The sequence below is a fragment of the Protomyctophum bolini genome (assembly GCF_963924005.1).
Source record: "Protomyctophum bolini genome assembly, chromosome: 2".
NCBI lineage: Eukaryota > Metazoa > Chordata > Actinopteri > Myctophiformes > Myctophidae > Protomyctophum > Protomyctophum bolini.
In genome coordinates, this window is record NC_137863.1 from 50,343,062 (window position 1) to 50,631,419 (window position 288,358).

The window sequence follows — 288,358 nt, forward strand, 5'->3', positions numbered from 1 at the left end:
CCTGTGTCACTGGGTCTGTCCCTGGATGTGTCCCTGGCTGTGTCACTGGGTCTGTCCCTGGCTGTCCCTGTGTCACTGGGTCTGTCCCTGGCTGTCCCTGTGTCACTGGGTCTGTCCCTGGATGTGTCCCTGGCTGTGTCCCTGTGTCACTGGGTCTGTCCCTGGCTGTCCCTGTGTCACTGGGTCTGTCCCTGGCTGCCCCTGTGTCACTGGGTCTGTCCCTGGCTGTGTCCCTGGGTCCCTGGCTGTGTCCGAGCACGAAACATAGCGTTATAGCATTTGTTCACCACCAAGTGTCACTGTTGCACAGCCTAACACACAGACACACAGGCCGGGAGGAGGGCTAGTACAGTGTAGTATATACTGTCCCCCATGACACCCCCCCCCCCCCCCCCAAAGTGGGTTTAGTACCGATAAACGCTTAAAAGATTTGCGCCGCGGTTTTGCCCGCGGCACAGCGTTGGCCCCGCACACTGTCACCTTTTTCACCTTGGGCCTGTTTGCATGCCTGATTATTATTATATCATTATTCCTATACTAATCTTTGCTCTTGTCCTCTCTTCCCTGTAGATCATTCGACCAGCAAGTCGCCACTCAACTGGCTGGATGACGCTGCCCCCATGCCCTCCAGTAGCCTCTTCTCTCTGGCCTCCACCTCCTCTGCGCCCGCCCAGTCCTGTGCCCGTCTCCCTTGACAACGAGACAACTGACAACCTGTTACAGCACAATAGTCTTCCCCCCAGCCTGCCCCAAGATTTATCAGATGAAGATTTGGACACCGATCAGTCTTCTTTGGATGACAGAACGTCCAACTTTCGAGAGACAGGGAAGTGGTAGTAACACCCAAAACGCTTGGGTGTAGTAACACCCAAAACGCTGTCCTTAGAGCCTCTGTGATTATTCCTGCTGTCGGAAACAAGAGGGTATAAAATACAGCGCTAGGGTTAAACGTTTGCTCTGAAAGAATATATATTCAAAGATTTGAGCCACATTTTCAAGAATTTTATAAAATGGCATATATATATATATATACACACACACACAAGCTCATAGCTTTTCACAGCAGCACTATGAGCTTGTACATCTGCTATTTTTCAACAGCTAAAGTATAGCATAATGGATACAACACCAAAAGGGGTTAATACAGCAGAAACTCCATACCATTTGGATCAATGTGGATTTCGTCCAGGTTCTTCCCTTGGAGATCACCAACTCGTCCCTGCTCCATGGCAATCAGCACCTTGCTGATCCTCGCGAGCTGAAGGGTCTTCTCTGGTAACCTATAAAACTTGCTATGTACTCTGATGCTGTGTCCCATGAAATCAGCTAGCTGCCCCATCTCAGTTTCCCTAAGGTTCAGAACTGTGGACAGAGTTGCCAAATGTTTCCGCAGTTTGGTAGATGTAATTGCCTGTGGATTCTTGAGGCCACACAGATTGCTGTACTCTCGGAGAAGAGCACTCGAGCGATAGAAAGACATGGCGCCTGGTACGGCGAATAGATAGCGGTTATCGTCGAGGACGCCACATTCCTTTCTGCATTCACAGAGACAGACAAGTGATTCCAACATTGACGGACTTAGGAGAATGGGCACCATCCTGCCATTCTTTCCTCTAGTTTCAATTCTGGAGAAGTGACTGCACAGCTTTATCTCAAACTCAGAGAGAGCGTAGTTGATGTCCTCATGAGTGGATGATTTGTCTCTTGACAAGAATGATGTGAGCTGAACTTTGTTCGTCTTCCCTTGTCTGCGACGGTTGAAAAGCAGAACCAGAGCTTGAGTGACCTTGGACAGTTTCTTCCAGTTCTCCATCGACGACGTAGACTTGAGGTCCTCAATGTACTGGTGCTGCTTCTCCTGCAGGAAGTCGTGTAACTTTTTGACATCTTCTGTCAGAGGCAGGACCAGAGGGTTATTCAACTTTCCCTCCAACAGGGTCTCCTGACATTTATTGGAAATCTCCTCATTCCATTTTGCGTGGTAGATCCTTTGGAAGTTTTGTGCTTCTTCCGCTGCCTTTTTGTCACCTTGAATGAGAGCACGACTCTCCAGAAGCATAGCGATTTTCTTGAGGCTGAATCCAAGTTTCACTGGAAGACTGATAGATTTCTCTTTTCTCGTCTCTTTTTGTGCAGTGTGTTTCACTGCCTTCACTGTGAGCTCAAAGTTCTTTGGAAGGATGTACTCTTTGATACTCTTCAGTGGTGTGATGTCACTTCCATGAACAACAAGTCTCCCCAGCTCCCTCAACTTTTGCCGGATGTAGTCATATTTTGCGGGGTCGGATCCGTGCTTCTTGTAGAGGGACTTAGCCAACTCGAGAATACACCAGTCTTTTTTGGCTGCATCTGCGATTTGATCCTGTTTCATTCTACTCAAGACATCCCAGACATCAGTGGACACCCCATCGGGGATGGGTTCAGCAAACGCACACAACATTTGAACTCTCTTTTTTCCAGGTTGTCGCTTTACGTCTGGTTTGATAAATTTGCAGTTCTTCATGTGTCTCCACAGTGCAGATCTGGTCATCAACCCTTGGCAGTAGACACAATGCATGTACTCTTGGGCAGTCAAATCTTGTTTTGGCTGCTTGCTTGCGACCAGTGTCCCTGTGCCTGTTTTTAAGACTTCGATATTGTGTGCGAAGTTGCCTCTGTTTCGGAGTAGATCTATATGTAGTCGCCTTTCTTTTGAATTCTTCGGAAAGCTGAATGCCTTTACAACCTCAAACTCCTTGCGGTGAACAGTCTCCAAATGCCTTGACAATTTCAACATTGGCATCTCACAAAAGACACAGAAGTGACGTTTACTGTATTTCCGAGATCCATCGGCTTTTTTTCCGACAGCAGGAATAATCACAGAGGCTTTAAGGACAGCGTTTTGGGTGTTACTACACGCAAGCGTTTTGGGTGTTACTACCACTTCCCTGTCTCTCGAAAGTTGGACAGGTCTCTCTATGGTGTCACACTCTGTGGCCACATCCTCAAACCAATCACTATCACCGTCACATTAACTTTTATCGGCAGAGGGGGAGTACGTTCTGTCATCCAAATCCGAAAATGAAGAGGCCTATGCTGAGGAGGACGCGCTTGAGGGGGACGCCGCTCTTGAGGCCAGTCAGGACACATTTGAGGAGATTACGGAAGGTATGTGCTTTAATCATTACATCTCCACATCTTGTTGCACCTTTACAGCACCCCAACTCTATCTGCCTATCCTAAACTGTTTAAACTATAAACTGTTCCTGCCAGTTGTCTGGTTCTCACAGTCATTAGCTTGGAGGCAGCCAAACCTTTAACAACTGTCGCCATTTGTAATTGACACACAGATATTACAGGGAGAGACAGCAGACACGATCATCTCTAGCACATCTAGTTACATAATATTTGACTTGTCATTCTATAGTTGCTGACCTGAGTGGATCCGCGCAAGATGGGGAGACGGAGCCAACAGGAGGTAAGGATATTGGACAGGGTTTTACTTTTATTTTCCCTCAGCCAGGTCCTAGCGTACAAGTGGCTTTGTCGGTCAGTCTGTGGCATGTGTCATTTTGCACCAGAGTACCTTAGGAGAATCAACGCCTGTAGCTTTACCTAGCCTACCTGTGGCACTTAACAGAATGTTCTACTTGTCATTCCACAGTTGCTAAACGGAGTGGGTCGGCACCAGCAGGAGCCGGACAGAAGGAGCCAAAAAGAGGTAAGGATATTTTGAGTGGTGCAACAGCTTTGTGTCCCTGGGTCCCTGGCTGGGTCTGTCTGTCAAAGTACAAAATAGCGTTTGGTTGGGTTTTTTTTGTGATTAACTGGCGGGGGCTCGTTATCCCTGTTCAACATTACTTTGTTTCTTAAAGGCTAACATTTTGTCAGTTTGTTTAATGTTATATCCTGGAGGTTCTTTTCGTGCTCGTGTTAAACTATCCACTTTACAGCTGTCATATTTATCAATTTGAGAGGTACAACAGGTGCGTGTCCTCTGGTAGCTTCCTTAGCACTGGGTGCTCAGTTTTCCTACTGTACTAATTTTGGCAGCTATTAATCGGAACATTAATTACAAAATCAGTTGTTAAACACAGTAACATGACTAAAATGGCCAAATCCGGATCTATAGTCAGTGGTAGAAATAATTGTAGCTTTTAGGCTAAAACGATTACCTTATAATACACTAATCTGTTATTCATTTCTCTTTTAGCTCGGAAATGGGAACCAGAAGAGAAAGAAGCCGTGGAGAGGCACTTTAACAGTGTGAATGCAGCCGTAAAGTTTTCTACATCTTCTTCTTTAGGGATGTAATTTTGTTATGGACATAAAATTTTATAGCTTTCCAATCTCTCTTTGTAAGGGCTGGCTCTGATTCCAGACACCTGTCACAGTCACGTTTGCCTGGGACATTACAAGTCTGTATAGATTCCTTAACACTAGAAGGTCTGAGAGGTAATTTTGACCGTTTTTTAAATTATTTTTAAGTTGATTATCTTTGCCCATGAAGCTTTCAGAAGAGCATCATCATCCATCACCATTCTATCATCTCAGAAAATCTTGACATCTGAAAAAAAATCTAAATGTGAATTTAAGCACATGCAACTTTAGCTGATTTTATTTCAGACCTTCTAGTGTTAAAAAACATGATACCTGTGCTTGACCTCGTGAGGAGAGGAGAAGCCACTGACGGAGAGGTTGGGAGGAACACTACTGTGCTGTAACAGGTTGTCAGTTGTCTCGTATCATGTCAATATCATGGTCAGTATAATGTCAGTATCATTGACATTCATTGTATATATCATGTCTAGTAACATGTCAGTATCTTGTCAGCAGAATCATGTCAGTAGTATCTTGTCTAGTATCTTCTCAGTATCATGTCTAGTAGTATCTTCTCAGTATCTAGCTCCATTAAATTGGAACCCCTATATCTATGCTGCTACGCTTTAGCCTCAGTTTAATTGTTGCCTATGTGCCTGCGTTAAGTTTATGTCGCAGTCCGCTCCTCGGACTGTGAACTTTGACTGTCCTTATTTGATATTGGACTTCTGGATGTATTTCTGTCATTTCACTGATTTCAGTATGTTTTGTATGTATTTGCTCATGTGTTCCTGACTGTTGGTTTGTTTCTTTTTGTAGTATTTGTGCCTAGTGTTCCTGCCTTGTAATTTGTCAGTGTTTCCACCTGTGTCATTTTAGTCCCCCAGCCTATCCTAATGTTTATTGTATTTTGGTTCCACCTGTGACCTGTTATCCTGTGTGTATTTAAGTCCTGTGTTTGCATATTGTTCTTGTTGTTTCGTAGTTCCCTGTGGTGTGAGTTCCTGTATGGTTTCTGTGTTTTGTCATGCCTTCTTTGCCCTGTTTATGGAAGAACCTCAGTTTGATTAATAAATCCTTCTAAGTTTATTGCTCTGCCTACTGTCGCCTGCATTTGGGTCCTCATCCGCAATCTTTTTGACAAAGCTGCATCTTTCCTCAATGATTTAAGTAGATTTGAAATGTGTTTAAAGGTAGCAGATCTGTTTACATACGCAGTGCTAGTGGTCCATAGGGTGGTTGTAATCCATTCTCTAGCCTTCTATCACAACAGTACACACATCTTGGTGCTGTGTTCCCACATTGTTGTATTTCTTCCAGTAGGCATGCTCCAAGTGTAGCTGTTGTCTCACAACCTCAGCCTAATACCTTAAAATGTAACTATCTCCCTTGAATCACAGGGAAATCCATTTGGATTTGAGACCCAGGTTTGAATCCTTGAGTACAGGCCAGATCAATGACAGGTTATAGTGGGCTGGAAGCCAATCTTAGCCAATGAGGATGGAATATGACAAATCTGAAAGACCCGTTTTGTTTAGTGAATATAACCTGGATGGGCGGACAGGGTGCAAAACAGTCTCGGTCATGCATTCCGGCCTGGTGGAGACTATAAGGGAATACAATTTAGTACCATGTATTTACTATTTACCCAGCCACTTCATATTCAGAATAAGAATCAGAATAAGTGTCAAGTGTCAAAGGCACGTAAGTAAGTACCAATCACTTATTACCTTAGTAATTACATAAAGATGCCATTGAGCATTCAATCAGCTGCTCACATCACACGTGTGTATGACAGCCAGAGGACTAAAATAGCAAAAGCGAAGCATCGAGTATAATAACTTCCCATCTAGAGTTTGAATGGACAGGGAGACATCGAAGAGGAAGTATGAGTGGGGATGAATAAACATGTCAGAACAGGTCAGCTCCATATATGGAGATCTAAGGGTTTGAGGTCAGATGTAGAGTTGCTGGCCGGCATATATGCAGATCTAGTCTTCTCCATGTATGGCTATCCGAGGTCAGTGTCTTGATCTTCATGTTTTTCAAAATAGTAAAAAAAAGGAGTAAGGGGTTTAGCACAAGGACCTGATATGTGCAAATATGATTGAAATCCAAAATGTAGGTAGACAGTGGAGCTGGATTAACTTGGGAAGGTAGGGATTTCCGCCTATGAAAGGTTGCTGATTCACAATAGAACCAAATATTGGCACCCTTGTTGCTTTGTAGGCAGAGAGAACTGTTTGTTGTTTTTCTTTGGGTGCAGAGAATGGATTTGCAGAGTTATGTGTGCAGTTTCGGTTTGGTGTTTGTTCCATTTTTCAAGTTCTTGGTTGGCAAGGGGACCCCAGATATCGCAAACCATAGAGGGAGGTCTATGACAGTTGAATATCCATAACGTTGGTAACATCTGAAACTGTTATGGTGTACCCACAAAGATGTTAAGATCTGAAAGTGTGTTATGGTGTACCCACAAAGATGTTAAGATCTGATAGTGTGTTAAGGTGTCCCCACTATGGTGTACCCACAAAGATGTTAAGATCCGAAAGTGTGTTATGGTGTCCCCACAAAAATTAAGATCTGAAAGTGTGTTATGGTGTACCCACAAAGATGTTAAGATCTGAAAGTGTGTTATGGTGTCCCCACCAAGATGTTAAATTCTGAAAGTGTGTTATGGTGTCCCCACAAAAATAACAATATCTGACAAGTCCCCAAATGGGAGGACCCAGTCATGTCTGGGGGAAAAAGTATTGAATATTACTAATTTAATGTCAGATTCTTGTTCCTGATTTTTTTCTGATCAAGCCTGATTTTTTTCACAGGCGTACCATGTCTAGAAAGGGGTGTTCCCACATGGGAGGTTCTAGTCATACGTCCCCACTATGTAGCAACTGCGAGTGTGTGTGTGTGTGTGTGTGTGTGTGTGTGTGCGTGTGCGTGTGCGTGTGCATGTGCATGTGCGTGCGTGCGTCTGATGTGTCTTCCCACTGCTCTGTGTTCTCCATGTCTAAAATGTGCTGTGTCATGAACTTTCACGGAGCTCTCTCTTAATGAGTCTCATCCTGTGTTTTTGGTTTTTGGATATCGCTCTCTGTCTTAACAAATTAACTGCTCCTGACGGAACGTTCTGCCAGTTGGAATCCAACTGGCAACTGCCTCTGGCGTAACGTTCCGTCTGATAAGCTTTATTATTGATATCAAACCGGATCGCTGATTTACGTTATTTTATTTAATTTTTTGGCTTGGCCTTTCCTTCTTTAGCGATCCTAGACCGGATTGCGCAACCGCGCTGCCGTTCACCTCCCTTTATACAATTTACAATTTACAATTTAGGCATTTAGCAGACGCTCTTAATCCAGAGCGATTTACATTAAGCAAGAACAAAAAGCATGGGGAATACATCACATAAAAACATTTATCATGAAACATGCGTAAGCTAAGAAAGTAACAGTGGAATATCTATAATGAAACTATACATATAAGCTATACATCTATACTACTATACTATGATATACATTATGTACTATGACGTGCTATGACTACATACAATGCACTTATGCTGTTTACATAAAATGCTATAAGTCTGTATCAAATGCTATCTAAGTCTACAGAATTGCTATCTAAGGGGGTGGGGTATACAGGCTGACTAAAAAGCTGAATAACTCGAAATCTATGGAGCTCTCCATGGTTTGGATAAAACGTGCAATGTTCGTTCGGAGGTCTTTGCTGATTATCCGGTGATCTAGATGGGAACATTGGCGCTTTCTAGAGCAAGGATGGCTACATTTTAGCTCGCTAGCATTGGCGCTATTTATTTAGCATCTAAGATGGCCGCCCAAACAGGATGTGAATCCAGCGAGTGTTACACTACAAATGGCTCGGCAGTCTGTGGTTGGCTCTGCGTCCACCAGGTGGCAGCATATTGATTAATGAGTCTTATCCTGTGTTTTTGGTTTTATTAGGGTTAATCTGAAGCATCCAATCTTGAAGATTATGTGGCTTTGAATTTAGTTTAACCATCTGCCATCAGTTTTAATTGTGTGTGTGTGTGTGTGTGTGTGTGTGTGTGTGTGTGTGTGTGTGTGTGTGTGTGGGTCACACTCAATGGAAATTAAGAATTGAGCCTCCGTCTTAAGTATGAGTACTGAATGACCTACATCTGGTACCTAAACAGTGGGTACCTAAACAGTGGGTCGGGACCCATGTGTGTGACACGGACACAGTTTTATGGGTCCCTTTATTCATTGTTTCCTACATTTTGTTTTAATCATTATTTCTTCAAAACATGCATCTGATTTGTGTTGATCAATTTCAAAAGTAGAGATGAATAAATCATCACAGATGTAATTATTAGGGTAGGTACCCTCACAAAAAACATGCAGTAATCCTGGTCTCTAAACTGCCTCCCCCTGGCCTCCTTGATGGAGGGGAAAGGAACTGGTTGGAATAACGTGTTCCTTCCACGCGCTACGTCCAACCAGGGAAACTCCCCCCTGTCAGGTGTAAAGGAGCAACTTGGACACTCATGCATGAAGGAAGCATGAGTTGAAGTCCGTTGCTCTCCCCAGGTTGGCGGAGGGTGTGTAGAGCCCAGGATCACATTAGATAATTGACACAGGGGTGAAAAATGGGTTACAAAATCGTGGGATAAAAAAATGAATAAAAAATAAAGAGATGTAATCATACACAATATCATTCATTCTTCTAGTCATCATCACTTTCCTGTCATGACATTTTCTTTTCAATTATAATTAGGTTTTAATAGCATAAATTATCACAACCTTCTGCATTTGTTTGCAGCCGAAATACACATTATTTAATTATTTTACTTTCCATTTACAATATGTAAACCGGCAGTTAAATGTTAATAGCTTTCACACAAAACCTTCAATCACTTATAAGTCCCTTACGTCTGCAATAGCAAGTTTTATGACAACACCTTCAGTTGATTCCCTGCCTAAGTCGTGTGAAGCGAACGCGCCGCGTTAAAGAATACCTTTTATTGAGTGTTTTGTGCATTTCCTATTATCTCGGTCTAAGGAAGCTGCTTTGCTACTGAACCATAAACCTGCCATTGTTCATTTTATAGAGGGGGGGAGAATACATTTCTTCATTTTTTACCCGCCATCCCAGAGTGCAGCAACAGCATTTGTCATAAAACAGCACAAAGGTACTGCGCCGCCACGCATCAGAGCTGTTGAAGAGACGTACAAAACGAGGATGCCGCAGTGATTTGTTGTTTTACCCTGGAGTTCAGAGAGGAACAGTACAGTATAGGGAAAAGTATGTCATTGGAATACCAATCCAGGGTGAGGCATTAAATCCTCCGGCACAGATCTGCGCCACACCCGGCTCTGCCACACACACATGCATAAATGCAGCACACAGCTGGTATGTTCAGCAGAACATAACCCACATGTCGCACGCTCTGTCAGTCGGTAACGGCAACAACAACAATGACCTGTGTGTGCTACAGGTCAGGTTGGCGTCTGACGGTTGATGTTAGATAAGAGAGTCCCAAACTCAGCCAGCTGTCTCTTAGGGCCCCGTGGCCACCAGGGGGCCCCAAGCAAGAAATGCATGTACAGTATAAGTTGTTAATGATATGATATTGTGTTTAGGTAAAGTGGTGTATTAATAATAAAATTACATAGGTGTCTTCAGTGCACTACTTATGGACTGGTGAGGTTTGCCTGCCGGATCCGTTTGCATACACATTTAACAGGAATAGATGTCAACAATCAAACCTGCAAAAGACAGCAGACAACAAAATACATCTGGCAGCAGGGTAATGTGTTAATGACAGTAACATTTAATTTAATTGAACAAACTTATATTCAAAATGTAGTTGTGTTCAACGTAGGTTCAGGAGTAGAGACTACCTAAGTTTGACATTTTATTGAAGATGAAAGTGGAATGGGACGAGGAACCCAAGGTTAGGGTGAGGCTCAGGGTGGGGTGAAGTCTCTGGAGCTGGCGGACATCTTTGCTCTACTCCGGGAGCACTCGGTTGTCTCTGCTCCGTCATTATCCCCGCTGGATTCCTAGAGTTCTCCTTTTGTTTCTTCCTCGAAGAGGGCGGTCACGTTTTATCCTCTCTCTCTCCTCCTATCTGTATTCCTGCTTGCCTCTGCTCGTGTGTCTCTCTACACCGTCTCTCTCGTCCTAAATCTCTCGCCAATATGGATTTAATTAGCTGGTCCTTGAGCGCATTTGACAAGATTTTTTCAGAAAGGCATGCCGGAGCTGGCGAGTCTGAATGCCCGGCGGGGACGTTCGCTGCTGGATATGTTAAAGACCCGTTCTACGAAAAGTGGGGGATCTTATGCCTAAGTATACTCAGCGTGGAAGATGTAGAAGACATCTACATCATTGGATTTTTGGTGACAAGCCTAGCCATATTGGGCCTTGGACTGGGTCTGATCTACCGGAAGATTTCGAAAGGAGCGGATAAGGGCGCTCCAAACCTGGCCTCTGTGGCAAACGACCTGTGCAGAGTTGTGGGAACTCAGACTACGGCCCTAGTGGAGCTCAATCGGAAGCTGGACACTCAGTCTGCGGCATTTATTGAGCTTAATCAGAAGCTGGATACCACCTTCGTTAGACTTTCTGAAAGACTCATTGCCCTAGACCGGAAAATGGATATCACCCTGGAGCGTTTGACCACACTGCAAGGTATTTTGCTGAGGGCTCAACTGAGAGGGGAAGAAGATGAGTAAAAGTTTCGTCTCCTCGCTAAAAAATCCTGATCAACGGGCCATTAAACCGGCTTCCCTTACAGATGGAATAGACAGTTGAGAGAAACCACGCGCACCCGCTCCCCTGCCCCCCCCCCGCACGGGCCCACCACACAGCCAACTGAGGGTGTTTTTGGACTGAGAACCAAGGCCGCAGTCTGCACAGCTAGCTGTGTTTACCTCCCACTATCTGGACTTTGAGACGATGTGACCCTGGGACACAGATCCGGGAGCCACTCAGGATACACGCAAACATAAACAATGATCTAACAAGACATTTCACACACATCCCGCACCACATACCGCCTTCTCCCTATCCACCCCCAACCCGCACCTCACCCCGCGCCCCCCCCCCCGCACCTGCTGCCCGGTTGTGAGAATTTTTTTTTTCCTGTTTTCAGACAGTGCTTCTTGTGGTGTGATGACCATGAAGCGTTTGTGAAATGTGATGACCATGAAGCCTTGTGTGAACAACAGTGTGTTTTTGTCCTCTGACCTTAAACCCAACCCCCACCCCACCCAAGTTTCCGTGCCTTCACAATGCAACTGTGTGTGATATGATGTCCTCATCCCCCCCCCCCCTCCCTATCTGTCAATACCCCTCACCCACTCGATGCTCCCCCCCCCCCCCCCCACCCTATTCTTCCTTATTCTTTTCTGATGCAAGAAAGCTGAGGGCAGCGCCGAAATATGGCTGCAGCTGTGTAGCTCTGATTGTTGTCTCTATCCCCGTAACTGCAATGAGTACCTGCACAACCAGAATTTCACCCATGTTACTTGTAATGTGTTGTGACAATAAAGTCTGATTGATTGATTGATTGATTGATAGAGAAATAGAGACAGAAGGAAGAAGAGCGAGAATCGAGGAGGAAGGAGGAGGTTGAGGTGGAGGAGGACGACCAATTTGAAAGCAAAATAGCCAATCTACAAGTACTCACGACCCATGTTTGGTCTGTTGTGAAGCAGAACAAACAATATGGAAAATATTTGAATATAAATTCAAAATGCAAACTGCATTTAAAGTGTATACACTTTAGATGCAGTTTGTATTTACGGTATTTTGTGTGTGTGTGTGTGTGTGTGTGTGTGTCGAACTCATATGCAGGGAATTTGTTCAGAGATGAGATCCCATTGGTTTCAAGATATTACAGAACCGCGAGCAGGTGCATGTCCGAGAGGAGATCCAATTTTTTGTTTAAAGAAATAATCCGGAAATCCCAATAATTATAATTTCTCTACAGTTCTACAGTAGAGGGCAGTGATAGGGTACATCATAAATGGTGCATTCATACAGCACCTTGCTCTTGCTCAAAGCACTTCACAATCAAACCATGCACAGCACCGACCTGCTCATCAGGAGCAATATAGGGAAGTAGAGGCAAATCGACCATTGACAAAGCTTCTAGGAAAATCTTTGAATGCAGATGTGTCACAAAGACTAAATTGTTTTGGGAGCGTTTTACTCATTGCTGGCTGTCTGAATACAACAATAAATAAATAATAATAATTCAAATTTTTACATATTATTATTGCTTATAGCAGCTTTAATTTTTTGCATTCATTCTACTTTTTAGTTGTTCATTTACTGTGCATTTACAACACATAACTAATTCAATTCAATTCAATTCAATTTTATTAAAGTGTCAAATCTCAACAAGTTGTCTCAAGACACTTTACAACCAACAAAGATCCACCCAGAGCAAGCAATATTGCGACAATGGTAACAAAAAACTCCCCTTTAGGCAGAACCCGACTCTAGGGTGGGCGGCCATCTGCATCGACCGTGTCGGGGGAGAGGAGGGGGGGGGGGGGGGGGGGGGTAGAGGGGGAATAGGAAGAAAGAATAGAAGAGAGATAGACAGGGTGGGCTCCGTGGAGGGTCCACATCTGGTCCATGTCGTGGAGGCCTGGTCCACGGTCACACTTCTGATGGGCTCCATGAAGAGGCCTGGTCCACGGTCACACTCGGTGGTCAATTGGGGGTTAATATTAGAGGTCCACGGAACTGCGACGTGGAGGACGAAAAGAGGGATTCCCCGGATGTTGGGTTAGTGGCAGGCCTTACTGGAGCCTATATAGTGTATATTACAAGCAAGCACTGCTGGGAGACAAACCCACACAAACAATGTACGACCATGGTGTTTAGCAGACACACAACACAGGTGCAGGTTTTGGCAGGAGGTTCCCCTTACTCAGTTCCCACCCTTATGACTTTGAGTACTGGAGACAAGTCTAGCCATCGGCTTTGTCGTAGAGAAAGGTTTTCAACCTAGTCTTGAATGTGCAGAGCGTGTCAGCCCCACGGACCGAAGCCGGGAGAAGGTTCCACAGCTGGGGTGCCTGGGACCTAAACGCCCTGCCTCCTATTGTAACTTTTGATATTGTTGGGACAGGGACAGTAAGCATTTTTGCATACTGTAAACACACTGGTATTCTATTTGGTTTGTAGGGATCGATGAGTTATTTGAGATATTGTGGTGCCTGACCATTGAGAGCTTTGTAGGTGAGGAGAATAATTTTGAACTCTATTCTGTATTTAACCGGGAGCCAGTGTAGAGAGGCCAGTGAAGGAGTGATATGGTCTCTTCTTCTGGTACCTGTCAGCACACAGCATTTTGAACTAGCTGTAGGCTTTTCAGAGACTTAGGCCTCTTTTAGACGGCGACCATCTCCATATAACACGTCAAAGTCCCGTTGCGTTCTAATTTTTTTGGACCATTTACATGAGAACACACACTTGAATGAAAACGCTACAAAGTGCATGCATATATATGCCAGGTCGCTAGGTGGTGCGTGTCCTTGTGGGGTCCGTGTGACGCAGTGCATATATAAACCATAGACATAAGTCACGCATGCGTAGAACTACTTCCGTTCTTCTTCTACACAGAAAGTAAACAAACGTCGCGTCCTCATCACTAGCATGGTTGTTGTTGTTCGTTTCCCCTAGCAACTGACGCATGCCTATGACACCATGTACAAACGTAGGACACGGGGCGAGCCGACCAGAGCTGACGTAAGCCATGATGTCACAAGTTTTGCGTATCCACCTTTTTGCCTGTTTATATGGAGACCATAGGAAATGGCATTCTAAAAGATTTCCACTCTGGGAGGTGGTTTCACTTCGTTGCGTTTTCACCTCCTGTGAACACGATTCTCGTCTAAATGACAGCAGCAAACGATACTTTATTTTGCCGTTTTTTATGAACACCATCCTCATGTAAAGAGCACCTTACTTGGGAAGCCTGATAATAGCGAGTTGCAGTAGTCCAGCCTTGAGGTAACAAATGCTTTTTCTGCGTCATTTTTGGACAGGATGTGCCTAACCTTTGCAATATTACGCAGGCATTCTTTGAGATTTGTTTGATGTGCGATTTGAAGGACACATCTTGATCAAAGGTAACTCCCAGATTCTTTACAGTGGCCTTGGAGGCCAAGGTAATGCCATCTAGGGAAAAGTTCTCGTCGGCTAGCATGTCTCTTAGGGGCTTATGGCCGATCACGATAACTTCCGTTTTGTCAGAGTTGAGGAGTAGGTAATTACGGGTCATCCAACTCTTTATGTCTTTAAGACATGCTTGAAGTTTGACTAGTTGGTCCGTTTCGTTCGGTTTCATCGATAGATATAGTTGAGTGTCGTCCGCGTAGCAATGGAAAAATTTATAGAGTGTTCCCTGATGATGTTACCCAGAGGGAGCATATAGGGAGAAAAGTATTGGTAATTGAATGATGTGAAGGTCTGGATATGAGGTAGATTTTTTTTTTCTCATTATGAATATTTCCTGGGTGTTGGTGAGCTGTCTCGCTGCCTAAGCAGGTCATTAGATGATTTTACAGCATTTTATGAGCAAGGGACTGAGTACAAGGATGTGGTCTATAAAATGTTCTGTAAAATTGTGTGGTCTGCATATAAAAAAGATGAAGATAAACAGTGGTGGAAAGTAACTAAGTACATTTACTTAAGCACTGTACACTGCACAATTTGAGTTATTTGTACTTTATACTTGAGTATTTCCAAGTTTCCTAAACTTTTACTTCTACTCCACTACACCTCGGAGGCAAATATTGTACTTTTACTCCACTACATTTATTTGAAAACTTTAGTTACTTTTAGTATTACAAAACATACATTAAACCTATATACATTTAGGCTATTTTCAAAATATTTGTATATATTTGAAAACTTGAAATGGAACATTCTGCATAGTGAGTGCTTTCTACTTTTGGTACTTCATGTACATTTGGATGCCAATACTTTTGTACTTTTACTAGTACATTTGAATGCTGGACTTTTTCTTGTAACGGAGTACTTCTACATTGCAGTATTGATACTTTTGGTAAACAATTGAGTACTTTTGTCACCACTATGTATGAATAATGGTTCCAATTCAACATGTTACTTTACGTTTCTTTTTTCTCTCATATTGCTGCTTCGGTCACTGCCATAATGTTAGTTCATTGTGGAGTGAGGAGAGTCGCTCATTATTGTTTCTCAGCTGGTATCAGGGTATTGTTGTGTAATGGATCATATGGTTGCTTTGGGGCACGGTGGCACAGTCGGTAGTGCTCACAGCAAGATGGTCCTGGGTTCGATTCCCGCTGGGGATGCTGTGGGCACTGGCGGCATGTTCTCTCCTCTGTGTCATCAGTGCCCATACCTGAGGGTATGGGAATAGGTTGGCGAAAGGGCCTTTCTGTGTGGAGTTTGCATGTTCTCCCCGTGTCCCCTAGGCCTAGGGTAGGTACCCTCACAAAAAACATGCAATAATCCTGGTCTCTAAACCTCTTTGCCTCCCCCTGGCCAGCCGCGTCGCCTGATGGAGGGGAAAGGAACTGGTCGGAATAACGTGTTCCTTCCACGCGCTACGTCCGGCCGGGGAAAAAACCTACCTCTCAGGTGAAAAGAAGCAGCTTGGACTTCTCATGTATAGAAAGGAAGCTTGAGGTCAGTCCGTTGAGGAAGTGTAACGCCCAGGATTACATTAGATAATTGACAATGGGTGAAAAAATGGGTTACAAAATCGTAAAAAAAAAAAAATATATATATATGTATCGTTGCTTTGGGAGCAGTACGTAGGCAAACATTTAAATAGCCATAATTAAATATATTTACTAGCAGAGAATGCAATTATGAGCCAAATGGGGAGGCTGTTATTTGTTTGACGTTGTGTATTTACTGTATATGTAGGCTAATAAAAGCACATACAGTAACAATGTGCATAAGTTATTCTAGGGTAGCCTATGACTGTATTGTTACGTGAGATTCAGACCACTGGATTGTTGTACTCCTGGGTTTCTTCATGAATAATATAATAGGCAACTAATTCAATATAATATTATCCGACTGACCTTTGTGGAAAGAAAAGTTGCAGTACTGTAAATAAATGAGTTTATATGGGTATTAGAAAATTGATTAACTGAAACATTGCAAAGAGTTGACATGACAGGACAATTCATTTTGTTTATACATGCAGCACACCTATACATCTTGATTTACTGAATGTTTTTTACTTTACTTAAACACAGCTTAGAAGACATTGCATTGCAATGAAAGAGCATCTGACAGAGAATGGTCAAAGTGTATCATTCACACAGACAAATAATGGTTCTTAATAGGCAACCATTCACCAAAAATAGTAGATCTACAAGCTCATAACGCGTCACAACATAGACCCGCTATTTTCAATGAAGAGATTTTGTGTGGAGGGGGAAAAAGGATACAGATACATAATATAGACCCCTGGGAGACACCTATTGATGATGTTTAACCATTCAAATAAATTGTTATTTAAAGAACCTTGAAACAAAAATGGTTCTTGTAGCTATGGCATCACTCTGAAGAACCAGTTTCGGTTTCTGTGTGTTGTTGAGCCCAAGCCTAGTTCTCCAAACATTTTGGCATTCCCTCAGTACCGCGGGGCACTGCAGCAATCTGATTTGATACAGTGATTCTGATATAACAGTTTCAGATGGCCTAACCCAATAAGCTCAATAAAAAACAAAAGTCCAATATGATGCTGTTGTGTGTTCAAACCCTGTTACCCATCTCCAGAGATCCTGTGTGCAGATGGAAGGAGGCGTGAGACACGAGTGTATCAAGTGCACATTTATCATTACTGCTTTGTGCGTGCGTGCGTGCGTGTGCGTGCGTGCGTGCGTGCGTGCGTGTGTGTGTGAGACATATCCGTGTAAATGTGTTGTTTGTTTGCTCTTTCTTGTGTCTGGCGTGTGAGTATGTGTAAGCTTGAGATTGCACCGTGCGTCAGTCTAATCATTCCATATTACTGTAGCTACAGTATGGCAGCTGGCAGGCAGGCAGACAGACATATTAGCTACGGTTGGCAGGCAGGCAGGCAGACTGCACACTAAATCCTGCCCCCGTTGCTCCTATTGATCGCCAGGGCCTTTAAGGAGGCCTTTAAGGAGGCCTTTAAACAGGCAGCTACTTTGTTTTTTGCATCTGTAAACACCGCGCAGTGGGTGTAGACGTTGGCTGTTGTGGCAGACACTGACGGTGACGGACTATATATTCCACACAGCCGTGCAGACACGGGCGGTGCATATTGATGGTGTATACTAGTATAGCATTGCTTTACGTGTCGGCTGCACCGCTGCTGCTGCTGTCGCTGCTTCACAGTGGATAGAACTTTGTTTAGGGGGAAATAGCTCAGGGAAAAGATGCAGAATTTTAAGGCAATGTGAGTGCAAACAGTTGGTGATGCAGTCGGTATAGCACTGTCGTCTCACCGCTCGAAGGTCCCGGGTCGATGGAGGGTAGGTACCCTCACAGAACTGCCTCCCCCTGTTCAGCTGGGGCACTTGATGGAGGGGAAGGGAACTGGTTGGAATAACGTGTTCCTTCCACGCGCTACGTCCTACAGGGGAAACTCCCCGCTGTCAGGTGATAAGAAGCGGCCTGCTCACTCATCATGCATCGAAGGAAGCATGAGTGTAGCATGAGCATAAGCTTTGTTCGGAGCTCTCCCCAGCTTGACGGTGGGAGAGTAGCGCCCAGGGTTACAGTTTAGACAATTGGCACCGGGTGAAAAAATGGGTTACAAACATTGTGGGATAAAAATGTAAAGTTAACAGTTACCAAAAACCTTGTTGAGGTTCCTTGTTATGTTTAATTATAAAACCAACCTTCATGGAAAGACAGACTAGGTTAACCAAGAACTGAAGCTGGGAGCTGTTGTACAGTCATACATTCCAGCTAATAGGTTCCCATAAGCCCTCTTGCTCGCTGCTGTTTCAAAAGACATCCTAACATCCTTTCGAAAGAGAGAGAGAGAGAGAGACAAAGACATGAAACATGTCATCGTCTCGGTTACAATAGTGAAGTAAGCCTCTGTTTCTAAACCAGTGGTCCATTAAAATATCTAGATCCGGGGCCGGACCTACCATATGGGCACTCTGGGCACGGCACCAGGGGGCCCTAAAATATAAAAAAATAAGCATTTTTTCCCTTTTTTTAGCTCCACAGAAATGTCCCCCACTCTGAATGACATAAATGGTGTTTAAAATTACATTTTCTGTGTGAGGTCAGGTGGAGATAAATATGTGGAATAAAATACGTGAGTCCGCCATCCAGCATTGCTTTGTTTCCATTCTGCACGCATAGCGCGTCAGCTAGCTGTACAAAAAAAGGTAAAAACACTGAAATACACTGGCACTGGTGGCTTCTCTCACCCAAATAATGTGTTTGTTACTGGGGTAGGCTGCCGGGAATAGGCTAATATTACAGCATAAAACCGCCCCAAAATGCCCCAAAACAGCCAAAATGTTGCGCGCAACGCACACAGGTTCGCACATGCATGTGCAAGTAGGCCCTTCGAGCTTCAGAGCTGTTAATCTGGCCCTGTCTAGATCTATAAGTTCACACTGTGTCACATCATGATGCATTGTGAGCTTGTAGATCGGCTACAGTGTGAACCTGTTTTGTGATCATTGATGTTATTCATGAATTTAAAACGTATATAAAATAGAAATGAAACAGAAATAGGTATAGCCTATGTGTTATGCCTTCTTCTTATACTAAATATATAGTTGTAGGGCAGTGGGCTGGTACAGCATGTTGTAAATAATATGCTACTGTAGTGGTCCAGAGCTCACAGAAGGTTGAGAACCACTGAACTAAGCCACAGGATCCTGGAGGAAGCGACGAGACTTTTAATGAACAAGACCTTCATTGATCTGTGGACAAAACAGTTGTTAATGATGTGTGGGCAGGCATTTAATTGAGGGGGTGAAACAAGGTCCCTGCTTAATGCATAGTCAAGAATGAGGGGAATCTGATTGAGTTCCGTGCCGACGGGGTGAAGGCTGAGATACAAATGATGCCTCCCCCCGGATCCGTCATCCCTCCCTCCCTCTCTCTCTCTCTCTCTCTCTCTCTCTCTCTCTCTCTCTCTCTCTCTCTCTCTCCCTCTGTCTGTCTCTAGCTCAATCTGTCTTTCCCTCTCCTGTACCCTTTCGTGCCACCTTCCCTCCTCCTACTTTCAGTTTCTATACTGACTCCCCTCTGTTGTTTTATTTCCTCTGTTGTTTTATTTCTTAATTAGAAGGAAACCCAGGCTCAACGCTTGCCTCATTTGCCTTGACTCTGCTGGCTCTGTCCTACACAGCTGTTCAGCAACAACAGACAACAAATGACATAATTGACTAATAGTGTCAAATAATTGTCTTGTGTGCGTGTGTGTGTGTGTGTGTGCGTGTGTGTGTGTGTGTGTGTGTGTGTGTGTGTGTGTGTGTGTGCCCGTGCATGTGCATGTGCATGTGTGTGTGCATGTTCAGAATTTGAGCAGACATCACCCCTTCCGCTCTGAAGCATGTGTGCAAACTGTGAAACGGTCCGAAGAACTACAAGTTACTGCAACAGTAAATGGGCGAGGAACCGGAAATAAGTATTTTATATTAAAACAGAGCGCTGCCATGGTGTTTATGTTGAATCTTGGTCGTGTAATGTCCTGTACTGCATGTTGGAATGGACGAGAAAACGCTCGTCCAACGCTACTCGCTGAGCGCGTACCATATTTGTTTTGTATCCAGCAACATCGACGCGAGAGGCCGTTGAGAATTCATACCGTTGTTAAAGGACAACTTCAGTTTTTTTTCAACCGAGGTTCATGTTTTAGGTTGTTATTAGAGAAAGAAAACAATGTGGGTAATTTTAGCCCCCATAAATGTACATCTGGCTCCGTGGTTCCTTTTTTTTTTCATTCACGGATGTCGCGGATAATTCGTCCCTTCCTAAATATGAATATTGGGAAACAATGAGAAAGATATCAGCTAGTAATGGGGCTTATAAGTCTTAAAAATGACCATCAGTAAGCAATAGTAATGGAGTCGGTCAGGTGATAAATAGACCTGTGTCTTCTTCTCTTCCTGGTGGCATTCTATACTTTATATAAACTATTATGTTTTGACCTTATGTAAATTTAGGGGGTATATCTGTACTAATGAGTCTAGATTTACATTGTCGTTGATATTATCATGGCAACAACAACATATTTAATCAACACTGGAAACTGAGCTGGAAACTGCGGATCTGAGGCGAATTGTCCATGATCTGCTTACGTATTTTCAAGTAAATTAGATAAAACAAAGTAGTAGATCAAACAATGTTACACTCTTGAAGGAGCACTGCATATTTTGTTAAAACAAATTGTTTGTTACAAAGTTAAAGCTCTAATATTCTGGGCAATCATTGTTACACAGTGACAAGACTTTTTGTCCTTTATTAAATCACTTCCAATTGTACAATTGAGCTCTCTCTCCTGATAGGATGGTGTTCATCCTGTAAACATGTATGAGCTCTCTCTCCTAATAGGATTAAATTGATATCCTGTATGTATTTTCTGTTTAGCTGGAGAGACGGGGAGCCGTGTTAATTTTGATTATATTCTGACTTAGTCTTAGTCTCTTGAATAACACACCATTTTGTTTCAGTCCTATATTTTAGTCATCTGAAATTGTATATTTGTAGTCTATCTTAGTCGAATAAACTATTAACAAATAAACTACTAACAAAATCTTACTATTTTTGTATTTTACTCAATGGTCTTAAGTCAATTAAAAAAAAATAACACTGGCGGGGAGACCCCTGTTACTGAACAAACACTATAGCAATGATTGCTATGAGAATATGGAGCTATTTACCATTTGTTTTGACAGCACATTTACTGCACCTTTAGTGAATGAATGGGAGCCGAGCTGTGACTTTGATACATGTGAAGGTCTTTTGATCCATGAAGGGAGGATCATGGACAGATTACATTGGATATTATTATTGTTTGTGACCTGACTGCACTATGATGTACTGTATGGGAGAACACCCGTAGAAGCATGAGTTCAAGTCCGTTGCTCTCCCCTTGTCCCCCATATATGGGGACTAGGTTGGTGGAGGGTGTGTAGAGCCCAGGATCACATTAGATGATTGACACAGGGGTGAAAAATGGGTTTCAAAATCGTGGGATAAAAAATATATATTAAAAAAATAACACACGTACGCACGCACACACAGATACTTGGACGCACGCAGCCACGCACGCAGACAGCGTCACCTTTAAAAGACAATCCGTGGTTATTGAAACGCTAATCCAAATCTTCTCTCCATCATACAAATAGTGTAACCTCCACAGGCAGGCACGCACGCACACTAACACGCACGCACGCACGCACGCACGCACACACACACACACACACACACACACACACACACACACACACACACACACACACACACACACACACAAACAAACGAGTCAAAGAGAGGCTTTTGGAGAGATGAATGACGGTGTTCAACTTAAGAACTACACAAGGTGAAAGCCTTCCAGGGGATCAGTTGAGTATGAGTGCATGAGCTCAGATTCTCATTAAAAGCAGCTTATTTACAGCTACCTTTTTACCACCTGTCTTTCACACTGGCGGCAATTACCATACATATCATTCAAGTGGCTTTTGTACAGTAATTCCTGTTTTGTGTCCCCGGAGGATTGTTTAGGAGCTGTTGGCTGCTGAATGAAATGGTTATGAATGGATATACAGTCAAATCCTGAGTGTTAATTTGGGTAATTCAGTCTAAATGCACCCGTAAGGTTGTTAGAGGCCCGCGGTGGACAGAGCCCCAGTTCCCACGTGGACCACCGGGCCGCCAAAAGGCACGTTTTTCCAGGGTTGGAAATCTTAGATTTTCGGGCGATACCTCCGGCGGAAAGGTGGGTCGTGTGGTGGTGCCGTGCCTGGGTCTGTTTTTGTCGATCCCCGGGATAACTTCGGCTGAAACACTGAGGTGTTGTCAGAGAGAAATGTGTTTTTATGTGTTTTTAAATGTGGGTTCTTCCCCCAGTCACAAAGCCCCTTGTGTCTATAAGCCCGGGCAGAATTTCAGGTTTACATCCTGTACTGTCCGGACCACCAGGGCTCACCTCCAAATGAGCTAGAAATTCACATAATTTCAATAAATCTAACTATAATTCACTCAATGTCTGAATGAATGTCTGTCTGTCTGAATGAATGTCTGAAACACTGTCGTAGCTCCGCACTGCCTGCACCAATCGCTCCGACTTTTCACACAGGCATTGACCATAATATTACGGAGGTCTTAACCTTTAGTTTTTTTTCAACTAAGGCTCATGATTTAGGTTGTTAGTTGAGAAAGTAAAGGATGAGTGTTAATTTTTCTTCATTTGCTGCTTTCTTTCGTTTTAGGGATTTTAGCGTTTTCTGACAGGGGGGCGGGGCCATACTAGACCCCAGGAAATTACATCTTGCCACTAAGGATCACAGGATCTACTGAATGTGAAGAAGGCCTACTGGGGGGAAGCCACACTGTGTGTCATAGGCTCAATATGTCAGTTTGACACATTCAGTAGATCTCGTGATCTTTTGTTGTCAGATGTAATTTCTTGGAGTTTAGTAGGACTAGAGTAAATAATAAAAAAATAAATCGCTATAAATTTTTGTAAAAAAAGCCCCATGCTCGAATGCCCCCCCTGTCAAAAACCGCTAAAATCCCTAAAACGAAAGAAAGCAGCAAATGAAGAAAAATTAACACTCATCTTTTACTTTCTTTAATAACATCCTAATACATGAACCTTGGTTGAAAAAAACTAAAGTTGCCCTTTTTTTCAATTTAACAAATTATTAATTTATTTATTAGTGAATTAAAAATTCCCTTCGACTTACATGGGAAAATGCGAAAACTCACATCAAGTCTTTTTCTCTCAGAAACCGCCGGAGCTACAGTTATAACACTTGGAGGGGAGATTCATAATAATTATTACAATTAATTAAGAGGGGCACGGTGGTCGGCAGTGCTGTCGCCTCACAGCTAGAAGGTCCTGGGTTCGATTCCTGCTGGGGACGCTGTGGGCACTGGGTCGTGTTCTCTCCTCCGTGTCATCAGTGCCCATACCCGAGGCTGGGTTGGCGAAAGGGCCTTTCTGTGTGGAGTTGCATGTTCTCCCCGTGTCCCCTAGGGTAGGTAGGTACTAGGTACCCTCACAAAAAACATGCAGTAATCCTGACACTGGCAGTAATCCTGGTCTCTAAACTACCTCCCCCTGGTCAGCCGGGGTGCCTGATGGAGGAGAAAGGAACTGGTCGGAAAAATGTGTTCCTTCCACACGCTATGTCCGGCCAGGAAAACTCCCCCCTGCCAGGTGAAAAGAAGCAGCATGGACTCCTCCTGCATAGAAGGAAGAGTGAGGTCAGATCAACATATGGAATGTCAGAACAGGTCAGCTCCATATATGGAGATCTAAGGGTGGCAGCGGTGGCAGTGTCTTGAGTGTACAGGGTTTGTGTACACATTTGAAACTGAGCGGCCTGAACAAATCTTTTCACGGATGTGCCCGCTGACCGCGTTAAGTTTGTTCATCAAAAAATAACCGGTTCATTTGATTCGTTCGTTCATGACCGACAGAACACTAGCATTGTTCAGGGCATGTCATAAGAGGTGCACGTTAAAATAGTTGATCTACAAGCTCACAATGTGTCACAACATGACACATTCCATTAGGTAATTTAGTAAGTATTTGGGCATATAAGGCTAGGATGGAAAGGTTTAATTTAAATTAGGTGGATAAGTAACAACACTTTGTACGGGAAGAACACTCAAAGATTGTTGACACTTCCACAGCATGCTTAATACAGTAATTATACATTTTTTTATCTTCCTTGTATCTAGATTAATTTCCGGAAATGTGATTTTCATTGTACTGAATGTTTAATTATTATGGTGAGGTGATTATGACAAACTTTGTTTGTTCTGTTGATTATCATCTTGTTACACAATGATGTAATTCCATTTGCACTTGTGTAATATATTTTATTACACGCACAGACAGCCCTGGTTAGCTGTCTTTTAAATTGACTTACACTATGCAGTAAAATAGACATAGACACGTGACCCTATTGGTGTGTATGTGACTAATTGGACCGCAGTCTCACAGTCGGCAAGTTGCCACTGAAAAGATGGTAGATTAATTGTGCGAATCCAAATCAGTATCAGCAATCATGTCGGCGAGAACATTACGAGGGAAGTGTCAAGCGTGAGATAATGGAAAAGAATACCACATTATTAAGAGGATGAGGATGTCTTATTAGTATTTAGAAGTTATATTGTTGTCAATAAAAGCTGCTATAACCAATAATATGTACACATTTTAATTACCTTTTTATTTTTTATTTTTTGGGTATTCAATTTCAGACAGCCAGCAATGGGTAGAACGTTCCCAAAAAATGTAGTCTTTGTGACACATCTAGGGGCCGCAATCTGCATTCAAAGATGTTCATAGAAGCTTTGTCATTGGTCGAAAAATCAGGAAGCAGACAGGAAAATCGACCAATGACAAAGCTTCTAGGAAAATGTTTGAATGCAGATTGCGGCCCCTAGATGTGTCACAGAGACTATTTTTTGGGGGTAATTTCAAAAAATTAAAAGTCATTAAAATGTTGACATATTATTGCTAATTATTGCTTTAATGAAGACCTGATTCCTATATGATGAAACGTAACGCAACCGCTAACCCATTACGAGCTGGGACGCATCTGTGTTTAACCACTTTTTTTTATTAAACATTATTTTCAACTTTAGCTACATAGATCTACTAAATGCATGAAAACGTGTGCAACTCGTACCTTTGCTTCTGGGAAGAGCCTGGAACAGCATCTTTTCAGATGGTGGTCGGCGGCCAATTACAGAACTTTTTTGGGGTCCTTAACATGCAATAGTTTGAGAACCACTGATATAGAAACATAGATTTTTCAGAAAACTGTCACGATTTAGAATACATTTAGGTCTCAATGGGCTAAAGCTCAGTGTGCCTATAGCAAAAAAACATTTGTATATTCAAAAGACTAATTCATTTAAAACCCTCAGATGAACTGCATCCCTTTTTAAATAATGCAAACTGGTCCTCCAAAATGTTTAGCTAGTGCTGCATGGGGTCTGGTAGAACATTCCCTCACTGAAACCATTGCATGGGCTGGCTGTTTAATATCCCAGTGTTGCACAGAGAGCCATTACTGTCACAGTAACCCAACAGGGTGTCATTATTTGGCGAGCAGCAGAGGCTGTTTGTTTTCATGAGTTAGTTCAGCCCCAGAGCTGTGCATGTGCACCTGTTCGTGCGTGCGTCTGGTGTGTGTGTGCGTGTGTGTGTGTGTGTGTGCACATGCATGTGTGTGTCTCATGACTTGTACTGCATATCCGTGCATGTTTGTGTGTGTGTGTGTGTGTGTGTGTGTGTGTGTGTGTGTGTGTGTGTGTGTGTGTGTACACAATACATGCACCCACATGATAATGTGTGTGTGTGTGTGTGTGTGTGTGTGTGTGTGTGTGTGTGTGTGTGTGTGTGTGTGTGTGTGTGCATGTGTGTGTGCATGTGTGTGCATGTGCACATGTGCGCGTGTGAGTGTTAATCATGTGCGTGCATGTGTATCATGCATCGTATTGCGTGCCCTGTGTGTGTGTGGGTGTAATCTACAGCGCTGTGTAAGCCCAGGGTCCATGACCTCCCATTGCTCTAAGATAAATGTGTGACGGCATGGCTATACGTGGTGCACGTGTGTCTTGATAATAAAACGGTGTGTCCGTGGCCCTGTGGGAGCTCTATGCACCGTGGTGACACACATCATTATTCGTACAGATCTATTGATTTGTTGCTTGGTCCTTTTTTTTGTCTGAGTATGTTTTGCACTCCGTCCGTGTGTGTGTGTGCGCGTGTGTGCGCGTGTGTCCGCCTGTCTGTTACCAGCTAATCTCCGGCACCGTTAACCCGGTCCAAATTTTGCACACACACTCCCTGGATGCCAACAATGAACATAAATTTGAAAAACACATTTTCTGACATTACTCCTCCAGATTCCAGATCCAAAGATCCCGCAAATCGTTACACACTATCTCTATAGTCATGTGTTCAAGATGGATCTGTCCGATATTTCAGATTACATCCTAATTGGCTAACATTGGCTTTCAAATTTTGCAGGATTGGCCCGTTTTGAACAAAAATCATGAACGGAGCGTGCAATTTACGTGAAATCCTTCACAGGCTTTCCTACTAGGCTGAGGAATATATCCCACCCTATTCACATTGGCCTGTTATAGCGCCACCAACAAGTGGATTTTTTGCGAAACACATTTTTGGAACAAAATGCCTCAAATCATCCAATTGCCATCCAAGGCGTAGAAGAAATGTCACCCCTTTCACATTGGCCTCCTATTACAGGAGGCCACGACCTGACCTGCCCTGGTTGAGACCTTCTGACCTGTGCCCCAAGGGGCACTTTTTCTAGTTTTCGCTCTTTTTTTTTTGTTGTTCTTGGCTTGTGTGTGGCTTTCTAATTTATAAATAGCAGCACCGTCACATTCATCAAACGCATTTTCATGCTTTGATGTGTTTGGTGGGTGGCGACAGGCCCGTTGAATGTGTGTGTGTGTGTGTGTGTGTGCGTGTGTGTGTGTGTGTGTGTGTGTGTGTGTGTGTGTGTGTGTGTGTGTGTGTGCGTGCGTGTCTGTGTGCGTGCATGTGTGTACAGCCTTGTCTGTTGGGTGGGTGCCTGCATTAAGTCTACATGGAGCTCCGCATGACCTCTCCTCCTGAGCATGTGAGGTTGACTTCAGACAGTTTTGCTTCATTTAAAGCCTGATTTACACTTCATCGTATGAGGGCGTTGCACGCTGAAAATAGCGAACACATTGTGGTCTCGCTTGTGACGCAATATGAACTTGTAGATCGGCTATTCTTGGCACATATCATACAAACAAAGTGTTACAGTATACTCCCATATAGTGACTCGCAGTGAGCTTGTAGATCTGCATTCTTTTGTCGCGGGACACCGTTGTATGTCTAAGCATGTGTGAGGCTTTTATGCTCAGCCTATGATGGAAAGTCAACAAACGGTTCACTGCTGCCACCGCTGAACACCTCTGGGGACTCACTGGCTCCAACTCAACACATCTGCTTGGAAGACAATCTGTCATTTTGTCTCAGCAGGCCAATGTCCCTGCATTAAAGACACACACACACACACACACACACACACACACACACACAGGGCCCTATCTTGCGCCACCCATTACCCCTTATGCCTAAACATATTTGCCATTTTTTTTACTATTTTGAAAAACATTTTAAAATAGTTCAACTAGCCGATCTACTTCGACAGGTTGTGAGCTTGTAGATCAGCTATTCAAACTATTTTAAAAGAATTTTCAAAATGGTAAATAACTCCAAATGAGTTTAGCGATAAAGTGTTTACATGCAGCGACGGCTCCAGAACACTGTGGGGATTCTAGGGGGGGTGTAGTGGGGGACTGGGGACTGGGGGGGTGTTGGATGTAGGGGGGCTGGCTTTTTAGAGTTGGTGGGGGCTAATGAATGATGGTTTACATAGAAGTCAGTGAATTGGGTTTGTGGCGAGGGGGGGGGGGGGGGCTAAACCTCCACCAGAGGGGGCTAAATCCCCCCTAGCCGTCCCTGGAGGCTGGAGCCGTCCCTGCACATAAGTCCAGTTCTCAAATTGTTTGGCCTCGACCTTTGTTGTATGTAGCAGCTGTAATTTATGTTGCTGTTGTTGTGAAGAACTTTGGAAGACATTCACAGGGGCGCTACTTCTATAAATATAGATTAGGCTACCTTTAAATATCAGTTAACAAAACTAAACCATTGTGTAGCGTGTGAGAGATGATTGGAATGTCCTCGTTTGAAATCTATACTTTTTTTCCCCAGGACAGCACATGCATGATGAAGAATATTCTTATAATGGAGAATTAACTTTGATGAAAGAATGCATGAGCTATTGTGGAAACTAGGGATGCACCGAAAGGGAAATTCTTGGCCGAATACCGAATATAGGAAACAGTTGGCCGAAAACCGAATACCGAATAGCCGAATATATCTTTGTTGTTTACCTGATTATGGCAAACCTGATTATGGCAAAAGACATGATTATGGCAAAACCTAACTTAAATAATAAACACTTATGGGTCCATTAAAAAACATCTAAATAATTGGAGGCTTTGTGATCAATTAATCTCAATTAATCACATTTTAATCGCATATCAATAGGCCTATTTGACCTGAGCAGTGAGCTTTTTTTTCTACATAAGCATAGGCAATAAAAACAAGTAGTAATAATAATAGTGATAATAATATTATTTATATAAAGCTTCTCTGAGTACTTTTCAAGGAGAACATGAGAAAACAAATAAAAACAACTTTATTAGAGAAAAACTAAGACTATGGAATAAAATAAATTAAAGTGGAATGAGATAGCAATATTCCAGAGGTGGGTTTGAATTTATAGGTGGTGGCATGTCTGTGAGTTTTGGGAAGTGCATCGTTTTGACAGGTCTGCCTGCTGTGGACAGTGAAACCCTGACCATTAAACACGGGCAGACGCCCGTACAGTCTATACAGTCATTTCATTGACTGAGTCTATTCATTGTTAAAGCTCCAAATGATATTCCCATTCGTCTTTGTGTCTGCCCGTGTAAATGCAGCAGCGAGTGTGAGGGGACGAGGGTTGGGGAACGGATGTAAAGTACATAGTGTTAAAACTAACGTTAGCTCCCATGCTAGCTACTATGCTTCCCTCGTCAACAGAACACCACCACAGATCGGGTGGAAGCTGCTAATATCACGTTGCTTGTGCCCGTGGATGGGAAATAAGATTTAGAAGGCTATGGAAATAATCGTGGATGAAAGCACAGATGTGTGCAATACAGTCTGCCTGTGCATTCCGTGACTGCTGCTCGTGTGTTGTGTTGCGAGTACGACTGTCGCTGGCTGGCTGCTGAATGATGCATATAGTTAAAGAGCGTCATAAGCATGCGCCCTTCCTGCGCTGAAAGTAGCAGATCTACAAGCTATCTACCCGTCGCAATGCACAGCGCGTTGGGCTTGTACATCTGTGTTTTCCTCGCAGTTTAGTTCGATTCACTTTAGGACCACTACTACTATTCGGTGATATTTTTCGGCTTATTTGAGCCGAAACCGAATAGGCCGAAAATACATTTTTAGCCATTTTCGGCCGAATATCTTCGGTGGCCGAATTTTCGGTGCATCCCTAGTGGAAACTATATTGAGAGAAAAGGAGGCAAGGCAGAAGTCATACCGAACATGCGTTACATCCTTTGTGCTTTGTGACGGAAAATATCACCTTCTCGTTTGCATAACGACACTAATTTATTCATGATCCACAGCCAGTCTGCCCTCGCTAATCAATGCACTTTTATCTCACCTCTAAAACTCAAACTGACTAGAGACTTGTAATTTCCAGCGGCCCGGCTCCGTCTACCAACCCTGGCCTACCGGGGGGATATGAGGCCATTACCATTCATGAGAACAACAAGAAATAAAGCGGAGCGAGTCCTATAAGTCCTAATGGCAAATGCATAGTCTTGTCCTTTCTGTTATATCAACATCATGCTCTGCTTAAAAATAATTTGTCCTGAAGCTTGGCCGCCAGTGTTCTCCGCGGTGTCGGCAAAATGCATTTTCTCTGAAGTAGGATCACAACAAGGCCTAATGCCTTATTTAGGCGTGGCGGCACGGTGAACTTGGAGGACACTGATTGCTTGTGTCCTCCACTCTAATGCGCTCGTTAATTATCCAATGACACTGATTGGCACATTCACATGTGCAGAGATGATGGGACGGCCACGAGCGTTAGGTTGGTATCAGCCGGGTGGTACTTTTCGGTGGCAAAAGTGGCACAGTCGGTAGTGCTGTCGCCTCATAGCTCATGCAAGGTCCTGGGTTCGATTCCCACTGGGGATGCTGTGGCCTCTGGGTGCTGGGGGCGGGTGTCTCCTCCACGTCACCAGTGCCCATACCCGAGGTGGGGTTGGCAAAAGGGCCTTTCTGTGTGGAGTTTGCATGTTCTCCCCATGTCCCCTACCCTCACAAAAAAACATGTAGTAATCCTGGTCTCTAATTAAACTACCTCCACCTGGCCAGCCAGGTGGAGGGGAAAGGAACTGGTCGGAATAACGTGTTCCTTCCACACGCTACGTCCGGCTGGGGAAACTCTCCCCTGTCAGGTGAAAAGAAGCAGCTTGGACTCCTCATGCATAGAAGGAAGCATGGGGTCAGTCCCCCCCCCCCTCCCCCAAGGTTGGCAGAGAAAGTGTAGCGCCCAGGATTACATTAAATAATTGGCACTGGGTGAAAAAATGGGTTGCAAAATCGTGGGATAAAAATAAATAAAAAAAGTGGTCAATTTATTTCCTTACCAGGAGCACCTTGGCTACACAAACAAATATGACGGAGCACGCCATGCAGCCCCTAGCTTTTTTGTGGTAAACTGTGGCGGTAAATGACAATCTTTTTTAAATACATAACGACAAAATACAGACAACTCAGGCATCATTGAACACAAACTAAAAAATACAAAATGTAAATCCTGCTGTGAAACAACAATGCAATCATATAAATCATTCATTGGACATATTATATTTGTTCATTTCTTTGTTGTTATGGACTAAATTCTCATCCACATCACATTAGATGTTTTTGTTTTTCCATGTATCATGAATCTTCTGGGATGGTTGGTGAATACAGGCCTTCTTCTTTTGTGTATCGTCGTCATAATTATGTCAATACAGGCCTGGTATTGGTCATTCCTGATGTCATTACATGCGTCATCATGGCAGGCCTCATATACACGTAAAACGAATGTTTTGTACGTATGTGTTCCGTCTGTAATTAATGGCTGATTGGGTGGGCAGGACGCACGTTTTAGTGCCCACCTCTGCACCCCCCTAAAACCGGTCCTAGAAGCCTTTAGAGACCATATTGCGACTCTACTCATAGCTTAGTGGTTAGAGTGTTCGCCCTGACACTGGGAGGTCGGGGGTTCGATCCCCGGCCGGTTCATACCAAAGACTGTAAAAATGGGACCCAGTGCTTCCCTTCTTGACACATCAAGGGTTGGATTGGGGGTAAGTCCCTGCGACATACTAGCGTCATGTCCAGGGGGTGTACTTGTACATCAAGCTGCCTCACGCTACAGAAACAGGAGATGGGCCCCATGGCTCGGCAAGGCTACTTACTATGCATGGCTTAGAGGAGTGTGGCACGTTGGTGAGGGTGACGGTTTTCCACCACCATGCTGTGAAACATTCCTCAGCAGAGGAAGAGTAAAGGAGAATATCAGGGCATGAGTCTGGACCACCACAGCATGATGGAACTGTATGTCACTCATCAGCCAGGCAGACTTTAGAGTGTGCATATGAGTTATTTATGCAGTTACGGCATGGCGTGCTCCGTCATGCTTGTGTGTGTAGCCGAGGTGCTCTTGGTTAGGGAAAAAATGCTGCATCCATGCAAGGCGGAAGAAGGAAATAAAATATAGAATATAAATTTCAAAAGTAATGTTTTGCTTGTCATTCCCTACAATTGAATGCATTTGTTATCATTTTGAGTTTTTGTAAGTTGTGCCAAAAATGAGCCGATGATCTCTGTATCCAATTTTAAATATTGCACTTTGATTATCAGGTGTGAAGATGACCTCAAGATTCTGAAATGAGTATCAATGTGATGTCTCACTGTAGTTCAACAGGACATCTCTTTCACTATTTTCGCTTGTCCACTCTCTCTCTCTCTCTCTGTCTCTCTCTCCCTCTCTCTCTATCTCTCACGCTCTCACTCTCACGTTCTCCGCTCCTCTGTCTCTCGACCGTTTCTGCATCACTCTAGAAATTAAATTAGGGCTCGAGAAATCTTCAGACATGCTTATTACCAGGCTGCCATTGCTGTAATGTGTCTGACCTTGACCTGCTCGGGATTTAATCTGAGCAGACAGGGCTGAGCAGAGGCACACGGGCTGATTCCCATGCGGAGCACAGATGATGATGCTGTTTACCAATCTGAGACACTAGAGCAGAACAAACTATAAAAAGTGCCCCTCGAGGCACATGTCTCCACCAGGCCAGGTCAGGTCGTGGCCTCCTGGTGGCGCTATAATAACGATAATGATTTGAGTCTTTTTGTTCAAAACGGGCCAATCCTGCAAACTTTGAAAGTCAATGTTAGCCAATTGGAATGGAAGATGAAATATCGGACAGATCCTTCTTGAACACATGACCCAATAGTGTGTAACGATTTGCGGGATTTTGGGACAGAATCTGGAGTAATATCAAAAAATGTGTTTATCAAAAGTCAGCCTCCTAGTGGTGCTATAACAGGCTGTTCTGGAAAATGTGGGACAAAGGTTCATCATTGGCATCCAGGGAGTGTGCGTGAAAAATTTGGCATCAGCCGGGTTAACGGTGCGGGAGATTAGCTGGTAACGGACGCAAGCACGCACGCACGGACGGACGGACGGATGGATGGACGGACGGAATGCAACACATAATCTCTCCCCATGCCTTCGGCCTGGTGGAGACAACAAAGGAACTAGTACAGACAGGCAGGCAGGCAGGGAGACAGACAGACAGGTGATGCTCTCATACGTTGTCCGTGTGTGTGTGCGTGCGCACGCATGTTTGCCCATCTGTTGAAATCAAAGTGCTGCACGCTCCTACCAGCAGCACAGAGGTGTTGCGTTCTATTAATCCTGGTTCGATACAGCTCCTACAGCTAGTTAGCATATTTCTGTGTGGCTCTGCAATTATTTATGCATATTCCATGTACCTGTATGCCTCTATGTCTCCAGATAGGGGCTCTATTACACAGAGCAAAACCTCACAGCTTAAACACTTAACACTGGGTTGGTCCCAGGGATCATGTTGCATTACAGCACACTGACAGCTTGTAGATCTGCTATTTTTGCTGGATATTATTTGCCTAATTTGGGTCGGATTTTTAAGCCCAGAAACGAGACGCCAGCAGGGTTTGTGTGGCTAAGCAAAACACAGGCAAACCGGGCAACAAGCAAACAGGACGCACACCAGTGTTGCTGAGGTGATGATCACGATGCAGAACAAAGACAGAGGCCACACTGCTTGTAGCCACGATGCAAACATTATTTTAATGGTACACATTGCACAACCAGCATTTCAACCAGACAAGGTCTTCTTCAGGGTTAAGCAATGCACACAGACGGAGCAACTGCTCTCGGAACCGTGTGGCCAAATGTGAGGTACTGTGTGAACCGTAGCCTTGGCACCAGCTACCAGATGGCGTGCACTGTGTGTGCAACCCCACACCCACACGGGTCGTAATGTTTGAGACCTCTCGTCCTTCTTTCAGGCATTCCGCTGTGAGCCAAAATTCCAATTAGTGTAGAATATTTGGTGCACTTTCCAGTCTTATCTTTATTGCACTGATACGGACAGAACTAGGAGGAATGGAGTTATCTCCCACTTTCCACTCGTTTCAAGTTCCTGACCTCTCGTCCACAGTCCAGCTCACCCTCCTTGCCCCTATTAAGCCCTCAATATTCTACGTGTTCCTCTTCATGGCCTGGTCCTCTATTCCTCTCTCTCTCCCTCTCTCTCTCTCTCTCTCTCTCTCTGTCTCTCTCTCTCTGTCTCTCTCTCTCCCCCCTCCCTCCCCACACACTATTTGTCTTCTTGCTCTTCTCCACTGTGCAGATTTGTGATTGGCAGTTGAAGCTTGACTGCAGTGGAGTTAATAGAGAATAGAGAAGAATACCTAGAGGATTCACGGCTGAGTGGAGACGCACAAATAAGATAATGACTTGGGAATAACAATTTCGAGAGAGAGAGAGAGAGAGAGAGAGAGAGAGAGAGAGATAGATAGATAAACGGGGGAAGATGCACTGAAACAGAAGCAGATGTGTGAACAATTTCCAACTTAACAAGATTTCCCCAAATTAGAGAGAAATGGCCAGAATCCCTGTGGGGTGTAAGCTAAAGATGAGAAGCTCTGAGGAACAGTTATTGTTCTCTCTTAATATGCTCCTTTGGCTACTGTGCGACGGATGGTTTATCACTCACCAACCTTGTGTTTGTCCTTCAGAGACACTTTGACATTTTCCGAAAACAATGGACTGACATAGTTACTTCACTTGTTACTTCATTTGTACTTTAGCAATGTGAACATTGCTTGCATTCCTCATTGACAAGAAGAGGCAGCGAGGATTAACACTCCTGTTTTGTCGGTTGAATGAAGTGCTGCTTTCAGAACAGAAGGAGAAGGTACACTATTACAAGATATGACCGTAATTCAAAATGCCACGGTATAACCACTGAACGTTGCTAAGACTAGAATCACAATCTGAAGTTCAACGTCATTCAGAGCTATATGGGTTACAGGTAACTACTTATGCCCTATTATTATTATTATTTATGGGAGCTTCTGACATTTGTAAGGAAAGAAAGGAATGCAAGTTTGGGGAAAATGGTGAATGGAAGACAACAAGCATGAGCAAAGAGGAGTTTTTTGCAAGTGCCGTTGGCTCTTGGCATTTTGCCGTGTTTTGAGGAGATAGCCCTTGAAGGACACACGGGATAACTCAGTGACGTGTGAGGTGGTGACTGCAAGGTGTGTTGGTGAGGGCTGCTGACACTAGATCAGGGTTCCCCAATTGATTTTCCTCAAGGGCCATATTTTGACTAGGGTACCAGGCTGGGGGCCGAGTCTGCACGTCGCGCAAGGTCGAGGTCTTGCCTTGAAAATTCATTTTCAGGGCAAGACCCCATTTGAAAAGGATGCCCTGTTTTTCTTCCAGGGGCCACAAGGGGGCGCTCCGTGGGCCTATTGGGGAACCCTGCACTAGAGGGTATGACTTGTGGTCCGGGTCTGTATGTGGACGCTATAGGTTTTCAGTTATTATATAGAGGGATACTCTGTCAGACGATAGTGTTGCAGGGCTCCATTTTACTTTAATGATGTGCCCAAAATAATAATATGCCCGGTTAAAAGTGTTTAAGCCACTCAGCATGGCCTCCAAAGGAGCTAAAATGGTCTCAGAGTAAAGAGAAGGTTTTATGGCAACATACTCCCTACTCGCTTCACTGCCTTGTCCTTCTATCTTCTCTTTGACATCACTTACCGCTCAACAAAGTGAGTAATGAAGCAGAAGAGAGGAGAATATTTTCCCGGTAATTAAGAAAAATGAAAGGAAGCAGAGTTTTAAAGCTGCCCCAGTGGCAGACTGCACTCGTCCTCTGCTTGATGTGGGAGTGTGGGCGATGCTATCCTTTACCAACATGACCTCTCTTTAATTCAGGTGACATTGACCTTTCCATTTGTCTCTCACTCTCTCCATCTATTTTTTAATTGTGGTACAGTTTGAACTTAATGCTATATGCGGTCAATGGCTCTCCGAGTACCGGCTGTCAAAAACGCACATACTGTGGCCAGTCATTTTCTGTCAAATTTGTTCTATAAAAGATTAATTCTCGTGCCCTGGAGTTTTCTCTCAGTAATCTTTTGTCATTTATACGTCTAACTCAGGCTTGCTCATAATGAAACTTTGTCGAGTTCTAATCTGTTCATTGTATAGCCAAACCAAGATTGTTAACACTAAAATGGCATTCATTATTCAGTGGTCTTAGCCTTTCAGCTTTTGAAAGCTAACAAAAGTTTTTGGTATCAAATTGTATTACTTATTAAAAATCCTGTGGCGTTTTAGAATTCTGGGTCTTCATGTGAGCAGTCTGAGCAGTCTATGATTCTAGTCGTCTATGACATATGATCCATATTTTGGCCCAAATATGATTATGACTCCATATTTTTGCCATACTATATGACTACTACTGTACATAGCTCCACAGACTCCACAGCCCAATTTGACAGCCATTCACTTCCTTAGATGGCCTAGCTCAGTGGTTCCCAAACTGTGGTGCGTGAGCGCCATCTAGGGGGTGCGCGACATGAAAAGGCTAATGGTGGTGCTATGGTTTTATTTTAAATATATTAACATATGCCAATATATGGCAAGTATATGCAGAATATAGCATAATTATGCTGCATAATATATGCCATATTCAGGTTCATACATAGGAAATATATGTCTCTATAGCTTATGCAATTTATATTTCCATGTGGGGGGTGCGTCAACTAGTTTGGGAGGTAACAGGGGGTGCATGGCCAAAAAGGTGTGGGAACCGCTGGCCTAGCTGGCTCTGAAAGAGTCTAGCTGATGACTCCGCCCAGGTTTGGAGCTTCTGTGCCCCTTGACATTATAAAAAATAAGTGTAATAATAATAATAATTCCTTCATCATTGCATCATTGAAGCAATTCACAATAGATTATCTCAGGTATATCCCCTGCTTTTTTATCCCACAATTTTGTTGACACATTTTTCACCCGCTGCCAATTGCCTAATCTGTAATCCTGAGCACTACTCTCCTTCTACCAACCTGGAGAGAGCTGATGCTTCCTTCATTGCATGAGGAGTGTGCAGGCCGCTTCTTATGACCTGACGGGGGGAACGTAGTGCGTGGAAGGAACACTTTATTCCAAACAAGGAGAGAACACGCCTCCAGCACCCACAGCATCCCCGGCAGGAATCAAAACAGAGACCTTCTAGCTGTGAGGCGACAGTGCTACCGACTGCACCACCGTGCCCGAAATTCCCGTCTTTTAATCATGTGCAATGAGGGACCATTATGTTATTGAAAGCTAAACCTGATGATGAAGAGCTTTCAGGGAAAATAACTTACAAACTTAGCATATGACCTCCCTAAATGTTTACCCTGCATAACACAAGCCTCACATCTTCATTAGGCAGTGCTAATTGTTGGGCATCACTATAGAAATGTTATTTTTTCCGCCCCCTAATAGGTCGTTAATGAAGTGTTAATTAAGACAAATATGTTATTTTAAACACATTAGAGTGTTTTTACTCACAAAGTATGGCGCGCATGCATCAACTCATGAATCTATGTTATTGCTCCATATAATACAACATTATCTCAAATGTTGGACAGTCTCTCTGAGCAGGTGTGTTACAATTATAACAGACATCATCCCCAGAAAAACTCACTGAATGTCCATTTGCTTCTGTTTTCTGTCAGCAGTGTACAGAAAAACACTTTTTAACACATTTTAAAAGAAATCTTCACTGGGAAAGAATTATACAAGAAGAGTTGTATCCAAATCATCGAAAGTAGGCTAACATACAGTAGTAGGCCTATGCTGTGAAAATGGGAACTTCCAACGTGTGTATATTTCTGTACCCCCAGCCGTTCTCACCATAATTGTAACAAAATGCTTTGTTGCATCATGCTCACCCAGCAGATGAAAGTTCACACGGCCAAGCTGGTCCACTCGGGGCCACATGCTGTGGCTTAGATTGACTAGTGATTTCCATTATTATTTTTGTGGAGACAATAACAGTTGAAATGCCCCACCCTAATGATAGTAATCATAGGGCTCGATGGAGTGTGTTGATAGTTTGTGACCACTTACAGTACAGTAGGGTGTGAGTTGGCCGCTGGTTTACAAAGGTATGATTTAGTGGACGGTGGAGGGTGGAGAGGTACTGTAGTTCAGGTGGGTGGCATTGATTACTTCCAGACCCAGGTATGAGTTACTATACAGTATATAGCCTAATGTACTGTATGCTGGTGAACGTTACAGGAGTGGATAGGGTGTGTGATATGAAATTAAATCTTATTATAACAGTTTTATTATTAATCATTGTTCAGTTATATCATCACACTGACTATCCTCCGCCCTATTTTTTGGAAATAAACCAAAACCGACTTAGTCACAGCTGATGCTAATTCAATGAGTTGTGTTGACATACGGTACTCTAGGGTAAAGTCCAGCAAGAGGCAATGATACTTTGTTCATCACACATTTGTGCGTTGTCAAGTATCAACGTGATCAAAGGAATTATGGTTTATTAAATGTATTATTACATTGGCACATGCCATGTCAGTGTGTTTGTGGTAAAAGACAGAGATCATTTCAAGGCCATGCTGTATTCAGAGCTCCTGTTATGTCAGGGATGTATTATGGACATACATAACACCACCAGTAGATATATGCAGTAGACCATCTTTTAATAGGACTTTCTAACCGTGCACCTGTCACTCATAATGATGGCAAACCAACTGAAGAAAAACTTGGCTCTCCTTTGACTGTCCATTCCATGCCATTACTTATTATCGCACTTGTGTGCACAGTACAGGTTGCACTAATAGTCCAGCTTAATTCTGACGTTAGCAGCATGCTGATGTTGGGGTGCATGCACTGCACCGTAATTCTGACATCTGACATCTGACGCTCCCCTCGGCCTCATATTGAAAGCAGACGCTCTTCTCTCCACTCTCTTCATAATCATTCCAGCAGTGGCCGGGTCATTTTCATGCGAAAGATTGCCTGTTCTTCCTCAGGATGGTGGTGGGGGAGTACACAATGCATACAGTATATTGATTAGGCAATATCGTAATGGGGATAGGGTAATGAGCCTGTCAGTCATCCGATGGGACAGTGTCTGCCGGAGAAAATGTGGCCAGGCATGCAGCAGAAATGACCCTCACTGTGCCAGTGGGCAACGAGTGTGCGAGAAGCCTGTAAGGTTTACCGATACTCCGGGTGTGTAGGCAATCTTGGAACACATTGGTTATCGTTTGATGACGATTTAGAGACTCTCGGGGCAAGGGGTGATTTTTCCGGGCTTCCGTTGTAGCCAGTGGATATCCGGGCTAAGACTTCCTAGTTAGTCAGTTTACAGTTGGGAATTTGGTTTTCACTCAGTGAAAATTACATTTGCACATGCTGTAAGTGAAATGTATCCCCTATATTTAACCATCGTTAAATCATCAACCAGTATTAGGAGCATGAAGTGTACACTTATTACAGTGCCCCAGCGAGCAGTTAGGGTTTAAGCCAAGGGACACTTTGACATAGTCGGGCGAGCAAAAGGTTCAAACTGGTGACCTTATGATTCCCACATAGCCTCTCTACCCACTCAGCTGTGGCCGCCCTGTCAGGAGTGCAACATCCTTGTCTCGCTTGTAAGGAACTGACAGCGGAAAGGTTGTGTAAAATATCCAGTGTACAATGGAGAAAACATTTACCCGTAACATAGATTTGGCTCCATTTACACACTCGGATATAAAATGAACACTGGTGTATTTTAGTGAGAATATAACAGTGTATCACGTAGTCTATCCTTTCTCTCGCTCTCGCTCGCTCTCTCTCTCTCTAATCCAGGGGCCAGAGGCTATGTTGTGTGTACTGTTACATACCTAATGAATGACCAGATGTCCAATGGTCTATTCTCTGTTGTGAAACACACACATACACACACACGCACACACACACACACACACACACACACACACACACACACACACCGTGCCAGAGAGAAAGTAAGTATTTGTCTCTGGGGATATAAACCTAAAAGGGCGTAAACCGGCACCATGTTGTCCTATTTGTCTGACTGCTCGGCACGGACAGCAAAAAATATGTTTTATCTGATACTGAGGCAATTTATTTCAACTTCTCGCCTCATAAACTGTCAGCTCTGCTTCCCCTCATCAAGGAGAGGGTTGGCACAGAAAACAAATGGGTGCGATAATGACCCTCACTGCCAGAGTTTAGTTCGAGGGCGTGATCTACGGTGCGTATTTATGAGAACGCATGTGCTGTTAATCCAGGAGAAACCAGTGAGTTGTGTAGCCCGGCACACGGCTGTGCTTGGCCTCCATGCATCTCATTGACTCCCCAGATAGTTTTAGAGACTATTCGTCAATATAATTATTTTTAGGGTTTTGGAAAGGCTGTCGTGCTATTCAAATGGCTTTTAGCATTTGAAATTGTTTTTTGTAGATACTTTTTGGTGTGTGTGTGTGTGTGTGTGTGTGTGTGTGTGTGTGTGTGTGCGTGTGCGTGTGCGTGCATGCATGCAAAGGCACAAGCAACCGTTTCACTTGGGAAAGGCCCCTCTCTTTCTCTTGAGATGATAAGGAGGTGCGGTAGCGCTGCTATCATGTTGAAATGACTCTGTGTGATCTGTATTCTTAGCCTCATATCCTGTAAAACAGCTTGTGCAGCATGTCTTTACTGCAGACTCCTTTCATATCCCAGTAGTCTGCTCCAGTGGGAATGTGAGATAAATGCAGGGCTTATTATGTCTACCTCTTTAAATGCATGTACTGATCATCTCCTTGATTATCTCCTTTTCAAATCTGATTTTCATTTTACTGTACATGTTTTGAGAACTCAACACAACCTCAGATGCCGTTTTATATTATCCATGCACGGCTTTTACCATAATGTATAATGTACATAAAAAGACCATATTCCTTTTTAATGGCTTTATTTTGGGATTTTGAGTCAATAACGTCAATGCATGTTTAACTTCAACGTTAAATTCCTATAAAGCAATCTTTACTCCAGGGACTATTTTCAGCTAAACGTGAACAAATACTTTGCCCAAACGAGAAATAACCACTTCAATTAACTTATTAACTTTAAATCTTGTTTGAAATTACAACAATTATGTCAATTATTTGTGGCCACTGTAGCCAAGCGTTCCCCGGGTCTAACATGGACGTAAAATGAAGCCTGTAATTCCTTGCACTGTAAGTCGCCATATTTCTAGATCCGAGCTGGCAATTGCCAATTGGTTGGCTCCATTTGGGCCCAGCTGGCCATTGGCTGGCCCAGACAACGAGGTGGGACTTCCCCTTACTCTTCGTTGGTTTTTATTTTGACTGAACGGGGGGTGGCTCCCGTTCATAGACTGTAACGGTAGCCACGCCCCTCAGAACATACGCGACTTTATGGTCATTTTTTAAATAAATGGGACCATCATTTTCCAAAAAGAATATTATGACATGAGAAATGAGACTTTAAACTAGTGACTGGAAGCAGAACAGGCCATTATATGAACTTTCAGGAAGTCCCGATTTCCTTAGTGGCTGGTCAGCAATACAGTAACTACATTGGTAATTGGTTGCAGCTTTTGCTGCTGGCTTCACATGCACGCGCCCTATTGTAGTTGTACCACAACTTCAGCACAGTGCAGTCTTTTTTTCCAATTACCTTCTTTATGGCAGAAATGACAAACATTTTCAGAGTCACGGACAGCATGAACAACTCTCTGCTCCGAAAGAAAATGGCCTTCGGAACAGCCATATAGCACACATCCCCCCAGCATGGCTCTATAGTGTATGTTCTTTACCAACAGCCATAGCACACATCCCCCCAGCACGGCCCTGTGGTCTTTACCAACAGCCATAGCACACATCCCCCCAGGATGGTCCTACTGTATGTTCTTTACCAAATAAACGTGGTCTCTCTAAGTCCAATTTAGCCCCTTCTATTTGCTTATTTTGTCCATTTCAACCTCTTGTCAATTATTTTTCCTTTTCCAATTTCAACTTTCATGTCTAATTCTTTTCCAGTGTCAGTTCTGCCTGCTGTCACACTTATTCCTATTCCAACTCCTCCGCTTGCTCCATCTGCATTCACAACATCAATAATTCTCTCTGCTGTTCAAAATTCAAAGCCACATCAGGGAGAGCCCTGACAGAGAGCCTCAGCCAGACCAGCGGATGGAAGGTACTGTAGAAAATCAGGAGTGGTAGTTTGTTGTATTTTCTGGGTACATTGCGTAGGGATGCCGCCGATTAATCGATTTTCCGATTATTTGTTGCCGTTTTTTTATAGTTAAAATATAGGCTAATAAGTAAGGCTGCATGATATATCATGTACCTTCATCAGAGTGGAGAATATAAGTATAAATCAAGTTGAGCAAAGCCACTCTTCCCTGCCCCTCTCTCTAACAGACAGTTAACGATCGCTTGTTAAGTGCCTGCCAGACAGACAATCAGATGAAATGAAGGCAGGTGTAGAGTAGAGTGTAGACTAGTGAACTGAACATGTTCTCTTTATATCAAGTAATACATACCAGCCCCTTATGAAACTACTTCTCCCCAAATCCAAATGGATTTCATTTTCCATCCTGAATGGCACTGAGAAGATCTCCACAAAGGTTTACTCATCAAAACTGATTATAAAACTGTAACCATCAAAGCATGCACTCAACATATAATGGTTATGTGACCATGGCATGTGCATAATATAAAATCTTAAACGTTTTATCTGATATTGATTAAAAAAAAAAGAACGTTTTCTTTTTCTTTTTTTTTGGGGGGGGGGGGTCGATTAATCGATTATTAATCGCCAGAACTGTAGATTATTCGATTGGGCAAATGGTCACTTTGTGGCATCCCTATGCGTACACTCTCTCAACTCTAAGGACTTTATAATGCAACGGTTGAAGGAAAACAATCTCATATAAATGCGCCTTCAAAGCCTTAACATTGTCCTTTTTTTTACCAACAAGTTTGCCTATATCAGAAGTTTACTGCACATACTGTACAGTGAACCTTTGGCAGGCAAACTTATTTTTTAATTTTCTTGTTCAATCATCAGCACATTATGGATAGGCAGCTGTTATAGTAATACTATTATTGGTAATCTCTTTTCCCCCTGTACACACAGACCTGTAGCTGCATGGAAGTAGTTGCAGCGTGAGATGTTGAGTTTGAAGATTTGCTATTTTTGCCAAATGTTCACCCCAGAATGTGAGCACTGGCGTTTTAGAATGACTCATAATGTCATAATGTTTTATTATTGTTATAAGGCATTATTAATATTACTTCTAAGTATAATTAAGCAATGTTATGAGCAGATTATAATGTATTAAAACTGTGTTTATAATGCATTATAGACACTGGCTTCATAGAAAGTGTTATTGAACAGTGCTTTATACTTTTTGGAGTTTTTGTGTTTTGAGATACACATGTTGGCTGAATAATCCTTCCCCTGATTTCCAATCATCTTTGCTCTTAGCATGCCTTATGTGGATGGCTCGATGAGCAGGCAGGAACGTGTGTGTGTGTGTGTGTGTGTGTGTGATGGGATGGCCTCGGCTGGGGCACTGTTGAGTCCAAGACTCATCGAGTGAGACATTCAGGGAGGTCTTCACACACACACACACACACACCCTCTCTCTCAGACACGCACACACACGCTATACACACACATTAATCAATAACGGGTCGAGGGTGGTAAGAAGAAATATGCGGGCGGGTCTGCCCCTGTCTGACCACGGTCCTGGCCTAATGGGAATCTTATGGCTGAGTGCGCTGCGCTACACAGAGGCCTGGGATGTATGGCCACCGTCATGAAAGAATTCCAGCTGTGAGCCTGACACAGAGAAAACGAACTGCACTGTGAGGAAGAAGAGGAGGGGGACACAGTGGAGAGGGACGTACGGAGGGAGGGACAGAAGGAGAGGAGGGGGACACAGTGGAGAGGGACGGTTGGAGGGAGGGACAGGAGCAGAGGAGGGGGACACAGTGGAGAGGGACGTACGGAGGGAGGGACAGGAGCAGAGGAGGGGGACACAGTGGAGAGGGACGGTTGGAGGGAGGGACAGAAGAAGAGGAGGGGGACACAGTGTAGAGGGACGGATGGAGGGAGGGACAGAAGAAGAGGAGGGGGACACAGTGGAGAGGGACGGATGGAGGGAGGGACAGGAGCAGAGGAGGGGGACACAGTGGAGAGGGACGGATGGAGGGAGGGACAGGAGCAGAGGAGGGGGACACAGTGGAGAGGGACGGTTGGAGGGAGGGACAGAAGAAGAGGAGGGGGACACAGTGGAGAGGGACGGATGGAGGGAGGGACAGGAGCAGAGGAGGGGGACACAGTGGAGAGGGACGGATGGAGGGAGGGACAGAAGAAGAGGAGGGGGACACAGTGGAGAGGGACGGACGGAGGGAGGGACAGAAGGAGAGGAGGGGGACACAGTGGAGAGGGACGGTTGGAGGGAGGGACAGAAGAAGAGGAGGGGGACACAGTGGAGAGGGACGTACGGAGGGAGGGACAGAAGGAGAGCTGGAGATTAATGGAGTGAGAGATAAGAGGGAGAAATGGGCCGTGTCTGAGACTGGTGATAAATAGTGGTGGAAAAAGTACTCAAATGTTTTACTTAAGTAAAAGTATCATCATTACTGCAGCGCAGAAATGCTCTGTTTACAAGTAAAAGTCCTGGGATTCAAAATGTAAAAGTACAACATAATTGGTATGAAAATGTACTTAAAGTATCAGAAGTATACTCATTATACAGACATGTCTTTCACAAGTTTTCAAATCTATAAAGAAGCTGAAGACAGCAGATCTACAAGCTCACATAGCTTTTTTTCAAATGGCCATATAAGGGCTGAAGTGGTTAATGTATGTTTTGTATAATAATACTAAATAAATAAAAAGTAACAGTAACTAAAGTTTTAAAATAAATGTAGTGGAGGAAAAGTACAATATTTGGATCTGAGATGTAGTGGAGCAGTAGTAGTAGTAGTAGTAGTAGTACAACATGTATTGGAAATTGGGAATGCTCAAGTACAAATACCTCAACAAATACCTCAACAAGTACAGTATTTAAGTAAATGTACTTTACCACTGGCCATGAAGTGGTCAAATAATACATGTCAAGGTGTTCCCACTTTTTATTTTCAGCCAGTCAAAATTCATTCATGGCCTCCGTTGTTATTCCTTAGTGTGCATGAATGAGCACAATAAACAGGCCTTCTTTGTCTATTATTGGCTGTGGTTGTTCGTCCCCAAAGGGCTACAAGCTCTGGTGCAGATGATGCTTTTAGATTGAGCTGGTGGAAAATGCCCCAGTAGGCAACAGAGACAAAGCTTTGCACAATAGTTGCCTTGTTGTCCTTTACATTATTGTTCTAGCACTTTGAGATCTGATATTGTCTGAGATGTCGACTCGGAGCTTTTGATTCATGCATGCGGCGATAAAAAGAGAGGAAATAAAATAAACATGGGGCACAATCGCCTCTGAAGTCCTCATGAAATATTTAGAAGATTGCATATATTAAGGGATTAGAGACTGTATGTAACATGATTATCAGCAAAACATCCCAAGCGGCATCAAAGTGAGAGGACATGAAAAAGGAGAGATGGGTGTGGGAGAGAAGTAAAGAGAGGCAGAGGGATAGGGATTATGAGAGAGATTATGGGATTATTTCAATAATGAACACAAAACATTAACAGGATGTTTTGAAATAAACATGAAGAGAGCTACAGTAAACAAGTAAACAAACATATGGGGTTTGTATTCTTGTTTCCCTTCTGAAGGCGTTGTCCATCATTCATCAGTTTTTAGACCTTCTGTAATATCCTACAATCTCTGCTAATTGAACACCACGCTGTGTTGAATATATAATATACTACAGGTTCAATATATGTGCTTCCTTTTGACTGTGAATAAATCGCATGCTTGGAAAACCTGAATTAAGTCTGTTCCCACTTTACATTTATTTTAGGCGTTATGCAAACCACTGTGTATTTTGTATGCAAGTGTCATACAAATGAACATGCCTTGCCTAAAGACAAAGAGGACTATCGAATAGAAAGAATAACTAATATTGTCATTAGCATAATTTGTTTATCTGCATTTATCCCAGTGTGGTTTTACTGTTTCTGCGCCAATAGCCTTTGATGCACACAGACCCTTAAGACTTAAGGAACAGACTAGTCCAGCGGGCGAGGCAATGAACAGAATGCAGTCGGGCTGGAACAGCCAAATTGGTCAGCTGAAAAGACCACTGGGATGTTTCATAAAGCACTGATTACCTCGCTGTGTTTGTTTGCTATTCTTTCGTGACCGGCAAGCACCTGCTATCTGTTGTTGGACAGTAAGGCAAGGCAATACACGTTTAGTTGTACAGCACATTTCAACAACAAGGCAATTCAAAGTGCTTTACGTGTGTGTGTGTGTGTGTGTGTCTGTGTGTGTGTGTGTGTGGGGGGGGGTGGGGGGGGGGGGGGGCAACTAGAAAATAAAAAGTTCCCTTCTGGACACAGGTCTCCACCAGGAAGATAGGAGTGTGTGTGTGTGATGTTTGGCAAAAGGTTTAGGAGTGATATAAACATGTTTTTCTTGTTTTTTGCAACAATTTTCTTCATTTTGTTGAGGAAATGCAAAGTCAGATCACTCATACCATCTCTGAGATTTGGATGAAATCTGTGCGACTACCATAAACAATGTGTTTTGCAGAAATCGGCCTCATGGTGGCGCTATAATTGGCAGATGTGGAGGGATGCAGGGACAATGTTTTTCCATGGCCGGAGTGCGCATACATAAGTTGTATACAGATCGATGCAGTTATAAGGTAAAAACAGGAATTGCCCTGTTATAGCGCCACTATTCCGCCTAGTGGAAATGTGCATGTATAATTTCACGGAAATTACACACTGTGTTTGTGATTTGTGGCATTTTGTTAGAAATGGAAATGGAAATCATGTGAGCTTTGGAAGCCAAATGTATGGCGTTGATCACATGACTATGGAGATAGTGTATACCGAATTGTGTGATGTACAGTATGGATAAAATGTGTATGAGTTATCTACAGAAATGTGTTTTGCCTAAATCGGCCTCATGGTGGTGCTATAACAGGCTGTTGAGGAATATTTGGGGCAGAGGTTCGTCGATGGCATCCAGGGAGTGTGTTTGTGCAAAGTTTGGCATGGATCGGTGCCGGAGATTAGCTGGTACGGACGGACGGACACACACACGCACACACGGACGGAGTGCAAAACATACTCTCTCCCCATGCCTTCGGCCTGCATGGTGGAGACAATAAGAGTACAGTGCAGAATAAATTATTATATTTTATAACGGTAAAGGGTGGTGGCAAAAGGAAAGGCATTTCTTTGTGCCGTATACAACTGAAGTTCTACACCATTCAGTGCTTTATAAACCAACAGCAGTATTTTAAAATAATATTCTTCATTTCAGTGTAAAGATGTAAGAACTAGAGTGATATGATCAACTTTAGTAAGGACTTGAATAGCAGCATTCAGAATCAACTGCAGTTGATTTTTTTTAGTGAGGCCTGTAAGTTACCATTACAATAGTTAAGTCTACTGAAGCTCAATAGAATTTGTGCTGAGTCAAGTATTTTAATTGTTATTAATATGCTTAAGGTGACAGTCGGGGGATTTTGTAATTGTGTTAATGTGGCTGATGAAATTCAGGTCTGAGACTACACCAAGATTTCTGGCTTGGGTTGTGTTTTTTAACATTACTGATTGAAGCTATAAGCACTTTTAATCATTCTTCCCTTGGCACCGAAAACAATGACTTCAGTTTTGCCTTTGTTTAATTGAAGAACCTTCTGGCACATCCAGTCATTTAATTGATTTGTTCAATGAATTTACTCAGTGTTTTAGCAGACCATTACCATTACCATACTCCCCTGATACAGTAAATGTACATTTGTAGAGGTCTCAGAATGAAGCCTTCTGGAACTTATTGTCCGCCCAGATGTGTAATTACCTTAGAGCACTAATAATGCACACTATTAATGCTTCCATCTACTAGGGATGTCAAACGACTTATATTTGGCAAATCGATAAATCGAGGCCGCAAATCGACGTGTCGATCGATATTTTTGTTGTTGCTGTGCAGCAGTTGAGGAGAACGCAACTATGCATTCCTTTAAGCAACACAACTTCTGCAGCTGCCTGCATCCAAAGTTTCGAATTTGCATCAAAGTACAAAAAAATACTTTATTTTGTAAACAACACTGAAGGTGCAGCGGCGCTATCGGCTATGCTATCGGCTACGTACTGTATATGTCCCAACTTATACTATATGGTCTGCAGCCTGTCACGAGTCCCATAATGAACTGATACGGGACGCACGTTGTTCCGTATTTTAATGGCGGGTCAGGGGATAAATACAGTATGAATGACGGCGTGATTTATTTGACAACTCTGTCCTGTTCTGCTTTGTTTTCTTCGCAACGAGAAGAGCGCGCTCAGAGCAGCAGACCTGTCAGTTTACTTTACGGCATGTGTGAGAGTTGCCAATTTGTGAGAGAAATAAGCATTCAGGTCTATGAAAACAAGCCAAAAAGAAGCGACTAATAGGCTTTTTGAAAATAGCCGATCTACAAGCTCACAACGCGTTGCGTTGATCTGCTGTTTTCAAAACAATCATGGATTATATTATTATTATTATTATTACTTGCGCGAGCAGAGTGCGCAAGTAATAGTTTCGCCCGGCTCGTATGCACCGTCCCAGCCAACCTGCCACTTTTGATGTGTATGCAAATAAAACAGCAAATTGTGCCTGATTTGCTGGGACCAGATTACATCATTTACATGGTGTAATTATGTATAACTAGCTCTCAATGATGACGTAAGAAATATGTGTGGTTAGATTTTTCGACTCATACGTTTAACATAACTGCCATTGATATATATATCTCGTCAATTCAGGCTTTTTTACGTTAAATTGCGCTCTTCGCCAACATACAGTATGAATGGCTCTAGGTTGCTAGGAGACAGATTCAACCGGAAATGAACCAGATGTGAAAAGTCTGTCTCGGTCTGTCCGCTTCAATGTAAATAGATTTACTGATTTTTGGGGCACGTTGAGTCCAAGGAGGCATAGAGTAATTCCGCGCCTCCTCTCTCTCTTTCTCGCTCCCTCTCTCTCTCTGACAGCAGACACAACATATGGGGGACTGTGCCTCGTCCCCGACCCCAAACACGGTAAACTTGTTGAAAAATAGCTTCCAATAGCTTGTTATTTTGCGTCGAGTAGCGCTGTGTGCAGGCCATAGACTGTATGCAAGCCAGGCTACATACATGATCGCCTCGAACAAAATACATCTCCCACGTGAAACCTGGTATATTCTTCGTCGTACGACGTGGTGTTGCATGCTGAAAATAGCATATTTACAAGCTCACAACGCATCGCATCCACCACACATTGTGAGCTTGTAGATCAGCACATGGCAATATGCAGGCTGAGACGTTTAGAAACGTTCCCCTTCACAATAAAAGCACATCAGCTTTCACATGTTCATTCCATATAAAGAAAAGACAGGAGGCAAGTGGGCAAGGATTATGAATTCGGTGGCATTTCACATTGCAAAAGGGTGCAGGAAGAGTGGGCAGTGGGCACCTCAGTGTTAAATATCCTTATTGGCCATTAGGTTGAACATGCCCATGCAGAAGGTAAGGGGTGTGTCTCATTTCTGTTTCATATACAGTAGCCAAATGATAATAACGATATGGAAAAATGCACTATAGGTTAATACATTATAATAATTTCCTATAGAATGTGCGAGTGAGAAATATAACATGTTATGTGCTTAATTTAAGGCATTTATGCTTCAGCCAAGAGAACCTTTGCTAGCCTTGGTGATAAGGTCATGTATTAATACAGTGCTGCGGCGCTATACAAAAAAAAGTTGGTGCTACCTAATTTGTGGTGGCGCTACCAAATGAAAAGGTAGGTGGCACCAGTGCTACCTGTGAAAAAGTTAGTCTGGAGCCCTGGTAGTGTTTCTTTTTGTTTTATTCACGGCCCATAAAGAACCGATGACTGTGGTTAGTTACACATAACAGGTATGTCTCGGGCTGACACTTTTGCACTTATAGAACATTTTAAATGAAGGACTTTAACTTCTAATAATGTATTTGTTTTGTACACTGTGGTATTGCCACTTTTACTCTAGTACTTCTTCCACCACTGCTGGCTGGCTGGCTGGCTGGCTGACTGGCTGGCTGGCTGGCTGACTGACTGGCTGGCTGACTGGCTGGCTGACTGGCTGGCTGGCTGGCTGGCTGACTGACTGACTGACTGACTGGCTGACTGACTGATGACGCATGGTGCCTCGTCCATCACAGACGCTGACTGGGCTCTTGCGTGAGAGTAGTGGATGGAGGACTGGGCACAGAGTTAAGGGCACAGTCAGTCACGACCTTGAGTTGGCAGATCTGATGCCAGCACTTTCCTTCTTTCCTTGGGCCCATGTGCACTGTCAGCTGTCAACTACCCTGGCTGTCACTTATCTGGAGCACACACACACACACACACACACACACACACACACACACACACACACACACAAAGAGACTAAGATTTATACAAATACATGGATGGACACACTTGCATAAAATATACCACAGACCAGTGCACGCACAGAAACATTGACAGTAGTTAGGGCCAGCTTCGGGGTTTGGCTCCTTGCCAAGCATTTCCCTCCAGATTACAGTGACACCCTCTCATTCATATTCTCACTCTCCTATTTTCTCTCCTATTTTCTTTCACTGTTTCGTGTCCCCCCTCTCTCTCTTTTCGTCCTTTTCTCTTCACCAAAGCCAGAGATTCAGTGCCGCAGCCACCCGTGAGAGGAGCGACTTAGTAATTGTCAGGCTGGCAGAACAGGCACACGCATGCATGCCTGTGCCTTGGCATGCCAACGTCTGGCATGTATACCCACCCTTGCTTGCACATGCACAGGGGCCAAGCCAACAGGCAAAGAGATGGGTAGAGAGAGAGAGAGAGAGAGAGAGAGAGACTGCAGTGCAAGATGGAAGTGGAAAATGAGAGGATTTGGGCGGGGTGGTTCCTGGGAAAGGCCCATAGAAAGCGATAGAGATGGGCTGGAGGCTCATCTTGCTCTGTGGGTGTATGATTCAGAGCCCAGAGTGGAAGCAGCAGTCACTGGCATGAGACAGCAGGGGGTGTGGTGGAAAATTAGCAATTAGCGTAATTAGGAGACTGGCTTTAGTTATAGGCCCTGACAATATGTCACCTCTCATTATGACCCATAAGTAAACACGGCAGCCTAATGCAAGGCAACGCTCATTCTTTAGACGGTTCCTTGTGTCAGTGCACATTTTCCTCTCTCTGGCCACGCTTCACTGCATATTATTGACTTGCCAATACAACACAATTAAGGGCTTTGGATTAACAATATCCAAAGGTGAGGTCCACAACAATAATGAGAGAGAGGGAGGCCAGCTATGTTGCTGCCGAGCACTGGAAGTTTGGCATCATAATAGATAAGGACTCTAGGTCCTCATTAAGCCACACTGGTATTGATTAATTCAAATGAATGAAACGTGTGGGCTGGTTTTTATTACGGGTGGTTAGAATAGAGGATTAGATGTTGTGGTGGAGACTGAATTGATGTTTTTGGAGCAATTACTGGAGGAATACAACCTCGTGGTTGGAGGAGTTGAAAGGGCCTGCTTCAAATTAATTGGCTGATTGAAGGGTTGTTCACTGAAATGCAAAATGTTACAGTATACCTGTATGTGAAGTTGCTGGAGTAGTGTCTGGTAGAACAGCTTTACCCTGTGGCAAAACAAATAAATGTTCACCCTCCCTGTTAAATAAAATTTAAATGACTACATGGGTCATAATGAAACTGTCTGGTTTTGAAAACAGCCTACTGTATGTCTCATGACCTCATTGTGTCGTTGGGCCGATTTAACCGCAAATGTCTTCGATCAATCCTAATCTATTGATTTAGACTTAATTTCCCGCCATAACTTTTGACGCAACTTGTTCTTTCACCCCTTTTTCCCCTCACTGTTTATCTTTTTACCTTTTACCTCTATGATTTCCTGTGATTTCCTGTGATTCTCAACTCTTGCTCTGGGACCCCTAGGGTTGCCAACCGTCCCTTAAAATACAGAATCGTCCCTTATTTGAGATTTAAATGATGCGTCCCTTATTGAACCAATAAGGAACGCAGTTTGTTCCTTATTTTCCTAAATAGCCCCTTCAGTCAATACTGAATTTAACAATAATGAACAAAACAAAACACAGGAAATATTAAAATCAGCACAATTGTTCTAGCGGGAGGCACACACTACCTAAAGTAGCCTAAACCAGTGGTTCCCAAAGTGAGGTCCGGGGACCCCCAGGGGTCCTTGAGGGAGTTCCAGGGGGTCCCCAGCTAAATTATAGTTTGGAACCAAATGGACCCTTATGGGTCTGTAACTCTGAGAGTGTACAAATGGAACCAAATGGACCATCAGAGTTAAATTAACATTGATTTTACAATATGAATTGGGGGTCCCAGAGATAGAAATGCCATTAAATGGGGGTCTGTATACTAATGCATGTCAAACTGGTACTTGAAATTAAATGGGTTGAGAATCACTGTGTAAAAAAATCTTCTCTTATGGGGGTCGCTGGCATATATTTTATAATGGGCTGCTGATGTTGTTATGCTCATTTGGAAAACAAAGTTCTACTTCAAAAGTTGTGGATAGCATATAAACAATAAGTTGAAGGGAAACTTCAACTTATTGCTTCGACTTATTGCATCGACATATTGCTTCAACTTATTGCTTCAATTTATTGCCGGCCTTGCCGCACACGCCTGCGCCGCAAGGCGTCGCAGGCGTAAAGAGTGTCCCTTATTTCAAGATCTCAAAGGTGGCAACCCTGTCCCCAATCTACTGTACGTACACAGTAAAATCCTCTGTTAATTGAACTCGGAGTTGCAGACCCTGTAAGGGTTCATTTGGTTCCTAACTGTCAATGGTTTAGCTGGGGACCCCCTTGTAACCCTCTCAATGACCCCTGGCTGACACCGGAACCCATGTTGAGAAAGAGTGTGCTATATCGCCTACGCAGCATATTTGCACTGTTTTCCCCTTTAGTTGACATGCTTGTTTTAACAGCAACCTCGCTGTACGCCAAAGCTAACAGTTTATCCTGTCAGTCTCAGTGCAAACGAGCCATTAAATCCTTACATGCGTCACATGCTTCGCACATACACAGACGTGTGTGAGGCTTTTTATTTCATCTTATTTGATTGTGCCTTCAGCTTTGTTGTACTGTATGTATTTATATGTTTGTTTATTTATTTGTCGTCCCCCCCATGTGACACGGTAGGGACTCTGAGCAAAGCGACAGTGACAAATTGGGATTGGAAATGACAAAATTGTCTTTTTAACAAGCATGGCGGAGGGGATTGGACTCTGGCACCGGGTTCACTTGAATAAGTAGACAGGCTGAACTCCTCCTGGGCCCGGCTTTGATGGGTAGCTTTCATCCGTCTGATAGAGAGATGCTCGCTCTGTCTTCATGTGTGTGCGTGCATGTCACATGTGCGTGCAAGCGTGTGTGTGTGACTGTGTGTGCGTGTGTGTGCGGGGACAAATCCTCAATACTTAAATCTGAGAGTGGATTTGGAACATGTTGGCTCAATTTCTGGGTCCGTTTTCATATTCCAACGTGCACACGTTTCAATTTCAAGCTTTAAAATCTGTCGTCCGATACGGCAAGCAACATAAATATTCAAAAAATAGATGCCTCATTGGCCACTGCAGTTCGTTGGACCCATGTGTGTTGAAGGAGGGGCGGAAGGCACGCTACGTCACACTGCTACTCAAGTGATTACTGGCCAATCACAGCAGATCTTTTCCGGGGACATGTGCTCTGTGACACACGCTCATCAAGGAAAACGTTTTGCCCTCCCTTGAGCATATACTGTATAAGCTCCAGAGCCGGAAAGGACATAGATACTAAGGTTGGGCGATATGCCAATATTCTCCTATCGCCCATCGTCTGGCCCAAAATAGCAGATGGACGATATTTATATTCGTGCAATGTGATTACAGCGTACAGCGGGTTGCAGAAAAGGCAGATTCACAAGCTCCAAGTCGCATTGGCGACGCGTTGAGAGCTTGTAGATCTGTCTGTTTTTGCAGCACTGGTGTCAGGGTTTGTTCACGTTTTCGATAACAAAATAACTTGGATTACAGGCTTAGATGAAGTGAAGTTCTGTAACCAGCCTGTTAGCTTAGAGACAGCAGTGTGCATTGTGGTGTGACTGTATATTATTAAACAAACTGCATGGGTCCGGAGCGTAAACAACAATGTACTAGTAACCTCCCAGGCTCCCTCGGTCCCAGCCTTATCCAGCCTGACTTCCCCCGTCTTTCCCCGATGCTGCTGCTGGTGCTGGTAGAAGATACAGACAGTACCATTATAACGGGATGAGGGGGTTTCCACCCGGCCACAGCTGTTACTTTGCTGGGCCAAGTTGATTCGCATTTTGCTCACAGTAAATTATTTCGCTGTAGAGGTTAATTGGGCTACATTTGAAGAGTTGGATTTTCGATAAGCAAGCAAGCAAGCGTGTGTGCGTGTGTGCGTCCGTGCGCGCGCGTGGTCCCTGGCTTCATAGCCTCGGAAACCCGATTTTTTTTCCAGGGAAAAATTGTCTGGGGCCGAGTCCACTTCAATTCGGCATACAGTAGTGCAAACGTCGCTCACTATCTGCTGATTTCTGATCATCTGCACCTTTGTTAAATTGACACACACACGTACACACACACTGCTCTCTCTCTCTCTCTCTCTCTCTCTCTCTCTCTCTCTCTCTCTCTCTCTCTCTCTCTGTCGCTCTAATTAATTAGTCTCATGTCGCACAGCTGCGTCTAGTTTCTCCCGGCGGATCCTATGCCATAGAAAGCATAGGTGGCGGGTTCCAGTCTACTGGCTTCATGCCCATCACTTTAGGCTGATCATTCTTCCCTGGCCGTGGTCTGCCCACACTGCCAGCTGTCAAAGGGCCTGCTCTGGGCAAGGCCCCACCGATGGGAAGCTACGGCCATGTTCTAGAATCAATCCAACACTCTAATAGGTCACGAATGGCTGCACAGTGCTTGCCAATAGCCTTTATGTTGGAGAAAGTGAGAAGGGGAGGAGGTGTGTGTGGGGGGGGGGGGTCCTGCTGGTGAGCGCGGGAAGCAGAGATGTCCGACATATTTACAGTGTATATCATCTAGGCCAGCACTGGGCATTAATTGACATGCTACTAATTAGCCTCCGCTAGTGGAACTTACTATTTTGGTGTAGCAGTGAAAGCAGACATCTCTGCTTTCTCTCTCTCTCTCTCTCTCTCTCTCTCTCTCTCTCTCTCTCTCTCTCTTGCCATGATTTTTAGACCTTAATTATAACTAGAAACAAAATTTCAAGAAATTTTACTGGGTGCCTGAAGCTCGCCAAGTCTGTGCAGCATTTGAGCCACGGAACACCATTTGATGACATTTAGCCTCTCAGAAGGATCCATTGTGTTACATGTGAGCCAGGTCTCTCCATTGACTTTCAATGGGGTCATTTGTCTAAGTTTATTGGGAATGTTAGCATTGCTAGCATGCTAATGCTATCATGCTAATATGCTAACATGCTAATACTAACATGCTATCATGCTAATATGCTAACATGCTAATGCTAACATGCTAAGATGTCTGAGCTGTAAGGGTCCATTTGGTTTCGTTCAGGGGGGGGCGTCCCGGTTTCGGCGAGCCGCCCCGCGTCTGAGACGGTTGAGAAATGACAAAGTTACGTGTTTCCCGGATATTCTCCATTGACTTTCAATGTGTGTGTTTGTGTGCATGTGCGTGCATGTGCGTTTGTGTGTGCGCGTGTGTGAGAGGTGGTCAACATGGAGCAAGTTTCAAGACTGTAGCATGTTGCAAACAAAAGTTATAGCTGTTTAAAGGCCAGCCAATAGGAATACAGAGAAGCGGGGCTTAAGCAATTAAGCCATTACAGCTTGTTCCTCTTGATGGTCTACGTCCATGTACCAAAGTTTGAGGCTGTAGCATGTTGTAAACAAAAGTTATAGCTGTTTAAAGGCCAGCCAATAGGAATACAGAGGGGCGGGGCTTAAGCAATTAAGCCATTACAGCTTGTTCCTCTTGATGGTCTACGTCCATGTACCAAAGTTTGAGGCTGTAGCATGTTGTAAACAATAGTTAGAGCTGTGTAAAGGCCAGCCAATAGGAAGACAGAGGGGCGGGGCTTAAGCAATTAAACATTTACAGCGTGCTCCTATTGGTGGTCCAAGTCCATGGAGCAAGTTTCAAGACTGTAGCATGTTGCAAACAAAAGTTATAGCTGTGTTAAGGCCAGCCAATAGGAAGAGAGGGTTTGTGTGTTGGTGTGTGTGTGTGTGTGTGTGTGTGTGTGTGTGTGTGTGTGTGTGTGTGTGTGTCCATTTGGTTTCTCTCAGGGGGGGCGGCCCGGTTCCGGCGAGCCACCCCGCATCTGAAACGGTTGAGAAATGACAGAGTTACGTGTTTCCCCAATTTTCTTCATTGACTTTCAATGTGTGTGTGTGTGCGTGCACATGTGTGCATGTGCGTGCGTGTGCGTTTGTGTGAGCGCGTGTGTGAAGGGTGAATCATTAACAATGTATCAATTTCAGCTGGGCTAGTCTATGCAAATGCCACCACTATTGAAAGTTAACCCATTCTGAACGGGAACCCCTTTTTTTTGTTATGCTGAATTTGTTCAGATATACGGTCCGAACAAATTGCTCTAGCGCAAAAAGTAAAAGTCGAATGCGATTTTTGTTTTCGCCGTGAGTGACCCGAGACATTGAGGTACGCCGTGTGCGATCGTGGTATTGGTACGATAAAAAACGTGGTTATAAGAGCGAGTTAAGAAATTGTGTTTGTGATGAAAAAATTGCTGACTCATTCAGGCAGTTAACATGGCGTCTTATGATGGTACACCTGTCGCTTTCAGGGCTGTAGTTCACGTACCATATGAATCTGGGCTGTGGTTGTGACATTGGGGGAAAGAGGACGAGTGTGGCTACAGAAGTACCGAAACCCATGTGTGTAAAGTTAATATTTTGGCCGTGAGGACGATTTGTTCGGAGAATTTCGCTACAGTTTTGACACTGGCTGCTCACTCTGACCCGGTCTCTCTCTGGGCGTGCGACACTCTAAGTCGAGATTTTTGCTCAGACCACACACACTTTGAACTGCGATAGCGGGCAAACCGTGCAACGTATTCGAATTCCGTCTCAACCAGGACAAAGTCGATGGCCTCCTGTGCTGTTTGACGTTTAAATCGTGTGTCTACGTAACAGTGTGCAAGAGCAATGTGGCTCCAAAGTAACGTGTCGTTTTCTGTTTTTACCCGCGTTTCCCCATTGACTTTGCATGGGGCATTTTTCGCGTCGTTTATTGCGAATTACGTCGGCACGGTAACTCGAATCGGAAAGAAAAGCACAAGCAACACCATTCCCGGCCGAGCCGCACGTTTCGATGTATATATTGTGGGGCTTTGGTAAACCGTGCGGCCGGCCATAGACGTCAAAGTTTCGTGTCTTGAATACGATTAAGTATTGGTTTCGGATTTCAACCTGTGTTTCTGCCATTGCATGGCAGGCACCCAGAATGAGTAAATGTGTGCACACTTAATGAAGTACCCTTAGTGAGGAGGAGGCAGAACATAAGGCGGGAGAGAGAGAAGAGCAGATTTTGTTTTTCACATGGCAAGCAGTTGGTGTTGACTGAGCAAATGTTTCTCAGTTTGCAAAGCAACTTCGGAGCTAGTGTGCACCAGGAAAAATAAGTTTGATACAAATGGCTTCTAATTAAACAGACTGTATAATACAAAATGGCCTGGCGCTCCGGTTAAGGCCATCTACTGTATGTGGAGCAGGGTAAGTCTAGATAGATATAAAGGAATTATTTTTCCCTCCCCAAGCTGGTTGCCTTTGAGGCAGAGACAAATAAACAGTTTGCTTTTCTTTTTCTTTGAAGTTTCTTCTCTATAGCGTAAACAGGTCTAATTTGAGACATGAAAAGAAACATTTGTGATCAATTAGAGTCAAACAAGGGACATGAGATGATTTGTTTGTTTTGATCCACTACCAGTCAAACTGGAATTAAATTGTTCACGCACGCAAGCACGCACGCACGCAAACACACCCACACACACACACACACACACACACACACACACACACACACACACACACACAGAAAAAAAAATATTGAGAAGTGGAACTAGGAACAATATTTCGGTGGTATGGTTCCACATGGAGGGTAAACAACGCAACACATTTTTGAACAGCGTCCCTTTGTCTTTTCTATTTATAGACACGGACCACTTTTACCGACGGACCGGATGTTGTTGTGATTGTGTGTGTAGCAGCTAACAATAGCCACGCCACTCTAGAGTCGATCGACAATAACGGGACGTAAGAATAAATCTATCGCGACTAGCAACTGGACCGCCGAGGGCCGTCTAACACAGGATCTTTTTTTCATAATTAGACGGGATGATTTAGATTGCGAGTTATTAATGTTTTAAGATTTTCGTTTTCGTCGGCTAAACAGGGGAGGGAGTTTTTCGATGACGTCTCATTCTTATGCAACATGTGGAAAAAGTGGTGGAAAAAGTAGGCCTACACCATCGGTCTGGTGTAACTTCATCAGTCAGTGACTCCGGTCAGAGTCACATTTGCATTTACAGGCATTTGTTGTCCAGCCAACAACCAAAGTGCTGTTAGGTCAGTTACTTCCCTAAACACTTTTCTCTGGAGAACGCGTATCCCCTGCCCCCTTCCCCCAGTGCAGTGGCTTTCCAATAGCATGGATGCTGCCATTGCCTCATTCTCTTAGATTGTTACTGCCATTGTCATCGTCGTTCTTGTTTCCGCTCGTCTCTCTAGTCTATCTCAGTCTTTCTCATTCCCTCACTCTCCTTTTCCCCCAACCCTGTTTATCCCCCCCCCTCCCCCCATGTCTACCTCAGTCCATGTTTCACAGCAGCCGCAGACCGTATCTGTACACTGTTACTCCCTCTGTGTTTGTTTGAATTATTAGCGGGGCTGTTGCATCGTTGGATATAACTAATTGATTAATACCTTTTCATCCAATTAGTGCTCCCTCATGCAATTAATCAGCTGGTGAGGTGTTAGGCCTGCTCTGGGCCGGCGAAAGACAGACAGATGCTACAGGTCTGGTGTGTGATGAAGAACGCTCTCTCTCTCTCTCTCTCTCTCTCTCTCTGTCTCTCTCTCTCTTTCTCTCTCTCTCTCTCTCTCTGTCTCTCTCTCTCTCTCTCTCTCTCTCTGTCTCTCTCTCTGTCTCTCTCTCTCTCTCTCTTTCTCTCTCTCTATCGGTCTCTCTCTCTCTCTCCACCAACTTCCACACACCTGGTTTCCTGTCCTGTTTTCTGTGCTCCACCATTGCTCTCCTGCTCACTGTTGATTGTTAGCATTCTTGCTGAGCACAACAATCGCTGGCCGAGAACCGTTTGATCCAGATAATCCCGACCAGGGGCCTATTTCACGAATCTTGGATGAACTAATCCAGGATATAGGCCAAAGCCAGGCTTTTTAAATCCTGATCTTTACAGCCTGGTTTATTCCGTTCCACTAAAGCCAAGCGAGGCTCAGAATTGGCGGATTTGGCGAGCCGGGATCAGCAAGCCTGGCTTAATAGACAGTCTGGCTTGTTGTCTCTAGACCCCTTCTGTGGATCAAAGATTTACTGATCCTTCTTCTTCATGGGGTATTAAGGCAGTTTGCATCCTTAATAGTTGCATTACAGCCCCCTTCTGTATATCTCATTATCTTTACTAATCTATTCAAGACTTACTGATACAAGGACTTAAGCTTCTAAAATAAATACTGCTGCTGTAATTAAAGAGAGAACATACTCTCAATAGTGGATAGACTGAATGATTAACTACCCCAAAAATATAGTTTACATTTTACCACTACTATTAACTTAAAACAGAATTCTTAATATTGTAAGCATAATGATATTGTCGCATTGTGATATTTGGCCATAACTCCCTCCTCTGAGGGAGCTACCTTTGGGGAAGGGGGTTGTTGTCCAGACAGGGGCCAGACTGGTGAGGCCAAAATTTGTGCTATTGCCATTGAGAATACATTGGGCGTTTAAGTTAAATAACTCAGAAACTACAAAACATTTCAAAGTAAAAAGTTCCAGCATGTGTCTCCACAGTAAGCTGAATTTTACAAAGTGTGAATGGAGTTTCTAGGTGAAAGTGATTTTTTGAAGTGCCACTATCTGCCTATAAATGTCTCAAATTTGAAAGCACTATATTTCTAAAACTATGAAACATTTCAAAGATTCCTTTTCAGGCACAGATGTCCACCGTAGGATGAACCTAAATAGGTTTGAATGGGGTTTCTAGGTGTAAGTATGTAGGACTATGGGTGAAACGTTATAATGGTAATATGTTGTAAAACAATGAGTAATGGTAATATTTAGTGGTTTTCACTTTTACAAAAAAATAATATATATAATATAATAATTCTTCTTAACCGTGCACTTGCACGACAGCAAACCTATTCATGGGGAACATTCACCAAAAGCAGCTGATCTACAAGCTCACAAGCTGTCATGATGTTGTGCAGCCTATATATTTTGGTTATTTGATTTTATATAGTGCTTAAATTAGTCCTTTAATGCAGACCGATACAAATAAGGCAACATAAACCCATAATAATTGAATAAATCTGGAAAACATCATTGGTTTGTGATCAGTTTGACTGCTTAATGAACAGTAAAGACATCAGGATTAGGTTAAACCTGGCTGTTAGCCTGGTCCGGAGCAGGCTAAATCCAAAGCATAAGTTTCCATGGTAACTTATGTAGCATCACTTTCATGAAACCGAATCAAGCCTCAACATAACCAGGTTAACTGGTTAAGTTAATCTGGCAAGATCAACCAGCTTTCATGAAACCGGTTAAGCACTGATCCAGGATATATTAAGCCAGGATATGTGTTAAAGCCCGGCTTAATCTCTAATCCAAGTTTCGTGAAATAGGCCCCAGAAAGCCCAACTTGTTTTTGTTGTTGTTGTACATCAGAGAGGCATAGCAAAGCGCTGGCTGTGTGTAACGGACAGATGGTGTTAGGGGAGAGGCATTGTGCACAGTTATTTATCAATGTTTATGGCCACAGTGATGTACATTGAATAAATCACACAGTGAATTTCGCTGTGTTCACATTATAGCGCTGAAATGACATGGGCAGCATGCGTGATGTATAATGGGGAAATCTGTGCGTTTATAAAAAACATGTTGAGCTGCAATACATCATTCCAACACTGTGAAGTGCTTGCAGATATATCAGGTTGATAAAGTGATTGAACCTCACTAGTAAAATTAAGTGGGGGTGTGTGTGTGTGTGTGTGTGTGTGTGTGTGTGTGTGTGTGTGTGCGCACGTGTGCGTGTGTATATATTGCACACATACTGTAATAATTTCAGGTGTGTTTTCTATCAGAAGTAAACATTTTCCAGTAACAGCTCTTCTCCTTTCCTCTCTTACAGGTGTGCTTCCTTCTAATCACCGTCTGGACACACTGACTCACTTGACCTCACAGCCAGAGCAACGCCAGCGGATTCTGCAACAGTGAACAGATGGACAGATGGAAAACGCCCTCGGGGTAGAGCTCTCCAAGATCAATCGGTGTCAGCAAAAACAAAAATCAACTAACTGCTTTCCACTCAAGAATTCAGGAGGCCAACGGGATTGTTAGTGAGACACCAAAGCCTGGAACAGCTTTACTGTTTTAGTTACTGAAAGGACCTTGGTCATCATTCGTCTCATGAGCTCATGGAACCGTGCAAATGATCCCGAGGGATAAACCTTTTTTCTTTTCTTTTTTTCTTTTTTTTATCAGTACATTATAAGTCATATTTTTGACAGCACATAGACATACTCAAGGATGGATGAAGGCTGGTATTTTGGCTCAGGGAGGTTTTTCTCTATGCCGTTCCCATTTCCATATTCATCAGTGATACACAGTGAAATTACCTGTGGCCACATATCACTGAGGACACACTTTTATCTCCCGTCTCTTAACTTCAGAAACTTCTGCTGCAAAAAGCAAATGCAAAATAGTTTTGTCTCGGCCTCAGATCCCCTTATAGCCTCTAACAGGGCAGTGAAAGGACTAATGACTAGTTGTGTCTCACTGAAGACTTTACCAGGACAACTATTCTATATCCAACAGACTCATGGAGAACATGCATGACCTGCCCTTTGAGCAAACCCATGGCCAGAACCACTCGAGACTTTAGAATGTTCCAGAATCTCGTGGATTAGCGTAGAATCAAGACCTGTCCGCCCAGCTGGAGTTGTGGCAATTTAATAGATAACAGGCAGATTTTATGTATATGCACATACAAATACAAAAAAGACTATTCCTGTTTCTCTCGCACCTACATCACATGTAGAGCCCCCCCCCCTCTTAAAATGTCTCTGTGCTGGACAGTAAGAGCTTGGACAGTGTTTGCAGCGCTTGCTCTCCTTAGTTGTACTTTTTGCTGGTGTGAGGCGTCAAGGACTAGTGCTTCAGCCCCAGGAGGGAGTAGCCTGGAACAGGGCTCCATGTCCCATGAACGAGTGAAGAGAGGATGGGTGTGGAACCAGTTCTTTGTTGTGGAGGAGTACACCGGAACGGAGACCCTCTACGTAGGAAAGGTAAGGCATGTTTTCTGTGCTGGTTAAGTGCATTCACTTAACCCATTCTGACCTGAGATCAGATTCTAACACACAGAAGAATGGTGGTTCTTTAACCCATTCTGACCTGAGATCAAAATTCTAACACACAGAAGAATGGTGGTTCTTTAAGTACTGTACTTAACACATTGATTGAATTGACGTTCTGTCAAATGCAACGCCGAAGACATGCCGTGCCGAAGACATACTGTATACATGTTCGTCCGGTCTTTTCAGTGGTTTAAACAATTAATTAGAGCTGGGACTCGATAAAAAAATTAATCTAATTAATCAGAGGCTTTGTAGTTAATTAATCTTGATTAATCACATTTTAATCGCATATCAATATTTAACCCGAGAACAGTGAGAAACCTTTTTTATTCAAATGTTTTTGGTATCCCAGTGAATAGTGACTACGGGATTCCACTCATTTTCAACATTTTACTGTCATTAATATACCTTAGAGTTGTTGTGTGGATACAATAAGAAAGTCCCCCCCCATTCTGTGTTGCCTAGAAATGAGCATTTGCGCCTGTCGTAGACATGCGCAGAGCAAGTTCAGTCAGGGAACCTCAGTCAGCGCGCCGGCCGTTAATTGGGCCACCGCAGGATCAGGCTCTCATCCACATGATTCACTCAGCCAATCACACGCTCACCCAATCTCATACCGGCTACTTTAACCGAAGGTTTTGCATTCATCCTCCTGCTTGCTTGCTTGCTGCTGCTTTATTACTTGCGCAAGCAGAGCGCGCAAGTAATAATTTCGCTTGGTCTCTTCAAAGTGACAGCCAGTTTTTTTTTCAACCACATTACGTCATCACATACATATACACACCATGTACTCTGGTCCCAGCTCTCAACGATGACGTAATGTGGTATCTGGTCCCAGCAAACCAGGCACAGACTTGCATACATAAAAACGGTTGAAAAAAACTTGGCTGTCACTTTTTGGAACCAAGTAACCACAGTATACTGCTAATCAAATTACAACTACATACTCTGTATGTAGTTGTAATGTGATTTGTAATTTGTAAATCTGTGCCTGGTCTGCTGGGACCAGACTGCACAGATGACCATATCTCTTACGTCATCACTGAGAGCTAGTCATACATATACACACCATGTACTCTGGTCCCAGCTCTCAACGATGACGTAATGTGGTATCTGGTGGGACCAGATTACACAGATGACCATTTCTCTTACGTCATCACTGAGGGCTAGTCATACATATACACACCATGTACTCTGGTCCCAGCTCTCAACGATGACGTAATGTGGTATCTGGTCCCAGCAAACCAGGCACAGACTTGCATATACATAAAAACGGTTGAAAAAGACGGCTGTCACTTTTTGGCACCAAGTAACCACAGTATACTGCTAATCAAATTACAACTACATACTCTATTTAGTATAATGTATATGTATACGTATGTCTAGTCATTAGTCATTGCTGGGACGCATCGGAAAGGCTGGGACGGTGCATAGGGCGCAAAGTATGGCATTTATGGCCTACTAGATTGAGAGAGCCATTTATGGCCTACTAGTGTGCAACAAGCAAGTATGCACTCGGCAGAGTGCAGTTCTAGTTCTGACATCGGATAAGAACCCTGGTCAGCCTATATAATGTGACAACGAACATTTAATATTTGATTGAGAGAGACTGAGAAGAGGAGGAATTATACGGGTAAGAGACAGAGACACACGGACAAGGAAGAGGAAGAGAGAGGATGTTGTGCTGGGCGGTGTCCCTGAAAAGACAGCTGGTGCATCCGAAAACAGGAAAGATTTACTGTCCTGTAGTGCCAGTGGGGCACATGGTGTACTACTTTGAAAGTTTCCACGACGGAACGACCCACAACAAGGATCATATTGGTGTGCACGTCTTGAACACAGTGTCTATGGTCTGGATGAAGTTGCCTCCAGTGACAACTGGAGGCAACTTCATTCGAAAAATAATGAAACAGCCCATTGAGGTACCCTCCTTGCGTTGGGGCCACACAGCTGTGCTTATAGGTGATACAATCTACATCTGGGGGGGGATAGTGAATTGTAGGATAACGAAGGAGGAAGTCAAATGGTTTACCGTCGTTGGGGACTACCAGGACAACCTTATTTATGCATTTGATGTTGACAATCTGAGTTGGTTCAAGCCCAGGATGTCTGGGTCTATTCCAGAGGGGAGGGCAAACCACTCAGCATGTGTCTCTGGGAAGGTCATGTATATACATGGAGGACGCGTCAAGACTGGAGCAACTAATGACCTCTACAAGTTGGACACCACCATAATGCTCTGGTCTTTAATTAAAACCAGAGGCATTCCGCCGCCTGCTTCAGAGCGCCACTCTGCCACAATCATCGGGACAAAGATCTTTGTATTTGGGGGTGGAACTTACTTGAACAGCGTCAGAGTGTTTGACACAGATACCGAACTCTGGCTGAGCACGCCTTCTGCACAGCTTCTCCCAGAAGCACGCATGCGTCATGCAGCCTTTGCCTACGAAGGAGAGCTGTACATATTTGGCGGCTACAACTCTGCTCTGAATCTGTCCTTCAATGATCTGTGGAAAGTCAATCCAAAGACCTTCACATGGAAAAAGGTTGAGCCCAAGGGAGAAGGACCAGACTGGCATGGTACTAACTACTGTTCTACGGTGGGAGATCAAGTCATCATCTTTGGACACAAGACTAATACACAACCCATCTGTTATTTACAGATCTTATACTTAAGACCTAGTCTGAAGACATTGTGCAAGCTAGCAGTGATTCAGCACGGCCTGGATCATTCAGGACTCCCACACAACATCAGGTGGGAACTGGCAACGATGACAACAATTCAAGAAAAAATAAAAATAAATACATACACACGATTAATGAAAATTATAGGGGTTCATAAATAAAATAAAATAAATTGACTGTGTTCTCAAATTGTCTATGGATAGATGAACGTCAGCACTTCTGAGGAGCAGTGTTGCCAGATTGTGTCAGAGAAATAAGCAACCAGGTCTATGAAAATAATCCCAAAGGAAAGCCACTATACCAGCGGTCTGCAACCTTTTTTAAATGCAGGAGTTAAACTATTAATCTGGTGTCAGTGAGGTCAGATGTAGAGTTGATGGCCAGCTCCATATATTCAGATCTAGTATGTCAGACCATGTATGGCTATCCAGGGTTTGATGAGGTCAGTGTCGTGATCTTCATAATACTGTATCCAGGTGATGATAGTCAGCTCCGCAGATGAAGATCCATGTGTTGTACCGACTTGGTTCATTTGCAAGTGTGACTCGCGTCGCGGCAAACACACTGGTTATCATGAGACTGTCACGATATGGTCATACCGGTATATTCCCATATATGGACTTAATATTGATGTGGGGGAGTGTATGGTGTGGATTTTGGTGAATTTGTTCTTTTAGGAGGGACGTGAGAGCGACCATTGGTCACCTGAATTGGCTCCCTGGTTTCCACTGTGGGGGTTGGGTACTACTACAATTGGTCGTCCATCCATCCATCTTCAACCGCTTATCCGTAGTCTGGTCGCGGGGGCAACAGCTCCACCAGAGAGCTCCAGACTTCCCTCTCCAGAGCAACATTAGTGACTTCCTCCTGGGGGACCATAGGTGAGAGTAGGAACACTTCATGACCATAGGTGAGAGTAGGAACACTTCATGACCATAGGTGAGAGTAGGAAGGAAGATTGCTCGGTAGAGAGAGAGCTTTCCCTTCTGGCTCCACTCTCTTTTCGTCACAACAGTGCGGTACAGCGACTGCATTCCCTACCCGGACTGCACAATCCACCGGTTTCCTGCTGAGAACCATGGCCTCAGATTTGGAGACGCTGATCCTCATCCCAGCCGCCATACACTCGGCTGCGAACCGGTCCAGTGAGAGCTGAAGGTCTTGGACCGATGGTGCCATCAGGACCACATCATCTGAGCAGTGATTCAACCCGAACACCCTCTCCGCCACGACTACGCCTTGAGATCCTGTCCATGAAAATCACAAACAGGATAGGTGACAAAGCGCAGCCCTGGCGAAGGCCAAACCCCACCGGAAACAAATCCGACTTACTCCCGAGCACACGGACACAGCTCTCACTTTGGGTGTACAATTGGTCGTAAGTTTTGAAAATGTTCTGTTCCCGTCATGGCTACGGAGGCTGAGCTACAAGAGCTCAGGGACCTGGTAGCGCAGCAGGGCAGCTAACAGTTCGCTGAGGCAGGAACAGAGAGATGACCAACCAGGCAGTAGTAATATTGTCTCCTCTGAGGTGTCAGTCCAATCCATTTTGGCAGCCAAATAATAAATTATATGGGGTTTGTAGCTGTAGCTAATTTCAATGTTATGTTGAAAAACGAGTAGGTAAAATGGATTTGTGTTGGTTCAATTTAGTGGTTATTACTGTGACTTGGTGTGAATACCGTCATTTGTGTCAAAGAAGAACATTATAAGCTCAATGTGTTATTCTGATATAATTTGGCTTCATGGTATATTTACAGTGCTGTGAAAATTGGCATTGTTTTAAATGCATGTCAGTGGTACAGTATGTGTTTTGAGTGACATCGGATAAGAACCCTGGTCAGCCTATATAATGTGACAACGAACATTTAAAATTGAGATTGATTAAGAGAGACTGAGAAGAGGAGGAATTATACGGGTAAGAGACAGAGACACACGGACAAGGAAGAGGAAGAGAGAGGATGTTGTGCTGGGCGGTGTCCCTGAAAATACCGCTGGTGCATCCGAAAACAGGACAGATTTACTTCCTTATTTCATATTTATGGCCTGACTAAACTGTTTCTTTACTCTACTAGCCCTTACTCGTTGTGGCCGGTGGGGGTACTGCGCCATGGGTGCGTTTTCGCATTTTTAATTCACTAATAAATTCATTATTAATTTATAATTTGTTGAATTGAAAAAAGGGCTTCGTTAAGACCTCCATATTATTATGGTCAATGCCTGTGTGAAAAGTGGGAGTGATTGGTGCAGGCGGTGAGGAGCTACGGCAGTGTTTCTGACACACATTCAGACATTTGGTTAATTATAGTATGATGATGATGATATCTAAATCTCCCTGGTTTTGATCAAAACAGCAATGTGTTCTGTGCTCATTTCTGACTTAACCAATCATCTTGTTTGGAATATTAACGCTTCTAGAGAGAGGTCAGATGAGACAGTGCGGAATATTATGCCTCCCGGTGTTGGGGGGGGGGGGGGGTAATGGAAGGCGGGGCTTTTCAGAGTAACATCTGCCCAACCTGCTTGACACTATAGCGCCATAATTTTTGAAGAATTCTGCCGCATTCAAGGTGTTAAATGCAGGAGTTAAACTATTAATCTGGTCTCAGTGAGGTCAGATGTAGAGTTGATGGCCGCTCCATATATTCAGATCTAGTATGTCAGACCATGTATGGCTATCCAGGGTTTGATGAGGTCAGTGTTGTGATCTTCATAATACTGTATCCAGGTGATGATAGTCAGCTCCGCAGATGAAGATCCATGTGTTGTACCGACTTGGTTCATTTTGCAAGTGTGACTCGTGTCGCGGCAACCACACTGGTTATCATGAGACTGTCACGATGTGGTCATACCGGTATATTCCCATATATGGGCTTAATATTGATGACATCAGGGATGTCCATATATGGGCATTCCCAGCCGATGCCCTAATACAATGGCATTTTGGGTGGATTTGTTGTTTTCCAGTGTGAAGCAAAGCAGCAGTGTGGTGGTGGTGGGACGACGTGAGAGCGACCATTGGTCACCTGAATTGGCTCCCTGGTTTCCACTGCGGGGGTTTGGGTACTACTACAATTGGTCGTACATTTAGAAAATGTTCTGTTCCCGTCATGGCTACGGAGGCTCAGAGCTCAGGGACCTGGTAGCGCAGCTAAGGGCAGATAACAGTTCGCTGAGGCAGGAACAGAGAGATGCACAACCAGGTAGTAGTACTATTGTCTCCTCTGAGGTGTCAGTCCCATCCACTTTGGCACCACCAAGTGCCAAATAATAAATGATATGAAGGTTTGTAGCTGTAGCTAATTTCAATGTTATGTCGAAAAACGAGTAGGTAAAATTGCTTTGTGTTGGTTAAATTTAGTGGTTTATGGTTATTACTGTGACTTGGTGTGAATACCGTAATTTGTGTCAAAGCAGAACATTAGAAGCTCAATGTGTTATTCTGATATAATTTGGCTTCATGGAATATTTACAGTAGGCCTACTGTGCAAATTGGCATTGTTTTAAATGCATGTCAGTGTTACAGTATGTGTTATGAGTCACATCGGATAAGAACCCTGGTCAGCCTATATAATGTGACAACGAACATTTAAAATGTGATTGAGAGAGACTGAGAAGAGGAGGAATTATACGGGTAAGAGACAGAGACACACGGACAAGGAAGAGGAAGAGAGAGGATGTTGTGCTGGGCGGTGTCCCTGAAAATACCGCTGGTGCATCCGAAAACAGGACAGATTTACTGTCCTGCAGTGCCAGTGGGGCACATGGTGTACTACTTTGGAAGGTTCCACCACGGAACGACCCACAACAAGGATCATATTGGTGTGCACGTCTTGAACACAGTGTCTATGGTCTGGATGAAGTTGCCTCCTGTGACAACTGGAGGCAACTTAATTCGAAAAATAATGAAACAGCCCATTGAGGTCCCCTCCTCGCGTTGGGGCCACACAGCTGTGCTTATAGGGGATACAATCTACATCTGGGGGATGATAGAGTGCAGTTCTAGTTGTATACTGTGCGCTGCTGTATACAAAGTGCTCACCCACCTCCACTCCAGCTTCCACCTGTCGTTTTGGATCTACTGTTTAGGTACGGGGGATTCAGAGTCCCTATGGTCGGGACTGATGCGCTTGACCTGAGTACCTAAAAAGCAGATCCAATACCATATCGCCAAACCATAATAAATATATTGCATTGATTATCCTATATTCAATAAATATATATATTACATCCTCCTTGAGTTGTCTGACTGAACTGGAGGTCTGAAAAAAAAATCTGTCACAAAAATGTACTTCATAATGTTACTGTTTTTTTTTCAGACCTTCAGTTCTATAGGCAACACAGAATGGGGGGGACTTTTTATTATTTCCAGTGCACACAACAAGAAAAATGCGTTTTATCCCAACAGTGATATATAGGCAGATGATATATATATACTGTATAGGCAGCAAGTGCCTATATAAAGTGTCTTCAGTGTGTATATGAATACTCAAATGTGCTTTACATGGCTGGGCATGAGAAAACAAATAAAAACTACTTTATTATGGGGGAAACAAAAAGGTAATTTATCTGTAGTTAATCGCGATTAATTTTTCTGTAGTTAATTAATCTTGATTAACGCGTTAAAGTCCCGGCCCTACAATGAATACATTTTCTTTATCAGTTTAAAAATCACACCAGTGTGAAGTGAGGGGCGCTCTTATCATCGTACGTCCTCATCGTCTATCTGCTCAGACACTATGATGTAAAATTGTCCATTCATTGTCAATTGGAATTCAATGTTTGTGTAGGACAGTGTTGTTTTTGTCGACTAAAACTAAGACGAAATTTTTCACTGACAAAGACTAAATGGAAACTAAATGAAAACTAAGCTATGATGACTAAAACTAAGACTAAATATACTGACAATTTCGTCAACAAATAAAAACTAGACCAAAATGTTAGGAAGGGACTATAGTGGACAAGAGATCCAGTATAAGTAATTTTACACTTGGTTGGATGCTGAAAATAGCTGATCTACAAGCTCACAACCCGTTGCAGTGCGACACGTTGTGAGCTTGTAGATCGGCTATTTTAAAGTGTAAAATCAGTCATTACAACGGCATCAAGGCCCGCCAAAGCACATTTTAGTCGACAAAATCAAATGTACAGTCGACTAAAATCTTATGACATTTAGTCGACTAAAACTACACTAACACTAAGAAATTCCAGGTGACTAAAATGTGACTAAAACTAATTTAAAACTTGCTGCCAAAAACAACACTGGTCTAGGACAAAGCTTGTGGACAGACACCAAATGTCAAACTGGCCCCCTCCATTGAGACCTTTAAATCCCACCTAAAGACCCACCTCTACACCTTGGCTTTTAACCCAGGTTGAGTTTCCATGGTCCATGTTTTGTGTTTTGTTTGGTATCTGTTTTGTATTTCTTCGTATGTTTGCTGTTGTTCTCTGTGTTTAGCTACAGTGCATTTAGTTTTGTTCTTCTGTACGGCACTTTGTAAACCTCTGAGTTGTAAAATGTGCTTTATAAATAAAGTGGATCGGATCGGATAGTAAAACAGCCAGAGACACACAAAGCTCTGTATAGGAGTGGTTCAAAAAGCGCTTTGGACAAAACCTCTTAACTCCATTGGACCCTCAAACTGTCTGCTAAAGCAACTCCACCACTGTCAGCCAATGTCCTGAGTGTGACATTAGTGTGACATTTTCCTAATGGATAATGAATGCATGTCAAACCACAGCTGACTGCCGTATTTTCAATTTGGGAATGTTCGCCGAACCCTTGTCTCTCCTCGTTGGCGTCTCGGTCATGAGACTCGATGAGCTCATGATGAGACTGGACGGCATGTATGATTCAGTTGGCTTATATTTGACGTGATGTGAAAAGATGGAGTATTGAAGCCGACAGAGACCCAGACACGCGTATGAGTCCCAGTCGCGCGCGTGCCGATCTTGTGGGCGTTCGTTGTACGTTTTTCGACTATGGGCGTGGCAACTGTGCGCTGGCAGCATTCATGCGTACATTTGTAATTCTCTGCATTGTTACAGAATGCATGTTGGTGATGTGCTCCACAGCAGGCTGGGCGTTTCTAATTACACCCCTGGTGATTCTTTTTGTCTGCCGCTTGCATGGCATTCCTGCTGGGGAGGCGTGAGGACCACATAGCCAGCAGGCACAACTATCAGTCTGAGGCGCCAGTCACATCTATCAGACAAGCGTCTTATCAATGTTTTATGGTTTCATCTGTCTTGTCGTTTGTCGCATCAATTGACCACAATGCTTTGCGGAATCTGGGCGGTGCGTGGGCGGTGCGAGGACATGCGGAAACAGATCCACGTGTTGCCCCTGTTGTTGTCCTTACGCTGTTAGCTGCGGGACACAGTAGCTAGTAGCTTGTTGGTTGTGTCAACGTGTTGCGTCTCCACTTTATCAGTACCACTACCACAGTAGGTGCCAAGTCTGGCACTGATTCTGTGTGTATGTATATAGCCTCCAGGTACGCAGACTAAGCATGGCATCATTGTGGAAAATTAATATTTTCTGTTAGCAACGACTCCATTATTTTTAATAAAGCGCATCCATTTTACCACAACACACGACTTGCTGCATTTCAGGCTGTTAGCCATGACGCAGACGTCGATGCAGGCTATAGGCGAAATATAGGATAAGAGATGACATGCGTCTCCAAGTTGGAGCCTATAGTTGCGCCTGGGCGCACGGCTCTCTCCTATCTGCAGTCCGACCGTTCAGCGTTACTTCAGGAGAGGAGACGACACCTCGATGTTAATGTTATTAAAAAAAGAGAGAAAAAAAAGGTGGGGAATCATATTTGAACCATAATCTGAAGTAGGCCTAATGTACAGTAGGCCCATTGGGCATAGCCAACACGGCACATCATTATCACATCTACATTTATCCTTCAACATTTCATGCCCAAAATGATAGTTTGGGAGCAGTTGCATTTTCAGAAATATAAGTCATGGCTACGACTGTTTCATAATATCCAGTCCAATGCGCACTGCCCATGCGAACGGAAAACATGTTCATTCATATTAACAGTTTTATTTTATTTTAACAACCAAATCATATGGAATGGTTTGAAGTAGGCCTTCATTTATAATGTCGCATCCTCTGTGTAAAGCACTGATGTCCTTTTATATCGTTGGTCCGTGCAGTCAGACGGATAACTATTGATTATGGGTCGGGTGGAATAACAAACTGATACGAGGTGGAACGAGAGATCTGAACGGAGTCGACGCGACACCTGAATTATATAAGCATTAGGCTATATAGACCAGAGCTAGGTTAGGAGTGAATGATAAAATGCATGCACCTTGAATTATAACGTTTGTTTTAATTTTCTGTTCGGCCACGACGGGCAGGGATTATATTTTCCTGTTGAATTGCTTACTGGAACAGACCAAACTACTTTACTTAACAATAAAATCATTTTCGTAACGAAAGTGCATAGGCTCTTTCCTCTTCCGTGTCTGCACTATGCAGAAAAAAAACAACAGACTCAGAGTGTGAAAAGACCGCCCAGTGCAGCGTAACAAACGGACCTTCTCTCCTATTGGTTGGCGGGTAAACCCAACCCTTTTTGTCTTGTCTGAGGTGCCGCCCTGTTCTTCAGCTTGTCGCCTACAAAATGTTTTGTGTCTTGTGTCTTGCCCCCCCCCCCCCCATGAAACACGTTTGTCTGATGAAACCACGTGACTCCCATTAGAAATGCATTGGGAGCTGTCTTGTCTGATGCTTTTCATCAGACAACCATAAGACGCTTGTCTGATAGATGTGACTGCGGCCTGAGGGGGAGACAGTGAGGTGCATATACATACAGAGACGCTGTGAGACAAGCATACAGACAGACAGACAGACAGATCTAGCAGGTCTAGCTTTCGCCACAACAGAGCTGTCAATGTTATTTTGCATGGCTGTGTTGTTGAACGTCGAGAAAGTTATACGACTGACGCACCCAGGTGATGGCAATATTACTAATGACCGTAGGCATATTCTTACCGTGCAACACAGCAGGGGGAAGGGGGGGGACGGACATAAATGCTTTTATTAATATAATTACCCAGAGTTATTGTTCTCCAAGGTACCAGGGCACGGGCCAAGAATATTAATACAGTGTGAGAGAGGGAGAGAGAGAGAGAGAGAGAGAGAGTGCACACACAATCACACACAAGTATGAAATGCATGCGTCACGCCTCCGACAATCTCTGTCCATTTACAACAAGCGTTTTTTTTTTTTTTTCACCGTGTTTATTATTTCACTCCAACTGGGCAACGTTGCCAAGCCTGTCTGTCTCACACTACGGCCACCATTACTCTGCTAATAGAATATGATTTCCCAGTAAACGCTCACTCGTTTCAGTACGTTCAGTACATTTGGATAATGAATCCTGTTGGACCGAACTGCTCCCACGACTCTCACTTTCCCCCCCTGTCTACTTCCCTAATGTGCTCCGTGACAAATGCAGAGAGAGGTATATAGGCATTATGAAATGTATGGGAATGTCATTTTGCTGAGATACGGCGATGTCGTTCCCAGTCACGTCGTCAGAGATAAAAGGGCCACTTCACCCCTTTTGCAACCAGATCTTATTTTAATGATATTTGGGGACACAAGAAACACTTTCCTTGGTTTTTATGTGTTTAAGATATTTTAGTATTTCAAATGTATGATGACTCGTCAGGCATTGATCTCACTTCCTTCCTGGACTACATCGTCTCAGTCGGACAAACCTGCACAGACACCATGACCAAAGCAATATGGTCATTGTAGTAATCCAGCAATCCAGTCCCCTAGTCAAAACACGCAGACTTGATTATTTTTCTGACCATATAGAGTTCAAATTTCAAATTGTGCTACTGTTATCTACTGTGAATACTATTAACATTGAGTGACTGTAGTTTCTTCCAGAGGTGAAATGCTCCTTTAAAGCTCACTTTTCAAGAAGCTGTTCTTGAGTTGCAGGAGGACTATAGGTTAAGGTTAGGGAAAATGTTAAAGTGTGTCTTGTCTGTGTCACAGCAGGCAGTCTACCGGTATGTATTGAAGGGGTTGAAGGTTTGTTGTGCTTTATGTATTGGCCTGTATAGCCCTCCAGCCAGTATTGACTTGTTCTGGCTTGACGTCCTTATTTCATCTTTGTCTGAATAGAAGAAAAAAAAAGAAAGAACCATTTCCCTGTCTTTCCTTTCTGTCAATCCTCTGTAGGTTATTGCTTTTTTTTCCTACCTCAAGTAAGAAAACCTTGACACATACTGTGGTTAATACTGTATGACATTGGGTCCTATGAGATGCGTTTCTCAGTGTAGCCCAGTTCAGAAGCTTCAGGCTGTATTTGGGTGGATATAGCCTGGTTAACGGGGCTGAGTCGGCTCAATCGAACGTCACAACGTTCGCCACGGCAGCTTGCTCGCTTTAGCTCACTCTGTGGTGTCTCTCATTGCTCAATTCCGCTTCAGACGGCACCCCTCTGTCTATAGGGCGGTTAAAATGGGGAGGATTTCTGTGTAATATGTACGGATTGGGGGTTTTCTAGTAGTGTATGTATGGATGTCAATCCGCGTTTGGGTGAGACTGGGTTGGCTATGGATGTCCACATGGATGGTAAGCAGACCATAGGCAGACATCTGTCTAGGCAGATGGTCTGTGGTCTGTGCAGCAATATACCGTAGGTCTTTCTTGGGTCCATGCATACCTGTCTGTGTGACCTGTCCATGAGAACTGTCTGTGTGACCTGTCTGTGTGACCTGTCCATGAGAACTGTCTGTGTGACCTGTCCATGAGAACTGTCTGTGTGACCTGTCTGTGTGACCTGTCCATGAGAACTGTCTGTGTGAACTGTCCATGAGAACTGTCTGTGTGACCTGTCCATGAGAACTGTCTGTGTGACCTGTCCATGAGAACTGTCTGCTCTTTGAGCTGTGCTCAACTTGATTAGACTTCCATCTCCACTCCACGGTGCTTTGCCGATGGGATTGCTCTTATTGGCAAATACACATGATATGTATTTACCTCTTCTTCTTCTGTCGTATGTCCTTAGACCTTCCGTTGCAGCAAGCCAGTCCAGTGTGTCATTGTCTAGGTCAATTAGCCCACGGTCGCCATTTGGTGGCCGGTATATAGGGCAGCTGGTCAGCACATGTTCAACAGTCTGTAATGGGTCCCCACTTTCGCAGTGGGCACTGTCTGTGAGACCCCACTTCTGCACCAAAGCGTCCCACACCCGTCCTCAGGCGGTTGAGGGTTGTCCACTCCTTGCGGGGGAGGTGCTGGCCAGGAACATCTGTGGGATCCTCGATGTAGTGGTGAAGCCTGGATGGTTCTGCTGCCTTCCACTGGTCCCTCCATCTTGCCTTCACCCAGGGAGCCTTGGAGGTGTCGGCTGGTGTTGTACGGAGCAGTTCCTGGGCCTGTGTGGCAAAGGGCCGCCGGGACTTGAGACGCATGCGCTGTGGTGTCTCTGTGACGACCTTGTGGAGGAGGTGGGCTTCGCTCAGCTGAGCCTTCCGAGCAAGGGCCAGTGTGGCTGCTTCTCGCCTGACCTCTGCGGGGGCGATTCCAGCAAGGACTGGCAGTTGGTTGGTTGGAGTGTATTTACCTCGATATGCTGTCTGTCATTATGTATATGTATATACTGTACCTCATACCTCGATGAAGGTACATTTCTTATATATACGTATATTGCAGCCATACAAGCATTTAAACACGTCTGTTTGAATTAGAATATATACATATTTGAAAGTCAAACAGAGATGTCCAACTGGCTTTTGCCTTTGCCAACTAAAATGTCCTGTATAAATAGCAATGGACGAGTGTGAATCTTGCAATTAGGAATGGGCATGGACATCAGTGTTCGCTGAACATATAGAGATTAGAGACATATTTTTCTTCAGTTACTGGGTGTGATGATATCGCAGTCTTTGATGGCAAATCTGTTTCCGTGTGCATGTGCATGCGTCTCACACACACACACACACACACACACACACACACACACACACAAACACGTGAGCGCACGCAAGCCTTCTTCAGTAATTCTCCTCGCCGTAATGATCCAAGCTATAATTAGTCAAATCTCGGTCACATTATCAAAGAGGTACAAAGTGGCTTTAGAACGGATGAAGGGAAAGTGCACGGCCGTTGGGCATGAAGGGCTTTCCCCGATCCACATCTCCTGGAAAGATGAGAGCGGAATTTAGGTTGCTCTGATTTGTTATCTTTCAAATAACGGTATTGTTAGTGTTATTACCTCTTGATGTTTCTTGCCTGGCTCCTGCTCTCTCTCTCTCTCTCTCTCTCTCTGCCTTCCTCATATGGACGGACCAGCCTGTTCTTTCTGTCTGAGGTTCCACATTTTCTCCTTTGTGCCAATCGCCATGCCCCGTATTCTTTCTCGTAATCTCTCCTCTTTTGTCTTGTGCTCTCGCTTCACTGCCACTTTCTTGCCTTTTACATCTCAGTCTCCCGAGTTCAACGTGCCCGTTCCCTTCCATCTCTGCACCTGTCGTGTCTCTGATACAGTCACCTCGTTAGCACCGTTGGCAGTTAAGATCAGAGAGCTTGACAAGCACAGCAGTGAAATGTGGCAGAGATACTCCTGATTACACAGACTTAACTTATAAGACGGCCAATTTGCCTTCACTCTGAGACCCTGTAAACCCACAGATTCAGTGTAAACTGCATTCTGCTGAATCCATATGAAATAAACAGTATCATTCTTCTCTTCTCTTCTCTTCTCTTCTCTTCTCTTCTCTTCTCTTCTCTTCTCTTCTCTTCTCTTCTCTTCTCTTCTCTTCTCTTCTCTTCTCTTCTCTTCTCTTCTCTTCTCTTCTCTTCTCCTCTCCTCTCCTCTCTTCTCTTCTCTTCTCTTCTTGTTTCTTTTCCTATCATCAAGTAGCTTTTAGCTAATAAGACTTTCTGTCCGGTACCTTTAAATCCGGGAACCCCTTTTGGAGTTGCTATTCATGTGTACAGTATATAGCAGCAAACTGTGCATTTTTTGAATAAAGTTTTCCAGAAAACTTTTGGTCAGGATTTAGAAGGCGTCTTTAGAATCTGCCTCAGGTCTAAATGGGTTAAATGGGATACATGTAGAACCGATAGTTCTACATGTGTCTGCTATAAGTTTTAATTTAAAATAGTCATGGCATGTTTGGGGCTGAAGTACCAAATTAACCAAACATTGTATAATGTGCTGCTAGTATGTCCAATATCGTATCTCTTTCTTTTAATGTTAAAGGTAGAGTAAGTGATTTCACTCAAAAAACCTTAGGTTTCGTTTTTGCCTTGGGACCCAAGCTTTCATCCAATCAGGATACAGAACCAAAAACTAAACCTAAGGTTTTTTGACCCCCATGGGTTAACTGGGGACAGGGAGGAACTCCTTATATGGTCAGCACACTCTATAGTAGAGAGGATTATCACAACAAAACAAAAAAATAAGTGATATTTGAATTAAGTGAAATCACTGAATATACCTTTAAAACAGATCATAAAAGCAAGGCTTGTTAGTCGTCTTCCTAACAACCCATGAAGTGAAGCATTTTTTGTTATAGTTATAGAGACTGAGACACTTGAGAACAGGTTAATACAGAGGCAGAGGCTGTGTGTTTGCAGACGTGTGTTAATGCATGCGTGCGCACAACTATTCCGGCTCCCATTAAGACTCCCACCTCTGCACGCAGTGTCCAATTTTGGCAATTTTCTTGGCTTTGTAGTAGGCTGTGTTTTGATTGCTGCTATTCAAAACATAAAATTAGCTTTCAAACACAACCCTTTCCAAGTCTGAGAAAGGCCATATCTAATGCATCCAAGTTCAGGCTGGTCCCATGCCATATACTACTATACTTCATAAAGAAGATTATGTGAAATTTCAGCAAAACCCCCACGGGAAGAGAAAAAAGGTCAATTCATAATATCAATGAATTTAGCGATCCCTATTTTGGTCATTTTTTTGCGTTCTGGTATTTAAGAAACGGCCCTTGTCTAACATCTCTGCTTTGGAGCTTGGCTCTGCTAAATGCTGTGATATTTCCACCTCCTGGTACTGGAGAGTTATATTCAAGACTGTAGTGACAGTCTTTACATTGTGTGTTAGTTCAACTTTTACTGGAGACGTGAAGCGACGCAGAGATGGTCTGAGCAGCCGCCGTTCGTTCAATTTTCGGTCGGTGTTGGACGACACGTGGCAGCCAAGTCTATGGACTTTTAATGTTTGGTTACAGCACCTTACATTTTACACAATGCTGACCTTACATTTACATGTAACTAATGGTTCTGTTTGAACTCAATTCACCTACTACTCTGACGGCTGAACGGTCAGGGTGACCGTGTTTCATTCCATTTCATTGGCCACTCTCTCCCCCATCTATTCTAATGATCTTCACACCTCTTCCACCCGCCGACGACTTGCCATTGTCTTCTAAATGTTACATTCCAACTAATTCAAGGCAGCGGGCACCATTTCAACTCAACAGGACAACTCAACTTTTAATTTTAATTTTCAGTTTACCAAACCCACAAGTTATTGACGGTGACTTGAGAGCGTTCTAGTGAATAGCCTATACCCATGCGCAGCGCGAGGTAATTAACGCCAGCTGTCTGCAAATTATTTGGTCTTTGATTAACGGATTATATAAAAAGTATTTTTGGGACAAAATAAAGGAAGAAAAAAAGCGACCGGATTTGACATCATTTCTCAAGTTGAGCGTCTTTCTCTGACACAACAAACACAGACAACATTTAGAGGTGGGCACTGGGTCTGGGTTGAAGTATAGCCTAATTTACAACACTGTCGGACTTTGTTTTGAGCCAATAAAATACCACGCCAGAGCCAGGCGCATTGATCAGAGTCCGCCGAAATACGAGATTGTCATTTTGTCATGTTGTCATTTTTATATAGGCCTAGAGGGGGAAACATTATAGGCTACACGTGTATAGGTAAGGGCGCATCGATGTAACGGGTTTCAAATTAATATATAGATTGATTGTGGCAGCGGAGACTCGGAGAGGTGCGCATGAGAGAAAAGGAGAGGAGCCGTGCGTGCAGGCAGGCAGAGACATCAAGTGGGTACTTGCGGAAAAGTTTCTGAGGGGAGAGAAACAGAAGCATTCATCACACAACAGAATCATCAACACACACACACACACACACACACACTCTCACACACACACACACACACACACACACACACACACACACACTGTGTGTTAGTGTGTGTGAGTGTGTGTGCGCCACACAATTCTTCAATGTAGTATTTTTGTTTGTGTGGGCATGTTTAATGGAATTAATGTGATTTAAATAGACATGAAAGTAATTTCATGTTTTTATATTGAGAATCAAAGACAGTGAGCCAGAAAGATACAGTAGGCCTACACACTTCCCTGGTACATCTTGAAAAGAAAAGCTCTTATGTCAGGCTACTGTTCATAGACTATAGTTCCGCATTCAACACTCTTGTACCATCTAAATTAGTGTTGAAACTCCATCTGTAATTGGCTATTTGATTTTCTGACAGGCAGGCCCCAGTGTGTACGCATATAGGAGAGAGATGCTCATCCACAATTCTCACCAGAACTGGTGCGCCCTAAGTCTGCTGCCTCAGTCCTCTGTTGTACAGTTTGTTTACGTTTGATTGTGTCGCCAGATGTGGGAATAACAGCATAATTAAATTTGCGGATGATACCACAGTGATCGGACTAATAACCGACGGTGATGAGAGGGCCTATAGGAGGGAGATAGAGGATCTAACTCTATGGTGCGATAACAACAACCTCTCACTTAACACCAATAAGACCAAAGAAATCACTGTAGACTTTAGGAAGTCCAAAGGTATCCACACCCCCATTTCCATCAAAGGGTCATCTGTCGACATAGTTGATAACTTTAAATTCCTGGGCATACACATCACAGACACATTCACATGGTCACTCAACAACGAGTAAAGGACTAGTGAACTTTTATCGCTGTATAATTGAAAGTGTCTTAACTGGCTGTATCACAGTGTGGTACGGTAACATAACCGCTCAGGACTGCTTGTAACAGTTTGCAGAGGACCGTTAATTAACAGCAGCTAAAACCATTGGCAGCACAGAATTACCCAGTCTACACAAGATCTACACCACTCGTTGTATGAAAAAAGCCCACAACATCATTAAAGACACCAGCCATCCCGCAAATACCCTGTTCAAACCACTCCCTTCCAAAAAACGCTACCAGAGCATCAAATCTCGCACCACCCGTCTCAGTAACAGTTTCTACCCCCAGGCAGTCAGGCTGCTGAACAGCTGACCTTGAACTGTATTGCACTGTTTTGTCACTTCACTTTCTTGCACTTCTTTTTCTTGCACTATAGATGTTTGTTTATGTCCTGTGTGTGTAAGACTGAGAGTGCTCTGAGCAAAATAATTTTCATTGTATTTATACTCTGTATCTATACACATGACAAATAAACCTGAACCTGAACCAGTACGTAAACAGTGATACATCTCCAGTCACACTTTCATTGGATAACTTTCTCTCCCTCTCTCTCTTTCTCTCTCTCTCTCTATTTCTCAGCTCTAGAAACTCAAGCTTATTTCATTATCACTGAAATATTTATGGCGCCAAAAGTGTATACTTTCTCTGTTCATTTATTTGACTTCGGAATGGAGAGAAAAGGCAAAGAAAGGCCAATAAAAAAAGGTTGGGGCAAAAGGAGGAGCGAAGCAATATGGATGGAGGCACGTGCTTGCATTATTCTGCGGTTTTACCACAAATACTTAATGAAACCCCCCGTGAGGGTGATAGAAGCCTGTATTTAATTAAGCCTTTATATATTCACCAGGAAGGCTGGGGTGATCTCTACCGTGTGTGTGTGTGTGTGTGTGTGTGTGTGTGTGTGTGTGTGTGTGTGTGTGTGTGTGTGTGTGTGTGTGTGTGTGTGTGTGTGTGTGTGTGTGTGTGTGTGTGTGTGTGTGTGTGTGTGTGTGTGTGTGTGCGTGCGTGTGTGTGTGTGTGTGTGCATGTGCGTGCGTGTGCGAGAGAGAGAGAGGGGGGGGGGGAGGTGATTGGGAATAAAGATAAATGAGAGTGAAAGATGAACAGAGGAGTGAATGTGTGTGAGACAGGAAAGAATGAGAGAGAGAGGAAGAGAGAGAGAGACCGAGAGAGAGAGAGAGAGAGAGAGAGAGAGAGTGCCTGCAGACCCCATGAGCTTTGTAAAGACCCAAAGGGGAGGTTGGGGCTGCTCTCGTCGCAGCTTCCAGAATGTCTTCTAATCACATTAGGGGAGAAGCTCTGATTTATATGGGCTCTTTAAGTTCACTTTTCAACCTCGGCGCCTACACTTCCCCACCTTTAACAATCTCTGAAATGACTTTGATCTCCTAATTTGGGCATCATACAGTAAGTATCCTGTGAAGGACATGCCGTGTGAAGACGGTGTAAATCATCATAGGAACTGCTGTCTTTTTCCCCTTTTCTTCATGGCAGTGTGATGATGGCTGGCCCAGGGGGAGTTGAGAATGGACCTTAAGCTGCATTGGCTGCTGGGAAATAGATGAGAAAATGGAGGTGGAGGAGAGCACGCTGAGTCGTACGCCTGTTTCACTCCATTGATATGGGCCAGTGCTGTTATGATGGATTTCAACCTTTTGAAGAATCCCTCCAGGAAATACAAAATAATTACTTTAATAAGCTGAAGCCAGATAAAGTAATGTCATGTAATTTTTTGCATTGAAAACAAAACAAACAAAGAAAAGCAAAGTTTTAAATAACATTTGCATCCATTGTCAGATCCACACAGACTCGGATGAGGGCGAGGGGAACATCAAGTACACCGTCTCCGGGGAGGGAGCGGGCACCATCTTCATCATCGACGAGCTGACGGGAGACATCCACGCCACGGAGCGGCTGGACCGCGAGGAGAAGGCCTTCTACACTCTGCGCGCGCAGGCCCGAGACCGGCTCTCTGACGACCCGCTGGAACCCGAGTCCGAGTTCGTCATCAAGGTCCAGGACATCAACGACAGCGAGCCCAAGTTCCTGGAAGGACCGTACATCGGCAGCGTGCCTGAACTATCGCCGATAGGTAAGTACGATGATTTGTCTTCATGTTCTCCTGGAGCGGTTCCAAAAATTACATGTGGTATTATGTGCTATTGTGTGCGTGCATGGGACAATACTGTCAGTGCAGATGCGTGCGTGCGTGCGAGCGAGCGAGCGACACCCAGATGCAGGACTAAATGGAATGGCTCTTCGCTGCCTGATTATAATTAATTCCTGCTTCTTCAGCATGATCCAGACCATGAGCGTTTCTGCCTACACTGCTTTCTTTTTTAAAGAGGAGCGGGTGAAACAGATGGGAAGCAATATAAGAGTTGACCCCTCCCCTCAAAATAATAAAAATAAAATACATAATAAATATAATAACAGACTAAGCAAATTGAAAGAACACAAGACGAAGATGATACAAAACGGGAAAAAGCTTTAACTTTAATCTTAATCTCATCCACAAAGAGGAGAGGGAGAGAAAAACACAGTGATAGGGAGTCGGGACCAGGGTTTGTTGAAGTTAGTGAATTAAGCAATATTACACGAGAGGGTGTGGTTTAACGTGAGGAAGGTAAGGAACGAGACGAAGTCGAGTTCCGCAAGCATAACTGAAGTGTAATATTGCAATTATACAACAGTTACCCTTAAAACTAAGAAAATTGCTGAAAAAAAAAAAAAAATTAATGACAGATGTAGTCACTACGATCACAAATGTCCCAAGAAACTAGCTAGCCTAGCCACCGAGTTTGCTAGCTCTCTGGTAAAACAGAGCAGCTGAATTATTTGTTTTGATTAGGTGGTGAATGGCGCTGGTTTGATCCACGGCTAGAAGCCGTTTCAACCAATCAGATTGCTTCCTCGAAACGACCTGTTGTATAATGTTCATTAACTAATGCTAATACACATCACCCTTCCCCTTCACCCTGTTCAAACCACTGCCCCTTCACAGTCAATTTACATCCTAAGTGTGGCAGTCATGTTTAAAACATAGAACTGGAGCAACTGACCTAATGGGATAATAGAACAGCTACCGCTTAGTCCAGCATTCTTACTTTTGCTGTGCGTGCGTGCGTGTGAGTGCGTGCATGCATTTTCCCTCTTAACCCATTACTAAGGACCTGATTCAACAGTTTTAGGGAACAACGTGGGACGTGGGTGCTCAACAACTTTTCATGTGAAAGACCACCAATCTATCAATAATGGCAAAAAGCCCCAAGAATATCTTGACACAGATCCTTTCGTGGTTCTAATGGGTGAAGGTGGGTTGAGTTAGCATCGCTAATCCTGTAGCTCACCCTATGTTTTAACAGCGGGCGAACAGCGGCGACTCTGGGCGATAAAAATCTCCTAGTGGGCGTTCCTGCTGTCATTACCGTATGTAATGTAAACATATCACCGTTCTGCGTGGAGGCTAAACAAAGGACCACATTAATTTGATTGGCTATCGTCGGACGATGTCGTCCAAATATTTTCATGTTTTTGAACGACGTTCCTCTGCCCACTTTTCGACTATCACCTCTTCGCCTGCTATCGCCAGTAGTTGCCGCGTCCCATAGACAAATAATGCACTTCCGGAAAATACACCAGGCTGTCGCCCGCTGTTAAAACGTACTGTAACCCTGGTGAAAAACATCTGCGGGCTTCCACGTGGCACACGTGCGATAAGGCTATACTTTAAACCATGCTAATCAGTGTTGCGGTGTGTGTGTGCGTAGAGCTGGACGGGGCTGACATACGCTAGACATCACTCACCTGCTGTTTGTAGCTGTTTCACGTTGCCCACCTTCTGTTTGTAGCTGTTTCACGTTGCCCACCTTCTGTTTGTAGCTGTTTCACGTTGCCCACCCGCTTGCCTGTCAGCTGCAGGACTGATGGCACCAACAGGTGGGTACGCACCTGAATATATGAGCGAGCATCATTAGCAGGAGTTCCAAAATATATAGACAGGCTTTCTGTGCAGCTCTGCAGTGTCTGCAGTGAGGAGGATGCAGGGGAAACAAATGCCCAGTTGGGTGGTGCAACTCCGTGTGGGGGTCCCCGGAAGTTCCTGACCCTGGGGGGGTCAGGAACTGACTCCAAAATGAATCCGAAATGGTTGAGCAATGACAGAGTTACCGTGTGTGGATTTCCGTGCTCGTACACAGCCACATAGCTGTCTAGGAGTGGTTGCACCACTCAAAAATCACACCCGTGTGAAGTGAGGGGTGCTCTTATCATCTTCGCCGACCTCCTCCACATGGCCTAGTTCTTTCACGTCTCAGGTAAATGTGGGGCATTACACCACACTATACCACTTCTCGGTCATGTTATACCGACGCAAATAATATTAACGAGAATTATATACATAGCCGGTTAGCCGATTTGCTCAGACACATCTGACGTGAATTATCCTTTCATCGTCAATGGCAAATGTGACACGATTTATGACAAAAAGCTGTTTATGAGCGGCTAGCGCCCCTCAAAAAAAGGTTGACTTGAAATCACTATCTTCATAACGCAGTAATATTAAACAGTATTCTAATAGAATAGAATAGATGTTTATTGTCATTGCAATGTGTATAACTAAATTAAAAGTGCCAACCGATCAGTGCATCAAATCAGTAAAAGCAAAAAATCTATAAAACTAGTACACACACACACACACACACACACACACACACACACACACAACCGTACTTCCTGTTATTGCACAAGCCCATATTGCACTTAAAACATGTATAGAAGCAAAAGATCATGTTTTCGTGACTATTGTGTGCCTATTTATTGTCACCGTTGGGCTGTTTAGTAATGTAACGTCTTTGCAGGAGGTAATGACGAATCCATAGTCTCCTGGTGTTAAATTATACTATTCGTATATTAGTACAACTGGTCTGAATTCTATCTGACACTTGAACAAGCATTGATCTAATTGCCTTTGTAGTGGTGCCATCGCACCTGTTGTGCCAGTCAATTCCATGGAGTTAAGGATAATGACTGTGTGCAACCTAATCGGACAACTGTGAGAACCATTGATGTGAAGCGAGGCTTGCAGCAGGTTGCAAGCATTATATCCACACTAGTGCTATGCTCACTTTGCTGTTTCATGGCCAACCGTATAGCCCACCGCCATGAAAAACGCTCTGCCATTATAATGAGAAAGTAATCAGGAAGCTGCCTTGGGCATATTCATTTTCAGAGTAACACACACACACACACACACACAGCAGAGACTGGGCAGTGGCAGCGGCCGGGCCTGCCTGTCTGTTTGACTGGCATCTGCTATATCATTCAAAAGCTGTTTTTGTTTAGCCTTGGTTGGAGGACAGGCAACGTGATCTGTCAATAAATGAATTAAGCAATATTACACGAGAGGGTGTGGGTTAACGTGATTATTGCCACGACAGTGATGCGGTCAGGAACGAGACGAAGTCGAGTTCCGCAAGCATCACTGAAGTGTATTTTGTGTTTTCAAATATTGCAATTCTACAACAGTTACCCTTAAAACTAAGAAAATCGCTGAAAAAATATATTTTTTTAATGACATATGTAGTCACTACGACCACAAATGTCACTGAGATAGACATAATAGTCCCCGTTGATTCAAAGTAGCTGCGCTCTGAGGCTCCGTCTAATCAACACAGCTGAGCTGTCCAAGCCGGCCAGGGGGAGGAATCAGGAATTCAAGATAATTATGCGTCGTCGTACGACCGTGTCGCGTTGCCCAAATAACTGATGTACAAGCTTACAACTCGTCGCGGTGGCGAGCACTGGCGACGCGTTGTGAACTTGTAGATTGGCTATTTTCGTTCGGCTGTTTGAATTTCCCTCTAGTAGGACTAGGCTACGAGTGACGCAGGCACGCAGCTGTTGATATGGGTAGCCTACTCTAATCAGATGCGCACTCTGGTGCGGAGTGATTTATTAAATGTGATTAGGCCCAGGGCTAGGTGGTGAACAGTGCTGGTTTAACCCACGGCTAGAAGGCTGTTTCAACCAATCAGATTGCTTCCTCGAAACGACCTGTGGTAGAATGATGAATAGTGTAGAGGCTTGAGTGGTAACTAAGTACATTTAAGTACCGTACTTAAGTACGCCAGCACCCACAGCATCCCGAGCGGGAATCGAACCCAGTGCGACAGCACTACCAACTGAGCCACCGTGCCCCAAGTATACACTTATATAAAGCCAAAGAGCAGAACGGGAATTCATCATAAGGGAGGTAAAAAGGTAAAAGAAAATAATTTAGTCCCTTGTTTGTGCCGAATCTGGGTTGCACATGGTTTGTTGCACTCCCTCTGCTGTTGTGGGTGTGGACTTCTTTAACATTAAGGAAGTATTTGGACAGGTACATGCATATCTTGGTGGTGTATCGAATCTTGTGGACCAGACCCATTGCAAGATGCTGTACTCTGTCTTCGACCCTAAGCCATTCCAGCCTGTCAAAGTGGGCAGGGGTGAGGTGGGTTCGGGGGGTGAGGCCAAGTAGGAGCCTGACAAGTTTGTTTTGGGAAGTCTGGAGCCTACTTTTAAGGGCCTTTGAGGTGCTGTGGTAGTGGTCAGAGCTGGAACTGCAGGCGGGCCCATGCATTTAGCACGAGGAAACCCGCGCCGCTGCATGGGGTTTAACATTGAGCGCTTGTTTGCACTTCCGTTGGTGGTCAAATGCGGAAGTAGAGCATTCTTCCGGGTGCTTCAAAACGCCACTGAGCAACTTCCATTGAAATGAATAGCAGGGGGGGGGGGGGGGGGGGGGGCTGGCCGCACTTTATCCTTTATAATTGGTGTGTGCGGCTGGTGTGTGCGACTTCAACTTAATCTGACTAATGACTAATGAGGCGAGTCAGTGAAGTCAGGTCAGTGTTAACTGAAGAGGAGCAAAGTCAGCAAACAATGAAATACACTAGTAAAATGATTAATGTAATGAGCAGAGATTCAGTGCAAACAAAACAAACACAAAATCAGATTGATACTGTTTTAATAGCTCAACTTCCAAGAAATTGAGAGAACATGAATGTAAATCCTGGACTTGACTTGAATTTACAAAAGATTATTTTTTATTTAATAAGGCAGTTCTGTTTGACTTTACCCTTTAAGTTTAAACAACAACAAGACATAAATATTTATTCAGTAACAGACAGGTCCGTTTTTACCGGTAGATGTGTCAAGTGAGTGACAACTAACTGACACTGTGAACTTGTGAAACGTACTTTATACTTCATTGTAACTGTATGACAAAGTCTAAATTAGACTCAACACTTTATTCAACAATTTATCATCATATATATCATATATCCTATATATATATCATATATATTAAATAAGTAAGTGTTTCGTTTTAAGCAGTTGGAGATTTATTTGGTGTAATGCTGCAAGCCTGCACACAGTTATAATTGTGTCACAAGGAAGTCAGACAGTTCCTTCTGAAGAGCGAGCTCTGGAGACACAGACCAACATTCCAGGGTCGGGGCAGAGGTTATACTGTAGTCCACAGCGGATGTTCTAGAGGAAAAACACATTATTCTTATTGGAAGATGTTACTATTATGAAGTAATGCAGTAACAACAATAGTAACTGTAAAGATGACCAAAATGTTCAGCCACAGAGTCACGTGGTGACTCTGTGTCAAGCGTCAAGCTGTGAAAAAGTTGTTACTGTACAATACTTGCATGTTGCACACATGCCTAAAATTGCTGATATTTGCGCCACCCTCACATTGTCACTCTCCAGGCTGCTCGAGCGCTGTTTTCTGCCCCCTCAATGACGCCACTCACCTAATCTACACCACTAAGAGTGTCTTGAGTGTACAGGGTTTGATGAGGTCAGACGAGGTCAGATGGTCAGATCAACATATGGAATGAATTCTGTATTGGCCATATATGGAGCGTGTCATGAGGCGTGAGTGACGGACGGACTGACTGACTGACAGGTTTTGCAGGTTTTCATAGTATTTCATAGTAATAATAATAATAATATTTATTGGACTATACCTGAGAGCAGTAACCTCCCTGTTATGGATTCTGAGTCTTGCTGAAAGAGAGGTTCCTTGCAGTATGGAATAAACTGCAGGCTTTGCCACTGGAAGACAGACGATCATTAGACAAATATTTATTTTAGGTATTTCTGATATAGTGATAACACACGCACACACACAAATCCAATCTGTTATTTTTACACACGTGATATATTATTTCACTCACCTAAAATTCCTTCAGCATTGTTTCCTGATGGGAACTGTCTCAAGACAGGCCAGAGAAGTTTCTCTCCCTTCCTCTGATGAAGCAGGATGACAATACGTGTATCTCCAATTGAAACGTCCATCTCATCGTCCCGCAGAATCAGTGTGGCACTACATACAAGCAAGCATCCCAACATACTTTTATTTTTATGGGCCTAACAAAGTATTAAGTATACAAACTAAAAACTAGATTATGACGTAGTACACCATGGCCATGGGTTTGATCACTTTTGAATATACAGCATAAGGTAAGAAACGCAGGCTTTGGTACCTTCCTGCTGTTGCGTGGTCCTGGCCCCAGTGGAAAGCTTCCACATGCTGTCCGTCTCGCACAGTGATGGAATTGGTGTTCACCTCAATGCGCTGATCATTGTTGTAGTGAATAACGATCTTCTGGAGGCCCCCCTGCAGTGATTGGCTGAGCTCCCCATTCACAGACAACCCTGGGACAGCAGAGGAGACACCAACTCACAACAATGCCTGTGTTACTGCTGTAAGCATAGTTCCCTGAGCAGTAATCTGAGTTCCCAGAAGTTTTATTTTTCGCCACTAGGCGGGCGAGCCTGAGCAGTGACTAAAGTCCTGAAGTCATTTGATTGTGACGATAGCCTACACAATAGTAATGAGTAAGATGTGTAGAAATAATCAGATCAACTGGCATTTAGGGAAATTAACCCATTTAGGCCTGACCTCGAAATTTTAAAAGTTTCTTCTGAAATAAATATTTTCACGATTAAAAAAAAATAGCTAAATTATAACATAATGTTTAAAACACCAAAAGGTGTATTTAAAAGTACTATATAGGTTATAGCCAAACAGAAAATAGAATCTAGATGCAGGACAATATACTGCAGTGACCTCACCTGTGTCGGGATCTTGCAGTAATTTCAGATGTTTGGCACTGACGTCATAACATAGTGGGACGGTCTGGTTTTCAGCTCCTAACAGAAACTTGTGGTGCAGAGGAAGAGGAGATGGAACTAGTAGAACGCATATAGTGAAAGATAGAGAGAAAGAAATAGATATAAAAAGAGAAATGAGATGACAAATTAGACAAACACAAACACATACTGTACATACTACTATAGTAGACGTACATGCATGGATTTTTTTAAATTTAAAAATTAAACAACTTACCTGAAATCAAACTGTATGTAGAGCAGTGAAATCTAAACAACACTAACTAATATAATACTATATATAAAAAAAAAAAATCTGGATATACAGTATTGCTTAAAAATGTGATATGACCTTATTACCTTTATACTTTTATTTTATTGTGTGTCTGTTTTGGTCCTGTATTTCAGTCCTTAAGTAAAATAAAAGTATAAAGGTAATACGGTCATATCATATTTCATCACATTACATTGTTGTGTACATTGTTGAACATCATTAGAGGTCACCACAAGGCCATGTGTTCAAATCCGGGTAACGACATTTCGGACCATGCGTCTTATTTGTGCATATTGTTCTCATTGCGTATTTTCTTCTTTCTCATCAATCAATAACTAACTAACTAACTAACCAAAGCCTGTTTTATTTGAAATTTGTGACTTTATGCAAATAGTATTTACAGTTACATGCACAATACCTTGTGTTGTCGGTGGTACTTCGGTGGCCGAGATAACACTTGCTGAACCCTCGGCCTCATAATCCATAGTCGGCATGACTTGGCCTTGACTTTGGTCATGGTAACCCCCCGAATCATAATCATAATAATCAAGGGTGTGGGGGTAGTTTTGAGGGTTAGGGTTAGGTGCTGAAAACCAAATAAAAAATCTGTATTACAAAATGTATTGGGACTTTTCGTTAACTACCAACCTGGTGTCCCTGTTTTTGGGCATGTCATTTTAGGCTAATCTTTATAAAATCTTAACAAAAGAAGCAATAGCATCTACCAGCTCACAACACATTGTTATTATGACATGAAGTATAAAATAGGACTAAGTACCGTAATTTCCTCCACCAACACCAGCTTGGCCTGGCCTACCACTTGATCCTGTTCCTTCTATGGGTTTATGGAGAACTTGTGTGTTCTCCCCTGGTGGCTTTGTGACCACCATGGATGTATGTGGCGTCACAAAACTGTATTTCAGAGACAGCTCCAGGAGCTCTTTCTTCACGTTCTCCTTCTCAGCACCAGATAACTGCAACCTATAATCGAGTCATCGACACATGATGTCACACATGTGTTGATGAGTCACATGACGTAAATATGTAAATTATATAACGATTATGACACTGTTACTGCAGCCATGTCAAGGTTTTCATGTTTCTGTATGTGTCCTTTTGGGGGCGCTTATGTGTGTTCTATGTGTTGAGGGTTCTCAATTATGTATCTTGGTTGCATCTGTATTCTGATAATTAAGCGTGTTGGTTACACCCGTTTGTGAGTGAGAGAGGGCAGAAGTTTCATTACACTGAAGGAGAGTGCACTGTGCATGCGATCACTGAGAGAGAGAGAGCTCTGTGCAGAAGGAAGAAAGCAGTTGGAAGGAAGAAAGCAAAGTAGACCAGAAGAAGTAAAGTAAACTAAGAAGTGAAGTGAACGAAGTAAAGTGAACTGTGTAAAGCAGAAGAAAGTTAAGTTAAATACAATAAATGAAGTAAAGTAACATAGAGAAAAGAAGAGAAAACAAAGGATCCAAGTCGACCCCCCCCCCCCCCCCCCCACCATTCATGTGCAAGCAGGCAAAGTGGTCAGTATTGTTACAGAGGGAGTCAGTATTGTATTTGTTTGTGAATCTTATTGTGAAAGTCATGTATTATTGTGGATGTAACTATGAATGTCCCAAGTTAATTGTTTTGTTTGTTGTCTTGTTTTGTATGTCAGTTCTACAGTGTTTTACAGCACAGTGGTGTTAATAAACAGCAGTAAAAATAATTCTGAGTCTCGTGCGATGGATGGGCGGCACAGAATATGCCAATGATTAGAATAGATTATATAACGGCATATTCACTCTTTGTCCAGGAGCTGTTTCACCGTGAGGTAGGCCCAGACCCTCTGGAGGTGGTTGTCAGAAATGGTTCCAGTGGACTCTAGCCTGCTATCTTTCTCAGACTCAAACTCCATCTTTATGCTTTTCTATGATCATCAAAATATATCCTTGTGTCAGACAAATGACAAAAGACTTGTATGTTGTTCATGCAGCATATGTTACAAAAAGTTCATTGTCATTTTCTCCCTGTGTACACATGCAGCTTTCCTTACCGAAAGGGCAACAACCCGTGAAGTAAATGTTTCAGTGTTGTTGTCTATGAGTCCAGCCACCACAATTTCAGAGCCATTGTAGTACTGGCTGAAGTTGGTCTTGGTTAGGTCAATCCCACCAACATAGATCATTATCACATCTGTCAATAAGGGAGTGGCGACCTCTTCATAGAAACCCTGGTGAAATAACAACTAAATTCAGACAATGCTCTTAGGAATTTCTCCGTCCATTGGACATTAATAATGACGTTGATTTGCAAGCTTTTAAATCTCAAATGAAATCATCAGTTATTGCAAATAACTAAAAGCTGTAACTGATTACTGATTTCATATACTTTTTGTGATTGGTCTGTTTTTATTATTTTACTGTATATACCTGGGGGGTCAAATCAACATATCCGCCTGGGTGACAGCAGACTGCTGGGCGAGCGCTGGCGCTTTGGCATGGGGGTCAGATCAACATATGGAATTATTCTGTACTGGCCATATATGGAGCGTGTCTTGCGTGTACAGGGTTTGATGAGGTCAGATCCACATATGGAATGTCAGAACAGGTCAGCTCCATATGGAGATCCAAGGGTGGCAGCGGGGGCAGTGTATTGAGTGTACAGGGTTTGATGAGAGCCCAGGTAGGGTCGGGCCTTAATTTTCGGGCCTGTTGAGAACTTTAGTTTTTTCCGGCTGCTGGGCTGCACTAATAACTTTGGGGCAGGCCCCGTCTATAGAGTTTAAATGGACAGGTATCAGTCTAAAGGGAGACATCGAAGAGGAAGGATGGATGGGGAAGGATCAACATATATGGATATATATGGAGATCTAAGGGTTTGAGGTAAGATGTAGAGTTGCTGGCCAATATTGATGACATCAGGGATCTCCACATATGGGCTTAATATTGATGATCCCTGATGATGTCACGTGATGACATGACTATTATGGTCATGCCTCGTGACAGCCCGCATGACGAACTAACTAACTAACGAACTGACTGGGAATTGCAGTTTTCATTGTAAATAACTCTACATCAAACACAAGTTACACAACAAACTGAAATTAAATGAAATTAAATTAAATGTCTCTTAACCTGCAGCTGCAAATCAGCATCTGAATCCTCGTAAATCCGTCGTGCCACTCCGTTGTTCTCCAATGCCATCGTCTCGAGGAACTCAAATTTCAAATCCAATCCAAATCCAAGACAGTAGAGTGGGTATTTCTTATTTATGGCCATTCTTACATTTGCCTGAATCCGGTTAGGATCTGTCTCCCCTGAAATGATAACCAACAATATTGGTTGGATACTGTGAGCAACGTATTGTATGTGCAATATAGTCTTAATTTGTAAAGGATAATGAAAATGATTTTTTTTAAAGTGCAAACAATTTACCTGAGGTTGGATCGCCATCAGTGAGAAGAATAAGAAGAGATGCAGAGCCATCTCTGGGGTTTCGCTTCAGCATTTCCGTACCTTGTAACACGGCAGCATTGATGTCTGTGCCTAAAATGAGAAGAAAAACACATCTCTAATTGCCATTCTGGTGTCACAAGCTCTGATAGCAATAGAGTATATAGATCAGAACCATACCTCCTGCGTCTCGGATGTTCCGTGCAAACTCTTTGGCAGCTGCCAGGTTTTCACTATTGGCCTGGGAGAGTTCTCTATTCCAGGAGGAAACGTAGCTGTCAAAAATGATCAAACCAAAGTAATCTTCTTCCGCAAGGTCTCCCAAGATGTGTAGAAGAGCATGACGGGTCTGAGAAAATTAATCATTTCGTAAATTAGAGGAACTTCGTAAATGTTGTGTATGGCACTATGGCAACATTTCAATGAGTCAGTGCGAGTAAACAACAGTATGCTCTTGAAATGGAAAAAAACAATACCTGTCTCATTTTATTGCCATGCATGGAGCCACTCCGATCAATGATGAAGACAACATTCTTTGGTATGCGCGGGAGACCACTTGGGGCAAAGTGATGCACAAAATACCCGCCAGACACCTTTATGGGAATTTAGATGGCAGAAAAAAAGAGTACAGTCAGTAGGCCTACTGAAAAGATTAGAACTCAGCTCTTTAGTGCAAACAAAATACATTTTCAATTTGGGATACCTCCTTTATCCAGGTGTGTGCAAGCATGTGACAACTCAAGTGAAATTTAAAGTGTTGAAACAAAAAAGTGAACAGACAAAATAAAATAACTTTGCTTTCATTCTTAAATTTGTAATCTGTTTATATTTCTTGATTGAACTGCATATGTTGTTTTCCTACACTTTGCTTCTTTGTTTTTAAGTACCTTTTATGTACCTGTTTGTTTGTTTGTGTAGGTCAATGAGCACGAGTGGTGTGCGCATGTCAATGAGCACGAGTGGTGTGCGCATGCGTGCGCGTGCACCACTGGTGTGCGCACGTACCCGCACCCGTGTGTGTAGTGCCGTGCATGTGCGCATGCACCACTGGTGTGCGCACGCACCCGCACCCGTGTGTGGATGTTGTTGCTACATAAATAGCGTCAATGCTAGCGAGCTAAAATATAGCCTGCATACTTGCTCTAGAAAGCACCAATGTTTCCATCTAGACCACCGGATTATCAGCAAAAACCTCCGAAAATCGCGCTAATGGACCAAACCATGGAGAGCTCCGTAGATTAGGAGTTATTCAGCTTTTAGAGAGGGGAGTTGCACCACTTGGTTCACACAGGTGTGATTTTTTATGTATGCGAAGAACAGACATCACTCTATAGCACTTAAAGTGTTTATTAAAAGCTGCACTAATACAATGTAATTTTGTCTGTATGGTGGTCTACAATATAGCTTACACAATTGGGGACACAGGATCTGATTGATTCTGAAACCAATTTTGACCTGATTGTCAAGATTCAATTAATCTCCTGAGCAAGCTAGCAGGCAGGCTCTATTACCTCAATGGTACACATTTTCGCAGGAAACTGGGATCAAATCGAGGAAAGTTACATAGTGCAGGTTTAAGATTACATACCATGATGTCTCCCAGTGAGACGTCCCTGTTGACATCATAAGCAACAACCAGATCTCCATTCATTCCCTGTTCTCCACAGCAATTGACCTGTTGTTGCTCTGTAGGGTAAAAATGCACCCAAGCCTAGGAACAGAATACATCACTCATTAGGGTTTTCCTGTAACAATTCAGTTCACATATAGTATATTTATCATGCACAAACAAATAGTTTAGACTGACAATAGACTTGAGATATAGGCTACCCTTTACATTTTTTGTATAAAATTAAATTTGTACTGGGCAGTGTATCAGAAGTTATTTTCAAAATGGAAAGTGAATTACTTTGATTTTACTTCTACTTTACTACTTTCTGGGATAAGTAATGTATATTACTTACAGTATGCGTTCCGTTCACATAACACCCTCAAATTAATTGCAAAATTACAAGGCTAATATTAAATAGAAGAGGGACTAGAAAAGAATGTTAAAATATTGATATTAAATTGTAATGTTATTAAGAAACATAAACAACTGCAGAACCCTACTTAGTCTAGAGTATAAATTATTTAGAAAGGTGTACAATATATTGTAAATGGCATATTGTTGTCATTAGTGTGCATGGATTTGTAAAAACATTAAGTAAAAATATTTTTTGAAACCATTCCCATATTTGTAAAAGCAAAAGTACTTACCGGTACTCATGATGTGTTAGTGTTAACAAGCATTGGTACTGTAACTTTCCTCGATATTGCCCTGTAAAATAATGTACTGCACTGGACAGTAACGTTACCTGGTTGAGAGCGTGTGTTTTTGTAACAGCATTGGCTAGACTCGCATTGGTACTTAATCCTCCTTTAACCTGGACAAACGTAATGCCCGGCTTCTCATTGATGTATACATCCATCTGGCATTTAAGAAAAAAAACACACATGTTAAGTGATAGAACCAAGGACTAACTGTATTAGTTTTCACATTATTTTCACAATGGCGACTACAATTGATAGCATTTCGTATCACTGACTCCTACTGTATTTCACCTTGAAGTCTTTGACAGGCTGCATGGGTCGGGCGTGGATCTGCAGCTCATATTTCCCCAGTGTTCGTTTCAGAAGCTCCTCGTATGTGAGTTCAAAGGTCACCTTTTGGAGAGCAGCCACAGTCACAGAGGTCTTAAACTCCTCAAGTGTTCTCCCCACAGAACTGTACCAAAAAGAAAGAAATGTTTTTAAAACATGAATGTTAACTATTTCACGCTGAAAATGAACATCAGCGCCACCATTTACCTGACGACACCGGCACTTTCACCCCGGGACACAGCCTCAGTGTACTGCTGTTGTGCTTGCTCCTTAGCTTTCACAACACCATCATACATCTCGCCTTCAATACGCCTGAGAAAGACCAACAGTGTAAAAGAGCTGAAGCCTGCAGAATTTGTACTTTGTCATGAAACTGGGATCAATGTGGTTTAGAGGTTACTGTACTGTACAGCAGCATCACATTTCCAGTTTAGACAATTTCAGTTATTTCCAATGATTGACACTGTCATACAACATTGTATGCAATTCATTATTAATACATAATTAATAAGTTGTCATGCATTCTCCGGGGTAAGAAGACCAGTTTCCGAAACTCTTCATGATTTGCGTTAAGTGAACGTGTTTTCTATTCATTTCTATAGAGACCCACATTCTGAATTTGCTGATGAATGCATTCTTGGGGATCCTGACTTGGAAATGTATCTCTTTGGGTGCGTCCACACGGTTGACAACACGGCTGGTTATGACAGTGGTGGCATAGCGACTGGTCACAGTGGAGTTGATGTGGAAGCTGTAGATGTCCCAATCCTCCTAGAAATATACACCACAAAACACAACCCAACTTAGTGACCACTGACCAGAACTTGACCAGAGAATAAAAACAATGCTGACAACAAAGTAGTTGGGCAGGAATAGCACATTGGGAATCTCATTGGTCCTATGGCAGAAACACCCCTTATATCAACTACCCAACTACTCATTTTTCAACTACCATTTGCATTTCACAAGAGAGGCCTTTGTACATCCAGAGGTACTACTACTTTCTGCAAAAACACAAACACAGGCACACGCACACACCCATGCACACACACACACACACACACACACACACACACACACACACACACACACACTCACACACACACTGAAAGTATTAAACAACAGTCAGCAGGTCCTTCACCTCTTTTTGTGGTGTTTGTCAATTTACGGTTTAAGAATGTTTCGTTCTACCAGTAATGGGGGAGTAGGGTTGGGGTTGGAATGACGATAATATCGTCATTCCAACCCCTACCCTACCCTATTAGACGTAGTAGTACTAGTAATACTAAATGAGCACATAATATGTGCTCATATTACTACTACGTCTAATATTATTTGGAAAGATTCAATAATTATAATGTTCCAAAAAAGCTTTCAACTGAGCTCATCTCTAGTCTGCATTAAAAAGAAAACACACATTTTCTGAATATAGAACTTTTATCTGTCACGTGACGTCACATATTAAATATCCCTATGTTAACAGTTGAAAGTTCTACTCTCTAATTTAAGCACACCCCAATACATGCATGTCATATTCGTACTGTATATTACCCTACCTTGATCCGTGCTGCAGTACCAAAAGCCAGCAACAACCCAAGAAGGGTGAGTCGCACCACTCTCTCCATGATGGGTTCCACACAAATGATGCCCGTCAACCTGCCTTTTAAACTATCAGCTGTGAGACAATAACAGTGTGCAGACGTTCTTAAAGGGACAAACCCTCTTATTAGATTAGAGGAAAGATTTCAGTCCATTCCACCAAGGTCACTATTGAATATATACTCCTCTGTCATCAGTCCAAAATCCAAGCTCTTGCAATGGTTATATCTGATATCAGTTATTCTCTGTGGAAAACAATAGTAAATTGAACAAATGATATTCTTCCTGTCTGTCTGTATATGTTCATCTTGAGTTCATCTTGGAAACTAGTGGACCGATCAGCACCAAATGTATCCACCCCAAATTGTTCAAGGGCCATAACTCTTGAACCATATAGGATGTACAATCAAAATGTTATTTTCCCTGGATTATTTGATGATGATGCAATTCCCCATGGCCATTTCTGAATAACTAGATCTGCTATTCTGCATTTTTTCTTCAGAGCATGTTCTGATATTCCTCCAACAGATATAAGCCAATAACTTGCTACACATTATCTCCGGGGACGTGCCAATGATTTTGACTATATTGCTCACCTCTTTCTGTCTTTTAATAACACACACGTAATACTAGGTATTAAATCAGCCCAGCCCACAGACAGGAGACAGCCTATGTGTCAGATACCTTTCTTCCTGTCATCAGTCCAAAATCCACCCTCTTGGTAATGTTGATATAATGATATCAGTTATCTAGGGGATAGGGAAACAATAGTAAACTAAACAAATTGCATCTGTGGGTCTCTAGATTGTCAAGTCACCTGGCAAATATACAAACAAACAGGAGTAACAGGACTGACACAAACATGCAAACAACAAACGCTCTCACACATAAACCGATCCATACATTAACATGCACACATTATTTCACACCTCGCCTGTAGAAGATATTTACTTGGTCCAACCATGGTTTGAACACTTGAACCCCAGCATCCATATTCTGGGGGAACATTAATAGCCAAAAACAAGAAGAAATGTGGTCAAAGGACAAAAGTGGAGGATTTAAGTAGGTTAATATATCGGACCATTAAATACTTAGACCCTCTATAGGCTGTTTGTTTACAGAGAAACAAAGCATACATAGAAATGAAACAGGTGACTGTAGTAACTGTTTAAAAAATTGCATTTGCAAAGTACAAGGTGGCTTTAAAGCAGGCAAAAGCAACCATATAGGCGCTATATATATAATATATATAACGAGAGAGAGAGAGAGAGAGACTATACTATAGTATATTTCAGACAGGAAACACTCATGTCAGAATAGATTGACCATTTATTGCAACAAATACAATTTTCGCATTGCAACTTTTCAGTATAGAAAGTCTGCCGTTTCTATTAGCTTGTATTCCCCATTGATGATGTCACTGGAAGATGGTTTCTGAACTGCCCACAGCCCTCCTATGAGACACAGACCAAGTAGACCAATAATCATGATTATTAGTGAAGACCTAGTATACTGTATATGAAGATATTTGAAAAGTGGTGAAGTGGTCCTTTAAGCAAAACCCTGTGTTGGTATGCAAGGATTTCAATTAAGGGGGGTGGGCGTGCATGGAGCAGGCGCTGGAGAATGTTGGTTCACCGATTGCCCGCCCCTGACCAACTCCGCCCCCGCCCCCTCCCCCTCCGGCTATCCCCTCCCTGCTAGAAAACAGCGATGTCACCATTATTTCGACTCGAGCGACGCCCCTCTTGCACTGTAGTTCACTCCCACTCCTAGACCAGGAAATGTATGTTGTTTCCCTTTTTTGAGTGGTGCAACCACTCCTACAACCAGCAATGTCCATGTACCTGTGTACCTGTGTCTATGAGCCTGAGTATGTTACTTATTTATACCAGTAGGGGGCGGCAGAAACAGAGAGAGGGGTAGTGCTGTGTCTCTAATGAGAGAGAGAGAGAGAGAGAGAGAGAGAGAGAGAGGGGGGGGGGGGGGGGGGAATTGCACCACTCAGTTTTGAGCCTATGCGAACCTCAGAGTATTTATTAATAGAGACGTCACCGAGAGGAAACCCTTCAGCCGAAATGGACATAGTGGCCGAAATTTGGTATTGCAGCTTGAGCCAGCCCTGGGCTGTTGACTATCATTGCGCACGTTCATGTTATTGGGGCAATGACACGTGAACGCTATATGTTTCATAGGTGAACGCGCGCAAATGGCGCAATGATAGTCAATGGCCAGCGCGTTCATGTGTTTGGGCAATCCATCCCAGAATGCACTCTGTTCCTACCCGGAAGGAGGAGTGAAATCGCCTCATGCGCTTTTGAGCAACTTAATGCAAGTGGATGGGAGGAGAAATCCGGTGACGTCTCTATTAATATATACTCTAAGATTACTCTTTGAAGAGCGCGAGCTCAGGAGACACAGACCAACATTCCAGGGTCGGGGCAGAGGTTATACTGTAGTCCACAGCGGATGTTCCAGAGGAAAAACACATTCTTATTGGAAGAATGGTACTAGTAGTATCATTATACAGAGGTTATACTGTAGTCCACAGTTGATGTTCTAGCATACATGGGGAACTGGTCGGCCCAGGGCCCACATGATTTCAATTCAAATAATAGCAAAAATAGCAGATCTACAAGCAGTGCAACACTTTTTGAGCTTGTAGACCGGCTATTTTTTGCGACAACAGTATGCAATGTGGCCCTCTGGAGTGAGTGTGGAAATATAGTGGCCCTCTCCATTGTCAAAGTTGCCCACCCCATAGTACTAATACTCACAAGGCTTGGTAAAGACATGGAATGAGACTTGCTGAAACAGAGGTTTCTTGCAGTATGGAATAAACTGCAGGCTTTGCCACTGGAAGACAGAGGACAAAGAGAAGACTGACGGTTACAAATCATTACTTTTAAAATACTGTTTAGTTTTTTTTCCTTTGTTCTGTTCAAGTAAAAGAGGGGTAGCAATACTTATAAAACAAAATACTTCATATATTCTTGAAAAATTTCTAAAGAAGGGTGCTATGTTTTAATTACTGGCACGTTATATAGTGAGCATAATAGGCCTACAGTTGGCTGTGTATATGCTCCAAAAGTTTATTTTATTTTTTGGCAAATTATAATTATGACACTTTGCTTTCATCGTGATGGCTAGAAACTTTTTTAGGTCAGTGTGCGTGTGTGTGTGTGTGTGTGTGTGTTTATTCATAGCGATACAATGCACTGTATGTACAAATCTATACAGTTATGACCGTTGCCTGAGGTGTGAAACTAGCATTGGGGATTTTCTTCTTTTTTTGTCTTTCTACTTTTGCGATGCCTAAGGCCCGGGCCACACTGGGGACAGAATTGACGCTGCCACTATAACCAATGGAACTCGGTGCGCAGGTTGTGCATAAACGCTCCGCTTGTGAATCCTTTGTGCTCTATTTTCTGCTTGTCTGCGGGCGTTTCGCAACCTTCGCCTCGCCTTCAGAGGACAACAAAACGTAAAAAAAGAAATACGTATGTTAATTTGGCATTCTCATATGTTTTATAAAATTGAAAAAAGGGTTTGAACAGCTAACTCTGCCCCACCCCCAACAGAGACGTCCAACATGGCAAACTCACGTATCACTCATCATTTATATACATTTAATGTAACCTTTGAACCTTTTTACAGCAGAGAGGCTTCCAGAGCTTTGCAAATCTGATTTTAAATGCTAGTACAATGTTCATTTATTGGCGTTAACTTCTATTGGTGTTAAGTGTTGTCAACGGAGTATACATGATGTCATCAGTTCTATTTCCATATGATGTTGTTGTTTAGATAGGAGTATATAAACTAGTAACCTATATATCAATAGTTGTCCCCTATCTGTTACCGTACCTTTAACTAGGTAGTATTGATTATTGTCTTAGTGATTATTCTATCGATAACTGTCAATGAATAGAATAATCAACAATAGATTATGAATTGATTATTTTATTGAATTGTAATTTATTTTCATTATTTATTGATTCAATTGATCTATTAACTTGTTGCATTTAATATTTGACGGCAAACCATGATGTTCAATTTCCAAATATTCATGCTAGTTGGCTATCAAATTCAAACCGTTTGGCAGGCAGTCACTGTGGACTTCCTGTCCGCCACTCCAAAGGTCAGGAGACAGAGAAGAAGAGAGGAGAGGGATTGATGGATAGGGGACTGTGTAGAATCATGGCGATGCAAAACGTTTCCACCAAGCTGGTCCTGTGATTGATGCCGTTCTGTTAGACAGGACTTGGGTGCCATGAGTGGCAGACAGTGGGTGAGACACAGTGTCATTTAATTGAATTGAATTTATTTATTTATTTCAAACATATTAAAACATAAATGAACAGGCAAAGGAAATAAAGGAAGAACTAGATTTAAGACATACATTTATACACACACAAAAACGTATGCGTACACACTGTACCCAGCTATTCTATTCTTATTCCATGTTTCACATTGTTTCGTCTTTGCATTTGTTCCACAGGATAACCCCTTTCACTGAAACACAGTGGTATTTTGCACTGGTCCTCACTAACGGCTGATTAAACATACGGGCCCCTAAGGCTATGTTGCCCTGTCGGCAACATAGCCTCTTAAACTCTTACCGATGCAGGTCACTTTGACTGATAGGCCACAGCATCCTCAGGCGAGCAGAATGGACAATTTAGCAATCTTTAATCTGGATGTGATCACGATCTACTCACAGAATAAACAAAGAATTCCATAGTGTGGCTTTGAGTGGCATTGTTTAGTTTGAATATGTACTGTAATAGCCCTGTCAATGTATTAAAGGCTTTGCAATGGTCAGTGGGAGGTACAATGGTCACGTTTTGACATGACTGATGTCTGGATAAGGAGCTGGGCTGAAGGGTCTGATTGAATGTTGTAGACAGAGTGTAAACCTACAGGATCGAGTGACGGCTGTAATGTGTGCTTTGAACGAGAGCTGACGGTCCAGGACAACACCAAGGATCCTGGCTGCTGGGACAGATGTTACCAAGGTTACGGAAAGCTCCCGCATGGGGCAGGACTTACAGTAGCTGGGAAGAAGAGAAGCTCAGTCTTGTCTGGGTTCAGCTTGAGGTGGTTAGAAGACATCCACTGTGAGATGTCAGCCAGTTATGCAGTGATGCGCTCTTCCACATGAGTAGCAGAGGGGGGGGGGGGGAAGGATAGAAACAGTTGAGTGTCATCGACATAGCAGTGATTGTGAGCAGAGATGATAGTGCCAAGGGATTTAGTGTACAGGGAGAAAACGAGGGGACCAAGTACAGATCCGTGTGGGACCCCAGTTAGGAGGGTTCGGGGGGATGATAGCAGACCTTTCCAAGACACCTGGTAGGTCCGGTCGGTTAGGTAGGAGGAGAACCACTTTAGTGCCGTCCCACCAATGCCTAGATCAGCTAGGGTGTCTAAGAGCAGCTGGTTCACTGTGTCAAATGCTGCTGATAAGTCTAGAAGAATCAGGACTGCAGAGTGGGAAGCAGCCTGGGCAGCATGTAGTGCTTCTGTGCCTGCGAGGAGTGCAGTTAAGGCGAGACGAGTACAGCTTTTATGCCTGACAGAAAATCCCTGATTCTCTTCCCGAGCCTGCCGGAACATTTTTCGGCCTCTATCCTGTAAGAAAAGAAAGAAAGAAAGAAGCGAGATGAGAATGAGATACCAGTTAAAAAGTATCTGCTGGTTGGTGTGTGTCTTTCAGCAACATGGAGGAGTAGAGATAGAGAGACGGGGTGTTTATTTCAATAAGTACACTTTATTGCTGATAGAAAACACGTTCAAAGGAAAATCCATTCGACTATGAAATCTGTTCAAGGACCTCTCATCTTTAAATAATTTTGTGAACATATGCCCTTCTGGTTTTCTTCATCTGCCTCCATCCACACCAAGAACATTAACTATAATAACTATGAATATTGGAGAAGTCATCAATATACATGTTGAGGCTCCGACACAGCCAGTGGTTACAGAACGTTAGTTAATCAGTCTGGATGTTCACATCATCATCATTATAGTTCAAATTATCATTCTTGGTGTGAATTAATTGCAATGCAGTAAGCTGAGCATATAAATCTAATCAAATCAAATCAAAGTTAAAATGTCAAGATTTCAAAGATGTTTCTTGGACATAAATTACAGACACACTACAGGAATTAGTATTAGTGAACGCATCTGAACTGCAATAATATTCCCAGCATAGCCGTGGTCCACCTCCTGTTTCCACTTCAGGCCATGTCTTTATAAGATGATTTAAAGGAAACGGCATCATGCATGGATGGAATTTTTAGACAATACAAATCCAGGGTAAATCAGGGATCAAGACGAGAAAAAAAGACCTTGGGAAATGTATCTCTCCTTTATCTTTCTTTCTTTCTTTCTTTCTTTCTTTCTTTCTTTCTTTCTTTCTTTCTTATTTCTTTCTACTCCCCCCCTGCCGAGCACTCTTTTTTTCCCTTATTTTTCTAAACTATTCCACTACGAGAATTCTTTCTCCCATTTTGTCAAGTATTGCATCCGGAGCTCTCTCTCTCTCTCAGAGTGAAGGCACAGGATGTTGCAAATTGCTGAAGTCACCATTAGGACAGCCTGTACTAACCATAGGTGAGACATGTGGCTGAGCAGTGGGATCACAGGAGAGGGGAATGTGACAAGGCAGGTGCATCATATCATACAATCAATACATGCTGCCAACCACCTCTATTTATGTGACCAGGAACATCTACCGTTATGCACGCCACAAGGGTGTCGGACATAATTGATTCTGACACAGCCGAGGTGTGTGTGTGTGTGTGTGTGTGTGTGTGCAAATCCAATAAAAGACAAGTCAGTGGCTGATGAAGACAGCCATTGGCTTTTATGACATGGCAGGTTTCTCACCCTCTTCAGCCTGATGTAATCCATCATTCGATGGCGTCCCACTCTGAAAGTAGCTGATCTACAAGCTCATTGTGACGTATAGATCTATGTTCGGTGCGACACCATTTTACGATTGAGTTTAAATTAAGCTGTCCTTCTCTCTTTCTGCCACAAGCCCCCCCTCTCTCTCTCTTTCTGTGCATTTATGTGGATGTTATAGGAATGAATCACGTTGGAAGTAGTGAAGAAATAACTTTTCATGTGAAAACACCTCAGCTTTTATGTCTTTACTAAATGATCCATAATGCGGGCGGGGAGCACTCAGTCCTGCAGATTAAGGCGGGAGGAAGCCAGAGAGAAAGTCACCAGCGCAGCCGTTATGCCCCCTCTGTCGGAGCCAGTGTCGCCACCGCGCCAGTCGAGATGGGCACAAATCTCTTTTACGAGGCTGCCTCTTAAATAGCTGTCAGTCTAGTGTCTTCACACGCGGTGCACTCCTGTGGCTCGCCTATCGGTAATTGAACCGTCTCCCCCAGAGTGCTGAAATGGTGAGGGGAAGCCATTCTAACCGCCTGTGTTGATACCATTAAACAGAACTCATGCATAAATCCAAGTCGGTAGGGGCCGATATAAAGCTATCACTGGCCTCCCTCGAAGGAAAATCTTCCTCACTTTATTTCACAGGAGATGGCCCCCAAAGTTAGGTTTTAATTAAAATCCATATTTGTTTATTTCCTAATCTAATGCATTGATGCAATGCAATCTAATGCATTGATATTCTGTGCTTACAGACTATAACATGGTCTGTAATGAACACATTGTTCTCCCTGTTATTGAATCCTGTTTAAATAGCTAAGCCATATCCACTTCTACATTAAGCCTGTTGGGCAGTATGCAGATGGCTGTGAGCTCAGCAGCCCTGATCTAGGCCTCAAGGGTTATATTTAACTTACTTGGCAGACTGAAGAGTCAACTTTAACTGAAGCAGGTGAGAGTAACAGAAGAGAACACTAATGACAGAATTGGAGCTTCAGCGTTTTAATGTAACTTTTATGACATTGCCAGGCGAACATAATTAGCTTGGACTGTTTGAACAGGGAACAGCATGGTTCTATAGGGAGTGAGATTGGGGACATGGATGTCCAATTTGGGTCCCACTTCAGACACCTAATAGAGATGGACACAGACATCATGTTGAGTCAGTACCAGCATGCATGCTGCTGCTGCCCCGTCATGAGAGACAGTGACAATGACTGTGATTCCCAAGTGGAACACTATATTTTAGGGATGCAAGACAAATACATAAAGGCCTTGATTTTCACCTGCATATGCAATAGAGCTGATCACAACATTGCAGGCATTCTTGTACTTTGAGCTTCCTCTCAATGTAGTGACAAGAAAATAAGCAATTATTCATAAAAACTAGACCGGTGCCCCAAGTCAGGAACAATTTTGGGAAACTTGGGAACGATACAAGTTGGGAATGCATGCCACACCAGGTTATGCAATACCCAATGTGTAGTTAGAACATCCCCAGTGCAGTACCCGTTACCAGAGTACTAATATCGTTAGATACTAGAATTTCATGCCCGCTTCGCGGACATTCATTCCAGACTACGTTGCCGCGCACTATGGGAAGAAGGAAATTGCCTGCGAGAAAAGAGGCAAAGCGATATGTGGGGGGGTGGCTTACAGGCGTGCGTGTGTGTGTGCAATGAAAAGCCAATGCGAAGTAGCGAACAGTCTAATTGTTTTACTTAGGCAAAAAAGAACTATTGACAAACAACAATGTTGATGTAACTAAGACGATCGCTGAGATAGATATAGTTTATATACAGAGATTTAAGGAATAAGCAAAATAGTGAGCCTATAATTCCTCCCCTTCCTTCTTTCTCTTCTCCTGCGAGAGCCGAGAGAGAACAGATTCTGAATGTCTGACAGGGCACTGTTGCCAGGTTTGCGAATTGTAAGCGAGTTGTAGTGTGTGTAAGTAGCGTGGTTAAAAGGCCTTGTTTCTGGGCCTGTTGGGGCAACAGCATAGGCAACAGTGGTTAGTGTTCCGTGTAGGGAAGGCTCGGGGTGTGGGTGAGCATGCACATGTTGGCTTTGATTGGCTAAGGCTAGTGGCCACATGTTTTCAGTGGCTAGTGGCCACATCTCTCGCACACGTTTTCATTGGCTAGTGGCCACATCTTTTGGCCACGTGACCAACTTTACAATTGTTAAAATAGATATAGTACAATCAATGGCTTATTTATACACGTGCACCGACCTAGTTGGGAATGCATGCTAGTTTCATGTTACAGTAGGTAGTGGTACTTAGTATTAGTAATGCATGCTATACTGTAGCTTCATGTCAGGTAGTGGTACTTAGTATTAGTAATGCATGCTATACTGTAGCTTCATGTCAAGTAGTGGTACTTAGTATTAGTAATGCATGCTATAGTTTCATGTCAGGTAGTGGTACTTAGTATTAGTAATGCATGCTATACTGTAGCTTCATGTCAGGTAGTGGTACTTAGTATTAGTAATGCATGCTATAGTGTAGCTTGATGTCAGGTAGTGGTACTTAGTATTAGTAATGCATGCTATACTGTAGCTTCATGTCAGGTAGCGGTACTTAGTATTAGTGACTTGAGGAATTGGTTCAGGTTCAGGTTTATTTGTCATGTGTATAGATACAGAGTATAAATACAATGAAAATTATTTTGCTCAGAGCACTCTCAGTCTTACATACACAGGACATAAACAAACATATATAGTGCAAGAAAAAGACAAAAAAACAGGGAAAGAAAAGTGCAAGTGAAGTGACAAAACAGTGCAATACAGTTCAAGGTCAGCTGTTCAGCAGCCTGACTGCCTGGGGGTAGAAACTGTTACTGAGACGGGTGGTACGAGATTTGATGCTCTGGTAGCGTTTTTTGGAAGGGAGTATCTCCCTCCTATAGGCCCTCTCATCACCGTCGGTTATTAGTCCGATCACTGTGGTATCATCCGAAAATTTAATTATGATGTTATTCTCATATCTGGCGACACAAACGTAAACAAGCTGTACAACAGAGGACTGAGGCAGCAGCCTTGGGGCGCACCGGTTCTGGTGAGAATTGTGGATGAGCATCTCTCTCTTATGCGTACACACTGGGGCCTGCCTGTCAGAAAATCAAATAGCCAGTTACAGATGGAGCCCACACCAAGGCCACTGAGTTTTAACACTAATTTAGATGGTACAATAGTGTTAATGCGGAACTATATAGTCTATGAACAGTAGTCTGACATAAGAGCTTTTCTTTTCTAGACGTACCAGGGCAGTGTGTAAAGTGCTTAGGTGGAGCAGGGGGCCCACCACGCTGCATCTAAACTTACGGGCTGGAGCGGCACCTGTCAGCACTGGCACACCTGCTTTTAATGCTATCAACCCATAACCACCAGTAAGTTACTCATCAAGACCATGCAGTGGTGCAAGTAGGCTCTACTGGAACCTACTGGCTAGCGATTATAGGAAACACGGAAGAGAAATGAAGAAAAACATTGTGAAGCTGAACTATACAACAACTTCGCTTTATGTTTACTTATACGTGGCCAGTTAAGACTGGCAGTGGTGTCCCAGTGGGGTTTCCTTTCCTCACTGGTAGGTGAGCCAGTAGTGTACAACAGCAGTGGCAACACAAATGTGTGGGGAGGTCTAATTAGCATAATGAGCACCAAAAAATGGGGTAACATTTTAATGGCTACTCTCAATTTAAAAGAATGAAAGGAAAAAGCAATTTGAGGAATTGAGAAAAAAAAGTTTGTTCAAGAAGAGGCACAGAGGAAAACATGTTTGTTTATATGCTGCTTTACACCATTACGGCAAACAGCTAAATAATTGCTGCTGCGCGTACTGTGTCATCTCAGAACAATTTACCATGCTCTTTATCTTTATTTACTGTAGAGAGAGAAAAATATGTATTTATGATGAATAATGAGAAATTTTCTTCATTATAGCCACACTTTTTTCCCTTCGTTTTTCTCAGTTTTTGTTAAAAAAAAATCTAGTTAGAAACTTCAATCCCTACTGTAGAGCGCTGGTTCCCAAACAGTGGGTCAGGACCCATTTGTGGTTCACGGACACATTTTTCTGAGTCTAAAATATTTCATGAATTAAAGACAAATTCAATGATTTCACGAAAGTAATTTCAATGAATCAAATACAAATTTAAGAAATTCCACGAATTAGACAACAAAGAAGTAGTGAAAATAACCGATCTACAAGCTCATTAATGCGGCACGAAGCGACATGCTGTGCGCTTGTAGATCTGCTATTTTCACTAGATTGGGTCCCGGGCAAATGTCTCTTTGCGTCATGGGCTTAAAGGTTTGGGAAGCACTGCTGTAGAGATCCCTCACCAGTATAGGATCTGAGAGCTGCCAACTAGTAACGACTTCTCCTAATGAAACAGAAGCCAACCAGAGTGACCCAGGCAGCAAACTCCCTGCTTCCCTTCCCTTTTAATATAAACACAATAAAGTAGCATTTGCATTTATATAGTTCCTCCAAGCTGCCAGCTGGGACCCAGAAACAGCTGAGTGTCGAGCTGATTGTTATACCTGGGGAAAATTAAGATAAGAGAATAATCGCAAGGATGGAAATGGCTTTGCTGGACGCACAGAGACAACCAGGTAGACATAATTACCAAAGGCAGGGGTTCTGTCTGTCGCCAGTAATGAAACTGCCTTGTCTCTATATGGCTTTCTGTTTTCAATATGAGAAACACTGTATCATTGATCCTCCTCCAACCGTGCAGTATATCGTGTGCGTGATCTTCTGAGGATCAGGAAGACATGGGCCAATTAATTGCATATTCTGGCGAGATACTTATACTGTTTGAGCATGCATTAAGAAGCACACACATATACAGTACATACTGCGGTAGGTACAGTACAGTAGGAGATGAAATGCACAGCTACTGTTGGATTTAACTAACACAAGGTTGCTCGTACTGTAATATTTGCGACTCAACACTTGCTGTGGCGGCTGATTATCATAGCCTCACATGTGTGTATGCCCTAGACTCTATGAGCATAATGGCAAGCCGTTGTAACCGCCATAGATGGCACTATAGTTGTGTTTGCATGCAAGCCTTCCAGCTTCCAGCAAAAAGAGCGGGAATGCTGCTGTTGGGGACAGCAGCAGGATAGTGATCTGGGCTGCCCGTGGTAATGCCCTGCATGGCTTTAAAGATAATCCACTGCTCTGTCTTACCTGTCTCCTCCCTCCTCGACCCTTGGGAGCGCCAATGGGTGACAGGAAACAAACAGCGCTCTGACACCTCCCGCTAATTAGCATCATTAGCATTCGGCCATTATGTGGCTGGACAGTAGCATGACAGGGCTCTGAGAGAGGCTACAGCCGTGATCTTTGGTGGACAACACCAGCTGTCAGTAATTACCTATGGACCTTGCCAGGGGAATGGAGACAGACTCCTCGTCCTTGAGGACTCATGGCTTGCCTGTGCCAGGATTCTCTGTGCCTTTTCCTTTCTCGTTTAAAATATTTCCCCACATTTTTTGTCCTTCCGCCCTTTTAAATTATAAGGTGTTTCTATTTATAGGGAGGGAAACAGCTCAGCCAGTAAAAGGCTATAGTCAGTGGTTGGTTATTTTCCCAAAGCAGTTAGAGGAAGCTGTTGTCCATTAAGCTTTACGGGATTTATCTGAGCTTTAACTAAAATGTGTGACTAAATGTAAATATGTGCTTGTTTGTTGGCTGTCAGAGGCTTGCACACAGCTGACGAATAATATAGAACAGTAGTTTCTTATGGAAATTACCGCCATATTTCCAGAAGTGCCAGCAATCGGCAATAATTGCTTGTTGTTGTGGATTTCATGCACCTTTATATTATATCGGACTTTGAAGATAGAGATGTTAAATAACTTCATGTTTTCCTTTCATCTTCCGAGCACAGCTTGTGTGCCTGGGAGAGGCCGAGCAAACCGTCTGCGGCGGTTTTGTGGCAAGAGGTAATTTGAAACATCAAAAAATGTGTTGTGTTATGTACATAGAGATGAATCGTTTCCCTGGCGTGCCAGTTCCTCAATGCATTAACCTCATACTCACCCTCTCTCTCTCTCTCTCTCTCTCTCTCTAGTATAATAACTCCTACAGTAGGCATGCAGACACTCAGGCACACGCAGCAAATAACACAGACATGGAGAACCCAGAGGTCCCCAAACACCTGCTTTGCTGTTACATAAACTATCCTCTCTCGCCCTGACTCTTTAAGATGTCAGTGTCTGTCTGTGGCTTCCCAGGTGGCCTGGCTCTGAACTTCTCTTCATCTGAGCCTGTGTGTGTGTTCTAATTCTCTCTCTCTCTCTCTCTCTCTCTCTGAACAGGAACATCCGTGATGAAGGTCATAGCGTCAGATGCAGATGACCCGACGTATGGCAGCAGTGCCAGGGTGGTGTACAGCGTTCTGGATGGGGAGAAGTTCTTCTCTGTGGAGAAACACACTGGTAAGCTGCTTGATTCTCCATGTACATTAACCTCTCTCTCTCTCTCTCTCTCTCTCTCTCTCTCTCTCTCTCTCTTCCTGTTCAGGTTCATGATCTGGTCGGGAGCAGATATTAATAATACATATATAATAACTTTATTTGTATAGCACTTTTCAAAAACAAGTTTACAAAGTGCTTCACATACAATACACAAACAGGCAATTAAAATCAACAATGGAAATTAGTCAAATACAAAATACAAAAAATAATAATAAGAGATAAGCAGAAACTGGGACTGTTCATTCAAACTCATTAAAAGCCTTTAAATAATAGTGGGTTTTTTAAAAGTGGACACTGAAGTGGTCTGTCTGAGTTCCAGAGGTAGTTGGTTCCACAGCAGTGGAGCCCTAGCAGAAAAGTCTCTGCCGCCTTGCGTCACCAGCTTTGTGTTGGGGGGGGTTGAGTAAAACTTTGTCTGCTGATCTGGGGTTACGGGAAAGTATGTGCGGGGACAAGAGGTCGGAAATGTATGTAGGTGCTAGTCCATTTAGTGATTTAAAAACAAACAAGTTAATTTTAAAATCAATTCTGTACATGACTGGTAACCAATGCAGTGAGGCGAGAACAGGAGTAATATGGTCATATCTCCTGGTCTTTGTAAGAACTCTGGCTGCTGTGTTTTGAACTAGTTGAAGGCGATTGATGGATTTTTTGGGAGTCCAGAAAAAAGAGAATTGCAGTAGTCCAGATGGTTTGTGACAAAGGCATTAATAAGGGTCCGTGCATCGCTGAATGAAAGAAATTATCAGATTTTTACAATATTCCTGATTTGGTAGATGGCTGTTTTCGTGATGTTGGTGAAGTGCTTTGAGAAGTTTAGATCAGAATCAAATAAAACTCCCAGATTTCTAGCCTCAGGGGAGCACTGTAAGCCATGTGAATTTAAAAGCTGGATTTGATTATCTCTGTGGGATTTTGGTCCAAATACAACTATTTCAGTTTTTTTGGTTATTTAACATGAGAAAGTTCTTTGAGTTATTGTAAGATGATATCTTACACGTCATGTTGTAGTCACTGGTTTGTAGTCATTAGGCATGGAACGCAATCCGGTAATAAGGACTATACACCCTAAATAATCCCTGCTATCGAGGGCATCATAATTTTAGGTCAGACCCAATAAAAGCCTTGATGCCGCGTATGAATCCGACAGATTTCTTCAGGTGCTTCTTGGAATAGTTTGTTGTCTTTTATTCCAACTCGTAGCGACCGGCGAGACTAAAAACAAACTGGGGGATTTTTTTTTTATACCACCTCCAAGGTGGAAAGCCTGGTGACGCGAGGTTAGACATACTGTAGGTGGCCGGGGACAACAGTTAGGCAGAGCTAAACAAGTTGCAGAAATGATCATTACACAGTCACGGATACAGCCTCCCCATATGTATATTCACAGGCATACAGATGAAGGATTAACCAACTTGCTCAAGGAGATTTTTGCACTATATACTACTGTCTGTCTGTCTGACACACACACACACACACACACACACACACACACACACACACACAAAATGTGAGTACGACAAGTACAATACAAGTATACAGTTCAGCACCTCTCAGTTCAGACGGGGATTTTTAATTGACCTTCCTGCATAGTATGACACTAAAAAATAAGAAATAAGCCCTGCCATCTAAGACACAACTATTAGTCTACAGCAGATACTGCAATCTACTGACAATCACCCCTGTGTTCTATTAAACACTTAAACCCATCATTAATTCCCAAAAAAATAAAAATGCTAATTGGGCACAGACAGTTACATCTACAGAGGGTTATACGTTGAATATCCCCCAAGATGCAGATACAGATAGTGTCACTGTAGAGACTGTGCGTCCCCAGTCAGCAGATATGGCTGAATTCCCTGCTGGTTATTCTATTGGTGAGGCGGATGGCGGGGATAAGGCCTGAGCCGCGATCTCTCAGGCATAGCCCAGCGTTGGCGTTGCCTGCAAATGGCCCCCGCGGGAAAAGCGCTAAACTTTTAATGATCCCTCTTTTTTTTGGTCCCTGCCGCTTTGATTCGGTCGGCCCCGGTGCCGGGATGATAAATGGCTCTGCCTCGGCGGGGCTAGCCCGGGAGACCGGCTCACACACACACTGTATTTTGTAGTAAAATCCTCAATGTTAATCGAACTCGGAAAGTGTACGCATTTAATGGAGTTGGAACAACTGATGTTCAGGAGGAGGAGAAACGCGCATTGGCCCTGCCCTTCACGCCACTCTCCTCCCTCCACGTCAATCTACCTGTCCCCTTTTATACCTGCCCAGTACCACCCAGAATCCTCCTTGCTTCGCCCGACTCGCTGCGTCGCACACTAGCCGCCTTCCTACAGGCTTCTCTCGCAAATTTTATCAACACCATTTCCTCACTCACCGTTCGTCCACGGAACCAGCATTCTACCTCGTTCGCGTACTTCCAACGCCACCAAGGCTCATCAACATGTTTGCTGCGGGCTACACAGACAGATGGCCTCCCCAACTTCAGAACCGGCACACCGTCACGACACGGGACCCTCGCCGATCAGATGACGCCACCCACAGTTCAAGAGCCACGCCGTTCGAGCCAAACAGAACGATCCATCCGCCTCCCCAACACTACAACTCACAAAGCTAAGTTTCATTCAACCGTCCGTCCTTTCATTAAGCCACAGCGTAGCTCAGGGCTTTCGGCTTTCCATTCATGCCCGAATCTCATACTACGCGCAGCCTGTCACGTCATCACTCCGTGACAGCCCAACCAGAAGCAGTTCCTGCTGAAACCACACGGGGTCGCCGAAGGCCAGCTAACGGACTGCACTCACTATAGTGCTTCTCCCTGCGGTCTCAGGCTTCCACGCAGCCTTCTTTCATGTTAACGGCTCGCACTTTCACAGTGTTTCCCTGCAGCCAAGCTTCCTTATGTCGTGCGTATCACACCGTATGGATGTAACAATTGCTTGCCATTCACTCAGCCTTTCAGTCACCTGCCTATTCTCTGTCTTTCTCTCTCTCTGTCTATCTCTCTCTCTCTCTCCCTCTACCCCCCCCCCCCCCCCCCCCGCCCCCGCAATATTGCTTGCTCTGGGTGGATCTTTGTTGGTTGTAAAGTATCTTGAGACAACTTGTTGTGATTTGACACTATAATAAAATTGAATCGACTATAGACTATTGAATAGACTTGCATTTACGTAGTCCTAGCACTTCATAGTAAACACGTATATCGTATAATATAGCATAGTACGGTAAGTTGACATAGATACTCCGTGCTTTTGTTCCCACTTAAACATAAGTCGCCCTGGATCAAGAGCGTCTGCTAATTGCCCAAATCGTAACTCGTTTTTAGCCAGTCGGCCAGCCAGCCAAGCTCCCAGCCTCCCATCCCCAGGCATTCTTCTGCCTTTTTTCAGCCAGTCACGCTCCCAGCGCCTCTCTCAGGCCCCAGCCACTCCTCCAGCCATTCAGCCAGCCACTCTCCCAGCGCCTCTCTCAGGCCCCAGCCACTCCTCCAGCCATTCAGCCAGCCACTCTCCCAGCGCCTCTCTCAGGCCCCAGCCACTCCTCCAGCCATTCAGCCAGCCACTCTCCCAGCGCCTCTCTCAGGCCCCAGCCACTCCTCCAGCCATTCAGCCAGCCACGCTCCCAGCGCCTCTCTCAGGCCCCAGCCATTCTTTCAGCCAGCCACTCTCCCAGCGCCTCTCTCAGGCCCCAGCCATTCTTCAGCCAGCCACGCTCCCAGCGCCTCTCAGACCCCAGCCATTCCTTCAGCCATTCACGCAGCCAGTTAGCCAGCCATGACCCACGCCCCCGCCATGCTCCCATGCCATGCACTTTACGTAGCCTAGCACTTCTTAGTACACTTGTATATCGTATAAAATTATAGTATAGTATGCATAGTCGACTAGATACTCCACCGTTACGTTCTTAGTTCATACCTGATTCACGATAACTACTCTTACGTTTGCGACGTACGACATGCTTTGTTCCTGCTCACACGTAAGTCACTCTGGCTCAAGAGCGTCTGCTAAATGCCTAAATCACAAATCGTAAATGGTATTTCAGCCAGTCGGTCAGCCAGTCACTCTCTCAGCCTCTCACTCAGGCCCCTGTCCCCCCTCCTTCTCACCTTCCACAGCTAGTCCGACGGCTGCCCCTCCCCCGTCCCCTCCCTCTCTCCTATCCCCTCCTCCCCCCCCTCTCTCTCCTATCCCCTCCCTCCCTCTCTCCTATCCCCCCCACTCTCTGCCCGCCTCCGCCGAGGCTCCGCCCACCTTCCTCATGGCTTCTCCTGCCGAGGCTCCGCCCACCCTCCCTCGGGCCTCTCCGCCTTCCCACAGGCCTCACCCGCCTACCCTCCCCTCCCGGCCCCCCCTCCCCAGGCTCTGCCCACCTTCCCTCCGGCCTCTCTCGCCTTCCCACAGGCCTCACCCGCCTACCCTCCCCTCCCGGCCCCCCCTCCCCAGGCTCTGCCCACCTTCCCTCCGGCCTCTCTCGCCTTCCCACAGGCCTCACCCGCCTACCCTCCCCTCCCGGCCCACCCTCCCCAGGCTCCGCCCACCATCCCGCTGGCTTTTTCTGCCTTCCCACAGGCCTCACCCGCCTACCCTCCCCTCCCGGCCCACCCTCCCCAGGCTCCGCCCACCATCCCGCTGGCTTTTTCTGCCTTCCCACAGGCCTCACCCGCCTACCCTCCCCTCCCGGCCCACCCTCCCCAGGCTCCGCCCACCATCCCGCTGGCTTTTTCTGCCTTCCCACAGGCCTCACCCGCCTACCCGCCCCTCCCGGCCACCTACCACCCCACGCTGACTCCTCCCAGCGTCCTTTCCGACTCCTCCTACCCCCCCCCCCCCCCCCCGTCCTCCCAACTTCTCTCTCTCCACAGCAACCCCATTTCTCTCTCTCCCCCCCCCCCCCCCCCCCATCCCCCCCCAGCTACCTCGCCACCGTGGTATCCCTTTTCATAATAGTCCATATTTGTAATATTCCCTGTCAAATGTTTTGGTCACGTGCTAGGACAAACGTGCCTCGTTATCAGTCCATATTTGCAATATTCCATGTCAAATGTTTTGGTCACCGTGCTAGAACAAATGTGCCTTGTCATTAGTCCATATTTGCAATTGTCATTTACAGACGATCCGCTGCCCGCCGCCTCACTCCTCTCTCTCCTGTCCTCCCTCCCCGTCCCCCCCTTCCTCTCTCCACGGCCAGACCAGGGCCGCCCAGAGAGTGCCTGCCCCAGGAGATCCAGCTAGACCACTTCCCCCACGCTCGATCCACCTTCCTCCCGACCCACTCCCGCCCCCAGTTCTAGACCTTGCTCGTTTTTGTTTTTTTGGGGACCTAGAATACAAACTATGTGCAGACACGGGTTCCTCTCTCAGACCCGTATCCTGCCCCAGACCCTCAATTTCAGGTTCAGGTTTAGGTTCAGGCCCAGGTTCAGGTTCATTCGTCACGCGTACAGATACAGAGTATAATTACAATGAAAATGATTTAGTGTTAAGCGTTAAGACCATGCGACTTCGTCCGTGATGTGTATACCCAGGTCACCATTCTCCCCCGGAACTTCCCCTCGACACCTCTCCGCAGCGGCCCTCCACCCTCCTAGGCAGTCGGCTCGGACCGTCCTCCCTTCCTCAGACCTCGCCACGCTCTCGGCCCTCACCAGCCACGGCCACATCGCTCCTCCGCCCTGACAACTCTCCCTTCCCTAGACCTCGCCACGATCTCCAACCTCCCCTAGTCACTTTCACCATCACTAGCCATGGCCACCTCGCTCCTCCACCCCTACAAATCTCCCTTCCCTAGACCTCACCACGCTCTCCAACCTCCTCTAGTCACTTTCACTAGCCACCTCGCTCCTCCACCCCTACAACTCTCCCTTCCCTAGACTTCACCACGCTCTCCAACCTCCTCTAGTCACTTTCACTAGCCACCTCGTTCCTCCGCCCCTACAACTCTCCCTTCCCTAGACTTCACCACGCTCTCCAACCTCCTCTAGTCACTTTCACTAGCCACGGCCACCTCGCTCCTCCGCCCCTACAACTCTCTCTTCCCTAGACCTCGCCACGCTCTCCAACCTCCTCCAGTCACTTTCACTAGCCACGGCCTCGCTCCTCCGCCCCTACAATTCTCCCTTCCCTAGACCTCGCCACGCTCCGCCTCCTCTAGTTACAACTTCCACAGCACTCCCTCCACATCGGCGCCGCATCCACTGCTGCCAGCCGAGGCCCCCAAGACCTCGCCACCCACCTGCTTGGCAGATGGGCCACCCAAGCCTACCAGTTCCACCCGTACGAACCTCCCTGGCTTCCCCTAATAAGTAGCCGCGGCCCGTTGCTCCTTTTGGGGATATTGTCCATGCGCACCGTAAGACGAACGCCTTACGACGAACGCCACACGACGAGTGCCATTCGACCTCCTCCCCAAAGACTCCAGGGTCGGCGACCCCCCGGAACCTACACATCCGCATTCATTCATCCCTCCTTCATCCCTCCATCTATTCACTGTCAATAAATTCTTTAAACCTCCCCAATGGCGTGTTTATTCCTACTAGTGAAATGGAGTTGGAACAACTGATGTTCAGGAGGAGGAGAAACGCGCATTGGCCCTGCCCTTCACGCCACTCTCCTCCCTCCACGTCAATCTACCTGTCCCCTTTTATACCTGCCCAGTACCACCCAGAATCCTCCTTGCTTCGCCCGACTCGCTGCGTCGCACACTAGCCGCCTTCCTACAGGCTTCTCGCAACCCACCCCCACCCCTACACCTCCATAGCAGCTCCTCTCCCCGCTCCCCCCAAAGGAGCTACTACATCCACCTCGCCAAAAGTGGATCAAACGATTAAAACAAAACTCTCTCCCATCCTTATCAGGTTCCTGCGGGGGGATATTGTCCATGCGCACCGTAAGACGAACGCCTTACGACGAACGCCACACGACGAGTGCCATTCGACCTCCTCCCCAAAGACTCCAGGGTCGGCGACCCCCCGGAACCTACACATCCGCATTCATTCATCCCTCCTTCATCCCTCCATCTATTCACTGTCAATAAATTCTTTAAACCTCCCCAATGGCGTGTTTATTCCTACTAGTGAATGGAACCAAATGGTTCAATTAATTCTAATGAATTGTAATACTGTAGGTGCGAGGCAATGAGGTCAGAATAGCGTGCGTGCGTGTACGTCTGCTCCAGTTACTCTGATGACACTCACTGTAGACTAGTGAGTCACTGTGTGTTTTCCGGCCCAAATTCAGATTGGATGAGAATTGTCCAAAAGGCTTTTATTATTTAAATGTAAAACTTAATTATTATTATTGTGAGACGGCAGGGAGTCCAGCGGTGCTATCATAGAACGTGTAGAACTGTTCCAGGGGGTTCCCAGCTAAGGGGCTACTGTATCAAATGAGGATCCGTGGTCTAACTATTATTGTATTGTTATTGGTCTTTTTTTTCTCCTTTTCACTCCTCTGATTGGACAACATTTACACCCCCCTGCCTAAAATTCCACAGGATACATTATTGCCTTCATATGATTGGACAATAATATACAGTTGACGTCACAATTATGTAATATAGATAATATAGATTTATTTCTGATCTGTCCTATGCTTCATAGTGCGGTACCCGACAACTGAATTTCTTTGTGGGATCAATAAAGTAAATAAAATATAATTGATCTAAACCGAGGGTTGTTGAAATTAAAATCACTGTCTCTCACATGTAGGATTGTTATGACAGCATTGAGGCGTCTTTCTTTGTAAAGAAAATTCTCTCAGGGATTGTTTTGTTATGTTATGAAGGCAACACCACTCACAGATCATGTGTTATGTTTCCAGAGACAGTATAATGAATTGAACAAAAGCAAAACACTGCCAGTCATGGTCGGTTGTGCATTCACAGACCAAGTTCTGTTGAGGAAGAAATAGGGCTATCGTCATTTACATTTTCATGCTCACTTTTTCCCCCTTTCCTATGTAGGTTAGCTTTTTTCGAGCTCCTTAGTAGCTAGGGTTTTGGCGTTTTTGACGTCCACACTGGCTTCCCCTGTGCCGTGTACGTTCATTTTCAGTCAGTGTAGGTTCCAAAGCCCGTGAAGCAGTAAGCTTGACTCCAAAAAACAATCCACGTCCACACGTCCATTGTAGTTTAACGTTTTACTTGACAAAAAGTGTACAGAACAACAAACAATGTGATACAAAGAAAAAGTGTTCAAAAACGATTCTAAAATGGTCTAGTACGGTTTCTGAAGTGTCTTAGTATTTTCCAACGTGGTTTAGAATTTCCAAAGTGGGTCAAAAAACTGTAGCTGCTCTCAGGCTTCCAGCTCTGAACTAACTAAAACCCTGCTGCTGATAATGCACACTGAATTAACTGGCTTGCTGGCTTCTGCTCCAATAGGCTGAATTCTTAATTGGCTCTATTAATTCAGTTAAGACTCAGGCTGCACAAAATGTGTAATCAAGAAATGTCCTTCAATATAGTACACACAATGAAATAACTTAAATGCACTCATAGACATTTTCTGTTCTAAATATGGCTCTCACATTTCCGGCCCCTAATTGGCTAGGCGGGAAGCATAACAATTATGACATTACTTAGAGCCATTAAACATTACTATCAAGAAAACAACTTAAATATATTCTTCACAGTTCAAACTGCCTCTTGTAGCAGACAGAGTTTTGTAATTGGTCTCTCAAGGGTGCTGGTTTTCGTCTTCACACTGACACGACGCACAACTCCCCTTGAATCTGGCATGATCTTGAGTATTCTTCCCATCATCCATGAATTCCTCAGAGCGGAGTCATCCACAATCAAAACGACGTCTCCAGGTTGGAAGTTCCTTCTTGCTGTCAGCCATTTCTTCCGTTCCTGAAGGAGCGGCAAGTACTCATGGGTCCATCTTGACCAGAACAGATCAGCAAAGTACTGGATTTGTCTCCATCTCCATCGTGCGTACAGATCTTCTCTCTTGACATATGCCCTTCTTTGCAAAGCCTCAATATCCTCAGGGTATGAATGCTTCTGGCTGAAGAGAATTAGCTCTTTTTCAGCTATGTTCAGGTCTTCAACTGTGAGCGGCTTCTTTTCCAACTTTGTTCTATGTTTCTCCAGTCGTTGCTTGAGAAGCCTCTGTTGCTTGACTGGGTCATCTTCAGAGTGATTGATGATAGCTTGTAGCTCTTTCCTTTTGCCACTTAGGTGCAGCAGCAATTCCCTTAGCCGGAGAAACCAAGCCACTGCTTTCTTCAGCTGATGCCAGCTTGAGTAGTGATCAAATAGCTTACTTAGTGTAGCAGTGCTCTCCTCCGTGGCAAGTAGACTGACTACAGCTGACTTTTTGATCTCGACGTCATCTTCCTGAATATGACTGGACTGATCTGGTCCCTTGTAGTCTTCATGGAAGTCTGGGTTCTCGCTGAGCTTTCTTTTTAGACCAACTGTACGCTGCTCAGCTACACAGCGGTTGTTCGGCATGATGGCAGTCTCATTCCTCAAAGGCAAGCCGATACAGTAATGCCCATCAACAAGCTCAGCGGATTTAGTGACTGACCGCATGAACTTGTGATCTTCTTGAGACATCTCTGTTTTGTCTTCACAGCTGTGTTCCGGGAAGTCTGTATTGTACTGCTGGACTAACAGTTCTTCAATGCTTGCTACAGAAATGCGGTTGACTGTGTGACTGCAAACATCATCCACGATCTCATCCTCTCTTCTTACAGGCCCATTCACCACCCAACCAAGGATGGTCTTAACTGCGTAGGGTCCGTCCCCTTCACTATTAATCACCTGCCATGGCTCCATAGCTTTAGGCGAGTTGGTCCCGATCAGCAGGCCGACTTCTGCTTCGAGCTGCGGGATTTGTACCTCTTTCAAGTGGGGCCATCTCCTCACATCTTCTGACTGGGGAATGTTTTCCCTCTTCACCGGTATGTCCTTATGTGTGAAGGCTTTCGGTAGGTCGATGTAATCTTTCGACTCAAGTCCACACACTTCCAGGTCAGACAGGATGTAACTGGGAACCAGCTTCTCCTGGCCCATAGTTCGAAGAAGGATCTCCGTCTTCCTGCCTCTGATGTTCAGCTGTCTCATGAGTGCTTCAGTACAGAATGTGGCTGAACTTCCCTGATCCAAGAAGGCGTATGTCTTCACAGTCTTCTCACTTTTCTTGGACCTAACCATTACAGGTACTATTGCGAGTATGCACTCATCTCCGGCCCCAGTGCGTCCACAGGTCTCTTGCTCTAGTGACACAAGGGCGCTTGAGACACTCGAGCTCCTTTCCTCAGTGTTGCTGTCCTCATCCTTCCTTGACTGAACACTGTCTTCTTTGTCAACATGCAAGATGCTTGGATGTTTCTGAGAACACTCTTGACATGTCATCCTGGCTTTACAGAATTTACTGAGGTGTCCCTGCGTAAGGCAACCAAAGCAGAGTCCTCTTTTCTTCAGAAACTCAACTCTGTCTTTACCCTGTTCTTCTCTTATATTTCTGCATACATCTAGTGAATGATTCTCCTGGCAGAACAAGCAGGGTTTCTGGAAAGCATTTACAGCGTGGGACGGTAGATTATTCTTAGGTGAGTCATGTGACTCCTCTTCAGCAGGCGTTACAGTAGTAGCAAAACTGCTTCCCTTTGGATTGATAGACATCAGGGTCCTGGTATCAAAACTGCTCTTTGGTTTTCCTTCAGTAGCTGTGCCGCTGTCTTGAATATTTCCGAATAGCGGATCACTTGCAATCTGTGCTTGTCGGTAGATAAACGTCACCAAGTCTGAGAACCTGGCTCTTCTTCCTTGTCTTTCTTGAACGTCAAACGCTGTCACCCTCCACTTCTCTCTTATCTTGTAAGGAAGTTTTGAGATAACAACTCTCATATTCGTGGGGTTGTCCATCTCACTCATGAACTCAATATCATCCATGGTATTACGACATCCGATCAGGAAAAGAGCGTATGTGTTCATCGCTTTCCCGTCCTCCGACTTCATCTGAGGCCACTTCAGAGCCTTTTCTATGTAGGCATTGGCTATCTTCAGCTCGTCACCATAATGCTTCCGAAGTAGTGTTCTGGCTTCTTGATAGCCTCTGTCCGGGTCCATGTGTTCACAGCTGCAGACCAACTGGTGTGGTTCTCCGCTGGTGAACTGCTCCAAATAATACAGCTTGTCTCTGCTGTTCTCTGTCTTGCTGTCTATTGCATGATCAAAGGCTCTAATAAAGGACCTGTAGGTGAGCGGGTCACCCTGGAACACAGGTATTTCTCTTTTCGGGAGATAAGACAATTGTTGCTGTGTGATGAGCATCTCAGTAATCTGATTCTGACGCCTTATCACTTCATAGCCATCTCTGTCACTTCTTGGTGGCAAGGTAGGTGGCAAAGCAGGCTGCAAGGCAGGCTTCCTTTCAACATGTGTCTGAGACCGCTCCTCTGGCTCCTTAGATGCCTTTCGGGGTCCTCTTGTTCCTGTCTTCGATGTCTTTGAGCCTGCTACTACATGTGACTTGTAGTATTCATTCATTCCATCCTGGTGGGTGCCTTCATATTCTTCATATTCTTCAAATACTTGTAACTTGGCATCAGACTCTGCAATAGCTGTATCTAGCTCCAGTTGTTCTTTTTTAGCTTTCAACTGGGCTTCTTCAAATTCAAGGGCTTGCTTCATCTTTAACATCGCTGCACGCGCCAGCAGTGCTGCCCTTTCTGCTTCTACTTGTCTACGTGCACGCACAGAAGACGTAGTAGAGGATACTTTTGAGTGTTGCACATTAGAAGCACTATCACCAGGCTTGATATAGTCGTCTTCTTCATCCCCTCTGGGAGGGCCTTTTTTATTTATTTTACGCACATCATCAATCCATTCATCAGTGGCTTTAACAGAATTTAGGATTGATGCTTGCTTAGGTTCGTACCAATTAGTCTGATCAGCAGTAACCTCATCTTCAGGTAAAAGAGCTGTCACTTCTTCATTGACATCACCAAATTCTTTACACAGCTTAACAAGGTCATTCAGACTCAATTGTTCAACTTTATCCACATTTCTTACATCTTTCTTCAGAATATCCAATTCGTTAATCTTGTTAGTTATTTGCCCTGCTTTGGCTCTCCTAGATACAATCAGTCTATGGAGTTTCTCCTCCAAAGCCTTTCCTGTGGGTATTGACATCCTCTTGTGGTGGCTAGGCGTATCTGCAGCCTTGTGTGTTGCTTCATCTGGCATTTTCGTTTTTCAATGCAAACAGTGTATAATGCAATGTTTAAACTTCACAAAAAAGCTTCCAATAAAACTTGCAAAACTGTTACTTAAATGCACTGTCTTCTGATATAGGCTTGGATATATCTTCAAAACGGCAATGATAAAATCAGCATCATTCTTCAGCTCACCAGAGCAAACTTCTTTTCTTTTTCCTCTTCCTTTACACAAGATTAACTCTCTTTACCTTCTTGTAGCTTCCAGTGATGTTAGGTTTCCATTTGCTTCTCTTGAGCTAGTTTTTTGACAAAATGTAGGTTCCAAAGCCCGTGAAGCAGTAAGCTTGACTCCAAAAAACAATCCACGTCCACACGTCCATTGTAGTTTAACGTTTTACTTGACAAAAAGTGTACAGAACAACAAACAATGTGATACAAAGAAAAAGTGTTCAAAAACGATTCTAAAATGGTCTAGTACGGTTTCTGAAGTGTCTTAGTATTTTCCAACGTGGTTTAGAATTTCCAAAGTGGGTCAAAAAACTGTAGCTGCTCTCAGGCTTCCAGCTCTGAACTAACTAAAACCCTGCTGCTGATAATGCACACTGAATTAACTGGCTTGCTGGCTTCTGCTCCAATAGGCTGAATTCTTAATTGGCTCTATTAATTCAGTTAAGACTCAGGCTGCACAAAATGTGTAATCAAGAAATGTCCTTCAATATAGTACACACAATGAAATAACTTAAATGCACTCATAGACATTTTCTGTTCTAAATATGGCTCTCACAGTCAGCATGGGAGACATATAATGAATATAAATCCTGTAACGGAATTTTACATTCAAATGTGTTGAATAAAATATTATTCAATGCAGGGAGTTAGGGTTGAGTTGGGGGGGGGGGGGGGGATGCATCATAAATGCATCCCCTCTGGCTTCCTGTGGATGAAAGAGGACCATGTCATTTGCCTCCCTCCTTAGCTCCGCTGCTGCATGTACTTTTGGCTACTCGCACACAAACATGGCCCGGAGCTACTTGGGAGCCAAATGTGACTAGAATCACTGAGTTGTGTATTCAACACAATGTAAACCTCTGGGAGGGAGAGGAGCACAAACCCCAGGAAATGCAACAATAGATTTTGACATGTAAAATCCCAGGAGAGGGGCAGAATAGAAATATTATCTTACCACACAGTGAAGCGGCTATAGCTTCTGTTGTGCCACCGCTGTAGGGCTGGCGGGTGGCAGTGTGTGGCAGTGTGTATGCCTGTGTAATATTATTCCCACATGGAATGCAGTGATATTATCATGCCATTGACTTTTTCTAAACAAATGTTTTCCACCCCAGGATTTTGTAACCCATTTTCAAACCCGGTTCCAATTACCTAGACTGCAAGCCTGGGCACGACTCTCCCTTTGCCAACCTGGGGAGAGCCTCGAACTGAGCTCATGCTTCCTTCAATGCACGAGGAGGGATTAGGCCGCTTTTTTAACACCTGACAGGGGGGGGGGAGTTTCCATGGTAGCTTGTGGAAGGAACATGTTATTCCAACCAGTTCCTTTCCCCTCCATCAGGTGCCCCGGCTGGCCAGGGGGATGCAGTAGAGACCAGGATGACTGCATGTTTTTTGCGAGGGTACCTACCTTAGGGGACACAGAGAGAACATGTAAACAGAAAGGCCTTTCGCCAACCCCACCTATAGGCTATGGGCACGGAGGAGAGAACCAGCGCTTTTGACAACTAAAAAAGTTTCTCTCGCCAGTGTCTCTCGCCAGAACGACGCAGGCACTCCTGCAAAAGTGCTGACATTTTTAGCACTGCTTTGCTCTGGGGAGAAATATCATTCTGACCTTCGGGTCAAAATTTGTGTCAAACCAGAAACAGGATTGTGTTCAACCTAGACTGTAGACATCTAAATGTCTCAATAGAAGAGCAGGGGGACCAAATTCAAACAGCCCAATTGTATAGGTTATGTTGTATTCACATACTCTACTATTGGACAAAATACATTTCATTCACAAAAGAAGATTAGAGCTTACAATAGAGCTTCTATGTCTTAATGCCCTGATGTTTTACGTAAAGCACTTTGAATTGCGTTGTTGCTGCTTGTCTGGCCATGCCTTGTCCTTGCCTTGTCTTGGCCATGCCTGCAGAAATTAAAGTTGACATTATTTTTGTTATAAAGAATCTGCAAGCTACCAATGCGTATATACATTGTGATGTCTTGTGAGCTTATACATGTTGCTGTTTGTCAATCAACCAATTATACAGAGCTTACCGGTATTATGCCGTCATACTGTCACACTAAAATACAAAACAAAAAAATATGGAGCTGAAATTCCCCCCATTCTTCTCCTGTGCCGTGGTCACAATGTCAGCAATGACATCCCCAGCTGCCTGCGATTGGACAGGGCAACCTGACCTGAGTGCTGCTACTGTAGTTAGTCCACATAGTGGGTCAGTCACAGCGACCAATACACTGCAGTCATCTTTTCACAAATAACCAATTTCTGGAAGCATGCAGCGGATTGGATTGTTTCTTTCTTTTCAAACTCTGCAGAACTCTTTCCTCTCTTTGAAGTGTAAGACTGGTGTGGCTTAACGCAGTAGAGAGCCTGTTTTCAACTCAGCACAGAGCCTGTTGAAATGCAACTACTGAATGTGCTCCCTGGGCAGATTAAGGGAAGCCATTGTGATTGTTTTGTCTACCGACTCCACTGCTTGCACTGTAGAGGTGCATCCTGACACAGGCTTTGCTTTCACCGTAGAGCAGTTGTCATGGAGCTTCATTCTCGCAGGGGCAGGCCTTCATTCCGTTGCCTTTATATTATTAATTTTAATACAGCCCAGTCCTATAATGGTATAAGCACGGTGCTTCCAGAGAGAAAAAAAGGGAAAGAAAGAAAGAAGAAGGGAAAAAAATACACAATCTCGTCCTTCAGGAGGGCTTAGGGAGCGGTGAATTGGAATGCATTGCACTAGTGCGTCTCATCTGTAATTGAGTGCTCAGCTGAGGTTGATATTCAAAATGGGCGGTGTCAGGGATATTATCAAGTTGCAGGAATTCTAACAACTGTTGTGTACTTTTCTTTTGTCTCTGTGTGTGTGTGTGTGTGTGTGTGTGTGTGTGTGTCCTCTCTCTCTCTCTCTCTGTCTCCCACTGCTCATCTGTCCCTTTCCATGCCACCATCATCAGGGATCATCCTGACAGCTGTGGCAGACCTGGACCGTGAGACCCAGGACCGCTACGAGCTGGTGGTCAAGGCCACGGACATGGCGGGTCAACTGGGCGGTCTCTCCGGCTCCACTACGGTGACCATCGTCATCACCGACGTTAACGACAACCCACCGCGCTTTCCACAGAGTGAGCCTCTTGCACGCACGCACGCACGCACACACACACACACACACACACACACACACACACACACACACACACACACACACACACACACACACATTTTCAGAGGGATACAGAGAGATAGAGAGGGATTAGTGTTCATCTTGTGGGGCAGAATAATTGTATCATCACTGTCGGGCCGAAACCTTGTATCTCCATATTTCAATTTCTTAATAATATATAAATAATATATTAAATATATATAATATATTCAACTTATATTTTTGTGAATGAATGACTTTCTTCATCATACAATTCAAGTCATGCAAAATTAGCGACGACGCATAATAAGCATTGCAATCTGGGAACCCATTCAGTTCATGCCTCTTTGGCGGCACCGCCTCCTTTTTTTGTTTAAAAACACAGTTTCTTAGTATAGGCTACACTTCCTCCTGGTGCAGATCTGTGTTTATTCCTGCTAACATTAGATGAAACATTATGCACACCTACAGTGGACAGGTACGTCGGATAACTGTAGAAGTAGAGAAAAGAGGATCCCGCAAAGCTGTCTTCACTTACAGAATTACATTTATTGTTTCGGTCGTTCAGGCCTTCATCAGATGAAGTTCTGCCTGATCGACAAAATAATAAGTACATTCGATCCATTGGAACTCATGCTCTTTTTTCCATTTCCTGAAAAGAAAATGAGTGGACATGTGGTGCATGATAGAGAGAGAGAGAGAGCAAAAATGAGCAGTAAATGTGTGAGGGTGTGTTGTATTCACTCTGCTGCACTTCACCACTTTCTCCTCCCTGTGGCCGTTTGGAAAATGATTAAATAGTTTGCATTGCCAAAAGTAAAGATGATGGATCTTCTTTCACCCGCCTCCGAAGTCTGCTTCCTAATTTGCAACAGAAACAGAGAGACAATTAGAGGGGTATAGCTCAGCTGGCCCCTATGGGCTCTGAGTTCTGAATGTTAGACCCGCCCACTGTATACTACTACTACAGTGATGGAGTGGTGAATTATATATTTTTTTTTACCACGGATCGCCCACTGTTTGTTTATATCATCCCCCCAACATGCTTTGACTTAATTTGTCCCAGAGATTTTGCTGAAGAAAGAGTCAAGGAAGAGTCTTTATCTTGTGGGTCACTAACACCAATCAGGGATTGGTGTCGGCTGTGCTGACTGGCCCAAATACTGTCAGAGAATATCATTTTATATTAATGCATGTGCTGGTCCAACACTCGACCCATAACTAGCTATCAACTTCAAGCGATGGGAACTGATGTCTGGCCCGGTACATGGGACTCTAGAGAGGTCTGAATCAATATTAAAGAGAGTGACACTGATGTTTTGTTTTAGCCTCACAGCTCTTGTGGTAATTATACAGATTTAGTTTAGACCCGTCAGTCCATCCCGATTATGCGCAATAGGTACAGGGCAAAAGAAAAGTGTACTATGACAAAAACATCAAGATAGTGTATACAATTATCAGAAAAGGGCTGCAGTATTATGGAATAATATTCCATAATAATATTAATTTCATATAACATCTACGACTCATACATTGTATTTATTCCTGTCTCTCTTTCACACTGTGTCTAAAACATTACTCTTAGGGCTAATTGCATATTGTTGAATGACGTTCATGCCAGTTCGGTCAAGACTAATATTGACCTAATTTTTATTCAATGTATATCATTAGCCTTTTTGACCTCTCAGCTTAGGCCTACCTCCACATTTAATAATATATATATTTCTGCCTCTGCCATATGGAGACACACACACACACACACACACACACACACACACACACACACACACTATAATGCCAATGAATATGGCTGGTTTAATTACATGATGCAAACACAAAAGAGAAGACGCACTCAATGTACAGTATGGCTCCTTTGTGTTTTGTCTAACCTCTGGCTTATGAATAAAACATTATTATTATTCCTTTCTAAGGATGGCAATGTCGGTCCATTGGCCCGTCCATACCTCTCTCTCTCTGTCCAGCAGGGCTGACATCTTGTTTATTTCTTTACCTCTCTACTACAGACAGTCGCATTTTAAAGTAACACAATTGTTTGTTACAGTTGGCTGAGTTGTGTCTAGAGTCTTGGGGGGCTCAATTCACGAAGGTTATTTGCGAGTATGTTTCTCCAAAGTGCTCTACAATTGATTGATTGATTGATTGATTACTTTATTAGTCATGAATATAAACAACACGTGGTACAGTCAGACTCTTTGGGTGCCAAGTACGAGAGTCCTTTTTTTCTAACTGTGTATTTATTAGTGAATTAAAACTTCCCTTAACTTCTGTGTCAGAAGTTACAAGTGTCTTTATGTTGCTGGCTTCCATTGGAATAGTAGCCTGTCAATTTTGTAGCTGCTTGTGTGAATACAGATGCAGTTTGGAAAGCAGATCCATGCACACCTCGCAAACTGTGCAAAAGAATGAGCTTGAATAAACCAGTTGATATGTTCACAGTGTTGTGAATGAACCCCGGCAGACATACTGAAAGTCTTAATACTGACATAGACTGACAGTTTAGCATATAGCACTATTAACACTCAAACCTGCCAGAGATATAGTAGTGCATAACCCCTGACAGGAACTCAATAGGAGCTGTCAGTGCCGCTAACAGCAATGGCATAATGTTATACAGTATGTTCAACATGAATTGAATTGAATTGAACTGGATGGTATGCTGTGAACATTTTGACCACAGACCTCGCTTTACTCACCCTGATCCCGTTGATCTCGTTCCTTTATTGCATTCTCTCACCCTTTCTCCCCTCTTGTTTCTTCAATTCAACTCTTTGACTCGTGATATTTATTATTTTCTGTGCCTGCTTCTTTCTTTGTCTGTTCTGTCTCATCTTCTCCACATGCACTCTCCCTCTAACCTCAGCCTCTTCCGGTCATCCACCTTTCCTCTTCTTCCTCGTAACACCTTCCATCACTTATTTATTGTCCTTTCCTCCTGTAACACTTACCCGGGTCACCAACCAGAGATGTACCAGTTCGCGGTCTCGGAGGGGGCGCCCGTGGGGACCTCGGTGGGCCGCGTCATCGCCACCGACGCCGACATGGGAGAGAACACGGACATGAGCTACCTGATCAAAGACCAAGAGGGAGGGGAGCTCTTCAAGGTCTCCACGGACCCACAGACGCAGGAGGCGGTGATCTCCGTCAAAAAGGTAAGGGTTCTGTTATAGCTGTTGGTCAGCGGTGCTCCATTCCTAAAGCTGTAGGGAAGTACATTTCATTACATCCAATAGTGGACCTTTTAGTCTACTGTCATCACTAAGCAAAGCATTAGAGCTGATAGTTAGCAATTAAATGGAGCATAGCAACCTTTTTTTTAACATGCCTATAGAAGAAACCTTCAAGCTACTACATTAGATAACATGACAGACGCTTGAGCTAGCAGCGCTCTGCTTCTTATTATCAGTGGTAGTCTATCTATGTGATATGCAGACATACACTGCACGCCCACTGGGAGGTCCCATAAGCCTTCTACACAATTAGCACAGATATGTAATTGCCGCCATAATATTGATACTTGATGATGATTATGACAACTGCATATATGCGTGAAAATGGCACACACTAGAAATGTGTCTCCCTGGAAAGGGCTGATGCCTGAGGCTGGACTCACACATGCGTTCAGCCAACGCGTCTGAAACACAAGCCGAGACTTGCGTGGTATAGTGTGGCGGCAGCGATTACAATTTAGGCATTTTAGCAGACGCTCTTAATCCAGAGCGATTTACAGTAAGCTAAAACAACACATGATACATCAGATATATAAAAATGAAAATAATAGTCGTCAAGCTAACTAAGAACCTAACATACAGTAGAATATCTGTATGAGTATACACTCATAGAGAATTTTGGCTGGTTAAAAACCGCGATGTCACCGCAACATGTCAAAGGCAGAGCAGGGCGTAATGTAAGTAGGCATGTAAAGGTATACTGTATTACCGTATTATCGTGGCATATAGTGTCATGGTATTTAATTATTTATGTATGCATAATATGTGCATTATGCTGCGTCATGCCACAATGTTTTGTTCATTAAATATACTGTAATGTTATTGGCGCATGGCAGTGTCAACATGCTAAAGCACAACCCAAATGTTATTACATTCATATTGTACAAATGTTTATTCCACAGGCAGTACAAACTATACTTTAGATCATACATGGGCAACTGGGGGCCCGGGGGCCACATGCGGCCCTCACCATCATGTAATGCGGCCCTCAGGTTAATATCCGAACATTGATCTATTATTGATTTCAGCTCATTACTAGCATTACAATGTTATTGTCTAGTTTTTTTTATGTCCAATGTATTTGTATTTCATTCATAAAGTTAACATAACTATAACTAAATGCATAAAAAAAAAAAAAAGACTTCAGGATTCCAATAAAAAAATGGCAGGGTAGGTAGGGTAGGGTAGCGTAGGTAGGGAGGGGCAGTTGTGACGGGTGCCCCAGACAAACAAGTCAAAGGCACCGCTCACTTCACAGTGTAATTTTTTTTTTGCCGTTTTATTTAATGTTTGTCTTTAGTTCAAAGTTTGTTTAGTAAACGCATTGACAATGAATGGAACATTTACGCCATAATGTGTCGTTTACGTCATATTGTCTCTTTATTGTTAATGGCGTTTAATGTTTGTGTTGGCACCGTTTGTTTTACATCACCTAATCAACATGACTGAGTTAGACTTTAATATATTAGCGCCCCTCACTTCACACGGGTGTGATTTTTATTATTTATATTTCCTTCTTTATCGTAGGCACGCTTTTATCATGTCGGCGTCGTCGGGTTGTTATTGTTGGTTGTCATGGCTGCCAGTTCCCACCTGATGTCGTGTGTGAGCTCCGACTGCTCCAGACCGTTCTGAATAACTGCTAGCTTACATAATGTCTTGAGGCTAGGATTGAAGTCTAAGACATACAGGTTATCAGGGGTGGTGTCTCCTCCAAAGAAGAAGACACGATCTCCCACCATGCATGCAGCTGCATATCTCATACATCGGACCCGGACCTTTCCCTTGGGCTCAACCTTCTTCCAGGAGAAGGTCTCTGGACTGAATTTACACACATCAATATTGTTCCAGCCACCAAATATGTACAGCTCTCCATTGTAGGTAAATGCTGAAGAATAGCAGCGTCCTTCTAGATGAGGCGATGGTGGGCTCAGCCAGAGGTTGGTCTCTGTGTCAAACACTCTGAGGGGGTACTGATTCCCCCCGAAAGCAAACATCTTTGTCCCGATGATGGTGGCAGAGTGAAAGTATGTAGCAGTAGGTTGAGTTCCTCTGGTGTTAATTAAAGTCCAGACCATTGTGCTGGTGTCCAACTTGTACATGTCAGAAGTCCATCCAGTCAGCTTGGTGGATCCTCCATGTATAAACATGACCTTCCTCAACACACAGGCTGAGTGGTCGTACCTCTCCTCTGGAACAGTGCCAGAAACCTTGGGTTTGAACCATCTGTAGGCGTCAACACCAAATGCATAAAGCACATTGCAGTAAGGAAAGCCTCCCCAGATGTAGACTATATCTTCAACCGACACAGCTGTGTGGCCAGCGCGCCTGGATGGAACCTCTAGGTGGCGTCCTCCTCCTCTTCCTGGGCTCAGCTTCCTCCAGCATAAAGACACTGTGTTGAAGACGTTAACATCAATGTGATCACTGTCTCCTCCAAAGCAGTACAGCTTGTCCTGCAGCACCACAGATGCATTGAGCCATCTCTCTGGTCCTCCTTTCAGACGGACGGACCAGCGGATCATTCTAACGTCAGGCTGTTCTTGCTTCTCTGTCCCACAATGCAGTTCTGTCTCTCCGTCTCTGTCCCAGAATGCAGTTCTGTCAACCACACGCTATCTCTTATATCTCTACAGTGGTACAAACGTCATGTGACGCCTCTGGCCAATCCGTGAAGCCGGTGTGTTGCGACAGTAGTCTGTCTATCTGTGTCCGTCACTCAGGGAAAAGGCTCCAGTTTTCAGTGTGACTGGTGTGTCTATCATGGAGTAATTAAAGGATAGAGACCGAACCGGAGTGTTAGCCCCCCCGCTATTCATTTCAGTGGAAGTTGCTCAGTGGCGTTTTGAAGCACCCGGAAGACTGTCGGAAGTACAATTATAACTCAATGGCTCGAGCAAGCGGAAGTTTAGCCTAGCCTAGCCAATCCGGGCTTACGCACACATGACGTCATGAACGTCCGTCCATTTCCATTGAAGTGCCGCAGTTCCACATTTTGCCAGTAGGTAGTGGCAGCTTCAACGTTGGATAGCCTTACTGGGGGCTTGGTGTCTATGCCATACACGGGCGACTGGGGGCTCAGGGGCCACATGCCACCCCCACCATCACGCAATCCGGCCCTCATATTGATATATTATTGATTTCAGTTAATTACTAGTATTACAATGTTATCGTCTTCTCTTTTTTTATGTCCAATGTATTTGTATTTAATTCATAAAGTTATAAGATAACTATAACTAAATCCATTTGAAATTCAATAAAACTTTTACTTCAATATTCCAATTAAAAATTGGCAAAAGAAATATTCAGGATTTCAATTGCGACGCGTTTTGAGCTTGTAGATCGGCTACTTTTTGCTACGACATTAATATGCAATGTGGCCCCACTGGAGTGAGTGTGGAAATATTGTGGCCCTCTCTATTGTCAAAGCTGCCCACCTCTGCTTTAGATGTTCACAGAAAGTCTATCAAATATGTACACTATATATTCCGCAGTATATTATGGTATTTTGTGTGATATCACACAGAAAGCATTTCATGCTGTTGCATGCCTAACTGTAAGACAATAATGTCAAACGCATTTGAGTTAGCTAATGCTATATGTTATAAATATAGTACTGTATATGTGGAAAATCAAAAAGAGCGCTTGGCAGGGTTCAACACCTGCAAGCGGGTGCTAACCTCGAACGACGAACGTTCTTCTGCCGCGAACGTCAACCGTCCGCCAACAACAAAATGACTATAAAAGGCCGATCCACAAGCTTGTTTATTCCGGTGAGCGGTGCCGCTGCACAACAGAGCGGAAAATCGCCCCGAAACACAGAAACCGGAGCTATAGGCGCTAAGCAAAGTAGCTAACTGGTCCCAGTAGCTCCCAGTAGCTCTGTCCAGCCGGGTAGAAAATAATATAGAAGCCAAGACCGGAGCTACTCCGCAAATTTTATAACCTGGGCTGATCCTCTAATGTAGGCATTACTGATCTTGTCAATCCTTGAGAATCCTAGCATGCTCAATTCTCAATTTCCATAAAGGTTGTCGCTACTCATTATTTTTTATAGATGTGAAGTCAGCTGTGACATTGCCTTTCTTTTCTTTCCAATGGTATTGGCCACAGCCTGGTGTGTTGTGAGATAAAAAAACACCTAGGCTACTGTCAACTGGATTTGAGGTAGAAGCAGTCAGACTCAGCAGACTGCAATATCCACTTTTCTCACTTCCATTTTGTTAGCAAAGCACAAAGGACTTACCCAGCATTGATAAAGGCATTTCAGTTCCTATAGTTTGTGCAGCTGGAGATATGGCCATTTTTACATCTTACCCAGATGTATCCAACCTGTCACTCAAGTTATGGCTCGTACACACTGCCCGATATTTTCTCCGATTATGCTTTGATCGGCGAGGTTTTGCTCGCTGTGTGTGAAAGGCTCTGCGAGAAGATATAGCGCCGATAAAAGTGCTCGCCGACGCCTTCTGGAGCGTTGCTGAATGTCAAGCAAGTTTGATATTTGGCTCTGTCGCCGACTGGACATCGTACAGTATGAAATGGGTTGCGATCGCGTCCCGAGAAGTCCTGTATTACAGCCAATGAGAGCACAGGACAGCTCTGCTCACTGCTCACCGCACTGCTGTCTGTCTGTCTGTCTATCTGTCGGTTGGTCGTGTGTGTCGACTGTATGCGATCAGATGATAATATATAACCATTATTCCTTGGGTAAATCCCTGTCCTGTGTCGTACATGGTAGCATTAGCCCAATGTTGCTGTTAAATAAACCATAACCAAATCATTTCACTTGAATAATGTTGATAAAACCGCATTGGAACAAACTTTTGGACCTCGTATGCTCTCTCTCTCTCTCTCTGTGTGTGTGTGTGTGTGTGTGTGTGTGTGTGTGTGTGTGTGTGTGCGTGCGTGCGCGTGCGTGTGCGCGCGGAGAGAGACGGAGCGTTATTTCATGAAAATCAAGATTTAACGTCCTCCTGTCTCACTGCATCCCACGTAGGCTACAGTGCTACACTACACGCTGTCACAAACATTTCGTGTAGCCTGGCTATTCCTGTGTGTGTGGCATGCAGAGAGAGAGAGAGAGAGAGAGGGGCGTCCTCTGTGTCGGTCTGTGTAGCTTAGGCTATTCCTGTGTGTGTGGCGTGCAGAGAGAGAGAGAGAGGGGCGTCCTCTGTGTCGGTCTCACGCTCGTATCACGGCATCCTGCACGTGCGTGAGATGTAAAAATGATAAAATAAAAACAAATGAATATCGGGTCTAGTCTGCGACCAATCGTTCAGCGTGAAAGCCACAACGATATAATGACAGACGATTTAAAAAAAAGACTCCTGCAGTGTGAAATATTTATGGGTTGTGGGTAAACATTACAGTTTCTCTAGAACAGTCTGCTCGCACCGCCAGCGATTTTTTGCTGTTTTTAGTACTAATCTTTCAAGACCCACAGAACATTTTGCTCCATGAGTCCTTGGTGTCTCCACCTTGCTTCATTCATCTCCAGGCCCTGGACTCCACACGACCCCCTCCTTGATGTCTCCACCTTGTTTCATTCATCTCCAGACCCTGGACTCCACACGACCCCCTCCTTGATGTCTCCACCTTGTTTCATTCATCTCCAGGCCCTGGACTTTGAGAGCAAGCGCACGCACAACGTGGTGGTGGAGGCGGTGAACAAGCACGCGGACCCTCGCTTCGTGGACCTGGGCTCCTTCCGGGACCAGACCATCGTGCGGGTGAGCGTGTCGGACGAGGACGAGCCGCCCGCCTTCAGTCCGGCAGAGGGCGCCGTCATGGAGGTGCAGGAGGACGCCAAGGTGGGAGCGCTGGTCGGGACGGTCACCGCCAAGGACCCCGATGTGGTGAACGCACCTGTCAGGTACTGTACCGCCAAAGCTTGTAGATCGGCTATTTTCAAATAGCCTAAGTATAAAATAGTGCTTAACTGGTACAGTTTTGTAATAATAATCAAAATACTTAAGTAAAATATTTGAATACAGTACTACTGCATTACTATACATACTCGTTTAACACCCCAAGCGACATAAACGGAGTTCTCCGTCCTATCAATTAGTAACGCCCAGCGCTCAGGACGGAGATTGATCAAAAGGACGGAGATTTTTTTTCAAAACCGATCGCATCGCTCCACAGGCTGTTGCGCAACAGACACTGTTGCGCAACAGACACTGTTGTGCAACATTCAATGTTATTTTCCGGTGATCCGGTCATAGAAAATGCCCCCCCCCCCATTTTAGCCGACGAGATCGAAAATCTTAAAACGTGAATAACTCTTGAACTAAAACATTCCGTCCAATTCTAAGAAAAGATTGTGTTAGACGGCCCATTGCGGTCCCGTCGCTAGTCGCGGTAGAATTAATCATATCTCCCGTTGTTTGACGATCGCATCGAGAGTGTTTTGGCTACATGTAGCTACTTCAGCCACATGCGGGATAGCATCCGGTCCGTCGTTAAAAGTGCTCCGCTGCTATAAATCGATGGGCGATCTGATTTAATGGAATAAATAACCCCCGGGCGTTCGGGGTGTTAACATACTTGTTCCTAACCTGACGCTGCCAGATCCAAGAAGCTTGCTACACAAATTTGTTTCACAGCTTATTGGGATCTCGGGAGCAAATTCGATGACAGGGCTGTTCCTTTTTCTCAAGATACTTGGTAGATGATTGGATGGGACCGTCTGTCTATCACCGTGTGGGCGTGCAAACACAACTAATCATATTGACGTGTCTATATAGCGTCACATCCGGTTTCGCACATATCCCGCCCTTAGCTCACGCTGATTGGTTCGAACCGGAGCTGTTCGGTGTTAGCTCAATCCCCTGAGCGATCTCAGATGGATGCTGTGTTGGGGAACATGGTTACCCAATACCGCCCCCATCTGGCAGAGTCAGGTTAACTTGTTCCACCGCTGGACACAACTGAGAGAGTGGATAACTCCACCGCAAAAAAACGTGCACAGCGCCACTAGAGAGAGAACAGATATTAGAGCTGCACAGTTGTTGACTACGCTGTGGACTGTGTTTCAAGTGTTGAAAGCATCACTCCTCTCAAATTAATGGTATTTGAGAACAGTACATATATGATGCTGTTGACATTATATTTATTAATAATACTATACAATATAACTCTAGCTGTCATACGATGTCTGAGGGTGTGGTGTGACTGTGAGGAGCCTTTGTGGGAGAGAGATCTAAAAAGCTGCCGTTGCCCTCGCTGGTTTAGGTTTAGGTTCAGGGTTTCTGTCAGCCAGAATACTGTAGCAGAAAGGAGAAAATTGGACAGTGGAAATAAAAAGAAAACCGTCATTGGGTTTTCTGTAGACTTCCCGATGATTTTGCCAGAGCGCACTTTTGACATTTTAAAGTCTACACACTGTCATAGCTTTCCAATAAACGCACTGTAACAGATGATTATTGTTATCCATTTCTTTGGTGGATATGTTTTTTTCCTCTCTCTATCTTTCTTCTCCCCCCACCCTCCCTCTCTCTCTCTCTCTCTCTCTCTCTCTCTCTCTCTCTCTCTCTCTCTCTCATCATTAAATATTTTTAATTGCTCCCGCTCAAAGTAACCTGATATAAACTCTGTCAGTCCTTAGATAGCCTCTTTGTTTGTCACAGTGAACGGAAGGAGAGCCCAAAAATAATTATAAGTGAGAAGAAAAGAAAAAGGACTGTATTCATTAAATGTCGCAGAATTGTGCTCCTCATGCTTTACTCTCTGTGTGTCTCTCTCTGTCTCCGGTTGCAGGTTTTCCATTGATCACAGCACGGACCAGGAGAAGATCTTCCACATTGATCCCGTAACGGGTGCCATCACTCTTGACAAGGTCTTGGATCGAGAGACTGCAGGCTGGCACAACATCACAGTGACTGCAGTGGAAGCAGGTGAGAGACTGCAGGCTGGCACAACATCACAGTGACTGCAGTGGAAGCAGGTGAGAGACTGCAGGCTGACAGGCACAACATCACAGTGACTGCAGTGGAAGCAGGTGAGAGACTGCAGGCTGGCACAACATCACAGTGACTGCAGTGGAAGCAGGTGAGAGACTGCAGGCTGGCACAACATCACAGTGACTGCAGTGGAAGCAGGTGAGAGACTGCAGGCTGACAGGCACAACATCACAGTGACTGCAGTGGAAGCAGGTGCATCACCTGTAGAGCTTAGTGAACAGAGGCAGTCAGTAGGATTACGTCCCCTGTCAATCATACTGTACTGGTCAGGCCGACCTGTTAGAGCCACCCTCAAAGGCTTCCTTTTTCTTTTTTAGTTTGATACACATTTAGGCAAAGTATGGGCCACCAATTGATAAGATTTACGATGCAAGTCCGATGGACTTGCAGACAGTGGTGGAAAGTAACTGCATTTATTTATTAAGTACTGTAGTTCCTACTTAAAGTACAACTTTGAGGTATTTGTACTTTACTTGAGTATTTCCAACTTCTAGTACTTCTTCTTATGTAGTGGAGTCACTACATTCCAGAGGCAAATACAATTATTTGAAAACATTAGATACTAGTTACTTTGTAGATTTTGATTATCATTACAAAACATACACTAACAACTTACAAGCTCAAGATTTGTTTCGCAATGTGAGGCTGTGAGCTTATTAAATAGTTTTATACATTTGAAAACTTAAAATAGGACATTCTGCACAATGAGTACTTTTACTTGTAGTATTTAAGTACATTTTGATGCCAATACATGTGTATTTAATATTGCAGTATTGATAGTTTTACTTAAGCAAAACATTTGAGTACCTTTCCTACTGTACCACTACTTGTATTCTACTAACTGGGTTCGTTACTCTCAGTCTCTCAGCTGGGGACTCCCAGGCGGCAACCCCCTCAAGGACCCCCTGGGGGTCCTGGTATCCCTCAGTGAGAACCAGTGTGTTCGAGCCACCATCAAAGTCCTCCCCTATAGTGACTCCATCATTTTACAGCAGTACATTTTCTGCACTTCTCTCCAGACAGTTCATCTCAGTAGAAGTGCTGTGTGATTGTCGGTTAGTGTTAGGTCACATTCTCACCTAATACTTCGGTAGACTCGATGCGAATGGGCGGAGAAGTTGGGATTCTTGCATATTTAATTTGCTGCGGTTTGCCTTCACACTGCGCTGTATATCCGCAGCAATTGGAAACGCAGCAGGGACCTTATCAATGTGTTCTATTCATAAACTATAGCCTATACACAGTGAAATCTATGGTGTTAAAATGATAACGTCACATGTGCATGTGTCGTGCCGTCGGGGACTGGACCTCTCTCTCTCTCTCTCTCTCTCTCTCTCTCTCTCTCTCTCTCTCACCCACCCTCGCTCTCTCTCTCACTATACGCACGCAGCCACGCACTGTTCTTTTGGGCATGGAGGCACAGCGCTGAGCGCATTGAGAACAGACAGCAGCACAAAATGTTTATTGAGATGAAAGTTCCTACTCCCCAGTCCCCACACAGTGACAGCACTCCATGTCTACGCACAGACAGACAGACAGACAGACAGACAGACAGACAGACAGAATATTCTGTAGGTTACACTGCAGTGTTTTTATGTAAGCAATTGATAAATGTACTAGTCCTCATTTCGACCAGGGCTTCAGTCTCTTCATTCAACCTTTATAGCTCTATCACGGTATTATCCACGGTAATGGGACATCTTTGCACTGTAAAATATGCCTTCTCCGTCTCCAACTGTGTTTAGCTCCTCACCCGCCACATTGTTTGCTTAATTTCCTTTATTTGCTGCGGATTGCATTCCCACCAGCACCGAATCGTAATCAAGTGCGATTGGAAGTGAAGCGAAACCCCCGTTTTTGGTCGAAGTAGAATGCCGTTCTTTGATGCGCATTAGGATTCGAATGATGCTTCACATCTGCCAAACAAAGCGCACTTTCCGTCAATGTGTAGCAGGATTCGTTTTAATCGCAGTAAAGCTTTCTGGTGTGAAGGTCACCTTAGACACAGTAAAACGGGTCCATTCGGATACATTCTGTGGCGTGATGTTACGGTGAATGAAACTCAGCTGCACATCAGGTGAATCAAGGTTGGGATATGCAGCTGCTGTACGCTCCCCTCCCACACTCTGTTAGACTCAACAGGGATTCTCACTTCTTTTTTTTACAGTTTGACTCTGTAGGAATCTAGGCTAGCCATGTAGGCCAGAGTCGGTGTGTGTGGCCTTATAGCCTTGGTCACGCCTCCAGGTCTCAAGTTAATACGTAAGACCTGGTAATTAAGACGTGCAAAATAGCACAGCTTACAAAGGAACCTAATGCGCATTTGCATCTTGACAAATGTAACACATTAGAAAACAGTAATGTTAATGCATTCCATCAACGCACGTTGCACAACTAGTTAGTCAGTGCCCAAGTGATCCACTAATTAGCAAACAAAATGAAAAACAACATTTATTAAATGTAAATCTGGCAGGTGAATGTGCTCCTCATGCCTCCTGGCTTAAATCCTTCGATGGAGAAAATCAAGGAAAAGCCCACGCACAACTTATGGGAATGGCTCTGAGGGGGATTCTGTTACATTTAAAATCTCAAAAAGTAAAGCTGGTTAAAGCACGCAGACTCACTCATGCCTGCCAAGTCATTGCACCTGTCGAATCAAGCGTCCAAACACTTTCTGACTCGAGCTGCCAAAATAGCCAGCAGCTTCCCTGGGGTGGTTCTAGACTTGGGCCACGTAGACAGTCACCCTAGGGCGCCCCCTGCAGGGGAGACACCCACTGGAAAATAAGGGTCACTGATTTGAAAATATAATGGAACAGGAACACGAATAAAATAAACCATTCCATAATGCAATGGTTAGATGTTCTTCATGCGAGCACATTGTATATGTCTGTAGCCTACTGTGTAGGCCGGGGCATGGCGTTGAGTCTTTCCTACAGTCATCAATAACTACATGAACCTAGCTATGCTTACCTAGGGATTTGTAGTTTGGGTAGTTTGGGGAAAAAAGGAGGGCGGCAATGGAAAGTATCTAGGGTTTAATTGGTTAATACATCATTGTAGCATAGATTCAATATGTAATGCAATATTCTGCTGGTGTTACAGTATATGGCATCCGTCTTTCTGGAAGAGGAGAAAGAAAACATTGTTGTTTCTCTCGACTTGAGTGGAAACAATCCTGTGATCTGACTTGATCTTCCTGGATAGTTTTGTCAGAGTGAACAATGCAGTAACTCTAGAGCTGCTGCGGCATTCACAGTAAACGTGACGTGTGTGTGTGTGTGTGTGTGCATGCGTGTGTGCGTGCGTGTGCGTGCGTGTCTGTGTGTGTCTGTGCGAGCGTGTGTGTGTGTGTGTGTGTGTGTGTGTGTGTGTGTGTGCGTGTGTGAATGTGTGCATGCGTGCACACGGGCATCCATGTGCGATTGTGCATGGAAGGATTGCTGTATGTAATTCTCTACCTTTATGCAATCTCGAAGGAGTGGATGTAGTGATTTGGGGATTGTATGTAATGCAAAAGAGATTGCATTCTGCATTGTAATAGTTCCCCTGTGAGAGAGAGTGCACGATGAAATGGAGCACTTTTTCTTCCCCTGAATTCCGCACGTCTCTTGGTTCTTTTTTACCATCCCATGTAGCCACGGATACAATAGATTCATGCAAGCAATAAAATGCCACAGTAGCCCCTCAGCAAAACATATTCGAATGGAATTTTAAATTAGTTTTGTGAGGCATAAATTTAGAGCCATAATTCAAGACAAATGTGTTCTTTTGTATTCCTCTTTATGCTTGTCATGACTGTAGGCACATTTTAATGTTAATTGGCTGTCAGACACACAAACACAAGGGCGCGCACATGCATACACGCACGCACATACACACACACACAGACACACGTGCGCGCGCTTCCAATATTGAGCATAAACACAAGCCTGTACTTGACAGATAAAGCCTCTCGCACTGTCATTTGAAGGAAACTTCCAGACAAGCCTCGGAGTCATTGGTTGATTCCATCGGAATTACAATTACAATCCTGCATGTGCCTGCGTTGCTTATCGGCAAGTCTGCAACTTGCTCATTGAGTCCAGAGTGTGCTATGAGCAGCGAGAGAGAGAGAGAGAGAGAGAGAGAGAGAGAGAGTGAAGGAAGGCGTGTGTGGGAGAAAGAGAAGTGAAGCAGTACAGTAGAAGAATATTTTTTGACAGAAAGGCTTAATTTTCTCCATAGTGATTTTGTTATTTTAGAGTATTTTTCTTATTTTATTCATAGTAGAGCTCAGCCATTATAAGCCTGCAGAGCCAAGAGGTCAGGGTGACACCCTGAGCTCTTGGCTACTTTCCAATTGGCCCTTTGAACACCTGTGGTGCAGGTGAATAATTAGGGATTGTGCCACAGAGTCGTGTAGTTTTAACGACACCCTGAGGGTGTTGGAAAGTAGCCAATACGCACACACGCACGTGCGTGCGTGCACGCACAGACACACACGTGCACGCACGCACACACATGCACATGCACACTCCCAGCTTAGAGGCCAAGGAAAAACCTTTGCCCTGCATTTTTCACAATCGCCTCCACAAGGAAGCCGACTTATGTAAAACAATTTTTTTGATATTGCTCCTTCAGATTTCATCCAAATTGTCGGTACACATGATCTCTATATTCATGTGATCAAGACAGATCGGTTAGAATTTTTTGTATTTTTGGTATCCCATCCTATATTACTCCTACAAATGTATTCCAATCAGCACATACATCCGTACACATTATCTCTATAGTCATGTGATCAAGGTGGATCCGATTTTTCATATTCCATCTTGATTGGTGAATTCCAAACATTGCCGGCCCACAAGACCTGTGCTTCGAGGAACTCAAAGTACATGAATTCTGGACTTTTACTTGTCACAGAGTATTTCTATATTACAGTATTGATACTTTTACTTGAGTGAAAAATGTAAAGAGTACCTTTTCCACCACTGCTTGTTCCTCTCCCTGCCAGGGAACAAAATGCTTCCTGTGTACCGCATGGTTGTCTCCTTTACCGCAGGGGTTCTCAACCCGTGGGTCGCGACCCCTCTGGGGGTCGCCAAATTATTCTGGGGGGCCCCCAAATTATTACAAAATAAATAAATAAACTGAATGGCTGGAAAATGGAAATGAAAAGTTTACATAATATAGTACACATAGTACTTCCCTAATGATTATTATTCAGTATTTATTTATGGTTTATTGTCTATTATTAAGGTTATTGTAGCAGTCAATTTATATTGGGGGTCGGGTCCCGAGACATTGCCAAAGCATTTCCCGGCCAAAAACGTTAAGAACCCTTGCTTTACTGCACAGTCACGAGCCACGTACAGTACTGCATGGTTGTCTCCTTTACTGCACAGTCACGAGCCACAGTACTCCTAGTACAAATCAGTGTGGGCAGTGGTGGCCTATGGGTTAGAGGAGCACCCTTGTTGCCGAAAGGTTGCCGGTTCGATTCCCCGGGCCGGGCAGGAATAATCTGGGTGGGGAAGTGATTGTCATCACTCACCCAACACTGCTTAAGTGCCCTTGAGCAAGGCACTGAACCGGACCCCCAACTGCTCCCCTTGGAGCTGCTTAGTGGCCAACAGTATAATTATAAGACTGTGGTTGTACTGGTCAGCTCCCAGGTTTTAATGTGTGCGTGTGTTTGTCTATGTGTTTCTATGTGCAGGGCGTTGCTGAAAATGAGCACCTGAGCTCAGCTACTTCCCCGGGTAAAAAAGCAGCCTTAACTGTTGCCACTCCCCATATAAACCTATTGCATCAAGGACACCTGTCGATGCGATCGTGACAGAAGGAAGAAGTTGTTGACCTTAATGAAACGGCTCCTTTTTGAGGAGGATATGTGGGGATCAACCTGGAGATCTTTCAGCTTAGAGCAGAGGATGTGAGGCTGCATGCCGTTGAAAGCCGAGGAAAGGTCCCCAAATAGTCATAGCCTGTGGCTGTGCCCCCCCTCCCCCTATTATTGTGTAATTACTTTAAAAAGAGGAAAATATCAACAATAGCCTATCAAAGAGCTCACAACACAATTTGCAGAGCTTTTATTTGCTAGATTAAGGCCCTCATTTATCAATCGAGTGTAAAATCTGCCACAGATTCGAGTGCAGGTTTCGTAGTACACCCACGTCGCCACGGCATTTATAAAGTGATCGCAAACAGCTGATCCTTCCTTAATTTCGTTCTGACGTTAATAAATGTGACGGCTGAAATCTATCTGGCACGCCCTATGAAATCAAGCCTCGCCCTCGTTTTTGCGACTGAACACATGAAATACGACCTGTGGGAACCATGGAAACAAGGTTTTCTCCCGTGCCTTGCCCGCCTCACGCACCTCTCTCACACACACACACACACACACACACACACACGCAGAAGCACACGCAACTTGCAAGCCCACTGGCGTCTGTTTTCCTCTCACCTCGCTTGCTTTGCTGTCATGTCCACGCATGCACGCATATACATGACACATCGACATCGCATCGCCATGAATGGAATTAGTTTGTAGGCTGGCCTATATTAATTTTACCCATTCGTGCGCAGTGCACGGCGAAGGCGTGATACTGCGCACTGCTGTGATATTAAAGTCCTGTGGGTGACATGCCTGCATGAGAGATAGGCTATCATGTCGTCAAGGCAGCTCACAATCAACGTTTATGTAGTGATTTGATCATTGATGAACGAATCATAAACATATGGATGAAGGCTTGCCGCTTGCGCTGGTATGTGTTGGCGACGCACGCCGCGGTCCCGTCCTCCCGACCCCCGAAAATGATGTCGCTTTTATCTGAACTGTCAAAACTGTCTAAGCACTTATAAATGGTGAATGATTAAGACCCTTACGCCTATAGCCTGCTAGTACTTACTACAAATAGGCAAGCTGTATTGTATGCTTGTCATTGTCACTTGGAAATAAAGGCGTGCAGTCCATTCATGCCTTTAAAAAAATAATAATATCATAATCGCATATGCCGCATCACCGCGTCCGCATGCGCTCCAAAATCATCTCACAAGTGCGCTCGCATAACAAGTGTTTGATTAAGCACAAACTAGGCCTAATACATTGTAAACATGTTATATTGTTTTTAATTGCGCGATTTTAATTACTTACTTAAAGTTGGAAATCTCTCTTTTGTTTTTTACATACACATACCGTTTTATATTAACATTTTAGGAGTGAAAACATATGTTTAGATGCCTGTGACAGTGTCAGCAGTTCAGACAAGGCTGCTCCGCTTGTGTAAGACAGAAAAAAATGCGTACGCCAGCTGAGGAGCAAACGTGGATTTTGAACGTTCAATTTCAAGCTTTGGCGGAAATGGTAAATGTAAAAAATGTCGGCAATTTCGGCGTGCACCCATATTTTACTAAATTGTTTAAATATATTTTTTAAACTATTTTATATAAGCATTTGTTTATTCTCCTTTCCAATTGGCCCCTTTGACTGCCCCCTGAGGGCTGTAGTCGCCTCTTCGAAAGCCTGTGGACTAATAGTTTGCAAACCAAACTGTCCCACTGGGACGATAAAGACTGGCAAATCTGCCAAATAAAGACTGGCAAATCTGCCAATCCACATGAGCTCTTTGTCAACAGCTCTCAGCTGGTGCGGAGGTGTTTTAAGTACAGTATACCTCGTAGCCTACGTACATTTGAGTGTTAGCTGGGATTAATTTGGCTGTGTTGCTTCTCATGAGAGACATGGAGTGCCACTGCAACGCGTCCATTAAGTTCCTGGCACTCAAAGCTATATGAAGAGCAACTCATTGACTTTTACATTAATTTGGTCCCATTGTGGAAATTCATAAACACTTACTGACATAGAAATAGCTGAATTGCCATTACATTATCAAGTCACATTATTAGCACATTTCATTATGACAAGTGCAGACTCAATGTGCTTTAAAAAATAATAAAATGCAAAATTCACCAGTGACACAAATTTAACACAATTACATGATTACCATGCAATAATGAATTAATAAAAAGAAAGTCGAGTTTTTAAAAATAACTACCCACTCTAAACCTAGCTGAAAGTTAAAAAACATATTTTAATTAATTATTATTATTTTGTTAAACGTCATCATTGATGTTCATTGCAATGCCATTGGTCATGATATTTGCATATAAATACCCCCCCACAGAGGCTGAAATGCACACAAATTAAAAATATCTGGACAATTTAGATTTTTTTTAACCTATGACCTTTGACCTTTAACCCTGATAAAAGTAAGTAAAATAACTAATATGTTTTTTTGTGATCATTAGAATGTCTAGAACATGTTTTATTCATTATTATGAAAGATATCCCCCAAATGTAAATTATTAATTTATTATTATTATTTAAATAATTATTATAAATGTTCATACAATTTGCATAATTTCCTCTGATAAGTCCTAGTTGAAAGAGTGGTGGCACTCGGAAATAGTTCGTATAGGTATAGGTGTAATGGACAAATGGTGAGCAGGCAAGGCCACCGGCCAGGCTGACCGGACGAGGCAGAGGATTTCAGTTTACAATTTTAATTGGTGTGTGTGTGTGCTGTACAAAGGGAATATACAATGTTTGGCATCAGTAAACATAAATAGCAGTTTCATCCAATAACTTCAATAGTAAATAATATTCATATCATGAAAGAATTAATATCCCAATAAGTCATGATCATCAATAATGTAGGCCTAATGTGTAGGATGAAAGCATCAAGGGCAGCCTATATATACACAATATCAAACACCTACACAATACACACTAACTAACACACATACATAAACACACACATGTGTGAACACACATATGTGTGATGCAGTTAGGCAGGCCAAACACTAGGTCTATTAGTCCACAGTTCAATTCAATGAACCATTAAGGAAATAAACAACTCAAAGAACTGCTGGTCATAGTATAAACAATATACACAGTGAGTCCATGATCGGTGATTATGGCAATGAATAACAGTTGGGTTTCCAGAGGCTTTCTGACTCACGTTTGGTTAGTGGACGCACACAGTTGGAGGGTGAAGAGAGAGATGGTGCTGGAGTTTCGTAGACAACAAGCCGGTGTGGTGAAGCATGCATGAATGAGTGACTGCACCTAGTCCTATTTGTAGCCTCCCACACCTGTGTGCAGTGAGCAAGCTGCCAGCCACTCAGCCTTGACTGAAGGATTGGCAGGGAGGCTCCATGGACACTTATAAAAAATGTCTGTAATACTGCGTAGTCGGTGCATGACTGGGCTGTCTGGGCTTTAACTCGAAAATATCTCTCTCAATAAATCCCACTGTTGGAAATATCTTGTCTTATTAATACTATTTATTAACTCTCATTTCACTGATAGTCTATGCAATGTCGCCCCCATAGGATCTATTTATGAATTGCAGCCTGGTTAAAAGCACTCAGAGCTCGAAGGTTTTTTTTTTAATTAATTAGAAACGAATGGTTCGGATGTTCGCTCGAAAATTCGTGCCGAAGTTTGAGTCCTAAAAACAGGGCTAGGGTACAGCCTTAGTGCACGCATCCGCCTGGGTGACGGCAGACTGCTGGGCGAGCTCTGTTGCTTTGGCATGGGGGGGGGGGGGGCAGATCAACATATGGAATGAATTCTGTACTGGCCATATATGGAGTGTGTCTTGAATGTACAGGGTTTGATGAGGTCAGATCAACATATGGAATGTCAGAACAGGTCAGCTTCATATATGGAGATCTAAGGGTGGCAGCGGGGGGAGTGTCTTGAGTGTGCAGGGTTTGATGAGGGCCCATGTAAGTTTTGGGCTTGTTGAGAACTGCCGGGCGCGGCTGCACTAATAACTTTGGGGGCGGGCCCGTCTAGGGTTTGAATGGACAGGTCAATATGATATCAGTCAAAAGGCAGACAGACATCAAAGAGGAAGGACAGGTGGGGTGGGGTGGGATCAACATGTCAGAACAGGTCAGCACCATATATGGAGATGGAGTCATGATGTCACGAGACGTGCCCATACATGTATAATTATGGAGGTGTGCTGTGACACACGTAAATGCAGGTTTTCATAGTAAATACGACGTACAGTCGCAACTAATACAAAATGTTTCCACCACCGATTACATCTGATGATTAACAACGTTCGCTCTGTCCCGGCGGGGTCCGCGCAGCTGCAACATACAGCATGAGGAGTTAATTTAGAAGAAGAAGAAAAGAGATATTTGGCACTGGAGGAGCTCTCTGTCCATTTATATTCCTGCTGCTCAGGGAGGGAAAAAACTAAACTAAACAAAACAGTCTATTAAAAAAAAACCCTGAATTGATTATGCTATTAGCTGAGACCAGGATTCCCATTACATGCTGCTGGGCTGCTCTGTACAGTTAGATAGGGAAAGACTATTACTCCATTGCTCTGCCAATTCTGTGCGCGCGTGCGTGCATACGTACATGCGTACGTGCGTGCGCGCTCGAGCGCATGTCTGCACGGCTGCACGTGTGCGTGCGTGTATCTCGCAACATTTGGTCTGGCTATGTCAATTGGCAACAATCTCTTATGGCTAATACATTAACGCATGACCTCATCACTCGCGGTTAAACAGCTATTTTCTCTGAAGTCGTACAACCGCGTAAAAATCTCACTACGCTCTGCTCGGCTTTCTGACTGACCACCTCTAGTCTGTCTATTTCTATACTGACCACCTCTAGTCTGTCTATTTCTATACTGACCACCTCTAGTCTGTCTGCCTGTCTGTCTATTTCTATAGCAGTCAGAATGACTGACTGGTTGGAAGTTTGAACCTCTTTTTTGTTAGTTTCGCCATTTTTAAAATGTGTGTCTGTCACCATGTGTGACGCTATAATCTGTTTGCTGTGTATCCGTTGGCTTGTACTTGCTTGTGCTTGTTGTCCGTATGTGTTCAGTCAGTCTTGCGCGTCTTCGGCCTGACTCACACCTTTACAACAGCCTGATGTATGCTTGTTGTATGATATGCAAAAGCTGATGCAAGCTCGCAATGCATTTCCAATACAACATTTGTGTTGTATGAGGGGGGGGGAGGGGGGGCAGTCGAAACACAGCCGAAAGCCGTACAACACAAATGTTGTGTCAAACCATGTGACTTCCATTGGAAATGCATTGGGGCAAGATGTATCACACCCTTTGTGTATACATCTAGCATGCATCAATGTTGTATGCTAGATCGAAATGTGTGAGTCGGGCCTTCCTCTTCATCTACTCTGTAGGCCTACGTGTGTATTCAGTGGTGTGAAGTGTCTAAGTACATTTACTATTTTGAGGAATTTGTTCTTTACCTGAGTATTTCTAATGCGACACATTGTGAGCTTGTAGATCTGCTATTTTCAAAATATTGTTTTATATTATTTGAAAACGGGACATTATCTATGCATAATGAGTAAAGTATATTTTGTTACCAATTCTTTTGTACTTTTACTCAAGTACATTTTGAATAGCGGGACTATTACTTGTAGTATTTCAGTATTGATACTTTTACTTAAGTAAAACATTTGAGTAATTTTTCCACCACTGTGTATATTACAGTATGTGCCCGTTTCCCTATTTCTGTGATCCATGACTTATAGGCCTACTTAGTTGTGCGCCAGAGATGTGCACGTGTTGTTGTGAGCTTGTAGATCGGCTTTTTCTTTGTGCACACCACCCACGCTCAACTGTGTGAAGTTAAGTATTACCCAGGCGTCATCCTCTCGGTTCGAAAGTGCTACTCAAAGTGCATTAAGTACATTAACCGCATGGTAACAGCTGCTGGTTGTACACTGTTATACACATAAACTATGCAGTAATTAGCCAGCATATCTACACCCTGTGGTTATTGCAATTAGGGGGTGATCGCACATAAAGAAAGTAGATAACTTATTTGGAGGAGAATGGGTCCTCTATTTAAATCTCTGCTCCCTCGTTCTCTTGCTCCTGTTGTCAGACATAATCATGCTGATTAACAATGGGAATTAAGATTCAAGGAGTAGTACAGAGCAAATTTGAAGTGGGTTTTAATTGTGTTAATTAGGCAATATTCTTGCCTCCTATGTTTAAGATTGTAGCCACAGCTTTGAGGCTGTCGCGTGTGTTAACTAACTTCATTCTATTATTGCACACATTTTTATATTAAAAGAAAAAGGTACAACATAATGGTGACATTTATTTGTCATTAGCATTCAGACCAAGAGGTGCCTGTACTTGCACTTCAACTAATTAAACAGCCATACTATTTTCTCCATTATTGGATGTTAAGGCCCGGGGAGTGGAAATTGTGTCACTCGTTGAGTCGTTGCCAAGTTGTAGAACAACAGTAGAAATTAAGGTGCTGTCGTGGGGGATCCAGGTTTGTATCCTGCATGGCTAGGAGGTGAATCTCACAGATTGCAGCTTTAAGGTTTGTCTAGAAAGTGATTGAGGTCATGGATAGAACTTTGGTTCCAAGTAAAAGTATTAGAAATTGGAAATAATCCAGTAAAGTACAAAAACCTCAAAATTGTCTTCTGTAGATAACCAGACCATGATGTCTCATTGTCTTCTCTAGATAACCAGACCATGATGTCTCATTGTCTTCTCTAGATAACCAGAGCATGATGTCTCATAGTCTTCTGTAGATAACCAGACCATGCTGTCTCATTGTCTTCTCTAGATAACCAGACCATGATGTCTCATTGTCTTCTCTAGATAACCAGACCATGATGTCTCATTGTCTTCTGTAGATAACCAGACCATGATGTCTCATTGTCTTCTGTAGATAACCAGACCATGATGTCTCATTGTCTTCTGTAGATAACCAGACCATGATGTCTCATTGTCTTCTCTAGATAACCAGACCATGATGTCTCATTGTCTTCTGTAGATAACCAGACCATGATGTCCCATTGTCTTCTGTAGATAACCAGACCATGATGTCTCATTGTCTTCTGTAGATAACCAGACCATGATGTCTCATTGTCTTCTGTAGATAACCAGACCATGATGTCTCATTGTCTTCTGTAGATAACCAGACCATGATGTCTCATTGTCTTCTGTAGATAACCAGACCATGATGTCTCATTGTCTTCTGTAGATAACCAGACCATGATGTCCCATTGTCTTCTCTAGATAACAGACCACAATGTCTCATTGTCTTCTGTAGATAACCAGACTATGATGTCTCATTGTCTTCTGTAGATAACCAGACCACAATGTCTCATTGTCTTCTGTAGATAACCAGACCATGATGTCTCATTGTCTTCTGTAGATAACCAGACCATGATGTCTCATTGTCTTCTCTAGATAACAGACCCCAATGTCTCATTGTCTTCTCTAGATAACCAGACCATGATGTCTCATTGTCTTCTCTAGATAACCAGACCATGATGTCCCACTCAGTGGTCAGTATCCGTATCCTGGACGTGAATGACAATCCTCCAGAACTGGCAACGCCATATGAAGCTTCCATCTGTGAAGACGCCAAGCCTGGTCAGGTAGGCTTTTCAAAATGGTCCGGAAACAGAATCACGATCGCTTTGTGAGCTCTTTGTCCTAGCCGTTGGTTCCTGTATGTCAAAGATTCAAGGACTGAATAATAATTGTTTGATTTGGATTCCTCAGCACATCCTTGTAGTTGCAATAGTAAACTACAGTAAATATAATAATAATATAATAACATAGTCAAAGTGAGGTAGGCAGTAGGCACTATATTTTTTGCCATGTTTGATATACTTTGTTTTGTCACATTAACTCGGGTCAGCGTCATTATTCTGATGGAGCGTTGGTCCGACTCGCCCCATTACTAGGCAGCTCAACAGTGCCACTTTAAGTCACCGAGCGGTACTGCCGTATTCAAGCCGACATACAGAGACATACACTTATACGGACACACATACCTGTGCATTGGAGTGGTTAGGCACGGCAAAAATAAATAAATAGCAGTTCTAGATCGTCAAATCTTTCACACATTCGTGTGACACTGTAATATGACAAACATACAACATTGAAACATGGAAATACACGGTTTGTGCCGAAATAGGAAAGTCTGTTTCTGGTGAAGATAACACGTCTATCTATGGTATGTATCCACCTCTGATAAATCATTTCAGACGTTGTACTTCCACCAGGGTCTTGCCAGGTACTGGTGTTTGTAGAGCAATCACCTTGTCATTGATATTCCTTCTTCTTTTGTTTTCTTCCTACTACGACAGCCAATCACCATGCCTCGCCTCGCTTGTCTGAACTGTTTCATTATGGCATGCTGCTGGTTTGGCTCTTTTTTCAATTGGACAGCATGATCTATCCGACACTTTGTTCCAGAGGCAATTTAGAAACTCTGCCGTTGGGCACAGGAAGGCACAATTTTCCAAAGTGTACTGGTGCCAGCAGTGGTGTAAAATTACTAAGTACATTTACTTAAGTACAATTTTGAGGTACTTTTTTTAGGCTACTTTACTGGAGTATTTCCAATTTCTAATACTTTTACTTCTACTCCACTACATCTCAGATCCAACTAGTTAAAGTGCCAATCGGCACAGGTCTCCACCAGGGCAGGTCAGGTTGTGGCCTCCTGTTGGCGCTGCGTGTATAATTTCACGGAAATTGCACACTGTGTTTGTGATTTGTGGCATTCTTTCGAAACGGCCCAATCGTGTGAGCTTTGGAAGCCAATCTTATAAAGCCAATCAGGATGGAAGATGGGAAATGGTGCTGCTCCGTGTTGATCACATGACTATGGAGATAGTGTATACCGAGTGATGTATGGATAAAATGTGTACGAGTAATCTACAGAAATGTGTTTTGCCTAAATCGGCCTCATGGTGGCGCTATAACAGGCCGATGAGGAATATTTGGGGCAGAGGTTCGTCATTGGCATCCAGGGAGTGTTTGTGCAAAGTTTGGCATGGATCGGGCCAACGGTGCCGGAGATTAGCTGATAACGGACGGACGGACGGACGGACACACATTCCTTCGGCCTGGTGGAGACAAATATTGTACTTTTACATTTATTTGAAAACTTTAGTTACTAGTTACTTTATAGTTCACACTTGTAAAAGAGACTCAATGTGTTTTTTACTGCTTAAAGGTTAAATAAATAAAATAAAATAGATTTTTATTTGATTTTTATTTTGATCATTATTATTATTATTATTATTATTATTACAAAACATACATTAGCCACTTCAGCCCTATATACATTTTGGCCATTTGAAAATAGCCAATCTACAAGCTCACAATGCATTTGTATACATTTGAAAACATGAAACGGGCATTTTGCATAATAAGTACTTTTACTTTTGGTACTATTAGGTTCATTTTGGTGCCAATACTTTTGTACTTTTGCTACGTTTTAAATTCCGGACTTTTATTTTTACAATTTCTAATATATTACAGTATTGATAAATAGTACTTTTTCCACAACTGGGTGCCAGAAAGTGGTTCCCTGCTGTTTTTCACCACAAACAGGAAGATTTATTCTGTGTTTCTTAATGCAAGATGCAGATTGAAAGTGAGATGGGTGAATACTTCACACTTCACCGATTTCAATGTTGGATTTCTGTATAAATCATGGTTGGTTTAAATAAATAAGGCTTCGGGGGATCTCGGTTTCCTGCGTAGGTCAGAGTGTCCAAAACTGTTGCTGCGTGCTAGTTCACAAGGGGATCATAACACATCGTTAAATATTTAATCTCTTACATACGGTACTACATTGTACAGTACATGATCTATCTGCAAAGGATGCACAAAAATTTGAATCATTTCAGAGTCAGTTCATTATAAATACATGACTTGAAAGCTCTATCTCATAACGTTTGGTTTGTTTGGTTAATAAAGTTAAACTCCAGAATGAATTTAGCGTACATTATCTGACACTGTTCAAACTGTAGAGGCTGTCAAAACAGAGGTTCTCAGCGTGTGATCCAGGGACCCCAGCTAGGGGTCCTTGAGGTGGTTCCAGGGGGTCCCCAGCTAAATGGTTGATAGTTATACGAACCAAATGGACCGTGATGAAATTGTACCCATTTAAACTCTCTCAGAGTTTAAATAACACTGTAGATTGGGGGGGTCCCAGCTGGGCTACTAATTGTATTAAACGGTGCCTAATGCACATTGAATTCCTCAACAGCTTAAGTTAAAAAAAAAAGGTCACTACACAACACAAAAACAATCTGTCTAATCAGTCTTAAGAACAGTGCATGTGTATAGTTTAATTGTTTAGTAGCCGTATACCTCCTGTGTCCTCCCAACAATCACCTTTAGAAATGGACAGAGTCATTAACAGTAATTTACTCTCTGTACTTATAGTCAACATGCAGGCCCGAGGCTCAGTTGGACCCAATTAACATTTGCAGAGCAGAGGAATAATTTAAAAAGCAAGGCATTAAAACGAGGCCACATTGACCTTCAACTCCTAATCATACAGAGACAATTAGTCTTCCGGACAAAAAAATATAAGGAAAAATTGGTTCCTTGTCGTGCTCGCGGCATTGAAAACGAAGAAAGGTTTGCTGATGTTCTCATCAGAGAGGAATGCACTTAAATATTTCACAGAGTAATTATGGGCCAGAGGGAGAATGATCTGTCTGTCTGTCTGTCTGTCTGTCTGTCTGTCTGTCTGTCTGTCTGTCTGTCTGTCTGTCTGCCTGCCTGCCTGCCTGCCTGCCTGCCTGCTGCAGTGACCTAAAGTGGCACTGCTGAGCAGCACGTCTGTCTGTCGTAAAATTGGTTTTACACTTAGTGTCTCAGTCCTGTGATCTTTCACTCTCTAACCCTGTGTTTTTCCTTTTAATATATATTCTGGGGAGTTCTGTCAGACTTGACTGCTGAGATTGAAAATGTGTTAGCCTGGGGTCAGAGACTTTCCAGCGATCATTCTCACCCCTGAGGGAATACAACCGACTGAGCCTTTGAGAAAACGCCTTATCTTCCATCTTGTTTTTTTTTTGTTTTTTTTCTTATGATATAACAAAACAAAAGCCAATAATGAAAATGAGACGGCCGGGCGTATGTTTTAGAATGTAATAATGTTTTAGACCAGGGATTTGCCTTGTGCAGGTTAATGCACCAGAGCTGTACAGTGGTAGTTTATTGTTTCTCGCTCTGTTTTTGTGGCAGGGATAGGGTTTTATTTGTATTGATCGAGTTCCAGCCCTCAAGAGAAAAATGAATCACTGAATCAATCCATTAATGAATTACTCCAGCCATATAGATGGTGGGTGAAAACAAACCTCCCTCATAGAGAGCGACTGGCAGCAATGAAGTCATAACTCACTCACTTTGCCACTGGATTTGCCACTCACCTTATGCATGCACATACCCTCAATCTTTGATTTGAACCAGGCTTTAATCTGCCAGTAATCTGCCCAATATACTGCAGAAATATCTTCACCAAGCAGATGCCACTTTGCTTGGGAGAAATTATCTTCTTGGTAAAATGATCTCGTCTCATCGTATCTCAAAGCAGAAGCATGAATGGCTGATGAATCTCTGTTGTCCATTAGAAATCTCCCGATGAAGAGGACCGTCTCTTGCCGTCGGTACATCTGACACTATCTGAGGGCAGAGCAGCTTTTAGATCTGTGCCAGGTTCATCTGTTTGATGAGCATGTGGATGAAATCTATTAATTAACATGATGATGTTGTCTTGGCATGTCTGTCTATTAGCTATATTCACACGGCTGCCATCTTGCCAGCAAGGTGATACCTACAGTAGGTGACACTTCCCATAGAGAGCTTTCTTTCGAAACGGCCTCAATCGTGTGAGCTTTGGAAGCCAATCTTGGAAATGGTGCTGCTCCGTCTTTATCACATGACTATGGAGATAGTGTATACCGAATTGTGTGATGTATGGATAAAATGTGTACGAGTAATCTACAGAAATGTGTTTTGCCTAAATCGGCCTCATGGTGGCGCTATAACCGGCCGATGAGGAATATTTGGGGCAGAGGTTCGTCGTTGGCATCCAGGGAGTGTGTGTGCAAAGTTTGGCATGGATCGGGCCAATGGTGCCGGAGATTAGCTGATAACAGACGGACGTTATCAGCAGATCTTTCTCTGCAACAAATATCATTTCATGTAAAACCAATATAATGTTATTTGTAGAACAATGTTTTCTTCTGTGTCCTTTTGAACAGTGCAGAAACACAATCTGTATCCATTCGTAAAACAACCGTTGCTAGTGAACACAGTCTGCATTCCATGCTGTCTTCTCCATGCAACAACCTGTGTCTATTCATGAAATATTATGTTTTCTCTGTCCCAAATCTGTGTAAACAAACGCGCACGCACGCACGCGTGCGTGGAACCACAGAGAAAATTAGATTAGCCTAAGCCTTTTAACTGAGTTGGGTTTGATCCCATTTGAGGGGCTGGCAAAACTAGCGTACTCTGTTTGTGTTCAGAGGCGATGGGAGAGGACTGCCTGAGAAGTGAATAAAAGGCTACGCCGCTCCGGTGCCAGAAGCTAAGCAGCTTTAGCTCGGAGACGCAGTTCAAGCCAGGGGTGCGACACAGAGTGGCAAATAGCTTTAGCACTCATGCAGGTGGATCTTCAGACATGCCAGAGAGTCACGGAATGAGGCATTTTTGGGTGTAGGGGGATGCCACGACTGCCACGTAGAGCGGCCATCTGTTCCCGTTTTGATTACTATACTGCCTTTATGGGCCAAGTGTCCTTGTGCAAGACAGTGAACCTTAGTTGCTGCGAGAGTGAGGTCTAGCCAACACCAACTCTGGATTCCTGGATCGCTGCCCTCCACAAATTCCTATCCAACATCAGGTTGGCAGCACGTCTACGTAGTTTGTACGCTTCTTTCCCCTCCTGGCTTTGCCCTGGGTTGGCTCCCTTATAGAGTCAATTTACTTTGCCTCAAGTTCTGGGTGCCTGACGCATTGCCCTGCCAGCCCCATCCTTCTCTCTCTGACTTTGTCCGTGACCCGTGGTAGGTCCCCATAGAGGTCCACATTTCTGATGCGGTCCGTCCATGTGACACCCAGTGCCATTCGTAGCATTCTTGTGTAGACTCCATCCAGGGCTTTTTTCCTGTTGTACTGTGAGGGTCCATGTCTCATACAGCAGTACTGACTCCACAGTAGCTATGAACAGCAGGTCTCCCATGTCTGATTTCCACACTCTCCTCATCCCGTGCAAGGCTTTCCAGGCAAGTGCTCTCCGAACCTTCATATCCTGTTCAGTTGAGGCAGTCCAGGCCCCGAGGTACTTGAAGTCCTCGACTTGCTCGAGCACCGTCCCGTCTGCAGTGGCAATGGTTTTGTCCTTGGTGTTGACTTACGTTTGTTACGTTTGTTTTCTTGGCATTGAGCTTGAGGCCGATCTTCCTGCACTCCTTTTCTACTGCCAGTAGTAGCTCCCTTCCTTTCTCGACTGTATCCGAGATTAGGGCGATGTCGTCTGCATAGTCGAGGCCAGTGACCATGATGGGGTGTACAGTGAACCTAACTGTTCACAAGTTGGTGCCTTGCATGGTTGCCTCTACCGCCAGTTGTTGTAGTCGAGTCCATCAAGACCAAGTCTGAGGGGGGAGAGTCCGAGTCAAGACCCAGTGTGGGAGGGAACTGTCCCCAAACATTCAAGGTTCGAATGTTCGCTCGTTAGGGTTGGCACTCGAATCTTAATTAATGGGCTTGAACCATTCGTTTTTTTATATTATTTTTATTAAAAAATATATTATATTATTATATTATTATATTATATATATTATTAATATTATTGTATTATTAAAAAAGGTCACCAGCCCGCGCTGCGTTGCGTTCCGCCCGCACCCGGACCCGTTCATTTATAAAGGTATACTGTATATACCCGCCCGTTCCCACCCGTCAAACACGGGTACCCGCGGGGAATCACGGGTATCCGACCCGTTGCAGGACTCTGGTGTGTGTGTGTTGGGAGTTTTACAGTCTATGGTTGGGAGAGACGAGAGAAAGAGCGGGGGAGACGCGCTGCGCTCTGATCGAGACGGATATCTCAATGGTTATTTTTTTTATGAATTAGAAACAAATGGTCCGGTTGTTCGCTCTTTTCTTTCTTTTTTGTCATTTGATGAGTACAGAAAACACTGCGAGCTGGCAGGCACGTCAGCTACAGTACATCCGTTACTTAACAAGTTGGCTGTCTATAAGTCCCATACTCTCTTATATTGTTAATGTGAATGGGCTCCTCATAATATGGGTATAATACATTTATTTCATTGCATAGTAGTGACTCGTGAGCCTCGAGTGGACTAGGTGGGGGTAGGGTACAGAGTCCCTTGGTGCGAGACAGAGTCAAGACTGAATAAAATGATGTGTGAGACAGAGACAAGAAAATGTCGACTCTAGACCGGACTGGAGTACTACACAACACGCCGTTCACATTCATCCACACATGAATGGCAGAATGTAACAGACATTGCAAAGTTCTTCTAACAAGGGCACTTAACCTCTTTCAATCTCGTGTCCCTAGTTTGATCATGTCAAATTATAAAATGTAGGTTAAGTGGTTAGACAGTAAAATCACATTTGACTCTTACTGACTGTTACTTCACATGCAGCCTCATAATTTGTGAATATTCTGATGTCCCACATCGTATGTGTTTTGTTTCATTGATCTAACCTTACCTGACACTTCGCACCGAAATAACTTTGGTCTCTTGAACAGCTCTTTCGCCCACCCTGTGGTATTTGTCTGACTGAATGCAGGGGGACAGATACCATATAGTGCCTTGTGTGTGTGCAGGGAGGAAGCCAGATACTAAGTGTGCCCTGGGGGATACGGGAGGCCTGTCAGTTCTGCCTTAGCCGTCTCACGGCTGGCAGGGTGGATCACCGTGACGGAACGTCTCATGCTTAGCCTCCTCACCCTCTTCCATCCTCCGCCTCCTCTTCTCAGAGAGCTATAGTAGAAAGGGCTAGTAGAAAGTAGGAAGGCTATGGCCTGATCAGCCTCAATCAATCAATCAATCAATCAGATTTATTGTTACTTCCACAAATATACACTGGGCATACAGGGGAGCAAAATACCGTTCTCCATGGCTCATGATGCTTCACATTTAAAAACAATAGACACATTAAAAAGAGGCAAGGCCTTATTAAAAAAAACATTAAGAAGATAAAAGGAGCAGATAACATTGGCAGGAAAAAAGTGCTGATGCATTCAAAGTGCATGTGTGTAAAGTGCTATTCATCCCTCCTTGGGGGCAACATGTGGCGAGTGTTCAGAGTCCTGATGGTTTGGGGGAAGAAACTGTTGGACAGCCTGCTGGTGCTTCCTCCTAGGCTCTTGAACCTCCTACCAGATGGCAGGAGTTCAAGGAGATGGTGGGAGGGGTCAGTCATAATGTTCATGGCCTTCCTGACACAACGGTCTGTGTATAACCATATGTCAGCTATGGGGGGGGAGGGGGACACCAGCCTGCAATGATATGCATAAGATCTGGTCATCCCAGCTTACTAAGAGGTTCAAAAAGTAAAGAATACTTAGAATGACCGTTGAGACGATTCTACTCTATGGCTCAGAGACATGGACACTTTCAAAGAAATTAGAGAAATGGCTGGATGACACTTTGTAACAGCCGCCTTCTAATGAGAGCACAAAATCTCTCTTGGAAGAGCCACCCATCGACTTCTCTAATATACGGCAACCTTCCCCGTGTTTGTTCAGTAGTATACGATCCAGAACAACACAGTTTGCTGGCCACTGCTACGGAGCTGATCGCCTTCCCTTTTTCTCTGGAATTCTGCCTCAAAGCAGACCAGAGGTAGAAATATGTCGTTCCATGATGTCATCGCTATAGGGACACATGCATCAGTAAGCAGGAACTGGGGATGGCAATGAAGGACCGGGAAGTCTGGCATGGCATTTTGAAATCCATGATCTCGGCTGTGGTCGAAAAATGATGATGATGCTATAGGGACCTCAAACCACCCATACACTCAATGCTATAGGGACCTGGAACCACCTCCCCACCCACACACTCAATGCTAGGGACCTCAAACCACCCACACACTCAGTGTTAGGGACCAGGAACCACCCGCCCCACCCATACACTCAATGCTAGGAACCTCAAACCACCCACACACTCAATGCTAGGGACCTGGAACCACCCACACACTCAATGCTAGGGACCTGGAACCAACCACACACTCAATGCTAGGGACCTGGAACCACCCACACACTCAATGCTAGGGACCTGGAACCACCCACACACTCAATGCTATAGGGACCTGGAACCACCCACACACTCAATGCTAGGGACCTGGAACCACCCACACACTCAATGCTAGGGACCTGGAACCACCTCCTCCGCCAACGAACACACTCAATGCTAGGGACCTGGAACCACCTCCTTCACCCACGCACTCACTGCTAGGGACCTGGGACCACCTCCTCCGCCAACACACTCAATGCTAGGGACCTGGGACCACCTCCTCCGCCAACACACTCAATGCTAGGGACCTGGGACCACCTCCTCCACCCACACACTGTAGACAATATCAACAGGGAGAAATGCAAGTAAGCAGCTTGTCGTTGCTGTCAGGCAGAAACCTCTCATCTCCATAATTATTAAAAGTTCTGTTTTTGTAAATGAATGCCCTACACTCAATTATACTACAACGTCATACAAAAGTTGCAGTTTGGGGCGAAGCAGCATGTTTTGAGCTTGTAGTTCTGCTACTTTTGCTGTTTTTGAACTTGAATCGTGAAAAGTAACAGTTATGGACATGGTGTTTCCACCCGACAGATGATATGATATCAAACGTACACATAATTCATCGACCCTGGAAAATGTGTTGTAATTCATATACATATATTGAACATGGATGATTCTTCTGAGGAATTGAACCACACCAGGCCAGGCTGTGGACATGGACATGGACTTGAATGATGAACCATACATACATACAGACAAACACACACACACACACAAAGACCTACCAGCAGATGAAAAAAAAGGCACTCCAGCGCTATAGCCTTGAATACTATTTCAATTACAGCATCCGATGTTTAACTTACTTTACTTTGATGGCTTAATCGTAGAAACAGCTGCTCTGAGCGCCTCTCTTCCTTTCAAGTTCTGTTGCTGAAGCCGTCGTGTGAAAGTACTTCATGTCTTCTACCGAGAAGAAAGCGGCTGCCCCTTGCTGTCCTCTGACCCATGGATGGCCTCGCCACAGATGGGTTTTTGGCGAAGTCTTCTGTGTCCATCTTTCCAATGATGCTAGAGATTTAAGGAGGTCAGACAAGGGAACCGCTTGCAATTTAATTAGGGGATTGTGCTTCAGAGAGCTTTTGCCACTCGATAAACTCCCACACATTGGCCTCTGTGGTTTGCTCAGGACCCTGAGACGATGCAAGGGCACCGTCGTCCAAAACAGATCATGACTCGCCTCATCCTCTGATGCTCGTATCCGGGTCGGCAGTCAAGCGCTGGCACTTTCGTCCACCAGGTGGCAGTGATACGGTTAAAATTGTTCCTGTATACTTAAATGAAATGAACTCATCAAAGTCATCGCTCACTTCACACTGGGTGTGATCTCTTCACCGAAAATGGCCGAGCGCCTCACATGCACAAATCTGGCAAATTAGGCAATGTTTTTGTTTGTTTGTATCTGTCACTCCGACTATGTGTGTGGTTAGTGTTAGGGTTATAGGGTTAGATATAGGGTTACTAATGTGTCTTAACCGGTCACGTATGTGTCTTAACCTGCCACGCATGTGTCTTAACCGGCCACGTATGCGTCTTAACCTGCCACGCATGTGTCTTAACCGGCCACGCATGTGTCTTAACCGGCCACGTATGTGTCTTAACCTGCCACGCATGTGTCTTAACCGGCCACGTATGTGTCTTAACCGGTCACGTATGTGTCTTAACCGGCCATGTATTTTGGAGCCACGGCTGAGTCTTAACCAGCCACGTACTGTATGTCGGACAGACTAACGTACGCCTGCCTCCCCCCCCCCCCCAGCCATTTGCTGGTCGTACATAAAGTACGACGCTTTCTCTGCTGCAGCGTGAACACATCGCTGTCGATTCACTGGTAATGTGTGCATGGAAAGAAGTTCGATGTCACAGATAGTTTGTGTCATTATGATTTTTGCCTCTGCTTTGTGCTTGTATCTGTGTGAGCGGGGAGGCGTGCAGCTGCCTGAATGCACATATAGGAACCACATAAATGGGACACAGAAGTAATATTTCAAGGATGGTACAGATAATATAGGGTGAGTCTTTACCTCATTTTCTCTACTCCTGCAGAGTGAGAATTGTATGCAGAGGCTCTACGGACAGTGCACACCTCAGTGAGCTCAAGGGCTTGCATTTATTATCTAAGATAAAGCATTTTGACACCTTTACAACATGTACAATTGTTACATATTATCATCATGATCTATATACCTACGAAAAGCACATGGCAAATTCATTGTAAAGTGAAAAAACATTGTATAGCTATTGTACAAGTTGTGTGTACAACTTGTCTGTTGCTACTGTATCTCTTTGGGTTTGTGGTTAGGCTTTTAATATGACGTTATTTCTTGAGTTACTTATTTTGATTTAGTTTGGGCAGTTGGTGTCTGGTGAAAGATTTAGTGCTACTGATGAATAATGTTCATCAAACAACAAATACAAATTCAGTTAGATCAGATTTTTGGACTTAAAGCTGTAGGAAATACTTGCCATTAATAGTGGTTGCAAAGGTATACATTGATTGCCTGATACGAGTGTCGTGGTGGGAGTTCTGGTCCCACTATTTCTTTGTGTCCAGTATCACTACACCAGCAGCAGCACAAAACCATAGTTACGTGTGACAGTAGAAATAGGTCATCAATACAAATGACGCTAGTTGTGTGGATTAATACTTTTTTTATGAGTGGGCCCCCGCAGTGCCCCTCGCCAAATGACCGGAACTACTTAACCCCCTTATGGCTATTGACGAAATTGAGGCGATGAATCAATACATCCCTTATGGCCAGTGACGTAGCATTTAATTCCCTATAATCGGGGGCTTAATGTAGCAAAATGTAGCAACCTTTAGCTTGTTTGGCTAACGGCCGATGTAATCTACCTAAAACTGGCCGAAATCCGCACGTGCACGGTCAATCACACACACGCGCGGCCTTTATGTGCATCGCTGCGTAAAATGCGATATTTGGGGCTTGATTAGAGCTTAATTTGACTTGGTTATTAAAAATACGATGATAGCTTAGCATCCCGGACATCTGACAGTGCTGCACAGTCCAAAGCTACTACCGGATGTTATGGTTCGTTAAACCAGAAGTGCTTTCGCCAGATTCGCTCTATTTGGTCAAAATCGGCATAATGGTGATGTTACAGCCACCATCAGGACTGGGTATAATATACTATAGCATTGCTGTGTCAGAATGAGATATAGTGTGTATATCATGGCAAGTATGTCCTATGCTTTAAGTTAAAAATTGGGAACTAACTATTTAAGACATGAAAGGGACAAAGGACAGACAGATACACAGTTTATAGTTGTTTATAGTTATGTCTGGGTCATAGTGACACTACCACCATTATATATGGGTTTGTTTATGGTTATGTCTGAGTGACATGGCCCGCCCAGCAGCCAAATTCAATATAGGATAGATTTACTGGGAGACCGGGCTCTGATAACGGATGCAAAAGTTAACAAAAACAAGTGACTGAGCGACTTGGTCACTGTCCTTTGCACCAGTAGCTACCAGGCTACATAATCAAACCCCCGTACGTTCCGTTCTCTGTTCTTAATGACCAGATTAATGAACCAGGATTAATGACTCCTGTGTTAGCTGTGTTACTGAGACATTTACACATGGACTACTGGGATGTACACTAAAGGACCAGAATATCTGCCTGCTTAGGGAAACTGCTGTCTTACTGCTGATAGATGTGAAATTACTCATTATCCGCTGTTGTTTGACTGTAGGCCTACCTTATTTATCCAGACCTTTATAAGTGTACCTATTTTTTGTTTTATTCTTATTTTTACCCTTATTACAACTTTTTTCCAGTGTCCCAGTGAGAGACGGCGAGATCATTTCACGGCGGACGACGTAGGTCGCGACGTATTGTTTTACGCCATGGCTTATTCTTCAATATGTCGCAGAGTAAACAATAATTCGCCGCAGCGTTAAGAATAAGTCGCGGCGTGAAGACTCGTCGCGACGTATTCTTTTACGCCATGGCTTATTTTTAAATACGTCGCAGCGTAATAGGAGTTATAGGCGTAATAGTTTGACTTTGTTTATTTTTTTTGCCTGCCGCGGTGCAGGTTATATATCCTAGTAGTACAATTCTCGAAATTAATGGAGTCCTCTGCTAGTGTAACGGTCAGCGCTCTAGCCCCTATAGTCCAGGTCCCGTGTAGGAGCCGGTTCGAATCTTGCAAATGGCAAACTTTTTTTTAACGATTCAACAATAGGTCGCAACGATTCGTCGCTGCCATGAAATGATCTCGTCCCACCTGGTCCCAGTAGTCCAAAAAAAGGGAGATTAGGGTTAGGTCTAGTAGTTAGTTATAATACCAGCCCTCAGATCAATGTGGCCGTCGGACTAATGGCATATGGCACCTGACAACAATCTAGTCCTCAGATGAAGAGTTCGGACCGCGTCGCATAGCGCCACTCATCCGACCAACAATGTCTGAGTCATAGTAGCCCAGTTTGACGTCGTTCAGTCTCATATATGCGGATTCATAGTAGCACAGTTTGAAGTCGGTCTGTCTATGTGGATTATGTGCATGCCGTTGCAAGAGCAACCGCTTCAAGCTTTCTTTCCTTCCCACTTCAATTGTTCTACTGAACAACCGCCACGTAGCTCTTAGTGGGGAAGGGACTTCTTGACCTTTCATCTGTTACTGATTGTTCTTACCTTGTGATGCTCTTGTGATACTTTACCTTGTGAATACTCTTGCACTTTTTATATTCATATACTGTACCTTCTCGGATTGCAAATTTGCACTGTTCTCTTGTGATACTCTTGTGATACTATACGTTGTGCAATGCTGCTATTGTGTATTGTCTGTCTGCCTCTTAAAACGTTGATGTACTACTTACTGCACTTTTGCCCAAGACAAATTTCCCCTTGTAGGACAATAAAGTATATCTCATCATCTCATCTCATATGGGCAGAGTGGTCTAAGCTGTCACTCAGGGTGACGTGGCCATGTTTCTGCCAGCCTACTGTAGGATAGATTTACTGGGAGATCAGGCTCTGATAACAAACAGACAAATTACATTTGTCTTCTAACTAGACATTTTCAGACCTTCAGCCCGCTCACTTCTAGCGCTATGTGTCGCAAATAGGAAGAAGGAAATTGCGGTATTTCACAGCCTCCACTTCCCGTTTCAGCTCTGTTTATTTATTTTATTAATCCTTTATTCTGCCCTTCACATCTAGTAGCGGATGGCCGCACATCAGGCACACCCAGGGTAAATAGTATGTGTACTGTACTGTAACAGGATATCTGCATGTTTAGGCAAGTCAGATTTAACTTTTTAAATACCTTATATTTAATAGTGTGGTCATTATGAAGTGTTTGTCAACCACTGCCGTAAAACAACATTGGACAATAAGGTTTGACAGTCAGGCCCAGTTGCTTATGTTAACCTAACTGCTTGTGCTTGCTCTAAGCAGAAAATCTGGCAACCATGGCGTTGGGTATGTCGTTTCGTAGATCTGATTGCTTGTTTATGTGAAATCTGGCAATCCTGTTTGTTTTGGTTTGTGGTGATCGTAGCATATGACGGCAAGTCGGCAACAGGCGGTCAAGATGCTGGCGTCATGAATAAATAGGCTACAGTTTTTGCAGTTTTTGTTACTATGTGGGACAGTGTCAGTTGCTCCTGTCCATGGTCAATGTGGTCATTGAACCTCACCTTCTTTCTCAGAACCAAATACTGCTGCTGGTGTTGGTCTGTTTGTGCCACATTGGACACAGTAAAACCTGGAGTGTTTCCAGGGCTCTAATTTAACATTCACATGTTATTGTGAATGGATAGGAAAGCAGGATCATCTAGCAAGCAAATACATATTAGTCATCATCAGATTATAGCTGGCTGTTTGCTAGTGTTGCAACTGGCAATGATCACAGTTGATCAACAGCTTATGCTTTCAGTGATTGTCATTCTGGCAGCATACTAATGATCACTGTGTCCACTGCTGTGTTGATTTACTTTGAAGTTTGACCTCATTGCTTGCTCTGTTGTCATGGCAACTCTAGAATACCATTATCTACAGTACTGTTGTTAAATGGGTACATATAATATTTTTTACAGAGTACAGAGGACAGTGTATTTGTTGACTACGTACCTGACTGCATTAAGCTGTTGAGTATATCCATACACATCTGATGGCTGGCTTGTGCTCTGATGCTGCTAAAGGGCTGGTGGGATGAGAGGGTGGATGAATTGTCATCCTCACCTCTGTTGAGGCGAGAGGTGCTACTGAAAATTTATGACACTAAACCGGTAAAATAGGAGTATGAATCGGCCCTTAGACCTGGATATATATATTTGCCTCGGTTCGTCCCGTTTGTACCGCACCAGGTCGTGCCGCGCCCGTTGGCGCAATTTAGCGGGCCCCCATGACGATTATAAATACATTTTCGTCTCTGCACCCATTCACAAACCAATGTCAGAGGCAACCATGCAAGGCACTGTTCATCGGGAGCGGTAAGGGCCGTTTGATGTCTTGCACAAGGACTCTTTTTCATGAAGTCAGGATTGAAACAGGACCTTTCAGTTCCTAGACAGCTGCTCCCAACGTTTATGAATGTGACAAGCGCACGGGTAGCACGCTGGTATAGCCAGTGCAATCAGATCGAGACGGTGCTTGAAGTGGAAAGTGTAACCTTATCTTTTATTTAATTTAACATTCATTTAGTATATTTTCTTCACTAGTGTAGTAGAGTTCAAATGGCTGCAAGTTCAAGTTGGTAGGAGAGGAGCGGTGAGAGGTTAGAGAGAGAGAGAGTTAATGTTGGAATCTGCCCCCCTGTCAGGTGTAAAGGAGCAACTTGGACACTCAGGCATGAAGGAAGCATGAGTTCAAGTCCGTTGCTCTCCCCTTGTCCCCCATATATGGGGACTAGGTTGGTGGAGGGTGTGTATAGCCCAGGATCACATTAGATGATTGACACAGGGGTGAAAAATGGGTTACAAAATCGTGGGATAAAAAATATATATTAAAAAAAGGAATCGGCTGGTTAGGCCTCAAGTCATTTAGACTTAATTTGGAAATGGAATAGTCTTGTCAGCCCACAACAGCTAGTAGTTATTATTATATTCCCAGTGAATGTCTGCTGGAGGGTAAAAAGCAGAACTCAATATGGAAGCAGCATGTAAAGCCAAACACATAATAGAGGTAAAATTCACAAAGGGAGGCTGCAAAAACAGAGTGAATGAGGACACAGTATATCAACCATGGAAAATTGTTTTACATAACACTGTAGGCTATTTTATACGGTTAGCCAAGCCTAATTTATACTCTGTGCAATGGTGTCGCTTGCCGAAAGGAACTCTATTTTCAAGCCAAATCATTTTTCCAGGAAGAAACAACATTGTACAATGGACAATAAATTAACCTTAACTTATTGTTCAAGTGTGACCATAGAATGGGTGTCAACTAGATAAAGTGCCCCTCGGGGCACAGGTCTCCACCAGGGCAGGTCAGGTTGGGCCCTCCTGGTGGCGCTATAATAGGCCAATGTGAAAAGGGTGGAATTTCTTATTACGCCTTGGATGGCAATTGGATGATTTGAGGTATTTTGTTCCAAAAATGTGTTTTGCAAAAATCCACCTGTTGGTGGCGCTATAACAGGATGGGATATGAAATATCGGACAGTTCCGGCTTGAACACATGACTATAGAGATAGTGTGTAACGATTTGTGGGATTTTTTGACAGAATCTGGAGGAGTAATACCAAAGAAAAGTTTTTCAAAAGTCTGCCTCCTGGTGGCGCTATAACAGGCCGTTCAGGAAAACTTGGGGCAGAGGTTTATTGTTGGCATCAAGGGAGTGTGTGTGCAAAATTTGGCATCAACAGGGTTAACGGTGCCGGAGATTAGCTGGTAACAGACAGACGGACGGACGGACACACACAGATGTGTGTGCAAAACATGCAAGTGCAAAACATACTCTCTCCCCATGCCTTCGGCCTGGTGGAGACAATTAAAAAAAAGTTATTAGGAGTACAAGAGTCAGAGCCATATACTGTAGGACACAGACAAAAACCTCTTACTATACAAATATTAATAAATCATACTGTAAACTTTCAAGTTGAGTCTTTCTTTTTAAAGTATTAATTTATGTTGCACTGTATATTATTATCAGTGTTTCCCAAAGTTTTCCATTCCAAGGACCACAAAATAGCCATAGTGTGAAATGGCCGGGTAAAAAATATATAGTAACTAGATAAAGTGCCCATCGGCACAGGTCCCCACCAGGGCAGGTCAGAAATCCAACAGAGTCGTCTTGATCACATGACTACAGAGATCATGTGGACCGATTTGCGTGAGATTTGGATGAAATCTGTGCGACTAACATAAGCAATGTGTTTTACAGAAATCGGCCTCATGGTGGCGCTATAACCGGCAGATGTGGAGGGATGCAGGGACAATGTTTTTCCATGGCCTCTAGGGAGTGCGCATACATAAGTTGTATACAGATCGATGCAGTTAAAGCTAAAAACAGGAATTGGCCTGTTATAGCGCCACCGTGAGGCTGATTTGGGGGAAACATTTGTGGCATGTCGTCCTCGGCCTAGTGTAAATGTGCGTGTATAAATGTGCACAATGTGTTCGTGATTTGTGGCATTTCTTTTAAGCGGACCATTCGTGTGAGCTTTGGAAGCCAATCTTAGCCAATCAGGATGGAAGATGGGAAATGGTGCCGCTCCGTGTTGATCACATGACTATGTACATAGTGTATACTGAATTGTGTGATGTATGGATGTGTACGAGTAATGTACAGAAATGTGTTTTGCCTAAATCGGCCTCATGGTGGCACTATAACAGGCCGTTGAGGAATATCTGGGGCAGAAGTTCGTCGTTGGCATCCAGGGAGTGTGTGTGCAAAGTTTGGCATGGATCGGAGATTAGCTGATAACGGACGGACGGACAGAAGGACGGAAGGACACGCAGACGGAGTGCAAAACATACTCTCCCCCCATGCCTTCGGCCTGGTGGAGACAATAATAATACAAATAGCCAAATAGTGTTTGTGAATATATTATAGTGTGCAGAAAATAATAGATAAAAAATACTTGTCTACAACTGCCCCCCAGTGGCAACCAGTGTCTTACTTTTTTATTTATTTTTACCCACAATTTTGCAACCCATTTTTCCACCCAGTGTCAATAATGTAATGAATGAATGAATGAATGAATTTTATTTATATAGCACCTTTCCAAACATAAAGTTACAAAGTGCTTTACAGGTTAAAAACAACAATAGCAAACAACATCAAGAACAACAGAAATAACAAAGCATAGAAACATAACAACAAACAGCAAGAAATGCTAAATAAATATATACGTACACATATACATGTATACATATACATACACACATGCCTGCATACATATACACAAATAAAACTGAAATTAAGAAAAGCATTTGGTATACAGGTGTGTTTTTAAAAGATGTTTAAAAGCGGGCACAGTCTCGGCTTGCCTGAGAGCCAAGGGGAGGGCATTCCAGAGCGATGGTGCGCGTGCCGCAAAAGCCCGGCCACCACGGGTGACAAGGTGAGTTCTGGGTGGGACAAGAAGGGCACCGTCAGCAGATCTGAGTCTGCGCACCGGCCTGTGGGGTGTTAGCATGTCTGTGATGTAGCTGGGGGCTAGTCCATGTAGGGCTTTGAAGGTGATTAAAAGGATTTTGAAGTCGATTCTGAAACTTACAGGGAGCCAATGTAGGGTAGCCAGGATTGGTGTGATATGCTCACGTTTTCTTGTGTTTGTGAGTAGCCGTGCTGCGGAGTTCTGCACCATTTGGAGGCGTGCTATATTTTTTTTGCTCATGCCGGAATAGACAGAGTTGCAATAATCTAATCGTGAGGATATGAAGGAGTGAATGACGGTCTCTAGGTCTGCATGTGATAGAAATGATTTAATTTTGGACTGGACAACTTTGGTGACTTGAGTGTTGAAGGAGATGTCAGGGTCAAAGAAAACACCCAGGTTGCGGGCTGAGTGTGTAATATTTGTGGATAGAGTGCCGAGTTCAGAGTGGAATGGGAGGGTAGACTGTGGTGGGCCGAAAATTATGATTTCTGATTTAGAGTAATTTAGTTTGAGGACATTTTGTGACATCCACTTTTTTATGTCAGAGAGACATGCCAGTAGCCGTTGTACATTACCTGTGGTACCAGGTTTTAGTGGGATGTACAGTTGTGTATCATCGGCATAGCTGTGGAAATTTATATTATGGCTCCTAATGATGTTGCCAATTGGCAACATATAAATAGTGAAGAGCAAGGGACCCAGGATCGATCCCTGTGGCACGCCACATTTAAAAGGCGATTGAGAGGAGGAGGCCTCCCCAATAGTTACTGAGAAGCTCCTATCCGTCAGATAGGATCGGAACCACTCAAGTGCAGTGTCTTTTATGCCGACCAGGTTTCTGAGGCGTTCAATTAGAATGTCATGGTCAACGGTGTCAAAAGCACAGCTAAGGTCTAAAAGAAATAAAATTGAACAGTCACCAGAATCTGCGTTTAAAAGAAGATCGTTGGTAACTTTTAAAAGCGCAGTTTCTGTGCTATGTAAAGCCCTAAAACCTGACTGAAATGTTTCAAATGTGGAATTAAAATTCATAAAAGTAATTAGTTGGTTGGACACAGTTTTCTCTAAAATCTTTGATAAAAATGGTAATTTGGAGATGGGCCTAAAATTGCTTAAAACTAGGGGGTCCAATGACGTTTTTTTTAAAAGAGGTTGGACTAGGGCATTTTTAAAATTAGTTGGAAATATGCCAGTAGACAGGGAGCAGTTGATAATAGAGATGATATTTGGGGCAACTGTCAGCAGGTTCTCTTTAAAAAAAGTGGTGGGAATCTTATCTAGGGGGCATGATGATGATTTCATGTGGGTGACAGTTTTAATGAGTGTTTCTACAGTGATAGGGTTGAAGGAGGTGAGTTGGGAGGGTGGCACTGGACAGGCACAAGGGGTCGACTGTACCGCAGGCAACTGCTGTCTAATTCCCTCTATTTTGGCCACAAAGTGTTGGAGGAACACTTCACACATTTCTGAGGAGGCTTCTAGGGATTGACTGGCGGGAGGGTTAATGACTGATTGAATGGCTTGAAACATTATCCGGGAGTTGTGCGAGTGGGAGGCAATTAACTTGGAGAAGTACTCACTTCTGGCAGTCTTCACGGCTAATTGATAATTGAGCATCAGCTCTCTGAGGTTATCGTGAGAGGACACTAACTTGTCTTTTTTCCATTTTCGTTCCGCCTTTCTACAACGTTTTTTAATGTCCCTGGTCTGTTCATTTTCCCAGGTAATTGACTTACGCTTTACGTGCTTGATTTTGAACGGTGCAATGGAGTCAAGGATATGAGTACAGGTGCCTGGGCGCTACACTTCCTCTGCCAACCTGGGGAGGGCAGCGGACTGACCTCATGCTTCCATCTATGCATGAGCTGCTTCTTTTCACCTGACAGGGGAGAGTTTCCTGTGGGGCCGGACGTAGCGCGTGGAAGGAACACATTATTCCGACCAGTTCCTTTCCCCTCCATCAGGTGCCAGGGGGGTAAACCTGTGTCTTACTGACACTTCTTCTCTTCTCTATGTGTTCCATCTCTCACTACCCAGGTAATCCACACCATCAGCGTGGTGGACAGAGATGAACCCCAGTCTGGACATCGCTTCTATTTCACCCTGGCCCCCGAAGCCTCCAGCAATCGACACTTCACTCTCTGGGATGTCAAAGGTGAGAGGGCAAATGTCACTGGCAGAGACGTGGAATGAGGTTGGGCATGGTGAGTGATTCGCCACTGGCATGAAACCACGCTGTTGTGTTACAGCAACAGACCTATGCAGCTGTAAGAGCAGGCAGCAGTAAAATTATAAAATAAGAGCAACTAAACAGTACACAGTAGCCGACTACACTACATAATGGTAAGCACTGTTTTATTTCACTGACATTTCACCATAAGGTCATACTGACTGTAGAGGAATGGGTTAACATGGAGTTGCACTAACTTACCACCATTTAGCTCCCAGGGAACCAAGACGAGAGTTAAAGTCAAAGGTCAAGTGAATAACTAAAGGGGAAACTATTGAGCCAAATATAGCGTTTGTGAATATTTTTTTCTTGGCAAGTAGTAGCCTAACATGGCGGATATGGTTGCTGTGCAGAATTTTGGTGTTTCAGAAAGTTTACATCATCACAGGGAAGTATTTAAAGACCACTAAAATTCTTAGTAACCATTTTCCCGGCCCTGTTGCAGTAAATTCCCAATCTTTGCATACTCGGTACTCCACATTAGAGCCCTGCGCGGGAGTGATTCATTGAATCCGTTCCCGCCCGCTCTCATTGAATTTCAGACCAATCCCGCCCGCGCCCGCAATGATTTTATTTTTGACCGCCCAAGGTGACCTCCTGTCCGCCGCTCCCGCCCACAACAAAAGAGTAAGTCCCATTTAGCCCCGCACCATCCCGCATCGGTACGTCCTGCTAAGCAATATTTCCATTGGGATCGGGGAAAAAAAAGACATTTACCCAAACAGTTGCTGAGATTGAGCAGGCGTGCATGCACGAGAGAGGAGTTATGTGTGTGTGAGGAGCTGATCACAGTCACAGATAGAGGAAAAGTGTTATATTAGGCCTATTATGCTATATATATTATTATTGTGTCACAGTCTCACGGTCACAGACATTGCGCAGCAGCGCGCACATGCATGCTGGAGAGAGAGAGAGAGAGAGAGAGAGAGAGAGAGAGAGAGAAACTGAGACTGCGTGTTAAAAGCCAAATCATCGTGAGTGACACACAGGGAAAAGCAACAAGGGGTTCAGAAGCGAAAATGTCCGTTCTGGAGACTCCACACATTTCACTTCTCACAGAGTGATTTGCCTACTAATGATCATGCCTGCATGATGTTGGAGAAAGTGAGACTGACTCCCCGGTGCTTGTCCAGCGCATGGGAATTATGGGTTAGGGTTAGGGTTATTTAGGGTTAGGCATTTTAATTTAGGCTCTCGTTCTCGTTCTACTCCACATAGTTAACACTTAGACTGCTACAGGTTCTAGCGAACTGAGGATTACTGGTGCTAAGGGGTTAACATGGGCTTTTTGAACTTTTTGGGGGGCCCACAGCGAGGGGCCTCTTATAGCGAGAATCACACCGCATAAATCAAAAGAAAGCCCAACTTGTCCACTAATTAAAAAAAAAAAATTATGATTCTACCATCTTCCATTCTGGAGATATTGACCTTTTTCTAACACCTTATTTTGCCTGCACGCTGCTCGTGAAAAAAAACAGAGATATGGAGGCTTGAAGTTGACAGACAGATATAAAAATGAACACAAATAATATCATATACATACTATACACTGAATGAAAGCCCTGAATGTCTACTTTTAGGAGGAAAACAAATACACATTGATCCCATGTACAGTTTGTCACTAATTGGCTATTGAATGCAGCTTGCGCCCACCAGAGAACTTTAGAGAAGGCATGGACCCGAATAACTATTATTCACAAAATAAGGCCTATAGCGACATGTACATACTATATACCGTATGAAACAGTAGACTCTCTGCTTTCATAAGAAAAATACCACCCAGAAAAATCACACCCCTGTGAAGTGAGCAGTGCAATTGCACTGCTCACTTCACAGGGGTGTGATTTTTATTATTATTACAGTATTAGTATTTTTCTTATGAAAGCAGAGAGTCTACTGTTTCATACGGTATATAGTATGTACATGTCGCTATAGGCCTTATTTTGTGAATAATAGTTCTTCAGGCCCATGCCATCTCTAAAGTTCTCTCTGAAAAAGATAATTTTAGAGAAAGCATGGACCTACATAACAACTAAATATTCACAAAATAAGGCCTATAGCGACATGTACATACTATATACCGTATGAAACAGAATACTCTCTGCTTTCATAAGAAAAATACTAATACTGTAATAATAATAGAAATCACACCCCAGTGAAGTGAGCAGTGCAATGTTGCACTGCTCACTTCACAACATTGCACTGCTCACTTCACAGGGGTGTGATTTTTATTATTACGAGTAAGACGCGCGAACGCGGAAAGCGAACGCAGATCGTAAATTGCAATAACAATTAGAATAAATTACAGACATGATCTGCAGGGTGTCATAGTTAGTGCTTGGACCACGCCAGCTCCATATATGGTCACAAAAGACGCCATCACACTCATGTCACCATGACTCAGCCATAACCATATAAGGAGTCCCCAAAGCAGGACCACGCCATCACACTCATGTCACCATGACTCACAAATCACTCAGCTCCATATATGGGCACAAAAGGGCCAGGTCCACATATACAGTAAGCGGGACAGACAGACACACACACACACACACACACACACACACAGACAGACAGACAGACGTGATCTGCTAGGTCTCATAGTAAGTGCTCATTGCATTCGCAATTACAGTATTAGTTTTTTTCTTATGAAAGCAGAGAGTCTTGATGCACATATCTGATCATAAAACGGACTTGGAAACTTTCTTCTGCCTGCATCGTGGTCAGTCTCTCTCCTAAGTTGTTAGAAAATATAAATCAGCCTCAATCGTAGCCCCATATGTGCCCTCTCCCTACGCTCATTCTGTGATTCGAGCTACAATCGCAGTAACAGGGGGGGGGGGGCAACTAGGCTTTGAGGAAATGATCTTGCATAATCAACATTATTGTCGATCGTCGTGTGCCACTCCAAACATGTCCAGACATACCACTAACCTCATCGATCCAGTCTCGCGTCTCTATAAGGTGAGACGCGAGACTGGATCGGTGAGGATTATGTCTGGACATGTTTGGAAAAAAAACCAACGACGATCGTGGATGGATGCGGCAGCAGCAGAAGCAGCACGTCAACGTGTTTGGAAAAAAAAAACAACGAGAAAGGGGGATGGATGGTTGGATGCGAGCAAAGCAGCAGCAGCAGTACGTCAACAATTATAGGGAAAATAGCTTTATCCACCACGGCCTCCGCAGTTTAGGATGAGACGTGTGTATTCGTTATACATTACAAACGGGTCAATGACGTCCCAGACGTCTTCATTGCGGTCTTATCACTGAAATTATAATGAATGCAACGGTTACAATCACAGCCGATAGATAGTGTCTGCTGGCGAAGACGCTATGGCTTGCGATCAGCGACCAACGTATCATGGCGGTCCCTCGATAATGATGTGCAATCTGTCCATGACTAACTCCATGTGTCTGGCAAACGTTATGAAATCAAATGCCGATCGTTGCAGGTTTATATACGGGCAGAGAGCAAATCGCGTTGTATCTTTTTCCGAGAATGAGAGTGCAAGGCAAGCCTTGCAGTTGAAAGCAGTGGGGAGTGGGGGGGGAACTGCCAATGCGATCCAAGAGGAAGAGACCCCCCCCCCACAATTCTCCCTCGGGAGAAACCATGTAGAAACAGGAGGGGAGGGGGAATCGAGTGTATTCACACACACAAGAGCATGGACCCATCCATTTTAGATCCCCTGACATCTGCGTTGGTCTATGCCGGACGGCCGTCTCCATTACGTCGTAATGGGGGCTGCCTCCTCGCATAGACCAACCAATAGGCGGTGCCAGACGCTTCTCAGACCAACACCTCTTTTCAGCAGGGGGGGGTTTTAACTCTTTTTAGAGCCGATCGGTGTTACATTATGAGTTGTCCGGGCGCAAATATAGTTGAACTATAGTAATCAATAAAAAAACGTTTTTTGGACCATAAAACGTATAAAAACGTTATGCGCATATCACGGGTGGGTATAATAAAGCGTATAAAAACGCTTTCAGCATTCTAAGTGTTAAAGACAAACATTTTAAATAACATTCAACTGTTACTCTTCAGCTCTAGACTATAACACTCTTGGGGGGGGGGGGGGGGGGGGAAATTAACATATTCAAGCGACGTGATTATCTGTAAATGTATTCCCTGAGAATTGTATACACTGACACGAAAATGCGTATTCAGGGCGGAGTCACCACCCCCAGGGTAAGTTGTGATTTGCTCTCGTTCACTGCAATGCAATTTGCGGCATTTCCAAAACAATATTGCGCAGAGTATCGATTATCAAACGTATTTGCAATGCCATACGTTGAAAGATCTGTTGCCCACGTTACCTCCGCAAGTTAGATATTATCGGCATAGATGTTTGTCCGTATGTGATTAAGGATTGGAAAAAGTTGCATTGGCAGCCATAGAAAATTCTGCCCAGGGTAAAAAAACGGATGTGACGTTTTTGGGCGTTCCTGTCTTGTTTCGTGTCAGTGTATATGAATCGTACTATACAATAATTAATGATTAATGATATGTGTAGGGCAAATATTTAGTTTTCTACAAATTCAATACACTATTATAGCCTACTCCCTACTTTAATAATACTTTCATAATTGCCTCAAATATAATAAGGAATTAAACATGTTTTTTTGTTTTGTTTTCTGTAACCCTAACCCGGGCTGTTTTTGATGCAACTGCATAATGTAAGGCTACAACAGATCCCTCATACTGCTGCAACTTTATTTGGACATACACTTTGCCCGCCTGGCCGCCTCTGTGTACTGTTTAAAAAAAAACATTGTGCCTTTAGAGCCAAGTTGGATTGGATGTTTGCGGACGCCTGCTTGGAGATGTGTACCTAAGTGAATGTGACGCACGGCTAAATCAAGATTGATGTGACAGCGGGAGAATGTCAGGGGAGTGGACCTGCATGGCGAAGGAAATGTCACCATGCGGAGGCTGCTTTGGCTCCTCGCTCTCATGCATGCACGTGTATCTGCACAATTGTGCTGAAAGCCCAAGAGTGCATGGACAAAATGCTCACTCGCAAAGCAAACACCATACAGACACACAGACACTCGGACAGGCACATGTGTACGCATGCACACATGTACGCACGCACGCACGTAGGCAGGCAGGCAGGCACGCACACACACACACACACACACACACACACACACACACACACACACGACACAAAGTCTCCATCTCTCTCTCACTCTCTCTCTGTATCTCTTTGTCTGTGTCCCTGTCTCTCTCTCTCTCTCTCTCTCTTTCTCACTGTCTCTTTGTCTCTCTCTCTCTCTCTCTCTCTCTCTCTCTCTCTCTCTCTCACTGTCTCTCTCTCTCTCTCTCTCTCTCTCTGTCTCTCTCTTGGAATGACACATCGCTGGAAGTGTGTGCGCGAGTGTGTGTGTTGTGTGTGACTGTGTGACTGTGTGTCATTATGAAAGACATGTGTAGAAAAAAAAGATATATATTTGAGCCATCCACACCAATGCAACTCATTGAGTTGCAATGAGTTTTATTAGTGTGGTTGACCTTTAAAACTGTTTAGTCCCAAACAGTCCAGGCTACTAGTGTGGTTTGGGCTTTTTTTTAAGACCCAGCGTGCACGTTCAGAGCTGCGCTGTGCTCTCGATGTTGTCGTGTAACTTTTCACCATCTGTTATTGGATGTACTGTAATAAAATCAGATTAAGGTAAGAAAACCCTTAATCCAGAATTCACCTTTAATTTGAGTTAGGGTTAACTCTCTCCCTCCCTCTCTCTCCCTACAACATACGGCATACTGCATGTATTGTATACTGTATGTACAGTATATCTTCACAGAGACAGGCAGAGCGCAGCACAGACCTTTATCCTCCCACCTCCCTATTTTCCACTCCAGTGTCTTCTCTACATTTGTCAACCTGTCACACTCAATCTGTCACTGTCGTGTTCTCCCTATCACGGCCTCACATCACATCCATGTCTCCGTGCCTTGACATACGGGGACAAAAAAGTTAAAGACCTCCCCATGTTGGCAATTGTTTGGATTGTGTTTGTTGTGTCTCCCGGCAACAGCAATGTTTCTCACCTTTTACAGAGAAACCCGTGACAAACATAATGTCAATTCAATTATCTTGACAATGTGACGTTTCACCCTTGAAATGGAAGTGATTTTCTTTGATTAACATGAGCGTTAAAAAGCTCTATATTGTAATAGTACTCATTGCTGTATACAGTGTAACAGGAGTCTCCATGTCTCTCCAGCTTTTTTATTAAACAGAAAATGCATTTTCAGAAACCGAAACTGAAACCGGGATACCAATTTTATCTAATCAGGGTAGAGTACGCAGTCAGGATACAGATTAAACAAGTGGAATTGTAAGTGCTGAGCAGACAAATTTGGAACTGGACCATTATGAAAAATTAAGCTCATAAATAGCTGCTCTCTCCTGATTGGCTGAAATTTGGCTGAAATTCTGATAGTAATGATTACTATCAGAATATAGTGATTTAACCTTTTAACAAAAAACTTGTTTTAACCATAGACTGTAAAAAATATGGACAAAGCGTTCCGCGGGTCTAACGTGAACGTAAAATGAAGCCTGTCAGTCCTTGCAATGGAAGTCGCCATCTTTCTAGATCCGTTTTGGCCCAGTTCAGGCCAGCTGGCCCATTGGCTGGCCCAGACAACGAGGCGGGACTTCCCCCTTCTTCTTCGTTGGTTTTTATTTTGACTCGAGTGGGTGGGGGATCCCGTTCATAGACTGTAACGGTAGCCACGCCCCTCAGAACATGCGCGACTTTATGGTCATTTTAATAAATGGGACCATAATTTTCCAAAAAGAATATTATGACATTAGAAATGAGACTTTAAACTAGTGACTGGAAGCAAAAAGTTTTCATGACCATGTTTATTAAGGTAATACAGTCTAGGTGAAGTTGGGCCCAAATACATGGACTTCTATGGGGCTATGGGTTTTTTTGAGCCCAATGACAGCGCCACAACAGGCCATTATATGAACTTTCATTTCCTTAGTGGCTTCACAAAATATCCGTCTGACTTCCCCCCTGGTTTTAACCAACAAAAAAAAACATATCACTAGAGGTGGTTGCACACTGGACGCGTTTTTCGGAAAACCGATGGAGAAACGCCGCTAAAAATCCGAAAAACACGCTCGGTGTGTGGGGATCTTTACTCTTCCTTTAAAAGGATGCTTTAAATGCATGATTTAAAGGAGATATTTTCTTTTCCATTATTGATCTTTTTAGTCCAAAACTGTTTAAATCAAACTTGTTTGTGTGTTGACTAAGGCTAAGTTTAGTGGAGTCGCTGGAAAGCCAAAATGCCTGAATCTGACCTATAGTCCGTCTTAAGCCTAATTTATGCTTTGTCAAATGACAGTGTTGCGACACGCTGTGAGCTTGCAGATCAGCTATTTTCAGCGAGCGACATCCTCGGATCATGTAGTGTCAATGAAGTGTAAGACAAGAGGGAGTCTCGTCTGAGACAGATAGAGAGACTGATGGACGAGACCACTGTGTAAAAGTCAAAAGGACAACGTCATGGGAGTTGCACTCAGCACAAGTTCCCCTGCATAAACGGTAACACCACACGTGCCAGAGAAGTGCTTGTGGATGGCAAGAATGACAGTGATATATGTTCCGGGAGATGGATTGCTTTGTATCCCTTATCCGAGTATATCCACAGAAGCTGCTCTGACTATTATCCTCTAAATCCTCCTCCCGTATATGCTGAATTACATTTGTCTATGGGGAGGGTGCGTATGCACACACACACTGCTGAAGTTTAATTTCAAACAGTGACGCTTCCTCTTGTATTTTTGATTACCCGGTGGATGTTAACACCACGCAGCCAGTTCACTTTGCTGTTGGAATGATTCAACCCTGAGTGTGACAATGCCTACGTAGGCTGTGCCAGGCAGCTCCCCCCAGATGGAGTGGTCCTTGAACTGCTTATATTGTTGGATTATCTCTGGGGTTTGTCATCCACTCATCCCCCGTTTTTGTCCTGTTCATGTTTGTTTATTCGAGTTGCCGTGCAGTGAACAAAACAAAAACTATTCCGCTCCAGCGATGACAAGGACTACAAAAATATATCTATTTATTATCACACAGCAAACACAACATCCTCTCGTCCAATCAGGGACCCAATTATACAATACCTTGAACTGATTTACTGTTGGATTTGATTCAGTCATGCAGATTTGATTCAGCCATGCAGCCAGATGTTTTTCTCTGAAGACCCCAAAATTCACCCCAAAATGAAACACAAGCTAAATCGGCTAAAGCTAATTTGGCTGCCGTATTTTTACAAGTCACCCGAAGCGGAAATGCTTTGGCCATGTCTCGCACCCCCGGCCCCCCTTCCCACCCCCACTACAAAAATGAGAGAAACATTAGAGAAAATATATCATAAATGAATACTGAAACCAGATATATTCATTAAGGAAAGTTTATGCATGTACTATGTGTACTATGTATGTAAACTCTTCATTTCCATTTTCCAGCTACTCAGTTGCAAAAAAAATAAAAAAAATAATACTATAGTACTACTATATAGAGCACTGCAGTCCCGCCCCCTACCATGACGACGCCAGGCCCAGGAAATGATTCCCATTTTTTTTCCGAGTTGGCTATTTTTCCCATAGACATTTCAAAAAGGTTACACCGCAGACAAAGCCAACTCGAGTTGTGACAAATCATGACAACAAACACAATATTTTGGACGACACAAATAATTACAAAGAAGAAAAACAACAAAAAAAGTGTTGTAACCTGCCGCTTTTTTTTTGTTCGGCCCAAAAAATTGTGTTTGTTGTCATGATTTGTCACAACTCGAGTTGGCTTAAAAGGTCTTTAAATAAATACTTTTTGAAAAGTCTATGAGGAAAATGAACGGGGAATCGTTAACAGGGCCCAGGTTATGCGTATGCACATGAAATGCTATTCTAGTACCGTCTACATAAAATGCTATAAGTCTGTATGAAATGCTATCTAAGTTACATAAATCGAGCTTTTGCATATGCCTGTAAGGTCGCCGGGGCTAGGGCAAGTGCTACGGGCCATGATGGAGTATGAAGAGGTGGGTTTTCAGACTACGGCGGAAGATTGGGCGTGAGGCTGCAGTTCTGATCTCTCTCTCTCTCTCTTCCCATCTATTTGTCACCTTTCCTCCGCCCCCACCATGCCAGACAACACGGCTGGTATCCGCACCAAGCGTTCAGGTTTCAACCGCCATGAGCAGAACGTCTACTTCCTGCCCATACTGGTGGTGGACAGTGGGCCTCCCTCCCTCAGCTCCACAGGCACGCTGACCATTCGCATATGTGGCTGCGACCGCGGTGAGTTAACCGCCATTTATACTAAGTTACGTTCTTCTGCTGAGTGTCATGCACCAGAAATAGCTTATCTAAAAGTTCACAACACGTCGCGACGCATTATGCATCGTGAGTTTATGGGTCGGCTATGTTTTGACCAACCCTTACGGCATCGAGTTGGCTCTCATCTCGAGTGACGTGCAGATCCATGGTGGATGCCCTATGCTCCCAAGGGGGCAAAGAGGACTAAGTCAAGTCAGTTAAGTCTTAACTGCATCTCTTACATGTGAACACATAACACTCAAATGACAGTAAATCATTGGTTTACACTACACCAATAAGTAATTTAAAGTGCTTATACCTGTGGTGTGTAATTGCAACTAACTACTAATATTATATTCCTGAATGCTTAAGTTTACAGCATAATCCATTGGTGATCGAGATTCTACTATACGTGTACAGTGGCTTTTTTATGTATATTCTTTCCTGAATATGATGCTGTTCTCGTTCTGTGTCCAGTGATGTTTTAAATACAACAAACAAACAAACAAACAAAAAATCTGACAAAATCTGATTATGGAGTTTACATGCTGAAACTAAAGCCATTGCACTTGCAGTCTTGCAGTCGAGTGCATACATCCTCTAACTAATCCTATACAATTGTGAGATCTCCGCATCTGTCCTCAATGTTTACCTTTACGTTCAATGTGACCTTTGCGTTTGACCTTTTCAATCCAAAAGTTAATTATTTTCCTGGATCACTATAAGTTTCATGACAGTTCCATTGCCAATTGGCATAATGGTGTGAGTAATGCACTGTACAACTGTGTCTGTGCTGTTTACTTTTCTAGGTAGTTCACCTTTCACCTAGTAGGCCCTATGTGTAATGGAGACCAATGTTCTTTTGCTTAATTAGTAATTATCCTCACCTGGTAGCTTCACAAGGGTAGTTATGAGGTGATTAGTTTGGTCAGAGTCAGTTCAGTTCAAGCCAGCACACTGTCAAGAGCTCACTCACTACATGTTGAGTTAACCCTTTCTTTCAGGCCTTGGACAGGATAAGTCTGCAAGTTTGTGTTTTTTTTGTTAAACTTCTTGGCTCTTAAAGCAATTTACATGTTCTTTTTGTAATCTTGTATGATGCATACAATAACTATGTTTGGTTTATTATTTTACAGTAGGCTATATGACACCAATGTTGTGTTTCTATTTTTTCTGTATTGCAGTTTTACAATGTATTCTTCACTAAAGAACCCAAACTAAGTCACTGCCTTTGGAGCTTTATTGGGAACCTTGTTAGCTGTCTGCCAAGCCATACACAATGTACACCAACGTATAGTAAGGGCAGAACAGTGTCTCTAGCTTGCTTACTGTGATTAAGATCTGACCTTGATTGGGATTATCAGTCATGTTTATATGGGTATTATACTACCTACATTGGGGTATGATTGAGTTTACACTGGCAATGTAAAAACAAAAAACGTGGTAAAACACAGCGGTAGATGGTGGTGCATTAGTGAGATTCAAGGGCCGCTTTTTGAATACAAATGGAGTGCTTCTTTTTCTCTCTCTCTCTCTTTGCACTACAGATGGAGCCATCCAATCCTGCAACGCTACAGCCTACGTGATGAGTGCTGCTCTCAGCCCCGGAGCTCTCATAGCGCTGCTGGTCTGCATGCTCATCCTTATCGGTAAGTGTTCATCATAAGTATGATGAAGGGGCACGGGGGGTTCCTCTTCATCACGGACCACACCTTCAACAACAGCACGTCCATCACATTTCCCGTCAGAAAGGTGCTCTAAAGTGGAAATAAATGGTTTCTAGGGGCGACCGTAGCTTAGTGGTAATCATAAAGTCATCGGTTCGCCTCCCGGCGAGCCCGTGTCTACGTGTCAAAGTGTCCCTGAGCAAGGCAATTAACCCCTAACAGCTACCCCTGAGCGCTCATTGTGAAGAACCACAGCCATCAGCCATCGGTGAAGCTCCATGGGATCAACAAAGATCACTCCCACAATTCTGTAAATATGACAGTAAACAGTGAAAACAGTGAAAGTGCTAATGTGCTCTAACTCAGTGTATACATTTAACCAAATGGACTTGCTGTGTATGAAGAAAGTACTGTAAAAAAGGTTCACTCCACTCAGAAATTCATGCAACCAAGCATACTTTAACAGCCACTTTTTTGAAGTTATCTATATTTCAGCATTGAAATCACACACACGCACAGCAGCAGAAAAACAAGGGACAAAAATACATGAAAGGGGATACATCTTTCAACATTCCTTCACGGGTGACTCACATCGGACATTTTGTCTGTGCTATTTTTTACGAAGGGACAGCTTCTTCTGCATGTACGACGTACAGCCGATGCCGCCTCGCTTTATCCATGATGTCAAGTCACTTTGTTCTGTGCCATGCACACTGGAGATGGGATGGAAGAGGGGGGAGAGGGGGCTGCAAACAGGCAAAAAGAGCTGCCTCAGCACTGTATCCCTCTGGAACAGAAGGCTTTAAATAGACAAGCCTTATCTAACTTTCTCTGTTACAAAGTTGTACGTGAACGCGAGCCCTACACATACACATACGCATGCATACACGCGTCAAACACACACCCCAACGTGCACACACGATACACAAACACAAACTAACACATTATGCTATATATTACACTCAAACACAAAATGTGCGAGCACACACACACGCACACACACACACCCACGCACCGCACATACTCATACATTCTCTCTCTCTCTCTCTCTCTCTCTCTCTCTCTCTCTCTCTCTCTCAGAGGAAGAGGGCCTGAGAGGGTTAGCATTGTCACCACTGAAAGTTTGATGAGCCGGCTCTCTCACTCTCCTCATCCTGCTCTTCTGAGCCACAGATAAAGAATCAAGATGTTTTGTCTCCCTGGCGCGCAACACTTTACATAATGTTTTACATTATGTGGGCTGTGAATGATGGATGGCGTGACACAGGGTTCGCTTCAACTTTGAATAACGGGTTGCTTGTTTTGCTTTGCTTTCTTGCTTTCAAACAGCCTCTGTAATGAGGCGCGTTAAAGCCGTGTTTCCCATTAGCCAAGACATATTCCGGTGTGGCGACGTCGAAAGAAGGAGCATGATTTATTCATCAAGTTTCTAAAAGCCTAGAAATGCTGCATACTGTATGGTGCATACTGTATAACCTCTGGCCTCCAGAGGTTATATATATTTGTTGTTGGTAAAGCGCCAAGGTTTGTTGCTCTGGAACTTATACAAACAAACTTAATGTAAGCGTCTAAACTTGCCAAGAAGCTCAAGTTCATCCCCCCAAAATCTATTATCTTGGATTCACCATCTGAACTGCCCACAGCCTTCCTATGAGACACAGACTGCATGAGTAGGAAAAGATTGTGGTATTTTATCATGAACATTAGTTAGGACCAATTATAGGAAGAAGTTGAAAGTTGAAAAGTGGTGAAGTGGTCCTTTAACTGTAGCACTTGCACCACAGATTCAACTGAGTGCTGTTGAGTGGTATAGAAATTACTCCCTCACGACTGGAGGCACAGATTGAGTGGAAGCACCTGGATGCTGCCTGACTGTCCACTGTGTGGACAGTAGATTGTAGGAGCTGCAATTAAGTGCTGGGCTCAGGGGGATGAAAATGGACAGCAGTGTTCCAACAGTTGTTCGCTGGTATTAATAGAGTAGCTGGACTGGAGTGAGCCGCCATGTGAAAGCTACAGCAATCACATTAGCCAATACTTTGCTGCTCCCTCTAAAAGCATGACAACATACTAGTAATGTACACACAGATGGATAAGCTTTGTCCTGTTCTTTCACAATACACACACTTCCAATGAACACATACAGACACAAAACTAAGCATCTTTCCGCCCTTAACACATTTATCCCTGGAGTCCAAAATTTGGGGCGAAACAATTTAAAATATATATATCTAAATTGTATGTAAAATATGTGAATAAATAAGTGCTTAACTGCATAGTAGTGAAGGACTAAGGGAGCAGCCCACAGAAGCAACCCACAGAAGCACACAGCCATTAACCACTAGCGGCTAGGTCCTAGCCCAAGCAGAGAGCGGGCTCCTTCTCCCGAGGCCGGACCACCCCTATTACATCAATTGTTGGATGATGAGAACAATGAAAACACATTTCTGCCTAATTACCCTACAAGCAAACAGTCCCTCTATCAGTTAATTTAATGGGGCCCGATGTGATGAATCCATTCCACTGCGCTGCGGCATCTGCACACATCCGTTCCAATTACCAGCCATCTGCCGTGATGAACTCCTGGGCTCGCTCAGCCAGCGTGGCCCAAGGGGAAATGAGCCGTCTTGTCAGGAACGCTTATCGAAATACCTGTACACAAGGGGGGCCGGGGCCATTGTGTGTGGAGGTAATGGATGTATACATTGTACATTATGGTTCCTACAGAGGTAGAGCATGTAGCTATGCACTTGTACATTGCCTCGGACATGCTAACCTGTAGCTAGATACTGTACGCAAACCCGTGGCAGCAGTAGCATTTGTGGTGTGCATAACGGATACAGTGATGTATGAGTCTGACTCACGCACACTGGCAAGATTTAAGTCAAAAGTGAATGTCAGACTGTAAGTTATTGATGCCGTTGTTTTACACAATCCACTTTGATTAATGGCGTAAGCTACAGCCTGACCTTAAAATATCTTGCCTTTACCAATCCTGCCAATAGCATGCGGTATAGTAAAACAAACAATTATAACTATCCCCAAACAAAAGCACATTACCGCCACCCGCAGTGCGATGGATGATGGAAATTACATGTCCTGCATTTACAGGAAGCAGCTGATCTGTATGTACGAAACAGTTTGCAGTGTCAAGGTCCCCACCTCCCATTACTCTCCTCATCAGTGAGAATTGAGAGTAATTGTCTGAGCGAATGCTTGGCACCACATGGCGGCACGCTCCAGAGCCTATCACGTAGCTGTGACTGCTTCCTGGACCCCGTGGCAATTAACTCCCATTTATAGAGGAGAATAAACACAATGAGCTGAGATGCTGGCATCCCGACGGACCGCACCAAACAATGTAAGTGGAGTGTGATTGTACATTATCAGTCAGAGATATTGCATAAAAAGCCCCCAGACGCTTTTCAGTGAGTTTTTCCTCTTCGCCCGGACGCCGCTCTTCGGAGCGTGCCGTTTTCCCCTCAGTAAGTTATTGTTCAGGTCATTTACACCAAATAAAGACAATTCCTGGGACCTGCAACAAGTCATTTGTATAGATTAATATGCTTGTCACAGACTCTCTTAGTGCTTAGTGAGTGGAAAGGAAGGACCCAGAATTGGAGGGGAAAAAAAGGGTAAAACAAAAAAAGAGCCACCTACCAACTTCCAAGGTAACTGAACATTTGATTTGATGCCAAGCCGGGAGACACCCGTAAAATATCTTATAGTTGTTAGATTAGATTAAGTACATATTTGTAAAACTGTCTGTAGATGGGGATTGGGGAAGGATCTGAAGGGGATTGGGGAAGGATCTGAATTACGTAATATTACACTCAAGGGTGTGCTTTACCGTGATTATTGGCACGGCGGTCATGTGGCAAGCATCACTCAAGAACCAATAATCACACCCTCGAGTGTAATATTGTGATTATGCAGTTACCAACAAAGCAAAACACATCAGTGTATTCATATTGTGGGTCAATTAACTATCAAAATAAAAATAATATGTTTCGCTATTCCCTATCTCTGTTTCCCTGATCTGACTGAGACATCCCTGTTGATTCAAAGTAAGCAGCTCTCTATCACAGAGACTCTGTCTCGATCACCAGTCAACAGTCAACACAGCTGAGCTGTCAAAGCCGGCCCGGTGCAATGGGATGAATTCCAATATCCTCTGAGGTATAGGTCGCGTGGCCAAAATATCTGATCTACAGTGTTACAACACGCTGTGGTGGTGACGCGTTGAGAACGTGTAGATCGGCCATTTTCGCCGCATGATATCGTCGTACGACAAAGTAGGCTATAAAAGGCTGTAAATGTTTTACGAAAGTCTCGGAATTATCAACGTAATCCATTTGGAACGGGTTTGTTTGTTCTACGGTGGGTCTTGCTTGTAGGTGTGTGTGTGTGTGTGTGTGTGTGTGTGTGTGTGTGTGTGTGTGTGTGTGTGTGTGTGTGTGTGCGAGCGCGCACGCGCGTGCGTGTCTGTCTCTCTGTTTGGGGCGGTTAGTGGCTCGAGCGTCTGAGTGAATTGAAATCTGCTTAATCACATGTATACAGTATGTAGGCAGTTATTAAAATGAGATTAAATCTTCATTGATTTATCCAGATGCATGCAGCCTTTGTTTTCCTCGTCTCATTAGTCTAATAAGGGATCCATCTATATATTTTTTTTTATCCAGACTTTATCGACCTCGCCATTGTTCCATCCATATGTACAGTAGTTGGTGTCCTCTGATTCTCGGCAGTGATGTACAGTAAACTTTAACTCTGTGGTGCTTTGGACTCACTTACAGTAATTATTGACGGAAATATTGACATCCCTTAAGATTCTGGGCAAAGCAATTAGGATTGTGGAAAATCAATTCTCATGCAAATTAAATATTATTTGAGAAAGCTATAATTGTCTTCATAGGGGGTCAAAGTAAGTTACACAAATTAGAACGTGTGTGATTTTGGCCTCCATGATTTAAAACATTAAACAAATTTGCACATTCCAGTAAAACCAGTGAGAAACCTTATTGAAGGACCTGACTGCATTTTGATCCCAGGGGTTCAGTTGGTTATGTCTTTATATTTACTTTGATGAAGTGCACTTCCTCTTTTACCATCAACCTTTTGCCTGACAGCTCATATTCCAAATATATGTATTATGCAGTCCCTGAACCTCATTCAAGTCACATGATTTCACTTAATGACAGTTTTCAACATCCTATGATTTGTGGCATTTACCTCAACCCATATCGGGCGCCTCATTTAACAACGTGTGTAATGCTGAACAAAAACATAAACATAAACATCCACTGTCCATATGATTTAATATCACAATACCCGCCTGATGATAATCTTTAGTTTTATGTCTCTCTCAGTCTCACGGCCACTTCTCTCTACCTCTCTCTACCCTTTCCCTCTTTCTATCAAAGTCCTGGTCTTGCTGATCGTGAGCCTCAAGCGGCACAGGAAGGGCCATCGGATGTCCGAGGATGAGGAGGACATGCGCGACAACGTCATCAAGTACAACGACGAGGGCGGAGGCGAGCAGGACACGCAGGCGTACGACATGAGTGCCCTGAGGAACCTCTACGACTTCCCCGAGGCCAAGAGCAGCTCCTACGACTCTGGGCCGGCGGACCCACGCTCGCTGCCCCAGTGGGTCCAGACGGCCAGCCGGACGGGGGCGGGAGGGGTCGGCGCAAAAGGAGGCGGGGCAGCGGCGGTGGCGGACTTCACCGTCTTCAAAGGCTACATCCGCAAGAAGGTGGAGCAGGCGGACGCAGACCTGTCGGTCCCGCCGTATGACTCTTTCCAGACGTACGCCTTCGAGGGCAACAGCTCGCCGGCGCTCTCGCTCAGCTCCATCCACACGCTGTCCACCACCTCGGAGCAGGATTTCTCCTACATCGGCGACTGGGGGCCGCGCTTCAAGCAGCTGGCGGGCTACTACGCTCCCCCAGGGAACACAGAGGAGGAGGAGGGGTCCTAGCACTGAGCTAGGTTTGCACCCGAGACCTGAAAACTCTCCGCTGTGCTCTTCTGCCTGTAAGGTTACTTCTTATATCCGCGTCCTCCTCTGACCCTCAAGCGTTCCACTGAAGGCCTATTCATACTCCAGTTTTAGGTGATGAGGTGACCACAGTTTCGGTGGTCACCTCATATCGAATAGTAGATCAAAATAAAAATGTACACAATCACAGAGAGCCAAGTCAATATGCCGAATATAAGACGGCCCCCATTTTCCATGACTCATTGTCTGGTCCCCGATATGACTCTAGAAATATGAAAAGACAATAGATAAATAGAAAGATATTAAATATTAATGAATTATAACTGTGATATGCTTACACGTTCGTCACATTTCTTTATGGAATTGGGCTCCGACTATTGATTATAATAGAAATATTTCGCTTTGATTCATAAAGAAATTTGGAAACGCTGAGTAAGGGGCAGCGGTGGCCGAACGGTTTGAGCAGCGGTCTTGATATCGGAAGGTCGCTAGTTCGTATCCCCGGACCGGCACGTTAAAATTACCACCGCTGAAGTGCCCTTGAGCAAGGCATTGAACCTCTACCATGCAATGTTCTATGAGCAGGGCCTGGCTGTAAACAAGTTATTAAGCTTAGTCCAGTTACCCTGGGTAAATATAGTAACTTTGCTTTGCTTTGCTTACTCAGTGCAAAACTATGCTGATTTATTTATTCATAATAATTAACTAGTCTGATTAACCACTTAAGCCGTATTTAATTTATACTTTGTTGTGTAATGGTGTCATGCAAAAATATACAGCAAACTGACAAGTATTTTCGGTATTTAAACATGCATTTTCACCTATAATGACATGCTCAAATGTTTTTGCATAATTCATTTAATTGCAGTTGTTCAATTATCTGTTGCGCCTCTAGAATAATTGATAGATATTGACAGACTTTGACTGTATAAATGACAAATACATGTAATATAATTTGGTAATACAGTACCGCCCTATTCTTTCTCCCAACAGTTTGTATGCTGGCAGAACTGGAAGAGGCTGCTCTACGGGTCCCTGGTCTGTCTTCCGTGTGTCATGATGACCTTCCTGTTGGCCACGGTGGCAAAGCGTGACCCTGAAGAGCTGCAGAATGGCCGGGTCCAGCTTATCTTCTCTGAGGAGAGCAGAGACAAGCTGGTGACAATACAGGTGAGACCCTACAGTGTGTCTAATGGAGGGCAGAGACAAGCTGGTGAGACCCTGCAGTGTGTCTTAAGGCCTATTTATAGTCTGGATTTCCGGTGGTGAGCTGACCACCGGAGCTGAAATAACGTTGAGCGGTGTTGAGTAAAAACAGAGAGAAGGGCTGGAGCGGTGGTTTGCTCTTCACCGCGGCTCGTGACGTCATGTTGTATAGTTTGGTGGTCACCTAACCACCGAAAATCCAGACTATGTATGAGCCTTAATGGAGAGCAGAGACAAGCTGGTGACAATAGAGCGTCGCAGCCCCGCCCCCTTTCATGACGACGCCAGGCCCAGGAAATTAATCCCAATGCATTTTTCCCATAGACATTTCAAAACGTATTTATTTAAAGACCTTTTAAGCGTCGTACGAAGCCAACTCTTGTCGTGACAAATCATGACAACACATGACAATATTTTGGACCAAACAAATAATTACAAAGAAGAAAAACAACAAAATTAATTATTTGTTTGGGCCGAAAAATTGTGTTTGTTGTCATGAGTTGGCTTTGTCCGCGGCGTAAACGTCTTTAAATAAATACTTTCTGAAAAGTCTATGAGGAAAATTAACGGGGATTTCTTTTCCGGGTCTCTCGAGGGGGGCGGGGGGACTGCGACGCTCTATACAGGTGGGATTATAAAAGTGGACAGGCTCAGACACTTGCTAGTTGCTAAGGATGCATGAGGTCATCAACACTGTTTCATTCAAATCCTGGCCCAGTAATTTTCTTTTCTAAAGAAAGAAGCTGTGTAATACTTGTTACACAGCTTATACATGGTAGCACCACTGTGCTGACGTGACAATAACTATAATGTTCTGTTGAAAAGGAGAAAAATATCACCGTGAGTACATTGCGCAGCCAAAAAGGTTGAGAACCGGCCCTGCAATAGAGTAACACAAAGGGCCTGATCCCTCAGACAGACCAGTCGTTCCCGATGAGACCACTGCTTACTTTGAGGCCTATAGCTATGTGCTAGAAGGCTTGCAGGGGCAAGAGGAGGCCCACATGCTCTTCCAGAGGGTGTGTGTGTGTGTGTGTGTGTGTGTGTGTGTGTGTGTGTGTGTGTGTGTGTGTGTGTGTGTGCGTGTGTGTGTGTGTGCGTGTGCGTGTGTGCGTGCGTGTGTGCAAACGCTAGAGCTGTGTATAGCAGCTTAAATTGAGCTATTATTCATTTCCATGCAGGTCTGACATTTTTCTAAAAATGACGGTCTCAGTTTTCCATCTCTACAAATCAAACATACAAAAAGAAGAAGTACATAAACTCAGAAAATACAGAGAGAGAGAGAGAGAGAGAGAGAGAGAGAGAGAGAGAGAGAGCGAGAGAGAGAGAGAGAGAGGAATCAAGGTCGTGGTCTCCATTATCTTCTATGATCACTTTGGCTCTCTGGCACACATGGATGGGTTCGTAGGTTCATGCACCTTGTCTGCACTCCCTGTGCCGTCCAACAGCTATACATTACCCCCTCAATGAGGGAGTATCTGTGTGAAGGCAGTTCATTTGGATTCTTGTCTCCCAGTCTCTGCTCTTCTCACCATAGCATGAGCCATAACTGTAAACCACACTGTATATTCATCTCAAAAGGAGAACAAGTTAGCCTAAAACTCTGTGAATAAATACTTGACCTCTGGATATGAAACTGTTACTGAATCTTCCGCTCACTTGAGCCATTGAGTTATAATTGTACTTCCGACAGTCTTCCGGGTGCTTCAAAACACCACTGAGCAACTTCCATCGAAATGAATGGCGGGGGGGGGGCTAACACTCCGGTTCGGTCTCTATCCTTTTATTACTCTATGACTCTAGAGTCTATGGGCTCTATTAAGCAAGTACAATCATGTTACATATAATATTACAGTTTTAAGAGGTGGAGGCGTGGGCAATGTCATAATACAATTATGGGCATGGCAAGAAGCGCTTTCGACACCCCGCGGAGTGCGCAAAACGGCCTTGAATTAGTCATGGGAGTGTTTGAGACGTACCCAATCAACATGTCCGTACTATTCTCTTTACCAGTCAGCTGATGTCACACACGGAATGTGTCACATTTGGGTTAATTATTCCTATTGCACTGCATGCTGTCACCTTTATGCCTCAAAAGAACAGATCCACAAGCTGTCACAGCCATGATGTGCATACTGTAGCTTGTAGGCCTGTCTCTATTTTGTTAAGTAACTTGCAGTGTTAATTGGAAAGTCATTACAGCGGCGCAGCCATCATATGCCATACAAGGGAGGGAGATTTACGCACATCATCACTTCATTTGTTTCTGTTCTAATCGTGAAAAACAGCTCTTTATTCTAGTTAATTTGATTCATAAATGAATAACTAAGCCTTTGAAACTGCGAGTAGATACGCAGCATATGGCTGGCAAATTGGCAATCCATGCATAATGTTCCCAGAATCGTCTAACCTCCGAACATACAAGTTTGTTTGATATTGTTTAATTCGATAACAATAGAACCATATACCATACAGCGAATGAAAGCAAGATTCCTAAGGAATATGGAGATTTTTACATTTAAAAAAAAAGATTGAGAATTGAACGAACAATGACTATTTCAAATATCAACTTTCAAACTCATCTTTACCAAAAAGCTAAAGTAAATAGGTCTATAAAAATAATCCCAAAAGAAGCGCATATAACAGGGGTCTGTAACCTATTTTAAATGAAGTGCCATGTTTTTATTTTCTAGATAGTGAGTCTGCCATATCAAGATTAATTTTAATGACACCACTGGTTTAAACAACATTAGGAGAAAAGCCCAAATAAGCACTTTAAACAAGAAAAGCAACTGCCAATATTTACAAGCAACTTTACAGAAAAAGAAGCCGCTTATAATAAACAGACATGGCAACACTCCAGCAGCGCCCAGAGCCGCTCAAGTGTAAAATCAAACAGTGCTTTTTGCATTTAAGACGTGGTCAGACCCAGGTGGAATCGTTATGCACTGAGTGTTTTTAGGTCAAGGGGCTTAATAGCAAATTGCGCAAAGCGAAAATAATTAACATATGGACACTCCCACAATTCTAAAATATTCAGGAACGTCGTATGCCATACTGTATGTGTGTGCGATCAACATGGCTTGCATAATACGAAAGGGCGCAGAGCGAGGCCAATTTCTGTATTACCGCATAGGTTTAGTAATATGATTTGACTTGCTTAAACGATTCCGTACATACGACGTTGCCATACGTCATAGCGCCTATACATAGGACGTATGAGGACATCCTAGCGCATCCTCAATGATACCGGGCGAGGTAAGAATATTCAGAATTTTTCCTTTTTTTTTTGTCAGTTCGCCTTTCGGCTACCGTATGCTACGCTCTGGGCTCATATCAGCTTACCGTTGACTTAGCTGTTAGCGCGGCGGAAATAATGACTCGTCTCTCCTAATCCAGGGCGCGCTCCGTGGTTATGAACGGATCGATATACTTGCGCTTCATTTCTGCTCCTCATCCGTCTCTCCCGCAAAATATGAACGCTTTTCGGATTAAATATCGTATAAATTAAAATGATAGCAATGTAAGCTAGCAATGTAAAGTAAACTGTTTTTAGTAGATTGTTTCCGGGTTGTGGGTTTCAGAGTAAAAGCGCTCAGACAACTCTGGCACCCCAGAGCTCCTATTTTGAAGAACTTCCGGCACCGATTGTGTTTAATAGACCTGTGTGACTCTATGAGGAGGAGGAACGTGGCGTGACAATGTCTAACACGATGGTTCAAAATCTGGCCAAGTTAACCAAACCAAACAGAGATGTTTTGATGCCTTCTTTATTAAACTCGAACTAACACATCAGCACAGTAACTTGATAACAGCGTCTGGCTGTGCCACGCTATTATATGTCCCCCAACAATCGGCAGAGGTAGGAATTAACGTTAATAAAACACACTATATGTTCAGGACGTCTCCAGACGTCTTCATAATAACCCCATGTGGTGCCCAAGACGTCTGGGGTCGTCTTAGCAAAAAAGAAAAAAAGACCCACTACCCACAGAAAACCCCCAGGACAGTGTTTCTTGTCCCCCAAACATCATTAATGTGTGATGCACAGTTTAATGTAGTTTATAGCACACAAAATGAAACTTATTTCTTTCTTTTTTTCATCAGGTTTGTTCGTGCTGCAAAACAGCTGTGTTTCCAACGAAGAAGAAACAGAAGATAGTTAAAAACCATTTCAAGTGACAGTTTGCCATTACCGTCTCCCTCACGTCTGACCAGAGACAGTAACTGCACCTGTACCTACACCACGAGGACCTATCGATGACAACCAAAATGTCTCCCACATGTCTATCACTGTCTCCTTCATGTCTGACACTAAAACAGGCTTGAAAATCCACCTTTCCGTGGGGGTTTGAACTTGTGAAGTTTGGACTCAATGTCGGATGTCTAGACCACTAGACCACCTTTCAGCAGCCAAAGGGAGAGGAAATGATTTCTCCTCCCATAGTCAAGTGACTACCCCCCACCTCTTTATCCTCCTCTTTTCCCCCCAACCTGTACACTTTTTTATATTATTATTTCTTGTTATGATGATTTGAAATTTTCATGTCATGATTGTTAATTGAATACCCAGGACCTGAATTGAAGTTAAGACTGCAAGGACTTTTTTCGGAGATATTAATTCATTCAAGTTTTATTTATTCCCAGAAATACACAGAGTAATTAAACTCATTTGCATTTATGTACAATATGGTACATATAAAATGTATGTGTTTGACTGTACTGTATGACCGTACTGTAATCAAAACAGACAGTTACTGAAGTCACTCACTTCTGATATTGTTCTGTCCCCAGTCACCTGAGGCCTCATACACACGTATCAAACACATATTCCGTGTCTTGGCTGTGTTTCATGGCCACCACAATGCTTGGGCCATGAAACACAGATGGAACGACCATGAAACACAGATGGAACACAGAATGTTCGTTTGAAATGTGTGTATGAGGCCTGAGGGCTCATAGGGCGCTTCTACACAGTCTCGTCATGAAGATGCTCGCGGCAGGAGTCTTCCTGATTTTTAGACAGCTGGTGGATGGAAATGAAGCTCCGCCCACGCTGCAAAATGCTGCGTCGGCCAGAAATCCGTTGCAAGCTTCATTTTCCATCCACCAGCTGTCTAAAAATAAGAAGGAGACACCTGCCGCGAGCGGCATTTGGCATCTTTGTGACACGACTGTGTAGAAGCGCCCATACGCGTGGCCTCACACACACATGCAGAACGCATGTTCTGTGTGACCAAACACATGTGTTTGATGGCTGTGTTCTGCCCATCTCTCGTCACAATGGGTGCCCCATCTGTCCCTCTCATTGACAAGTATTTACATTAGTCAAGCTCAAGCACAATTACTTTTGACTATTTATCTGATCAGGTTTGTGTCCCCAAAAGTACTGTGATTGATTTTTCTAAGCGAGCAGACCACATGCACATTATTTCATGGCCACAACAAAGAGACGGCATGTTCCAAATTATCCCTCCAGCCTTCCGAGAACATTTTAAAAGACTTACGTGTTTTGATAGAATGTTTGATAAACTTGCCTATAGTGCTCCTCTCTCTGGCTCTGGCTCCTTTACAAAAAAGTGAAACACAATATTGTGATAAAATACAAATGTTTTATTTATTTTTGGCAGAAATGTACGTCTAATCAACACGTCTAATCACAAAACATTGCTAGCTTGTAGTTCTATTTTCCTTTCGTGAACCATGTTAAATTAAGTGCTTAAATTATTAAAACCAAGACACATCACAAGGTATTGGCACTAGAGCCTTTTTTTATTCACAGGGTGCAGGCAAAATGTATGCAATTGGTATAGCTAAATGGGAAGTTAGAATGCAACCTTGGTGACCTGAGAGTGATGTGTGACAGGTGTGTGAGCTGAGGGAGAGAGTGATGAATGAGAAAGTAAGTGGTGACTCGGATCCTGAGGATTGGTCTCTGGCTGGTGTTGGAGGAGGATAAAAGGCCTGGCTCTGTTCAACACGGGCCCTTTCTGAAACCAGTCCCTTGACTTGAAGTGCTCTCGGGAGGTTCCCTCGTCAGGAAGTGCCCCTCCAGCTGAATCAAGTTCCCTTGATTAGGGTGCTGGGTATAAAAAAACAGTTTGGAAATACACTCGCCGTCCTTGTGCAGAAACAGGAAATAGTTGCCATGGTTACCATCATGCAATTGTGTTACCTGTTATTTTGTTTGTAGGCTACAGTTATATTGCATTGTACGTGTATGTTTGTGTGACATGATCGGCACAGACTCGCTCTTGGGGGCTTTATCACTTCCACTCAAGGCTGCTTGGTTTCGGACGACACTTAATATGGCGCAGCCTCGCGTGAACGCGCATATCGAGGGCAAGTGTGTAGGGAGAGTGGCGAGGAGCTGGTTTCAGAAAGGGGGCAGGTGTCATCTCTTCACTCCCTTGTGGACTGCCAGCAACCAAACTCTCATAGTTGTGCTCTCTGTAGGCCTACTATTTTTTTTGTATGTATTCAGCTCAGTATAAAAACAATACAGTGAACATACAAATATAAGAAGGGTAAAGTGCTAGGCCGAGGCAAAAAGCCCAAGGGGCTTATACGAGGCCTCTACCTATGTAAAACACAATGAAACATTGTACAAGAAATATAGAATATCCAGAATGATTGCAGTATAAAAAAATCACACCTGTGTGAACTGAGTGGTGCAACAACATGATTAGAATACTTTGTTATCTACATGATTGGAGAAAATAAGACATAATACAAAGAAATATAATTAAGTGATCTGGTCAGTTAAGTGGGTTCTAAACTTATGTTTGAAATGATTTAATTAAATAGAATTAGATGAGATTGCTGTATAGGTGTTCCATAGCTGGGCCCTGATGGAGAACTGACCAGTACGGAACTTCGGGAGATGTAAATGGTTTGCCTGCCTCGTATTGAAGTGGTGCACATCACTGTTGAACTGAAAGAACTGCACTATTACCCCTGATATGAGTGATATCACCTTATAATGATTTTAACAGCTGGGTTTGGTAAGGGTGGGGCCGTGGGGAGTTCATTTATTTTGGGGTCCCCTTTATGCTCATGTTTTGATTAACAGGAGGCAGAGTAGTGACTGTATTTTGGTTTACTAATTTGGGGTATAGTTCAGTTAGGATTAGAATATTTAGTTTGTTTTATTTTATTTCATGCTCAATTCTCCCCACCCTGGTGACAGTAATTAAACCCGCTGGATGGCTGGCTGCAGTCCTGCTTGCTGCTGGTTCATTTAGGAGGTTTTAAGAGGGATCCAACCATCCTCAAGCCCCTCAAAGACCCTCTCCTGCATCACATGGTTTTCAATTGTATTCATGTCAAGGACCCCCAACTCAATCTGCATTGAGTTGGGGGGTCTGAGAGACTGTAGTAGACTAGTAGGCTATTTTCAAAGAGCAAATGTATAAGGGGGGTTAATTGAACTGACTTGGTGCTAACAAAAAGATCCATTTACATCATAGTCCACAAGGACCCCCGAGTGATATCTCGCCTCTCTACCAAACATGAGGTAGTAGGGGGAGTATTTAGTAGTCAGATGTTTTTTTTTTGTCTTGAGGGCAAACACAGGGGCCTGCAGGTATTTATCCAACTTGTTTGGCACACAGGGCTGCCAGAGGAGGAAGAGTGCCAGAGACCTGAAAATGTCCACATTGCATAACATATAATAGCAGACATTCAGATGCATTTAATGTAGTCTACAGCAGTCTACATTCTACAACATGAGTTGTGTGGGTGTATCTGCCAATTTGACAGAGATGCAATTAACGTATTACCTAGTCTGGATGGTGCTGTTCATTTTCTCCACCTGACCATTTGTTTGGGGATGGTAGGCCTATGGTGCGGAGAAGCTGCGCTCCATTTCTAGGAGAGCCTCTTATTCACCTTAAATTACATTTTGCATTAATACTAAGTTAGATTTCTAATGCAAATCACACTTCATCTGGCAGTTTGGACTCTGCGGTCCAAATGCAAAGGGCTTTGTGTGGGTCAAAGTTCAAATCACACAATGCTCCTCCTGTTTGCCTTAGATGCAACGGCGGCAGATAAAAAGGATGAAGAACAAGATGAAGAAAGAGCTCGGCCATGAGTGAAGAGGAGGAGGAAGCCATTTGGGATGTTTGGGCTCTTGATCTTCCAGACAATCAATCTTTATTTCAGGCTCCATGAAGGTCCATAACAATAAACAATACGGGGGACAACACAACAGGAATTAAAAACAGCAACAGGATGCTGCTCTTCTTATAGGCATGCTCATTGTCATTATAATTTCATTTTTTTGGTGTACCAATTCATGAAAATAGCAGTGTTGGCCCCTGCACGATTGGTCAATTCAGTAACTAAAGTCAGATAGTGATCAAGATGTAGCCATTTTTATTACAAGGCTACATCTTGTCCACAATCTTTTCAAAAATGCTGACGAACCTATCTTGGTCTCCTCCATCAGCTGCTGGAAGATCTGGTCTCTTCCTTCTCCGCTATCCTGCACCAGGACATCCAGAATAGCATCGACTGATGCCTCCTCCGTCTTCTTCTTCTTTGCAGGAGAGGTCAAGGGTGCACACCATGGCGCTTGTGGATGGCAGGGTGGCAGATGGTGCCGCGGGTGTCGCTGGCGGTGTAGTGGGGGTCGCCCGTGCTGTGGGGGTCGATGGACCAGAGGGAGGTAGCGTGGACTTGGCGACGGGTGGGGGTCACAGATGGCTTTCACCCCCACTGCCTCATGCATATACTCCCAAAGAGTCCATGTGGCTGGGGTTTGCTCCCCCTGGTCCATCCCAGTGCCGGTCGCGGCGGTGCCTTCAGGTCTATACAGAACAAACACTGACGTGAGAGCTATAGCTCTGCAACATCTAAGGGGCTATATATATTTTTTTTTAACAATATATTTGACAAACAGACAACAGACAATACAACAAACAAAACAATACATAATACAGACAATACAATTACTTAAAATGAAAAACAAACAAAACAATAACATACAGTACGTACATAATAATAATAATGGCACTCGAATGGTAACAATAACAGAGTCAAACAACAAACAAGACCAAAAACAAACAGCTGCAGAGAATAAGATTAAACAATTTCCCCCATTAAATAAGATAAGTCATTAACCGTAATATATTTAATAAACTTTCCCCATATCTTATCAAACATCTTCTGTTTATTCTTCAAAGTATACGTGATTCTTTCCAGAGGAAGACACAATGATAACTCCCTAAACCACTGAGCTAAGGGGCTATATTTATGTTGTGTTTATTTGTTAACTCAAGCGTTCCAAGTTTGAATGGTGATAAATCCGTGTTGGATAATGGTAGACTATATGTGATACACAAAGGAAATATGAAAAGGGAAACAAGAACTCTGAAACTGAAAATAATCTGTGCAGAAGGCGCATAATGTTACGTGTTATTTTGTTTGTACAGTTATATTGCATTGCATCGTGTATTTGTTTGCGTGACTTATGGATTGCATCAACACAATTCATGGACATTTCATAATTCATGGTGTTTATAATTCATGTTTCACAGTACAGTTTCATGTACAGGTTTTCACAGTGTCTCACACTGGGTAAATAAAGAGCCCTTTACTTGTGAACATCAGTTGGAGCTTTGTCTATTCTGCATCAGATGAAGATTGTTTTGGAGCCGTTACACAACGCAAATGTGATTTATTTGTGGTGGTACTTACTCTTTGTAGGTCGCCTTTTCCATTCGGAAAAGGGCTGCACAAGCCAATCGAATCAGCATAGACTCACCCTTGAGGGCTTTATAAGCCACTTCCACTCAAGGCTGATTGGTTTCAGACGACACTTAATATGGCACAGCCTCGCATGGATGTGCATATACCGAGTGGAAGTGTGTAGAGCCGAGAACGAGTGGCGATCGAGGAGCCCATTTCAAAAAGGGCCACATGTGTCAAAATGCAAAAGGCTTTGTGTGGGTCAAAGTTCAAATCACACAATGCTCCTGCATTTTTCCTGCAGATAAAAAATGATGAAGAACAAAATGAAGAAATAGCTCTGCAAGAGCTCGGCCATGCAGTGAAGAAGAGGAGGAGGCCATTTGGGATATTTGGGCTCTTGGTCTTCCAGACAGATGGAGACTATGACCATTTCCCCCAATTGTGTCCACTATAATCCTTGAGCGTCTCTACCATACCAAAACCCTTTGAAAAAGGGTTTATCTTGGGTTTTTATTGAACTGCTGTCTGTTCCCTGTGTATATAGAATTAAATCAACTGATCACCGGAAAAACGCAATCCCAGTGGATATTATACTCCTTGTCTCAGACAGCCACGATAGAACTCTGAAAGTGTCTGACTGCAAATACGGTTTACCTGCTCTTAATTATAAGTTGAATGGACGACGTACACCTTATCTTTCCAAGAGATTGATGTGTTTCGCTGTTTTTTTTAACAGTTTCCCTGCGGCAATTAAACGATCGTCTTTCAAGATACACTACACGAACCTTTGAAGAGTCACTGCGCCGACTTTGTCATTGCTTGTCATGAAAATCAGCTTTAAAAGGTTGTAATCGCTTGTTGTAGTGTTGAAAAGTATTCCAAAGTGGCGTTCACAACAACAGTGCGGAGGAGGAACGCCGCCCTTGCTGCGCGGCACCGCCGACCATTGTAATGAATTGGGCCTCAATTACCCTTAAAGGTAGAGTAAGTGATTTCACTCAAAAAAAACGTAGGTTTCGTTTTTGGCTGTGGGACCTAAGCCTTCGTCCAATCAGGATAGAGAGTCAAAAACAAAACCTAAGGTTTTTTGACCCCCTGCAGGGGTTAACTGGGGACAGGGAGGAACTCCTTATATGGTCAGCACACTCTATAGTAGAGAGGATTATCACAACAAAACAAAAAAATAAGTGATATTTGAATTAAGTGTAATCACTTAACATGATTTGACTGTCAGGTATTAAGTCATTAATTAAGCTTAGCTATTGTCTATCAAACAAAACCTGACCCTGGCATTTTTCCACCCTATTGTCTTAGTTTTAGCCGCGTTGCCGTCTGCAAAAACAGAGGGTTATTTAGGCAGTTGCCACAACATAGACTATATATTACGTATTTCCTGTCTGCAGGTTGTGGAGTGCGTGCTACCGAGTGGAGATGCATATCGTACCAATTAAGCCCTGCAGTCTGAGCAGGCCTATCAGAATGCTGTAGAGAGACTAGTCGATGTACGGCGGCACGAGAGTCTCTGTGTCCTCAAGGCCACGGTAGTCTTTCTTTCTTTCTCCTGTTTATCATTTTGCTTGTTATCATTTAATATCTTTTTAGACAGAATCGGACTGTTCACTTTAAAACGATCCGCTCTGATTGTATGAACAAGTGTTCAGTGTTTTGTTTTGTTTTGTTTTGTGAAGCGTCAGGCTCAGCATGTAATGGGGTGGATGGATCACACTTTCAGGGGAAAATAAGCTTTGGCATTGTTGTGCTGTTCATTAATCACAGGTTTGGTGTTGAATCAAGCGGAGCGCAATGCTTCACATTTATACCAGAATTTGTCTCCCTCCTTCGCATCCCGCCCACGCACACAGGGCACAATATCATGCTGTCCTCTAACTATAAGCATGCATGCACACGTGCGCACACACGCGCACACACACACACACACACACCACACACTCACTCACACACACACACACACACACACACACACACACACACACACCACACACACACACACACACACACACACACACACACACACTCACACATACACACAGGGACAACTGTTAATATTTGAACACCGATATATCTACCAAAGGAGATAAGTTTAGCTAAAAACAGACACATCAGCTTTTCCACGGCTGCTCTTGTGATCTCACACACACACACACACACACACACACACACACACGCACACACACACACACACACACACACACACACACACACACACACTGACACATACACACACACACACACACACACACACGCACACACACACACACACACACACACACACACACACACACACACACACACACACACAGCACCTGTTTGTGTTCTCTAGTTCAGGAGGGGGGGGGGGGGGCGTTACACAAGCTAAATGCTGGAATACTAATATGTGGAATTCTTCAAAAATAGTTCAAATAGTTGATCTGCAAGCTCACAATGTGTCGATGTAGAATTATGGTTGAACTATTTTAAAATGTGAACTCCAGATTAATCTTTTTATTAATCTGCTCACTGAATTGATGTATATATTTGACAACCGACCAAAGATTTGTTATACAATTTGTGGTACAAAGTGACATGCTGTATGCTTGTACATCTGCTATTTTTGAATACTCAACATTTAAAATATGGATAAATGTCATTTCAAACGGGCAGCGATGAAAAGGTCTATAACTGTCACTTCTAATAAATAATAGTCTAATATTAATAATATATTATATTTCAGATTCTCGTTTTCTAAAATATAAATAAAGATATGAACTGGAATGCCGTATGTACTGTGACGCTGTCAGTGGAGTAGCATGCGCGCGCACACACACACACACACACACACACACACACACACACACACACACACACAAACAAATAAAAAGAGCTGAGTTGCACTGTACTGGTGGGTTCTGGTTCCATCTACACCAACTGCTACATCTTGCTCCACCCCTTACCCATTATCCTTATCTGCCATTTTTTTTACCCTTTTAAAACATTTTTAAAATAGTTCAAATAGCTGATCTGCAAGCTCACAATGTGTCGATGTTTTAAATGTTTTAAAATGGTAAGAAATTGCAAAATAAGTTTAGTAATCTCTGTCGTGTGGAAATCTTTTTATTACTCTTTTCACGCACAATAAAAATTAAATGCCACATGTAATACTACTACTGCCGTGCCAAAGTAGGCTGGTCAAAATAGCAGATCTACAAGCTCACAAGGCACTGCATCTTATATTATGATAACTGTGAGCTTATGTAGATCAGCAAGTTTGACTACTGTGAGTTTGTAGATTGGCTGTTTGTTATATTCCAAGGTTTTTGGACAAATGTTAAACTTTTAGCTTAATGACCTTGCAAAATAGGTTTGTGTGTGTGGACTACTTGGTCCTTTAATGAGAGGCTATTTAGGCCTACAGGTTTGATAGGTGATTGGATCAGAAACATTGTTAAATAATTAAACTTTCTCTGTCGTGTGGAAAATGTTTTATCTCCAGATTAATCGTTTTATTAACCTGACTCACTAAATTTATATAAATTTGACCACCGACCAAAGATTTGTTACAAAAAGGCAAAATCCATCAAAGTTCTTCAAACACCGAAAATGCTCAAAAATAGCAGATATACAAGCTTCGCAGTGTGGCACAAAGTGACATGCTGTATGCTTGTACATCTGCTATTTTTTTATGGTCAACGTTTAAAATATGGATAAAGGTCATTTCAAACGGGCAGCCTTGTCACTTCTAATAAATAATAGTATAATAATAATAATAATAATACCTAGGATTTCAGATTCTCGTTTTGATATATATATGTATATGAAGATATGAACTGGAATGCCGTATGTACTGTGCCCGCTGTCAGTGGAGTACAACACACACACACACACACACACACACACACACACACACACACGCACACACACACACACACACACACACACACACACACACACACACACACAGGGACAACTGTTAATATTTGAAGGAGATACGTTTTGCTAAAAACAGACACATCAGCTTTTCCACTGCTGCTCTTGTGATCTCACACACACACACACACACACACACACACGCACACACACACACACACACACACACACACACACACACACACACACACACACACACAACAGCCACACACAACAGCAGCAGCTCCATAACCAACCTTATACCTGTTTGGAAGACATGAAAAGCTGGATGGCACTCAATTTCCTTCAGTTAAATAAAAACAAAACAGAGGTAATCATTTTTGGCCCAACAACCTCCTCAACCGCCCGTCTATCCCATTCACTCGGCCCCCTGCAGTCAAACTCCAAAAGCTCTGTTAAAAACCTGGGAGTCTTTTCTGACACGGCACAACATTTTAACAAACAAATCAATAATGTTGTAAAAGGCAGTTTTTTACCAGCTCAGAACCATAGCCAAACTAAAACCCATTATAACCCATACAGACCTATAGTCACAGTCACTCCTGCATTTATCACCTCCCGGTTAGACTATACTGCAACTCTCTATATCTGGGTCTGCCCCACTCCGCTATCTCCCGCCTACAGAGGGTCCAAAATGCTGCTGCCAGACTGATAACTGGAACAAAAAAAAAGAGATCATATCACCCCAGCATTGGCAAAACTACACTGGTTACCTGTGAAATTCCGCATTCAATTCAAATCACTCCTCTTTGTATTTAAATCCCTATAAACGGCCTTGCCCCTTCCTATATTTCTGAACTAGTAACTGCTCCCCCTACCACCAGGACACTCACATCCTCCACTCTCAAACTCATGGCAGCGGTGGTCGAACGGTTTGCGGAGCAGTCTTGATTTCGGAAGGTCGCTAGTTCGTATGCCCGGACCGGCATGTTAAAATTACCACCGCTGAAGTGCCCTTGGACAAGGCATTGAACCCCTACCATGAAATGTTCTATGAGCAGGGCCTGGCTGTAAACAAGTTCTTGAGCTTAGTCCAGTTACCCTGGGTAAACATAGTACCTTTCCTTTTTCCCCCTTCAAATCTGAAAACCAAAGGTGATCGGGCTTTCTCTGTAGCTGCAACTATACACTTTGGAATAATCTTCCACTCCACATCAAGGCTGGAGATTTTTAAATCCAACCTGAAAACTCACCTTTTTAGTCTGGCTTTTAACACAGTGTGAAGTTATTGTTTATGGTTGTTCATTGTTTTTGTCGTCATTTTGTTTGCTTGGCCTGTTTTATGATTGTATTACATGTTCTATTATTGCACTGTATACTGTTTTCTGGAAAGCACTTTGGGTCAACTGTTGTTGTTTTTAAATGTGCTATATAAATACAATTGACTTGACTTGACTTTAGATTTCTCCAGTTTAATCCTGGCCACATGCGGCCCCCACCTTCACTTAATGTGGCCCTCAGGTTAATATCACAATACTGATATATTATTGATTTCAGCTGTTACAATTCCAAACATGACCCGCTTTAATTACTTCTGTCTAAATTAGTATTATTAAAATGTTACTGTGTTTTTTTATATCCAATGTATTAGAATTTGGTTCATAAAGTTGTGTTACTGTTATGTTACTTTTCAGCATTACAATTCAAAAAATTTAAATAATATTCAGGATTGCAATTCAAATATAGAAAACTAGCTGAAACCAATGTATTAGAATTTAGTTCATAAAGTTGTGTTACTGTTATGTTACTTTTCAGCATTACAATTAAAAAAATTGAAATAATATTCAGGATTGCAATTCAAATATAGAAAACAATAGCTGATCTACAAGCTCAAAACGATTCGCAGTGCGACGCACTTTGAGCTTGTAGATCGGCTATTTTTGCTCCGACCTGTATGCAATGTGGTCCTCTCCATCGTCAAAGTTGCCCACCCCTGGTCTAGCCTATAAGCAGGCTCCATGTGTGTGTGTGTGTGTGTGTGTGTGTGTGTGTGTGTGTGTGTGTGTGTGTGTGTGTAGGCCTGCTTACCTGTAGACCAAAACGAGCCTTCTTATCTACAGCGCGTGCACACACACACACACACACACACACACACACACACACACACACACACACACACAGCGAGAGAGAGAAAGAGGCTGGTCCCTACATGGGAAGATTAAGGATTGCAGGAACAGTAAACAGTGGTTCATAAGAATATCTATTTTTGTATGAATACTTTCCATTACCTGAACATGTCACACTCAGTGCAGAAAAACAACAGCTGATTACTTAAAACATGTTCACACAGACACCTATTTCAGAGCCAGGGCGTCCTTTCCACGCGTCTAATCGTGAAACACATGTTGGCCTTCTCAGACCGTCCTTGACTTTATTTAGTGTCCAGCTTGTAGATTAACTTTCCACTGTGGGCACAGTGACGTGTCCAACGATAGTCTACGAGGAGGGAGAGTATAAAAGACCAGTGCTCCACAGTGTCTTCAGTATCTCCACTCTGCATCCAGAATGAAGTATCTCCACTCTGCATCCAGAATGAACGCTGCCGGAGCTTTGCTGGTTCTGCTGTTCATGTGTCTCTCTGAGGTCCGAGCTCAGGGAGACTCAGGGGGGTCGGTCAGTGAGAGAGGCAACAGCGCAGAACCAGCCACCGTCTTACAACCCGACCTCTGGACCGAACTGGAGAAACTGAGAGGCATGGTGCTCAACCTGGGAGCCACCGTGGTGGAACAGAGACAGAGCTTGAGCAACGTGGAGGGAGAGGTCAAGGAGCAGAAGGCCATGGTGCTCAACCTGGGAACCACTGTGGTGGACATGAGAGCTGAGACCAGAGAAAGCTTGAGCAACGTGGAGGGAGAGGTCAAGGAGCAGAAGGCCATGGTGCTCAGCCTGGGAACCACCGTGGTGGAACAGAGACAGAGCCTCAGCAACGTGGAGGGAGAGGTGGAGAAGCAGGGGGACTCCGTGAGTGATCTTCGGTTGGAGCTGGGCATCACCAAGTACGAGATGGAACGGATGGCCAAGGAGAATGCAGGTCAGGAATGGAATGCTTTTTCTGTGTGTGCAAAATGTGATTCATTATTTTTGTTAAAGAAGTTAAAGTTAAAGAAGACTAGCCCTTCTAATTAATTCACTAATACATTCATTATTAATCATTAATGTGTCAAATCGAAACAGTGACAGACAGACACACACACAGACATTGACTGAATTATAGTATGATGATGATGATGATAAGGGCTGATGTGTGTGTTTTAAAATGTGTAACAGTTTCGCTGTGATTTCCTTCTCTTCAGAAATGGCTGCCAAACTGAGTGCCGGTGAGAAAGAGCTGGAAGACCTTCAGAGCAGACTGAGCAGCAGTGAGACCGAAGTCCAGGTTCTAGAGACCAGACTGGGTACCACTGATGACCAAGTCCAGGTTCTAGAGACCAAACTGAGCAGCAGTGAGACCAGTGTGGAGGCCTTGAAGAAGGACAGTCAAGGTAATCAGAACACCATGATGTTCAGTGGATTCAGGCAGGAGAGGAAAAAAATACTTAATTTAATATAATAAATAATACATTTTAATTACTTCATTTGATGCTTGGAGAATAGAGCATGACTTTAGTTTGGCGTTAAATTACTAATTTTTTTTTAGAATAGATGCTGTGGTGATAATGGCCCGGTTTCCCAACGGACACATGGTGTAAGAGGTATGGTGTAGCACATGCTCAGATGCCCTCTAGGCCGCACAAAGAAGCCTGTGAATAGACATTCGTATGTCTAATATGATGTGCCACGCAATGGTAGGCCTCAGGTCTACCAGTAGGCTCTCTTTACTCATATATATATATATATATATATATTAGGGGTGTGACGATACATTTTAACAGCGATACGATACATATCACGATACATGGTTGACGATACGATACATTGATCGTATTGATCGACGATATTGGTTCATTATGGCGATACGATGCAATACGATTCAATGATTTGAAATCGATACAGTAACTATTTTAAATACATTGACGTTTTTTAATTTAAGTAATTAATCCCCTCTTTTTAATTTTTCTTCTAAAAATTGCTAAATACCACACACAAAAATGTAGTATTGATACAATCGATTAATTGCATAGCAAAACGATTCGATACAGATTATTTCCATTGCAAAACGATACGATAAGATACAATGTCAATGTCGCTGTTTTCACTTTGATATACTTTTCGATGCAGTTACTATATCGTTACACCTATATATATATATATATATATATATATATATATATATATATATATATACATACATACATAAATCTGATCTATGCACTGAATGTCTATGTTCACAGGCTTCTGTGTGCGGCCTAGAGGGCATCTGAGCATGTGTTACACCATACCTCTTACACCATGTGTCCGTTGGGAAACCAGGCCAATAGCATTTACTAATCTCTATTACTAAATGTAATCATTTTGTTGTAATTTTCTTCTCTTCAGAAATGGCTGCCAAACTGAGCGCCGCTGAGAAAGAGCGGGAAGACCTTCAGAGCAGACTGAGCAGCAGTGAGACCGAAGTCCAGGTTCTAGAGACCAGACTGAATACCACTGATGACCAGGTCCAGGTTCTAGAGACCAGACTGGGTACCACTGATGACCAGGTCCAGGTTCTAGAGACCAGCCTGGGTACCACTGATGACCAGGTCCAGGTTCTAGAGACCAGACTGGGTACCACTGATGACCAGGTCCAGGTTCTAGAGACCAGTCTGGGTACCACTGATGACCAGGTCCAGGTTCTAGAGACCAGACTGGGTACCACTGATGACCACGTCCAGGTTCTACAGACCAGACTGAGCAGCAGTGAGACCAGTGTGGAGGCCTTGAAGAAGGACAGTGAAGGTAATGATTAGAACAACATGATGTTCAGTGGATGCAGGTCAGGAGAGGACAGTGATGAAACAATGACTTACTTTAGTGTTCAACAGGAGAGGACAGTGATGAAACAATGACTTACTTTAGTGTTCAACAGGAGAGGACAGTGATGAAACAATGACTTACTTTAGTGTTCAACAGGAGAGGACAGTGATGAAACAATGGCTTACTTTAGTGTTCAACAGGAGAGGACAGTGATGAAACAATGGCTTACTTTAGTGTTCAACAGGAGAGGACAGTGATGAAACAATGACTTACTTTAGTGTTCAACAGGAGAGGACAGTGATGAAACAATGACTTACTTTAGTGTTCAACAGGAGAGGACAGTGATGAAACAATGGCTTACTTTAGTGTTCAACAGGAGAGGACAGTGATGAAACAATGGCTTACTTTAGTGTTCAACAGGAGAGGACAGTGATGAAACAATGGCTTACTTTAGTGTTCAACAGGAGAGGACAGTGATGAAACAATGACTTACTTTAGTGTTCAACAGGAGAGGACAGTGATGAAACACTGACTTACTTTAGTGTTCAACAGGAGAGGACAGTGATGAAACAATGACTTACTTTAGTGTTCAACAGGAGAGGACAGTGATGAAACAATGACTTACTTTAGTGTTCAACAGGAGAGGACAGTGATGAAACACTGACTTACTTTAGTGTTCAACAGGAGAGGACAGTGATGAAACACTGACTTACTTTAGTGTTCAACAGCAGAGGACAGTGATGAAACAATGACTTACTTTAGTGTTCAACAGGAGAGGACAGTGATGAAACAATGACTTACTTTAGTGTTCAATTCATTTTAATGACTTAATTTGATGCTTGGGGAATAGTTAGTTAGTTGTTCATGTTATTGATTGTATAGTTGATCTACTCAAATTAAACTACAGGTGGATTTATGGCTGATTTAATATGAATATTGTTGATTTCAGCCCATCTTGCTCGGCTGTCCAGCGTAGAGAACAGGCTCGCTGACACTGACAACAAGGTGTCCAGCGTAGAGAACAGGCTCGCTGACACTGACAACAAGGTGTCCAGCGTAGAGAACAGGCTCGCTGACACTGACAACAAGGTGCAGGAACTGTGGAGTAAGTACAGTATGTTTATAGAATATGTTGATAAGCATTATATAAATAAAAGTGTTATGGGGCTTTAATATAGTAGGGCTGATAGTATCATTAATGCTTTAATATTATTAACAGTTAATATGTATGTTCCTGTGTTGACAGACAAACCACAGGTTGCCTTCTCTGTTGGTTTGACTAATGATGGATATGTTGGACCATTTGGTTCCTTAACCACTCTGGTCTATAAGAAGGTCTTCTCTAACATGGGCAACGCCTACAATCCATCCACAGGTAGGTGGTGCATTAAACTCATGTTAAATAACTTTATTAATTCATAATAATTAGCTCTCACCAACTAATTACACAATGTCACTGTCAGATGGTAACCTTGTATTTTAACATGTTTAATTGAAGGAATGTCACAGGAAGATAGATATCAGTAGTAAAAACCCCTTCAGGTTTTCTGGAAAACAACCAAAAGAAAACCAAACTGACAAGACAAACAAAACCCCACCCACCCAACCCCATAACCAAAAACCCACCCACCCAACCCCATAACCAAAAACCCACCCACCCAACCCCATAACAAAAAAACCCATCCACCCAACCCCATAACAAAAAAAACACCCACCCAACCCCATAACAAAAAACCCACCCAACCCCATAACCAAACCCACCCACCCAACCAACCCCATAACCAAAAACCCACCCACCCAACCCCATAACCAAAAACCCACTCACCCAACCCCATAACCAAACCCACCCACCCAACCCCATTATCAAAAACCCACCCACCCAACCCCATAACCAAACCCACCCACCCAACCCCATAACCAAACGCACCCAACCCCATAACCAAAAACCCACCCACCCAACCCCATAACCAAACCCACCCACCCAACCCCATAACCAAAAGCCCACCCACCCAACCCCATAACCAAACCCACCCAACCCCTTAACCAAACGCACCCAACCCCTTAACTAAACCCACCCAACCCCATAACCAAAAATAAGTTCAAATAATTTCCTGTCAGCCTACTGTATACCTATCTAGGTAGGTAGGTGGTGCATTAAACTCATGTTAAATAACTTTATTAATTCATAATAATTAGCTCTCACCAACTAATTACACAATGTCACTGTCAGATGGTAACCTTGTATTTTAACATGTTTAATTGAAGGAATGTCACAGGAAGATAGATATCAGTAGTAAAAACCCCTTCAGGTTTTCTGGAAAACAACCAAAAGAAAACCAAACTGACAAGACAAACAAAACCCCACCCACCCAACCCCATAACAAAAAAACCCATCCACCCAACCCCATAACCAAAAACCCACCCACCCAACACCATAACCAAAAACCCACCCAACCCCATAACCAAACCCACCCACCCAACCAACCCCATAACCAAAAACCCACCCACCCAACCCCATAACCAAAAACCCACTCACCCAACCCCATAACCAAACCCACCCACCCAACCCCATTATCAAAAACCCACCCACCCAACCCCATAACCAAACCCACCCACCCAACCCCATAACCAATAACCAAAAACCCACCCAACCCCTTAACCAAACCCACCCAACCCCATAACCAAACCCACCCACCCAACCCCATAACCAAAAACCCATCCACCCAACCCAATGACCAAACCCACCCACCCAACCCCATAACCAAAAACCCACCCAACCCCATAACCAAAAACCCACTCACCCAACCCCATAACCAAACCCACCCACCCAACCCCATAACCAAACCCACCCACCCAACCCCATAACCAAAAACCCACCCACCCAACCCCTTAACCAAACCCACCCAACCCCATAACCAAAAACCCACTCACCCAACCCCATAACCAAACCCACCCACCCAACCCCATTATCAAAAACCCACCCACCCAACCCCATAACCAAACCCACCCACCCAACCCCATAACCAATAACCAAAAACCCACCCAACCCCTTAACCAAACCCACCCAACCCCATGACCAAAAACCCATCCACCCAACCCAATGACCAAACCCACCCACCCAACCCCATAACCAAAAACCCACCCAACCCCATAACCAAAAACCCACTCACCCAACCCCATGACCAAACCCACCCACCCAACCCCATAACCAAACCCACCCACCCAACCCCATAACCAAAAACCCACCCACCCAACCCCTTAACCAAACCCACCCAACCCCATAACCAAAGACCCACCCCTAACCCTAACCCTAACCCTAACCCTAACCCTAACCCTAACCCCACTCACCCAACCCCATGACCAAACCCACCCACCCAACCCCATAACCAAACCCACCCACCCAACCCCATAACCAAAAACCCACCCACCCAACCCCTTAACCAAACCCACCCAACCCCATAACCAAAAACCCACTCACCCAACCCCATAACCAAACCCACCCACCCAACCCCATAACCAAACCCACCCAACCCCTTAACCAAACCCACCCAACCCCATAACCAAAAACCCACCCACCCAACCCCTTAACCAAACCCACCCAACCCCATAACCAAAAACCCACCAACCCAACCCCTTAACCAAACCCACCCAACCCCATAACCAAACCCATCCACCCAACCCCTTAACCAAACCCACCCAACCCCATTACCAAACCCACCCACCCAACCCCATAACCAAAAACCCAACCCCATAACCAAAAACCCACCCACCCAACCCCATAACCAAACGCACCCAACCCCATAACCAAAAACCCACCCACCCAACCCCATAACCAAACCCACCCACCCAACCCCATAACCAAAAGCCCACCCACCCAACCCCATAACCAAACCCACCCAACTCCTTAACCAAACGCACCCAACCCCTTAACTAAACCCACCCAACCCCATAACCAAAAACCCACCCACCCAACCCCATAACCAAAAAGAAGTTCAAATCATTTCCTGTCAGCCTACTGTATACCTATCTAGGAGGTAGGTGGTGCATTAAACTCATGTTAAATAACTTTATTAATTCATAATAATTATCTCTCACCAACTAATTACACAATGTCACTGTCAGATGGTAACCTTGTATTTTAACATGTTTAATTGAAGGAATGTCACAGGAAGATAGATATCAGTAGTAAAAACCCCTTCAGGTTTTCTGGAAAACAACCAAAAGAAAACCAAACTGACAAGACAAACAAAACCCCACCCACCAAACCCCATAACCAAAAACCCACCCACCCACCCCCATAACCAAAAACCCACCCACCCACCCCCATAACAAAAAAACCCATCCACCCAACCCCATAACCAAACCCACGCACCCACCCAACCAACCCCATAACCAAAAACCCACCCACCCATCCCCATAACCAAAATCCCACTCACCCAACCCCATAACCAAACCCACCCACCCAACCCCATTATCAAAAACCCACCCACCCAACCCCATAACCAAGCCCACCCACCCAACCCCATAACCAATAACCAAAAACCCACCCAAACCCTTAACCAAACCCACCCAACCCCACAACCAAACCCACCCACCCAACCCCATAACCAAAAACCCATCCAACCAACCCAATGACCAAAAACCCACCCACCCAACACCATAACCAAACCCACCCACCCAACCCCATAACCAAAAACCCACCCAACCCCATAACCAAAAACCCACTCACCCAACCCCATAACCAAACCCACCCACCCAACCCCTTAACCAAACCCGCCCAACCCCATAACCAAAAACCCACTCACCCAACCCCATAACCAAACCCACCCACCCAACCCCATAACCAAACCCACCCACCCAACCCCATAACCAAACCCACCCAACCCCATAACCAAAAACCCACCCACCCAACCCCTTAACCAAACCCACCCAACCCCATAACCAAAAACCCACCAACCCAACCCCTTAACCAAACCCACCCAACCCCATTACCAAACCCACCCACCCAACCCCATAACCAAAAACCCAACCCCATAACCAAACGCACCCACCCAACCCCTTAACCAAACCCACCCAACCCCATAACCAAAAACCCACCCACCCAACCCCATAACCAAACCCACCCACCCAACCCCATAACCAAAAGCCCACCCACCCGCCCAACCCCATAACCAAAATCCCACCCACCCAACCCCGTAACCAAACCCACCCAATCCCTTAACCAAACGCACCCAACCCCTTAACTAAACCCACCCAACCCCATAACCAAAAGCCCACCCACCCAACCCCATAACCAAACCCACCCAATCCCTTAACCAAACGCACCCAACCCCTTAACCAAACCCACCCAACCCCATTACCAAACCCACCCACCCAACCCCATAACCAAAAACCCAACCCCATAACCAAACCCACCCACCCAACCCCTTAACCAAACCCACCCAACCCCATAACCAAAAATCCACCCACCCAACCCCATAACCAAACCCACCCACCCAACCCCATAACCAAAAGCCCACCCACCCAACCCCATAACCAAACCCACCCAATCCCTTAACCAAACGCACCCAACCCCTTAACTAAACCCACCCAACCCCATAACCAAAAATAAGTTAAAATCATTTCCTGTCAGCCTACTGTATACCTATCTCTCTAAAAAAATAAAAAATAAAAAATAAAGCCACAAAAAAGTAATAACAATAAATGGGAAACCTTGTACTGTCTGTCCAAAACTTTTCAGGAAATGGGAGGAAAAAATAAGTTGTTTATCCAATGGATCCAATGTAGTTATTATTTAGTCACAAGCTCTTGTTATTAAAGGTATAATAATGTCATTATTAAAGGGTAAGACCACTTTTTTTAGAGGTTTGGGTTGTTTTCTTACCTTGTTATGGGCAAACTATTCCATTCCATGAGTTATTTCGCTCCGTTGTGCTGTTTATTAGCAATTTAAGAAATAAAAATAGTCGCTCATTGACTTGCATTGTAGCGGGGAAACCGCTCTCAAAGTCACTCTTTTAGCACATGAACCAACGCAACAAAAGCTGGTTCTGACAGTTTATGACATTAGGAAAACTCATGCGGTTATTGCGGTTAAACTCATGCGGTTATTTTCGTCTTTTAAGATAGATTTATAAAGTTACTATTTTAGTCGGAGATAGACTGGAGCAGTACTATGGCGTTCGCAACTCTTGGTGGCCGTCTTGCGAGGTTTCGTTTGTAAACGGAAGTCTGTTTGCGATGCACCCAGCTGCACCCTCGCATATGAGCAATCCCAGACACAGACACTTTTCACACTTCTTCTAAAGTGTCTTCTAAAGCGTCTCCCTCAAACACGTCCATTGTGTATGTTTTTAGTGACAAGCGGACGAGATCAAATCCATTTGTTTACATCCCCGTCGTTTCCAATAAGGAAGTGGTGTACAGTTTTGGTCCAATCAGGTCGTTTTTTACTCACGAACAGCAGTGATTCGGTCGGCGTAGGCATACCTACCGGATCTGATGTCATAAACTGTCAGAACTGTCAGAATCAGCTTTTGTTGCGTTCGTGTGCTAAAAGAGTGACTTTGAGAGCTGTTTCCCCGCTACAATGGAAGTAAATGGACCCTATTTTTTATGTATGCTAATAAACAACACAACAGGGCGAAATAACTCATGGAATGTAATAGTTTGCCCATAATAAGGTAAGAAAACAACCCAAACCTCTAAAAAAGTGGTCTTACCCTTTAACAGAAACATCCAGTATGCCAGGTGTTCTTCTCTCTGATTCTACAGCTGTGTGTGTGTGTGTGTGTGTGTGTGTGTGTGTGTGTGTGTGTGTGTGTGTGTGTGCGTGTGTGTACTCTACATACGTAGGAATCTTCACATCTCCTGTTAAAGGACTGTATCACTTCAGGTTCACCGCAGCTCTCTGGAATAGATCATCAGAACATGTGTTTATCACAATGTATAAAAATGGTCAGCAGCTCATGTATAACCATGGATACAACAATCATGGATGGATGGAATCCATTTCTAATGGAATGATCCTAGAGCTGGAGGAGGGAGACACCGTTGACATGAGACTACCTTCTGGGAACAGGCTCTATGATGACACAGGCAACCACAGCACATGGAGTGGTGTTCTGGTCTATTCTATGTAACACTGATACCAGTACTTTATAGAGTGTACATCCATGTAACACTAATACCAGTACTTTATAGAGTGTACATGTAACACTGATACCAGTACTTTATACTTTATAGAGTGTACATGTAACACTGATACCAGTACTTTATACTTTATAGAGTGTACATGTAACACTGATACCAGTACTTTATACTTTATAGAGTGTACATGTAACACTGATACCAGTACCAGTACTTTATACTTCATAGAGTGTACATGTAACACTGATACCAGTACCAGTACTTTATACTTTATAGAGTGTGTGTGTGTAACAGTGATACTGCAACTCAATCAGTGAATAAACACATATTCAAAAACACTATTGTCTGTTTATTGTATGTTTACTATTATTATGTTTAACACTATAATAATGTATCTAGAATTGTGTGTTTAAATGCAGTATATCATCACTGGTCAGGTGGAAACAAACTGTTAGTTTTCACTGTTCCAAATGCATCCAATGGCATTATCATTTAGTCACAAAGCTCTTTGTTAATGCTTTTAATGTATTATTGTTGTTCTTTCAAAGATGGCAATCATCGCCGCTTGGGGAAACTTGTAGATCTGCTATTTTAACTACTTTTGCACGCCATTGTCATAGAGCGTCGCAGTCCCGCCCCCCTACCAGGGACCAGGAAATTATTCCCCGTTCATTTTCCTCGTATAGACATTTCAAAAAGTATTTATTTAAAGACCTTTTAAGCTTCGTACAAAGCCAACTCGAGTCATGACAAACATTTTGGGCCGAACAGATAGGCTAATTACAAAGAAGAGAAAAAAAAGAATAAAGTGTAACCTGCCGTTTTATTCTACTTTTAGATTATTTGTCATGATTTGTCACAACTCGAGTTGGCTTTGTACGAGGCTTAAAAGGTCTTTAAATAAATACTTTATGGGAAAATGAACGGGGAATCATTTCCTGGTCCCTGGTAAGGGGCGGGACTGCAACGCTCTATACTGGCTGATGAAGTGTGAACTACACACAAGAAGAAAACGGTGCTATATACTGTAGAACCAAAAGCGGTTCTTTGGCTCGTAATCATAGGGGAACCATTTTTGGAGCTATATAGCACAATTATTTAAAGGTGCTATGTAGCACCAATCTTTAAAGGTGCTATATAGCACCTTTGTCAAATGGTGCTTTTTTTGCTTGAGGCAGGCGGGCCGCAGAAGACGACGTCGCAGGCCGCATGCGGCCCGCGGATCACCAGTTTGACACCCCTGGTATACAGCATTGGTTTCCCAACCTTTTTATACTGAAGTACCACCTCAGAACATATCTGGCTCTCCAAGTACCACCATAACTGATACAGGAGCGTATATATACCTGTGACATCTGTCGGCAAATCCCATTGACATATATTGATTTGCAGGCTGTGACATCACAAACGTTTTTTAATGCCACAATCCCTTTAAGCTGCCTATGTGTTCAACAACACAGCCATGCAACATAATAACACTGACAGCTATGAGGTGGCGAAAGCTTGTCCTGCATAGCAACAGTTGCTAAACTACCATATATGGACTTGCATTGGACAATCGCTTTTGGGGTGTGGACCCTGTGGTTTAGACACACACACACACACACACACACACACACTCACTCCTTGATGCAGTCTGTGTTCCGCTCGAATGGGACCCTGTGAACTTGTTTCATCCGCATGGCATTCCTGTGAAGAACACGGACTATTGTAGAGAAGCTGACAGTGTGGATGTTTCTGGATGTGGCATATGGTCAGCCAGGATGTCCTGGTTTGGATTTTGTCAGATTGTGATTGCATTGTTCTCATGAACCATCTTTTCTATAGCAGTCTCCTTTTCGGCTGTGAACATGTGTGTTCTCTTTCAGTCCTGCAAAATAAAAAGGTAGTCGCTTGATCTTTCAGGAACTGAAGTGCCGCGCTTCTCAGATCTAAAGATAATCCATGGAGGTTTCGGAAGTCATAATCACGCCGTGCATCGATGAGTCTAGGGGTATGATTCTCGCTTCGGTTGCGAGAGGTTCTCGGTTCAAATCCCGGACGAGCCCTCATTTTTGTTACGCCCTAGCTCCTAGGCGATAACAAAAAGGAGAAAGACACACGGCTGGTTTAAAAGTGTTGACAATTATACACATATTTACAACATAAATTAAATAAAATATGGAACACTATTGTATAAAATATGGAACACTATTAACAGGTGTGTTAATCAGTGAGACCAGTAGTGTGAGTGAGTGGATGTGTGGTAAATGTAGTGTGGGGTGTTGAATGGTGGAAGCCAAAATGCTGTGTGGCCACACCCAGCCTTTTATAGTGCACCCTGGTAACACTGGACAGGTACTCCCAATGCACCTGATTGGCAACTTAGCAGGACCTGTGGGAAGACCCCAAAACCCTAGTAGGTCAGACTACAGGGGCTGTGACAGTGTGCTCTACGGCTTTTAAAGTATAAATATATAACCCATAAAGTCAAAATCATGTTTTTCCAGGCTCTTTGATAAAGGTCAGATGGGGGGTACAGTCAGCAGCAATGCACAGGGTAAGGTCGGCTTCCTGAACATTCCCAAAAGTCCCTTGTCGCGTGCCAAGAAAGGCCTCTACTGCATTGGCAACAGCGCAATGCTGGGCAAAGTCATACTGTGAAGCAACATCTTCCATACTCTGCGTGGGAAGGGCCAGATGGGGACGTATCTCATACTCTGCTGTCAGAACCATCCAGACCGTCGTGTCACAGTCTCCTGTGCTGCGGATTTCGACCAAGCCCCGGAGGGAGGCTGCAAAGAGCCTTGCGACTTCCGTTTGGAATGTGGCCATGTTTGCGCAATGGTCTGTCTATGTCAATGTCATACAACAGAGTGTGGAGGTGCAATGGAGAGTCGGCAGTGCACTGAATGCAATTCTACTATTGGTGGATCAAATCATGCTCTGGCCACGGGCAACCAAGTAGCATCAGACATGGATGGAGCACAACATGCTGCTTGGTCTGAGGCCAACAACCTGCGCAGTTTTGATCCAATTAACTTCAATTAAGCACATAAACCATATATTGTCTGTAGTGTGTCACGACTCAATTCAATTCAATTCAAAGAGCTTTATTGGCATGAGAAAACATACGTTTACATTGCCAAAGCAGAAAGCGCAATACAGCAATACAATCAAAACCAAAATTACATTTGAAAGTCAGAATCTTCAATAGATCAATTTCTATGTACCAAGATCACTCGATGCAGGTATAGTGCAGGAATATACACGATGATTAGTCTTTAGGGTGGTTGTGTTCCATTTGATATCCTTCTCGACTCATGACACGTTGTGAACATATCTGCTGTTGTTTGCATGCCTATTGCAGTATGACTTGCCCAGATATGGATGATATGGATCATTTAACATTTAAATCCTGTATTGTTTTGGACTCCTTCCAACCTAACCAACCTTTGATCTACTATCGTACTCTACTGATTTGTTTTGTTTTGATGTTTGTCACTATCCTGTTTGATTCTTGCACACTGAGGGGTGGATTGTTTTAATATGCAATGCCAATAATGTAACACACTGTATCATGTGAGGTATGTGAGGTCATATGATCACATGAACCAAAGACTATATGACTTTGCAGTGCTGTTTATTAAAAACTGTCACTATAATTATATCTGGAATAAACACTTGATACTGCTGTATAAACATAAAAAGGACTAATCACTATGGTATTTCATTGCATACTGAAGGGTTTTTATATACTACTACTTGATGTATACTGTATGAACAGTACACATAAATAAACACTACATAATAAAATAACTACAAATATATGGATTCATTATTTCCACATCTTTGTTTTACTATTAAATGTGTGAGTTATAGATGATATAATGTAATGATAATGCACTTTCTGGATTTATGAAATAATCCTTCTCTCTTTAAAGATCTAAGAATCCACTGAAACTAATTCTAAGGTTACAAGTAATTTAACAATAGATGGCAGTAAAGCACTGTAAAATAAAAAATAACTACATGACTTCGTACTCTGTTTGAACAGGCTTGCAAAAATGGAATAAATGTGCCTAACTAATAATAATCCTATATGTTTACACACACACATGAACATATAATACATATGCAAATCCATACATGTACCGTGCACACAAGCACAGAAACGCACAGAAACGCAAAAATGCACATTGCACAGGGAGTGTCAGCAGGAAGATCTGGCAGTGTGTCTGTGTGTGTATGTACTGTATGCACACTGACGCACGCACGGCAGGCAGTGTGTCTGTGTGTGTATGTACTGTATATGCACACAGACGCACACACGGCATGCATGCATGCACACACGCACACGCACGCACACACACACACACACACACACACACACACACACACATATGTAGTCATGTAGTCAAGAATATAGCAGATTAACTCAAAATTGTTAATCCTCCATATATCATTCCAAAGTCATATTAAAATGACTCGTGAATAATATATATCTATTCCAGCGCATCACATTTAAAAACGTCTCTTCTTGCAAGACGTGAGTTTGAGCACTTACAAATAAATAGCTAGAATTCCATTTTACACATGCTTCAAGACACAGACACGTACATCGAAATAAACTGCCAATAAACAAGTGAATAATAGTAATCAATTGTGTATTTTTATTGATATCGATTATACGGTTACAAATGTTTCAAAACACACAGCTGCACACCCTTTTGTTCACGAATCAATTCATCTGAACGTGAGCCAGATTGAAAAGTTTCAAGAGCAAAATTGTATTGATTCGTGTCAGATAGACAAGCGCTTTTTCCGCTTAAACTAACTGGTACGAATCTTTTACAAATCAAGTGGGGTGTACTTTAAACGGCACATATTCGCCTGAATACGCGCGTCATTTCAATCACATCTGAAACATGAGTTCAGCTGATTAAAATGCGGTTCCTGGTACTGACGGGCACACGAATAATCAGGATAATATTACACTATGACTCAAACGCAAGTTTGAGTAATCACAGTGCACTCTCCTTTCAAATATCTACTCATGTGCACTTCAGTCGGGAATTTAGCAGTATTCATATAAAACAACAATGCTTTAGGGGAGAAGGAAAAGAAAAAGAAAGGAAAGAGGAATGGAACGGTTACTTTCCATTTAAGAAAATAAGTAAGAGGACGTGAAGGGATATTTACCGCTATTGCTATTCCCTAAGTCCATAGTAAATTCTACCGAGATAGTTAGCCATTCAATCTTATTTTAAAACTAATTTTAGTTTACTGACTAGAGAAGCCAAGGTTTGTCGTTACTAGTTCAGTGAATAATCTGTTTCTCTGACCCACCTTTTTAGTCGACAATTCCTCTAGGTGCTCCTCAGATCTGCAGCCAGGTAAACAAATGTTGAGTCTCTCTTTGGGTAGTAGCGTTGTATCGGATAACGCGACTTGTTTAGTTATTAATTAAACTAAGTAGCTTTGGATTAGCCAGAGACCTAGACCGCAGTAGGAAGTGGTTCCTATGGTCAAAATAGGCCCCTGCTGTAGTGGTCGCTTAGCTGGCTGGCGACCGCTCCGTGGTTTGCAAGTTGGAACAAGAGAACGAGAAACAAAGTTTCTCACGTATATAAAAGAGAGGCGGTCTTTTACTTTTTGCTGGCATAACTAATTTTCTTTGTCTAACTGAGTCGGAGTTTTTGGTCTAAACCGGTTTCCTTAAGCTAATTACTATGCGCATCTGGTGGAAATCTGGTGTTGTAAAAACAACAAGGTGTCAGCCTTTTTCTCTGCTCAGCCCCAAAACTCCCTTTGAAGATTTCGCCACGAGTGTCCCCAGTGGGCGCCCTCGTGGCGCGTTCATTCAGACACCTACACACCCTCACAAACACATGCATACACACACAATAGATTTATCCATTTCCGCGTGTCATGAATGCGTGCGTGCTCCGGAGGCTGCAGATAGCCCTTTCTGTGGTTCAAAAGTTCACACTTCATTCTTGCCTGATTTACAAGTGTCCTCTCTGGCCATTGTGTTACCAGGAGAGATTCAGAATAGCTGACTCCCCGGGTATCTTGGGCACCGCCCCTTTCTGTTTAGAAGTACAGAAACTATTTTCTGTTATTACACAGTCTTAGAAACCTTCTGTCCACACATCTGAATTAATATTTGGAATCAGCTTGAATTTTCACATATGCAGATATCAAAGACTATTACTGTATGTCAATCAAAAGTCTGGTGCCTATACTACACATACACACACACACGAGCACACAAATACACCGGGTGAATATCAGTAGCAGAAATCTCCATAGCAGTCAGATCCAGTAGCTAAAGATATAATGTGGTCACATTAGCTCTGGTCCATATATCATTTTGGAGTTCTTCTCGCTATGGACCGAGCTACAGTAGGGTCACATATAAACCCTAGTCCTAGGCTAGCGTCCTTGTTTTAGGGTGAATATTTGTCGAAAATAGCTGATCTACAACCTCACAATGTGCCGCAAACATGCAACGTGCAGGTCGGCTCTATTTGATGAAGTATAGTAATACCGTATTTACTCAAATAGTATCCACCTCTCTCTCTCTCTCTCTCCCCCCTCCTCTTTATCTCTATGTGCTAGGCCTCCATCTTATAGCTGCCTCCTTCCAATAAAATCCCGGTATCCAGGGCAGTTGAGACAAATAAAAGCCCGGTTTTCTAAAAGAGGATTTTACAGTAGTATGGTATAATAATAATATTTGATGAAGATGGATAGTAATAGTATGGTATAGACTCTGTATGGGAAATAAAACAAGACAGTCAATGAACATCAGTGATATTTGAAAATAGATGGTCTACAAGCTCACATCACGGCTAAAAAAGGCTAAACATACATATACTCATACACACATGTACATAAGCACCCAGACTATGGTGGTATGGTACCAATGTTCAAAGTGAATCACTAGCAACAGTTCCTCTCCTACACCAGCAGGACACACAGTCGCTGACTTTCCGTTTGGCGTTTTTTCCGTTCCGTTTGGCAACAGCATCACTTGTTTATTCCATGATGGATGTGCCCGTGTCACAATTCAAACTCCAAATGCTCTACAGGGAGAATAAAAGAACAACACAAATACAGCAAAAAATATGCTGTCAAGACGGTGGTATTAAAAAAAAGCACAACTTTAAACACAGTATGCTGCTTTATCACTATTTATAGGGGTTCAGGTATCAGGCGGTGAGTTGGATTAAGGAGGTATAGGTAGTGCACAGAAATGGTAATATCCTGCAGTCTGCACTAGTCTCATCTATCATGTCAGGTCACCTTAAAGGATGTTACTGTCGGTGTTTTAGCAAGTCAGCCGACTTATACAGTATACATAGTTTACTCATTGGTTCTTGCAAATATAGCATGCAGGTGGACTAGAAGTGGCTAAGTTAAAACAAGGGGGAGTTGATACACTAAGCGCTGTTCCGTGAAGGGTAGAGAACACACACGCACGCATGCACGCACGCACGCACACACACACACACACACACACACACACACACACACACACACACACAACACACACACACACACACACACACACACACTGTGTACTGTAGAGTTGAATGAAGCTAAAATTAAAGGATAATTATCTTTAAAAGTACTGAGCTTGGACAGTGCAAATAAATATTAGTGAACTTGAACAGCTCGCTTGGAAAACGGAAAATAAGAGGCAAGAAAGTAGTTTGTCACATCCTCAAGCAAAAGTAGTTGGACCGCAGCCTTCGATAATGAATAAGGAACCAACTTGGTGAACTACTTGGGGCAATTTCCTGGGTGATTTACCAGCAATATAGGTACACGTATAGTACCAGACAGACATATTGAATGTACAGTGAGTGGAATGAAGATAGGTGTGTTTAGCTCTTTGGATATATACTATGCATATACTGTACAGTACAAATGTTGATTTAATAATGCATTATTACAAAACGTGCATTAACCACTTCAGTCCTATATACTGTCATTTCGGCCATTTGAAAGTAGTCGTTCTACAAGCTCACAATATTTGTGAACTGTGATACATTTTGATGTCAACACTTTTATACTTTTATTCATTTTGAATTCCGGACTTCTACTAAGGCAACAGAGTAATTATTTCGATACTAAAAAAAAAAAGAATAAAACAAAACCACTGGGCTTATGTATTTTTCTTGACAATGTCCATATAGGTCAGTTGAGAGTGTTTCAAACTGAACGTTGTCCTCAGACAGCAGAGTTATAGCTTTGAATGGCAGACCCAGTGGTATTGTAGCCTTGTATGCTTTATTTAAGGCTAGGCTGGTTATAAATAAGAGAAAATGATAGAGAATAGTGAAAGTACTATATTCTCTTAATGGAAAACCTTTCACCCTGTTTGCATGGGTGAAAATGTATGAAATATACACCCTGGGACAACATACCCTCTAGCAGTGACAATGTAACAAGATTGATCGAGGATCTCTTTTTCTCGCCCCCTCGGTTTTTCTGCAGCAATTTACTGACCAGGCACTTTGAAATAGAGAGAATGGGCAAACCAATGGCCTTTTGCTCAAGCAAAAAGACCTGTGGGAGTGTTTGGTGTCAAGTCGAAACCCAGTGGTTTATCCTACCCAGACTCGAGTCTGGATACCAAATTATCCTTTCATGGGACTGATGACTAGGATATGGGCTTGGACCATAAACCCATGAAACGAGGGCAATGCTACACACACAGACAGCAAGGCTTGTTGACATAGAATGCAGTGGAAACTGACAGTATATTAATTGAACTGAAAGTGTTTAAGCACTCAAAATGAGCACCATCACTATTACTGTAAATATACTACATTTTGTTGAAGTGAAGCAGTTAATATTGGTCATTATACAGTATAGAGTAATACTTCAAACCTAATAAATGGTGCATTTATATAGCGCCTTTATCCAAGGCGCTTTACAGTACATTCACCTTCATACACCGATTGCGGTGGAAGCCATGCAAGGTACCAACCAGCACATCGGGAGCAATTTGGGGTTCAGTGTCTTGCCCAAGGACACTTTGACACAGCCGGGATTCGATCCGCCGACCCATGGATCATTGGACTACCTGCTCTACCTCCTGAGCCACAGTCCCCTAAATATGCATCTTTTCCTTTTAAATGTAATTTGTTTTATGGTGGATATCATTATGAAACTGAATTCTTCAGTTGCTCATTATTTCTTTTTCATACATTTATTTTATTCGTGCATACATTTCATCAGAATAAGCTTGTTTTGGTATAAAGACTTGAGATATAATGGCCTGTCCTGCCGCCCCAATAACATGATGCACGGTGAGGAAAAGGTTTGGCTGAAACGTGTGATGGTTTATTCATTGCAATGCAGAAAGCACTTTTGCCCCAAAATAAATCGAATTTGGACTTCCTGTGTAAGTTCAAACCTCTGCTGGGTTTTCTCAGTTTGATGCTGTGAAGTGCGCGCTTTCTGGTTAAATAATAAATGAAGGGATGTTTTTCATGTTTACATGGTTGCACTCCAGAGAACTCTTTCCACAACGCAGCGCTATTCTAAGTCGAAAAATCTTTACAACTTCCCTCCTGTACGTGGAGAATCTGGTTGGGAGAATTGTAGTTGCCATTTAGGTTGTTCTTGTGTGCGTGGAATATAAGATTAAATGTGTTTTATTTATTTATTTTCAAATGCGAGTGGGAACTGATCTGCCAACAAATGTCTGTCAAAAGAGATGTTACAGTATGTTGATAGTTAGGAGGGACATTAGCCTGAGATGCTATACAGCTCCAGCTCAATGAATTAGAATATTGTGTTTGTTAATTTTCTTCAATAATATAATTAAAAAAGTTAAACTTTTATATATGCTCAATTCATTGTGCATAAAGTGTATAAACTTTTATATATTCTCAATTAATTGTGCATAAAGTGTATATATATATAAGTATTTATAACTTTTTTTTGTTCTCAACAAATTAGAATATTTCTTTTAAACGAGAAATGTTGACCATCTGAAAACAGTCAATACTTGGTCTGGGCTACTTTTGAACAAATTATTTCATTAATGGGGCGTGGCATGCAGGTGATCAGGCACTGTTGAGGTGTTTGTTTGATAACAGCCGTAAATTAATTTGCATTGTTGAGTCTCATGTCTCACACCTTCCTCTTGATATAGATTCTCTGTGTGGTTCAGGTCCGGCCAGTTGGCCTGACCTGAACCTTTTACACAATATTCGAATTAATTGAGATAGAGCTATATAAATATACCTATTATATAGTTGGCCCGGATCCCACAGGTCTCTGCACATAGTCTGCTCCTATTTTTCCCAATGGTTACTGAATATAGAGCTATTTACCACTGAGCAATATCGCGTGTCTGTTGTGACCCGTATACACAGCAACATACTGGATGTTAATTTAAGATTGTAAAACAGGGATTATCGGTCAATTATTACACTCTCAGTTTTAAACTAACCTTTACGATTTTTCTTCTGTGTACAGCCTCAACTGACCCTTTCTTCCTAACAGCCATAATTTCCTGCAAAGAGAAGAGAGAGAGAGAGAGAGAGAGAGAGAGAGATAGAGAGAGAGAGAGAGAATATATGAAAAGAGGCTGAGTAGGAATGGGTCAAATGGGGTGGATCAACCTAGCTCATCTTTGCACTGGGCTAGAGACACAAAGATAAGCAAGATGATGGAAGGAACACCACCCATCTGTGCAGAAAGATGCAATTTGGTGCTGCGTGGTGTGCAGAAAATCATCCGGACAGCAGAAGTGTGGCATCCTCGTTCACGGTATGTGTGGTCCAGATGATCTTGGGTTACGATTGCCATGCCTCAAAGTATTATATATACCACTGGTTCCCAAACATTTTAGCTCGAAACCCAAAAGAGACATTTTATGTCTCACGGTGAAAATAGCAGATCTACAAGCTCACACATGTGTGTTTGCCATTCTCTCTTATTTAATAATGAATCCCACGATTCTGTAACCCATTTCTTCACCCAAGTGTCAATTATTATATAATGTAATCCTTTGCTCTACACTCCCAATGCCAACCTGGGGAGAGCAACGGACTGACCTCATGCTTTTTTCAATGCATAAGGACCGCTTCTTTTCAGGGGGGGGGGGGGGGGGGGGAGTTTCCCTGGCTTGACGTAGCGCGTGGAAGGAACACGCACCAACCAGTTCCTTTCCCCTCCATCAGGCGCCCCAACCGGCCATGGGGAGGCAGTTTAGAGACCAGGAGGAGGAATTTCAAAAATATGAATGTTAGTAATTAATATGAAAAGACTAAATGCAATTATTATGTATCCAGATAGTCATCTATCCAACTAAAAACTTTATACTTAATTGTTCGTCAAAGGAAAATAGCCGATCTAACAAGCTCAAGAAACACAATGGTTGACTATAATTTCGCTGAAAGGTTGCCTATTTTCGTGGATTGTTTGCCAGTTTTCACCTATTATGACGTGGCCAGCATAGGGACATCATACTGTAGGTTTCGTGGTTAAGAAGAAGTAAAAATGTGCTTATAACCTTCACCTCACAGAATTGCAGCCTTGCTATTATTGCACTTTCATCACAGCCATAGTTAGTTCATTGCTTTCTTAGGATATTTATGGTCTTGGACATTTTTAACCAAAGTGAAAATGTTATTTTCTGCTAAAAGTAGCTTAAATCCTGTATACTCCGTTAACAGTGGCACCCTGTCATCCTCATTTGTTCCCTCTACACACACAATCTCTTCACTGAAAACAGCAGATCTACAAGCTCACAATGTGTTGTGTTGCAATGGATTCTGAACTTGTAGATCTGCCATTCCTTTGCCAAGTATTTGCCTATTTTAACTTAATTTTCACCTGTTATGACATGCCCAGAAAACTGATGCTGCAAGCTGCAAGGGTTCATGTGGGAAAAGCCTAATATAATTCCTCGACTCTGTTTGGACTGATCAAGTCAGATACCAGGGAGAGTTACGCTAGTTTTAATTGATGCCTAATTTTTGCCTTGCCTGGACAGTATATGAACGACTGATTACTGCCGTCCTCTCTCCCTCTCCAGATGAAAGTCAGGCAGCCTCTCTCACTGAGTATGTGTCATCACATCACAGGTTTCATTAAGAAGCACGGTGCAGGCCCTGATCACATTTTCCCTCGGTTTTCTTTCCATGCTCAGGCTGATCTAAATGTAAATTAACTTTTCTTCTGCCAAGATGAAAAGTCCCCTAGCTCCCATCTTGGCAGATGAGGAGGGGAAAAAGGGACACAGTGCATTCTGCTCAGGTAAGCATATTTAGTTAATGCATGTTCATGTGATTCTGAACTAATTTGAAAAGTGTGTGAAAGACAATTTTGCTTCATTTAACTCCACTAGTGCATCTGGACCAGCACTGCATGGGCCTGAGTGGTGCAGCTCTTGTCGCTTCGTAACATTGTTTCAATGCAACACCATATGTGCCTTACAGAATGCCTAATGAAGGTGACCTGCTGTTTTAACCAAGCACAGATGAATTATGGCCAAGAAAAGTGAAAATATTATCCCGGCTAATCCATCACCTGGGAGCTATGACGAAGGTGGTTTATTATCATTACCATGATTGTATCATTATCAATATGTATTAGTATAGTAGGGCATCTTGCATGCTCCAATAGGCCATGACATTCTACGTCCTCCTTTCCCGCTCTTTTACGTGTTTAGCAGAGCTGCCAGTGATTCAGTGAAGAGAAGACACTGACAGAAGTTAACATTAACAATTTAATTCTTCACCGTTCTACTACAGGGAGTGGAAGTGAGGTAAGGTTATTTTCTACTTGTAACATGTTTTAGTTGATGTTAGAATGTTCCACAGCCATGTAGAACTTGCAGTAGCTTTGTACTATATAAGTTTGGTTGTGACAGAGGCAGCAGAGGAGAGGAGAAGAGATGCCATTATGTGCATGTTGTTAGTTTTTGCAGCTATTTGAGGTAACAGGTGTTAGCTAATAAGGTAATAAGTCATATGTATAATGTAATTTCTGTAATGTTGTTTAAGGCAATGTGGAGCGGGAAGCACCCTATGATCCGACGGACCATTGCTCCGAAGGAGCATTGGTCCGAGGTGCGCTGGGGGTCGGGAGAGGGTGGGTGGTTAGGTTTAGGTGTCTGCCCCGGGGGAGGTTAGGGTTAGGGTGAGGGTTTGAGGTAGGTTGTCGATCGGACCAATGGACCGTCGGCATATTGACGCGGACCCATGTGGAGCGTGGGTGTTTTTAAAACAGCGCCAAAGCAGTCCATGAAGAAAGCCTCCCTTTACACATAGAGATGAGCCCTATTTCCTTACAGAAATTATGTTTGTGTGAAGGGATTTTCTGCCAGTATTTTACTGTAAATGAAGGCTGGCAGTGTGAAGGCAAAGTTAAACAATTGTCGTGTGAAATGGCTGACCCAAAGAATTCCAATAGGTTCTATTCTGTACTATTCTATTCACTAGTACAGACCACGCATTCAATCGAACATCGTTTAACATGGTTTAGCATTTATTTAGAAGAGAGGTGGAACATGAGAAGGAATGATGCATGGGAATGAGATGCATTGAATGAATGATGCATTGGAATAATGCATTGGGTAGAATGATGCATGGGGTGAGATGCATAGGATGGCCTTGACCGTTCGTGTGGGATGTGTCCCGTGTGGGATGTGTCCCGTGTGGGATGGGGGGAAGGGAGGAGGATGTCGGGTTGGGAAGGGGGGAAGGGGTGTGAGGATGGGGGAAGGGTAGGGGGTGTGAGGATGTTGGGATGTGGGCCGTGGCCGGATGTGGGCCGTAGGCCATGTACCAGGAGCCGGGTGAATGAGTGAAAGGAGGGGGTGGGGAGGGGGAGTGAGGATGAGGGGATGAGTTGGAGCTACAGAGGGAATCTTGAGGGAGTGAAGGGATGAGGGATGACTAGGCCCCTGGGGGAAGTGGAGGATGATAGGGCGTGGCCCTGTGAGGGGAGGGGGGTCGGTCGTAGGCCTGGTTCCGGGGGGGTATTCAGTGCCGTTTCTACGGGGGGGCACTAGGGGGCGCTGCCCCCCCAGATAGACTTTGTGCCCCCCCAGTCCAGAACCCTACCCCACCATTATTTTTAATGTTTTACAGGTTTAAAATATATATAATGTGTTATTTTCATGTTCTTTGTGTTTATAATAAATTTACATTTTCTAATTAATTCATAGTAATAAAAATGCAATAATAACAAGTACACTGGCACCTATAGTCGGTGCACCTAGTCGGATTCGTTTTGATGCAGCGCACCAAAAGCTACGTCATTACCTGTGTGACTTCAGTCCATGCTTCAGTCACAGTGAAAACAAACCCAAACCGGTAAAATTGAATCATGGATATTAGGAACTGGCTCAAAGCCAAAACACCAAACTCTATAAACCCACCAGCACCTTCAGAAAGGCAGACTGATGACGATACTGAAACCAACACCATGTCGCCTGTTGTTGTTAATATTGCGGGGAGTCGTTCGAGCACCGAGCACTACTAAATGCACAACGAAATTCGGTCGTCGGATGGGGTTCGCGAGTGTCGGATAGCATTATTCCAGTGAGGCAGAGGGCTGCTGTAGCAACTTCCACAGCAGCAGCTCAACTTTCGGACCTCCACCACCACCGCATGCTTCTCCACCAGAGGTTCTTGGTTCTGGCACACCGTCACTGAATCAGGTAAAACGGGACAAATACCCAAGTAGCCTTCATAATGGCAAACGTGCAATCTGCAGACGCGCAGATCCCCCCCCCCCCCCCCTTTGCCTCCCGACATAAATACACTATATAGACTTGTTGTTTTTGGTTGGTGCATAAACTTTTACTCATAGTCATATTCCCCTACCGTGGAGATGGCCACATATAAAAGACACTATAAGCCTAAATGCTCAACTATTTGTTGGTGATTAATGGTTGGTGCATAGGCTATAGTCTTTTTTTCTACTTTCCTCCCGCCGTGGAGATGCTCATTGTGTTCATTGTGTTGTTGGTGCGATGCGATCGTGTTTCCACATGACAGTATATAGGCTATGTTTGTTTGTTTGTTCTGTTGGCTACAATAATTAGGCTATATTATTTGTTTTGGTGTATAATTGGAACCTATACTTGTAGACCTTCTCCAAGCCTTTTGTGTTGTTTTATTGTATAGGCCAATGTGAGAGCTTAATTGCTATATATGGATGTGAACTTGAAAAATCAAGTGCCCCCCTTGGAAATATGAATGCCCCCCTGCTGATTATTCCCTGGATACGGCACTGGGGGTATTTGACCCTGAGTATTTGGCATGGGGTCCGAAGGGAGGCGTCCGTCTTGGCTGACGTCTGAGACGGCCCGAAGAGAGAGGCGTCCGTCTTGACTGACGTCTGACACGGTGCACTCCGTCATTTCAGGACCCCAAAGAGGAGTGCATAAGAAACAGTTACTTGACAGGTAGTCGTACCTCTGTAGTGCAGAGGGGCGGTGGCACGCCGTGTCGATGGAGGGAGGCAGGGAGGGGATGGAGGGAGTGGAGATGGTATGCTGTACCGATGTAGGGAGGCGGGGGTGGAAGGAGGCGTGCGTGCCGAGGGAGGTATGGATGCTGCATGAGGTATGGAGGGATGGAGGGATGAAGGAAGGGAGGGATGGATGCTGCATGAGGGATGGAGGGATGAAGGAAGGGAGGGATGGAGGATGGGAGGGAGTTGGAAGGAGGCGTACGTGCCGAGGGAGGTGGAGAGGGATGGGAGGACGTCCGCCAATCGAGACGTCGGGAGGCATGGTTCCGTAGGAAGTCGATGACTTCGAGTATCTGAGCTCATGGGTCGGCTCGGGAGCAGGATCTGGAGGTGGGGAAAGCACTTGCATGGGGGACCCTGGATGGCGTGGGCGGTGTATGGAACTCCGATCTCCCGACGGGTCGAGCTCAGCTTCTTCTACGCGGCGGTAGAATTCGTTATCCTATGGCAGTGAATGCTGGACCCTGGCGCCAACTCTGCGGAAGGCTCTAGACGGGTGCTACGCCAGGATGTTACGTGTAGTGCTCGACGGCGGCAGGAGTACGCGTGTTACTAGCGGGAATCTGTATGCTGGAATATTCAGGGTGAACGACGAAATAGCGGCCTGGAGGATTAGACTTGCGGGGCGCTGCTGAGGCACCGGGAGCTGCCGGCCGGCAGGTTGGTGCTGAGGAGATCGGCACATGGCAGCGGTCGCGGGGGCGTTGCGTACTAACATGTGGCTGTATTCGAGAGGGATGCAGGAGTGCGAATCTCTGACGAGCTAGCCGGATGTATGGAGAACCGGGATGGCTGGAAGCGATGATGGGTGGCTCGTCTTAAGACGACCTGGAGACACTGCAGAGGGAGGCACGCTGTCGAGGTAGAGGGGGAGGGAGGCACCCTGTGCCGAGGGAGGGAAGGAGGGGGGGGGGGGGGGAGGAGGGAGGGAAGGAGGGCGGGAAGGAAGCACCCTGCTGATGGAGGGAAGGAGGGAGCACGCTGCTGAGGGAGGGAAGGAGGGGAAGGAGGAGGGAGGGAAGGAGGGGGGGGAGGAGGGAGGGAAGGAGGGGGGGGGTTGGGAGGGAAGGAGGGAAGGAGGGGAAGGAGGAGGGAGGGAAGGAGGGGAAGGAGGAGGTCTGGATGGAGGCTGAAGACGAGCATTCTGTTGACTCGATGTAGGCCGACATGTGTACCGGAGTTGAACTGCAGTTGCAGGGACATGATAGGGATTTGGTGCAGGCACGCTCTGGCTGCAATGGAATTCTTACTGCTGTGACGGTGCGGTTGGTACTAGGTTGGAGCCGGTACTCTTGGGTCGGCCGTGATGGTGCGCGGTGGATCGTGCAATGACTGAGATGAAACCTTCGGCGGAAGGTTTGTAGGAGGGGAGAGGGAAGGAGGGGAGTGCGATGGGGAGGGAGAGGAGCAGGCACAGGTTATGCGTTAGGGTTGGATGTACGGGCCTGGTCTGCTCGGGACCGAGGCGGTTTGTAGAGGTAGCGGATTAAGCGATACCTTGATGGGGTGGGAGTGCCAAGTGGTGGACTAGACAATTATGGATGCTAGCCTTAGAAGGAGTGGGAGGATAGGGGGGCTGCTTGCCTGAACGAGGTTGCGTTAATTCCTTCATGGTGGCGATAGCTTCATAGTTGTTGCAGAAATATGACGCAACCTTTGCTGTACGTTTCGGCTCACGTGCGTGTTGCACGTTACATCAAAGTTAATAAGCAGACGATCGGCAGATTGTTTGAACTGTAGATGTCCGATGGTGATAACGGGTGCCCGGCATACAGACGGTTAACTGGGTGGATGCATGTTACGTCAAATGTTGATGGGCAGACGATCGGTAAATTGTTTAACGTAGATGTCCGATGACCGATGGCGTTACAGTTAACAGATGGCCGGCATACAGACGGATAACTGGGTAGATGCATGTTACATCAAATGTTGATAGGCAGACAATCGGTAAATTGTTTAACTGTAGATGTCCGATGATGTTAGCGGATGGCCGGACTACGGACAGATAACAGGGTAAATGCTCGTTACAACAGATGTTAATGAGCAGACAATCGGTAAATGTTTAGGCTGTAGATGTCCGATGGTGTTAACTGATGCCCACTGTTGCCCAGCATACGGGCAGTTAACTGGGTCATGATGGCCCGTTAATTCGGTTGAGTGATTGTGCAGTCCTAGGGGATGGGTAGGTAGTGTTAAAGGGGGCTGATGATTGTAAGGATAGAAGGACTAACTACTCTTACACGCTTTCACTTAGAAACTCTGTTAAAGTACTATTTACTGATGTTTGGCTTGCGGGAAGCCAATGAGGTCTCGACTCTTGCGAGTGGGCGAGAAGGCACCGCAGAGAGGTATGATAGGTCAAGAGGGGGTGATCTGCATGATCGTGGAGTATGAGGAGGTGAACACACAGAAGATTGGATGGTAGCGTAATAGAATGCATGAGTTTGTGATGAAAGTTAGAGGCTGTCGGTACAGCCAATAACTACGGCGAGTGGGCGTGGAAGCACCGCGGAGAGAACGTTGGCCGGCTGCACTTACACAGCGGCTGGTAAAAAGGGCTTTGAGAACTGGGTGCACGGCCCACTTGGAACCCATGCCATTTAGCCCGTTTCAAGACCCAGATGGGCCCAGATGGACATGTTGGCTGGGTAGTATGAATGCATGTGTGGCTACTCAGTGTAGTAGTGTTAATATGAAGCGGGGGAAACATTTGATATTATTGTCGGAAGTTGAAGGAACTTAGCTTTGTGTGTTGTAGTTGCCCGTGGGCGGGTGTGTAGCTCAGCCTCGTTCGGCGCAGCATCTGGGAGTGACGTCATCGAATCGGCGAAGGTGACGGGTCCGTGACGAACTTGAAGTGTGCCGGTTTGAAGTTGCAGCTGGGGGAGAGTGGATTTCTCGGATCGCGGTGGTGTTGTCATTGTGTCCCGCGAGTCGCGACGTCGGGTGGCGTTGGAAGAATAAACTGAACGGCGGTTCAGTGAGGAGCAAACACGGAAGCGGCCGTGACGTGAGTCATACGAAGAACAAAGCACGAAATGGCAGGTAGACGTGCAGGTATAAATACGTGGAGAAGGGGAGGGGTTTGGGTGGAATGCTATCAGTTACCATGGTAGATAGTTGATGGGGGGTACTGGATTGGTTACCATGGTGATGTTGGTTAACGATTTATCATAGAAGGCGCGGTCTTCCTCCTGAACATGTGTTGTACCAACTTCAATTTAAAAAAGCGGACCATTTTGGTCCGCGAGCCATGCGTGCGCCTCGCAGCGTGCTAGAGTGTAACTCATTTTACTGCAATGAGGAGAGGGCTGTGTTCGTTTGCGACAGTACTTCCAATATGGCTCTGTGCCTCGATATTATGAAAGAAGACAAGAGTTGGGGGGGACTGTCACGTTTGTCAAGGGGGTCCGTCGTTGTGTGGGGGCATATACTACAGTTTACGATCAGCCCGGGGTGGGTGGTACGTGTTTCTGTTTCATAATCAATTGTGCATCACTGCTTTAATAAAGCCTCAAATAAGATTTAGCCTGCTACACGGTGAAACGAACAATATGTTGTTATTTTGTTCATGTTTAAGTCCAATCCAAGTACGCGTTTTTCTCTAATATTTATACTACATATAGTACATAATCATATCTATTGCGCCCGGTTACAATTTAATTACCTTTAAGATATTCTAATTCATATTAAGTCTGTAATTTCAGGAGGAGCCACTGACGCCAACAACCACGATCACCATCAACAGCAGTGACGACAAGCCCCTCGATCAAGAAGCGGAAATCAAGATTCATCGATTCATCCTAAAGATAAACACCAAAGTGCCAATCGCTGTTCAGAGGGTAGCAAATGCACTCGATCTGTCTTAGAATGCGTGTGCCTATTCACCAGTGGTTGAAGAAGTACTGTGATTGCTTAAAAGTAAAAGTACACACAGGGTAGATACCCTCACAAAAACATGCCGTAATCCTGGTCTCTAAAACTACCTCCCCCTAGCCAGCCGGGGCGCCTGATAGAGGGGAAAGGAACTGGTCGGAATAACGTGTCCCTTCCACGCGCTACGTCCGGCCGGGGAAATTCCCCTCTGTCAGGTGAAAAGAAGCAGCTTGGACTCCTCATGCATAGAAGGAGGCATGAGGTCAGTCCGCTGCCCCCCCAGGTTGGCAGAGGAAGTGTAGCGCCCAGGATTACATTAGATAATTGGCACTGGGTGAAAAAGAAAACTGGGTTACAAAATCGTGGGATAAAAATTTATAAAAAATAAAAAATAAAGTACACACACACACACACACACACACACACACACACACACACACACACACACACTATCTCAGATAATTTCAGGTGAATTAAGTTCAGCTGGGTATTCTTGGTTTCAATAGTGCAAACCCGTCAAGGAAATAGCCTGCAGAAAATAATGTAAGTTCCTTTTTGGGGGTTGCGCTGCTTGTGGCTTCATCTTCCTTGTCCACACATGCATGTTTGGGTCCACCAGGGGCCACCAGGAGAGATGAGGCATGCGTCTTGTCAAGGAACCCCTGGGGGGGGGGGGGGGTGTCTGTGGAGGTTTTTTCTCCTCACACATCCATTGCATGGATGTAACCGCTATATGACGCCTGTGTGGACAATCAAATTGTGAAGGATGTCCTCCCTCTCCTTAGTTAATAAGGCAGAATTATCTCTCCATGGAGAGCCATCAGCCCCATACCTCTATGTAGCTCCTTGTATAGACAAAACACATGGCGTTTGGTTTTTTTAATCAAGCATTCAACCAAGCCATGTAATAAGCTGTAGTATTGACCGTCAGTGTCCAATTGGAATAAATGTGACATCTTTTGTCCCTGTATCAAGTATGTGCTTAGTATGTCTGTTTTGACAACGTTCCTGTACCCTGTACCAATTCTATACTAGGTACTGTATGATTATGCTTCTGAAATTATCTATACACTTTTTTAGCAACATTTTCACTTGTGTATTGCTGTCATTCACACCATTTTGAATCTTTGGTTTCGTTTTGATCAAATTCCTTCAATTTAGGTGAAAAATACCCACAGATGGTCACTGTGGCTGGAAGCAACACACAGCTTATGCTTATTCTTATCCTTAGGCTGTTCCACTCAGAATGTGTTGAAGCAAAGCCTGCAAGCACATTACTCAGAATAGTAATACGCATGCCTTCAATGTATGTATCAGAATTGTAGTGCCATACCTTTGGGACGGCATGAACGCTTCTGAATCTAACGTTCCACTGTGCCCCTTCCCTCAGACAATTACTGCAAAACCCGAATATAGTATCTCTCACTCTCTTGTTCTCTTGTTCATAAACTGAGCAGGAATGTTCTGCACTCTGCGCTCCCTCTGTGTGAGCTGAGAGAATTAATTGGGACAGCTGCACAGGCACCGATTGTGCCACAACAGCGGAAAGAGCCTCGGGAGTTTGTGTGAGAGCCAGGAGAAAGGCCTTGGAAAAAGCCCTGTGTCAGACCTTTTCACTGCAGAGATGCACTCCCCCACCCCAGCCCAGCCCAGCCCACACTCATGCTGACAGAGCCCTGTCACACACCTGATCGCCATGTTGATGGTGGCTAGCGAGCTAGTGAGAGTGACACCATCTGTTGACAATTAGTACCTGTGAATAGACTGATTTATTTTACTTGAATTGAATATTTGCCCTGGTCCTCCAACATGCTGAGTAATTCTCATAATTGTATTATTTGACAAAAAGTATGGACGTTGAGCGGAAAATAAGGCTCAGCCTATATCCTCTGAAAAAAAGTGTACCTTCTTAGATGCCGCCTTAGAAGTTTCCAGCTATAAGCTGTGGCAGATCGAGGTAGAGGAGCACAGAGAAGTGGGGTAAGGAAGTGGGACACACTCTGGGGGTTCATGAAGGCACATAGAATATTCCCTATGATACAGATACAAACACGTTTTTTTTACACAGTTTACAGATTTCAGAGTGTGCACACTCTCCGAAGTTGTATTATTATTGCCGTTTCTGATACTGTGCACGTTGGGAATGCTCCCATGTTATCGCCATGTAACGTGTTGTGAGCTTGTAGATTTGCTATTTTCATGCTTACGTCCATGAGGTAATGAATGGCCTTTCTGTAGTTTTTAATTTAGTATTGTATTTTATTATTTAGTATTTATTTATTTTTTGCCCAATACAGCACTGATTCTGAAATACTTCTCTGCAATGAACAAAAAAAGAAAATATGTCAAGAGTTCCTTTCCCCTTCGAATCTGCTGGAGCAGAAAAGACAATCATACTTTTTGCAAACCTTAGCAAAAGTGCTCTAAACAAAAAGTCAAGTCCATGGACTTGGCTGCCAAATGACGTCACGTTAAAAGTGCTTTTTTTTTTCTTAAATTTTTATCCCACGATTTTGTAACCCAGTTTTCTTTTCACCCAGTGCCAATTATCTAATGTAATCCTGGGCGCTACACTTCCTCTGCCAACCTGGGAGGGCAGCGGACTGACCTCATGCCTCCTTCTATGCATGAGGAGTCCAAGCTGTTTCTTTTCACCTGACAGAGGGGAATTTCCCCGGCCGGACGTAGCGCGTGGAAGGGACACGTTATTCCGACCAGTTCCTTTCCCCTCCATCAGGCGCCCCGGCTGGCCAGGGGGAGGTAGTTTTAGAGACCAGGATTACGGCATGTTTTTGTGAGGGTATCTACCCTAGGGGACACGGGGAGAACATGCAAACTCCACACAGAAAGGCCCCCGCCTCGGGTATGGGCACACGTTAAAAGTGCTTTAAAGCACGTTAAAAGTGCTTTAAAGGTAGAGTAAGTGATTTCACTTAATTCAAATATCACTTATTTTTTTGTTTTGTTGTGATAATCCTCTCTACTATAGAGTGTGCTGACCATATAAATAGTTCCTCCCTGTCCCCAGTTAACCCCTGGGGGGGTCAAAAAACCTTAGGTTTCGTTATTGACTCTCTATCCTGATTGGACGAAGGCTTAGGTCCCACAGCCAAAAACGAAACCTAAGGTTTTTTGAGTGAAATCACTTACTCTACCTTTAAAGAAACATTAAAAAGTCCATAGACTTGGCTGCCATATGAAAGCCAGACGTTGGAGGCACTAGCGCCGCTCAAAAACCCTGGAGTGTAAAGCTTTGACTCTCTATAATATAGCTCCCACATTAATCCTCCTCGTGACTATGCGTTTGTGTGAGGCAACGGCTATCCACATAATGATATTTGACCTTAGCTCTAAACACACACATAATAATTAGGAAGCAAACCAATTCAACTAAAATACAAACGGTATTCCGTTATAAAATTCACTTTCCCATTTCTCTATTTCTGCATGTAGGCCTAGCTTTTGCTACAGTCTGACTTGTTGCGGATTGGATGGATGGATGATGGATGGATGGATCCATGGATGGATGGAGGCAGTACTAATGCGTCACATCTGATGTAAATTCGGCTTTACAGTGATGCAAAACATTTATACGAACTAGATCCATAGATAAATACATACAGTACGTTCAACCACAGAACATGTGAAAGTCATAAAAGCCAAGTACGTAGGCTACAACTTTTATGTGCCATCAGTCTTTGTAGTAGAAACACATTTCATATCTGTTATATCATATTAGTTCTAATTCAGTTGGAAAGGTGTTCCAAAGGAGTCCCCAAATGTACTGTTTGTGATGTGTTGCCATTTGCTGTCCTGCATGCTGATTCGGTGTATCCATCTTGTCTACTGATCTGCATGGCATTTCTGCATTACAGTATTTAGACATTTGGATGCTAGTTTGAGACAAGAAAATCTTGTGAAGAAGCAGCATACAAAGAAAATGTCCATGCCTAATTGTCCCTATACACCGTACATGAGAAATGTTGTCTGTAAAATGGTGCTGCCAGCTATACTGTCTCAGTACACCGGACAATGAATGGCAAACGTCCGTGGGTCATGTCTGCTTCCTGTTTAGAACCCTAAAGCCTAAACGGTTTGATGAAGTCAGGCGATGAGCTCAACGGAATGTGTTGCACTGCCGCCTTATTCATCACGGTTCACTGTCATGTGTTGTCATTCATTCAGTGTGCAGCAGACAAAATATAGAAAACGTAAAAAAGGTGGTTTGTGTGTGTGTGTGTGTGTGTGTGTGTGTGTGTGTGTGTGTGCGCCAGGGGGGCAGTCAGACAGATATTTTGTGAAGCCACTAAGGAAATGAAAGTTCATATAATGGCCTGTTGTGGCGCTGTCATTGGACCCAGAAAAACCCATAGCCGCCACATAGATGTATTTGGGCCCAACTTCACCTAGACTGTATTACCTTAATAAACATGGTCATGAATACTTTCTTCTTCCAGTCACTAGTTTAAAGTCTAATTTCTAATGTCATAATATTATTTTTGGAAAATTATGGTCCCATTAATTAAAAAAATTACCATAAAGTCGCGTATGTTCTGAGGGGCGTGGCTACCGTTACAGTCAATGATCGGGATTCCCCTCCCACTCGAGTCAAAATAAAAACCAACGGAGAAGAAGGGGGGGAAGTCCCGCCTCGTTGTCTGGGCCAGCTGGACCAAAACGGATCTAGAAAGATGGCGACTTCCATTGCAAGGACTGACAGGCTTCATTTTACGTTCATGTTAGACCCGGGGAACGCTTTGTCAATATTTTTTACAGTCTATGGTGTGTGCGTGTGCGCGCGTGTGCGAGCGTGTGTGTCTGTCTGAGGTACTTAATTCTGTAATGACCTCCATGTCTTTCCTTGGGCATGCCATCCCTTGGTTACACCATGCAAGGATGAACAGCTACTGAATACCCTCGGTTCTTGTCGATAGTGTCCATAGCCACGGCCATAACCTCATTTACTGCATATTAACTACACCTTGTGCCAGCCAGAAGTCCCAAAAGGTCTTTCTACTAACTTTCATTTAAGTAACATGATTGAAAGTGCAGTTGGACTACTACAGTACAATACATGGCTGGGATTCAGGGCTGTACTGGGAGCACACAGACACTGAATGCAGAGAGTTGTCCAAGCAAGCATTTGAACATTATGGTTGGGCATGAAGGGGTTAGCGAGAGGTGAGTCAGGTCAAACTGGGAAGGCGGCCAAGTCCAAACAACTTGAAAGGGTCAACCTATAAGAGTCCAGAGACGGGCCAGAGGTCAAACAATCTACGAGTCAGGATCTGGAGGAAGAACTCCACACAGGAACAGAACAGGATTTGAGGCAGATCTCAGAAAAACTATGAAATACTAACGGAAGCCTATAGGGAGCAACGACACAAGTAACATACGATCTGGCAGAAACTAGATGTGAAATAAACAAATAGTTAACTGAATAAAAACTATTTTGATTGCGTGATGTGTTATTGGATATTGGCGGGGTTACAGCATTTCTGTGAGCTATTGTTCAGTAGAAATTAGCCTTTGCTCGTAAGGTTAAAATGTGGAAACTAATAACTTCTTATTCTTATTATGTGAGAGTTATGTGAGAGCTGATCTGTCCATCTTGCAGAGTGAACACCTGTGATCCGCACATATCAGATATTTACACCCAGGTTTGTTGCATCAGTTTGTGCTTAGGGAAAATACACTTTATTTCCATACTATTTACGGTTTTATCAACAGTTGTACCGATTTGCGTGATGTTTGGACAAAATGTTTGGTGTAATAGATTTTGCATAAATTGGCATCCTCCCAGCTGGAAAAATAACATTAGTCTGTAGGATAATTATGTGTACAGATGAGTGCACACGTACTGCGCAGGGAGACACAGAGGAAACTTGTTGTCTATAATTACTAAAGAGACGTTTATTTTTTGTTTGCTTAGTCATTTCATGGGAATTTGATCTGTGAATATTTCCAATTAAAAAAAATCATCATACGTCATCATACAATCATATAAATATCATCTCATTCTCAACCACAATGGCCCACCCAATCACGCCGGCCAATCAGAATTTCAACACAATATAATCATCAAGAGCAGTCCAGGTAGTCTTCCAGGTAGGTTTCCACACTGCACGGATGAGAAGCAGGTATTAGTCAAGTAATCGGCGCAGATTGATAAGACAGCTGCAAATAATGACAAGTTACCGAAATACAATGTATATTTATGTTTTAGCTTATACTGTATACAGGCTTAGGGTACAATAATTAGATGATTGGTAAATGAGTAACCATGACAACGACATACACTTTCATTTTGTACTTTCTTGAACCACAAGCACTGATAATCACGTCATAATCTGTCTGCCTATTAGTTATCTTGCACATATCATTAATTCAATTTAGCATTGATTGGTTGAGGTGGTGGCTCCTCGATCAAAGCTATGATTCTGTGGAGACCGGCGACAGAAGCGTGCAAAAGCAGCAAAACGAGGGACCTCTGCAGCGGGGGCAGCGGTGGCCAAACGGTTTGCGGAGCGGTCTTGATATCGGAAGGTCGCAAAGTTCGTATCCCCGGACCGGCACGTTAAAATTACCACCGCTGAAGTGCCCTTGGACAAGGCATTGAACCCCTACCATGAAATGTTCTATGAGCAGGGCCTGGCTGTAAACAAGTTTTTGAGCTTAGTCCAGTTACCCTGGGTAAACATAGTACCTTTCCTTTCCCCCAGTGCGGGTGGTGGTGCTGTGTGGTGTAGTACGCATACAGGTTTAGGTGTCCTCGTGTCGAAAAATAAGTTTGCCCTGGACAAACTTTTGTTCTATCTCCGGTGCCATCGCGTGTCTCTGCTGTCTCAAGAATCAAATGAAGAATGAGGTCGGGACATTGCGTCTGTCGTGTTGTGGTACAGTACATGTCGTTGACGTGAAAACCGGTTTCTGGGGGGATGCAGCCATATACAGGCATCTAGCAGACACGTTTCACACTAGAGTGTGAAAAGACCCAACGCCTTCCAGACACGCAGGATACAGAGAGAATAGAGTGTATTCTTCTGTCTGATATACTGTCAGCCTTGAATAGGGCAACATACGTACATGGCAAATAATACACAAAAAGTCGCTCGACTGAGGGGAGGCTAAAACGTAAACAAGTACGGCAAATGCCTTACTTTGCCTACAGTAAATCCGCGCCTGGTAGTCGGGATCAGGATTTGAACCCGCAACACGCTGTCCGGCTGGTATTGCAGCCTTGGGTGCCCGGACCGAATACTGGACTACTCGCCCCGGTGCTTGCCCGTTTTTCCTCCCGGAATTTTCCCCAGTGAGGGGGATAACTTTGTAATATGCTATTGGCTGTTTGTATTCTTTTTGGAAAAATATTAAAAGATACTGCTGTGGAAAGGCTATATTATTACCTAGGAAAACAGAAACGGGGCGAGTAGTCTTGTTACCCCCGGACCACCCTGCCAGCAGCCCAGGCCACAGAAAGTTTAGATGCTGGCATATTGCTAATAGCAATTACTCCAGGTTGCTACTATACTGTAGTATTCACATAGTGTAGGTCACCTTGAGGACATAAGCCTGTGACAGATGTGCCAGTCAGAATGAATAAATATTAAGACCTGCATTTAACATCATCCCAGACACCACAAACACTGGACCTATGCCATACCCCTTTTTGCTGTATCATTTCAGAGTGAAAGCCATTTACAGATAAGACAACATTTGAAAATCAGTTAAACCCTTATTTTTTATGAAAAATAATTCATGGTATTTGGATGCCTCAGGCTGAGAATGTGGAGGACATCCAAGTTTTATACTGTGCCTATACACTACGTATAAAGCAAGGTTATCCAACGTGATAAACAGTGACAAACAACACCTCCGATGGATGCCCTTTCCCTTTCATCACATTCATATCAGCTCTAGTGACTCAGTCATTTGGTTCTTTCTTTTTTACTTCTGTATTTTGAAATGAGATTTCCTTGCCCGAGGGCTGAAGGGTAACAACAGACATGAATGTGGCACTCTGTTGAACCAATCAAGGAGAGTGAGTGTTTCAGGGGAAAACGGAGGGCAGTGGCATCATCAAACTTGTAGAAATGCTGCCTTGTGTTTCTGGTTTCTTTCTGACCCGGAGATGCTGGAGGTTAATTGCCATGTGCTTAGTGAGGAAAAAAAGGGAAAAGGACAGGTTTGTCAGATGGCTGCAGGTCCTAAGAGCAGAATGGAAGTGTTATGTGTACTGCTTTTGACACATAATATTGCAGCTCTCTTCCATGTCAGGGCTAAATTATGATTGCATTTGGTGAAAATAACTGCTTTTCAAAACATCATCATATCACGGCATGGTAAACAGGCTTCAATCAGACAGAGAAGCGTAGCTTATTATAGCCGATCTACGTGCTCGAGCAGAATTTGTATTGACACAGGAATGTTAGTCATTAAAGCATCTCTGCACCTCCGTTCTACTGAATCATTATTTTGACAATATTGTCATGAAACATGACTGGAGTTACAACAAGACCTTTTAGTATTACAGTATCTGTTAATCGTTTAAAAGAAAACGCGTAATCATTTCCTTGGTGGAGAATGGAGATAATGTCCGCTGAATGTCACGCCTGATTGTTGGTTTCTGCATCACATTCTGCTCTCCTTATAAGGACGGCAAGAGCACTAAACTTAACATACTGTAGGTTACAGTGACTTGTCTTTAATTGGCGCAGCTGTCAATTCTACTTAAGAGCCGATGTAAGCTTGTCTCACTAGACTCACTACTACATGCACATTATGCCAAGACCAATGGCTGACCAAAGGAAGGACGCCCATATACTGTCTATCAAATGCAAATACAATGTTATGGAAACACAACATTTTGGTCCGTAGACATTGAACCTGATGAAGGTCTTTGGATTCCCATAACCCATTTATTTCCATTTGATACCATCTTTCCATGCATGTGAGGATCAACCAGAAACCACCCTCCCTGCCAAGATAAAACAAACTGGCTCAGTACTGTCGTGAAGAGCGCTAGAGAAAGTAAGCGCGAGAGAGAAAGGGAACTTAAGGCATGCAACAGATTAAAAATAAATACAAATAAATAAACCTTGGGCCAGTTGAGAGGAGAGGTTTTCCATTTCATTTTCATTTTCATTATCTGGCTGGTGAAAGTATAAATGCCAGGAGGATTAGAGAAATTACATGGGCTCTCTCGCCTTGCCTGTTTCTGCAGCTTATCCTCCCTGTACCTCTCAGTCCATCTCTCTCTCCCCTCTGCCCTCCCTCATCCTCCTGTCGCTCCCTCCCTCCACCTTCTCCACCTGCCACCCCCTCCCTTCTGGATCTATCTCCCTTTTGCATTCTCTATACTCTCTCACTCACACGCACGCACACGCACATTATTCACCTCACCTCACCTTTTTCTCTTCTCCCCATAATCTCTCACTTTCTATTTTTGTATCATCTTTCCTCCACCCTGGTCCCCCCCCCCTCCCCACATCTCTCAGTTGTCTCAGTTTTCTCCCCATCCAATCTCTCTCTCTCTCTCTCTCTCTCTCTCTCTCAAGTCTCACCTCATAGAAGGAAGTGATGAAGAGAAAGACTTCTCTTCATCACTTCCTTCTCCATGCCCCTTGAATCTCCCTCATGCCTCTTTCTTCCGTCTGTTTTGTGGAGTGTGTGTGTGTGTGTGTGTCTTTCAGCTCTTAGGCAGCAGTGTCTTAAAGAGGTGCCTCCTAATCCCTGATATATATTACAGATAGCAGGGCTGACATGGACGACAGAGATTAGAGGGGGCAGATACTGAATGTATTGATTGGCCCCTCTCATCCCAGGGCCAGCCACAGCTGCTTGTCTGTGTAATGGAATGCTGTGATGCATTTCACTCAGTAAGTCAGCAACTCCAAACGCACCAGGACTGGACTAAAACGCATGTAAACGGGCTATGATACAGCAGTGTCAGGTGAGAGGACCAGGGGTGATGAGTGGTTTGTGTGCTGACAACATGGAAGAATACTGAAATGCAGTACAATGATTTGTCTTTAACCATTATAAAGCTAATATGGAGTCTGTGCAGATGTCAGTGCATCTGTGTCCCTTTATTCCTACATGGGGTTCTGTGTGAGGCATGGCCAAATATGGAGTGTTGAGACGTCAGAACAGGCCAGCTCAACATAATGGACCCTGGTCAGGGGCCCCGTCCAGAGCCCGGGCAGAGGCCTTTGTGACACCGGTCACTGCACTCCCTGTGGGTTTGTGGAATGCGTGTGTCAAATTTAAAAAGTTTTTCCAGTTTTTCATGTGTCTATGAGGTGACAGTACTTCATTAGACACCCTGGAGTCGTTTTTATGTGCAATGATGTATTCCCTTTTGTATTTAGGGTTTCTTCCTGGAGGAGTCAAACGTGCCAATGGAAAAAACAGTAATATAGTGACATCACATTATCAGCCCCTCCCCTAACCCTCCCCCTTTATCATATACAACTACAGCTGTGGGTGCGGCTTAAGTTCGGGTGGCTCACCACCCATCACCACCCACAAGGCAAGCCAGGCATACTTAATGAGCTGGTGGGGGTACCCACATAAAAACGTCATTTTAATAAATACTTTTTTGAAGAAATTCTTCCTCCTTATATAACAGTAAGACCCGATGATCATGTTTTAGGGTGGAAAAAAAAACATGGCACTCCATCTTTAAGTAGGTAGGGCGAACGGTTCTGGAGTTGCATGGATTACAGCCATACACACGTAAAGACAGAGACATGGTGCATTCATAGATAGATAGATTTTGGAGCTGTTCAAACACCGATTTCCAAAATGTATGAACATGAGAATGCCAAACTACAACAACAGTTTTTCCCACATTATTTGAATTTCCAACATTTAAAACGATCTGGTACCCTTGTCTTTAAATGTTATCCCTCCCTATACTTATAAGCTGGCAGAATGCTGGTACAATTTAGCTGAGAGGCAAAATCACTCTGTGTTGGGCCCACAGGGTGATGATTTCTCCATATTGTGGATTTGTCTGTGGTAACCAGCTTTTTGGCAGGGTAGGAAAAAAGGTTGTTGAGGCCAATTCATTTTGTGCTCTGCCCAAAAGTCCACATGCCAAGTTCCTTCATCTTTGGACATTTATAAAGGCTTGAAATGGCTATGGCTCATTTGAATTGGTACTTTGGAAATTGTGATCATTCTGAAGCACTGCAATTAAAATGGCACATTGACATAATGATTAATGACATGAAATAATAACAATAGATTTTTCTTCATTCTTGTTTTACTTTTTCCACCACTTATACCGTTCTAGGCTGCGTGCGGGCTGTTTCTGATGGAGAAGCGCTCATCTGGTCGACTGCACAGTGCCCACTGGACACATGCACTTCCTGGGGTACTCAGCGATACACTGGCCAAATGTGAAGTCGCTCGGTTGAGCAGTTTCCCAAAAATATGAGTGCCTATTTGGAGTGGACCATTTCTGGAGAACCACTCATCCCATCGACTTTGGGAAGCGGAGATTCAGTGTTTTGCTCAAGGACACTCCATCACGAAGCCAAGAGGACCGGATGGGATCGGACCGGGACAGTTCCCAGGCGGCCAGTCTACACAGGACCACAATGCAAACAAGCCCTCTGGGCTTTTCAGCTTATCCTTTTACCATTATTGTGTATTATTGTATAACTGTAGTTATAAGAATAAAAAAATATAGGCCTATATGTACGTTTTTTCCAAACTGTTAATACATAATTCAATCAATCAGCTGCCGCCAGGGTATCGGTAATTATCATGCACCTGCTTTAAAAAGACAACTTGAGTCAGAGATTATACCCCATTACAGGCAATGCTCAAATTGACCATAATTGCTGGAATAATGTCGGTACTGGGCATCATAATGGCTCATAATGGCCTTTATGTGGAGTATGAATAGCAATTTAAAAATAATAACTTGCACTTTGTAGTGAACCTCAGTTCTCTTTGTGCATTTTCTTTGGAGGTTTAGTTGGATTGATATTAATATTCGTGTCATATAGCTGATTTGACAAGTGAATATGGTTAGACTAAATAAACTTTAATTGCATCTCCATAACAATTTGCAGCCTCAGTTACTTATATAGCTTTTCTCTCAACAATTTTGATCACACCCGCTGTTTATTTATATTTTGCCTTACATAAAGCTTGATTGAAGACAAAATACCAAAATATGATAAACAAACACATTTCTGGAAGGAAAGCTGTATCCACATTCCATGTCTCGTAAATGAATTATTTGTGATGGCTTGGCTCCAACTAAAGATGATTTGACATTGCGTTTTTAGTTAATTGCCTGAATGTTCATTTAAAGTCGGCAATAAGTGAGCCAAAAGTATGTGTTGATATATACTGATTAACTACTTCAATTACTTCACCCTAAGGGCAATAACAAAACTCCAACCCTCATAGCAAATTTTAAGAAATTAGATTTGAGCAAAACACTATCTAATAACCTTCAGCATTAGGGATTTGAACCATTGGGTTCAGTTGAACTTGTCAGGTGGAGCATCAGGAATTTAAATGTGAGACTCACTTTTTATTACAGTTGTGCCGCTTTTCTTCAAGAATGAAGATGTTTAGCTTTAAGGGAAGTAATGAAGTGTTTAGGTAAAGAGAGCGGACCAAACAAGTGCTGCCGAATAGACTTAATACTGAATCAGGTTGGCCCTGGCCGGCCTAGCGGTCCGGGCACCTAGGCTGGTAATCCACCCTGACAGCGTGTTGCGTGTCGTCCCCCATCGATCCCCGTTTCCTGATCTGTCAATAAAGGCTAAAAGCCCCAGAACATATCTTTAATATATATATAATTAATTGTGTGTGTGTGTGAGTGTGTGTGTGTGTGTGTGTGTGTGTGTGTGTGTGTGTGTGTGTGTGTGCGTGCGTGTGTGCGTGCGTGTGTGCGCGTGTGCGTGTGAGTGTGTGTGGTCCCTCCCAATCCCTTATCTTCCTCCTTGGACCCCCATTAGTAGCAGCAGGAGTAAGTCCTTCCTTTGGGCTGAGCTTGACATGATGCATTACCAACAGCACACAATAGCTACAAGGCCACTGCTAAATGCTAATCACACCTATTGATCCGGTAATTCCAGCCATTTGAAACTCTTTACCTTGGTGGGTGGTATCAATGCATAAAGTCTCTGCTCCTTTTCTGGGTTCGGCTGGGCACCCGCATGCAGTCTCAGGGGGAGTTGATTGCGAGGCCGGTGCCGCTTGCACACTTCACAGCCATGGACTGCATGGTCCCTGTTTAGCATGCAGCCACCACAGACTTCACAGCAAAGCCTCTGGCATTGAGAAACAAACGGCGGGGGTGTGTGTGTGTGTGTGTGTGGGTGTGTGCGTGCGTGTGTGTGTGCGTGCAAGACCTACAGAGCATGTTAACAGGCAGACCTTTTCATTTTTTAACTAACTATTCTCAGTAACAAGTTGTGCAGTCGCCCCGAGCCATCCGTTATTATGCTATTCCGTCCCTGACTTAGATTTACTGCGATACACCTCCTTGACAATAATAATGGTTTAGTACAACAGGAGCAAACTCAGCACAGTATGTACGTCCCTGAAAAAATAATAATACTTGGGCTGAAATGTATGCGATTGCTCTGCGTGCTCACCCTGCAATGAGGCAGATGTTGCCAGGCAGCTAATGGCGGGTTTGATTTTGCCTGCCACTGCGCATATTGTAATTGACCCTTTTACTGTAGTTCTGCATGGAGATGAGCTCTTAGACACCATGGAGCACAATAGAGGCACATCGAGTGGCAAAGCAACATGCAAAGTGAGTTTAACATTGTTTAACGTTGTTTAATGCAATCAGATATGACTTCTCTGTGTGGATGTATGGGCTGTCCTGGTTTGATGATGATGTCACGCGCATACCCTCTATAATGGAATGTTTCTCTGCTCCTTTTAATGTCACATGCAACATAAAAGACAGAGTCAGAGATAACAGGGCAGTTTGGTGATGGATGCAGAGCAGTGGTGTGGTAGAGGTGCATCAATGTGCTACATGCCAAACTTCTTCTCGTTTACAGATACTGTACACCATTACAACGTTACCCTTGAATGGATGGTGGCCTACTAGATATGAGTCTCCATGGGTCCAATTTGACCGACCCATAGAATATTTTACCCAGAACTGAATGGACCCAGCCGTTATGTACATAAATAGGTAGGCGCCTCCTTCGGCTCTGGGGCGTGTGTACCAAGAGAGGAGGCAAGCTTTTGTACATGTAGAAGTAAAAGTATTGTAAATTGTAAATACTCAAGTCAAGTATGAATACATTGTACATTGTACAGTACTTAAGTCAACGTACCACTGACTATAGTCTATATGCACATAATGTTGTGGTCCCTGCTCTGACTCTCTCGCTCAGCTCGCCCATCTTCTGTCATATAAAAAGGCACTCTTCTTCGCAGTGCGCCACGGGCCATTAAAGTTGTCCCACAGCAATAAGCCTTTGTCTGCGCGGCCAAACAGTTGATGCTTGATAAGCGTAATCCTCGCTTGTCTTTTAGCACAGCATATGCCCAACAACGACTCCCCCCCCCCCCCCCCCCAAGGTCTGTGTGAGCTCTTCACAGAGCAGCTAGCAATAAATTACTCACTCGTGTCTGCCTTTTGTCTCTGGATGTGTGAGAACACTTAGAGCCGCTTTGCACTTCTGTGCAGCTGCGGGCCCTGCAGGACGGAGTTAACTGTGACTGTGGTGACTCGCGGCACACATATAAGCACACACCATGGAGTGCTTCCAATTTATTTGTCTGCCTTAATAATAGTTTTGTGATGGTATCTCTTTTCAAATAAAAGCCCATGCATACAGATGTTATTAGACCTGGCTTTTATCTTAATGTGTATCAATATTTCAAAAATACAGCAAACCCTATAAAGATAGTGAACTTTCCCAATTGTGTATAGTTAGTTATCGGCAACTGAAATCCTCAGTTGTGGTTATACTGTGAGTAGAGTATAACAACTTTATCCATTATGTCCCAGTTCTGTTCTGTGCTTATATAACTGAACTTTGTCATTTCGGTAGACATGGGCCTGCATGTGCTGATTCAATCTCAACAGTTTGGGTGTGTGCACATCTCTGTTTTTAAGATGCTGTTCGTGTTCAAGGTGATTTGAATAATTCTGAGCTTCATCAGACCAAGCGCTTTTTGAAGTTCAGAGACAAATATCTTCTCTCTCTCTCTCTCTCTCTCTCTCTGGCTGCTCTGGCCCCCCTAGCCAAGCGTGGTCACCCACGCTCCCTCGTAGCTTTACCCGCAATCCCATTAATCCCATTAGTGGGGCTTCTCAAAGGAGCAGCAGCCAAGTTGAATTAATTGGCCTCCTCTATGCAAAGCAGGCACACACCGTAACAGAAATTCAATATTATGAGGAGTGTAATGAATGATTAACAAAACATTTCACAGCTTACCCAAAGGCTAGCGAGGAATTATGTTATGCTAGAGGTTCTCTCCCCTGCCTGCCCTTGCTCCCATCGTGGTTCTTGTATGCAAAATGAGAAAAATGTCTTCATAGCCTTTGAGGGAATGACTTGATGATAGCCAAAATGTCAATACCTTGTTTGTATGAGAGTTGTCAGATGATGCTGGAATTCTCTCTGTCACCGTCGTCATCGTCATTATCATCCTCCCATCACTTCCTCGTCAGAGTACCGTATTGTTCATTTCCACCCCAGTATAGTCAATGTGTCCTGTGTGTCCCCTCTGGCTTTCCATACATCAGCCCTTCGCCGACCCATTGGGAGAGCTTCAGACAGGGAGGGATCATTCATTATTTAAATGTCCGAAGGGGGTAATTCTCATGAGGCATATTTCCTCTGAATGCAGTGAGAATCTACAGCGAGACATTTAGCTTAATGTGGCTTTCAGGGAGAACGGCAGACACAAAGTCACACGTGTGCCATCTGGAGAACCACGGTGCTCATCTCTTGCAGCTGCTGAGATAAAAAGTACAAATAAATACTAATGCCGCAATACAGGTCAAGACAAAAATATGGTACCCAGTATTTTATTCGTTCTGATCTTGGATTATAGTTAGTTTCCTGTCTCTCTGCTGCTGTAAAATAAATATACTGTATATACTGTTTTTATTTTAGTTTAATATTAAAATGCTAGCTGTGCATATGGTGCAGTAGGTATCTTTTGAATCACCGCTCCCACAAGAAAACAGGATTCACTTTTCACATAACATTTATTTGAAAATAGTAAATATATAAGTACAGACATTGAACAGTGGAATGCATCCAAATTCACTCGAGAATGCATCAGAATGTGAGGAATACAGTGGGATATACTGTAAAAGAGAAAGGATTTGTGTTTTGTCCTCCCCCCGGATGCTTCTATTTGTCAAAACGGACCATGCGTTATTTATACAGACTCCTGACATAGCCAGAAAGATCAAGGTCCATATTTATTTACTATCAGAGGGATAATAGAAAACAGATACCTGCATGCATACTGCATGATACAAAAAAACACACACTTGGATCTTCCTTGGAAAAAAATGCACACTTGTCTTCGGCTTGGAATGTGCTGCCTTGTGGTGAGACGGTGAGAACAGCCAGCAAAATCATTGATACCTCGCTGGCAGACATACCAGCAAAGGTGCATCAGGAGAGCAACTGGTATCACTAAGGATGCCACCCACCCCTCTCACAGCCTGATCTCCCTTTTGCCCTCTGGGAAACGGTACAGGAGCATCAGTGCCAGGACAGAAAGAATGCGGAGAAGCTTCTTTCCCCAGGCAATCAGGCTCCTGAACTCTAGCCTCCCTGGCAGATAGGACATGAACTGTGATCTATGTTCAGTTTTTTTAAATGGTTTTTATTCTATCAATCTTTTTTATGGATCCCTGCAGTTTTTAGGACTTATTTATACTTAGTATTGTCTTGCACTGATAATTTATTATTGTATGAGCCTGTGCTGTCTTTTTTAACTAGAGAAACGTAATTTCATTTTTTTCTGCTGCTACAGTTGGAAATGATGACAAAATAAAGCTATCTTGAATCTTGTGAGAATGGATAGCAGACCTGTGTATGTTGTGCCAGGTGCTGTGCCAAAAAAAACAGCAAAGTGGTATAGCACCAATGAATTCATTCATTGATTAACTGGACGCAGAGCCAACCGCAGACTGCCGAGCCGATTTCAATACAGCACAGTCTGGACTCACATCCTGTCTGGGCGTCCATCTTTAATGCTAAATAAATAGCGCCAATGCTAGCGAGCTAAAATGAAGCCATCCTTGCTCTAGAAAGCATCAACGTTTCCATCTAAACCACCGGATAATCAGCAATGACCTCCGAACATCGCACATTTTATCCAAACCATGGCGAGCTCCGTAGATTTCCGAGTTATTCCGCTTTTTAGTCAGCCTGTAGGGAGGTGGACGACAGCGCGGTTGCGCAATCCGGTCTAGGATCGCTAAAGAAGGAAAGGCCAAGCCAAAAAAATAAATAATAATCTGCGATCCGGTTTGATATCAATAATACAGCTTATCAGACGGAACATTACGCCAGAAGCCAGTTGCTGGTTGGATTCCTTATGACGGAACGTTCCGCCAGGAGCAGTAAAACCTTTAACATGTATGTATAGCATGTAAGCCCTGAGAGCAGCAAATTAACAACTTGCAAATGAAATACCAGACCATAGAGATTAACTGGGCTTGGAGGACACAACTTTCCAGCAAAACCCACGTTCCATCGTCATAAATAGTGTAACTGAAACTGAGATAATTAGTGTTGTCAATACTTTAAAAGTCCTGTATTTTACCATGTAACTGTAAAGCACTGAAATAAACAATTCATTCATTTGTGCGTTCATTCATTCATTTATGGTTGTATGTGTAGCATTTAAGCTGCCTTAAGTGAGAGACATAATTTAGTGCCTTAAACAACCATTAAAGTCCATAGGCTGGCAAATGATTTACGTCATCAGTGCTAAAAAAAACGCTCCCAAACGCTGACATATCTTCAAAGTCCATAGACTTGGCTGGCAAACAATTTCAGTGCTCTTAACAATTGCTTGGGCTTTTGATCACTAACTAGCCTCACTATCCTGCAATTGGATCCTCAACATGCTAGCATGTGGCAGCTTAATTGGAAACATTTGACATCATGTTAAACACAGCTCCCCATGTACGTATAGTGGATTACTAATTTACTACTTTTGGCCCATCTAACATCACAGCCTAAAATGCACTCAAAGTGTAACATTTAAGAGAAGATATTCATGTCAAGCATACAGCATCTCTTTGCATTCACTGCATAAAGTCTGAAACTGTGTATAGTTTTAGGTCAAAGTAGGCTATATAAGTTTTGGATAAGAGAGACAGAGAGAGAAAAGGGAGCATTGCCACTGCCCCATGAGTTCTACAAACTACTTCTCTGGGGACTCACACAGGAGAACTGTAACCATTTCTATTCTGATACGAAGCAAAATCAACTCTCTGCGTTTGAACCCACCAGCTGATTTACATTTGGAGCACCTATAATATTCCATTCATCAGAGAGAGAGAGAGAGAGATAATTTCCCACATTCTTTTTGCCCTTGAAAAGTAGCCTATAGTGCTGGTTTGCAATAGTAACTAAAGTTTTAAAATAATTGTAGTGAAGTAAAAGTATATTTGTCTCTGAGATGTTGTGGAGTAGAAGTAAAAGTACTGGAAATTGGAAATACTCAAGTAAAGACCTCACAACTGTACTTACAGTAAGTACGGAAAGTAGTAGACTTACGTCAACTATTAATCACAATCAAGTCAAATACAATAAGACAAGAGAGAGATGGGGGAAGAGAGGTCAGCGACTGAAAGTTTCTCTTCCAACAGAAGAAGTCAAAAGGAAGCAGTTAAATTCTGCGACGAAGAATTTGAGAGAGGACTGAGATCAATGAAGGCTATTGTGTCAGAGTCTGGAAGTCTGTCTGACTGTCTGTCTTGTCTTGCATGCACGCGTGTGCGCTCACACACACACACACACACACACACACACACACACACACACACACACACACACACACACACACACACGTAACCCAGCCAACATGGCAACCCGCAAATGGCAACCCATGTCAACTGTCAATCAAGGCAGTATAAAGGTGACATCACTTCCTACACTCCCCACTCCCACTTCTACCTCATGCAAGATGGCCGAAATGTTTTGGCATGGCAGCAGCAGCAGGTTCCTGTTCACTGTGACAATCCTTGGTTACTCTTCGGTGAGTTATATAGGCTTGGTGTCATGTTAACTTGGATCAACTGGTTAACTGTTGGTTTATATTGAAAGTATTTGATTTATGATTTATGTTTGAACTTTTGGTTTAATAATTAATATTGGTGTATTATATTATAATATATATATATCATGTTATAATCATTTTATATATATTATAAAATACCTTGAATTTATTTTCTAAAAGCATGCATGTAATGATATAAACTGTTAATATAAAAATGATTAAAGATTCGATACTGATCACATCGAACTCTTTACTCATTTAATAGTTTTTTTGAGTGGTGCAACCACTCCTACAACCAGCAATGTCCATGTACCTGTGTACCTGTGTGTGTACCTGTGTGTGTCTATGAGCACGAGTATGTTACGTATTTATACCAGTAGGGGGCGCCAGAAACAGAGAGAGGGGTAGTGCTGTGTGTCTAATGAGAGAGAGAGAGAGAGAGAGAGGGGGGGGGGGGGGGGGGGAGGAATTGCACCACTCAGTTCACACGTGTGTGATTTTTATTTAAAGATGTACAACAATGAATTTTGGAACAAAATACTGATTTAGACACTTGGCCTTGCAGGTCAGGTTTTTGTGTCCTTGAAAGGAAAGCCCTTGGATGGTTCTGGTACCGGCTGGTACCTGGACCTGGCGAGCCGACCCGGACCTCGACGCCCCCCTCCCTCCACAAATGTGGTAACCCTGTTCTCCACACTGGAGAGAGACTGAATTTCCCCTAGAAATTAGGAACTCAACATGGACTGAGAGAGTCACCACCTTTAAAGGGGCCCCCATTTTGTGTTTATTATTTTCCATCGAGACTTTTAAATCTCGCCTAAAGACCCACCTCTATACCTTGGCTTTTAACCCCGCTTGAGTTCCTTCGGTCCTTGTATATGTTTGTCACAGTGAGACATATGTTTGTCTCACTGTGATGCTTTTCTGTTGTTTTCTGTAATGTGTCTCAGTTGTTTTCACTGTTTGTACTTTGTTTTCTCGCTGTTGTTTTTCTGTGTGGTAGCTGTAGTGCATTTGTTTTTATTTTTCTCCTGTACAGCACTTTGTAAACTCTGAGTTTTGAAACGAGTTTTGAAAAGTGGATTGGATTGGATTGGATATGAATGTTCAAAGTTGTTTAAGTTCTGTTTTTGAGTCAATAATAATAATAATATTTCAGTTACCCTTTAACTCCAGTTTCTGCCTCCCTTATTCCATTGATTTTCATTCACACATTGAGCTCCTTCCGAACCGGTTTTATGCGCAGTCAATCCCATTACCATACCAACCTTTAATTAGTCATCCATTGCGCCACTTGCCACACACACACACACACACACACACGCACGCACACACACACACACACACACACACACACACACACACACACACACACACACACACACACACACACACACACACATTTTCACTTTTTCCTTGTCTGTGCTCCCTCCCTTCATCCTCTCTCTGTACTCACTCCTGTCTGTAATACAAATACACTTGTTATGGAGATCAGTGCACGGTGCCGCAGCACTGTTGCAGATTCAGCAACAACACACGCCCGAGTCGTCGATAAATCACAACGCATACGTGTACATTCTCACTGTCATCCGGGGCCCCCATCTACCTAGGATGAATAATACACTGACTAAGTATGTGCATACATGCATACTATGAACGTCTTGCCCGTAAACCAAACAACCTGTGCTCAAAACAGATGTCCCTGTTAGAATGCCAGGCAAATATCACACGTCCAGATGGCACTCAAAGCCGAGCGAATGGAACTGATCTGGTCGGGAACTTCAGTTTTCGTTCCTCCTTCCTATAGGATGGCAGGAGGATCAAGCAGGCGGGCTGGGCTGCCTCACAGGGAACAGGCCACCTGTGCCAGTGGGGTGAGAATAAAGCCTAATTTACATTTTGTGTGTGTGTGTGTGTGTGTGTGTGTGTGTGTGTGCGTGCATGTTTGAGTTTGCACGCACATGCTCATGCAGTACTTGCTGATATTTCTGGAGACTGAAGTGGCCCGTTTTCTTTCAAAATCTCTCTCACACACACGCACACATGTGCAGGGTGTGCGTGTTTCATGTTGGTTTGGCTTGTGTATAGGAGATCCAAAGACAGATGAACGTACGTCTCCTTGCGTACCAGTGGTGGGACGTGGAGAGGGGCGAGCGAGGCCTTCTACCGCACAGGAGCCAACCTGAAGAGGATCCATGTGACACATGACTTCTCCACCTTCATCACCATCGACAACATCGAAATCCTCTACGTCCTCCAGAGGGTACAGTGAGAGAGAGAGAGAGAGAGAGAGAGAGAGAGAGACCTCTACGTCCTCACAGGGTGCAGTGAGAGAGAAACACACAGAGAGAGAGAGAGAGAGCTGTTGCCAACCCAATCCAAAGTTCTGCTTCCTGAACATGTCCTCTACAGTTGTTCTCAAACCGGTTCAAGTCGTGAGCCCCCAAATTGGGTCCTTTTTGATGGCGTGGACCTGCACCTGAAAAACTTGTCTGCCAGCTAGGGACCAGCAAAGATTTGTGTAAAATAAATGTTTGCTTCAAAAAATATACATCAAAGATTTGCATAACTTTTCATGACTTTTTCAAATAGCAAAATAGCAGATCTACACACGCCTGTAAAATATGGTTAATGTGGTGATTGTGACGCTATATTAACGACTTTTTTCCGGAGACCCCCTGGAAATCCCCGCAGTACTAGGTCTGCATTATTATTACAAGCTTTAAACACTGAAACCCTCCTCTATACTTCGTAAGGTAGACCTGAGTTGGCTCTGTGTCTGGTCTGCTCTCGTTTCCTGTTCTGCACCAAACAGAAGAAATGCAGCAGAAATACCAGATCTACAATGTATCGCGACACTACGCGCTGTGAGACGCCTTGTAGACGAGCTATTTCTGCCGAATGCTCCCCCCAGAATAGTGGGTTCTAGTGGTTAAACACTCTCAACCTGCCCTCCCTGTTTTGGGAATGTGCAGAAAATGTTCAAAAGGTTTCAAAATTTGATTGTCTATGACAAACTAATAACTATGATGTAATGCAGGTGGTTAAATGAAACAACATGGTTATATATATTTGTTTAATATATGTATATATATATATATATATATTATACTAATATGTCATTTTGTAAGCACATGCAGCTGTCCTGAGCCCTGTAGAACATCCTGTGTGTAACCGACTCACCATTACCCTGGGGGGGTAAATAAAACACAAACTGATGTTTTTTAGCATAGAGAAACATGAAAATTTGAAGATCTTTTATCATTATTATTATTGTTATTATCTGGGGCAGTTGGATCTGTGGGTTTCGGGGGAACTGCAACAAACACAGAGGACGAGGTAAACCTTAACCGCACTTCCTCAGCCACTGTTGCGGTTGGCCGTTAAATGAATACTTCAAATCTAATGATTATTCTGTGGCCAGCTGAACAACACTCGATGCATTTCATTAATATTGTGGGGATTTGCACTTCTTGTGAGAGCTTCTGTGTGTACATGTATAAATACTATACGTCTATTTCTCAGTCGTAAACTGTAAACTGTATTATCTATGTCGGGTCATACACTGTCCAAAACTAACTTTTCGGCGATCAAAGTCATGACATGAAATGCAGCTCAAAGTGCTTTAGGGCAATGGAGAAAAAAAGAAAAGCAAAGCAAGGCATAAAACATTAAAATAATAGCAGTAATGCAATACAGTGAGGTCATGAATAACAACGTGTTTTATAGTTGCCATCTTTTTAGGCACAGCGAGTAGGCCAGCAGTGGAAGACCTGAGGGGGCGGTTTGGGACACATTTAGGCAGTCATGTACCGTAGGTAGGAACGTGCGAGACCATTGAAAATCAATCCTAAAAACCTAAAAGGTTTCTGTTCGACAACAGCGATATTAGAATCCTCATTGTTCATTTTACTCCGAGAGCGTAAAAGTGGACCCCAAATCACACGTACTGTATGTATATAGTATGTACACTGAACTTTGTATCAAAGGTGTATGATTCTGTATAGTTGTGATTTCCACGTTATTATTTTCTTTTTTGTCGTGTTAACGATGGCCTGGATTTGTGCACCAATCCTCCCATTGCTCCCAGGCAGCACGCCGACCAGTAAATCCTGTTTGAGCCAACTGCTGCTGCTGAGGCATTTTAACCACTTTCATGTTGGCGTCCTTATATGTTGGGCATGCCATTATAGGCAAACTTTTTGGGCATAAACTTAACCTTTTTGTCTGTCTGTCTGTCTGTGTGTGTGTGTATTTTTTATTTTATTTTTGTTGGTGAATTGTTGAATTTGTAAGTACGGCTGTCCTGTGGTCAACAATCATCAATGCCGTGGCCTGATTTCAGTCAAAAAATGTCATATTGCATTATGTTATGTTATATCATGTTAGATAATCATGTCACCACACAATGCCACAATGACTTGTACCTCTTTTGTCCTGTGCCAGGTGACATTTCACTGGCTCCGGGTTTCCGGGGGTTTCACATGAGCTTCTCAAATTGTGAAAACGCTAATTGAAAAATCTATTTAATCCAACAAACAGAAAGTTGCTATTTTTACCTTTTTTTTGTGAAAATGCATTATAGTATAGGACCTGACTAAGATATGTATGCACTTCATTTAGGAGAGAATATCTCAACTGTTCTTGACTAATATGACCCCCGCGAACAACCTGGGAACTGTGAACAAATCTCTATCCGGGGCGAAATACCCGAAAATGACCACGCCCTTTTCGAAATGACCACAATCTGACCACTACTTAAAACGTAGCTATATTTTCTAAACCGTTTGTGCGACAGATTTCCTGAGGTGCTCAAAATGTTCAGAATACTCATGTCTAGAGGTACATATAAATGTGTAAAATTTCTAAATTGGCCTTTTATGACAAATCGGCCAAAATAGCAAAAAACTATCCACTTTTTACATAAAATGACCTACATACAGCAACTGCTATATAGTTATGAACATAAACTTTACATATATAGAATAAATGTATTCCTTTATGTCTTCTATACATCATGAATGGTAATTTGGAATTTGAAACATATTAGAGGTTTTTTATATAAAGAAACCGAGCATTTGATCTAATTTGATTTGATTTCCTGAGGTGCTCAAAATGTTCAGAAAGAATATAGTAGCAGATATGTCAGATTAGTAGCAGATATGTTAGATTATGTAGAATGTAGGTGTGTGGGAATTTATCTATAGTCCTGCTACCTTAAGTGAGTGAGTGCCAATCAATTTAACCCATGTGTCCTGTTAGTGACTCTGCCAATCGAAAGAATGGAACACCACAAAGGAGCGTGCTAACACCATCCAATCAGCCTTTCAAGTCTACCTTTGATTATTGGAACACATATGTTTCCGACCTGTTCCCAATACTCCGGGATCTGACCAATTCTCTGCGCGCTGGAGACTGGAATCTGTACCTCAGTGCTATAGAAAGGGCAACTTCATTGTTCTTCTTTTTTGGGAGAACAAACTACAGTCGATGGACACCATTTTTCCTGCAGGACTGCAATCAACTTAAGGAGAAGTTCCCGCTCCTCTACGACTCCTATATGAAGGGTGGCTTTGTGATGAACACCACCAAGAAAGGGAGTGGAGTGCCCTTTGACCAGGCACTAGAGCAGTGCTACAACCGGCCTGCCAAAGTGAGTGGGGGCATAATTGGGGTTACCAGGAAGAAGGAAGCAGTAGCTCTGTGGGGAATTATCAAGCATAAAAAAGACCAGTATGTTGACCTCGTGAAGATGAAGGATGATGAGGGAGAACTCTCACTTCACCATGACTTCAACCCGAGTACTGCAACGAAGGTCGTTATGATGGTGCAAGATATCAAAGAATATCTCCTCAAGGTATGCAGTCCTCTACAAGACCAGGTAGCACTGAAGAATGTTCTCACTGGAGAAATTGTGACCAACGCAGACAAGTTGTTGTGCTGTTTGAAGGAGGGCAGTGCTGCGCATGCTAAATTTGTCCATGATCGACTGATAAATAGATCAACATCGATACACTCAACAATAAGTAAAATCAAGCTTACGTCCCCTAAGCCCACCTTGAATGTGCCTTCCAAATCAGACATCAAAGATGAGACAATCAAAGCTGTCAGGTTTATCGAGTATGGCTGTCACCGGGGGTTTACTGTTGAGGAGCTACTCCAGCATGAGATCACCAACTCACCATTTTTCTTGGTTGACAAAGATGGTTATTTGAGAAAGAGTGCCAAATCGCAACTGGGGACTGAGTTGCTGAAGTTGTGCCCATTAATTGATCCTAAAGGGCCAGAAACCTCCCCACAAAGCCATGCAGTCATCATAGACTTCATGGCCTTAGTGAGAAAGATCCCCTTAAGGAAGCTCAATCCACCCGTCAAGACCTTCCATGACTTTGCTCTTGCATTAACGTCTATGGTCACCAAAGCTGGCTCCAACTGTAATGAGATCCACATTGTTTTTGACAATTACAGAGAGGATAGCATCAAGAATGGAGAGAGGGAGCGAAGAGCAAAGTCAAAAGACATGATTGTCATTGATGTGATCGCCCCAAATCACAATGTGCCGGTGGTATTGGAGAGGTTTTGGTCGTCTTCAATCAGCAAACGTGCATTCCAGGCATTCTATGTTGAGTGGCTGACCATCAATTACCAAGACACCAAACCTCTGTACCTTGGTATATCACCACAGGCATGGATTGTGTCGGAGGGGTGTGCTTCTCCATTCCCTCGGCTCAACTGCACACACGAGGAAGCTGATGACCGAATGATGTTCCATGTGCAGGACATTGTTAGCCACCGGACAGGACCTACATCCCTGACACTGTCATCAGGTGACACAGATGTCTTTATTTGTCTGCTGTATCATATCACAGTGATCTGGAGAAAACTTGGTCTACAAGAGCTCTGGCTGATCCGCAACACAGGGGTGAAAAGGTCAGTACTGCCACTCCATGCTATATGCAAAGCGCTGGGAGATAAGCTCACAAAGTGTCTCCCAGCACTCCATGCACTGACTGGGTGTGATACTACAAGCAAGGTATCCACCAAACTTGCCGCCCTCAACACTGTCCGCAAAGCAGACTATTCAGCCTTGATCGAAGATTTTGACTGCCCACAACTCGAAGAAAGATCTATAGAGATGGCAGAAACATTTTTGGTCAAGTGCCTGAAGAAAGGAGACTTGGAGAAATTTGATGACCTGTGTTTCGACGCATTTGCGAGCAGTGCACTCAAAATGGACTTTGAAAGAACTCCTTGCACCTCAAATAATGCAAGGAAACACATACTAAGGGCATATTATCAGCAACAGTTGTGGGTACATGCACCATTTAGAGATGCTACCAGCATACTCAATGCAGAGTCTTATGGATTTATGAGAAGGGACAGCGTATTAGTCCCCGAGATGGTGACCTCAAAACCCGAAGGCCTGCCAGATCCGTGCACATGTGGCAAGTGTGCACGCAAGAATGGGTGTCCGTGTCGGGTAGCTGGGATCCCTTGTTGCGTGTACTGCAAATGCAAAGGAGGTGATTGTTGCAAAAACACTATGAACAAATAGATGTTTGTGACATTAAAGACAATTTATATGGTGGTTACAGTTTTATTACTATGTGTCTGTTGTGCAATTTATCTTCCACTTTTACTTTTGAGCGGTAAAGGGCTTTGTGTGTAAAATAAATGGAGGACCCTGATGTAAACCAGTTTTCTCGTTTTATCCTCGTAGCAGCTTTTTTTTAATTGACCTGTACTTTTGTTTGAACTCTACCTTTTATACAAACTGTGAATAAAAATCAAAAAAATCCAAATGATCAGTTAATGTACAGTGCATTACATAAAGGAATACATTTAGTATATATATGTAAAGTTTATGTTCATAACTATATAGCAGTTGCTGTATGTAGGTCGTTTTATTTAGAAAGTGGACAGTTTTTTGCTATTTTGGCCGATTTCTCATAAAAAGTCAATTTAGAAATTTTACACATTTATATGTACCTCTAGACATAAGTATTCTGAACATTTTGAGCACCTCAGGAAATCTGTCGCACAAACGGTTTAGAAAATATAGCTACGTTTGAAGTAGTGGTCGGATTGTGGTCATTTCGAAAAGGGCGTGGTCATTTCCGGGTATTTCGCCCCGGATAGAGATTTGTTCACAGTTCCCAGGTTGTTCGCGGGGGTCATATTAGTCAAGAACAGTTGAGATATTCTCTCCTAAATGAAGTGCATACATACCTTAGTCAGGTCCTAGACTATTAGAGAAATGCCTCTCCTCTCCTCTCTCTAGTATAACTTTGTTTGTGCAACACAGTCTCACCCGCAAAAAGTCAAATGTTCATCTTATGGTGGACATGTTTGCCTGAAAATGAATATTTGAAATGTTTCATAGCTTTAGAAATAAGAATATTTTCATCATTTTTTTAAATCATCAAATGTCTTCCTTTCACCAAGAAACTCCAATCACACTTTTTTATAGCTTACTGTGGAGACACATGCTGGAATTTTTTACTGTTTTGTAAAAGGAATCTTTTAAATGTTTCATAGTTTTAGAAATATAGTGCTTTCAAATTTGAGAAATGTATAATAGGGGTCAATTTTGACACATCAAAAAATGATGATTTCAACCAGCACCCTCCTACAGATTGTGCTGGGTTTGAAGTAACAGAATTCTACTAGAAATTCTACAGATATCATTTGATTTATCCACTGGGCCACTTAGCAGCACACAGTTCCAGGCTACTTGATGTCAGTGTGGAAAGGAAAACTTCACAGTAAAGAGTTGAGTGGGGTTTGAACCCATGCACAATATCCAGACAATGGTGACAGCACCCTAACTCAGTGACCCACTTGCTACCTGTCACAACACAGTCTTCCTTTGCCTCTGAGTTGGAGTTTGCATGATTACATTTTTTCTCCCAATGCATTCTCAATGGCAATAGCACAAACTTTGGAAGCCTACTACACCTAGAAACCCCATTCAAATCTATTTAGGTTCATTCATCTTACGGTGGACATATATTTTCTTTCTGTGTGGGTGTCTAAGGTGTAGTGGGAGTGTATTATCTATAGCTAGCTACACTATCCTTCCTATCTCAATAAAGAAAATAATTTAAAGACAAAAGTGCTGTGCATTAGCTGGGGTTGAGTGTGTCGGCTGGCACGTTTTATGACTAGGGTACTCAGTCAGGTGGGCCAAATCTGCAGTACTGGTACTCTGATTGCATGCAAGCCCAATTCAAGCACTGTGCAATAACTTTGTCGTTCACGAATATTGTCCAATTTACAGACGTAGCCTAATTCAAATGCATGTCCGTATACAACCAGCAAACTTTGGTGTGGCAGGGTAAATTTGTAATGAAATGTACCGTTTTGATTTCTATACTGGATTGTCCATTTTCTAAAGCTTTTGCTACACCAGGTTACCAACTTTTATGGGGGCATACAAACACCTGTACAGGAAAAGTGGTGCCCTAATGTAAACTGATGAGTAAAAAAAACAAGGACAATAATATTGTAAATGACCTCAGGAATGTCTGCTACTTAACAAGTCTATTACAACTTAATTTCACTGTGAATTATTTTGTCATCAATCACTATACAGGAGTAAGTGTCAACATTTTCAAATGAAATTGTCCTTTGCAGGCAGTAAGAGAAACTTAAATGACAATTTGCACACCTTGACCAAACTACTTTGTAATTATAGAGACCCCGGAGGGCTCTGTCTGCAAAGCGTGTTCAAGAATAGTAAAGGTGCACTTGAGCCTTTGGAGGGGAAGAAAGACGGGTTTTCTTTAGTCCAAGAAAGACAAGGCAAATTGATTGGGACTTGGCCGGTCTAATCGTCTCTGGTGCTGGAGGATTTTTTTCAAAGCTTTCCTCCTCCATCTTCTTCCTATAAGGCATTGGCAGGACGGCCAGGAGAGCACAGGAGAGCACAGATAAGCCCAGAAAACTGTTCTCTCTCCCCAGGTAGCAGGTGCAGCTGTCTCACTCTCCGACTTCCCACTGAAGATTTGGACCTCAGAGTGACCACAAAGTGCCAAGAGGTAGGAGGGAAATGGATCGCTCGGAAATACTCCCAGAGATGAACTGCTTAATCAGAGGTAAATTGCTTGGAGGACACGCTTGGGCGGGGGGTGAGGGTGTCGTGTGGGGGTGGTGAGGATGTAACCAGGCTCTGCTTTTACAGTTCCTTCCTCTTGGATTAGCCGTGCTGAGCGACGATGACCTTGGGCTGGGACTGCATTAAAGTGCTGTTGGGTTGGCAGCGTGAAGGGCGGCTCTGGAGAATCCTGCCGTCATAAAGCTCTTTCACTCAAAAGGCGTGGGTGCAATTTAGTGGTGAAATGCGGCCTATAGGTTAATACTGCAGATGTGCTGTGTGCGTCTGCAGTTAGTCTGAGGTCACCATCCAAATAATTACTTTGATTAAACACACTGTAGCTACTTCATTAAATACACACAGCAATTTCATGTCACGGCAAACTCATAATTGTGCAATCTCATATCTTTGCTATTTCGTCATGATAATTGCCCCTCAATGTGACAAATTTGTTAACGCCACAAATATGTAAAACAAATAGCTATCAAGCTATTACTATGCGTCAGCTCTAATTATTTCCGCCCTTCCTCCGCCAATGAATCACAGTAATTCCTGAGAAAAAGCCTGCTGCCTAACAGATAATGTTATTGTCATGTTATTGCCTTCATAAAATGTTGTTTATTCCGTTAATTACTATTCCCCTTTAATGTGTCGCGCCGTAGCCATGGGAGCTATCTGCTGGATGCAGCCAGGCAGAGCCTGTAAAAACCCTTCTGGAAGATTCATAAAAATATAAACCACAGGCAACTCCTCCTGAGGGCCTCTTAACACTAGGAAGTCTGAGCAGCCGTTCTGACCGAATTTGAGATTTCAAAGTTTCTTTTCTTAGCCCATGGAGTCCAGAGAAAGTTCCCCTTGCATGACTTTGTCTAAATATTCGATTGAAATCATCTCTGTTTTTTTCCCCATTTGAAACGTTTTGTAAATATGATTTTAGGCATATATCTCTTACTCAGTCTGACTATAATCGGCCCAATCGACCGGCGTCCCCCTTTCTCCCCCACTCGTCTAATGATCTTCACACCTCCGACAGCTGGAGACGGCACTCCATGTTCAACGAATTAAATCATATACGTTTGGCTGGTTAATTAACTTGGAATTTGTTTATTATTTTGATAAGATAATAGGAATATGAATACAAATACAATGATTATTATCATTGTTATTATTATTATTATTATTATTGCATGCTCGGTTAGACTCGACCGACATTTACTTTCCATGAAGCGAGAATGCTTGCCGATGCGCGATACAAAATAAAAAGTGTTTGAAATAATTCCAACCAGATAGACCTCCCGAACCTCTAAATGTTTTGTCAGTCAAAAGAACAGTTCTTTCTGCAAGCGACGTGGAACTGATCTGCAAGTCTGCCTGCCCTGCACGCAAGGCTATTTCTTTTTTCCTCCTCCTCCCTCTCTCAACTGCTGCTGCTGTTGCTAGTGTTTACACTATAAACCGATTTCCCGACATTTCCTTTTCACTTGATACCGTTTCGTAGAGAGGGCCTACACAACCGATCTATATACCAAATGAAAGCCCAAATGTCGTAGTTTACATAGTATTTTGATTTTTTTTAAATGAGCAAAAATTTTGCGAGTTATGATTTAAAGAAAAGAGGGGGTTCATGTATGTGAACTATAGGCTGCTTGATCAAGGGTACGTGTTGCTTTCGTGAGCAATGGTGTACATTTTGGTAATACGTTGGTCAAAGTAACTCATTTTTAGACCATCTGGGGAAAATAAATACATCTGCAGAGTCCCCCCCCCCCCCCCCACACACACACGCAATTCTAGCGTGTTTTATCAGCTCCCAAACGTTTTCGTTTGCATGGCCGGTTTGACCTGACGCGATTCTTTCTATGGCACAATCAATCAAATATAATAGTAGGCTACTAAGCCCGTTTTCAGCTAAATGCGGAAATGTCCAGGCTAAATAACTTATCGACGGGAGTCGTGTTAATATTTATTTACTCGTCATTGTCATGTTCACTCCAAATAAACAAGTATTAATATGCACTTATGATGCGGAGAGCCATCTTATAAAATATTTGGTTTGGGATATTGACGGGGCAGAAAACAGCCCGGTCACGTGGTTCATGTACTTGCAAGTTGGGACAAAGAAATACACACAGCGTAGCAAATGTTTTTTATTAATTAAACTGATATAACAACATAACGTGGCTAATAATTGTTTATTTGGAATGTACTTTGGCTGGTAATTTAGGTAAATATAACGCGACTCACTTGTATAAGTAATTTACCGCAGACATGCCGCATTTACTGCAATACATTGGCTTTAGTAATGCGGTTAGCTTATAATATTAGCAAATGTAAGCTAACGGCTGGAGGAGGAGGAGGAGAAAAGACGAGTGATCTTGGAAGGAAAAAAAGAAGCAGCAACGCGACACTCTTCCATGGCTATGTTGCAATATAGCACTAACCGGGCAAAATATGTATTACATGTATTATTCGTTTTATACATTTTAGGAGTGAAAACATGTGTTTAGAAATGACAACATCTCAGCAGTTCAGACAATGTCCCATTGTTAACAACACTTAACACACGACACAGACAGCTAGCTAACTAGGCTAGCTAGCTTCTCGCTCCATTGAAACCGAGCATTCAATAATAACATCCCTCAGTCTGCCCTCATCATGGATAATAATCATTGTATTCATATTATCTTATCAAAATAGTAAACAAATTCCAAGTTAATTAACCAGCCAAACATATATGATTTAATTCGTTGGAAAATGGGATGCAGGGCTGCAGGCTTGAACGTCTCCAGCTGGACGTCTCCGCAGGGACGAGTGGGGGAGAGAGTGGCCAATCAAATCGCACCAAAAATACGGTCCCTCTGACCGTTCAGCCGACTGAGTAGTAGTGAATTTTTTTCAGACTGGCTAGTGTTAATGGACCACTTCTCAACAACAGCCTGGGGAACCGTGAGAGGTGGACCCTGGGTGGGTACTTATCTTGGCGAGAGCTCTTCCTTAATCCACCAAGTCATTGCCGATAGCCAGCCTACATTGCACGCACGCACACACACACACACACACACACACACACACACACACACACACACACACACACACACACACACAATCCTGAAAATATATTACAACACAGTTGTTATTTTCTGTAACAGTATCTGAACTAAATTTCCATTTCCCACATCGTGCCAGCTCCATTAGCTCACAAGTAGGCTACATGTACTGGCTCTAACAATGCCATAACACTCAGTGGGGATAGCCTCACTTGTCAAATGAGCAGCACGACTGACTTAGTTTAAGGAGCTGTTTTCCCCAGAACAGTCTCTGATGTTAGTGAGTGGAAATGGAAGTCCCTCCACAGAGATATCGTTGCATCCAGTTATCAGCAGCAGCTCCATCAGCCAGCTGCCATTCCACTGGGGCTGACAGAGGGAAACCATTAAAGTAAAAAAGTGTCATATCTATCTGAGGCACTTTGGGACCAGGTTGTTTTACTTTCTATTTGTTTATAATTCCCCCCACTGTGTTGTTGTTGTTGTTGTTGTTGTTAAATAGTAGTCATTCAAGAATCATGCTGATATGAAAAGTTCTCCCATGTTAACATGTTGTGCATTGTGCTGAATATGCAAAAGTCGCTATAAATATCATTATCATTGACACAGTATTTCTGTGATATTCAACACAGTTTTGTGTATGTTGCACATCAGAATAAATTCCATACTTATAGGACATACATTATAATTCAGTTACATTTTTGAGGGGCGCTAGTGTCATAGAGAATGCCATTTGGTTTAATGATGTCACAGGGCCATGTAGAGCAGCATGATATATAGTGTGTTCTATTGCTTTAATTATATTGTGAGTTCCATCTTGATTATGCATGCTGTGTTGTTTAATTTCTGTGTTTCATATTTGATGTTTGCCGTGCGCTATGATAGTGATGGACAATGAACATTATGCCACAGTATTGTTTGCCTGTCAGGTGCTCTAACCGAGGCGTCTGCAGCCTATCAGACACAGACTGAGTCATGGCATTCATTCGCCAGTGAAAACGGACCAGGCTTCTCTCCTCTTCTCCACCACACCGTGGGTCCGATGTCCTCATCGCTGAGATTGATCATTATGCAATGTCAATGCTCTCTATCATCTGAATGAAGGAAAGTAACTATATTCCTCAGTGCCATTGAGTGCGTGGTTTAAAGATGGAGTGCCACAACTTTTGTATTTTTCCAGTTTTGCATGTGTCTATGAGGTGACAGTACTTCATTAGACACCCTGGAGTCGTTTTTATGTGCAATGATGTACCGGTATTCCCTTTGTATTTAGGGTTTCTTCCTGGAGGCTGAACCCTTGACAGTCAAACGTGCCAATGAAAAAAACAGTAATATAGTGACATCACATAATTAGCCCCTCCCCTAACCCCTCCCCCTTTATCATACAACTACAGCTGTGGGTGCGGCTTAAGTTCAGGTGGATCACCACCCACCACCCACTACTGGACTGTTGGTATTTCTAACTCTCTTTCTCCCAGTTTTATGTAAATTGCTGCTTGCTATTTTAAATGTTGATGAAGTGATTTATTGATGAATTGGTTTATTGTTGTTTTGTTTTGTGGGCGGCCATATGCACGTGCGTGCGCGCTTTACATAATGTATGTATGTACTGTAGGTTTGTCCCCTCGAAAGCAAACCAATCACAGCCCAATTCCACTATGTGACCTGCATTCGTTATGAAACCTGAAGCATCTCCACACCGTGAAAGAGATAAGTGTCTGCATGGTAGGCCTAAATAAAAATAAACAATACTTTTACTAGAGTAGTACAGTTTTTGTCACGATAATATGATAATTTATTCCCCTTCAGTTGTTGTTGGATGTATATCAAACATCACTATAGGTTTCTACATACTGTAATGTGAAATTTGTCTTCTGCATTTACTCACTATTAGGAGCAGTGCCAGTGATACAGCACTTGGGGAGCTGGAATTTTGTTACGGCGGTATTCTTCACCTTAAGGTTAACAAATAGGTTGACTATTTATTTTTATCAACGACCTCAGTCGTGAAGTGAAATCATGAAATATTCAGCTGTTACTGTTAGTGGGGGTGTATGTCTTAGAGCTGTAAAGTATAAAAGCACTGTATGATAAAAGTATCCCCCCCCCCCCCTCTATATCTGGCCACATTTCTGCCTTTGATGAATGTCAATGTCAGCTCAGGGCCATGTCACTTCTAAGGTCTGATTTATACTTAGTTGTCAATGTTGCACAATTGCACAAGATTCCGACACACCAAACAGTATGTTCGGTGTATGATGCATAAATAATGATAGAAATCTGACATAACACCTCCTTTGTGAATGAGAAATGTACTACTGCACATTTCTCTAGCTGTTGAATACCTCCTACGTTCCCTTTGAATACATGTGATCTGGTGGTCACATGTATTCCGTTAATTACTGCTACTAACGAACACAGAGCTTCAACCTTATCAACTACCTGACATGACATGAGTTCAGGCCGGCATGGCATAACAACATTTTAATAAAATAAAATGGCACATGTCAAAATTATTCATAAAAAAAGATAGTTTCTGAACCCATCAGAGAGAGGATGATCACCAGGAAAGCTTCAGGTTCACCAGGTTTCCTGGTGAAAGGTGAGTTGCTGTGATAGGAGAAGGATATCAAATGGAACACAACCACCCTAAAGACTAATCATTGTGTATATTCCTGCACTATACCTGCATCGAGTTATCTTGCTTGGTACACAGAAGTTGATCTATTGAAGATTCTGACCTTCAAAGTACATAATTTTTGGTTTTGATTGTATTGCTGTATTGTTGTATTGTTCTTTCTGCTTTGGCAATGTAAACGTATGTTTTCTCATGCCAATAAAGCCCTTTGAATTGAATTGAATTGAAAATTGAAAGGTTCACCAGGAAAGCAAGGAGGACAGGTACAGTATGTCATCATCAATGTAATCTCTTGTAATCAATTTCTTCTTCAGACATAGCAATGTCAGCTACTAATAGCTTTTTATATTACCAACATTAGCTCAAACCAGCAAACGTACAATGCTCCATATACAAACAACCAGTGACACTTTATCATTATTATGCATTTAATTTCACGGTTCTCACGGTAAAGGGTTCCATCCAGAGCATTGCATTTGCAATTATGACACATTTTGAATGCTAGTCATTTACAATATACGTTTGAAGGCCAACATTGTACACAAAGTAGTATACAGTTAGAGTTTGTTGGAGTTTGGAAGTGCTCGTTATCATTAACTCAACATGCTGCTGCTTCCTGCATTATTTATTCCAAGTAAAACATTTTCACTTTGACAGAATTTCGTGACAGAAAGTAGCTAGGAGGAGTTTTATGAAACTAACGATTTGCAGATTGAAAGAGGATAATTCAAGCTTTACATACTGTACAGCTGCAATGTTGGTGAGTTTAACATTGTTTAATACAAGCAGACTTTTCTGTTTGGGTGAATGGATTGTCCATGGCTGGTGTTGCATCTATAAATTCAATAAACCATTATAACATACATATATATATATTTATATATATATTTATAGCCTACTATATAAATATATTATATTGTGCTACCCATACAGTCAGCTTTTCAAAAGTATGGCACACCTTTATCATACAATTCTTCTTTGTAACCATGTCGAGGTGTACAGTACATTATGCGTTTCTTCTATACCTAAAATGTAAATTAGAAAGAAAAAAACATCTATGGAAGATTGAGTTTCAATCGAGACTAATCGATGCCAGATTTTCATTGTTTTTCCACGCTGATTTCAAAACCATAGAATCTCAAGGGCACATATCTCATTAAATGTGAAAACAGAGCAGACAAGGTTGTCCTTTTTGCTCTTTTTAAAATTATATAGCGGGCCACGACTGCTTATATTAGTATTACCACCTGTAACTAGGTATTTCAGGCCAAAGAGTATGACAAACTGTCAGAGTCAGAGCCATGTTCTTATGAATCTTTGATTAGGGGCATCATCTCGCTGAGTGAGCGACAAAAAAAAGAAAGAAAGAAGTAAATCATTAGCTAGAATGAAGTGCAGAGGGCAGGCAGGAGGGTAGAGGGAGGTATAGAGGGAAGATTGCAGGGGTCTAGATTAAAACACACTTAACACGTAGCAGCTGAGCAAATGAGACACGGCAAAAACCCCAAGGAGATTGAGAGGTCTTTGAAGTGACACTCGGGCCATCTTTGAAGCTGCATACTTATCCAGGAGGAAAGATGGCTCTGTGTGGATTTTGCTGCAACAATTTCAGCTTTGATGTAGATGAGCACAAACAAAGCAGAGTACTACTGTACAGGTATAAGAAATGATATCACCGGTGTGGATATTCAACAAATATCTGAATTTAAAAAAGCATTCACCACCAGTGTTGTTTTTGGCAGCAAATTTCTATTTTAGTTTTAGTCTACTAAATCTACAGGTGATTTAGTCGACTAAAATGTATTTTTTCGGGCCTTGTTGCCGTCATAATGACTTATTTTACCCCTGCTGAAAATAGCCGATCTACAAGCTCACAACGCGTCGCAGCGCGACCGTTGTGAGCTTGTAGATCTGCTATTTTCAGCATGCAACCAAGTGTAAAATGACTTATACTGGATCTCTTGTCCACTAGTCCCTTCCTAACATTTTAGTCTAGTTTTTATTTGTTGACGAAATTGTCAGTATATTTAGTCTTAGTTTTAGTCACCATAGCATAGTTTTAATTTAGTTTCCATTTAGTTTTCTTCAGTGGAAAAGGTAGTGGACGAACATTTTTCGTCTTAGTTTTAGTCGACGAAAACAACACTGTTCACCACATATCGAAAGCGCAATTCTCAAACCTTCTACTGCATAACAAAGAGAAGAAAAAGCACATCTGTGTGAACTGAGTGCAGAGCGGTGCAACTATACATTTATTGTTATATAGTTACTGTACTCTACTGTTCTCTGTACGCCCAGGGTGTCCGGCCCGGTTCCGGCGAGCCACCTCACATCCGCAACGGTTGAGAAATGACATTTACCATGTGGGGGTCCCCGGGGAGTCCATGTGGGGGTCCCCGGAACATCCAGAGCTCCAGAAACGGCCCAGGGCTCGTATGTACTGTAGTACTTTACTCTGTGCTGTAGTGCTCTGTACTGTACTGGCTACTCTAGGTGTTGTTCGGACATACAGACACAGAGACAGTCGGACGGATGGACATAGCTCCGTAATGGAGCGGGGGCACCGCTCAAAAAAGCACAATAAAAATCACACGTATGAAGTGAGGGGCGCCTTTTTCAGGTGATGTTTAAAATGACTTTTTCTACAATGCTTACAGTGGTACATGTTTCCTTTTTTCCATTCTGGCTCCTTTCTTCTATGAATTCTCTGGTACGTTTTCAATTTACTGTTATCTTGTGAAGCTTTTTCGACATTGTTTACAGTTGTGTATACTGTTTCTTTCCTTTATCCATCCTATCTTGTTTCTTGTATGAAACAAAATTAGTTACAAGATGCATTATATCTGCCACATGATGACTAGTCTCTCAAGACAGACTGTTGCCTCGCGTCAACTAGTCTGTCGGCAAGCAGTAGAAAGAAACGTATCACTGGCCTACAAGTATGGACGCTGTAGTTCAGGAAGTCAGCCGCGCAATCACCCAATCACATTTAGTGGGCGGGATTTACATGTGTGTGCAGCGAGGACATTTCGTCCCACTGGAAGCAAACCTACACGCTTCCATTATTATTGAACATGGCTTCCTCTGGTCAACAAACAACACCAAATAAACCTATTACGAATGTATGTAGAGTTTGTGGAGATTATTTAAAGTATGGAGTAAAAGGACAAGTATTTAATTTATTCACAAATCAGGGATTGGAGACTAGTTTGGAAGCTATAACCGAAGAACCTGTTGTTGCAGACGATCCACTGAAATCGATTTGCTTAAGCTGCAAACAATTGTTGATGAAATATTCGCGCACCAAAGAAATTTTGGAAAAGGTTGGCGATTCGGTCAAATAACTGTATGACCGAAACAATGCTAGACATAAGCGTTGTGCAACTGCATCTCCATCTCACCTCAAAAAAACGGGGAAGTGCTATCTAATGTTGTCCTATGTTGAACAAATAAGTGTAAACTCCGTCAAACTAAATGTAATGTAAACTGTGTACAGTACAAAGTATGAATAAAAGCGTTGGTTATGATTAAGTGTAATTAACTTCAATCAAATGCGTTAATTGTGTTGTGTGCTAATATTTACGTTTCCCAACAAATTACCCCTTTATTTAAGCAACTTCAGAACAGTCCGTGACGTACAAATATAACGGACGTAAAACAAATGTATTTTGCAGTACAAATTAAAGTTATAAAAGCTTTGGTTTAGTGTTCAATCTGAAAGTGAATTGATTTGGAAACCGCGGGGGCTCCTTTTCACACTGTTTCACAAATCACATTAGGATACAAAGCCTTTCAGACGTGGTATTATCTATATTTTTGCTTTAAACTTTGAGAAGGGGTCCATTACGTTTTACAGGTCAACAAGGACCCATTATCTAGTGTAATCAATGAATATAAATCCTCTTACATTAGCTACATTTATTGTCTAAATTTCAAATTGTGTTGCATATTTATAATAAACTTGATTTAATGGATGGTTGGGTCCATATGATCGTTTGACAGTACTAAAAGTACATTCAGTGTATTTTATTTTAGACACTAATCCCTTAAATACTCAGCACTTGATCAAAATGGGTGATCTATAAGGTCACAATACTAGCACTGAGATGCATTGTGACTCGTGAGTTTAAAGCTGGCTGTTTTTCTGCATGCCATGATGCAACATGCATAAGTAGTAGTACACATGGTTAAATTGTATTTTCTAGCATTATTATGATTAAATGTTAATAAACGGCATGTTTTCAGAGTCTGTAGATGCATTCTGCCCAGCATATGCTGCAGAAATGCCTCGCTCCGTCAACATTTTCACTTGCTCTTCCATTATAGAAATGAGTGGGCATATAACAAAAACGATAGCGTCCTTTAGCCATCTCTCTGGAAAGGCTTCGGAAAGTAGGGAACACACCGTTGGCCAAGCTTGATATACGAGGCTTTTTCCAAAACCAGTAGGTAAACATAATAAAACATCTCGTCGATCGATTAAATATTTCAAACAAATGTGCTGAAGCGGTTTGATATGTTCAACATTGTGTAGAACAGCAACTTTTCCTCCTCCGTTACATCCATGTTTTGTTCCGCAAAGGAATGGTTGAAAGTAGGAATGAAAACAGTGCGACACAGCGGTAGTAGTGGAACTCGGCGGAAAAGCAAGGGCCTTTTCCGGTTGATCGAAATTCTAAACAGACGTTGCCCCCAGAGTCTAATTTCGAGGAACAACAGCGGAGGCGCTGTTTTCCCGAATATTTGACGATGGGATTCTCAGATTGCATGATGACAAACATTAAAGTCCATAGACTTGGCTGGCATATGACGTAATCTTGTATTGGAGGGGCTAAGAAAACAGAGGTGGGGGCAGTTTGTATGTATGTTGCTGTTGTACGTTTCTGCATATCACAGATATGTTGTATCCAGAGTCGACGTTTCAATGCAGTGTCAGCAGTGACTTGAGTCCCGAGAGGTGCGCCAGAGTGAAGTGACACCCGAGTGAGTGCCCATGCTGAGCGGTGAAAGCCCAGTGCTGCCAAATTGCATACAGGCAGAATAGTAAATAATCCATTTTCTCTCTCTCTCTCTCTCTCTCTCTCTCTCTCTCTCTCTCTTTGAGTGTCAATCTGATTCAAAATTGTAAACCTCAAGTTTAGCGGGCATACTTAATATACGGTAATATACAGGTGTGATGGTACAATTCGGGAGTTTACCGGAGTTTGTTGGAAAGTTTAACGGGAGTTTCCTGTAATATACACATCCGTATTCCATGCTTTTTGCGCAGTGATAGGCCTATATATTTACAGCTATACTATAGGGAGTATGCATGTGTGTGTGCGTGCGTGTGCGTATATGCTGTAATCACACAATGCTATGATTACAGTAGAGTCAGTGATCCTAATGAAGTGTTACTGCCCAACAATATGGTCACAAGGCCTGAAAAATAATATACAGTGTATAGCCTTCATTGAGGAATATGAGGCCGAACCAATATGTTCATGCTAGAGCTATAACAATGTGTTGTTTTGAGGGAAACATTTGAGGCAGGTACTCCCATGCTGAAGCTCAGTAAATAGCAGATGCTAACAGTGGCAGTGTTTACCCACAGGCCAGCCAGATCTTATTAAGAGAGCAAAAGTGGAACCAAATGAAAACGCCACCAATCTGGCGCCGCATCGCCGCTTTGCCAATGCTGCGTTAGATAACAATTGCCCCAGCTCATATTTTCAGGGTGGTGAAATGATATCCTGTGGTTTAGCTCTTTAGACCAATAAAAATCTGACTTGTCTGACGTGAGTGGTGCAACAGCATCCCCCTAAACATACGGACATAGGGACGGACATTGCTGGTTCTAGGAGTGGTTGCACTACTCAAAAATAGATTTGATGGATGACTGCGGTACTCTACCAGAGGCCAGGGAATCCCCACAGTATTCCCAGCCTACTGTCACTATATCCCACCCCAGGCAGCACCATCCTACCATGTGTTAGTTATTTAGTTATTTAGTTAGGTAGTTAGTTAGTTAGTTAGTTAGTTAGTTAGTTAGTTAGCCTAAATATGCATGGTAGAGAGTATGTTATGTTAAAACAATGTGACTAACTAACTATACTGACTTACACATTTGATTCTCCAGCTTTAGTTTCTTTGGTCCAGGCATTATTCTTTGGCTGCAGCAGAAAGGAATGAGGACATGCTATTTATTTTGGGAGCCTAGCTGCGACAGACTATGGTGAGCCAAACGAGACATATAGAGATGAAAGAAAGAGATTAGTTTAGTATGCTTAGTGACAAGTGATGAAGTGGAGTTCATCCTCTAGCCAACATGCTGTCATTCAGACAAAAGGCTGAAAAAAAGGTTTTTACAAAAATACTATTTCACCCCCAGTGAAAAATATGTCATAATTTCTTTGTAAAGTGACATTTCGCATGGCAATTGTTTTGGCCAAACCATAAATGTAAGCATGAGATGTCAGGTGAGCAGGAAAATGGAGAAAAGAGAAATCAATTGACTGAATCAAAGACTGAATCATATATCATAATGACTCTCTCATCGACCTTTCCCTGTAACCTCACTTCTAAATAAATCTAGCCTGCAGGCGAATGTTGAATATTGACTCCAGCTGTGTCTTGGTTTGGGTCAAAGTGCGACACGTGGTGGAGAATCCGTGGGTACTGCACTGATCCTAACCAACAAACCACTAAAGTTAATGGAATACACGTGCTCAACGCTCTCTTAAAGAGCCAGACTGAGCTACAAACTGTCGCACAGGAACTGGCCCACCACGTAGTCAGAGAAAGAAAGGCCACTAGAGCCCCGTGCGATGTACTAACCAAGCTATGCCCCACCAATGACGTTGAAGCTTATATTGAGCTATTTGAGCGCGGGGCTGCCAGTGAACGCTGGCCGGTAGCCAACTGGGGGTCCATAATAGCTCCTTTCCTCACAGGCGAAGCCCAGCACTTCCATAATTGAAACTATCAGGGGAACCAGCCCCCCCCGGGCTCAGATTGCAGCTCTTGTGCGTTTTACCAACCCTATAGCCCAGGCTACAGTTAGAAGGAGGGAGACGTCGTGGGAGCCGGTGACCATGCAGCCCCCGTCCCCTGGCGAGGAGGACCCGTTCGCCGCCTTTCTTTTTTTTAATATATTTTGTATCCCACGATTTTGTAACCCATTTTCACCCCTGTGTCAATCATCTAATGTGATCCTGGGCTCTACACACCCTCCGCCAACCTGGGGAGAGCAACGGACTTAACTCATGCTTCCTTCATGCTTGAGTGTCCAAGTTGCTCCTTTACACCTGACAGGGGGGAGTTTCCCTGGTTGGACGTAGCGCATGGAAGGAACACGTTATTCCAACCAGTTCCTTTCCCCTCCATCAGGCGCCCCGGCTGGCCAGGGGGAGGCCGTTTAGAGACCAGGATTACTGCATGTTTTTGTGAGGGTACCTACCCTAGGGGACACGGGGAGAACATGCAAACTCCACACAGAAAGGCCCTTTCGCCAACCCCCGCCTCGGGTATGGGCACTGATGACGTGGAGGAGGACACACGCCGCCAGCACCCTCAGCGTCCCGAGCGGGAATCGAACCCAGGACCTTCTAGCTGTGAGGTGACAGCACTACCAACTGTGCCACCGTGCCCCCGGCCTTCGCCGCCTTTCTGCGGCCCAAGACGGACCGCGACCCGCACCTTGGTGAATTTGCAACTTCACAGTGGAACGACCCCAACCTCGCCGCCGCCAGGGGGCAGCTGTCGGCCATAGACGATAACTCTGTGATGGGGTCAGTGTGCTGAATCCTCCATGCTTTGTAGTTTACAATGGCCTATAGGATGACGAACAGTAGAAGTGGCGTGATGTCATTGAACAATTACTAGTGCCAAAATGCTACCCTTATATCTTGCACATACGCACCAGCTGGGGGGCCCATCTTGGAGAAGATAACATACGATCGTATTGTTGCCCGGTTTTATTGGCCAGGCATAAAACGAGCGGTGGCCGAGTTTTGCATGCCGAAGCTGCCCCGAGTGTCTGATTAACGCTCGCCGACCAGTACAGCGCAACCCGCTAGTTCCCATGCCCATCATCGAAGTGCCGTTTAGCCGTCTCACGATGGACATAATAGTACTGCGACAATGGCCCTCAGAAATTGGCATACCCCTACCGGAGGTAGGACCAAACACAACATAGTTTTTCCTCATCTCTAAGGTCTCCCAGACATGAAATGGATTCTTGTATAAAAATATTTTACTGCAAAAGTGGTGAAATTGTTATTTAAAGTTATACACCTCAAACTAAAAATAAAGCCTGTCCGTCTGGGGGTTTATGCATATAAACTCGTGTAGATTCCCTATGGAAGCTCCTAGAGGTTTGAAATTTGGTTTACTTGAAGCCAGAACATCCCTCTACACTCTGAAAAATGTCAATATCTGAATGAAAATATGAGATACAGTCATTTGAACACATACCTACAATAGGCGGAATGTAAATCTATGTAGAATGTTCTCTTTACTTTGTAGTCACTCTGACATGAATTACCATAGCAACACATATGAGGGCTTGTTGGAAAGTTATGATTCTACTGAATCCAGCAATACTGATTGTGCAATGGTAGCTCATATACTCATGGAGTACACTAACTGGAAAAAACAAAGAAAGAAAATAAACAGTCCTATTTAGTCCTAATGAAATCTTCCGTCCATAAACAGTTCACAAATTCACTGTTACTGCAATGAAAGTTCACTTTACTAGCCTGCATACATTTTCTAAAAACAAAGATCCCATTGAATCATTATAAGTTGTCACATAGAATTCACTGTCCTGCAGCCAAAATGCGCTGGGGACTAGAAGCTGAGACACAGACAAGGAAACAGGTTTCTGGATTAACAAACCTTTTTATTCAAATTAAATGTCTTATCTAAACTGTGTGTGTGTGTGTGTGTGTGTGTGTGTGTGTGTGTGTGTGAGACAAGGCCAAATCAACAGTCCATTAAGAGGGTCAGTCAGGGTTGAGTGTGTTGGGGGAGGGGGTCCTCAGAGGAGATAGAGTTGTTGGGTGGGGATCTGGGATAGGGTGTTGTGTTTGGGCGTCTGTAGTGGAGCAGTAGAGAGGACATATTTCTCTACACCACTGGTGTCACTCATCAACATCATCATCAAAAGCAGCATGGCTCACATTTGGGCAGTCAGAGCAAGAGCAAAACTCTGTGCAGGTCAAGCCTACTGAAAGACACATTTACTGCTATTATTGCACTTTCCGTCTTTACAGTATAAGTGGGTGATGTCTCGGACTTCTTTAGGTGCAGGTGCTTTGAGGAACATCACCGGTTCAATAGACCCATCTTCTTTGAGTCTCCACCCTCCACCAACTGGGTCCCAGAGTTGAGGCTTGGCCACATGGCTGTGACACCACACTGCGGTCTGGTACATAGCTCTTGATACATGTTGCTGAAAGGCATCTTCTGTTGGGGGTAAATTTGCAGCTGATGAATCTGTTGTAGATGCCAGTGTGTATCTCAGTTCATCCAAGGTGGTGCAAGGACGGCCATATTCTTTTGGCCATAGAGAAGGAGGGCATACTTTCTTGCCACAGGAATTGCCTTCCCCAGACTTCCAGAAAGACCAAAATATCCTTTAAGTCACTCAGATGGGTCTTGAGTCTGTTAAAAGCAGTAGCCTTCCCAATTCTGTATAAGCTGCTTGTGGTATCACAACCTGTGAGGGCGTGGCATGCAGGTAGACATGCACAAAGTGCTGCACCAAGATTCTTCGCGATGGCACAGACTGGGACAAACCTCTCCCGTTGGCCATGTCCAGAGTGCATGAACATTGTTGAGGATCCAAACATTCCTTTGCTGGAATAATACACAAGCAAAACCAATACGTCTGTATCATCGCATCTGATGACAACCCGAGAATGAGACTTTGCTAGCTGTATTGCATGGGATCATCATCAGCGGTCACTCGTATCAGAGTATGACTGTCCTCCTTATTGGTCCTTGTGGGTCGTCAGGTGGCGATGGAGGCCGATTCTGGACCCGATTACCCTGGTGCAGTGTGGACAGGGGAATGTAGTGGTGGGTTTGGGTTGGACCGGTTTATTGGATGTTTTATTGGATGCTCTCTCCTTCCTGAGTCTGCGCTTGTCCTGTGCAGCATGGCGGAGGTCGTCATCATATTTTGCGGCACCCTCACGGACAAGGTTTCTCCAGGTCGTCCTGTCTGTTGCCTTGTCTTCCCAAGCTTTGAGGTCAATGTGGCACTTCTTTAAGTTTGTTTTAATATTGTCCTTATACCTCTTCTTTTGACCTCCCGGGCCCGTTTCCCTTTAACAAGCTGCGAGTACAGGTCTTGTTTTGGGAGGCGAGAGTCAGGCATGCGGACAACATGGCTAGTCCATCTGAGCTGGTTTAGGGCAATGGTGGCAGTGATGGTGAGAAAGTTTGCCTCCTCCAGGACGCTGGTGTTGGTCCGCCGATCCTCCCAGCTTATCCTGAGGATTTTCCGGAGACACCTCTGATGGTACGTCTCAAGTGCCTTTATGTGCCTGCTGTATGTGGTCCAGGCTTCTGACCCATACAGAAGGGTGGGGAGAACCACAACTGAGGCGATGTTGTATTTCATCATCGATGACAGCTTTTGAGGATAGGAGGCTGCCGAGGTATGGGAAGTGGTCCACATTTTCCAGTGTGATGTTGTCGATGGAGATGTTGGGGGGTAGGACTGGTGTACTGCTGTTTGGTGGTGGTTGGTAGAGGATTTGGGTCTTTTTTATATTAATGGCCAGACCAAGCTGTTGGTATGCTTTCGCAAAGGCGGATAAGATGGACTGTAGGTCCTCTTCTGAGAGGGCTACAAGGGCGTTGTCGTCCGCATACTGCAGCTCCATGATTGATACGGTGGTGGTTTGACCTTTAGCCCTGAAACGGTTGATGTTGAGGAGTTGACCGTCAGTCCTGTACATGATGTCGACTCCCTGGGGCAGATGCATGCTTGTGAGATGGAGGATAGCAGCAATAAAGATTGAGAATAGTGTTGGAGCGATGACACATCCCTGTTTGACTCCTGTGTCGACCCGAAAGGGTTCAGTTTCGTCTCCACTGCCGCTAAGTACTGTGGCTGACATGTTATCATGCAGCAGTCTCAGTACCCGGACAAACTTTTCTGGGCAGCCAATCTTTGCCAGAACCAGCCAGAGGGCTTGGCGGTTCACTGAGTCAAAGGCTTTGGTGAGGTCTATGAAGGCCATGTATAGTGCTAGATTTTGTTCCCGGCATTTTTCTTGCAGTTGGCGAATAGTGAAAATCATGTCAGTAGTGCTCTGTTTGGGCGAAATCCACTCTGAGACTCAGGAAGGATGTTTTCTGACAGGGGAGTGAGTCTGTTGGCCAGCACGTGAGCTAGGGCCTTCCCTATGGTGGAAAGGAGAGAAATGCCACGGTAGTTACCGCAGTCTGCCTTGTCTCCCTTCTTAAAGATGGAGACAATTAAGGCATCCCTAAGCTGTACAGGGATTTCTTCTTCTTCCCAGATTTTATGAAGCAGGGCATGGATGTGCGTAAGAAGGTCGGGTCCTCCTTTCTTTAAGACTTCTGCTGGGATGCCGTCGGGTCCAGCAGCCTTGTTGTTTCTCATGTTCTTAATCGCATCCATCACCTCATCCAGGCTGGGTGGTTCTCCCATGCTTTCAACAAAGGGTTTTTGGGGGAGTCGCTCAAGAGCCTCCATCTCAGGAATAGTATCCCTGTTTAAGAGGTCCTTATAGTTTTAGCTTATAGCTTTGTGTGTTGTGTTTGTGTTTTTGTGTGTTGCTCATTCAGCATGTGGAATGGACACGTTTTTGTTTCACTTTTGGCCAACCTGTACGCCTACTATTTGGACACTCAAAGAGACTGTGGTGCCATGTTAATTGTTTCATTGCCACGGGGACCTTTTTCCTTTATTTTTCATTATTTATTTTGCCATGACGGATGTCATTAAATAATCTTAAAATATGTTCTTGGAATGTCAGGGGCTTGCATAAACCGGTTAAGCGGAGAACAGTGCTGTCCTTTCTGAAAAAAGAAAATGTTCATGTTGCTTTTCTACAAGAGACATATTTGGAGGAAAGTAAGGATTTGCTTAAACTTAAACATACTTGGATTGGCGATGTCTTTATGACATCCTATGCTTCTAATACTAGAGGCGTTGCTATTTTAGTTAATAAGAATATTTCCTTCAGATCCACACATGTTATAAAAGATAGGGAGGGTAGATATGTTATTGTAAGGGGTATTTTGTTTGGTAAATCTGTGACTTTTATGAATATTTATTGCCCCCCTGGACATCCGACAAATTTTCTAACTAAAGTATTTTCAGAGTTTGTGGAATTGAGTGCAGACTACCAATACATCGGGGGGGATTTTAACGTGATTATGAGCCCTCTTTTGGATAAATGCCCCCCCTCTGTAGGTCCACCTAGTAGCCGGGCTAAAACACTTGAGTCGATATGCAATGATATTGACTTTGCTGATGTTTGGAGGGCATTTAACACTTCTTCTAAAGCATATACATTCTTCAGCAATCCCCACAAGTGTCATTCAAGACTCGATTATTTTTTTGTACCCAAACGCCTGCTTAACTCGGTAACATCATGCAAAATTGGCAGTATAGTTGTGAGTGACCATGCACCGATTTATTTAGAAATCTCCTTCCGTGAGATAAATAGATTTTCCAGATCCTGGAGACTAAATTCCACACTCTTGAACAATGATGTTTTTACTTCTCATTTTATTTCCCAATTTAAGGTTTTTTATGAGGTAAATGCTGGGTCTGCATCTAACCCAACCATCTTATGGGAAACATGCAAGGCCTTCTCGAGGGGTTTAATCATATCGTTTACGGCCAGCAGGCGGCGGCAGAGGATAGCACAACAAACACAGTTGGAAGACAGGCTATTGGAGGCAGAGCACAGCTATCTGACAGACCATACTGCTGACAAGCTAAAGGAAGTGACCGCTGCTCGTGTTGCTCTTGAATCCATGCTGTCCTTGCAATCAGATAAGAGTCTTAAATTTGCCAAACAACACATATATGAATCAGGGGATAAACCTGGTAAATATTTGGCCCATTTGGCTAAAAAGAGGGAGAATTGAACAGACTATTGTTTCAATTAAGGATTCTAGTGGCAATATTACCTATGAGACTCAAGTTATTAATGATGTGTTTGCTGCCTTTTATAAAAAATTATACACTACAGAACAGAGTGATGACGCCCCCCAAAAAATGCAAGAGTTCTTCTCCAGCATTGACCTGCCGGTGATCTCAGATGAGCAGAGGACTATTCTAAATGCCCCCATCACGAAAGAGGAGATCCGTAATGCCCTGACAAAACTTCAATCTGGTAAATCCCCAGGCCCTGATGGCTTTGGAAGTGAATTTTTTAAGAAATTTCAAGATCTATTTACTGATCCCTATTTAGCCATGATTAACCACTCATTTGAAACAGGGTCCCTTCCCCAATCTTTGAGGGAGGCCAATATTACACTAATCCTTAAAAAGGGGAAATGCTCTGAAGATTGTGCCTCTTATAGGCCGATTGCATTACTGAATTCCGATTTAAAGTTGCTTTCCAAAATATTGGCATTACGTCTCGAACGGTTTCTTCCTGATATCATAAATTTCGCCCAGACAGGTTTCATTAAGGGCCGAAACTCCTCTGATAATGTACGGAGGCTTCTTAATGTTATCCAGTACATGCATAGTCGTAAGGGGACCGGTCTGGTGCTCTCCCTCGACAATGAAAAAGCCTTTGATAGAATAGAATGGCCTTATCTCTTTCATACGATGAGTATTTTCGGTATGGGTGACACATTTATTAAATGGGTTAAAGTTCTGTATAATGGCCCCCAGGCAGCGGTTCTTACAAATGGTCTTAGGTCTAAAAACTTCTCTTTGCAACGCTCTAACAGGCAGGGTTGCCCATTGAGTCCTTTGCTATTTGCCGTCGCCATAGAGCCGTTTGCCCAGTTCATACGTCAATCACCTGCTATTTCTGGGGTTATGGTTGGAGAGAGGGAGCATAAGATAAATTTATATGCTGATGATGTCCTTTTGTTCCTAACTAAACCAAATACCTCTGTTCCCGGTGTCATGGACGCTATTACTAAATTTGGATCCTTCTCAGGATTTAAGACAAACTACTCCAAATCAGAGGCCATGCCACTGGGTATCCTCCAAACTGTTCCGAGCGCCCCTGATCCGTTCCCATTTCGCTGGTCCCCCACTGGCTTTGTTTATTTGGGTGTACATATAACTCCCCTATTTGAACAAATGTACAGTGCCAACTTTACTCCACTGCTAGATGTCATAAAGTCTGACCTTGATCGATGGGCTTCACTGCCACTGTCTTGGTTGGGTAGAGTGGCACTTATTAAAATGAACATACTACCAAGGTTATTATATCCACTCCAGATGGTCCCTATTTTCCTCTCATGTAAGGTGGTCAAGGTTATTGAGGGCTGGTTAAGCTCGTTTATCTGGAGCAAGAGAAGGCCCAGGTTGAAGCTAGCAAAGTTACAACTGTCTATCTCTGAAGGAGGGCTGGACCTCCCCAATATAAAATGGTATCAGACAGCTGCACAACTACGATTTGTAGCAGCATGGTTAGAGGAAGATCAACCTTCAATTTGGCTAGATATTGAAACTGCACAGTGTGATTGTCCTCTCCGGAATCTCTTGTTTCTCAGAGATCCTACAACAGCAAAGAAATATTGTACAAACCCTATTGTTTCCAACACACTAAAGGCATGGAAGGTGGCAAGGCTTTTGGAGGGTCGAGCCAAAGTAACATCACCTCTTACCTCAATTCAGGGGAACCCAGACTTTCCTCCTGGCCTTACTGACCTTGGGTTTAATTATTGGAGAGATAGCGGTATAACAACGTTAGAAAATATTTTTACCGGTCCTATACTCATGTCATTTGATCAAATACAACAAAAATATGACCTACATCGCAGTCATTTTTTCAGATTTTTACAGGTGAGGGATTTCATTCTCAGACGCACAACACTATCAACTAATTCAACTACCTCTCCAATTGAGAGAGTGCTGACAATGGGTTTTACAAGAGGGTTTATAAGTATTCTGTATGGCATGTTAAGATCAAAAACAACTGTTGACACACAAGATGCTAAGAGGAAATGGGAAAGTGATCTTGAGGTTGAAATCTCAGACGAGGTTTGGTGGGAAATATTTGAAAATGCCAAAAAACTTTCTGTGTGTAATAGAGCTTGGTCAATTCAGCTAAGAACCATACACCGATTACAGATCTCACCTAGCCTTCGCCATAAAATGAATCCTACTCTATCTCCTCTCTGTCTTAAGTGTAAAACTGAAGAGGGTAATTATATTCACTGTATATGGTCATGTCATAAGATTAAACGATACTGGTTGGGTATCGTGCAGCAGTTGAACGAGATCTTTAATATGGAGTTTGAACCTGACCCTATGTGTTTGATTCTTGGGCTGCCTGATGACAAGATTGTTGACAAGTTCCATACACGTCTGTTTAATCTCTTAACCTATGCTGCTAGGAAGAATATTCTGTTGTCCTGGATCAATGAGAAACCACCAACAAAAAAAGACTGGCACAAAATAATCATGCAGTGCATGCCGTTGGAATTCCTAACCTGCCTGCTACGCTCCACCACAGATACCTTCTATAAAATATGGGACCCATATTTGAGATTTGTTGGCCCTCAGTTAGCTACCACCTTGACCATAGGGTTCCTGGACAGAAGCGATGCCACTAACCTTGATTGATAAAGTTATGGATATTGTTATGTATCTATGTATGTATAATGCGTATCTTTTATTTTATTTTATTTGGAGTTAACCCATCTAAACTGTCAAGCACCAAACTGCAAATGTGTCCATATTTGTTATTATTTTTGCACTTTATTTTTATTTGGTATAAGTGTATAATTGTGTTCTTTGTTCCACAACACGCCTGAGCTGAGCTGTCTGTTTTTGTTTGTTTGTTTGTTTGTTTTGTTTTTCCTGTCTTGTCTTTGTCATAAAATGGAAAAATCAATAAAAACATTATTGAAAAAAAAAAAAAAGAGGTCCTTATAGTGCTCTTTCCACCTGTTTGCTATTGCCTCATTGTCCTTCAGAAGCAAGAGCCCATCTTTTGAGCGAAGGGTTAGGCAGCGGTGTCTGGGACCATATACTGCTCTTGTGGCATCAAAGAATCCTCTTGTATCCCCAGAGTCGGCAAGCTGCTGGATTTCCAGAGCCTTCTTTGTCCACCACTGGTTCTTCAGTTTCCAAACTTGCGTTTGGACGGCTGCCTTCGCTTTAGCATGGGCTTCTCTTTTCACCTTGCAGTGGATGTTATTTTGCCAGGTGATGAAAGTTTGCCGCTTGAAGTCAATGAGTTGCTGAATCTCTGTGTCATTCTCATCATACCAGTCTTGATGTCTCCGCTTTTTGTGACCAAGGATGTTTTTGCAGGAGTTCATGATGGCAGTGGACAGTATGCCCCAGTGTGTCTCAGTATCCTCCGGGTACTGTTTGGGCAAAGCTGTGCTAAGAGCATCCTGCAGCTGTTGTTGGTAGGTGGTGTCACCCAACAAGTCGATGTTAAGCTTTGGCCGGCACTGTCCTTTCTGCACCCTTCTTTTCCACATTAAGCGAATAGACATGATGGAGCGAATGAGGCGATGGTCAGTCCAGCAGTCGTCTGCACTGGTCATTGCTCTGGTGTTAAGGACATCGCGGTGGTCTTTGGAGCGGACAATTACATAGTCGATGAGATGCCATAGTTTGGAGCGAGGATGCATCCATGATGTTTTGAACTTGGTTTTCTGACGGAAAAGTGTGTTGGTGATGACCAGGTTGTGCTCTGAGCACTTGGTTAGCAGTAGTATGCCATTGGAGTTTGTGTTTCCAACTCCTTCTCTCCCCAACGTGCCCCTCCATAGGTGGTGGTTTCGTCCCACTCTGGCATTGAAATCTCCAAGAAGGATTAACTTGTCCTCCTTGGGAACTTCAGATAGAATTTTGTCCAGGTCAGCATAGAAGGCCTCCTTTACTTCATCCTGTGCATCAAGCGTTGGTGCGTAGGCACTAATAACGGTGGCCATCTGACTACTGGCAAGCATCAGACGTATGGTCATTAGGCGCTCGTTGATGCCCACAGGGAGTTCATGGAGGTGGTTAATGAGGCAGTTCTTGATAGCAAAACCCACACCATGGATTCGTGGCTCATTTGCAGGCTTTCCTTTCCAAAAGAAAGTATATCCGCCCTTTTCCTCCTTCAGCTGCCCTTCATCAGCCAGGCGGGTCTCGGAGAGTGCTGCAATATCAATCTGGAACTTCCTTAGCTCTCTGGAGACGATAGCAGTTCTTCTTTCAGGTCGATCACTGGCTTGGTTGTCCGTGAGGGTCCGCACATTCCAGGCTCCAATACGTAATTTTTATTTTTTTTTGTTTCTGACCGCGTAATGGTGGTCCCTCTGGATGCGGTATTCCAGACAGGATATTGTTAGGCAGGTTATGTTTAGGGTACCTTTTCTAACCCCTTCCCCTACTGGGGTGAGCAGAGTGGACCCTGAATAGGGCTGCTCAGTCATGGGTGCCACTGCCCAAAAGCTCTATCTGCCTCAAGTCCTTGAGCTTAGCGACTGAACTAAACACCCATCGCCTGTGTGCCAGGTTGTGGCTAGGGACTGCCGGACTTCACTGTCCTGCCCCCGTTACCACTTCCTGGGCGCCACAGGTCTTTTCTTAATGTCCAGAGTGTAGAATGGAGGGGTTCCTTTTCAGGAGGACGCCTGCGCGTGATGTCTTTTTACGTGGGGAGACTGATGCGCCTGCAGCCACCACACGGTCCTTGACAGAGAGGGGCCTGAATCCAATGGCATGGAGTCCATGACGACTGGAGACCACCCTCTGTTGCAGCCTTCATCCGCCTTCAGTGCCGTTGTGACTTACAGTGTCATCCTCCGCCACTTCCGCCGTTGGGGACTTTGTTTGGATTGCACTTCGTCTGGAACCTCCCCCTCGACCTTACCGCCATGGGTGACCCTACCAGGAGCAAAAATAAGATCCCGACGGCATCGCTCTTAGGTTCATTGGAACACGCAAGGTTCTCCACCACGGCAAGGTGGCGATCCATAGAGCACCGGAATACCAATCTGGTGTCAGCCTCTTCTTGGTCACTATACATTTCTGTCTACACCTATACAACACCTGACTTGCTGACCACCTTGACCTCCTCACCATGTTCAAAGCCACCTGCCAAAATGACTGTGTTCTCTGAGGAGATTGTCATTGGCCCAGCCCTGTAGTGGCTATGTAGTTGCTAACAAAGCTGCATAAAGCAGCCTTGTTACCACTGACCTTGAGGTACTTCCTGTAGTTAGGAACATTGGCTTTTCCTGTGATAATGTGTGTAGATCTGCTTGCTTGGATGGTGCCCCTTCTTTGCCTTTCCAGGTCTTTGATTGAGTGTGGATGATCATATCTATCAAACACTACAG

The 288,358-nt window shown here is 43.5% G+C and overlaps 2 protein-coding genes across 2 annotated transcripts; one reads left to right on the top strand and one right to left on the bottom strand.

The window, feature by feature from the left end:
• Window positions 1-62,443: 62,443 nt before the first annotated feature.
• LOC308332278 (cadherin-22-like) lies at window positions 62,444-188,547 on the top strand (the record flags this gene model as incomplete). Its single annotated transcript, XM_080788081.1, has 12 exons — window positions 62,444-62,536; window positions 82,088-82,382; window positions 110,657-110,776; window positions 126,173-126,340; window positions 129,340-129,527; window positions 135,224-135,480; window positions 137,367-137,503; window positions 150,910-151,031; window positions 171,358-171,475; window positions 180,730-180,879; window positions 182,445-182,546; window positions 187,988-188,547. 12 exons carry the CDS (start codon window positions 62,444-62,446, stop codon window positions 188,545-188,547), a joined length of 2,310 nt encoding a protein of 769 aa, XP_080644207.1.
• Window positions 87,709-97,437, bottom strand: LOC308325940 (inter-alpha-trypsin inhibitor heavy chain H3-like; the record flags this gene model as incomplete). Its single annotated transcript, XM_080778722.1, has 16 exons — window positions 87,709-87,823; window positions 88,831-89,002; window positions 89,423-89,539; window positions 90,550-90,713; window positions 91,520-91,644; window positions 91,771-91,947; window positions 92,852-93,033; window positions 93,152-93,262; window positions 93,350-93,518; window positions 93,646-93,762; window positions 94,758-94,880; window positions 95,527-95,640; window positions 95,774-95,936; window positions 96,020-96,124; window positions 96,423-96,583; window positions 97,369-97,437. The coding sequence occupies 16 exons, from the start codon at window positions 97,435-97,437 to the stop codon at window positions 87,709-87,711; spliced, it is 2,184 nt and encodes a 727-aa protein (XP_080634848.1).
• Window positions 188,548-288,358: the final 99,811 nt, after the last annotated feature.